The 213,125-nt window shown below is 35.2% G+C and overlaps 4 protein-coding genes across 5 annotated transcripts; 2 read left to right on the forward strand and 2 right to left on the reverse strand.

Annotated features, from left to right (window-relative positions):
- Positions 1 to 2,232: 2,232 nt before the first annotated feature.
- On the forward strand, positions 2,233 to 22,209 carry LOC136040661 (charged multivesicular body protein 2a-like). The gene is made up of 4 exons (XM_065724951.1): positions 2,233 to 2,473; positions 16,077 to 16,252; positions 18,060 to 18,194; positions 20,511 to 22,209. Exons 1-4 carry the CDS (start codon positions 2,306 to 2,308, stop codon positions 20,689 to 20,691), a joined length of 660 nt encoding a protein of 219 aa, XP_065581023.1. The 5' UTR covers positions 2,233 to 2,305; the 3' UTR covers positions 20,692 to 22,209.
- An 11,968-nt stretch (positions 22,210 to 34,177) lies between these two features.
- On the reverse strand, positions 34,178 to 86,112 carry LOC136040676 (protein lin-9 homolog). The gene is made up of 9 exons (XM_065724978.1): positions 86,004 to 86,112; positions 61,031 to 61,084; positions 57,596 to 58,149; positions 54,270 to 54,405; positions 51,626 to 51,910; positions 45,190 to 45,438; positions 40,823 to 41,029; positions 38,877 to 39,059; positions 34,178 to 36,231 (listed from the first exon to the last, which is right to left on the reverse strand). Exons 2-9 carry the CDS (start codon positions 61,061 to 61,063, stop codon positions 36,025 to 36,027), a joined length of 1,854 nt encoding a protein of 617 aa, XP_065581050.1. The 5' UTR covers positions 61,064 to 61,084; positions 86,004 to 86,112; the 3' UTR covers positions 34,178 to 36,024.
- Positions 86,107 to 192,901, forward strand: LOC136040668 (remodeling and spacing factor 1-like). 2 transcript variants are annotated; one of them, XM_065724962.1, is made up of 15 exons: positions 86,107 to 86,180; positions 105,211 to 105,285; positions 113,264 to 113,352; positions 128,042 to 128,203; positions 130,485 to 130,616; positions 140,088 to 140,198; positions 142,938 to 143,155; positions 150,732 to 150,866; positions 165,108 to 165,886; positions 171,048 to 171,267; positions 174,946 to 175,199; positions 176,831 to 177,255; positions 181,834 to 183,686; positions 186,015 to 186,208; positions 192,499 to 192,901. In XM_065724962.1, exons 2-15 carry the CDS (start codon positions 105,279 to 105,281, stop codon positions 192,738 to 192,740), a joined length of 4,821 nt encoding a protein of 1,606 aa, XP_065581034.1. In that variant the 5' UTR covers positions 86,107 to 86,180; positions 105,211 to 105,278; the 3' UTR covers positions 192,741 to 192,901. The 2 variants fall into 2 exon arrangements, with proteins under 2 accessions (XP_065581034.1, XP_065581042.1); XM_065724970.1 differs by lacking the exon at positions 150,732 to 150,866.
- On the reverse strand, positions 95,655 to 96,417 carry LOC136034844 (craniofacial development protein 2-like). The gene is made up of 2 exons (XM_065716307.1): positions 96,220 to 96,417; positions 95,655 to 96,113 (listed from the first exon to the last, which is right to left on the reverse strand). Exons 1-2 carry the CDS (start codon positions 96,415 to 96,417, stop codon positions 95,655 to 95,657), a joined length of 657 nt encoding a protein of 218 aa, XP_065572379.1.
- Positions 192,902 to 213,125: the final 20,224 nt, after the last annotated feature.

Here is a 213,125-nt window from a genome sequence, read left to right on the forward strand (position 1 = left end):
TCAGTTTTTTTTTAATATTCGGATACATAAATATCTAAATATACTTTTAGAAGTCCAGTAACCTTATACATTCTTTAAAAGCTAATGCCCTTACATCGCACTAAACGTTAGAATCCATAGTCTTTTTTTATGGTGCCCAAGATCAAACAATCTTGCATGTTAAGAATGGACAACCTTGAATAATTTACAGGGATTGAATGAAGCGAGAAGAAGACATTCGATAAATGTAATAAATGTTTTCGTAGCTGCGATTCCTTGACATATTTCAAAATTTAATTATATCATTTATTTTATCTTATTTGTAAAGTGTTACACATAAACATAATGAAACAAGAGGAAACGTCGGGATATTCTTCCAACACTCCAAAGTCAAGCTAAGTGTAGGACCATGGAGGTCAGGGGCTAGCTCCCTTAAGTTTTGGAATAAAAATTTTTAATAATTTTTTTTACGTTTCAGCTTGCCATGGAGCCATGTTCATTAAGTAAATTAAATATTTAATAAATATTTAAAGCTAAGTTTTTCAAGTCATCAAACATTGTTTATCTAAGATGGCTTGGACAAAAAAGACTTCGAAATCGTTTTGGAATTCCATGGTTTCAAGTTTTTCAAAATTCAGTATTTCAAATATTTCTTTTAATATCCGGATACTTACATATCTAAATATAAATTTTGGAAGTCCAGCGTCCTTGTACATTGTATGAAAGGCTAATACCCATATATCGCACAAAACATCAGTATACTTAGTCTTTTTTTTTTTAGCGTGCCCAAGATCAAACAATCTTGCATGTTAAGAATGGACAACCTTGGATAATTTACAGAGATTGAATGAAGCGAGAAAAAGACATTCGATAAATATAATAAATATTTTCGTAACTGTGGTTCTTTAAAACATTTCATTATTTAACTATTTCATTTGTTTATCTTATTTGTAAAATGTTACACATAAAAATAATGAAACATAAGGAAATGTTGGGACATTCTTCCAACACTCCAAAGTCAGGTCAAGTATTGGACCATAGAGGCCAGGGGCTAGCTCCCTTAACTTTTGGAATACAAATCTATATATATATATATATATATATATATATATATATAAATAAGTTGTTTGTGTGTTGTGTGTTGACTGACGTCATGCATGTTTGTCGACTGACGTCATCATAAAGATTGAGCATTATGCCGTCATGAAGTTGTTTGTTGACTCACGTCATGTTTGTCGACCGACGAAATTACAGACCGGGACACCGGGAAACAAATGACGACCGGGACACTCAAAGAGAAATTACAGACTGGGACACCGGGACACAAATAACGACCGGGACACAGAGAATATAAATGACGACCGGGACACAGGGACACAACTACAACGGGGACGCCGGGGGCACAGGGGAGATATATAAATGACGACCGAGACACAGGGAATGTTCGATTAGCAATCACCATCAACAAAGCTCAAGAGCAATCATTAGAATAGTGAGGTATAGATCTGAATACGGATTGTTTTTCCCATGGACAATTATATGTTGCATGTTCAAGAGTCGGTAAACCTGACAATATATTTATGTGCACAGACAATGGGACAGCGAAGAATGTTGTATATTCGCAAGTTTTACGTAGTTAAAACATATATATTCACAGGTGGGACACAAATACAATGGGGCGTAACTAAAATGGTACGTAACGAATTACGCGCACGGGGGGGCGTGAAGCGCCCCCACCAACTAGGTGTTGGGGTGGCGCGAAGCGCCACTCCAACAGCTAGTTTTTAATGATTTCTTTGACGTTTCAACTTGCCATGGTCTATATAATCAATCTCCTCGTAAAAAATAGGAATTTGTAACTTAACTCATTGACCAATCCACATATGGGAAAAATTGTCTGTTCAAATCAGCATAACAACCGAATTTTTTTTGCTTGATTGAGTTGTGTTATATTACTTATCAAACTATTCTTTATATGATATCTACAAGTATGTAAACTTCTTTTTGACCGGCAGATTTTCCTTAGATGACCAATCTTAGCCTTTTGTGCATCCTCCCGTTAAGTAGCTTATGCTAATGAACTGCAATGCTAGACATTGGCCTGAAAGAAGTAATCAACTAATTAGGAGCAATCCTCACAGATCTTTTAGAAGATAGAATGATAGATATCTAGATGGAAAAATCTATTCCTCGGACGTTCCAAGTGAGAATCTAGATTCGGCCTAAATATCTCTTCTTTGAACCCTTTCATTTGATAACAATGGCAATAGTGAGTCACCATTACAGGGAAAACATAGGATAGGTGAACAGATATTCCTAATTAAAGATGGAATGGCTTTTTGGAAAAAAACTTACTCCAGAACAGATGCTCAAGCAGAATCAAAGGGCACTAAATAAAGCTATGAGGGACTTAGACAGAGAAAGAATGAAATTAGAGGCACAAGAGAAGAAAATAATTGCTGACATAAAAAAGATGGCAAAAGACAACCAAATGGTCAGTTGATAGGCTATTGTGATGATACTAAGTGGAAGTGGCTATTTTTTGTTATTGTAAAGTTTCTGAAAGAATTCTATGGTAAGGTTTATATTAATAGACTATTCAGGTAGGCTAGCTAAGAAATAAACTCACCTCTACAGTCAAAGTTGTATCCTGAATTCAAATTTAACATGCATCTGTATCAGAAAAGCGCTCTACTCGCACCTCTTTATATACCAATTCAGGGTATATATTTGCACATTGAGGATAGAAGTAAAGCTAATTTTGGTAAAATTCTAGTTTGGTGACTTCTTGCTATCTTGGAAAGGCGTTAAGTTAGGAAAATGGAACTTTTGGGGATGGCTCTACAGGCTAAAGTATATCCTGGGAAGGTATTTTAAAGTACCCACCTCCACTCCTTCTCCCTCTAGAGTCCCAAAATTTGCCTACATGACAGATCAAGGCTAGGCTATACCTTTTGAAATTTTGACAAAACAACATTTTACTTTAATTTTCAGTTATCAGTTGCTTTTTCTCTGCCTTGAGTTCTGAAATATGCAATTCCTGTTATTTGAGTAGAATTCTGAGCCATATCAATGTTTGTTTTTTTTTCAAAATTTAGGAAATGTATTTGCATATCTTTAAAACTTTATAAATTAGGTTTGAGCAAAGTTGTGAAGCTGAAAACAACTTTGTTGTAGGCTACTTCATTCAAGCAGAAGATCTATTTTGCAAGGAGTGATGGAGGTTCCACCTCCATCACTCAACCGGCGAATCTACAGGATGTTCACCCAACCTTATTCGCCGGCCAGTGTGATTTAAGGTAATTTAAGGTAATTCACTTTTTACACACATATTTTTAAAGGTCAGGACCCTCTAAAGGGAAAGGGAGTGAAGGTACTTCAAAATACCTTCCCATACATACTTTAGCCTGTAGACCCATCCCTGAAAGTTTCATTTTCCTAACCTAACCCCTTTCCAAGATAGCAAGAAGTCACTAAACTAGAATTTTACTGCTAATTTCTGACAAATTAATGTTAAATTTAGATTCAGGATACAATTATGCCTATAGAGGTAAGTTAAAACTTTACCCCCTCCCCCTAATGTGTAAATACATACCCTCAATTTGTATATAGGGGTGAAGTCAAAGTACATTTCCCATGCAGATGCATGTTAAATTTGGATTTAGGGTGCAATTCTGACTTTAGAAGTATGTTTATTTCATAGCTACCTGAATAGTCTGTTTATATAAACCTTACCCAAATTGTAGACTAGGCATGTTGCTCATTTAGGGTTGGATTAGACTAAGTTGGTTTTGGTTTGACTTTTAAAAGAAAATAACATGTACTCATGAATAATCAAAATAATTAGAGTAATCTTGGGTAGAAGTTTTTTTCTAGAAACCAAATACTAGCCTAGGATAAATTTAGAGACAATTACATACATAGGGACTAAGTGATCAGACTACTAAATATCTTTTTTATGTTGTTTTCAGTTACAATAACCTTTTCATTTGCAAACTTTATTTAGAGCCATAAAGTGACCCCTAATTCCTGCCAGTGTGAAACTGTAATCTAGAGGATTTTTGGTACCTTGAAAAGTAGTCAAGTTAGGTGACCCAGACTTTCATAATTGAATCTAGAGTCAAAACTACACCCTGAAAAAGTATTGCCAAGCTATTATGTCTGTCCTTATCTAATATCTAAGGCTTACAAGATTGCACACAAGAAATAACAGGTCTATTCTTATCTGAATTTGGACAAAAAGTATTACACCTTAATTTCTAGTTATCAATTTCTACTTGTTTGTTTAAATTTTGAAAATGTATTTCCTTTTATTTCTGTGAAATTTTAAGCCATAGCAAAAGGTTTTTCCTTAAATTTAAGGAACAGATTTACAGATCTTGTAAGTTAGAATTGAGTAATCATATAAGATTCAAAAAACTTTCCTTATGCTTCATGTGAGCAGAAGATGTATTTTTGTATGCATAAAACAAATATTGTCAAAGTTCAGTAACCTCTAGAGAGAAAAGAAGCAGAGTTAGCTGCTTTGAAATACCCAATCTTCCCATTAAGACTCTGAGTAAATTCTTATGGGTTTCATCCAACATATTCAGTCACTTTCCAAGACAGCAAAACCACAAAACTAGGATATCACCCCTGCCACTACTATTCTATCCCCCTTTATATGGATCATTTTGCTGAACTTTGTCTTAAAAAGCACAGAAAAGGGAATGGGAGACCACAGAATCAAATGAAAAGAAAAAACTCTCCTGGACAGGGATTATGAAGATGATTTAGGCATCCTTGACGAAAGTGTGTGTGTGCAAAATAAATGAACTTTAAGAGGTTTTGCAAGTTCAGGGTGCTAGAATAGGTTTGAAAATTAATATTAAGAGGGTTAAGTCACTAAGGCTAGAAATAACTGAAGATGAAAAGGTAAGATTGGGAAGCAAAAAGATTGATCAGATGGACAGCTTCACTTACCTAGATTATATTATTAGTAAAGACAGTGGGAGTAGAGAAAATGTTAAAACTAGAATAGCTAAGGCTCAGGTTGTTTTTTTCATAGTTAAATTTTTTTTTGGAAGAATAGGAAGTTGAGTCTTTAAACCAAGATTAGAATATTGGAAGCTCTGTGATGAAAGTGGTCAAATATGGCTCTGAATCATGGGTACTCTGAAAAGTAGATAAACATTTGCTAGACCAGAGAAATTGCCTATACATTTTTCTGGGTACCTTACTGACTGATTGAATGTCAAACAGTAGGCTGGGCAAACAGTGTGCTTCAATCCTGCTTTCTTGGCCTATTATGGAAGAAAGGTTGAGAAGGCTAGGGCACATTCTGAGGATGAAGGATGACAGATTACCAGCTAGGGTCAAAAAGAAAGCAGGTCATCTGTGGTTGGGGTGGGAGGATGCTATAAAGAAATTTGAAGGAAATTTGACTTTTCTGAGAGGGATGCTTTGAATAGATTGAGATGGAGCAGGCATAGCTGTGTTGCCCTCATGCAGCTTGGTGTTGTGGTGAGGTGGTAGTATTATTAGTAGTGTGTGATTCAAGGAATTTAACTTTATAGGTTATATTAGTTTTGTTTCAAAAATTGTATCTTAATCAATAGAAAACCAATGTATTAAAGATTGTATTACACTGATCAATTAAGCTACTAAATGGAATTTGGCAGTATTTAGCTTTATATAAGCAATCAACTGACCTTAAATTACAGCTTGGAGCAAGTTAAAGATTTCTACCCTTGTTATATTCTTTGATGACTTTTATAGGAGAAGTTTTCTTGTGAAGTTGCTTGTTACTTCCTGGTTGAGGATCCAGCTGCCTCTCAGTTAAACAGGAGCTCTTGTTGTTGCCACTCTTTCTCAATTCTACACTAAGAGTGTGAGTTGATTCATCAGATGCAGTATCTTCTGAATGCTGGTTCAATAGGATGGCAGCTTTCTCAATGAAGAAGTTGCTTCTTTCTCTAGTGGTACAATGTTTCTTTGAAAGTCTCTTCAAATATCCTCTAGTCATATGATGCAGAAGGGAGCATAGGGTGGCAAATAGACTAGGAGGTGTTTTTGGATATTAATAGGCTAGAATCATTTCTCCTTGTTTTCTTATATATGTAAGTATAGAGAGCTTAAGATGGTGCAAAGACTTTTCACAAGACAATTGCTCCAGTCCACTAATCATCTTAATTGCTCTTTACTGCCCTGTTTCCAGGATTTCTTTTGCCTTATTAAAAAAATGGCTTGCCAAAGACATTCCAGCCTCAATTTACTGTCAAAGCAATCCCTTTTGCAGTTTCATGAACACTAGGATGCCAGCTTAAGATTTTCCTTTTGATAATGGCAAAGAATTGAAAGGAAGATGAAAACACAGTTTTGATGTTGGTACTGAAATTAATTGAGCACATGGCATTTACCAATATTGAAGGCACAGAGCCATGTATCAGCTCAATTTCCAAGACAGTTAAGGTTAGTCTGGAAAGATTGTGACTCACAAGGTGTGGTATATTTACCCACTAATTTAGTATAATCCATATGAAGAGTGAGTAGGTTTGTTAGCAGATTTGGTATATTTATTTAGAGGTTGAAGAGGCTTAGTCCAAGAATGGTGCCCTAAGGGGCGCCATGTAAAACAGCTGTTGAGGAGAAAAAATGAGCAACACCACCAGAACCAAAAATTTCAACAACTCAGGTTCTATCTTATAGAAAATCTTCTGTGTACTGTATAACAGAAAGACTGCTAGCTGTAGCATTCAACTGTGTGATAAGGAACTTGTGGCAAACCATCAAAAGCTTTTGCTAGGTGTAGTAGGATCATATCAACAGGAAAAACCTTTGTCACATCAGGAAGAACCTTCACTTCAACAGGAAAAACCTTCTTCAACAAGAAAAACCTATGATAATCATACATCTGTAGAAGACTAGTGATAATGGATCTGCTAGTTCTGAATCCACATTGAGAAAGAGTGGGAATATTGTTTATCTCTAAATGCTATATTAAAGCTTTGTTCACAAACCTTGCAAGAAATTTAACCATTTACAGAAGTTATGGTGATGGGACAGTAATTTTCAGCAAAGTGTTTAGGTCCTTTTTATAGATTAGGCTTATATATAACATTTTCCAATCAGAAGTAGTTGCCCTTTTTGAGAGACAGCTGAAATGGGTTGCATAGAATTGAGGATATTTTGACATTTTCTGAGCAGCATGGTATGTATTCTGTCTGGTCTTTTAGATTTTGGTGCAAAGTTTGATGACACTGCAGGGGCAGATGGATAAGATTGTTTTGTGAAATATGAAGCAAACTGAGAATTCTTTGCTAGCCATATTTATTGATGATTGTATACAAAGTCATGAATGATGTGAAGGTTAAGAATCCTTATTGTTTTATTTTTCCTGAGGTATGATTTCCTTGCTGATCAGTCTTTTGACTGCTTGTCTTGGGTTGCTTTTGAAAGGTGATGCAAGAGCAATTCTTATTTGCAGATAAGATGATCTTTGATATTAAACCATGGTTCATTTATATTATTTGCAAAGAGCTCTGGCCAATTAATTGATGCAAATTCCTGTTCTGTGGCTTGATAGTCAATACAAGTTTAAGTCAAGGGCAGAGGTTGAGGACAATTGTTCAGAAACAATATAAACAGGATAACTAAATGGTTGTTTCATTCTTAGCAATAGAAGGGGAAAAGTTCAGAATCACATACAATCACAAGGCTTGACAAGGAGGGATCCTGGTTACATCTATGTCATGTTGGTTTGTCAGCCATTTGGTGAAGAGAAAATTATTAATTAAATAAGACACAAAAGTTGATTCTGCAGTGCTAGCCCCAAAATGACCAAGGGCATCAATATAGTGGATTGTGGGGAAGTTGATGATAATTATAGGAGACTTTATTATATTAGGAGAATTATTAGGAGACCATTGCATCAATATAACACAATAGAAATTCACATTTTCAGAAAGCTTCCAGCCCTACTACTACTATTACCACTATAATTGCTATTTAGTTAATGGTACACATCTTATGTGTTCTGGAAACCAGAATTCAATTTATTTATTACCCATACTTTACAAAAAGACGGCAAATCGCCCTTAAGATGGAGTAATAAAAAAAAATTAAAAAAAGCTACAAATAAATACAAATCAAAATAATTCCAAGAGACAAAGAAATAAATAATGCAGATCAAGGATGAGATAATATCAACATTGAACAAAAATCATGCAGCCTTTTGTCAGTAACACTTATAGGCGAAACTAAGCGGAATTTACTCATTAAGCAACTATTTCTAGTCCAAGGAGGGTAACTGAGAAGGAATAACAAAAAAAAAATACTCGACAAACATAGTTTCTGAGGCTCACTAAAAAACTGCCAAAATGGGCAAAGAGAAAGGAGATGAGATACAACTAGGCTATTATAAATTTTTGCAAAATTTAATATATCTATGTGTTTAATATTAGATACAATTCAAGCATAAGCAGTTCTCAATTTTTTCTTCAAATTTTCAATAGATAATTTCACAGTTTCTTTCATATTTTTTTCCAATAGGTATTCCAAGGTAAACTAATTTTTGAGAAAGGGGTCTTGAGTATTAGCTGTAGATTCAACAGTAGGGCCATATGTCTCTTTAAAATTGAAAGCTACAACAGCAGGTTTTTCTAAATTGAAAGAAAGCCCAATATCTTTATATTCATTATAAAGCTGATGAAACGCGTTTTCCCATCCACTATAAGTATGGCTTAAAATCAAAACGTCATATGCAAATGCTGTTGCTGACAAATTAAATCCACAGTAAATAAAACTAAAATTAAAAGAATTTTGATCGTGTAAAATAGAGCTATTAAATAAAGACGGCGAGGTAAGGCCACCTTGATGGACTCCTTTCAAAATATCAAAAAGGGAAGGTCCCCCCTTTAACTTTGCCTTAAGGCGATGGTACATATACAGAAGGCATTTTAGTATACAAAACTTTACCCCTCTTTTATATGCTTCAAGTAAAACTTGGGAAAAAATGGGAAAAAAGTTTTAAAAAATTAAAACTTGAGTCGAAAGCTTGAGCAACATCTAAAGCACAAAGTATAATATAGGATCTATTTCTTTCTGCATCAGCAAGAACATTCATTAAAGCAAAAAGGGCATGCTTCTGGCTAATACCTTTTTGGTAACCAGACTGGTGGGGTGGGATGTAACATTTAGAAACAATTTCATTCAAAATAACTGACTCAAAATAATTTAAAAATAGTAGAAGAAACTGTTATGGGTTGGAAAGAATTATACGCTGAAAGGTCCTTTTTGCCTTTTTTTGGGATAGTGGTTATTTGACCAACTATAAATTGATAAAGAACAACTCCATTTTCAATATACATTTGAAATATTAGAGATAAATGGCTGGAAAGAAAAGCACTTGCATAATCAAAATGTCTGGCAGTAACTCCATCAACTCCCATAGAGTGTCATTCCTTCAGTTTTTATGGCACTTGGTATCTACCATGTGGCAAATAGCAATCGCAAATTCTGTTGATCTGTCTGTTGGTCCTGGTTTTACTAGTTTAGGCATTTCCAGATAAGCTTGGGTGATGAAACTTTGCAGATGTATCAGGGACCAGACGAGATGAAATTAGAACTGGTCGCTTCCCCGATTCGACCATCTGGGGGGGGGGGGGGACGGTTAATTCAGAAAAGTTAGAAAAAAAATGAGATATTAGTAACTTACGAACGGGTGGTCGGATCTTAATGAAATTTGACATTTGGAAGGGTATCGTGTCTCAGAGCTTTTATTTTAAGTCCCGACCGGATCCGTTGACATTAGGGGGAGTTGGGGGAGAACCTAAAATCTTGGCAAACGCTTAGAGTGGAGGGATCGGGATGAAACTTGGTGGGAAAAATAAGAACAAGTGCTGGATACTTGATTGACATAATTGGAACGGATCTGCCCTCTTTGGGGGAGTTGGGGGGAGGGTTAATTCTGAAAAAATTAGAAAAATGAGGTATTAAGTTGCAAAAAAGTGGTCGGATCTTAATAAAGTTTCATATTTAGAAGGAACTCGTAACTCAGATCTCTTATTTAAATCCTGACCGGGTCTAGTGTTGTTGGGGGGGGGGGGTCGGAAATCTTGGAAATAGTTTAGAGTGAAGAGATCAATATGAAGGTTGGTGGGAAGGATAAGCACAAGTCCAAGATACGTGACTGACATAACCGGACCGGATCCGCTCTCTTTGGGTGAGTTGGGGGAGGGGGTAAGTCGGAAAAATTAGAAAAAATGAGGTATTTGTAACTTACAAACAGGTGATCAGATCTTAATAAAATTTGATATTTAGAAAGACCTTGTGCTTCAGAGCTCTTACTTTAAATTCTGACCAGATCCGGTGAAAATTGTGGGGAGTTGGAGGGGAAAACCGGAAATCTTGGAAAAGGTAAAATTGAGGTATCTTTGTCTAATGAATGAGTGATCAGATCTTAATGAAACTTGATATATAGAAAGATCTTATGTCTCAAATGCTCTCAGATTCGAATTGGATCTGGGGAACAAGGGGGCTGGAGGGGAGAAACAAAAATCTTTGGAAACCGGAAATCTTAGAAAAGGCTTAGAGTGGAGAGATCAGGATAAAACTTGATGGGAAGAATTAGAACAAGCTATAGATACTTGATTGACATAATTGGAACGGATCCGTTTTCTTTGGGGGAGCTGGGGGGTGTTGATTTGGAAAAATTAGGAAAATCAAGGTATTTTGTAACTTAAGAATGGGTGATTGGATCTTAATAAAATTTGATATTTCGAAGGAAATCATGTCGCAGAGCTCTTATTTCAAATCTGAACCAGATCTGTTGACATTGGGAGGGGGCTGGAGGGGTAAACCGGAAATCTTAGAAAACACTTGGAGAGATCCAGATGAAACTTGGTGGATAGAATAAGCAAATGTCGTAGATACGTGATTGACGTAACCGGACTGGATCCACTGTCTTTGGGGGAGTTAGGGGGTGGGGTTCAGTGCTTTGGCGAGTTTGGTTCTTCTGGACTTGCTAGGATGATGAAAATTGGTAGGCATGTCAGGGAGGTGCACAAATTGACTTGATAAAGTCGTTTTCCCCGGTTCGACCATCTGGGGGGCTGAAGGGAGAGGAAAAATGAGAAAAAATGAGGGATTTTTAACTTGCTAATGGGTGATCGGATCTTAATAAATTTCGATATTTAGAAGGACCTCGTGACTCAGAGCTTTTATTTTAAATCCCGACCGGTATTAAGCCTCTGATTTTCTTTTTAAATCAATCTATTGACTCTTAGAATTTTGCTAGAGCTCATGCAATATGGGCTATTGGCTCTTCCGGCCTCGTCACTGGTGCCATATGAGCTCTTAGCTCTTGTTTACAATTAAACGATACATCACTTGGCTTAATTATAAATGTCGAAGCTTCGTGTTTTTTCAGACAAGCACGTAATTCTTTTCAAATAAATGAATAGTTTTTCTATTTATGTTATTAGAATATATATTCCCTCCTCCCCAGCTTTGTAGATGTAGACATATTGCATTTTTAAAATTCACAGTCCTCTTGTGAATGGTCCTAAATTCTTAGTTTTGATGGTCAAAAGCCAATTGTGTTAATAAATTTAACAAGAAATTTAGATTTCAATCTAAAAATACTCCTAAATGACTAAATTTCAGTTATTGGAAGTAAAATGAATAAATATAATTCATTGATGGACCAAGTGACTCTCTGAAACTGTAGAAAATTTAGGTATATGAAAAGCATCCTACGCACAAGAAAAGTTCAGCATTGCATGAAGCATCCAGTCAAGATTTTGGTAATAGGTTGGCATTTTATGTTGGTAATAGTTTTGGCATTTATATGTTGTTGAAATCAAAATCATTCAAGGACTTTTGACATGAAGAAGCAGCCCAAGGCCTTTCTTCCCTGGAGACCTTGTACATATACACATGCTGCATCTCTTTCTGCTTATAAACATTCAGGGATCAAAGAGAAAAAAGTTCTAAATGATGAGATACTAACCTTTAGAATTTAAATGCATTAGTAAACTGAGTTACATTATAGATTAAATTACAACTTCTCATAGCTGTAGGATCACTATAAAAATTTACCACCATAGACCGAAAATCCCTGAGCTTCTCTACTTTCTGGACCCTCTAAAATTTCCCCATCACCATACCACCTTCTAAGGATCTATATAGAGGTGGTAAATTGGAGCTTCCTGATGAAGCACATAGGTCAAGTCAAAACTTCCTGCTGAGCATCAGAAAACTATTGTGGAAGATCTGGGAACAAGAGGCACTAATGGAAGATTGTGCAATATTGATTGTCATCCCCCTATAGAGAAATGGACTGAAGTGAATGCATGAACTACAAAGGGATATATTAATACTGAAATATTTGCCTTTTCTCAACCATTTCAACATTGTCTGGAATATAGCTTCCACCCGAAACCAGGCAATTTTTTATATCCTAGAATGTCCTTAACTAATTAGCTCTTTTTACCTTGACAGGTTATTTAGTAATATATCTATTGAAACCAGATAGAGGTAGCCATCTTCATTTATTCATAATAATCTCTGACTTAATAATTAAAGATGTATATGTGGTCAAGATGAAAACCTCTCAGAAAATCTGTATGTCCTATATCCAGGAATATTATTATTGTGTGCATGCCAGCCTGAAAAATATCCTCATCTTCCACATCAATTTTAGGACAAAACATGAACGTGTTCTATCATTCCATGCTGTTCCACAGTAGAAGTAACGTATAACAGCGAGAAGTCGTATACTCTCCATTGAAGATGTGTGACACACATCAATGGGAAGATCAAATCTAAACGATACAGGACTTACAATGAATAATATAGTTAAACCTAAAACAAATAGAAATCACAGCAGATAAGAGTAGGACTACTACCCTTGAGGTTGGAGTGTCATTTCCACTTGTGAATTCTGTGAAGAATGAATGCTTTGGACTTTTATTTGTTCTTGGCATGAAGATGTTTGTGAGAATCAGCTTAGTTTTATTTTCAAGATTGGTTTCCATCATTTTTTTTCTTTTAAAACTCATTTCATTCAAATGAATAGAAAGCTGACAGTTAAATATAACTATTAGACAGATCAGTTGTAGTTTGTTTTCAACAAAGTGCAAATTATACTGCAATTTTAATAAGAGTTTAAGGGAGGGTGATTGTATGAAAGCTGACTTTAAAACAAATAGAAGTGACTGCTTATAAGAGTAGAGCGTCTGTTCACTTCCACTTTGCTGAAAATAAGATATATTTGGAGGGTGCTTTTTCACTTACAAACTATAATGAAATAATTTAAAAAAAGCATAGTGTTTGAACTTCTAGGAAAAGGATAAAACAATTTTCTTATATAGTTATAATTTTTGCAATGTCTTATATAATTTTCTTATAGCGGATTCAAAAGTATCAGGTTTTTTATTCTGTCTTAGCGAGCAACCTATCGCATTTTTGTGTTGCTGTAGCCTATTTTTTAAATTCTGCTGTGTTCTACCTACATAAAATTTACCACAAGAGCATGGAATTTTGTATACCCCCTGTTGTATATTTCTTGAAACTTTATCTTTTCCGTTATTTAGCCATGAGCTTATATTTTCTGGAACATTTAAATAATTTGGGAGGGGAATTAGTTTTTACAATTGAAAATAAAACAGAGAAAAAATTACCGTTTCTGGATATTTGGATCCATAAAAAGAATAATAAACTAGTGTTTTCAATTTACCGTAAACCAACTAATAACAACCGCTATTTGTCTTTCACATCAAATCACCCGATCCAAGTAAAAAGGGGGGTAGTTATTTCTTTAGTGGATAGAGTGTTAAATTTAGCTTCACCAGAATATATTGGTAGTGAATTAATTTTTATTAAGGATATTCTAGTAGGAAATGGATATCCCGAAAATATGATTTCTCAAATAATTGAAAAAAGGAAAAAAAAGTTACTGGAACCTGTAAAATTAGAAGAAAATGGATCAAATCAAAAACCAAATTACATAACGTTGCCTTATATCCCAAGGTTGTCACAGAAATTAAGGAAAGAATTAAAAAACCATAATATAAAAACAGCTTTTAAATCAGGACAAAATATAAGCTCATGGCTAAATAACGGAAAAGATAAAGTTCCAAGAAATATACAACAGGGGGTATACAAAATTCCATGCTCTTGTGGTAAATTTTATGTAGGTAGAACACAGCAGAATTTAAAAAATAGGCTACAGCAACACAAAAATGCGATAGATTGCTCGCTAAGACAGAATAAAAAACCTGATACTTTTGAATCCGCTATAGCGGATCACGTGTTTAATTTTCCTCATCATAGTATTTTATTTGATCAGACAAAAATTGTTGATAAGTCTGTAGGACTTTTACAAAGTTTCAGAGAAATTATAGAAATAAAAAAGATTATCTATGGGGGTATTAGTATCAATTGAGATGAAGGGGAATTTAAAATAAATTCAATTTATAATAGTTTAATTAAAGACCAGTCAAAAACTTCAATGAGTATTGAGTTGCATAATTGTCCTGAAACAAGTAATAACCTTGCGAACGGAGGTCAAAGCATGGTCAATGCTGTAAGAAGTCAACGGACGGCAGCTAAAATAGCAAATAAAAAAATCCATTCAATTTATAATTCATAATTGTGTTTCATTAACCTGTAAGATTTTGATTGGATTTGGGGTTAGGTGACCTCTTTTCGTATTGTTGCAAGTATTTATAATTTTCATTTTTGATGGGTTCCCATTTATACATCGATTGTGGCAGAGGAAAGTGCCAATATAAACAATTACTTCAGTTTTTCTAAAGTTACAGTCAGTTGCGGGAGTGTTTGTTTTAAAATGTGAGTTTTTGTTTCTTATATATTTGATTGTTTATATTTTTATGTTGGTTTAGTTGTCGTGGCATTTTTATAATGTCTTAAAAATAGTCTTAAATTGTTGTAATTTTCTCCTTTTTTGTTGTTTTTTTTTTCGTTGAGAAAGGCTCCCGGACGTGGGGCCGAAATATTCGGAGTATTTTTATTTTGTGTTAGCTAAAGTGTAGTTTTTTATTTTATTTTTGTTGTCACTGCTTTATAAGAAATTAAACCCGTTTCTTCTTCAATTATTTTTTTCGTACTGAGTCAATGGTTCTAGAAAGTCGGGATAAGGCTTATTCGAACGAAAATTAAAAGTTTTAGTTCCCTCTTTAAGTGACTAAAAAGACTGGAGGGCGAGTAGCCTCCCTCCCAAACCCTTTACCCAAAGGCATGCAATCAAAATTTTGAGATAGCTATTGGTCTCAGTATAGTTGAAAGGTAATAACTACGCCTCTGGGGATGACATGACCCCAACTGTGCTTGGGGGAAGGGCTATAATTTAAAAAATTTGCCTATTTTTTACATGTAGAATTTTTTTGTTGGGAAATATACAGTATTTTGGGGGGGAGGAAGAGGGGAGGGATTTACTGTGTGGAGGAAATTTTCCAGGTGAATTTTCCATGAAGGAGGAAATTAAATAAAAATATTAAATTGTTTTCCATTGAAAGCAAGGACCAACATTGAAACTTAAAACAAACAGAAATTATTCCACATATGAAGGGGACTTTCCCCTTCTCTGTCCCTTGCTGTATTTGCTAAAATTTGATATTTTTCCCTATTTCTTTAAGAAGACTGATGAAACATAAGGAAAATTGAATAAAAAAAAGAAGCTTCTTTAAAGCTCAGGAAAACTTCGGTAAAACGAGCAAGGGATAGAGGAGGGGACACTCCCCCTCAAATGCCGAATAAATTCAGTTTGTTTGCAGTTTTAATATTGCTCCTTACTTTCAGTTGAAAATAAAGATTCAACAAGATTAAATTAGGAGCTTTAAATTTTCTTTATTTTGATGTAAAAAAAAAACATTATGGAAACTTCTATGTGAATAAATCCATATATTTCAAATTTTTTCTCGTGTTTTGTCTACATGTGACTTACTTCATCAAAATCAAATTTTTGTTTTGTTCTTCTTTTTCAGAGACCAGTTCATGTACCCTTCCTTAGCAGTTTCTTATACTGTTTGTTTATGTGGCAACCTACGGCATCTGTATTTTCAGTAACGTTGTTTAATTTTTTTTTTTTTTTTTAGCAAGCTGTAAAAGTGATGGCAATGGACCTTGTTAGAACTCGTCGGCATGTAAGAAAATTTATACTGATGCGCACTAATATCCAAGCAGTATCACTTAAAATACAAACTTTGAGATCTCAAAATGCCATGGCTGGAGCAATGAAAGGAGTCACAAAAGCAATGATGAGCATGAATAGGTAAGCAAAATCTCAATAACTTGAAGAATTCTTTATGAGTATTATTTAACTGCTGCTTAAAGTAAGCAAAAAATAAGGCCAACTACACATTGGACCTTTAATGACCCAGTTGACAGAAGAGTATCTTAATCAGTGTGCTGGGATCAACCCCCTTATCGATTTTCGTTAAGAAATATCCAATAACTGTTACTTCTGAGCAGTCCATATCCTCACATGTCAGAAAAGTGTTATAATTATTAACTCACCTCTGAGGCTATGGATAACCGTGCATAATTTATACACCGCTTATCTCAAAGGAACTAATTATCAAATAATACACAAATTATCCTAGTACCCCTGGTTAAATTTCTTATCCAATGAAGGGAAAGATTTGGCTGGCTGATTTTCAACTCACAGTCATAAGTTCCAACATTCCGTGGGGTAGTCTTAAGGGTTCTGAATTTTTACTTGTGGTTAATTCAGGGTCATTCTCAGATATCTTTTCAGTTAATGTTGGTTCAATAACAAAAAAAAGTTTTTAACTGAACGTAAAGGAGCAACATTAAAACTCAAAACAAACAGAAATTGTTCTGTGTATGAAAAGGTTCTGCCTCTCCTCAATAACCTGCTCTTCACAGTAGAATTTTAGAGTAAAGTGAAAGGTATTGAGGAGGGGGGCAATCCCTTGAGATACAAAAGAAATTCTGTTCGTTTCCCCGGAAATCCAAACACGCTGAAAATTTTCCCCAGAACATCTCCACATGCAAAAGTGAGTTGATAAAGAGAAAGTAAGACAAATAAAAAGGACCTCGTAGGCTATGGGAATTCTGTCAAATCTCCCCTGGAAAGCTCGCCCCCAGAAAATCTCTCCTTGCGGAAAATTATCCCCATGTAGTTTTTACTGTCCAGAATAAAAAATATAAAGACTTTAAGGAAGAAATATCAGTATGTGTCAATCAAACTGGCAATCCACGCTCATTTGCTGTTGCTTTTTTTCTTTAGTAAAACGCAAATTATGTTCTGGCCTTGAGAAGGCATGGGGGTCATTAGCCCAACTCATGTTAGATTTTACTCGTTTTGAGTTTGGCTAGGTTATTTAGTATAGTTTCTGTTCGTTATTTTTTTTTTTAGTTATTTATGGTAGTTTTACGCTTGGAAGATTATTTGACTCTATTTCTGTTCATTTTTGGCTTAGTGGAACTCTTTACTTTTCTTTGAAAAACTTGTTTTGTGGAAAAATTTTTTTTAATTAATTTCCGTTCGTTTATTATTGACATAGTCTTTTTCATGGGAAAAAATAATATCTTATATCTTTTCAGTTTTTTTCTTTAAGAATATATAGTATGGGTTGCTATTTGTATGTTGGAGAAACTTTTTCAGCAATTTTTAATCCTGACCCAAATAGTATTTTAATTTAATTTTAGATCTCCTGAAGTTGACCTGAAAAATACAAATTAGTATTATTCTTAGATAATTCTGTCTATGACCTTTGACGACCTGTATACTTACTACTGTAAAAGTAGTAATAGTAGTAGCCCCAAAAGTTTCAGCCTAGTAACCACAGTTGTTCTCGATATACTGCTGCGGTGTCTTATTGGCAACCATAAACTTAATGCCTCTTGATATAGTTTAAAGCAACATTTAGTTTCAAATAGTAATGTGCCAATTGCATTATTGTGAGGGATTGAGATGACCCATATTCATAAAGACATTTAGTCTCGCTTTTATCTAGTACATTTTATGCATAACATCTTTGTCTGATATTTCTCTGTGTGTGAACTTATAATGAAAGAAAAAGAGCTTTAGCACAAAAGTTTCAATATTTCAGGCAGTTGAAGCTCCCAGAGATTCAGAAGATAATGATGGAGTTTGAAAAGCAGACTGAAATAATGGACATGAAAGAAGAAATGATGGGTGATGCTGTTGATGAGGCGATTGGCGAAGAGGAAGATGAAGAAGAAAGGTGCAGTTTTAATTTAGCATCAAATAAAAAAAAATCCACATGGAAGGGCAAGGTGACGGTAACCAAAAACTAAACAGAAGTTATCCTACATTTGATGTGATCTCCACCACTCAACCCTCACACTGTAATATAAATCTTAAAATGTTATTCATTAATTTTCAAGCGTGCATCTTCTTTTAACATACCATGGACGAGTGGATGACCGGGTTGAAGACAATAGATTCATAAAACTGTGTTTTATGATTTTCTTTCTTTCTGTCTATCTATTGTTTGGAAGAAGGGTCGTCCCTTCCTTAAATCGGTGTTTCAATCGGCCATGCTTTCTGTCATTCAGTCAAATAAAGAAAAAAAAACAAAAAAAATTCTTATATACATATAAATAGTGCTTTGGGCTTAAACAAACCTAAGTTGCAGTCGTTACAAGTTAGTTCTCAATATGTTAAGAGTATTAATGTACAATTTACCCGTTCCTTTGACACAAATACTTATAAATATACCTACGAATAAGACCCATCTCACATTTCTTTTTTGAATTTGGGATTTAGTCCTATGTATAATTATATCCTAGCATTAACATACAAATAAATCCAACCTGTATAATTAGAGATACAATTCGGACCCATCTTCCCCCTCCCTCTCCGCTCTCAAGTTGCTCTTAGAAATGTAGGCAGGCTGTCTCTTTATGAAGACCAGAATCATGCCAAGATTTTCAATCTCAATGCAGAAACAAGTCCAAGTCACAGACGGAACGCTTCTAAAAGCTAGCCAAGTCCTGAGTCAGTGCAAAATGATCCTAATCTTAGTTCAGTGCATACAAGGTTGAGGTCCTAGCCGTGGAATTTTTTGACACGGCGCAAATACAGATGAAGCCTGAATCAATGTAAACCCAAGGTAAATCCAAGTAGCGAATTAACTCTGTGTAGAAACGAGATGTGCCCTGTCTTGGTGTAAAAAGAGTCCTGACTCTATTCAAAAAGAGTCAAGCTCAAGCTGTAGACTAACTTGGTGAAAAAATTTAAGTTCTGGCTCAATGTGAATACAAGATAAATCGTGATTAACGTAATAACTAGTGACGTCCTTAATCAGTAGAAAACGAGCTAAAACCAAGCTGCGGACTGAATCGGTGTAGAAACGAGTAAGGTGCAGCTCGAGGGTAAGAGTTAACTCCTGTCTTGTTGCAAAACAGAGTGATGTCCAAGGTGCAGACTGACGGTTCAAAAAGAAACTAACACCTGACTCACTGCTAAATAAGATATGTCATGTCTCCTTACTAAGTTCGGAATCGGAGCGAAAATGAGGTGAGATCTAATATATTGTAAAAACGAGCATTATTTGATGAAAAAAGATCTGAATTGGTTCCTTGCAAAAACGAGCCAAGTTCAGACTCGGTGAAATAACGACCTGTCGTAGCTATGGACTGACAATATAAATACTACACTGGCCTAACTGGTTGCAAAAAGCATACTTCAGGTGCTCTCGTTGCAAACAAATTTAAGCCGACGAATTTCAGTGAAATAACAGAAACAAACTTAGTCATGACTCAGTGTAGAAGAAGCGAAGTCTTGATTAGATTCGAAAACGGGCCAATTCCTAACTCGTTGCAAAAAACAACCTAAGTATTGACTTAATTCAAAAGCAAGCTAAACTCTGATGTAGGCCAAAGTCACCTAAATTTACTATAGGTGCAAGTTCTAACTAGGGCTCAGGGCTTATCCAAGCTGTGTGATTCCGTTGACCCTTTATTGAAAAAGATTACGATCCTGAAGGAGAAAGATCCTGATAGCAAAACTTAAGCTAAGTACAAGTTGCACACTTTGTAATAATTGTGTTTTTTATAACGTAATTTAAAAACTAAGTTTACCCAAGATGGAGCTAGAAATTCAATTCAGTTCTTAAATGAAATAATTGAACACGCTGTATTTAAAAAAAAAATTTTTGCTCTTATAACATTAAAAACTTTTTTTTCGAAAAGAGCATCCTTAAAGAACAGTGTTCTGTATAAAGGCGTAAACTTAACTTTGTTTAAAGACCACAAAACAGAGCTACTTTTATAAATGACCTACGTGTATGTTTATTTAAAAACACACTAATTTTTAAAATAAAACGGAAAATCAAAAAACCTTTCCACTGGCTTCAGTCGAATGGAAGACCAAAGATTATGCAGATTATCGATCCGTATAATTATAATTCTAGGTCGACTTTTCGGCAATTTTCTAGAAGTCTTTTAAACTGACGTTAATTAGAATTTTCCTCTCCCCTCTCTTTAGTGGGGCGCTTGGATATATTTTTAACGGCGAAAATCACATTTCTTTTTAGCGACCAAATTGTATCACAAGTTTTGGACGAACTGGGTTTACAGCTGAATGAACAACTTGGAGGACTGCCAGAAGCTGTTGGAGCGACGGCAGCTCCGAGCTCTTCAAGAGTGGCACAAACTGACACAGCAAGTATTGATGCAACATTGGAAGAGCGACTCGCCAATCTAAGAAGGGATTAAATGCATTGTTACGAAATTTACTAATTCTGTTTGCAGTTACTTCATTTTGGCTATTTATTGAAAGTGAATCTGTACAAGCCAAGTTATTTTTGCCTTCCATTTTGAGTGATAAGATTATTATTTAGATTGTCAACCTTTTGTTTTTCAATGATTACTATAAATATTTTATTGCTAGAAATGAAATCTACTTGCTGGGAAAAGTTCTTAGTCTATCCTGTCCAGTGGCAGATCCAGGATAGGCCAGGGGGTACTAGGCGTTTGGGGGGGAGGAGGGAAGAGAGGGGGTGAAAGTACCGTGGGGGTATGGAATACCCCTCAGCAAAGGGGGGATTCGGGGAAATAAAAATTTCAGAATTCAAGTGTAGAATGACGCATTTTTAGGCCGTTTTCAACACTTTATTAACCAGAGTTTGGACGCAAAAAAATATGGTTTGACTCAAGAATATTGTCTAAAAATAAGAGGATTTTGAAGCCATTAGAGTGTTTTTGCTTTAACATATCATATCTGACCCTTTGACCATAAGAATTTGAACGTTGAAAGCTAATAAATTTTTGTTTCGAGTACGGAAATACTCTTAGTACTGAATGATCAAGTTTTTAAGATAAATATGTATGTACATTTTTAGTTATTCTACCCTATAAGTTTCAATAATGCATTAAAAGTATTCAAAACAAACTTTAATGTTACAACTTTTCTTTGATAGCGTGATTCTATAGATCAGTTATTTGGTGGCCCAATTTGGCAAGCACACTCCTCTTGGTTTTTACTGACTAAAATGATGTAAGGCTATCTACATTGATTTTCCTTTCCTTATGAATATGAGCCAGTGTAATCCCGTTCAATTGGTCTTCTGTCATGGTTGACCTGAGATAAGTCTTTATTTTTCTCAGTGAAAAAAATAAAACTCCGTCAAGACAGTTGTGACCAATTAATGTAGTAAATATTTGCAATAAAATTGTCACGTTTGAAAAGAAATCTCTATTACATTGACACAGCAGTTTCACAACTTTGTGGAAGCTTATTAAGGATTTCCGATTTCCAGTGGTCCCGCCAAAGTCCAATCTCTGCGGATAACTCTAATGATGAAGCAGAAATGTCCTCATAGTAGATATTGGGAGCTCCCATCACTTCTTCAAATGTGTAATTAGAAAAGTTAGATAGAATTAGTCAATGAGCTTGGTCGGGCGCGCGGTTTCTTCTCATGCTCGGCAACCAAACAAAACAAATTATCCGTTTTATCTAGTGTAAATTGGATTCCCAGGGGGGAGGGGGGCTATAGGCCCCCCTAGACCCTGTCTGGATCCGCCACTGATCTTGACGCCTTCTAACTAAATGTACATGTTCGTGACATTTTTATTTAAATTCTTCATTGTATCTCTATTTTACTTGGGAGTTGTTTTTTCATCTTGTATTGTTTTATATTATATAATATATTGAAATTAAAACAAAAGAAGTTGTCTTGATGAATGTAAATTATGGAGATTTTCTACTTACCTGCAATTAAATTTCGTAAACTTTATCTCCTTGGTTTTAAATCTTCAAGTTTAATTAATCCTACAAAGGACAGACAAATCCTTAGGTTGACTACTGTCAGAAAATAAGCTGGATTATTAGGTTGACCACTCTTAAGGTAATTTAGTACCTTTTTTTTAAGCAGTTTCGTAGGCTTATGATTAGATATCCTTTATTATGCGGATTTAGATTCTTTTTTCTTTGCTTTAGCGTTTTATCTTGAATGTAGTTTAGTTTGTTTGATATGAAGGTATTCAAATTAAATTCTTACAAGCTATTGGTCATTCTCCTCAAAATGTGTTTGGTCGTTTCCGGACTTCAATTCTTGTTTTTGTCATTTTCTTATCATCTTAGAAAGTTGAGCCCATATAGTGCTCTCATAATCAAACTTAACAAATAAGAGCAAATTAACTTTGAAGTTTGGATAACAGGTTTCGTTTTTATCCCATGATTTGCGAGGAATTGGAAAGCAAAAGCTGATTTTATGAGGATAGTAAAAAGTAAGTAGTTTCTTTTTCGCTTTTATGGCAAAATTGAACTGGTATATGTTAATAGCTTCTCTGAGAGGAAAATTGAAGTTAGAAATATTTTTCGTCAATTTAATTGATCTCACGAAGTACACCTGATTCCTTTTACTCTTCTACCATCTGAAATTATTTAAGATATGTTTCCTTGTAATTGTAGGTGACATTGAAATAGACTAGTCACTTGTCAGTTGCTCGTGACTAAACAAAATATAGTTTATGCTTATTCGTTTCTATTTAGATTTAACTGAGCTGTTGAGTTTGTACCTTTTTTTTAGAAACTGTCTTGGTCTTGAAAATTGTGGGTGGCCAAATTTAGCTGTAGTTCTGCTGTAGCACTTGAATTAACTTAGATTGCATTTTCTTTTGCTCATATAAATGAAATTAGAACAGACCTAGGCTGGGGCTAAATTAAACTAGTTGTTCTGTAGGACTTAGATACTTTCCGTCGCTTCTGTCATTACGTGCTTGAGTTGATGCAATTAATTTGTCCATGGACTAGCTTTTATCTTCTATGGTGACAAAGTCGAATTTTCATCGTCAAAATACGCCCTATGATGCCTTTTGGAATTAAAATGTCATTTGTGTTGCTAAAAATCATTGGGTGTCCATAACTTTCAATTATTTCTTTTTATTTGGTCTTCTAGTTAAAGTTTTTCATAACTGAAACCAAAATCTAGCCATTAAAATCATGATATTTAGTTTGGTTTTACGTTCGTTTTAATTTTCGTTGTAACGACTATTTCTATGTTAGTTTTTCTGTTGCTTTCTAGCCCAGCTTCCCTCTACGACAATTCCCATTATCTATGATCTCAACTCTATGATTATATCTTTGTTTGTTATATTTCTGCATTTGTTTTAGGCATATATATTCTGCATGTCGAGTCATTTTATTTTCAATATTGATGATTTGTTGCTCTTTTCACGCTTTTTTTGTCTCTTTTTACGCTTTGAGATAGCCATTTGGTTCAACGTAGTTGAAAGGTCTGGAAATTGTGTCTTTGAGGATGAAAACTCCCCACAGCCCTCAGGGTTATAAGTTATGTCCTGGGGGCATACAAGGTATATACAGAAAGGGTGATCGTAGAAACTCAAGAATGGGCTCATTTGATTGAAAATCAAATTGTCTAGTGCTCTTTTTAAGAATTCAGAGAAATCGGACAATGGATACCCCCCAACCCACACCTTGTATTTTCCCGAAATGCATCTGATTAGAAATTTTGAAATGGTCATTTGTTGTCGCAGAAACTTCGAGAAGAGCTCATTGAAAATTTAAAGGGCTAGTGCTCTTTTTAATAGTCGAAAGTGATTGGAGGGCACCTAACCTCCCTGCCGCGCCCACCATTTCCCAAACGCATTGAATCAAATTTTTTTTCAACATAATTGAAAGGTCCAGAAATAATGTTTTTGAGGATGAACCCCCCCCCCAAGCCGTCAAGGCAAGGGTTGTAAGTTATACCATGGGGGCATATAAGGTATGTATAGAAAGGGTGATGGTATAAACTTCGGAGGAGGCTTATTGGATTGGTAATCAGAAGTTCTAGTGTCCTTTTTAAGATTAAAAGTGATCAGAGGGTGAATACCCCCCCACTCTTCGTATTTTCCCAAAATGCATTTGATATAAATTTTGAGATGGCCTTTTGTTGCCGAAGAAACTTTAAAACAGCTCATTCGATTGGAATTGAAAGGGCCAGTGCCCTTTTAATAGTCGAAAGTGATTGGAGGCCAACTAACCCCCCTCCCACGCACACCATTGCCCCAAAAACATTCAATACAAAGTTTGAGATAGCCATTTTATTCAACGTAATTGAAAGGTCCAGAAATTATTTCTTTGAGGATGACAACCCCCCAAAGCCATTAGGGTAAGACTTGTAAGTTATGCCCTTGGGGCGAATAAGGTATATGTAAAAAGGATGATCGTATAAACTTTGGAGGGGGCTCACTGGATTCGTAATCAGAAGTTGTAGTGCCCTTTTTAATATTCAGAGTGATCGGAGGGTGGATACCCGCCACAACTCGTATTTTCCCTGAAATGAATATAGAAATTTTGAAATGACTATTTGTTGTTGTAGAGACTTCGAAAACAGCTCATTCGATTGGAAATTGAAATGGCCAGTGCCCTTTTTAATAGTCGAAAGTGATCAGAGGACAACTAAACCCACGCCCTCCATTACCCCAAACACATCTTATAAAATTTTTGAGATAGCCATTATATTCAACCTCATTGAAAGGAATGGAAATTATGTCTTTGAGGATGACAACCCCCCATACAGCCCTCAGGGCAAGGTAAGTTATGTCCTGGGGGCATATAAGGTAATATATAGAAAGGGTGATCGTATAAACTTCGGAGGGGGTTCGTTAGATTGGTAATCAGAAGTTCTAGTGCCCTTTTTAAGATTCAGAATGATGGGAGAGTGAATACCACCCCCCCCCACACACACACACAAACAAGAGCTCATATGGCACTTGTGACGAGGCAAGAAGAGCTAAGAGCCAAGAACTCATATGGTATGAGCTCTAACAAAATTCTAAGAATCAATAGATTGATTTAAAAGGAAAATCAGAGGCTTAATGCCGGTCAGGATTTAAAATAAGAGCTCTGAGTCACGATGTCCTTCTAAATATCAAAATTCATTAAGATCCGATCACCCACTCGTAAGTTATAAGTACCTTATATTTTCTAGTTTTTCCTCTCCCTTTAGCCCCCCAGATGGTCGAATATGGGAAAACGACTTTATAAAGTCAATTTGTGCAGCTCCGTGACACGCCTACCAATTTTCATCGTCCTAGCGCGCCCAGAAGCACCAAACTCGCCAAATCACTGAACCCCTCCCCCCAACTCCCCTAAAGAGAACGAATTCAGTACGGTTACGTCAATCAAGGACATTTGCTTATTCTATCCACCAAGCTTCATCCCTATTCCTCCACTCCAAGCGTTTTCCAAGATTTCCCCTCCAACTCCCCCCAATGTCAACAGATCTGGTCGAGATTTGAAATAAGAGCTCTGGGACATGACTTCATTCTAAATATCAAATTTCATTAAGATCCGTTCACCCGTTCTTAAGTTAAAAATACCTCAATTTTTCTAATTTTTCCAAATTGACACCACCACCCCCCCAGCTCCTACAAAGAGAACAGATCCGTTCCAATTATGTCAATTACGTATCTAGAACTTGTGCTTATTCTTCCCATCAAGTTGCATCCCGATCTCTCCACTCTCAGCGTTTTCCAAGATTTCTGTTTCCCCCTCTAACCCCCTATGTCCCCGAATATAATTCGAGTCAAAAATGAAGCATTTGAGACATAAGATCCTTCTATATATATATATATATATATATATATATATATATATATATATATATATATATATATATATATCAAGATTCATTAAGATCCGATCACCTATTCGTAAGATAAAAATACCCCAATTTTTACGTTTTCCAAGAATTCCGGTTTCCCCCCTCCAACTCCCCCCAATGTCACAGGATCTGGTCGGAATTTAAAATTAGAGCTTAAAAGCACAATATCCTTCTAAATATCAAATTTCATTAAGATCTGGTCACCCTTTCGTAAGTTACAAATACCTCATTTTTCCGAATTACCAACCCCCCCCCCAACTCCACCAAAGAGAGCAGATCCAGTCCGGTTATGTCAGTCACGTATCTTAGACAGGTTTTTATTCTTCCCATCTAGTTTCATCCTGATCTCTCCGCTTTAAGTATTTTCTAAGATTTACGGTCCACCCCCCAACAACGCTGGATCCGGTTGAGATTTAAAATAAGAGATCTGAGTTACGAGGTCCTTCTAAATATGAAGCTTCATGAAGATCTGATGACTCCTTCGTAAGTTAAAAATACGTCATTTTTTCTAATTTTTCAGAATTAACCCCCCCCACCCAATAGAGCGGATCCGTTCCAATTATGTCAATCACGTATCTAAGACTTCTGCTTATTTTTCCCACCAAGTTTCATCCCGACCCTCCTATCTAAGAGTTTTCCATGATTTTAGGTCCCCCCAAACTCCCCCCAATGTCACCAGATCCGGTCGGGATTTAAAATAAGAGCTTTGAGACACGATATTCTTCTAAATGTCTAATTCATCCCGATCCCTCCACTCTAAGTGTTTTCCAAGATTTTAGGTTTCCCCCTCCCAACTCTCCCCTAATGTCACCAGATCCATTCGGGATTTGAAATAACAGCTCTGAGACACGATATATCCTTCCAAACATCAATTTTGATTCAGAGCTGATCTACCGTTCGTAAGTTGAAAATACTTCATTTTTTCCGAATTAACTGGCCCCCCACTCCCCCCAGATAGTTAAATCGGGAAAAAGACTATTTTTAATTTAATCTGGTCCAGTCCCTGATAAGCCTGCCAAATTCCATCGTCCTAGCTTGCCTGGAAGTGCCTAAAGTAGCAAAACCGGGACCGACAGAATTTGCGATTGCTATACGTCACTTGGTTAATACCAAGTGCCATAAAAATCGTATTTTCCCGATATGTATCTGATAGAAATTTTGTGATGGCCATTTAAAATCCTAGGAACTTCGAAAAAGACTGATTCAAGCGGAAATTGAAAGGGCTGGTGCCCCTTTCATCAGTCAAAAGTGCATTGAAGGGCAACAAGCCTCCCTCCCACGCCCATCAATTCCCAAAACACATCTAATCAAAATTTTGAAATAGCCATTTTGTTCAGTGTTGTTGAAAGGTATGGAAATTATGTCTTTTACAACCCCCATACTTCTCAAGACCAGAACATAATTTGCACTTCACTGAAAAAAATGGCTGTGAACTGTCAGTTTAGAATACACATACTGATATATATTCCTTAAGGTTTTAATAATTTTTAATGTATTAAAGTTAAAAAAAGTAAATACATTATAAACGTATTTTATTTATTCAAATTATACAATAAATAACCGAGTCAAACTCAAAACGAGAAAAATTAACATGAGTAGGGCTGACAACCCCCTTTCCTTCTCAAGACCAGAATTCTATTTGCACTTTATTGAAAACAAATACATTTAAAATGTTTTCACTTGGTTTTTACTTGTTCAAAATGTTTTTACTAGAGATACAAAGGGGGAAGTCCTCCCCCTTAAACTCCAATTTCAGCGCGAGTGTGTGGGGCTCTTTTTAAGAGCAACAAGAGATCGGAAGGCAAGCAGCCGTTCTCTCAAGCCCAATAATTTTCCAAGCGTATTCAGTCAAAATTTTGTGACAGCCATTTTGTTCATCATAGTAGAAGGGTCCAGTAACTATGTCTTTAGGGATATAAGGCACGTCAACCCCCACAATCATACAATTGTCCCATTTTGCTTTTAAACTAGATGTTGCTTTATAATAAATCAAAAGGCATTTAGCTATGGTTGCCAATAAGACACCTCAGCAATATATTGATAACAACTGAGGGTATTAAATTGAAAATTTTGGGGATACTACTATTACTACTTCTACTCATACAATTTATATAAATAAAAAGAGTGTAAGTGTATCCAGGTTGTCAAAGAGCATAGATAGAACATTTTAGAAATGATATTAAGTTTTATTTTTCAGGTCAACTTCAGAAGCTATGAAATTAAATTAAAACATACTATTTGTCTAGTATTAAAAATTGTTGAAAAAATTTCTCCAACTTACAAATAGCAACCCATGCTATGGATTCTTATTGAAGAAAACTGAAAAGATGTACAATATTAGTATTTGCACGAAAAAGTTTTTTTTATTGTTTAAAAAAGTAGAGTTGTGAGAAAGAGTCAAACTTTAATGTAAAGAGCGAGGTGTCGAGGAAGGGACAACCCGTTTTCCATATGGATTAATTTCTGTTCGTTTTAAGTTTTAATGTCGCTCTTTACTTTCAGTTGAAAAAAATTGTTTTTTATTTAATTTCTGAAAGTTTTTGAATTAATGCCTGTTTTGATTTTGGCTCACCTTACAAAAATAATTAAAACGAAATTTGTATTTTTTTTTTTTGGCTAAATGACTTTCTCATAGTTTTAATTGGACGATTTTGATAAGAAAAGGGGCGGGAGAGGAGGCCTAGTGGTCCTTAAATTTTTGGTTACTTAAAAAGGTAAGTATAACTTTTTACTTTTTTACGAACGTCTTTATTAGCAATAAATATACGTAACTTACGTAGCAAACTTCTATATTTGTATATTTTTATTGCGTATATGAGGGGGTTCGCCCCCTCGTCAATACCTTGTTCTTTACACTAAAGCTTGAATTTTGTCCCAATTCTTTAAGAATGACCCCTGAATCACAAAGGCCGTAAAATAAATAGTTGAAATCGCGAAAAATACTTTAGCGTAAAGAGCGAGGTATTGAGGAGAAGATGAACCCTCTTATATACGTAATAATTTCTGTTCGTTTTAAGTTTAATGCTGCTCCATACTTCCAGTTGAAATAAATTTTTTCAATTTATTTTCTATTTTTGTTATTTGTTTTAATAGTTCTAGAAGATCCTGCCTCCCCCTTTATGGAAATTCTCTTCCCTCATGATAAATTCCTCCATGGAAAGATCCTCCCACGTACTCCCCCCGAAAACGTCTTCGCACTTCCCAATAGCCATTACTATATGCAAACAATGGTAAAAGTTTGTAACGCAGCCCCTCCCCTAGGGACTGTGGGGGATTAAGTCGTCACCTAAGACATAGTCATTAGGTTTTTTTTACTATGCTGAACAAAATGGTTATCTAAAAATTTTGATCTGATGACTTTGGAAAAAAATGAGCTCAGGAAGGGGCCTAGGTGCCCTCCAATTCTTTTGGTAACTTAAAAAGGGCACTAGAACTTTTAATTTCCGTTGACCTCTCGTGACATTCTAGGACCAATGTGTCGATACGATCACCCATGGAGAAAAAAAAAACAAAAAGAAAAACAACAAGAAAACAAATAAACACGCATCCGTGATTTGGCTTCGGGCAAAAATACAAATTCCACATTTTTGTAGATAGGAGCTTGAAACTCTTACAGTAGGGTTCTCTGATACGCTGAATCTGATGGTGTGATTTTCTTTAAGATTCTATGACTTTTAGAGGGATGCTTCCCCTATTTTCTAAAATGAGGCAAATTTTCTTAGGCTCTTTTGATGAGTAAGACTGAACTTGATGAAACTTCTATATTTAAAATCAGCATTAAAATGCTATTCTTTTGATGTAACTATTAGTATTAATATTCCGTTTTTTAGAGTTTCGGGTACGATTGAGCCGGGTCGCTCCTTACCACGAACTGTCTGATTCTGTCCGTTTTAAGTTTTATTTCTTTATTGATAGTGATTTGTAGTAGTTTTACGATTGGAAAATTATTTGACTTTATTTTTGCACATTCTTGGCTTAATGGAGCTCTCTACATTTCTTTGAAAAACTTGTCTTGTGGAATTTTTTTTTTAATTAATGACATAAAAAGGAGTGAGTTTGTTTTTAAAAAAATTGAAAGTGAAGTAAGATTTATTTTGCGAGGACTTTCAGAAAGTACTAAAAGGTTTTAAAACTAATGATGCATCGTATGCTGATAGCATGGTAAATGGGTTTTTGAAATATGGTGATTGCGTAGTAAGCGATAAATTACTGAATATCGCGAGTATGACTTTGAAAAAGGGAAGTAATTAGCTATTCCAGGAAAACTTTAATTAGACCTTTCTAAAAGAAAGGTGGTAAAAAGAAGTGTTGTGGTTACAAGCACATTAGCTTGATTTTTGTAGGAAGCAAACTACTTACATGATGATACTTACTGGACTAAGAGATGCTGCAGGTAAGATTTTAAGAGAAGAACAGGATAGTTTTAGGCAGTGAGTAGGATGCATCGACCCAATCTCCACTCTTAGGTGAATAATCGAAAAGTATCTGTGTCATCAGATCTATCTGTGTCAGGAGATCTATCAGATCTCCTCAATTTTTTAGTTTATGAACCAGCATTTGCTACAGTTAATAAAAAACAAGAGCTAAGAGCTCATATGGCACTTATGACGGGTCGGGAGAGCCAAGAGTTCATATGGTATAAGCTATAGCAAAATTTTAAGAATCAATAGATTGCTTTAAAAGGAAAATCAAAGGCTTAATGCCGGTCGGATTTAAAATAAGAGCTCTGAGTCACGAGGTCCTTCTAAATATCAAAATTTCAGCCCCCCCAGATGTTCTAATCGGGGAAAACGACTTTATCAAGTCAATTTGTACAGCTCCCTGACACGCCTACCAATTTTCATCGTCCTAGCAGGTCCAGAAGCAGCAAACTCGCCAAAGCACTGAACCCCACCACCTAACTCCCCAAAAGAGAGCGGATCCAGTCCGGTTACGTCAGTCATGTATCTACGACATTTATGAGCATTTTCCAAGATTTCTGCTTTCCCCCTCCAGCTCCCCCCAATATCAAAAGATCTGGTCGGGATTTGAAATAAGAGCTCTGAGACATGAGTTGTCTCATGTCTCTCATAAATATGTCCCTTCTAAATATGAGATTTCATTAAGATTTAGTCACCCGTTCGTAAGTTACAAATACCTCATTTTTCTGAGTTTTCTGAATTACTCCCCCCCAACTCCACCAAAGAGATCGGATCCGGTCCGGTTATGTTAGTCACCTATCTTGGACTTGTGCTTATTCTTTCCACCAAGTTTCATCCTGATCTCTCCGCTTTAGGCGTTTTCCAAGATTTTCAGTCCCCCGCCCCTAATGACACTGGACCCGGTCGGGATAAAAAATAAGATATCTGAGTTTCGATATCCTTCTAAATATGAAATTTCATTTAGATACGATCATTCTTTCACAAGTTAAAAATACCTCCTTTTTTATAATTACCCCCCCCCCCCAACTCCTCCAAAGAGAGCAGATCCATTCCGGTTATGTCAATCCCGTATCTAGGACTTGTGCTTATTTTTCCCACCAAGCTTCTTCCCGATCCCTTCACTCTAAGCGTTTCCCAAGATTTTGGCCCCCCCTCAATTCCCCCCCGATGTCACCAGATCCAATCGGGATTTAAAATAAGGGCTCTGAGACACGATATCCTTCCAAACTTCAAATTTCATTAAAATCCGATCACTCCTTCGTAAGTTAAAAGTACCTCATTTTTCTAATTTGTTCAGAATTAACCCTCCCCCTCAACTCCCCCAAAGAGAGCGGATCCGTTCCGGTTATGTCAATCACGTATCTAGGACTTGTGCTTATTTTTCCCACGAAGTTTCATCCCGATCCCTCCACTCTAAGCTTTTTCCAAGATTTTAGGCTCCCCCTTAAATTCCCCCCAACGTCACCGGATCTAGTCAGGATTCAAAATAAGAGCTCTTAGACACGATATCATTTCAAACTTCAAATTTCATTAAGATCCGATCACTCCTTCGTAAGTTAAAAATACCTATTTTTTAATTTTTCAGAATTAACCCCCCCACTCCCCCAAACAGAGCAGATCCGTTCCGATTATGTCAATAACATATCTAAGACTTCTGCTTATTTTTCCCAACAAGTTTCATCCCGATCCCTCCACTCTAAGCGTTTTCCAAGATTTTGGGTTCCCCCCTTAGCAACTCCCCCCAATGTCACCGGATCTAGTCGGTATTTAATTTAAGAGCTCTGAGACATGATATCCTTCCAAATATCAAATTTAATTAAGATCCCATCACCCGTTCGTAAGTAAAAAATACTTCATGTTTTCCGAAATAACCGGCCTCCCACTCCTCCCCCAGATGGTCAAATCAGGGAAACGACTATTTCTAATTTAATTTGGCCCGGTCCTTGATACGCCTGCCAAGTTTCATCGTGCTAGCTTGCCTGGAAGTGCCTGAAGTAGCAAAACCAGGACAAACAGATAGACCGACAGAATTTGCGAGCGCTATATGTCACTTGGTTAATACCAAGTGCCATAAAAACCCTAATGAAGGTCCAATACTTGCATACTGTACTATATAAGTACGCTTAAGTGATTATTCCTATGTACACTAATACCACTGATGAAGTCAAGGCAGGAAGTGGGGTTGGTAGTTAGTTCGATATGGAATCAGAGGTTAAGCATGACTGTGTCCATTTCCGTTTACATAGATAAGTGAAATTATGTATTTATGAAATTATGCATTTAGTTCATATTTGGAGGAGGTAGACGTATATAATGGGGCTTACGATGGAAATATAATTCCTTTAGAGCCGACGGTCGTCATTTTTGACAGCGAAATTGCAGAGGATTGGAGCGATATGGACTCATATTTTTTGGCCTTCTTCCTAGTTTGGAATACTTACTGTTCAAGCGAATAAGTTCCAATTGTAACTATTTCTTGATCTTGCCAATTTTGATATCACAGTCTTGATTAACTGTAAATCATCTGCTGTTGGTAATCGCGATCATTAATTTGTCTTCAGTGTCTTACAGCACAACTAAACTAACTCTATCTACATCAATCATTTTGATGAAAAGAAGTTACAATTTTTGCTACTTTCTCCTTCTTCTTCCCAAGGGAACTAGGTGTTTCCATCCCTCTCGGCACTGAGGATCTTCAAAACTTATATGGTGCGTCGTGAACAACTGAGTTTCTGCTGTTCCGTGAATGAGAGTCAATGGATTTACCGTCCGTGAACGAAATTCCTTGCCCCCTCCCCTTTCCTCGCATACTCAGTATTTTTCACTGAAAATTGTATTCAATAATCTTCATCGCATTCTCATGTTACTGCCTCATGGGTTTGACATCCGTGGGATTATACATACCAAGAACAGGTGCATTCAAACTTTCGTACGGACACTTATTTTGCGGCCTAATAGTGCTTAATGAAGGAAAACTAAAATGGTTTGCACTTTCTGATTTAATAGTCACCAAAACAGAGCTGCAAGCCAAATTATGAGAAGTTGCTAGTATGCTGCAGGTCCACTTGATTTATCGAATACAAAGAAGTGTCTCTAGCATCGATCTCGTTTGAACTTATTCTCAAAGCTTTGAGAAAGAAAGTTTAAACTTTATCACAAAGAGGGAGGGTTGAAGGCAATGTTGCAGTAGCCGCATTCATACATAGGATAATTTCTGTTGTTCGTCCTGGTGCCTTCAGTGCCAACGCAAAATTTTAAAGATTTTGGTTTAATCCTCTCCCAAGCAATTTTTATTTTAATGTAAGACAACTCATTTATACTTTCAATCCACAAAGAAACTCGGAAACAAAATTAGAAAAGTTCAAAATTCTTCTCAGTTGCCAAGTTTTTTTGTTTACAAGTCAAAAACAGAAAACTGTGTCATGCCGTATGCTTACATTGTTTATATTTGCCGTTCCGAACTGTAGGGGAACGGGAATAGGGAGGTAGGGGCAATAGCTATTGACGAGTAACCTGCTTCTTGCGGGATTTTCGGCCGTAAATACCGGTCGAATCCATCAATAAAATACTGCTCCGATCAACTCTCCTAGTAAGTACAATTAGCCCTGAAGTATGGGCACATCATCTTTTTATCACCTGAAAGGGATATGAAAATAAAAAGGAAAGAGATTTAAAAAAATCTGTTTAATAAGCCATTAAAACCACGTAACTCTAACATACAGCACAATCACCAAAACATTAACAATATGTCCATTAACATGTTCTTAGATCAGTATTCGCATTTTTGAAGGAAAAAAAAAAAAAAACTGAGTGAGGGGTGAAAATAACAACTATCACCGAGATTAAAAGTATCTTTTTTTTTTAAATCAAGTGATGACCCTTTTCACATTTTGCTCACTGAAAGGTGAAAAATCGTGTAACTCCATTTCTTTTAAGGAGCTCTGGGCTAATATGTAATAGCTTCTGACAATACATGATGACATTTATGGATAAATTCCAGTTTTATCTTTATTACTTATGTCAACCAGGTTATCTTAATAGCCCAAAATTGACTACGTTTCAGAGTAATTGCTATTGTTATAAGTAGTCTTGCAAACAGGGCTGTCGAGAGAGGTGAGCAGGAGGAGATAGGATTAAAATTCCCAGGATAGGAACCCCAAAGGGGCTTAGAATGAGATTGTATTTCAATTACATTATGAAGAAATTTTGATACAAGTTTAATTAAAAAAAAAGTGGCAGGGGGGGGGGTATGAATAAGGTGTCCTCCGGTACCCGTCTTTGCCCTTAACGGTCCTACCTGCAAATCGATTTTAAGATATGTGCTAATGTTTATTTATATGCTTCATATAAGAAATTACCTAAAATGACAAGAAATTTGGAAAGCATGAAGTAAAGTCAATGTACATAAACATTTACAAAAAATATACCCTATTCTTGTTCGTTTAAAAATAGATCTGACCTATTGGGAGAGAACAGGATTTCCTGACGAAGCAGGACTTTTGGGACTGATGCCGAGGGATACTCCCCCCTCTAATGCACTTACGTTTACATTGTTTTATTTCAGGTTGTGCAGTAAATACCCTCGTATTTGTAATCGAGTAATGGGCTTGTCCGCCTATAACTGGATTACATACTCATTCTTTTCGGAAAAAAGTAGACAAACTTTTTCAAGGAGTTAATAATGAAGCACAAACAAACCGTGTTTTGTTTCTAAGGTCACTTGTCAATCCCAATCTTCAAGCACGGCACAACATATAGCGTATTCCTATAATAAGTTACTTAATTTAACACTAAATATTGATTGTGGGCGTCCAAAGAAACTTATACTACTGGTGGTTGCCGTAGTCTATTACTGGAAGTCAAATACGGTAATAAGATGTCTTCGTGAAAAATGTCCAACTAAGATAAATATGGTAAAACTCAAAATTTATATATTTAATAGATATCCTAGGGTGGTCAAGACAATTTATGCATCACTAAAACCTAAACACACAAATACATAAATATAGGTTTAAAACAAACGACAAAGAGAATGGGACACAGTCACAAAACAGTAGCGGTGACTCAAAGGATGTAATGTGACGTTTTAGTCAACTCGAAAGTTTTATTGTATCCTAACGCTTAGTTCGATTGACCTACTAAGTTTTCCAATATCTTGTTTGGTTTCAAAAGTACTCAAAAGTTGCTTGCAAAACTAGCAAGTTCATTTTTTCTTTCTTACATAAATACTTCTAGTACATTCTTACTGCTGCAACACGACAGTTTTCGATTCCAAAATCATTTTTATTATGTTTCAATTTCCAAAAATGTCTTCTTAGAGAAAAAAAGTAGTGTTAACAGCTAAGAAACCCATACTTTGAGATATACCACCAAACTGCCACTACTACAAGCTTACCGCTGCATTCAGGGTCCTCAGGAAGGAATAGTGGCAGACAGTAGTCTATCCGCCTCTTTTCGCGCATTTGTAATTGACCTAATGTAACTTGACATCTTTTGAATAACCGCAGACGAGAATTTTACACGACATGCTTAACCTGCTTGGCATCCATAAATGCATGAAGGTTACCTAATTGACTGAGGCCAGACTGTATGAGTTCTAGGTGAGTTTCTACTGAGTCACGGAACACGCCAACGTTCTGTGGATGAAGGGAGCTTTTTATTTCACTGACTGTTTCAGTAAGAGCGATGAACTCGTTCGCATTTCTTTCTCCTTCTGCCAAGCACTACAAATAAAAAGAGAACATGATAGTATTTCTAAAAGATAAAGAATGTTCAAGCAATATGAGAGAAAGTAAGTCCATAAACTTGAATTGATCTAGCTATAAATAGCTTCCCTCTACCCTCCACCTTCAACCAAAAAAAAAAAAAAAAATTATGTTGTTTAATAGCTTCAATGTGTAATTTACTATTGTTTCTAACTGCGTAAATTTGAGGTATGGCACTAATTAGAGCCTAAAGAACACATTAAATAGACACATTGCTGAACACGGAGTATCATAACCGTCCAATTAGGTATAATTTTCACCTTCAAAAAAGAAGGATTTTTTAAGCGGTAGGAAGGCAGTATTATTGATGAGCCCTTCAGAGGCCATGGCTAACTGCAGACAAGGTATTCATCTGAGGCTATTATTGCTGAAACGTAAAGTAGTATGAAACACCAAGTCAATAATATAGCAGGAAAATCCTATATTCAGGTAGCTTTGGCAAAGGTCTTCGTTTTTACTTTCTGTTTCCGTAAAGTCAAATTTCTTTGCAGAAAGATTCTACTCAATACATTCACTAGCTTGGAAAAACTTGATCTGTTTTAATAATTATAAGAGTCAACAGAGTAGTATTAACTAAGCAGAGAGGGATTTGTCAGCTCTACATTTCCCCCTCCCCTAAAGGTCTTACATTGAAAAAAATATCCTAAATGCCCCATAAAATTTGATTATTGGATAAATTCAAATCTCTACATTGAATTTTTTGGTAAAATCATTGTTGAAAATTACCAATTACTGGTTTAAAATGTTTATTTGAATAATTGTTACAACTTCCAAGACTTTTTTATAAGCAGGTTCGTACAGAACCCAACAACAATTTGAGGACAATGAATGAGATTCAATGTATTGCTTTCAGTCGGGTATTGAAGAGAATTATTCAAAATTTGTCAGGTGGACAATTTATAAAAGAAAGGGAAAGGTGAAACAGCTGCGTTTTAAGAATCATCGGTTACTTGGAGAATTTTGAAAAACCCAAATTCCAAAGTTTAGGTCTAGTTCACAACAGACATATGGATGATTTCAAATAAATGACTCTCATTTTGGTTTTCTGAAACGAGAAGCTAATAATTTATTCATCTGTAAAGTAAATCCTATGTCACTTTCGCAGTCAAAAAATGGATCATGTCCCAGCACCGTAGATCCAAAAGATCGAGTGCAAAATATGCACTGATTAAAATTAGACAGCATGTGTCGCAGTTTTTCCCTTGTCGTAGGTACCTTATCAAGTTCGTTTGAAAGAATCTTTGCCTTTTCAGTCATTTGTCTATTATTATGCGAGTAAAATAGTTTTTGCTAAATCGCAGAAATTGGTAATTGACTCGGTCCTGAAATTACGTTTTTTTTGGCTTTTAAAATTTTCAATTCTGGTAAATTTGATTTTATCTGCTGTTAAATTTTCGTGTTGCTTCGATTTTAAGTTTTTTTTTTAAATTATTCTGATTATGGATTATTGGTTTTTCTTTCTTTTTGCTTCCCACATTGGTTGTTTACATCCAGTTTTTCGTTCGGGTTTTTGTTCAGAAAATGTGACGGTGCTTCTAATTTTCTCTTACACTGACGGATATATATATATATATATATATATATATATATATATATATATATATATATATATATATTTATATATATATATATATATATATATATATATATATTATATATATATATATATATATATATATATATATATATATATATATATATATATATATATATATATACGGCCAGTGTATTCTCCTGATTAGCCCTTATGTTGGGTGTTGCCTCTGAATTATTTGTCTATATTATTTTTTCTATTGTTCGGTAAATGACGACTTATACTTATTGACGACATGACTGCCTGTCCATGGATTATTCTTTATGGTTGATTGTGTGTGGCTATGCTGTTTGACCTATGTGATTGTATGGATGAGTAGGGTTAAGGCCTCATTCAAGTGCTGGTCTATATTAATCACCAATTTAGGAAAACAGTCTTCCTTTTCTCCTTCTGTCTCTCTCTTTTTTTTTTTTTTTTTTTTTTTTTTTTTTTTTTTTTTTTTTTTTTTTGTGCTGTAGCATTGGTGATTTCTCTTTTCATGATATATATATATATATATATATATATATATATATATATATATATATATATATATATATATATATATATATATAGGAAAGCTAGTACTCAATTTTTATATATATATATATATATATATATATATATATATATATATATATATATATATATATATATATATATATATATATATATATATATATATATATATATATATATATATATATATATATATATATATATATATATATATATATATATATATATATATATATATATAGGAAAGCTAGTACTCAATTTATTTGCAATAATCTCCTGGCTGCTCATCACATCATAACTCTTGGTTAATACCTGCTTCTGATCAAGGGTATACTGCTATATGGCTATTCCACTCCTTGATTTCCTATCGAAGCATTAACAGTTAGTTAACAAAGTAATTGATCTTGTATATGATCAAATTTACATTTCGGTAAATGTAAGTTATATTCTTATGAATAGAAACTGTTTGATTGAAAAAAAAAAAAAATCAAATAAGCAATAGTTATCTCACCTTTACTTGTAGCATTATTGATGTCAATCCAGTAATGAGTTCTAGCATGGAATTTGAAATAGGGGCACGGATGCCTTGACGGGATTCCTTTTGTATACTTACAATACCTTTGGCATCAGAGTAGCAAACAGCTTTTAAGGCTTCAGGACCCATTGGAGGGTCTAAACCAACCTCAGGACATATCTAAAATAAAAATTTTAGTCGCTAGAGTATATTAAATCCAGAACATAAAGTCGCATTGAAAGTAAAGGACAGCAGTCATGATTTGGTAACTATGGGCTTCAGACCTGGAGATCGTTTAAAATGCATAGTCACCCTCAAGGTATGGCCTGGTAGTGGTTAAAATCTACTACCAATTACGACAAGCTTCTCGATTACATTGTTGTTTTTTTTCAGCGAAGATTTAAACTAGATTAAATTCTACCTTTACTCCTCACCTAGCTATACTAATACTTAAGCTTAAGTTGTTGATATTTAATTCGAAGAGCAAATTCTTCAACTCTCACGCATTAACTGTTCACAAAATAATTAGATTCAAATGAATTTCGTTAGTTTTGCTAACGTCGAAAATTACCACAACGCATTAATAACTTTGACCTAAGAATTTCGTTTGAACTTTAAAGAGTTCTTAATGTTATTAGTGAGTGAGTAACCCAATCTACACCCTATAAAATGATTTACAACCGAACATCCCAATAAGATGATTCTTAGAGTGAAAGGAAGATAAAATTTCTACTGTAATTGCTAAGTTGATTGATCAATTTCAACTAAGAACAACGAGCTAAGTTTAAGCATGGGTTAGCTAAGGAAAGCGGATTCACTTTGTTTCTTGTGAAAACGAAAGGCAACAAAGGAATCATTAATAGAAAATATTGTAGTAGCACTGTGGTAATTGTTCTAGAGGAATAGTGTGCAAAACGTGGAGGCAATTTATTCTTCAATTTTCTCTTTCAATTTATTGTTCTTTTCGTAATTGCCATACCTGCGCATAATCCGATCAAAGAACCCCACACACTGGTATGAAGAACTCATGGGAATTTGTTTTTAATTTGGATCTAAAATCAGATTTTTTAAAGCCTCACCACCACTTCTCCTTCCAAACAAAAAAATATTTCTCGTTCAACATGGAGTCGGACCTGATTACCGCAATATGCTAGCATTTATGCTTTATTTTTGTTTTGTTTGCAATTAAACTTTTTTGTCATAATTCAAACCCTTGTATTTTCCCCTTTTGCTGCTTCATTGTTGAATATGAAGTCTGTTCCTTCACAAAATCATTTTTGTCTCCTAAAAAAACAGTGCTATGCAAAAGATTCAGTGGACTTACACATGAATGGATCAAATGAATAAACATTTACCAAGAAACGTATTTCCTGAGCTAATTTAAATAGATCAGGAATTGATAGAGCCAAAATGAGGGAGGGCTTTCATTTTAAAGCTGGATTCAGGGTCAAGATTTGTATGGAATAAAACTGCCTTAGCTCGGCAGTTCAGACCGACTAGGCCGTCCAAAATCGTTAGACATTCCATCATTGGGATGCGTTATAAAGAATACGAAAAATCTGAAAGACCAAAGAAACCATCTAAAAGCGCAACAACCATCAAGAATTAAAGTAAATTACGCAAATTTTCAAAGTCTTAAATACCCTTGGATATCTGCTTTTCAACTAAATCAAACCAAATCAAAATAAATTATGCACATTTTCAGAATGTGGAATTTGATGCATATTTTAATACTATCAACTTTGCCATGGCAATCAAAAAAGCTAGAAATGTCCTTAGACACCTCCTTTTCAATACTTTTCCATTAGGAACACAGCATGTGCCCTTATTTTGCATAAAACCATCCGATTTCAAAAATTGTTAGAAAATTTGCGAGCTGAATATAACAGGTTTTGAACAGTAATGGAGAGTCTATAATACTTAAAAGAAAACTGTACACTTACATCTGTCAACATCTGTTGCACCTCAGAATCCAATTCTTGAAGGTGCTTATTAAGCTCATCCAAATCAATAATATTTTTGGCATATTTCTTCTGGAATTCTTTACCAATAGTTTGATTGGCAGATTTTCGACGCTCAGTTTCAGTATTCATTGAATTTATCAGACGAAGTAGGGCTCTTTTTCTATTCAATATCTTCGAAAGCTTCACCTAAAAAGGAAAAAAACAATATAAGGACTTGGGACAACATTATGATCCATTTATCTACTCGTACCAAAAGTGTTCAGTCTCTGGATGGCTACCTCAAAAACAAATGGTGCAATGTCCCATACACCTAACCATGTGCAATAAGCGTATAAAGTCTAAAATACAAGCTATACATCAACCATGAATACAAGTTTCTACAAAATGAAGTATTGACTTGACGCTTTCTCGACGACGAGAAGAGGCTTCCACACACACACACACAAACACACACAAAAGAAAAAAGGGGGAACTATTCTAGACTTCCCATACGCAATTTATTAAGACTGTGGTGAATTTTACTTCTAATAAATGACGAGTTTCTAAGGATACTGGTGACATTTCACGGCTAAATAAATTCACAAAGATCCAGAGCTTGGGAAGGCTATACAAAAGCAGGTACATCTTAAATTCGAGTACAACTGCACTAACAATTATTTCATGAGGGATAGGGGGGGGGGGGGGCAGAATGTACGTTAGCACTATGGAAATAATAAGATAAACCTTCAAGTTGCTTCCACATCCAGGCAATTTACCAAAAAAATCATTTGGTCATGTTTTTTTCTACCATTGATTTTTTCTGTCATTACAAAGGCTGTCACAGGACAACATGTCATCAGTTTTTTCTGCCATCAGATTAATTGTCAGTATTATTTCTTGTCATGGGATAAACTGTCATTGATTTTTCTTGTCATTGGATAAACTTTCATTATTTTTTTCTTGCCATCGCTATTGTTTGCCGTCGGAAAAATGATCATTGATTTTTATTATAATCGAAAAAAGTGACATCTGTTCAGGCTGGTCTTTAAACTGACTTGATTTGCTTAAAGGGCGGTTTTGCTTTGGGATTGAAAGGTCAAAATCCAAAGGCTCAGACATTAAAAAATTCACCGACATCACCTTTTTAAAGCAAAGCTCCATCGAGCTAAGACCAAGGTCCACAGCTAAGCAAAACCTCAAATATTTGTTTTTATCTTCTATTTGAATTATTGTCATTTTTTTTATCTGTCATCCGACGAAGTATCGTTGTTTTTTTTCTGCCCCATCAATCAGTAGGTCATTAGTGGAATTTTCGCATGCCTTCGAGTACCTCTTCGGATGACAGGCTGGTTAAAAAGGTATTTTTAGAAACCATTTACCTAAGTTTTATGCAGCGTTTTTACTCTAGCGCCGAATGACAAGAAGCAAACCCAAAGCTGAGGTTCATATTATTCTTGAGGAATTTTTCTGCTGGGTTATAGAATGACTTGACTCGCTTATAAGACGTTTGAGCTGGGGATTTACAGGTGGAAGTCCAACGGTTTAGTAACGGAAAGCGGAAGGATTGGGCGACATCCCAGGACCAGCCTGTACCCTTGAACAATGGTGATTAAATCAGTAACCTTGTTCACGTAATCTGATATTTAAAATTTTTAATCTCCAAACGGCAGATTCCTTCAAAACCGATAAGCAACAAGAGATTTTCTCTAAAAGAAAAAAGGCCGATTCCTGCGAAAAAGCGATATTTTTAAATCGCCAAATCGTCAATTTTTGACGATTAATCGGTCCGTCTAAACACAGCATAAGGCCGGAAAAAATTTCAAACTTGGCACTAAGAAGTCTTCTTGTTCTTTGCAAGTTTTTTCTTTCTTCAATTGTTTCTGATCAAGACGGCCCCGAATATAGGGGGGGGGGATAGGATCCAGTTTTAAATTACCCTAATACGACCTCACGATTGTATGGTCTCACGTACTGCCGAAATATTTAAATTAGTCCCTTTGGACTAATACCATAATTTTTTTTTTTGGAAAAAGGTACCCTCGCAGTGATTTTCCATAACACACATGTTAACATTAAATCAGCGCCATTTGCGTCGTTGCAAGTGCTGAAGGCGAGAAAAGCTGGAAAGTTCATACATCACGACTACTACGCAATATAGAGAATTAGCGCAAGCTAAGCAAACTTGATACAATTCTTTAATGGTTGCTAGATACTATGTATGGTTTTTTGTTTCATACCCCTTGAAGAACACTTTCTAATCAGTTAATTTTCGTATGAAATTCATATTCTGTAAAATAACTGTTAAAAAGAATAAATTAAATTCTCTCTCTGAGCCCTTACACTTTGGCCAGTGAATCCCCCACTTGAACACCTTGTAAGCAAGTAAAGTAAGTCTAAAAACTAGAATTAAAGTCTGCAAGAACAGCTTATGACCCAGCTTTGAAATTTACCATTAGGACTTGGGCCGAAGTGAAATTTTTATGAAAACGCCTTATAAGCAAAGCCTGTCACCTTTAGGGGGGGGGAGGGTTAATGCATGGTAAGACCTAACTAATGAACATCTGTTAAAAAGGATGACAATCAGTCCGATGACGGCTGAAAAAACTGATGACATGTTGTTCTATGACAGTCTTGGTAATGACAAAAAAGTCTATGGTAAAAAAATAAAGATGACCGAAACATTTTATGGCAAAATTTTGTTGAACCGTTACTTCGCCAAAATTTGTTGTGCAATGCTATAATAATAATAATAAAAAAAAAAAATCAATCAAGGGGTAAATACCATTCGCAAATTGATCGAAGAGATTTTATTAAGCTATATTTACAATTTTTAACAGATTTGTAAAGTTTAAGTCAGTAACCAAGTAGATAATTTCATCACCTGACAATACATGAAGAGCTAACTTGGCTGAGCTCATTATTATGTCAAATGAATTAGGTATGAGATATGCGCTCTAACAAGGTAATGATTTTCTGACCAGATTTGATGCTGATCGATAAGCCCATTATATTTTACTTTCGTCGTACAATATTTTCGTCTTTAATGTCCTTGGTACTTCATAAAAGTAGTTCGTTTGAAATTTTCATGTTTCTAACTGAAGATTTTCGTCTACCAAGGTGCCTACAATAGTAAGCATCAATAGTGTGACTTAATAGGTGAAATAAGATTTAATAGATGATGTGGGGTAAAAAAACACGTAACTTTTCATACCAATTTTATTTCCGCGACTCTAATTAAGACTAATATTCATTATATTCAATTTTTACCAGCAAATTGAAAAAAAACAACAAAACACTACCTCTTACTCACGAGAAACAGTATCACTCAACCAAAAGTTCAAGAAATACAAAGGCCTCTTTATCGGAGTTTCAGCTCCGTTCGAACTTAGGTAATAGAACATTCAATATAGTTCATCAGACGAGATTGCCCTAAGAACAATTGATGATGTCCTTTAGTTTGTTCGCTTTTCTTGGGAGGCAATCGTTCGGTCTTTTTGTGACGAGTCGTTCGCCCCATTACTTCGTGAGCGAACGCCTTACTAAATATATATACATCATACGAAATTGATTTAAATGTAAGGTTCCTTTCGTTTTTTTTTTGTTTAGCGTGTGTGTTTTTATGTTTTATTTAAGCTAGCTGTTTTTTTGTTCATATATCCCCCCCCCTTTGATAAAGACTTTCGGATGTGATGCCGAAGTATTCGGATTACTTATTATTAGTATTTTTTTGCCCACTGTCTTATCTAAAATATTATACCTGTTTTTCTATATCTTCGTTAAGTTTTATTTTGTAAATGAAAGGAAGTGGGGCCTAAGAAATTATTTATAGTAGTTTATATAGTTTCTTTGACAACATTACTTTCATATTTATAAAAAAAAAACGAACAAAATAAAAAAGCCCCATTATCCTGTTTTCAGTATTCAGAAAACTATACAAAAAAACAACTATCCCCTAAGGCGTATTTATGTAGAGTACTGTATTATTTAGAGAAGTTTACAGGAATTTAGGTTTCAATTCCTGTTAAAAGTTTTCATACTCACACTGAACAGTTAAAATTTTTCACATATATTCCTTTCGGATATTGATCTTTTCTAATACAGGAATTGAAAATAATTATCGACTTAAATTGATGCATACAGACAAAGGGACAGTAACGAAGCATAACTTTGTTGCAAATGATATATGTAAATTCAATACGTCAATCGAAATCTTACATAAACGAATAAGGACTTTTAAGGATCTAAAATCAAACATTGATAATCCAACGAAGTTGATAATATAATTTTCTTGAAAGAAAATCTTCATAGCTCGTTAATTGCATGGAAATTGCAAACTATTTGACCAAATGAAAAAAGTATTCAATTACCATTTTCGAAAGAAGCGTAACAGGAAAATTTCCGAGACTACCATCTTGCAATAAAAGCTTCAAAGGTTTCTGTGATTCTGAGGCAAAAGAAACATCATTGGTCAAATCTGGTGATCCTAATGGCGTAACAGAAAATAGAGGTGTCGGAGGACATCGAATCGGAGAAATAACCATCGTTGAAACAACTGGACGGTGTCTTGACCTTGTAATAAGCTCTGAAATGCTGACTGTCTCGATAGGTTCATCCGCCTGAAATCCATTGAAAATTTAATTCAAAACATTTTAAATTAAAAGACTAAGATAATATCACGACTGTCTGAAAAAAAAAAGATGGAAAAAGAAGAAATTGTTGCAGCTATTTTGTGCGCCAACTACATATTAAACCAATCTCCAGCCATTTACTTTCTCATCTTTAGCAAAATATGACGCTCCTAAAACTACCACAAATCTCTCTAAGAAACTGAATTTGCATTGACATAGACAGAGACATAACACTCACATAAACATTATATACTAAACTAACTAACAACTCAAGGCAGCACCAGGGCACCTGAGGTCAGCACAGCTACGCACGCTCCTCTACCATCCCAGTCCATTTAAAGCCTCTCTCTTTGCACCCTCCCAGAAAGTTCCCATTGCCTTTAAATATTTTTTATGACATTATCCCACCCCAGACGAGGACAACCTGCTTTCCGTTTTGCCCTAGACGGTTGGCCAAAAAGGAAGATCTTTGGCAATCTGTCATCCTTAATCTGCAGATTGTGCCCTAGCCATCTCAATCTTTCTTTCATTATAGCCCCAGAAAGCGGGATTGAACCACATTTTTCGTACAGCTTACTGTTCGAAATACGGTCAGTCAGCAGGGCACCCAGAACAATCCGTAGGCAATTTCTCTTGAAAACATCTAGTAAATCTTAATTTGCTTTTCAAAGCGCCCATGCTTCAGAGGCATATTTGACCACTGTCATCACTGTAGCTTTCAATATTGTAATCTTGGTTTGCAGAGTTGTCTTCCTATTCTTCCAAACTTTTCTTTTAACTGCGAAAAAACACCCTGAGCCCTGGCTATTCTACTTATAACATCTTCACTGCTCCTAAAAATACCACAAATCTCTCTAAGAAACTGAATTTGCATTGACATAGACAGAGACATAACACTCACATGAACATTATATACTACACTAACTAACAACTCACCGCAGCAACAGGGCACCTGAGGCCAGCACACTACCAAGGTAACTACTACAAAGGTAAGTGAAGCTGCCAACCTGATCAATCCTTCTGTTTCCAACATCACCTTTCCGTTCCGTGGTCTCCAACATCACTTTGGTTCCGTGGTCTCCTGGTCATTGCCTTTCCTGTCCTCCTTAAGACAAAGTCCATCAAGATGATTCATGTAAAGGGGGATAGAACACAACCCTGCTTAACTCCTGGTTTAATACAAAACCAGCTGCTAAACTCATTTCCTAACTTAAACGATGCAGTGTTATTCTCGTACATAGCACTAATCACTTTAATGTATTTGTCTGGCATATCATACAAGGATAAGACCTTTGCTAAAGCTCTTCTATCAACAGAACCGAACGCTTGGTCATAATCTATATAACTAAGGACCAAAGGTGTTTGACAACTCAAGCACTTCTCAATTATTAACCTAAGAGTGAAAATTTGGTCAGCCCATCCTCTACCTTTTCTGGAACTCCTAATAAGTCTAATTCGAGTCGTCTGAATTCGTGAGTCAAAATGTCGATACGACTGTCATTTTGTAACGTTGCAACATTCCAAGTTCCAATTTTCCTTATTCTTTATATCATTAAAATTATTTTAGCCTCAGGAAAAGCAATGATCACGGATACCAGTGCAGGATGGGGATCAACAAATCTTCTCAAGTCTAGACTGAAGCACTAAAGTCGGCTTAGCGCCGGACATCAAGAAGTCCATGGGACCTCCAGTATGAATGGAGGTTTTGTGCAATCCTAGGCCCATCTTGGTCACAACATGGTTATCAGCACTTGGTAATACTCTTCTATCAACAAGAGTTGTTTGATCTTGTCTGATATTATAAAAGATCTCGCACTACATTATCAAAATCTCGACTGATATAATGAGAATCCTCTTTGGCAATATCAAAAACACACATAATACTACCAGAATTATGCAAGTTATTAGCAAAATCTTATTTGGTATTATCGTAATCTCACAAGTTATCAACGAAATATCTTCAGCAAAATCAAAATGCAACTGCCATTACCCAAATCTAATATTTAGCTATCAAAATCCTATCACCTATTAACGAGACTTAACAGAATACTATCAAAATCATATGTTCTATTATCAAGATTATCTACATCTTCTCAAATATTATCAAAACCTTACATGATATTATCAAAATCTTGCATGATATTACCAAATCTTGTTAAATATTATAAATCTTGTCTTGCATTATCAAAGTCTTGTGAAATATTATGTGAATCCTTTCAACCATTACCTAAATCTTGTAAGTTATTATCAAAATCTAAGATGGTTATAGAAAAATCGAGTCTGTTACTATCAAAATATTTTCAGGCATTACCAAAATCCTATGTCACATTATCTAGATCTAATCTGTTATTTCAAAATCTAAAATAGTGACATCAAAACCATGGCTGCTATTACTGAAACTTAACGTAGTAGCATGAAATCATGTCTGCTATAATTAAGATTATCAAAATCTTGCCAAGTATTACCAAACTCTTGTATGATATTATCAAAATATTATCTGATGTTATCAAACATCTTGCAGTACATTATCAAAATCTCGACTGATATAATAAGAATCCTCTCTGGTAATATAAAAACCACATACGATACTATCATCATCATGATAATGTTATTATTATATAGATGTTGCTAAATAAGTTATTAGAAACATCTTACATGGTATTATCGTAATCTAACAAGTTATTAACAAGATATCTTCAACAACAATCAGAACGTGACTGATATTACACAAATCTAATATGATGCTATCAAAATTGTGTTACCTATTAACAAAACTTGCTATTATCAAAGTAGAAAAGTGTGCGCTATTATCAAAAGTATCAGCATCTTGTCAAATATTATCAAAACCTTACATGAGATTATCAAAGTCTTGCATGATATTACCAAATCATGTTTAAATATTACAAAATTTTGTCTTGCATCTTCAAAGTCCTGGGAGATAATATGACAATCCTTTCTACTATTACCTAAATCTTGCAAGTTACTATCAAAATTTAGAAGGATGCTATCAAAATCATGCCTGAAATTATCAATTTATCTTGTGCTACATGATCAAAATCCAAACTGGTATAATGAGAATCCTCTATGATATCAAAACTTCATATAGTATTATCAAAATCTTGCAAGTTATTAACAAAATCATGCATGGTATTATGAAAATTCTACCTGATATTAACAAAAATATTTTCTGGATATATAAAAACGTATCTGATATCGTCAAATCTGACACGATGTTACCTAATTCGTGCCAATCAATATCAAGATTATCAAAATCTTGCCAAGTATTACGAAACTCTTGTATGATACTATCAGAATCTTGTCATGTAATTGTGAAACATCTCGTACTACATTATACAAATCTCGACTTGTTTAATGAGAATCCTTTATGACAATATTGAAACCATACATGGTATTATCATTCAATCTTGCAAGTTATTAACAAAATATTTTCAGCTATAATCAAAGCGTGTTTGATATTACCATAATCGAATATGGTGCTATCAAAATCATTACCTATTAACGAAACTTAACATAGTGCTATACAAAACACGTCTGCTACTATCAATATTGTCAAATATTATCAAAACCATACACGATATTATCAAAGCTAGCATGATATTATCAAATCCTGTTAAAAATTACAAAATCTCGTCTTGTATTATCAAAGTCATGTGAAACATTATGAGAATCCTTTCTGGAATAACTTAAATCTTGAAAGTTATTATTAAAATTAGAGTAGTTTTAGCAAAAGCGTGTCTGGTACTATCAAAATACTATCAAGTATTACCAAAATCTTGTATGGTATAGTTAAAATCTTGTCTGATTTTAACAAACATCTTGCACTACATTATCATAACCTTGTCTAATAAAATGAGAATCCTCTATTGCATTATGAAAATCTTACGTGGTATTATCAAAAACATACAACCTATTAAAAAAATACTGTAAAAATTCTAAGTCCCCCCAGAAAGATCTAAAGTTATAGATGACAGTACCACACATATTTTTTTTAAATTAACTTAGGGTACATTTTGTTAACTAATTTTGATTTGGATTCTTTTGGGCTTAGTAAGCGTGCGTGCGAGCTTACTAAGCCAAAATTATATACAAATATTTTTGCAATTACAAGCCACCAGGCCCCCACACATGGCACACGACAGGCTTCTATATATAAATTCTCACTCTCCCTTGCTTCTGACCGTAGATTGTTTACTGCTTTTCATACAGCCTTGAATGATATTTGATTATTAAAGCAAATCCGATTTCTAACAACGATATCTTTTAAGCTTCAAACTTTTGGTTTTCTTTTTAAAGGTTTCCGAATTATTTTAATCCCTTGTTAAAAGATACACAAATATTCATTATTATTAAAAATTTTTTTATATATTAATAAATGTAGTGTCCGTCTGTCCGTCTGTCTGTTACACTATCTTTACAGTTACACCGTTACACGTTATTACTGTTACACAAGCTCAAAAAATTGAGGCTTTTTTTAAATTTCATTGAATTGCTTAAAATATAAAAAACTGGTGATTGCACAAATATTTCAATATATTTTGACAATGGATTAAAGCAATTCGAAAAAACTTAAAAAAGAAAACCAAAAGTTATATATAAAAATGTAGTGTCTATCCGTTACACTATCCTTACAGTTACACCGTTACACGTTATTACCGTCACACGAGCTCAAAAAATTGAAGCTCTTTTTAAATTTTATTAAATTGCTTAAAATATAAAAACTTGTGATTGCACAAATATTTCAATATATTTTAATAATGGATTAAAGCAATCCAAAAACCTTAAAACAGAAAACCAAAAGTTTGAAGTTTAGTAGAAATTGTTGAAATTTAGAATACTTACTGCTCAGAGAAAATTTGTCAAAGTGTCAATTAACGTCAAAAAGAAATTATTATTAGATTGCTTAAAATGTAAAAAACTGGTGATTGCACAAATATTTCTATATATTTTGACAATGGATTAAAGCAATTCGAAAACGTTAAAACAGAAAACTAAACCAATTTACGTCATCAATTCGATCCAAAAATGACATAGCGTTGCCGGGACCCAGAACACAAGAGACAATGAGAATCCATATATAGAAGCCTGCCGTGTGCCAAGCTGGGGCCTGCGGGGACCGGTGGCAAAGCCGCCGGGACCAAGCACCGTCTATGGTTAGAGCACAAGGGACAATGAGAATCCATATATAGAAGCCTGCCGCGTGCCATGATGGGGCCCGGCAGCGAAGCCGCCGGGACCCAGCTATTAAAGTAAGTAAGTAATTAAGACGGCACTAGACCCTTATGGTCCAAACCGGCGGTGCTGATCTCCGTTTCATGGCCCTTCAGCCAGAAAATGCAATGGGGGGTTGGGGGCCAACCATCCTGTGCTTTCACACACCCTTCCTGCTTACCTTATTATATTATATATATATATATATATATATATATATATATATATATATATATATATATATATATATATATATATATAAACTAAGGAAGATTTGCTCTGGAAGGAAAAAATACGATATCGATTGACACCAGATGTATACCAATCAGAGTATTTTCTAGCAACAACCCCGGTTACGCCATCTCAGCTGTTTCCAACATTTGTTAGCAATAAATTTGTTGGTAACAACCCAGTAGTTAACAGTTAGCTTACAAGCATTTGTAGCCAAAAATTTGCAAAAATCCTGTAGTAGGGCAGGAAATTAAAAGATGTAACTCAAACGAACAATAAACTAAAATATAAAAGGTTTATTACGGGAATTCTATGTCCAAAACAAGTAAAAAAGTAGAGGAAAGAGTAACTTGAACTCATAAAAGCATCGCACAATTATTTCCTAAATGAAAGAGTTAAAACGTTTTGTTTTGATACTTAGTATTTTTCTCTTGTTCTCACATTCAAAATCTACCTACAGATTTATAATCAAAAAAATTTAACAAGTTTCTGTTCGTTTTACCTAGGACTGGCACTAGTCTAGACGCTAGATAGATTCTAGCTAAGTTGGCATTCTCGGAAGAATTCAAACTTAAACAAAAGATCACATTAAATGCCATCGTTATAGGAAGAGTATTTAAAGGGTATTTCTAAAGATTTCATTCAAAAAAGAAGAAAAAGAGGAAAAAACTAATATAAGCTATGCCCTAGTTAAATGAGTTAATAATCTACTCACAAGCACTTCAAAATCTGGGACCGATCTTGTTCCAAGTCCTGGTCTTTGAAATGAAATACGATATGTATTGTTTGAAGTATCAAAAGCTTCAACTCTTCCAATAAAAATACCATCTTGAGGATACCTTAGACGTGCAGTGACTTTTGTGCCAATTACGGCTGGCAAAGGTATTACATCTGGTACTTCCTTAGCAATACTAGTGACATCTGTGATTTTCCTTTGTTGAACTAATCGGACGCGCATACGTTTCCTTTGAAGTTCTTCTCTTTCTTCACGAAAAAAGGACTGTAAAATAACAGACATCAAAAAGACTTTGCATTAGGAAAAAAATTAAAAGTATTACGTTATTTTATATTTGATGATTTAGATACTTTACTTTGAAGATCACTAACATTTCAATTTGGAAGGGGATAGTTATCACTGAGAGTTACCGGAACCTTGGTTTAAATTGAAACTTAAGCACGCTAATTACAACAAGCTATGTTAGGGTACCTCAAACCTCAAACCCCTAAAGGCCAGAGTGTCATTTGCCAGTCATATGTGTATTTTATATTATAGCAATTCAAACAACTTAAAAATAATCAAGTTTCCTAAAAAAAAAAAAAAAAAAAAAATCCTAAACCAGATCTATTTGTGATAATAAATAATTCGTAGTTTTTCATAAAAAATAAAACACTGTTAACTTCATCATTTTTCCCCCTAATGGAAATGCTATATCTTTGAACTTTTTCTATTACGAAACTTCAAAAATCTAAAAGTAATCTAAAAAATTCTGACAACTGCAGTTTTTTTTTTATTTTAAACAACACTTACCCCCCCCCGTAGTTACTGCGGCACATTGTTTATAAGACTTTCCTCAACATTGTAAGGATTTGAGTTGTAATCACTCTGTGGAAGCGACAACAATCTAAATCTAACAACTTAAAGTTTAATACTTTCCTGAAAACGATATATGTATTTCAAACGCTTCTTTTAATAAGAAGAAAACAACACAAACAAGCAAATAAGCAGTTGCTGAAAACAGACATAACCTTTGACACAATCCATTTAAATTTCATATTTTAAAATGATACTAATTTACATCACTAATTTCTTAAAAAAAAAATATCGGCAATTAGCCATCTTCGAAGCAATCTGTTTAGTTTTAACCAATCATAAATCATAAATGTTGGAAGACTATTCTCAATTATTTGGACCTGCATGGTATTAAAACCCAGTTTCATCAGAATTGGGTAGTATTAATCGTAATAAGTTGTTCAGAGATTACACGAAACAACGATTAAAGTCTTCCAGATGCGAGTTTTATCGTTTTCTTTTTTTTTCTTTGTGGTATAGTATTTTTGCATCTTATTAAGTTATTTCCTTATATATTTTAGCTATTTAGTCCATATATTTTCTAAGTGATAATGGATTCCGGGGACGAAGCAGCAATATCGCGGTAATTTTTAGCTATTTTTAATGTCTTCAATTAAAAGTTTAGGCTGTTTTTTACATAACTATTTAAGGTTCCTCTTTTGACCCTCAAACTACACATAGTCTGAATCCTTTCTTGACATTCACTGCAACAATGTATAACACAACCAAAATTTGTGAAGTATGCGCTTGAACTTATTGAATTTTGGACTTCTTTATTGCAATACACGCCTTAGATTTTTTAATCGGCAAAATAAGATAGGCTTTTGTGAAAGTAAAACAGTATTTACGAAATTTGTACTTGGTATATCCTGACTGAGGGAACTAGTATCATGATATAGAGGATTTTGAACCACCAACATTTAATAATTTAGAACACGTCCTAAAAAAATCCCTGAAACATCACGAGCCAAAAAAGGTACAACAAGCCAATATTTGCAAAGTAGGGAAGGGAGGGGGTTTAAGCAGCCAGGTAGCTACTTTGTCCCCTTCGATCATAAAGATCGAAAATAAATGCATGTTACCACAAGATGAAACGTGCTCAGCCTCTCTACTAAAATATATCTATGAAGAATCGGCTATTTGTATAATTCGGGGTCTTTACTCTTGGGACTGCACTGAAACTATTACCCTGGGATCTACATTTCTCGGGCCCCTCGACCATTCAATTTTTAATCAATTCTGTGTAGGACTACGGCAACAGCACAGGACACAAAGCGCGTTGAAGGGGCAACAGGTTGCCTCTTACCGGTTTTGAATCGAAACACACTAGAATTAAAATTGAAGATTGAATGCTTCCCTAACTTTCTAAGGCCGTCTGTTCGGTAAAAAAACTGAGATAAATAGTATAAGGAAGACATTATGCTAGAAAAATGTACAAGATTAGAAACGTCGTCACAAGCAAAAACAAATACACTGAAACAAATACATCTACGTCATGGTCAACACGAACTACAATATAAATAGGTGATATGAAGCATCGAATTTTCTGCTTCATATTTTCCAGAGGGTTCATTGTGACCAGTCCTGGGGGAGGAGGGAGGTTCCAACATGATTAGGCACACAATGTAATTGTAAGTATTGTACATCGCGTGCAGTATACATAGAAAGAGCCTCAGCAATAGAGTTGAGTCGATTGAAAGACTCAAGCGAGAGGTCTCAGCCTTAGGTATGGATCGCCATGTCTTTGAAATATAAACTAGAGTTTAAAAAGACAAAACAAAATTCTTACCTCCGAGCATCTTCTGGGTCTTCCAAGAAGACGCCTAATTTTGCACCACTCAATCCTTGTGAGCCTTGTTGTTTTCAACTGAGGAAAGGATTCACGGAGGCAGACTTGAAAGTCATTTTCACCTTCAAAAATACATCTGAAAAAAAAAAACAACAACAATAGTTTCTATATTAAACAAGCCCTTTCTCTGGAAAAGTTCAAAATCATGCAAGAATTTCCAATCTGTAGGACTGAAGGACCAAATTAAGCAAATAATCCCTCCAACACCACCTTCCTATTATCTTTTTTTTTAACAGTAATCTCAAAACGTTGCGCCTTGTTTGAACCAAAATCAAGCAAGGATTTCCAATCTATACATTTCGAAAATCAGATAGAGCCGAAGCCCACTCCAACATACCCAAACCACACCCTTCTGCCAAATTTTAGCAGAAAGGCATGCATGCTCTACCTTGTTTAGACCAGAATCATACAGGTGATTCCGGTGCGCAATTCATACACTAAACTACGAATGATCGAAAATTTTATTTGAATAGTCTCTTGCTGTTAAATTTTAAACTACCATCCAGCGTCCTAGTTCTTAGCTCGAAAAGCATATGTGCCTGCGCCTGGCTATGGTTGGTATCAACTTCGTCCCATACGTTTGCAAGGTACTGTTAGTAATCCTATTCATGTATCACGTCATGTTAAGCATGGTTCTCTCCTAAGTCGCACTTCGTCTTTACTGGGCAGAGGGCAAAAATGAACTATTATTATTATAATAATTAAAAAATTAAATTTATTTTCGTTGGTGTTCCTTTAGGAACTGATTTTCTATACTTTCAATCAAATGAAATCAAAAGCATAAATATCAAAACTAAATTGGCAACCAAAAATTCACTCATCCGAAGATTTTTTTTTTCTTTCGAGTAAACTTGAGTTACGTTTATTGTGTATTTGATGATGTTATGAAAAATGAAAAGCACAGTTCTCGACAGAGGTAGTTTTCAGCAAAGCGCAAACGATACTAGCCTTTAGAGAGGTATGAAGGTGTGGTCTTATTTATGGTTATTTATGTTTATTATAAGTCTCCATTGATTACTCGCTTTATTTTCTGTTCGTTTTAGGTTTCTCTTAATTAACAGTATTTCCAGTTTGCCAGTTTGCCAGCAGAAAATAGAGCACAAATAGGGCAAAAAAAGAAAAATTCACCAAATGGCTTGAATCTTACATCCGTAGCCTAAATAATGGGAACTCTAATACACAAAAAAGTAAAATAAATATTGCTTTTTCAAAAATAGAACAAGAAAAAGTGTCATTTTTTCCCGAATTAAATAAAAAAAACAACAAGTTTTTTTAAAATGAAAGTAAGGAGCAACATTAAAACTCAAAACGAACAGAAATTACTCTGTATACGAAAGGGGCTTTTCCTCCTAAACGCCCCACTCTTTACGCTAAAGTTTGACTCTTTCTCTTTACTCTACTTTTTAAAACGGTGAGAAACTTTAGCGTAAAGGGCGGAGCGTTGAGGAGGAAAAGCCCCTTTCATATACGGAGTAATTTCTGTTCGTTTTAAGTTTTAATGTTGCTCCTTACTTTCATTTAAAAAAACTTGTTTTTTTTAATATAATTTATGGACGTTTTTGAATTAATGCAAGTTTTGATCTTGACTCTCCGCACATAAATAATTAAAACAAAATTTGCATATTAATTAATTGCAATTAATCGGAAGATTTTGAAAAAAAAGGAGCGAGGGGGGAGGCCTAGTTCCCCTACAATTTTTTTATTATTTAAAAAGGCAACTAGAACTTGTAATTTTTTACAAACGTTTTCATTGGTAAAAATTATACGTAACTTACGAATTAACTTACGTAACGAACTTCTATATTTGTATGTTTTTATTGCGTATATGAGGGGGTTCAACCCTCGTCGATACCTCGCTCTTTACACTAAAGCTTAAATGTCCCGATTCCTTAAGAATGACCTCTGAATCACAAAGGCCGTAGAATAAATAGTTGAAATTACTGAAAATACTTAGCGCAAAAAGTGAAGCATAACGAGGAGGTAAACCCTTCATATGCGTAATAATTTTTGTTCGTTATGTTTTAATGCTGCTCCTTACTTTCAGTAGAAAACTTTTCATATTTATTTTTTCATTGTTTTTTCAAATAATGTTAGAAAATCCTGCGCCCCCTTAATTGAAATTCTCTTCCCCCATGGAAATATCCTCCCACGTAACCCCCCTCAACTCTCCCCCTAAACCAAGAAAATTCCCCTGAAAACGTCTGTACACTTCCCAGTAACCATTACTATATGTAAACACAGGTCAAAGTTTGTAACTTACAGCCCCTCCCACGGGGACTGTGGGGGAGTAAGTCGTCCCTAAAGACATAGTTATTAGGTTTTTCGACTATGATGAGGGAATTATGGGTTCTTGATCCGAGCGAGTAATTTAAGATTTTTTTTTTCAAGGCGATTTCAAGTTTGGCAGAAAAAGGCTACAAGGTTGATAAGTAGGTATAATCGTGGTAAGCATCGAATCCCTTTTTATAAAGCGTAATACGTTGGCGAAATAAGATATTATCATACAGGGCCGTTAGGCCCATCAGTTTAGAATTCAGTCCAGGTCTCGTTCATCCAATAGAAAGTGTTCCACTACTTAAGAACCGTATCAAAAAGTTGTTTTCTTTTCTATAAATTTGGCAATTTATTTGGTAATGAGAAAAGGTTCTTTTTCTTTTTTTCTAGTATATTGTTATTTTTTTTGTTTCCTTATAAGTTAACTTGTATTTATTTTCTATATATATTTTTTAGCGTTTCCCCTTCTTTTTTCGTTCTTTTTAATACGGAACTGGTCGCTTCTTCGAGTGATTTTTCTGTGCTTTAGTGCGATTTGTTGTCACATTGAATTTCTTTTTTTTTCTTTAATGAAATTTTTTGAATTAAATTGAATTATTATATAGAAGCAGGGGTCTTGGGTGTATTCGTAATTGAAATGAATTATTGGTAGGAAGGAGGTTGGAGTATTGGAGGAGGAGGTCGGAGTCACGTAAATGCTGGACTTTTTCTCTTTATTTCTTTTCTTCTCTTTCTTATTTTTTTTTTATTATTTAATGATATTATATATTATGTTCAAAGGGTGGATGTTCTCCAAAAAGGTGAAAGCAAAAGGAAGAAGCTAAAAGATACTTTTAGTGTCTATATTCTATCAAATTCAATACGTACCAGGTAGTTGTACAACATACTATCTGCGTGAGTTTGATATTTAAGGACTGTAACTATGGTTATATTAGTTGAAACACTCAAACCTAATCTTAGTGGAATAATTAAGGATAAATAACTAGACTAACCTGTCCAAATCGCTATAAAACCACTCATAGCAAACCCATTTATGTGCCTTGGGAAGTTTCAACAAGTTTCTAAGTCGGGCACCGAGCTCCTTATCACGCACTAGAGCAGAAAGCCCTGAGTAATCATAATTCCTCTGTATGTGTAACTTTGGTAGAGGTCTCTTCTTTTTCGTCTCAACCGGTGGTGGAGAAAGCTCTACCTCTCGCCTTGCTTTTGGAGCCAAACGCACTTGTTTAGGAGCACCATGAAGAGCAGTAGAGGGTAGAGGAGATCTCGAACGAGGGGGAGGAGATCTTGCACGAGAAGGCGGAGAGCTCTTACGAGGAGGTGGTGGAGGCGGCGATTTTGCGCGAGGTATTGGAGACTTTACACGAGTCGTTGGCAGTTTGGCGTGAGGAGGTGTTGGGGATTTTGTACGGCGAACTGGGGAGGGACTATGATGCGTTGGGGTGGACGCTGTTGAGCCTCCTTTTGGTGTTCTTCTTGGTGAAAACGACGGGTAGACAAAGCTGTCATTATCATAAAGTTTGTTCTTCTTTCTCTGACGGGATGACTATATTAAAAAGAGAGAAAACAGAATTAAAAACAGATTTACATAATTGAATACGCTAATTGCTGGAATCACAAATTAAATCTAGTTAAGTTTAGCATTAGCAGTCAACCAAGAACATGCACAGAGGAGGGAGGAGGATTTGACCAAGGTTTCCTCCACAGAAAGATTTTTTTTTATTTCCACCAAAATTTCATATATATGTCACTTCTTTTTTTATTATTTTTAGTTGAATCTGCCTGAACCCCAGAATGCTACCCCTATCCTCAAAAGCAGTTTTAAGCGTAAGTTAGACCGTTAGATTTGGTTAGCCTTTCAAAGTATCGACAATCATTATCTTTACAATTAAGTTTTTATGCAACCAGTTGTTCGAACTTCATTAAATGTTTCATCTTACCTATTTTTCCTTTTTTGTCTTGATGGGAGTGGTTGAAAGAATTTGGTCTTTATTATTCATTAATTTATTTTTTCATTAAAGCTCAGAACATATCCAGATAAAATAAAAAGGAAAAAGTGATAAAAATTTGCTAAATGAGGAAAAAAGATAGAAAAATAAAATAATCCTACTCAAATTTGCTGGACAGAGTCAATCAGATTGGACTTGAGCCCTCAAATGCATAACACAAATCCTAGTTGGTAATCCTAGCTGAACTAAGTTAAGATTCCATAGGTGATTCCCACCGATGTGCATGCCAGAAACGTAGCCCTGCCATCGCATGGGTTCAACCCCCAAAGAATGCCCAATACCATATTTATAAATGTTCACCAGGTTTAGTCAACGAATCGTGCCTTCTCTTCAAAAGAGTGAGTTAATAATGGGTAAAACCCCTTCCCCCGAAAAAAGGATACACCAGGACCCTTCAAACCAAGCTTGGTTCAAGGAAACCCATAGACCGAAAAAAAATCCACTCGACAATGGAGCTCGGCAAAAAAAGTGCAAAATCGAGAAAGGTCAAAATCTTTTTAGACCCAGCTTTTTAGTTCCCCGGGCAAAGGTGGCCCTAATACAAAAAAGTCAGTCTGAGACACCCCAAAAAAGGCAGAAGGATCAATTCGACCCACAAGCCCCTAAAATTTCCGTGAGTCTTCGGCCAAGGGGGCACCAATGCAAAAAAGAAAAAATATCAGTTTGCCCGGAAAAAGGGACCAACAACTTTCTTTTCGAGTAGGGCAAAACTATATCCACGAGTGCTGAAGCGATGGGGACCCTGAAGCAAAAACTAAGTTTTAGGTCGAGAGCAAAACTCCGCTTCAGAAAATGGGCCTAAAAGTGGGCAAACACCTGTATTAACCTTCTTTTTAAAACAGCTTGAAACTTATATCTGTGAGAACCTCGGTAAAGGGAAACCCAAAGGCACAGAAAACCTAAAAAAACCAATTTGGTTCACTTAAAAACGGACCGAAACTTTTTTTTCACAATCTGCCAGGACAATATTCTGAGTAAGCTCACACCAAAAGTAGTTACTGGATCTAGAATGTTTTTTATCATCACAAACCAAACAATTCATGAAGTCCAAAAGAGGTTAATAAAACTGATTTTTTTTTTATAATCAGCTCGAAAATTACATCCATGACTTCCTAGGCCAAGCAGACCAAAATGTAAAAATTAAGCCAAACTAAACTTGGCTGGATCAATTCTACCCAAGATCTTTTTTAAAGAAATTAATTTTATCAACACATGATGCAAGAATACAACCTCTTTTTCTCTGATTGACTCGGAACTTACAATGTGTTTAAGCGGAAACATTGATTCGTGACATCGAAAATAACCTAAAATTTATGGTCTCTAATCAACTTGCACCGTTGCTAATGCAGTGTTTACACACTGGGTTGTAAATATTCTACACACGAAACCTCAGTCGATCAGAGATCTGACCTAACAATCAATTTTAATTAGCATTAAATGTTAATCAATGATTGAACAATGAGAAAAATCCCTATATTGTGACAGGGATACAAAAAATATGCCAAATTTAATAATTCTTAACTTTTTTTGCAATTAATTCCTTTTGTAATTTAATTGGAGACGAGACATTTATTTAATGAAGCAGGAGGTGCCTGAAGCAAGCTAAAATTACTTTGCTACCTCCCACGTAGCCAAAACTGGTTTGCTTCGTCAATTGACGTAATTCGTGAGGTAAGTTGGACTTCAGAAGCAGTTGCCTGTCAAGCAGTTGCAAGCTTAGGACTAATAATTCCACATTTTTTCATTGAACAAAGCCTTTTTGAATTTTTATTGAAAATAATTGAAAAACGAAAATCCCCCCCCCACTACACATCGAAAAATACATTGTATGCTCACCTATATTCATATAAATTTATTAAAGTACAGGAATTGGGAGGGAGGCAGTTAAACTAGAGGCTATTCTGAAAACCAACAGATAGAGATTTTCTTAATGTAAATTAATATAATTGTGTTAAAACAGTATTTAGTTTAGGCCACATGAATTAGAATGTACTCATTTTTAGTGCCCATTTAATAATATTTAATATAATAGATAAAAACGCTTTGATTTGTTTAGGGTAGGGGCAAATTTTGGACCATCCAATTATCTAGATCAAATATATAGCTTTTATTTTACAATTGCCCCCTCCTTCCACAGAAAGAAACCATTTATGACTTTATATAATTCTAAGAGACGCTTAGTAAAAAACAAACACCAAGGGTTTTTTAGAACTCATGACTATGCAGAATAATCCAAGGGCAGCTCAATGAAGAAACAATTTTGGAAAAACAATTTGCTGTGTCCCATTTTGTTAATAACAAATGTTATAAATGCTCTGATATTATATTTCAATTGGCAGATTTAATATACTTAACATTTTCAGTATATTTATATATATTAAATGAATACAGGTATTTAAAGAATGTAACGAGACTTACAGGAACTCTGCTTTCTTCTTCAATCCCACTCATAACTATAGTTGAATACTGAACCTGAAACACAGAGGTAATGTAGTCTAAACATCATTGTGCCAAAAACCCAAGATCGAATCTCATATTTTCATCATTTTACAAGAGTAGCCTACTATAATGAGAAATTTAATCTTCCCTGGTATTTTTTAGGATATAGATTTGGAAATGTCTGAAATTTTTTTACTAAAATAGTAGTATACAAATAATATGTGGAACACACCCTTTCGTTTTAGGCACGATGAAATAGGGATTTATCTTTTTATATAAAAAGAAAGTTGGTAAGAGATAAATTTCAAATATATACCCTTTTTTCACGAACTTTATTTCCCCTTTTTAAGTTGCAGAAAGAAGAAAACATTTATTACAGTTTGCCAATAAAAATAATCACTTGTTAATAAAAGAGATTTCCCGGGATAGTAACCAAAATGTATTTCAGCCTTATGTACAAGATATCAATGCGTTTAGAGGAGTATAAAAAACTAAAAAATAAAAGCACCAACGAAACATTCACAAGTAAAATAACAACTCAACCAAGTAGACACGCTTAAACTATGTATTTAACCGGAAAGTTGATTATATTTTCGCGACACTTGCGGAATCTGTCCACAAGCTGATCCATTTTTGGAAGAAATACCAACAAGACAGTATTTATTGTAATTGCGCAAGTTGTGAGTCTAAAATAGCAGCTGGAGAAGATATTTGCAAAGCCAGCAGAATAAAAATCAGTATTTTCTTTTGCTCGGACAATGTGAAGAAATTCTAAAGTGGGACCAGAAAGAATACACGCGGGAGAAAAAAAAAGCATTTTAATTCTTCCTGCGGTCACCTTGTGAAACTTACCTTTAACTCGGGGAAGCAGACCCTGTGGCTTTTTCAGCTTTTCTTTAAACGTGGAGACAGCAGATGTAGCCTTAAAAGCTTAGCCAAACGACAGACCCCAGTGTTTCAGAGAAAACGATGCAGAAAAATTACTGCTGAGGTAATGTTGATAATTACAGGAAGTTGCTGAAGCGAAAAAAAAAAAAAAAAAAAAAAAAAAAAAAACGAAAAATACAATATCATTGAGACCAGAGCAAACTATACCATTTGAATTTTGGAGAGCTTGGACATTATCTAGAATTAGAGGAATGCCATTTGTGTAGCAGAGACAATTATCATCACCATAGGGCTTGATCAGATATTTTCATAGGGCTTAATTTTCATATCTGTCCATTTTGTATTATACCAATGCATATTTATACCTATTTTTAGGGTGAATTTATGCCTTTCTACAGGAACTTGCATATTTAGAAAAATTTATACGTGCTACTAGTCTTCAGAACAAAAAGAAGCATTTTTTATACTAAAAGATTTTAAAATGCCACATTCATACGGATTTTGTTCACGGAACTAATTACAATTCCCATTTTATATGTTCATTTCTAGATATTGTAGACTCTTAGACTTTAAAAACAAACAGTAAATTAGTTTTTTTAAATGCACTTGTCTACAGTGAATTTAAGACTCTTTTTTATCAAAGCACCAAAAATGGATAGAATTCGCAAAATTTTTGCCTTTGGCATCAATTACAGTCCAAATTTTTAGCATGTATTTTCACTTACTACAGATTATTAGGTGACAATTGTAAGCCTTTAGTTTTCTTACCAATTAGTTTTGGTAAGTATCCACTTTGAGAAAAAACTTCCACGAACAATTTAATACTAAACTTGAGAGTTTAAAATTTGACAAAGTGGAAGATGGATGGAATAATTTTAGAAAAACAATTTGTGAAGTTGCTGATGGTATCTTAGGGAAGAGTGCTAAGACTGCAACTAGGAATATAAGTGAAAAAGCCTTAGGTTTAATATAGAGTAGAAGGGGTTTGTACAAGAATTATCTGAGTGATAGGTCGTGTAAAAACAAAAGGAATGTAAAGAAAGTGGAGAAAGCATTAAAATATGAACTAAGGAGATGTGAAGTGGAGGCCATGGATAAAATTGCTGAGGATCTGGAAGATGCAACTAGACGGCATAATAGTAAAATATTATACTGGCATGTTAATAAATTGAAAGGGAGTAGTCAATCCGGATTAGTCCCAGTTAAAGATGGAAATAGGGCCAAAATTAGTGATAAGGAAAAAGTTAAAGAAAAATGGGTGGAACATTTTGAGAATGTGCTAAACCGAGATACAGTTGCAGGAAAAGATATGGATGAAAATGAAAAAGTTTGTGATAGCTTGGATGTGAAGGAAGATTTTTTTAGTGAGGAAGAATTAGCGACAGTACTAAAAGGATTAAAAAATAATAAGGCTCCAGATGCTGATAGTGTGATAAATGAGTTTCTTAAATATGGTGGCTCTGAGGTTAGGAATAAGCTACTGAAAATTATGAACATGATTTTTGAAAAAGGGGAAGTACCTAATGATTTTAGGAAAACCTTAATTAAACCACTGTATAAGAAAGGTGACAAGAGTAGAGTGTCGAAATTATCGAGGCATTAGCCTGGTCTCTGTAGGTAGCAAATTACTGAGTAATATGATACTTTTTAGACTGAAGAGATGCTGCAGACAAAGTTTTAGGGGAAGAACAGTGCGGTTTTAGAAAGGGTAGAGGATGTGTCGACGAAGTTTTCACTCTTAGGCTAATACTTGAGAAGTCCCTTTGTTGTCAAACACCTTCGGTCCTCAGTTTTATCAATTATGAGCAAAATTTCGATTCTGTTGATAGAAGAGCGTTAGCAAAGGTCTTTTCCTTATATGGTATACCAGAAAAATACATTAAAGTGACTTGTGCTATGTACGAGAATAATACTGCTGCGGTTAAGGTAGGAAATGAGGTTAGCAACTGGTTTTGCATTAAATCAGGAGTTAAGCAGGGTTGTGTTCTATCCCCCTTTATATGGATCATTTTGACAGACCTCGTCTTAAGGAGCATAGGAGTGGCAATTGGAGACCACGAAATCAAATGGGGAGGGAAAACGCTCCTGGACTTAGATTATGCTGATGATTTAAGCATGTTAGATGAAAGTATGAGCAAAATGAACGAATTTTGGAGGTTTTGCGAGTTGAGGGTGCTAGAATAGGCTTGAAAATTAATGTGAAGAAGACTAAGTCACTAAGGCTAGGAATAAGTGAAGATGAAAAGGTGACGTTGGGCAACGAAAAGATTGATCAGGTTGGCAGCTTCACTTACCTTCGTAGCATTATTAGTAAAGACGGTGGGAGCAGTGAAGATGTTAAAAGTAGAATAGCTAAGGCTCAGGGTGTTTTTTCACAGTTAAAAAAGTTTGGAAGAATAGAAAGATTAGTCTGCAAACCAAGAATAGAATATTGGAAGCTACAGTGATGACAGTGGTCACATATGGCTTTGAAGCATGGGTGCTCCGAAAAGCAGATGAAAATTTACTAGATGTTTTCCAGAGAAATTGCCTACGGATTGTTCTGGGTACCCGGCTGACTGACCGTATTTCAAAAAGTAGGTTGTACGAAAAATGTGGTTCAATCCCGCTCTCTAGGGCTATAATGAAAGAAAGGTTGAGATGGCTAGGCCACGTTCTGCGGATGAAGGATGACACATTGCCGAAAATTGTCCTTTTTGGCCAACCGTCTGGGGCTAAACGGAAAGCAAGTCGTCCTTGTCTGGGTTGGGAGGGTTTCATAAATAAAAATTTAAAGGTAAAATTCAGTAGCTATCTAGGATTCAGTAGCTATCTAGGATTCATCAAGGCAAGACATAGCTTGTGACTGTGAGAGTTTAATAACCGCATCTGGATTTTTCACAATCTTTGCACTGTTTGTTACGGGGCCCATTAGATTTTTATATGAAGAAAGGGGCCCATGCCTGCAAGTCCCTTTGAAATGTCATTTTGCTAATTTGATTTACCAAGGCGAATTTTTACTGCATAATTAACGATGTCGGTCATAAAAAAGCATTTCGACTTAAATGGTCGACTTAAAGCAAATGGTCGAAAATCTTCGTAAAGAGAATTCAGCTCTGAAACAAGAGAAGTCTGATTTGAAAAATGCAATTATAGCGGTTAAAGAACAGTGTTTGAGTACGGAATTGTACGTAAAACGCAAAAATCTGCTGATCCACGGAATTCCTAATAAAAATAGTGAGAATATTGAAGAGACAGTCCACGACTTTTTATCAGGAATGCCAGTACAAAACTCGAAGGATATAAAATTCACGGCAATGTACAGATTTAGAAAAAAGACCAAGCGCCCTTCCCGCTCGAACTCTCGCCCTGTTTCGGACCCTATTTTTGTCTCTGTTCTGAATCCTAGGCATAAAGATAGTATCATGGCTTGTGTTGGTAGCCTAAAAGGCACAGGAAAGAGCATCAGTAATGACCTACCATCTGAACTTGCAAAGCGTCGGAAAGAACTTTTGAGTACGGCTTACAAGCTTCGAAATTGCAAAGCAACCGCTGAGAAAGTATCTCAAACTAAAGTCATGCAACAGGGTACTAAACTATGGCTAGAAACAAAAAAAAATTCTAGCTCAAACTGGGTTAAGTTCAGTGATGCATGCCATGACCCCCTCGCCTTGGTTTTATCCGCAGTTATTAGTGATGGTGCTTCTGACGCGTGACATAAACTATCGAGTATTTTCGCCTCAGTAAAGTGAGGGGATGCAATTTTGCTGCTCTTTTTTTGCAACGTCCGTATCTGTGTGTTTTTTTAGTTATTGTCTTATTTTTCCTTTTCTCTATTTACTATATTATTTACTCCTTTCTTGCTTTTTTTGCAATGTGCGTACCTATGTTTTTTTTTTATTTTCTTATATTTCTCTCTTTCCATGTTATTTCTCTTTTCTTTACTTTTTTACTTGCAAATATTTTTCCGTTCCAGAGCGCAAATTCAAGTTCGTGCCTTCGCCTTATGAATTTGCTGTCATTAGGATGTCTGCGTCGCCCGTGTTCACTCGACTACAGCGTGGTCTCTATTCATCACCTATATTGGTAAGTAGTAATGTATGAAATTGAGTTTTCATCGAGGACTGACGCTAATCTCACGAAAAGGAAATTAGATGAATATGAAAGTCGTAGAGTAAATATTAATGATATTTTGAATAACCCGATAGGAAGAACACCGAATATGAATTTTGATGAAAATTTAGATAATATGATTGATAGGGAGTTTGGGCTACGGGATGTTGGGGCTCGGTGGGAGGATGTCCTCCGGGTTGCGCATTTGAATGCTCAAGGGCTGAATTCTTCCCTGGATGATATACAGCTTATATGTAAGAATTCTCGCCCTGGAATTATTGGTTTATGTGAAACTTTTTTAAATGAAAAGAACCAGCTACTTATGGATATACCTGGATATAATTCAATATTTCTAAATGGAAAGATAGCAAAAAGGGGGGGGGGACTAGGATTTTATGCATTGAGTAATCTGGCAGTTGTAAGAAGAGATGATCTGTCTATAAACATTGAACGGGTATTTGAATCTCTGTTCATAGAATTGGCTACTAGCTCCAATGAAAAGATAATAGTTGGCGAAATATACAGATCTCCAAGCGGATCAATGAAACAATTTATGGAAATATTAGAGATTGTTCTTGGGAAAGTATTGTCTGAAAAGGCAGAAATAATTTTAATGGGTGATTTTAACGTTGACATGATTGATATGTCATCGATTCAGGCTTGTGATATACTGGCACTAGTAATCTCGTCTGGGTCAACTCCCTGTATAAATATCCCTACAAGAATTTCGAACCAATCTGCAACCTTAATTGACAATGTGTTCTCATCTATACATTCTGTAAAAAATGAAGTGCTACTATCAGATACATCGGATCATTTCCCAGTAGGAGTTTTACTTCCACTCCCCCGGCTTGCCCGCCGAATAGCCCCTGATAATAAACCAAGATTCCGATATACACCAGCAAACATCGAAAAGCTCAAAGATGGTTTATTCACTACGTCATGGGAGTTTACAATACCTGAGAGGGTGAGCTTAGAAAATTATAATAAGGTATTTGATTTTTTTTATGAAACAGTAAAGAAGAAATTTATCCACCATTGCCGAACACCCCAACCAAGTCTTTCTAAGAGATCAACACCCATAGCCCCATGGACTACAGCTGGAACACTGAAGTCAATAAAGAGGAAACAGAACCTTTGGAAAGAGTATAGGAACAGACCAAGTGATGCTAAATTAGAGACTTTTAAACTATACCGGAAGATGCTTAAAACTCTGATTCGAAAAGCTAAAATTACATATTTTTCCCGAAGGTTTGCGGATTGCGGCAAAAATATTAAGAAAACTTGGGATGTAATTAAGGAAGTTATGCAACCATCGGCAAGACCTAGAAAGCTCCCTAAATCACTTAATGTTCAGAATCAGCTTTTCTTAGATGAAGACCAAGTACGACATCAGATTACTAAATTTTTTGCTGAGGTAGGGAAAACCACGGCGTTAGGTGTGGTTCCTTCTTCAAGTTCTAGATCTTGGAAGCAGTTCCTCGGTCCTTCCTGTGCAAAGTCGGTGGTTCTTGAGTCAGTTACGGAGCAGGAACTGATAACAATAATTCCGTCATTGAAAAATTCTTCATCTGGATTCGACCAAATTCCTGCCAAATTAATCAAACAAATTCTTCCCTCAATTATTACACCACTGTGCCACTTGTTTAACCAGTCATTCAAGCTCGGAATATTCCCTCAGCGTCTCAAGTTGGCACGAGTGATAGCACTACTTAAAGGAGGTGACCGGGAGGACCCGGAGAACTATAGGCCTATATCTCTTCTGTCTGTTTTTTCTAAAATATTTGAAAAGGCTATGCTAAAGCGTTTGCTGAGTTTCCTAGACGATAAGAAGTTTTTTCATCGGCACCAATTTGGTTTTCGGGAGAAGTGCTCAACAGAACACACATGTAATATGCTTCTTCATTTTGTACGACAGTCTTTAGACTTCGGCCTTATCCCTGCGGCAATATTCCTTGATGTGAAGAAAGCTTTTGACAGCCTCACACACGAGATACTTATTGGTAAGGTCGCATCAAGGCATTCGTAGAGAAGCTCTGTCCTGGTTTTCTTCATTCCTAACTGGCCGATCCATTGCAGTTGGAGCTTCTGATAAGCATATTCCAGTTGAATATGGAGTGCCACAAGGCTCAGTTCTTGGGCCTTCCCTTTTCCTCATATATGTCAACGACCTCTATCGACTATTTAGCAGCCCACGATCTGATTTCTGTTGTCATTTGTGCCAGAAAGGAGATGCTGTGGTTGGAGCTTTGGATATGCCTGGTCAACATGAAGAACTCTTTGCATTCGCCGACGACACCACCCTGGGGGCTGCAGCACCTGATGAATCATCTCTTATCCTCAAGCTACAATTGATGACAGAAAATATATATGGTTGGTTTGATGCAAATTTGTTAGCTTTGAATGTAAAAAAATCGTTTCTTCTTATATTCTACCGCATAGGCAAAAGCTGCCCTACAGTGACAGAGCTTAAAACATCTAAGGGATCCATATCCCGTCCAGCTGACCGGTTTATTCGATTCCTTGGGATACTTCTGGATGAAAATTTATCTTTCAAACGACATATTGAGTCAATGAGATTAAAGGTTTCTCGAGGCCTTGGAATTATTCGGAAGCTGAAGCGAGTCTTTCCTTTCTCTATCCTTCGTCTATTATACTTCTCTCTTATTTACCCTTATTTATGCTACTGCTCGTCAGTGTGGATGTCAGCATTTCCATCTGTACTTACACTTTTACATAATCTCCAACTGAGAGCAGCAAAACTTCTTTAGTCTACCAACCATATTTCTGTTGAACTTCTGAAGATTAAAGATATTCATACATTACACCTCTCTTTCATTGCATTTCAGCATTTCCGTGGAGACCTTCCATGAAGTTTTTCCGGGCTTTTTGAAATTGTTCGAAATGTCAGTCCTTATGAAACTAGAAACAAGGATGATGTGCTAGTGCCATCCACCCCTGCAGTGCGCTCAGACTTTGGTCTGATAGTTGCTGTCGGACGTGCCTGGAATTCCATTCCTGTTGGGATTCGACGGTCCTGTACCATAGGCTCCTTCAAGAAACGGTTGAAGAGTTTTTTAATTAAAAACAAATGATAATATTGATCAGTTATTTATATTGTTTAGTTATCAAGATTTAATTTATTTAATTAATTATTTAGATTTGGGTGGTGTGAGTGTTGGATCCTCAATGTATATATATTATATATATATATAAATAAGTTGTCTGTGTGTGGATCTGTGGATGGATCAGGTGACGTCATGTTTGTTCGCATATGACGTCTGAATTATTTCACACTAATACAAAAGAAGAAAAAAACTAAAAAAGGTAAAAACTACAAAAAAACTAAAAAGAAAAAAAAACTAAAAAAGCTAAAAAACTAAAAAAAACTAAAAAAAAGGTAAAAATCTAATTACTAAAAAAAAACTGAAAAAAATAAAAAAAAGGCAAAAACTACAAAAAAAATAAAAACTAATAAAAAAACTAAAAAAGCTAAAAAACTAAAAAAACTAAAAAAAACTAAAAAAGGTAAAAAACTAAAAAAAACTAAAAACTAAAAAAGAAAAAAACTAAAAAAAAGGAAAAAACTGAAAAATAAAAGAGAAAAAGAAAACTAAAAAAATATGAATAAATATATATAAAAATAAGTTGTTTGTGGGTTATGTCTGTCTGTCTGTCTGTCGAGTGACGTCGTGTTTGTCCGCATATGACGTCTGAATTATTTCACACTAATACAAAAGAAGAAAAAAAACTAAAAAAGGTAAAAACTACAAAAAAAAACTAAAAAGAAAAAAAACTAAAAAAGCTAAAAAACTAAAAAAAACTAAAAAAAGGTAAAAAACTAAAAACTAAAAAAAAACTGAAAAAATTAAAAAAAAAGGCAAAAACTAAAAAAAAAACTAAAAACTAATAAAAAACTAAAAAAGCTAAAAAACTAAAAAAACTAAAAAAACTAAAAAAAGGTAAAAAACAAAAAAAAACTAAAAACTAAAAAAGAAAAAACTAAAAAAAAGGAAAAAACTGAAAAATAAGAGAAAAAGAAAACTAAAAAAATATTAATAAATATAAAAAATATAAATATAAATATAATATAAATTAGCAATCAACAAAGCACCGAGACACAAATGACGACCGGGACACAGGGAGTATAAATGACGACCAGGACATAAGTAAAAAAAAAAACTAAAAAAACTAAAAAAATGGTAAAAACTACAAAAAAACTAAAAACTAATAAAAAAACTAAAAAATCTAAAAATCTAAATAAACTAAAAAAGAAAAAAAAGAAAAAAGGAAAAAAATAAAGGAGAAAAACAAAACTAAAAAACGAATGTATATACAGACCGGGACACCGGGATACAAATGACGACCGGGACACAGGGAATATAAATGACGACCGGGACACAGGGACATAACTACAAAGGGGACGCCGGGGTGCACAGGGGGATATATAAATGACGATGGCGACTCAGGGAATGGTCGATTAGCAATCACCATCAACAAAGCTCAAGGGCAATCATTAGAATCATGAGGTATATATCTGAATACGGATTGTTTTCCCATGGACCATTATATGTTGCATGTTCAAGAGTCGGTAAACCTGACAATCTATTTATATGCACAGACAATGGGACAGCAAAGAATGTTGTATATTCGCAAGTTTTACGTAGTTAAAAACATATATATATATATATATATATATATATATATATATATATATATATATATATATATATATATATATATATATATATATATATATATATATATCTATATTCACAGGTGGGACATAGGGACACAACTATAAAAATAAGTTGTCTGTCTGTCTTTGGATCAGGTGACGTCATGTTTCTGTGTCGGCTGACGTCATGTTTTCGACTGACGAAATTACAGACCGGGACATCGGGACACAAATGACGACCGGGACACCGGCACATAGGGAATATAAATGACGACCGGGACACAAGGAATGTTCGATTAGCAATCACCAACAACAAAGCACCGGGACACAAATGACGACCGGGACACAGGGAGTATAAATGACGACCAGGACATAAGTAAAAAAAATTAAAAACTAAAAAAAAGGTAAAAACTACAAAAAAACTAAAAAGAAAAAAACTAAAAACTAATAAAAACTAAAAAAGCTAACAAGCTAAAAAAATCTAAAAAAGAAAATAAAATGAAAAAGGAAAAAAAATGAAAAATAAAGGAGAAAAACAAAACTAAAAAAAGAAAAAAAAAAAACTAAAAAAGGTAAAAAACTAAAACCTAAAAGAAAGACCAATTCAAAAACGAATGTATATACAGACCGGGACACAAATGACGACCGGGACACCGGGACATGATGACCGGGACACAGGGACACAATTACAACAGGGACACCGGAGGGCTCAGGGGGATATATAAATGACGATGGCGACACAGGGAATCGTCGATTAGCAATCACCATCAACAAAGCTCAAGGGCAATCATTAGAATCATGAGGTATAGATCTGAATACGGATTGTTTTCCCATGGAACATTATATGTTGCATGTTCAAGAGTCGTTAAACCTGACATTCTATTTATATGTACAGACAATGGGACAGCAAAGAATGTTGTATATTCGCAAGTTTTACGTAGTTAATATATATATATATATATATATATATATATATATATATATATATATATATATATATATATATATATATATATATATATATATATATCTATATTCACAGGTGGGACATAGTGACACAACTACAATGGCGCGTAACTAATATGGCGCGTAACGACTTACGCGCGCGGGGGGGCTTGGGGGGCGCGAAGCGCCCCCACCAACTAGGTGTTGGGGTGGCGCGAAGCGCCACCCCAACAGCTAGTTATATATATATATTTTTTTTTATTTAAGTAGGTGGTGCGGAGACCGGTTGTACTCGGGTGAGGATTGGTGAGTAAACTCTAAATATATTTTAAGTGTGAATGTATCTAATAGTTATTTATGTTTTGTTTTGTTGTTTTTTTCCCCCAAATAACGGGCCATTGAGCCCTTTAGGTTATTTTTGTTTATAAATGGATGGATATTGATAATAAAAGGAACTTCAACTTGAACTTGAAAGGAAACAGGAATTTCCTGGGAGGGTGTAAAGAGGGAGGCCTTGAATAGATTAGGTTAGAGGAGGATCGTGCGTAGCTGTGTTGGCCTCAGGCGGCTTGGTGCTGCAGTGAGTTATTATTATTAGTAGTAGTAGTAGCTGTATTACTGTTTAAAAGTGAAATGGAACAAAAATCCCACATAAAAAAGATTTGATAAACATTGAGGTTAAACCTTTGGAGAGTTATCATTCCTAGATTCTATCATTTCTTTTTGGCTAGAAAATCTGTTTTGGCTTTAAAAAAGAGGAATATCAAAATAACACAATATTATACAATTATGAATTTCAACACAAAATCTCTTTAAATCTTTATTTTCTTTTTGTATTAAAAAAGCAAAACTAATGAATAAGGAACGAAGGAAGAATTCATTGATCATAACTCATATGTAATTTCTTTTTCACGGAAGAACCACATGGAAGATTCAATATGGACGCGAAATAGGGCGTGACTTATGTTTATATCTTTCCTACTTCTTCATGAATTGAACAACTTGAAGGTACAACAAGATCAACTGACAACAAAATGACTTCGTTTAATTATATATACAAATGTTTGGGTTTAATGAGTTTCATTGTTATTCTTCTTGAACTTTAATTTTTTTCATCAAACCTATGCACATGGCAGGGACTGAATGGTAATGGGGTCCAGCCTGTTTCGCGGGAAACTCATAATGAGCATCAGCATAGAAAAATGTCTCTCTGCTGAGGCACTGGAGTGAAACAGGAACATCAAGACTTCCATGAGCCTTGGGAGGGTCAAGAACAAAGAATTTCAGCAACCGTCCTTACAAACCGCAAAAAAAACGCACAGGTTCTAGCTTGTTTTTTTTCTGATTTCATCATCAACATGCAGAAGCATTTTCCACTTGGCGTTGAGCAAATCTTCTTCAAAATTAAAGTTGTAGAAAATCTACTATACATCAAAGCAATAGAGGGGATATCACCAGAAATGGCAATTGTCGGATTAAAACATTTGAGCGGATTCAGAAAAAGATCCCAGGGATCGATTCGCGATTTGATTTACAAACATAGCTTTTAATAGAAATTAACCAATTTGAACAACATATTGTTCAATATTTGGTGTTCAAGATTTTCTCAAATCTTACTGGAATGCGCTTCAAATTTCGCTCCAAAATACATGTCTTTGATGTTTTGCAGATTATCAGGCTTGGCAACTTCTATAACAAATGGGCTATCGGAGTCAAAACATTTGCTTTGATGAAATTTGACACTATTTCCTTCAAGCACCTTTTCACCTTATTAAGAAGTAAATGAAGTTATGCCTCTTCACTATGAAACTCTACATTAAGTCAGTTCAGCATTGTTAGAATGTCCAATATTGTTCTAGAGGACGTTAAGCCACATTCTCAATCGCCAGCCATCTCGTTTTGCTAGGGTAAATCAGATAGCGCTCAGCTTTATCAGGATATGCTTGGCACTGTCTTAATTTTATTTCCCATTTTGGGCAAAACACACGGGTGTAAGACATTACACGCAGCAGCTGAGCAAAGGGTAAGCGAATGGCAGATACAATCGAAAGTTGCAAGCCCTGGAAGGTCATTCTTCATAAACTTTACCAAGCCATTTTTGGATCCTTGCATGATCCATGCATTGTCCAAAACAAAGACAACAATGTTTATCAGTGGAATTGTTTTTCTTATTTTACTGAATCCATCTGCAATGAAGTCCTTCAAGCTTTCGCTGTTGCAACAGACAAAACTGTATATGTAGACACACACTCGCAAGTTAAAAATACCTCAATTTTTTTAATTTTTCCTCTCCCTTCAGCCCCCCAGATGTTCGAATCAGGGAAAAGACTTTATCAAGTCAATTTGTACAGCCCCCTGACACACCTATCAATTTTCATTGTTATAGCACGTCCAGAAGCACCGAACTCGCCAAAGCACTGAACCCCACCATCTAACTCCCCCAAAGAGAGCGGATCCAGTCCGGTTACATCAGTCACGTATCTACGATATTTATAAGCATTTTCCAAGATTTCTGGTTTCCCCCTCCAGCTCCCCCCAATGTCAACAGATCTGAATTTGAAATAAGAGCTCTGAGACATGAGTTCCTTCTAAATATCAAATTTCTTTAAGATCCAGTCACCCGTTCTTAAGTTAAAAATACCTCAATTTTTCTAACTTTTTCAAATTAACAAACCCCAGCTCCCCCAAAGAGAACGGATCTGTACCAATTATGTCAATCTCGTATCTATAACTTGTGCTTATTCTTCCCATCAAGTTTCATCCCGATATCTCCACTCTAAGCGCTTTCCAAGATTTCTGTTTCCCCCTCCAACCCAATATGTCCCCGGATCCGATTCCAATTGAAAATGGAGCATCTGAGAGATAAGATTCTTCTATATATCAAGTTTCATTGAGATCCGATCACCCATTGGTAATATACCTCGATTCCACGTTTTCCAAGAATTCCGGCTTCCCCCTCCAACTCCCTTCAATGTCACCAGATCTGGTCAGGATTTAGAAAGAGAGTTTTAAAGCACAAGATTCTTCTAGATATCAAATTTCATTAAGATCTGATCACCCGTTCGTAAGTTACAAATACCTCATTTTTTCTAATTTTTCCGAATTGCTCCCCCCCCCCAACTCCACCAAAGAGAGCGGATCCGGTCTGGTTATATCAGTTACCTATCTTGTACTTGGATTTTCGCCCCCCCCCCTAATGACACTGGACCCGGTCTAGATAAAAAATAAGAGATCTGACTTTCGAGGTCCTACTAAATATGAAATTTTATTAAGATACGATGACTCTTCCGCAAGTTAAAAATAACTCATTTTTTCTAATTTTTTAGAATTAACCCCCCCCCAACTCCCCCAATGAGAGCAGATCCGTTCCGGTTATGTCAATCCCGTATCTAGGACTTAGTGCTTATTTTTCCCACCAAGTTTCATCCCAATCCCTCCACTCTAAGCATTTTCCAAGAGTTTAGGCCCCCCTCCCAACATTTCCTTCACTGGATAAGGTTGAAATTTAATATAAGAGCTCTGAGACATGATATCCTTTTAAGAACCAAATTTGATTAAGATCCGATCACTCATTCATAAGTTAAAAATACCAAATTTTTCTAACTTTTCAGAATTAACCCTCCCCCCCACTCCCCCAAAGAGAGCGGATTCGTCCCGGTTATGTCAATCACGTATCTAGGACTTGTGCTTATTTTTCCCATCAATTTTCATCCCGAACCCTCCCCTAAGCGTTTTACAAGATTTTAGGTCCCCCCTCAATTCTCCCCAATGTCATCGGATCCAAGTGAAATTTAAAAGAGCTCTGAGACACGATATCCTTCCAAACCTCATATTTCATTAAGATCCAGCCACTCCTTTGTAAGGTAAAAATATCTCATTTTTCTAATTTGCTCAGAATTACCCTCCCCCCTCAACTCCCCCAAACAGAGCAGATCCGTTCCGGTTATGTCAATCACGTACCTAGGACTTGTGCTTATTTTCCCTACCCAGTTTCATCCCTATCCCTCCACTCTGAGCGTTTTCCAAGATTTTAGGTTACCTTCTCAATTCCCCCCAATGTCACCAGGTCCGGTCGGGATTTAAAATAAGAACTCTGAGACACGATATCTTTCCAAACTTCAAATTTCATTAAGATCCGATCACTCCTTCATAAGTAAAAAATACCTCATTTTTTCTAATTTTTCAGAATTAACCCCTCTTCCAGACAGAGCAGATCCGTTCCGGTTATGTCAATAACGTATCTAGGACTCCTGCTTATTTTTCCCACCATGTTTCATCCTGATCCCTCCGCTCTAAGCGTTTTCCAAAATTTTAGGTTCCCCCCACCAACTCCCCCCAATATCACCGGATCTGGTCGGGATTTAAAATAAGAGCTCGGAGACACGATATCCTTCCAAACATCAAATTTCATTAAGATCCCATCACCCGTTCGTAAGTTAAAAATACTTCATTTTTTCTGATTTAACCGGCCCCCCACTCCCCCCCAGATGGTCAAATCGGGAAAAAGACTATTTCTACTTTAATCTGGTCCGGTCCCTGATACACATGCCAAGTTTCATCGTCCTAGCTTGCCTGGAAGTGCCTGAAGTAGCAAAACCAGTACACAGACAGACAGAGAGACAGACCAACAGAATTTGCGATTGCTATATCTTACTTGGTTAATACCAAGTGCAATAAAAACTGTTCTCTTACTTTGTACATTTACTTCAACATAGCTACTTCGGATACAATGCAAATAAAGAGAAACTTACACACAAAAAGGGACATAAAAATACACACAAAAAGAATTAAGTTGCATTTTTCAACAACTTTTTGAAAACATTTGAGATGAGCTCCTGCTTCCTTTTTCTAACAGTGGGTTTGACCTTCCAAGCGACTGCCTTTAAGTCTTTGTCATTTTACACTGGGCTTTTAGAGCATCTAACGTAGCCTTTGCTACCTATACCCCAACCAGAGCGTTTGAATCCAGAGTGTTATCTAGTCTTTTGGTAGTCTCTTCCAAGGGATTGTCTAAAACTGTTTCCTGTGCTGACAGCTCTTCTTTCTTTCTATTCACATTTTCTAATGCAACTATTGATTCTTTCTCTTTTTCGAGACTTTCTTTCAAATGCACGACGCTCTTCTTTTTTGTGCTGCTTTCTCTCTTCTTCTTTTGTATCTTCAGCTTTCTTGGCAGCTAAGCTTTCAAGATATTTCTCATGTGCCAATCAGACAGAACTTGCATAGGAAATAATCTCAGAGATGGGATATAATTGAACTTTCCCACAGCATGGCTTCAGTGCTTCTTTGATGGTCAGCTTGGCTTTGAGGGTTCTCTCCAGCATCAATGCCTGATGCTGGTTATGTGCAATGTTTTGGCTCATAGAAACCACAATCCATATTTGTACTTCCATATGAAACGATGGCTCTAGCACATATGACACTTTTCAAATTAGGATATATCCTATCCCTGTTACATGTCAGGAGATGAATCCAACAACTGTCAACTCGAATGTCACATAGGTCTTCAGGTTTATCTTTCAAATGGATCAAACGCCACTCATCTTGCAACCTACCAAAATTAATACTAATTGACAACTGGCATACGAAAGCGAGTACCTCTTCAGTTGTCAGAGGATCTTTTCTCAAAGACGGAACTAGGAATTATATATGGAACAGCATGTCTTCCTTCCATGTAGAGGCAATGTTCGCTGTCAGACGTTTGGTGGCAGCGCTGAAATGTTGGCGAAAGTTCAAAAGAAACGCAGCCTTTGCCTTTTGGTTCACGCCTTCCAGACTCAATCGCGTCTTTTCGCCGTAGTTTATACTTTCAAGAGCCAAGAATACGTCTTTATTATTATAGTCTAGCACTGCTGGGTCTTTAGCTCCCCCTGAAACACTTTGGTTTCAACAAACGGGAGAGAATACATGTAATGAAGTCCTGCAGCTTCAAAGCTAAAGTACGAACTAGAGGCTCGTCCTTCTGAAAATAAGTGCAAAGACCTTGATGAGGGGCAGCACAAGAGACGACGGAGTGTAGGTTAGTGACGACCAGCTCTGACTTGACCAACAAATCTATCTTTATACTGAGAGCTGCTTACTAAGGATGATCTTTTCCTTGGGACAAGATCAAGAAAATAGGTCCGCACGACTTTCCACTGTTCAATCATTCTTTCCACCGTTCTACGAGGATTAATCATCGGATTGGAGCGTGCTTCACGAACTTGTGCTGCAGCACAGACTCGTGTCTCGAAGTCTTCACATCTTAAGGACCACCCATTGAAAAGTAATACAGTTGAATGACTAATCATGTAACATCATTACCGAGAAAATATAAGCTTTTGCGATATGCGTTATTCTGACATGCAGGTGCCAATGTCCAATAGAAGCTTTCCTGTGTCTTGGTTTTTCAGTCCATCCATCAACTTAAAATTTTCTTGTTAAAGTAAGACCCATCATTGCTCAATGTAATCATCTGTTGCAGCTGAAGGCTAGCATTATTCATCACCTCAAGTAGACCCTCTTTCAACTTTTTTCTTGTTGTTTCCCCAGTAAAAGAAGTTTCAAGGTGTCTGCTAACGACTTTGGCTTGCTGACAAGAGAAGTACTTTACGGCTGGCGAAATTTGTCATTTCATCATATTCTAATACGAAATAATTAGAATCTTTGAAGTCTGTCAGTAATTAATTCCGGAAATACGGGTATAGCCCCTCATTAACTAGGTATTTGAACTTGTAAGAGCTCAATGTGAACTTTTCTAAAACATCGCAAAGGAAACCTTACTTCAAACAAACCCCTGGTGCCATTGCAACTGTGGCCGGGAAAATTTGATACAAGACACTTCATGCACCAAAGTATTTCAGCTTTATAGACAACTTCTTTCACACTGTACTTATGACATTTGGATGGGAACTCTGGGAAGTTCCAGCTGGGACAGATGTCAGTCGTAAGTGACCAGGGTCTATTTCATTGTTGCATTTGTCCTACAATCATCACCTTTAGCATGCTGTTTGAGAGTAATAAAGTCTTTAGCACAAGAGAGGGATTTCTGACAGACTCTACAGAAGAAATAGCCTCCTTTTTCTGTGGATCACATGCACATTAATCAGCACACAGATGACCCATATTATCTATCTCCATTAACCGCTCATTTTTAAGCTTGCACTTCCCCATTACTCAGCAAAACAAGTGCTCTGAAAACAAAAAGCAAGCTAAGTAAGGAAAAAAAAAAATCCCTGAACCAAGCACCTTTCTACATGAGAAAACTGTCAGACAGTCATCAGAAACAAAACAACTATCAAATCAACCAAATTTTCAACCGTTACTGAATATGCTGAGTACCAGCACATTTTGCCATGTACTATGCCATTTTTGACTCTCCTCTATTTTGATTACTACTAACTTCAGCCTATTTATTTGCTTAAACAGTTATATGGCAAAACTCGAGGGACTTTTATAATCATTTTATCTTATTCAAAAAAGCTATGCAACAGGATTCCACAGCTCTTGCTAAGGAATTATTTAGACATATTCTAAAAATGATTTATTTTTCTATATTTTGTCCATATATTAGGTATGTATGCTCTATATGGGCAAGTAATTTTGTAACATGTTTCAAAAGAGTACACAAACTTCAGAATAGAGCTGTAAAATTATTATCGGAATTTTATGATTCTGATGATGTTCCTGCTCATGAGCATTTTAAAAAGAATAAGTTAATGGATTTATCCCAAATTCGTGATTACCAAGTTGCGATTTTCTCGTATAGATATTTGAATCGCCTGCTCACCCCTGCTTTTGAAAATCTTTTTACTTTTAATAGAGACCATCATGATCATAATACAAGAAAAGCTGATAACTTAACCAATGAGTTTAGGAGTACTATTCGGGCATCATTTGTGATTCGCCATTATGGTCCCCATGTTTGGAATATTTTACCCGAGGGTGTGAAAAATGTGCCTAGTCTTCCGGCTTTCAAGTCATGGGTAAAGAAGTTACTTTTATCTCGTGAATAATTTTGATGTAAGGCCCGTTCCAGGTTGTCATTCTATTCAAGGCATTTCCCTGATTTACTTGCTGTTAATTTTTTTCTGTCTTCTTCTTGTCTTTTTCCTCTTTCTCTTTTTTTCCTTTCTTCCTCCATCAGTTGAGCTTTTTTTGTATTGAGTAGCGTGATTTGAATATGGTTTTAATTAGCTGAGGGTGATAACCTCGCTTGCCCTTACAAGCTTATTGCCTTTTTTAGCAGGCGAATGGCGAATAATGTTTGTTTTCTTTTCTTAATAAATGTATATCTCATCTCATATACTTAGAAAGACAGTTTATTCCAGGAGTCTTGTCTATTATCAGTGGCGTAACTAGTCAATTGCTAAGGAGTCAAAGCTCTATAATGTGCCAGAAAAACGCGCCTTTGTTCCACAATAGCGCATCCACCTTTCTCATTGAGTACCGACCATCTGGTAGACATAGCACTTTCAGACGCGAAGCCCCAAAATTTTTAGAAATGTATGACTAAAAAGTTTATTATTCCTTATATTTGCCTTTTAAAACCCATTTTAGTGAAGCAAACTCCCTGAAAAATCTAACAAATTATTTTGCTCCAAAGGATCTAAGTTATCTAAAAATCGGAATTATGAAATGTTAATTTGTTTTTGTTTATTTGCTTGCACAAGCACTAAGTAAAAGTCTGAGAGTGAATTTTGATGCGAAGTGCCAGATTATTGAGGGACCTACCGTTGGAATGTAGTAATAATGTGGTTCTAATGTTCTCTTTTCAATTAACCCCTATAACATCATTGCAAGGAATCAAATAATCTTAAAATGAAATATTTTGCTGGGAAGTGGCAAAAAACTTAGGATTTTAAATTTTTTTTATCAATTGGATTTTTTTCTTTTTTCCTCTCTTAGAAACCTTTTTTTTAAAGAAGCAAATACCTATAAAATTAATCTTGCGCTGGAAAGAGGTCAAGTTTTTTTTTCTAAATAAGAGTTAGGAAATGTCATTTTGTTTTGTTTACTTGCAGACAGAAGAACTGAGTGAATGCCTGAGGTAGCATTTTGTGGTGCAAAGCAGCAAAATGTTTGGAATCTATCACTGGAATATACATTTCTATTCAAATTTGCCTCTAAGACATCCTGGCAAGGAAGCAAAAAGTCTTAAAAAGCAATACCATAGTATTGTCTTTCCTTTTAATTTTTTTTTTTCATTCTCACCCTCCTTTTGGTGATTAAGACATCAAATAGAATCCCCAGTTGTGACTTCACAATTTCATGGTCCCATCTACTGGCAAAAAATTGAAGCGTTCCTGGTCCTAATTATATTATAAATGTTGACAACAACTTTAATGGGTTTTCAATTTCATATGATTATTCAAATTCAAAAATGCCTTAACATTATTGTACGAACGACAATTGTACATTAGAACGAAAATTCTTCTTTACAAGGTTTTAGTATTCCCAATCAATTTTTATTTCAAGTTTCCAGAGAAAAAGTTTAGTTCAGTGCAGATGACTTTGACCGAGTATGTACCAAGATGAAAATAATCAAAAGTATATTCAAAATGACCTCACATTTGGTGCCAATTATACTATTTTGACAACCATTGAATGGAGAAGATTCTTAAAGTCAGTGCCACAAAGCTTAATCTTCCTGTTGAAAATAGATTTTTAAGCCTCTCCATTGCAAAAAAAAATCCTAGGGAACAATGTGCCAACAAAATTCTTTAAGGGGGGCATTTGCCCCTTCTTACCCCCCCCCCCCAGTTACACCAGTCTATTACCAGCACCAAATTCTGAGTTCTAGTGATTGAGGACATCCTATCCTATTTATTCCTAAGAGTTAGAACAAACTGGAATGAACTGAGTCTTCACTTATAGCTCCCTACCTAAATGTTGAAAAACTACTTTTCAATAAGACCCAGCATACTTATTTCTCCACCAAATCTTAAGTAATTTTTCTGGAACTGACCTAAATGTCATATTAAGTGTGACATTGGAGCATCCATGCCATGAAAGGAGACCCTATATTGAAATTATAAGTTGGAGAGTGCCAAAACAGGATGTGATTTCCTAGTAAGTCACTTGTTCCTGTAAGCCATCCTGTAAGTTAAAGTGTTGAAACAAATGGTAAATTTGGAACATAAGACTAATATCAGATAGCAACAAAATAAGCATACCATTTGATTCAGAATTCAATCCTCTATCTGAATATTTTTAATTCCCATAAATTGTTTTTGCAATAAAACTTTACTCTTCAGATGATTTATTTTCTTGAGACAGTTTCTTTTAGACATGAGTTTTCAAACTCTTGGTTAATATGGGTCAGGTTTCCTTTTGAGGCTACTAGGGTACAGCTATCACTTTACCCGCAAATTAATCAAACTACTGGTGCAATTTTTACCCCCTCCCCCTATTATTCCCATCATTTCCCCTAACACATCCAATTAAAATTTATTCTGTTCAACGTAGTCGAAAGTTCTAGAAATTATATTTTCAAGGATGACCCCCCAGAGCTCTTAGAACATGGGTTATAAGTTATTCCCTGGGGGCATATAAGGTTTTTGTACAAAGGGTGGTCATAAAACTTTGGAGGTGGCTCACTAGATTGGTAATCAGAAGCTCTAGTGCTCTTTTTAAGAGTAACAGTGATCAAACGGTAGCTACACCCCCTCCCCCCACACACACATTGTATTGTCTCAAAATGAATCCAATTGAAATTGTAATAGCAATACTATTTAAAGTAGCCCAAAGATCATATAACAAGGCTTTTGGGGTTAAACAAACCCCCAGAGCATGGGAGCAAGGGTTGTAAGTTATGCCTCTGGGTCATTTAAGGTTTTTATGGAAGGGATGGTTTTACAAACTTTAGAGGAGTCTCATTTGGTTGAAAATTGGAAGTTCTAGTTCCCTTTTAAGAGTCAAAATTGATGGAGGGCAAGGGTGACTAGACCCTCCCTGACTACCCCTCTTTTCACCAAACACATCTATTTTGAGATTGTGAGATAGCCATTATGTTCAAAATAGTTCAAAGAACATATGAAAATGTCTGTAGGGTTGGCACAAACGCCAGAGCCCTGGGGCAAGGATTGTAAGTTATGCAATAACATTTATGGAATGGCTGGTCGTATGAACATCAGCTTAGGTTCAGCTGATTTGAAACTGGAAATTGTAGTTCCCTTTTTAATAGTCAAAAGTGATTTGAGAGCAATCATCCCCCCCAACATACCCAATCAAAATTTTGAGATAGCAATTTTGTTCAGTGTATTTGAAGAGTCTGGAAACTATGTCTTTGAGGATGATAACCACCCCACAGCTCTGAGGGTAAGGTTTCTTTCAATAATTTTCACCCAACAAGTTTTTTTTGCCTTGTGATGCAAATGACCTATTTGCCTTACAAGCTATAATGCCTTATGATGACATATTGTAACACTGCAGAAGAGCAACTCAAAATCTTGCAGTGTACCCCCCTCCCCTTAAGATCCCTGATATAGCCCTTTGGTGTATACAAAACTAAAAGATAACAATACTAGTGAAACTCTTATTTTATAATCAGTGCATTTCTATTAATCAGATTTTCATGCTTTCTTCCATTGCTCTGTAAATAGTAAACATATACCATACCTTTTTATATAATTTAGTTAGTAAGAAAGTGAATACATCACTTAATGCCTTTTTTTATACTCTTTCAAAATATAATAATCATTTCTGGGGCAAATGCCATTTTGAGCATTTAATAGGGCCCAAAATATAAAGGAGGAGCAGCCCAAACTATGAAAAAACACAATAGGCCTTGGCTATTATACTTTGAACATTTTCACTGATCCCACCATCTTCACTAATATTACTCCTAAGATAAGCAAAGCTGTCCACTTGATTAGCCTTTCTGTTACCCAATATCACCTTTTTATTTTCACTTATTCCTAGCCTTAGGAAATTCTTAATATTAATTTTCAAACCTATGCTAGAACCCTGAACTCACATAAACCATCTAAAAGTTCATTCATTTTCATCATAATTTCATCTAGGATGTATAAAATGTCTTCATAACCTAAGTACAGGAAAGTTTTTCTGCCCAATTTGATTCCATGTTCTCCCATTTCCTCTCCTGTGTTCCTTCAGACAATATCCATCAAAGTGACCCATATAAATAGGGAAAGAAGACAACTCTGCAGAACTCCCGATTTAATACAAAACCTGCTATTAACCTCATTTCCTGCCTTAACTGTAGCAGTGTTATTCTTTACACAGTACTAATTATTTTAATATATTTGTCTGGTACACCACACAAGGATAAGAACTTCACAATAGCTCTTCTATCAGCTGAATCAAATGCTTGCTCTTGATGTATAAGACTGAAGATTAAAGACATTTATGACTAAGGCACTTCAAAATTATTGACCAAGGCTAAGTGTGAAAATATGGTCAACACATCCTCTATCCTTCCTAAAACTGCACTATTCTTCTCTTAAAAATTATCTACAGCCTCTCTCAGTGACTAGAAAATCCTGAAAACTACAAAAGCCTACCCTAAGAAACAGGCTAGGCCTACATACTTACATTGTTCATAAAAGTGTCACTTTACTCCCCCCCCCATGTGCAAATGTAACCTGATTTATTTAAGCTCCATAAATAGCCTAGATAAAGTAATGTGCTTTTAAGTATAATTGGACTACAGCCTAGACAAGGCATGCTATAAAAAAGTGGGAGGTAAAATTCTAGTTAATTGACTTCTTGGTATCTCAGAAAGGGTTTAGGTTAGGAAAATGAAACTTTCAGGGATGAATCTATGGTAAAATTGGAGCAAACAATATTACTGGCTTTCATATAAAGTTAATATACCACTTGATGCCTTTTTTATGCTCTTTACAAATATAATAATTGATTCTACCGGAAATTCAGATTTAAGCACTTTTTGACCTCTTAAAAATGACCTATATATGGGGTCATTACAAATCAGTAACAGTTTAGAAACAAATTCAGGCTATATATTTGCACATCAGGGGGGGGGGGTAGGGGTAAAGAATACCATATATTAAATACATAAACTAACCATTGCTGTATCTTTTTTTTTATGTGTTTGTGCTGTTGCACTGGTGATTTCTCTTCTCATTAAAATTCAATGTGCACAAACACATAAAAAAAAATACAGCAATGGTTAGTTTACATATTTAATATATGCTATGCTTTAACCCCAACACCCTGATGTGCAAATATATAGCCCAAATTTGTTTCTAAACTATTACAGATTGTAATGACCCCATATTTAGGTCATTTTTAAGAGGTCAAAAAGTGCTTAAATCTGAATTTCTGGTAGAAGCAATTATTATATTTGTAAAGAGCATTAAAAAAGGCATCAAGTAGTATAATCACTTTATATGAAAGCCAGTAATACTGTTTGCTCCAATTTTATCAAATCTACAGACTAAAGTAGCCTATGTCCTGGGAAGGTATTTTGAAGCAACTACCTCTACTCCTTCTCCTTCTAGAGGGCCTTGACCTTTAAAATATGTGTCTTATAAAAGTGAAACCTTGCAAAACAGATCTTCTGCTTAATTGAACTATAACAAAATTGTTTTCAGCTTCATAACTTTGCTCAATTCCATTTTATAAGGTTTTAAAGATATGCAGATACATTTCCTAAGTTTTGAAAAAAAAAACATTGATATGGCTCAAAATTCTAATCAAATAGCAGGAATTGCATTTTCAGAACTAAAGGCAGAGAAAAAGCAATTAGTAACTGAAAATTAAGATAAAATGTTGTTTTGTCAAAATTTCAATAGGTTTGGTTATACTTTAGTCTGTAGATTCATCCCTGAAAGTTTCATTTTCCTAACCTAAACCCTTTCCAAGATAGCAAGAAGTCAATTAACTAGAATTTTACCAAAGTGGGATAGCAAAATAGCAATGCTACTTGGCAGTTTTCAAATTTGTTGGCAGATTTTGTCTGAAAATACCATTTTGCATTAACCTTAAATTACATTAAATCCCACCTGCCAGCAACAAAGGACAAGTCCCGTGATAAAAGAAAAGCTGTCAAAACACAAGGCAAATATAGGGGCAAGGCTTTATTTTTTGAATTTAGGCTAATAAAGATTTAGACTTCAGTAATTTTCAGAACTTAACAATGTTTCCTACGGAGGGTGCCAACCCCTAGATTAGTAATTATTCGTCAAAGTTTGGGTACTCCCTGAGAGCTGGAGGTTTTACCCTATAAATCATCTTTAGGCCTCATCTCTCCTGATGGCCCATGTCTAGGTCTTATCAAGAAACCTGGAAATTGAAACAACATATTTTTTATATACGAGTAAACCCTAATTTGCAACATATTTTTACTCAAAACAACTTATCAATTAAGACGGAAGTGTAACTTACTGCTTGCCTTACAAATCACTTATTCTAGCTTGTTTAAATAACCTGCTTCATTATGAAAGTTTTTATGGCGCCTGTGCATTTACTGCCATCTTTAGCGAATAAATTTAAAGCCAATCATAAATACTCAATGGAAGAAATAGAGATATAAGGACAATTATTTGAACTGAAATATTTTAAGTCAGTATTTCCAAGGTGAAACCTTGGAGTTGTTGCTTTGGGTTGGCTAAATTCTCAATGTTGACTACTTTAGCTATTCTACATAGCCTATAGGCCTACCACTCCTTAGGTCTCTAAAGTGATTAGGCTAATTAGCCATTGCCTAAGGTAGGCTACTTATTATAAGGTTTTCATTTCCAAAGAAAGTAAATTTGTAGAATAGAGTCTTTCCTAAGCAGGAAACGCAAGAGCAAAGGGAGAGGTAGTTTTAAATTAATATTTGTTTGATTTTTCATGATCTAGCCTAAGTTGTGTTTGTGACATTGTCATCCCTCCCTCTCTCATAGTCTATAGGTCCCATGCCCCATATATAGCCTTTTAATAGGTTATACAAGCAATTTAAATAAAATAAGAACACTAAAACAATGAAAGGTGAATTTTCAGGCAGTTTACATTTGGCTACTGCCTATGATACCAATATTGTAAACATGCAACTTGATGCCTTTTTTGTGCTCTCTCCAAATAAATGGTCATTTTACTTTTTTCATGATCTAGCCTAAGTTGTGTTTGTGATGATATCATCCCTCCCTCTCTGATAGTTTATTGGTCCCATACCCTATATATAGCCTTTTAATAGGCTATATAGGCTATCTAACTAAAATAAGAACACTAAAACAATGAAAGGTGAATTATCTGGCAGTTTACATTAGGCTACTGCCTAGGATACCAATATTGTAAACATGTAACTTGATGCCTTTTTTATGCTCTCTCCACATATAATGGTCATTTTACTTAGCTTTCTAAGCAGGAAACCCAATAACAAAAGGAGAGGTAGTTCTAGATTAATATTTGTTTGATTTTTCATGATCTAGCCTAAGTTGTGTTTGTGACAATATCATCCCTCTCTCATAGTCTATTGGTCCTGTACCCCATATATAGCCTTTTAATAGGCTATACAGGCCATCTAACTATAATAAGAACACTAAAACAATGAAAGGTGAATTTTCTGGCAGTTTACATTAGGCTACTGCCTAGGATACCAATATTGTAAACATGCAACTTGATGCTGTTTTTATGCTCTCTTCAAATATAATGGTTATTTTACTTAGCTTAGAAATCAATGGTAAATTTTAGTTTAGTGACTTCTTGCTATCTTGGAAAGGGGTTAGGTTAGGAAAATGAAACTCTTTGGGATGGCTGTAGAGGCTAAAGTATATTCTGGGAAGGTATTTTAAAGTACCCACCTCCATTCCTTCTCCCTCTAGAGAGCCCTGAAATTTGCCTACATGACAGGTCTATACCTATTGAAATTTTGACAAAACAACATTTTACCTTAATTTTTAGTTACCAGTTGCTTTTTCTCTGCCTATAGTTCTGAAAATGCAATTCCTGTTATTTGAGTACAATTATCATTGTTTTTCTTTCATAATTTAGGAAATGTATTTGAATATTTCTAAAACCTTATAAACTGGGATTGAGCAAAGTTGTGAAGCTGAAAACAATTTTTTTGTACTTCATTCAAGCATAAGATCTATTTTGTAAAGTTTCACTTTTATGACACATATATTTTAAAGATTATCAAAGGTCATGACCCTCTAGAGGGAGTGGGAGTGGAGGTAGGTACTTTGAAACACCTTCCTGTGCCATACTTTAGCCTTTAAACCCATCCATGAAAGTTTTCATTTTCCTAACCTAACTCCTTTCTGAGATAGCCAAAAGTCACTAAACTAGAATTTTACCAAATTCAATTTTGAACCCTGGTAAAATTATGACAGTTCATGTAACTGACTTACCAATAAAGTGAATATACCACTTGATGCCTTTTTTATGTTCTTTACAAATATAATAATTGTTTCTACAATAAATTCAAAATTAAGCACTTCATAAGCTCTTAAAAATGACAAATTTTCAACAAAAGTCTGAGTTATTTCTTGTTTTCCACAAAATTACCTTAAATTGCATTGTCCAGCAAAATAAGGATTAAATCCTGTAGAATTGCTGGTTAGTGATGATGATGGTTTGACGTCTCAACAGCATCCCACTCAGTTCGCCACAGTTTTGCAAAATCCAATAGAACTAAGTCGACAGGTATTGCTTGATCTAGATGCTCAGTAACATAATCATACGCATCAATCAAATTAGTTTCAACCAAGCATCCATGTCTAAAGCCATGCTGACTATCATTGAGCAGCTCATTGGTGGTCAGGTGTTTGACAATGTGAGTATTCACGATTCCTTCTATTTTACCAGCTACAGATGTAAGATTAATGGGTCAATAATTGGAAATGTTGTTGCGGCTACCTCCTTTGTGTACAGGTGTAATGTTTGCATCTCACCAGTCTTGAGGAATCTGCTTAGTATCAAGAGACTTCTGAAGCATGTTTGTAAGGGGAAGGGCTATTTCTGCATGAGCTTCTTTCAATACTCTTGGGTGAACTTCATCAGGGCCAATTGATTTGTTAGGATTAAGCAGCTTCAGCTGCCTCTCCACATCAGAGGCAACCACAGTTATCTTTTGCATAGGTTCCCCAATGGAATATTCTGGTGCTTCTGGTAAGGGGGCATTGTCAGGAGGCGTGAACACTGACTTAAATTGTCTACTCAATTCAGCTGCTATGTTATTTGGGGTACTAACTATATTGCCATTCACAAGTAGTTCTGTAACTGAGTGTCTCCCTAGATTCCGAGCCAAAGCATACTTCCAAAATCTCTTAGGATTAGATTTTGAATCCAATGCCAATCCCTCTTCATATTCTGTCGTAAGCTTTCTTGTGAGATACCTAACTTTATTCCGGGTTGGAAAATGATAATATGTTTCTTCAATGCCATCTTTTCTTGGTCATTTTTGAAAAAATAATGCTAAGTTTTCTCAGTGCTAAAATTATTTGTTATAAGGTTAGGTTAAAAAGTGCTTAAATTTGAAATTACAGAAGAAGCAATTATTATATTTGTAAAGAAGATAAAAAAGGCATCAAATAGCATATTCACTTCATTGTTAAGTCAGTTATATGAACTGTCATAAATTTGCCTAAACCCTTAATAGAACCTCAAAAAGGATACTTTGCTTTATTAGCATGTTTTTGGGGTAAATATGGAGCAGCTCCTTTCGTTGACCTACAAATAAAGTAAACCTGCTACTCAATGCCATTTTTTTATTCTGTTTCCAAATATAGAAATTGCTTTACTTGCAAATAAAATTTAAGCCTTTTAGTACCCTTGAAAATAATAATTTGTCTTTATTTTTTGGATATTATTTAATATTAAATATATTTTAATAGTAAGTTACTATTTTAACTTACTATTGTATTCTAAATCTGTTTTGTAAAATTTTTTAATTCACAAGCATTAGTTTGTCAAGATTAAGCTGGATAAAAAATTCAATATAATTTTACCATGTTTTCATCTTATTCTGTTAGGCTGCTTAAAAAGTGCAATTTCACCTATATGGAAAACAAATATCAAAGCTGACAGAAAGATGGTGGATAGAAAAATTGAGAAATTGTTTGAATTTTTTATCTATGACAAAACCAATGCTTACAGGTTCCATAATCTTAACAAAATTGATTTTATAATGAAATAGTAGGTTTGGAACCAATATTTTAACCCTTTTCAAACAGTTTGTGATAACAAACTGTAATAAGGAGTGACCTGGCTGAATAGTAACCAAAACTCTAAAGAATGAAATTTTGATACCAATAGCTACTTAATGCTGATTTTAAATATATAAGTTTCATCAAGTTTAGTCTTACCCATCAAAAGTTACAAGCCTGAGAAAATGTGTGTTCTTTTAGAAAATAGGGGGAAATACCCCCTAAAAGTCATTGAATCTTAACGAAAATCACATCATCAGATTCAGCATATCAGAGAACCCTACTGCAGAAGTTTCAAGCTCCTATCTACAAAAATGTGGAATTTTGTATTTTTTGCCAGAAGGCAGATCATGGATGCATGTTTGTTTGTTTTTTTCCAGGGGTGATTGTATTGACCCAGTTGTCCTAGAATGTTGCGAGAGGGCTCATTCTAACGGAAATGAAAAGTTCTAGCGCCCTTTTTAAGTGACCAAAAAAATTGGAGGGCAGTGTCTCAGGGGGTTGTGTCTCACATAAACTGCAGGGAATATATAGCAAAAGCCTATGCTCCCCTTGCTTATTGGTAATTGAGCTTCTTAAATTAGCCTACTTCTTTTGAATATAATTTTTCCTTCTGTTTTGTGATGTATTTTTCTTTTTTGGAGTGCCATGATTCTTGGATCACAATTACTGGAAGACAAGCATGAACAAAAACTTGTTTTGAATGCTGTAATGAATTTTCTTGTGCAATTGCTATCCAAGGGTGTGGAAATAGAATGTATTGTAAGCTTGACTGTGAGTTTCTTTGCACATGATGCAATTTTACCAGCAAAGAAACTTCTTTATTCTGAACTTAATACACAAGGCCAAGTCATCAGTCATGTCAAAGATGACAAAAATTTTATTGACATGTGTAAGCTCCTTCTATCAGGTGCTAAAGAGAAGGAAAAACATACCACACATTGTTATTTGCAATCACTGTGAAACTCTAGTTGTCAGCAATGCTGTTTCTGCTACACTAGCTACAAAAGTAAATGGGAATTTCTAAAACTAGATGGATTTATTGACATCACAACTTACATGCTCTTAAATATGAATTCTTCAAATGCTTAAAAGTTGACAATGTACCAACCTCTGTTATTTGCAATTCACAAAATATAAAGCCATCATATGCTGTAGTGCTAAAAAATTGTCCATGAGATATCAGAGATCCTTATGACTATTAGTAGTTTATTGACAGCATTCTTACTGATCTCCAGCAATCACATAATACAATGGAAATCATTGTGTACTCCAAATTAGTAACTAACAAAATAGTTGAGAACATGAAAGCTGCTCAGCACTTTCATAAGTGCTTCTATGAAAGACCAGGTCTTAACAGCTGTTGTTAAGAAAGTATCCTAATCCTTAGACTTTTCTGACTGCAGTAACTAATCCTCAAAAGCACAAAGATAAGCAAGTGTAGTGTTTCCTGCACCTTTAAAGTGCAGTACAAGATTTGTACTGACCTTGACTTTTTCCTAAAAGAATCAGTGTGCATTGTTTATGAGCATCTGCCTGTTCAGGAATTTCTCCTTCTTCTTTGTTGATGCTTTGTCACAATGTAGGTCACCTAGCATTGAACTGCCAATGAGGTGCTCTTTGGAGTAACATGGTTATACCAATCACATATCTAACTGTTAAAATGCATGTACACCTTGTATATTCTGTGTGTTCTGAAAGCCTGCTGGCTGCACCTGTTTTAGTGTGAAATGTCCAAATAATTGTCCTGCAAAGATTCAGCATATTCCACATGGTCAAAGTGATAACAGTTGGCCATAATGTCAATATGAAGTACTTAACTCTAAACACTAATGGTGAGCTTATCCAAAAGTGTTCAGTATTTCTAGTAAATATACATGTCGAATTGTTGGAAATTTTAACTGTAACCTGATTGCTCTATCTGCTTGCTCTTCTCTGATTGGTGAACTATTCAATAATCATTAGAGCAACATCCAGCTCATTGAAGGTGATCGAGGGAGAGCCACCAAATGCACTGATTGTTTATGCAGTCAGCCCTTCTGCAGTAGATTACAATCTGCTAACCTCCCAACACCTGTTTTTCTGCATAGTCATAATGACCTGATGCTCACCTGCAGGTACCTTCAGCAAGCAGACCAGAAGCTGTTCATTTTCTCTTCCCACCAAAAATAAACACAAGCACTTTCTAAATAGCTGTTCAAATCCACCATTAACTCCAAGGTCTGACTAGATTTATTCTGCCGGCAAGGGGTGAATAATTAGAAACAACTAAGCCAAGAGACAATTTCTGCAACCTTGCCTGAGGAATTCAAAAAGTCCAACAAGTAATTGGATGTCAAACCATGAAGATTCCAGTGGGAAAACCCCTCCCAGCTCTCACTACCATAACAGTCTTAGAAGACAATAGAGATTCAGCTTGGAGGATGATGCAGCTTGTCATACCCAACCATCTTGCACACTCAATCTGAAGTTGCTGTTGTGAGGTGGTGCCAACTCTAAATTTCTTGAGAATGGTTTTTGTCATACCCAACCACACCTACAATTTGATCACCATTACCAAGTGGGCTTAATATGCATCTCTCCAGCACTTTCTAGTCTTGTTGGTTTGTTGCTTGACCTTAACACAATGACCAGATCTATCACCATCATCAACTATGGAGCATCACAGTTCTTGCAACTAATTCACTCAGAAGTGTGAATTAAGGTAACTAAGGTAATCATTTGTATGTTGTTGATGAAGACCAAGATTTCACATATATTCACAATTCCTTGTCCACATCCAATATAGACCATGCTATTGCTACTCCCTCCTTAGATGTCTCTCAACTAAAGGTTCTTGTGATTATTTAATATCTGATTACCAGCCTGTAATGTATCTTTTTTACCATATTAAACTTCTCAAATACCTACAAGTCACCCCAAAACACCAAATCCATTGTATATGTGTAGTTCTATCAACATGTAACCGTGTTGGGATAGTGTTTCCTCAATCCTTTCTAAGATTGAGGTACCATTTATCCTGCTAATCAAGCATTCATAGCTGCCTGCTGAGGAAAAACGCATTCTCCTTGATATTTATTGTGCAGAGATATGCCATGCCTTACAATATTCAGAATCTTGGGCTGCTCAAATGAAGTGTTTCCATTAAGGAACACTTCCCAAGTGGTGTAAAAATCAAAGTCTCCCAGTCTTTTGATTCAGCAAAGTTTTGGTTACATCTATGGATTGAATGCAACCAACTACTGTCCAGTCCTATTGCTCCATCTGCATTGCAACAAACAAAAAGTTTGCTAAGGAACTTCAGAACTACCACAAGAAAATCACAGAATAGTCATCACAAAAAAAAAAACAAAGATAACCTTCATTTCCTTTGGTCAACACTCCATCCAAGGAACTGTGAAACCTCCATTTCTGCTGCTAATGTTCCTCTATCTGAGTTGTATTTACTATGACACCAAATTCTCTTCACCAGAGCACTGACCTGAACACAAATATACTGAAGAGTTTGACTAATTTTTGTATGCATTCTCTGACTCTGGTTTTATAGTATCTGTAATGTGTGTGACTGATGCTCTTGTGTGCCTTAAGCCATAGCTGTTGAGTCTACTCATCTAACTAGTTTTACAACATATAAAACAATAGAAAGGATAAAAAAACAAACATATTATTAGGGCTATATGTTTCCATCAAGGTAGGGGTGGATTGTCAGGAAGACAGGAATATTATGTTAAATAAGAGGTAAATTAGGTTACAACATAATTTAGCTAGAATTACTTACTTAGACTTAGGTCCTCCCACGCCTGAGGGCGCATAAGGCAGCAACAGTGGTTCGCCACGACGACCTGTCCTGAGCCTTCGACCAAAGCTCCTCCATCGAAGACCTCGCCAACTTCGCCTCCTTCTCTAACATCCTGCCAAAGGTCATTTTGGGTCTCCCTGACTTGTGGAGGCTAGGGGGTATCCAACACCATATGTCATGAGGTAGCCTTCCATCACCCATTCGCACCATGTGCCCCCAATACATCCATTGTCACTTTCTAATGGCATCAAGGATGGGGGTATGATTTAAAAGGTATAAATCTCATCATTTCTTATTCTCTCAGTGTATATTCAAGCAGTTATTATTGAATGCCCATAGTCGTTCTCCTAGTTGCGCAGTGATACTGCAAGTTTCACAACCATATGTAAGGACGGAGAGGACATTGCTAAATTATAAATTCTGAGTTTTAGCTTCTGGGAATATTTGCTATTTCTCCAAATATTTCTGAGACAATTGAAGGCAGAGCCAGCCAATACTATTCGGCACAAAATTTCTCTTTCAGGATTGGCATCTTGCATAAGAATGCTGCCTAGATATTTGAACTCTCTCACTACTTCAATTTCCTCATTGTTGACCAAAAGTCCCTTAGCTAAGTCAGGAATGACTGCATTTGACATTGATTTAGTCTTGTTAGCGTTTATGGAGAGTCCAACAGCATTTGCCACACGCTCAAGTTCATTTATATTGTGTTGTATATCTTCTGATTCGTGAGCAAAGAGTGCAATATCGTCTGCAAAAACACCATCATGAAGGGTTCTTATTGGGCTTAATTGTATACCCCCATTGAAGCTACATCCATGAAGCACAGAATCTATGACGATGGCAAATAACAGTGGCGATAGAATGCAGCCCTGCCTTACACCCGACTGAATGGTAAACCAGTCCGTTAGGCCACCCTCGGTTTGTACTGCACACATAATATCGAGGTATAGCGCTTTAATTTTATTTACAATTTTAATCGGGATCCCGTAATGTATTAAAATTTTCCGCATGGTCTCGTGGTGTATCGAGTCGAAGGCCTTGAGAAAGTCAATAAATACTGTGAGTAGTTGCACCTGCCATTCGTTAGATTCTCCGAGCAGGATTCTCAGGCTAAATATTAGGTCACAACACGATCTGTTTTTGCAGAATCCATGTTGTTCATCTCTCAGAACTTTCTCCACTTTACTTTGAATTCTATTGAGAATAATTTGGCACAAAACCTTGCTGCCAACTGATTGTAAAGCGATGCCTCTCCAATTATCACATTTAGTCTTTTGTCCTTTTTTGAAGAGTTTTACAATTACTGCCTTTGACCATTCACTCGGGACTTTTTCATCATCCCAAACACGTGACAAAAGTTCAAACATGGACACTGCTAGGGCGCTTCTACCATATTTCAACAGTTCTGGGGGTATGCCATCGTTACCAGCTGCCTTTCCGTTTTTCAAAGTCATTAGAGCATCTTTTACTTCACTCAGCAAGAGAGGTCCGGAATATATTCCAAGATCAAACAGTGTTTCTTCAGGGATATTTAAAGAAGTCGTGGGAGGCACCTGATTTAATACCTCGGTGAAATGTTCCATCCAACGTTGGTTTATGTCATCCATCTGGGTTAATAAGATGCCTTCTTTGTTTTCAACTTGGGTTGAAGAAGCCTTCGAAATACCCGCAAGATCCTTCGTTATAGCGTACACAGTACGACTATCTCCTCGCCTGGCGGCTACTTAAGCCTGATCAGCCGTGGTTTCGAGGAACACCCTCTTATTATTCCTAGTCTGTGTTTTGACTTGTTTATTGAGACGCTTATACTGCGCTTTTAAATCATCAAGATATTCTCTAGTGCATGTCCTGTTATGCTCATGTGTATCTACGAAAATTTTGGCTTCTGCCCTCTGATCAATGATATACCAGGTACTTTCAGATATCCACTGCTCTTTCTTCTTCCTGTTATATCCCACAACTTCTTGTGCCACTTCTTTCAGGGACTCGACGATTTTTTCCCATTGATTATCAATTGACAACTCGTCCCTTAGCATGGACAACTTATTTGACAAAGTAGATGTATACTTTCGTAATACATACGGGTCCTGCAGCTTTCTTACATTAAACCTTTTTACTGACCGCTGCAACAACAAGTTGATTGTCGGAATAGCAGTCGGCACCTTGAAAAGTCCCAACATCCTCTAAACAACGTCGCCTGTGCTTGGCAATTAAAATATGGTCTATTTCATTTCTTGTTACACCATCAGGCGAGTTCCAAGTATATTTGTGTATTTGTTTATGAGGGAACCATGATACGCTGACGATAAGTTCATGAGTCGCACAAAAGTCAATTAAACGTACGCCATTATCATTGATTCCCCCCAGTCCATGCTTACCAAGGATAGCTGGGGCATAGGAGGCATCTCTTCTAACTTTAGCGTTAAAGTCCCCACACAAAGTCACAATATTGTGCCAATGCGGTTTAGCAACAACATTTGACAACACGCGATAAAAATCATCCTTGGCCTGATCAACGGTATCATTGGTTGGGGCATACACAATAATAACTGTCAATTTGGCCTGAGAAGTGGCAAAGCGAGCACAAAGGATTCGCTCATTAATAGGTTAATAGGTTATCATCAAGATATTCTCTAGTGCATGTCCTGTTATGCTCATGTCTATCTACGAAAATTTTGGCTTCTGCCCTCTGATCAATGATATACCAGGTACTTTCAGATATCCACTGCCCTTTCTTCTTCCTGTTATATCCCACAACTTCTTGTGCCACTTCTTTCAGGGACTCGACGATTTTTTCCCATTGATTATCAATTGACAACTCGTCCCTTAGCATGGACTTAGCATGGAGCACAAAGGATTCGCTCATTAATAGGTTCCCAGTCCAATAGGCATTTTTTGGCCTAACTACTTAATGCCATTCCAATACCTGCCTCTTTCCTAGTTTCAAGTCCAGAATACAAAATATGGTATGTTTCAATATTCAAAGTACCAAAACTGGTAAGTCTGGTCTCAGAGAGTTCAGCAATGTCAATACGGAACTTATGAAGGGTCCTCATAACACTGTTGAGTTTTCCTGGCTGTGTTTCTTGATCAACTGTTCTAACATTCCAGTATCCAATACGAAAACACTCGGTCGTTTTCAAGAATCCTGTCCGGGGGCGTGCGTTAGTCGTCATCAAAGAAGAAGTCAGTCCGAGGCTATCTATTTTTGTTTCTTGAGTAATCGGTTTTACGGTGGCGGTTACTAGCCCTCTGACCAACCCTCCTCCTTCTTCCAGGCTTGGGACTGGCTGTATAAGTGTGATCCCTTAAAGAGCTAAAAGAGATCAAAAGAGCCCAGTTCCAGTTCGAAAAATTGTAGGGAGGTATATGGACTAACAACAAGTCCTTTCACCTCTTTGACTTCTTCTCCAGAAAAACTAGCTACTGGAAGCGCTATTCTCCTCCAGTCTGCAAACAATGGATATATACGATTATGAACAATAATACACTGTTATTGATTGTGGGAAGTGCGAGTACCTGAGCTACCTGTCCCCAGCAGTTTAAGGCACTAGGCCGGCTGGTACCAATACGGCTCTTCCTACTCATTCCCGCTCTCTTCTGCACAATCAAAAACTATGGATAAATCGCGTCCCTTTAAAAATTGACTTATTCAAGCTTTTTATCTTTATTAAACAATATTTCTCTTCTTTAAGGTATCAGTTGCTGTCTTAAATATCTTACGATCAATTTCCCATGGCAGGTTAGAATCCAGGATAGCTGTATAAGTATTTTGAATCTTAGCCAAGGAGCAGAAACGCTTAAGAGCAACAGTCGCCTCACTCTGAGCCTGACAATCAAATAAAATATGCTGGATTGTTTCCTCTGCTGGAAAGCAGATTCGGCATAAAGGGGAATGATGTAGCTTCCAATTAAATAACAAGCTATTTAGAAGTAGGGCACCTGATTTCAGCTGGTAATATAGCACAATATTTAATCTTGTATGAAATGGAGATAACATTAATTTACTGTGATTAACTTTGGATCTTTGCCTGATAATATCTCGTGAATTGAGGTCAGAGGAAGGACTAGGAGATAACATGGAAGCCTTTGCTGGTAGAGAATCAGCCATATCATTATATTTTATACCTTTATGACTAGGAACATGTTGAAAATAAACTTCATTTTCCTTGATCTTAAGATTAAGAAGCTGTCTTCTAATATTATATAAACCTTTGTCATTAGCAATTCTATTAATATTTTGGATCAGTAGTAATGCTGATTTAGAGTCGGAGAGACAGAGTATATTTTCAGATTCCATGTTATAATTTATAAGTGCATCCAAGGCCAGGCGGATGGCACATAATTCAGCAGACAAGATAGAAGATCCCAATGGGAGAGGAGAATAAATGTTCAAATTCAGGGATGGGATACATGCTCCTGCTCCAGCTCTTTCCCTCTGGACAGATCCATCTGTATATATTTTTCTATAGTTGGGGTAAGCCTTTGAGATGTGTTCAGCCAAAATAGTCTGGATCTCGTAATTAGGAATCAAATCTTTACTAATAGAGATAAGTTCTACTTAACAGCTTGGAGGACTCATTTCCCATGGGGGGGACTCAGTAAAGGGATATGCATAAAGCTAAAGTTGATTCCAGTTTGGGACCTCCTGTTGAAACTGATTCCATGATGAATGGGCATTGGGACAGGCTGACTTCTCAGCAAAGGTATGTGCATATACAGCATGCTTGGTTCCATAAGCCTGGATTTGCGAGAAATACTTTATCCTTAGACTAGATGCTCTTTCACTTAGGGACACCAATTCCGACAGTATTCTTAACTTTGCCAGAGGAGTATGCTTATGCACACCCAAAGCTATTCGAATAGCAGAATTTTGTAAAGATTCAAGGATTTTGAATGAGGATGGGGGACGAGCTGAAAAAATTTGAATCCCATATTCTATATTTGAACGAATATATAATTTGTAAAAATCCAAACTAATTTTTGGGTGACATCCCCACTTACTTCCAGCAAGTCTTTTTAGAATACAAAGTCTCTGAATAATCAGAGATTTCAAAGAATTAATATGTTCATGCCACTGCATTTTAGAATCCATTAATAAACCAAGTAACTTCACTGAATTGCAATATGGGATCTCCCTTGAGAAAATTGTCAGTGGATTAGGAGGATCTAGAGTACCATTAGTAAAGATAATGGCTTTAGTTTTACTGATTGAGATTGGGAAGCCAAATGCTAAAGAGAATCTCTGAACTAAACTTATATCCTGTTGAATAAGGCTTTGAAGAACGCTAATATCCCTTCCTGACTTCCAAATGATCAAATCATCTGCATAAAGGCCAAATGATGCATGAGATACTTGAAATTCAGAAACTTATAAGTTGAATAGAAGAGGACTCAATATTGCACCTTGAGGAAGTCCTCTCATAATGGGGCATTGCTCACTTCTGGACTGATTTACTTGAACGTAAAAATATCTATCAGTTAGAAAAGACTTTATAAAACTTATAAAAGGATACGGGAAGTCAAGATTTATTAGGATTTCCAATAATTTATTGTGGACTGCATTTCCATAGGCATTCGACCAGTCAAACAGAACAGCCATTGTGACATGTCTTATTTTGAGAGAGTTACAAACATCAATTTCTAGCCGGGTAATGTTATCTAAAGAGCTATGTCCTTTTCTGAAACCTGTTTGTTCACTAGGAAAGAGATTGCTGACTTCAGCAAACCACTCAATTCTTGATAAGACAAGCCTTTCCAGGACTTTACTAAAGGAAGGTAATACCGATATAGGATGGTAAGACTTGAGATCATTAGATGAATAAGAAGGTTTTAAAGCTGGGAATACCTGAGCAATTTTCCAGGCATCTGGGAACTTTTGACTTGACCAAATAAGATTATAAAGACTTAAGAGGGCTGTATGAACCACCTTTGGGGACTCAAGAATCCACTTCATATAAATACCATCATAACCTGGGGAAGACTTGATGTTAAGAGAATCAAGTGCTACACAAAATTCATCTTGGGAAAAAGGTTTCATCAGAGTACCCTTATAAGAACAGGTAAGAGGGAGATTACAAAAAGGAGGTCGGCTAGGATGAAAATCTGAGCAATCATTTTTAAAAACATCGGTAAATAGATCTGCCTTCTTTTTATTTGAGACAATTGGATATCCATCCTGAATGATATCATATCTACGGTCATCATTAGGCTGCTTTCCACTATTTAGTTGGCTAATGAAATTATCGACCTTTGAAATTGGGGTTCTAAAACTGATACTTGAGCTGAAATTCAGCCATGTACTCTGTTTAGCTCTCCTACAAATTAGTTTCACCTTAGCACATGACTGCTTATCAGAGATTGCTGTTGACTGAGATGGGTGCTTTTGAAACATTTTACGAGCCTTTCTTTTTGTCAGAACTGTAACCCTACACTCATCATTCCACCAATTCTTTGGTCTTTTGGAGCCATTGTAAAAATGTACCCTAGTCATTGGAATTGCCAATTTAGCTGACTCCAGCAGGATTGATCTCAAATTAGACTTAATGGCATTAATATCAGAATTAGGAGAAACAAAGGAAAAATCTACTTCATTTAAAATCTCACGAAAAAGGGACCAATTACCTTTGGAGTTGATAAATGTAGGGACGTAGGGTTTGGGAGTGTAGCATAAATCTTGAAATGATCTAAGAATTGCACAATGATCAGATTGAAGAGACGACACCTTTACCATCTGAACTAAATCATAATATGAAGAAGGACCTAGAAGCAGATTATAGTTGAGAAAGAGTTAGAAGAAATATTTTACCTGGTCTGAAAGTCAAATGGAGTGAAAATCAAGGTGTCAGGAAAATTGGACAATATGTACTCTATTCCTCTTCCTGCTTTGTTGCTACCAGCTGATTGTTCCCAGAGAGGACTATGGGCATTAAAATCACCAAAAATAAAGGTATTATTACCTGATAATTCTGTTTCCAAGATACTTTGGATGTCCTTACTCCCACATGGATTATAAAAGGATTTTATGGCAAGATGGTTACCATTGGCTAAGGTAATTAATATACCTACAACATCTATTTCATCCCTGTAGATAGTTAAGGGTTGAGGGGAATGTTGGATTGAAACATGAACAAAAATTGCCACACCCCCTCCCTTTCTGTTAGTTGATCTATCTTTCCTGTAACACTTGTACCCAGGCATTTTGATTTTCTTGTACTGATGATGATTAGTCTCTTGTAGACAAATAATTCCAATTCTATTATCATTTGCACATTGGATAAGATCAGCAAGTTTATTTGAATTTAAAGAGACGCAATTCCATTGTAGGATCTGCAGCTTAGTTAACATGGGAAGGGTTGAATAGGTGACATGCATGATATTTTGAGAGAATGGATGATAATTCTGTTCCTATTTCATTGAAAATAGAATTGGAAAAGTAGTGTTCTGCAATTTCTTTTGTTATACTGGCTTTTTTATCTTTAGCCATATTTGATTGTAATATTAGGTCTACTGATGCAACATATTTAATTAAATTAGTAATACGAGGTCCAACTCTATCTTGCATTGTGATGGCTTGAGTAGAAATATTAGGAAAAGCTGCCACTCTTTCAGACCAAGATTTAGGATTAGTTTTAGGATTGTTGAGGGATGGACTAGCTTCAGCCACCTTGGGATGCTCCTTAGCCAACAGAGGGTAAGAAGTCTCAGTAGGAGGTATGAGTGCCTGATTTGGGTTGTTCTTGTGGACCTGTAGCCAGGTTTTTTGAGGAAGGGCTAAATTCCCTTCCTTGGCCTCATTAACTCTTGGACCTGATGGTACTTTAGACAGCTTGGCCAGCTCCATTGCAGCTATCGGGAAAGGGACATTTTCTTGAAGAGCAATCTTTAAAACTTTAGCTCGTTGAACATATTTAGGACATGAATTGTGATCTGTTGATTGATGTCTATCATCACAGTTTGTACATTTAGGCACTTCGGTGCATCTACTTTCTGTAGACAAGGAGTGATTACCAAGGCAATTAGGGCACCCTGGTTCAGAAGAAGAACAATACTTAGATGAGTGACCAAGCTTAAAACATTTTGAGCATTGAAGAGGTTTTTCTTGGTATATTTTATGAGCTTTTTGCTGACCAAAAAGGAATACTGAGTCAAATTGGGAACTAGCAGGTAAGATAAAGAGGACACTCTTACTACATCTTGTTCCCTTAGAATCTAGCTTGCCCATACGATGAACATCTAGAACCTCCAGCATTTCCCCCTTATTATTCATAAGACCATCTTTCAAGTCATCATTTGACAGTTCCAATGGTATGTTGTACAGTACTATTTTCTGAGAATTTTTCAGGGTTGATTTCCACCATTCAGGTGTAAAAGGGATATTGCCAATTTTATGTAAGCTAAGTGCTTTGCAGGCTTCATTTCTGTCTAGAAACATAACCGTTAGTGAACCATCTCTGTTCACATTCACAGTGAAGCTGCATCTAAAAGTTTTGAAAAGATTCATTCTAATATTAGTAATATTTTTGATATTGATCTTTTACTGTTGGTGTAAAAAGGATAATGGGTTTGTCCTTTATCTCCACCGCTGGAACTGAGTTTGAGAGTCCCATTATTTCAGGAGGACTCATAGAAGGCTTTTTTCGTTTCTGTTTTCTGCCCACTGTCTGAAAATCCTCATTTAGCAGGTTGTCAGTTTCAGAGATTGGTGACTCAGAGACAGTAATCATGGTTTCATTCAGGCTATCATCATTGGATATTGGAGATACAACAATAGGAATATCCGCTTCTGATAACCAATTAGATGCTTGGCCCCCTTCCCTGAGGGGGCTAGAAGAGTTAGGAAACATTGAGTTCAGGAGAGGAAAATTCCAGAAACTCTAACCACGCAATAAACTTAAATGCAAAAGCAAAAGAATACTTCTCAAACAAAAGGAGTAGCAAGAGCTTTAATTTCTTTCACTCAGAAAATAAATGAAATCAATAATATAAATTTTTCATCTATTGATTTCTTCTTTTCTTCCAATTTCCAGCGTCACAAACTAAATATTTAGTTTGTTTAGCCCATATTACCATACCCAAAAGTTTAAAAACATCTTTCTAAAAAAAATTGGCTAGTGAAAAAATGGCCATTTGTAGCTGATTCATGAATGGTAATTATTATTTTCTCTAGTTTTAATGCAATGACAAAATCAAGAAATAGAAATATGTATTGAGAGTATATAATTTGGGCTATATATTTACGCATGGGGGAGGGGGGTGGAAGGTAAAGTGAAGCAGTTTTAGAAATGGGTCGATTTATACAAGATCCAATAATTGACATAGGGATATATTTTATAATATCCGGGATTTTTCTACAAGTCAGATTATCTTGTTACCTTACATTACTGTACACTTTTAAAAGTCACCTTCAATAACAGGGTTACTTCTATAAATTACACGCTTAATCACGAATGGAGATAAATTGCAAGATGAGAAGATAACTGGTTTAATAAAAGAGCTAGGAAGTATGATGCTATTGATGCATCAAAGTAATAGCCTACATTTTTTGCAGTCGTAAATGGGACCATCAGGTGGGGAGTGAGTGCATTTCCAAGCAAGTTTATTATTTTTTTTTTTAGAAAAAGCATACAAAGAAGACTCGATTAGTATGTTCACCTTTTCCCAATGTCAGTTGTTGAATCTTGTATAAATTTACCTAAGAACAATGTAAATAAGTATTTAGAATTTTTAATAGTTGCTTTCTGAATTTTATAGTGTTCCTATTTAATGTATACAAGATTCCACAACCAACATAGGGACAAGTTGAGCACATTACTTTGTTCCTTTTTGTATGCTCTTTCCAAATATAATGACCATTTCACTTGCAAATGCACCCCCCCCCCCAATCCCCTTGATGGTGCCATATATAGCCCAAGGAATGTTGAAAAACTAAAAAAAAACATTAAAACTATGAAATTCTTACTTTTTAATATACAGCATGTTTCTATTAATTGGATTATCTTGTTCCTTTCTATGATACGACTTCCAAAGACCAGAACATAATTCGCACTTTACTGAAAACTAAATACATTTAAAATGTTTTCTCTTTTATAACATTATTAATAATCCAAAATTATTAAGACTTTCAGGAATGAATATCAGTATATATTAAACTATCAATCCCTATTCATTTGATCTTGCTAAGAATCTTGGCTATTATGGTTGTTTTTTTTTTTTTTTTTCTTTTTTTTTTTTTTTTTTTTTTTTTTTTTTTGATGGTATGAAAAATGAAAACATGTAGGCCTACCTAAAACAAAAAGACTGTTTCAATTGAAGTGCAAATTATGATTGGTCTTTAGAAGGCACAACCCTACTTTTCCGTAGTTTCTGCTCATTTTGAGTTTGGCTGTGTTATTTAGGCTATTTCAATTTCTGTTGGTTTTATGTTTCATTTATTTATTGATTTTAATTGGTGGTAATTTTGTGCTTGAAAATCTTTTTGACTTTATTTCTGCTCATCTTTGGTTTAATTTAGCTCTTCATTTTTTTTGTGTGGGTTTTTTTTTTAGATTAATGTACAAGGAAAATGTTGCTTCAGGTAAGGTACTTGGTTTGGGGACAGGCACTAGGCAGAGTTGTATCTTGTCCCTACTTATATGAATTATTGTCCAAAGGAATACAATAAAGCCCATCATAGAACATGGACATTGGGAAAAATGAAGTATTCCAAACTTAGATTATGGATAAGTTCAGTGTCCTGGATAAAAATATTAGCAAAATCCATTATTTTTGGGGCTTTTGAGAATTCAGGGGGCAAGAATGCACCTGAAGATAAGTTTGCAAACAAAGGCTTGGTAATGGTAGTGATTAAGCATGGTTCTGAAGCACAGGTGTTGTGAAAAGCTTAGGAAGATTTGTTAAATGTGTATTAGGATCATTCTGACCAACTGTATATCATAAAATAAGCTCTACAACAAATTTGGGCTGATCTCAATCTCTCTAGAGCCATAATGAAAGAAAATTTTAATGGTTTGGCCATGTTTTATGGATAAATGATGACAGATTGCCAAAGTTTGCGCTTTTTGTCCATCCATCCAATTCCAAATGGGAAGCAGGTCATCCCCAAATGAGATGGGAGGACCTCATAAGGATTGATTTTAAGAGAAGAGCAACGTCATGGGGAAGGGGTGTTAAGAGTAAAGCTTTGAATAGTTTAGGTAAAGGAGGAGTGCACACAGCTGTGTTTGCCTCAGCAGTGAGGTGCTGCAGTTATATCTTGGTATTTAAATTTGCAACGTGTTGAATAGAAATGCCAATATGGACAAGTAACTCTTGTCTGCAGAGAAACTATCAATTGGTAAACCCAGCCGGGGTTGTTTAAAAGAGTATTTGTGATTTTTTTACTGAATTCCAGAAGCCTTCCCATCTTTGGTTATTTCTGTTTATCCCTTCGTAGTTTCCACAGTATGTTCTTTATTTTTATTGTTTCTTTTTTTTCTTGATTTTTACTCTGTCCTTTTCTGGGCTCTGCCCAGTTTTTTTTGTGATGGGTTAGAAATAAAATAAAGATGATCATTTTATTGTGATCTATTATTTTTTAAAACTTAATTTAGAGCATCTTGTGGCAGCTCTCTTTTTCAATCGCTCTTTATTCATAGTAGCAATGATTTGTTTATTCCAGGTTTGACACTGCCCTTTTTAACTTTTGAGTGGATCCAGCTGAGATTAAACAATACAAACCAAATCAAGATGGAAGGTACTGTATATTTTAAAGCATTATCAATCTGTAATGGAATTCTCTCCAGGTGAAAAATTTACTGTAAAAACATTTTGTTCTTAAAGAAAGTATATGATTTATATCCAGTATGATTATCTTGATTTTTATATTACTGTTTTCGCAGAACTTACTTCATTGCTTTTTTCTTTTTCTTTTTTTCAAAAAAGTAGTGTCCATATGGGACTTTTAGTAGATTCCATGTGGAAATATGGGATCTCTAAAAAAAAGCTAAATTACCCTAGTTGGCACTTGTATTTGATGAGTTTCTTAGTAAATAAGGTCTGACATCCATTGAATGTTGCATATCATTATAATCTTGAATAGGAGTTTATTTTATTATTATTATGGGTGGACTGACCAAACTGATCCAAAGCTCAGGCATTAAGGGCCCATTGTTTCACCCCTCCCCCCTTGAAAAAAATTATTTTGGGATTGGGGTAAAATTTTCCAACTTATCATATGCTGTACCAGCTATCAGACCTTAAGCTCTATAACTATATCTTCCAACTTAACATTTGAACTGTCAAATGTACTATCCTTAGTACTCAATTCTGTCAATACCGAATCCTGGCTGGATATTCTTCTATTAGTTGCCTTCTTGTTTCCACAGCAATCTAACATCTTTGTCACATTGAAGGACCAGCTCTTTAAATCCAAGTGATTCAACTCTGAAAGTTTCCAAATTCCGTAATGGTTTCAAGAATCATGCATACCTATTAAGTTGGTTAAGTTTCAGAATTATCTCCTTTGTTTCTTTACATCCCCCCTTACTCTGCCAATTTTGTCCTGCCCTCTCAAGAATCTATCCCCTTATAGTAGCTTTCTAGCAATTCTGTAGGATGGAAGTGGAAGGTTCAAGTCCAGAATAATTCACTTATTTGTCAACTAGCTACTGGCTACTTCATCTTCTAATTTCGTTTTCTGTTATTTTGGAGTGTACCTGGGCCCACGTCTGTATATTATGGCTACCATTGTATGCTACTCTGTTTAAGGCTTTTTAGCACTCAAACTTGCCCTTTTCCCTGCTCATGATTTTCCCAAGAGCTTTATGAAAATGCTTTTTTATTGGACAAGATTTGTCTCTACCTGTATTTTCTATAGGCTTACAGTTGTCTATGTAGGATTGTGACTCTTGTTGATAGAAGAGCAATGCCAAGTGTGGAAAACCATGTGACGAAGATGGGCCCTGGATTGGACAAAGCCTTCATTTAACTGGTGGTCCCAGGTGCTTCCTGCTGTCCAGTTCTAAGTTGGCTCAAGTTTTATGTGTAGACTTGAGAAGATATGTTAGTCCCTGTCCAGTGGCATCGTTTTGGGGGACAGGAGAGCGGGGGAAGTTGCCCCCTCCCCCAATAATTCAGAGCAAAAACTATAATTTATTAAGCAATTTTGTAACCATTGCTCGTTTTAAGCTTCAAATTTGCTATTTGCTTAGAGCAGATATTTTTACTTTTAATTAATCCCAGCTCGTTTTTAATATATAAAAACGAAAAAACAGTGGTCCATTGCGCTTCCTTATTAATATTTATGCAAATATACTGTTCTTGAAGTCCTATCATCTAGGAAATAGGTCATCTACTTCTTATACAAGCGCAGGGTAGCATCAACCAGGGAGAATTTTGCTCTTGTTGGCAGGTCTAGTGCTTGAAACACATGATAGTGAGAAACATGTTCGATTGCTTTTAATATCTGAATGAGACTATGTTTGCGTTTAAGCTAGATTAAGGAATTATTTGATGCATGGTCAAATCTATCACATAGGAAAGTGCTGAGTGAATTCAGACCTAAAGAGGCCTAAGACCCTAAAATCCTGAGTATTGAAGGGTATTACGCTTTTGTTGGTATTGAAAATAGTTCCAGTGATGCTGATCAAGGGGGGGGGATTTATCTTCTGGATTCCCCCCATCTCTTGATTTAAAAAAAAACCTTTTTATTTGTTTTAACTTACAAATGACAATTGCTGTTAAACGTGTCTCTCTCTTAGAGAATTAGCTATTCTCTTCTTAGACCACACTCCCGTTCTATGACGAACAAATAAATTTTCAAATGGGATTAATCCATTTAATTAGACAGCAAAAAAAAAAAAAAAAAAAAAAAAAAAAAAAAAAAAAAAAAAAAAAAAAAAAAAAAAAAAAAAAAAAAAAAAAAAAAAAAAAAAAAAATAGGTACAAAAGTCCAGATATTTCGTTCACATAGGTCTATACAGCATTCGTCATCAGTAGGATTAATAATATAATATAACTGAAAGTAGTATATTTATACAAGAAAAATAAATAAGTTCGTTCAAAGTCTTCATGTAAGTTTCCAAAAAAAAAAACAGAGGGAACTTTTTAGAGCTCATGGAACTCACTCTAAATTCATTGATGTGATTCAACAGCTCTTCGTTGAAAGTAAAAATAATTTTTTATGCATTTCAACGACTTTACAGAATGAATTATTATCTATTGTAGGAGATCAAACAAAACAGCAAATACTTATACAAGCAAAAAAAGCAAAAATATTCGTGGTTATTGTCAACAAAGCTCAATTATAGCAAAACGCGAGCTAGTTGCGGTGCTCTTGAGATATATTAATGAAAATTAAAAGTTCACGAATCGTTTGTTGGTTTTTATCGTGCTGAAAAAACCGATAACAAAATATTAGCATCACTGAAAAAAAATGCTTTTCAGACGTTTTTTAAACTAGGCCTGGACATTAAAAATTTACGTAGTCAGTGCTACGACGGAACTTCAGACATGAGAGGCCCTTATAAAAGTATGACAGCCAGAATACTTCAAGAGAGCCCAAACACAATGAATATTCACTGCTACGCTCACATACTGAATCTATGCATTGTCTTCTGTTTCAATTCAGTGACTTCAATTACAAATACGTTCTTTGTCCTTCAAAGTATTTATAATTTCGTTGCAAAGTCAACCAAACGCCATGCGGTCTTGAGAAAATTCAGAAGAGTTCCAAATCCTTTCATGGAGGAGCCAAGACTTTAAAGTCGCTAAGCGACACCAGATGGACTTGCTGCATTGAAGTAGTGCATGCAGTGCTGGACAACTTTGAAGAAACTCTTGAAGCTTTAGAAGAGATTTTAGAGACAGACCATGACACTGGAGGACAAGGCAATGCTTTGAAAAAAAGCATAAAAGATTTTAAATTTGTTTTTGACCTACTCATTCTAAAAAGAGCTTTAATGCAATGCGACATACTGTCAAAAATGTTACAATCCACAAGTGTGACTCAAGAAGTGGTAAAAAAGGGTCAAGAATAATACTGTCGAAGTATTACAGTACGTTTGATCAAAAAAATTCCTTCTCAAATTGTTCAATAACAACACATAATTAGCTTGTAAATTTGGTTTTAAAGGTCCTGAATTGCCCCGGAAACGTAATTATGTGGGGGTATAATAGTTCCATATGAGACAACGCAAGAGTTTTTCAAAATACAGCAATGTATCCTGTTAAGAGAAAAGTTGGGACGTTTTGAACAACTTAATCGTAATGCTAGGTGCAAACGAAATTAACAAAGACAGTGTAAGCTTTGTGTGTGAATGCTATAAGCTCGATTTTGAACACTGCACGTCTGAGCTTCAGTATTTTTACGGAGTTGAGGATATAAAGAACAAAAATCTTCTAGAAAGAGCATCTGTTTTTGCTGAAAGACTCTTGAAATGTGTATTTCCTCTAACATTTGATCTAATTAAACCGTACCTCACTGTTCCTATAAATTCTCCGTCGTGTGAAAGATCTTTTTCTTGCCTTCGATGGTTGAAGACGTACTGCTTCAACACCACAGGGCAAAAAAGATTATTTTCACTTGCACTGTTGGCAATTCAAGAGAAGTACAAATTGACCTTGATAAAGTGATAAATGAATTTCATATAAAAAGACATAGACGACTGCAATTTTTTTTAACATTTCTGTGTAATACAGAGCCAAAACATTTTTTTTTAAATTGATATTTGTTGAATTCGAGCATTAAGTGTGTATTGTAAGTTTATTTTATATGTACATTTGAGTAATTTTGAAATACCATTAAATTCATGTCACAATTTAATATTACAGAATTTGCAATAAAACTAGGAAATATCCCGTGTTTTTGCTTTTGTTTTATTTGGCCGCTTGTTTCAATGCTATTTATTAATATAAAGCATTGAACCCACTACTAAACCAATTTAATAAAAAGTGATAAATAATATTTCAGTGAATCAGGCATGATAAAAGATTAGCACAACAAATTTTATCTTACTGAGTCAAAATCTGTACAAAATTGCGTGCAATTGAATAGCATTATACACGGGGCTGTTAGAATGATGCTTGGTTCTACTAAGAGATTGAGCATCCTGTGTAGGGATAGGAGGCTGGGGAAGTGATGGGGGATAGATACTGAAACATTAGTGGTGAACCCTGCTGAAAAAGCCAAATGTACATGAAATTCATTTTAGCCTACGCAAAATATTGTTTAAACTTAACTACTGTCGCTTGCAGCATTTCATTGCTGATAATTTTGTATAAGTTTGATCACCAGTACTTAATTTTATGTTTATTTAATGTGTGATTGTCGTTTATTTTATATTGTGTAATAATTTGAATTTAACCAAGCAGCGTCATCAGTAAATGGTAACTTCTCTTCAGTAGGGCTCGAATAAAATCCTTGCTCCCCCTCCCAATAAAAATGCTGGTACTACGGCCCTGTCCCTGTCCTACCCTGGTTCTCGGACCATTACTTTTCCTGAGGCCATATTAATTTTCAATTATATAAAGAATATGAAAATTGCAACTTGGAATGTTACGGCGTTAAAAGACGTTAACTATGTATGGACATTTTTACGTATTCAGACGCTTCAAACTGGACTTATTAGGAGTTTCAGAAACTTATATCTCAGGATAGGAAATATGAAATTAGATGACACAGAATTTATGAATAAGGAAGCTGTCGAGTCTTGTTTAGGTTAGAAAGGTATTACAGTTGACTTTGGGTAATCTGACTAGCGTCTTCCTGGATAGTGTCAAACTATCAAATTTATGGGACTATCAGCTACTGTTTACAACTCTCTTTAGTCAGGATTATTTTATAAAAGAGTCATTTGTTATCCGCCAAACTAACAGATCCAGTGATAAGGTTCTATACTGTATGTTAAACTTTGAAGTAAAAATCATAGTCCATTATGTATATCGAATTCTGTAAATTAAACAACACAATAAGAAAGCTTATTATCAATCAGTTTATGTTACATGAAAATATGCATTATTTTTTCCTCTTTTCGGTTAAACATCGTTGAAATAGGGGGTAGTGTTTCACTTGCTCAGTAGTTGCAATTACATCCTCGTCATCTTCCTAGTTCTACTATTGTAGAACTAGAAATATTTTTTTTAATCTTTTTGTTCCTCTCCTCTTCATCCATTCCATGGCTCTTCGTTTCCAAGTCTTCCCGACTTATTAGTGCTTCAGCTGTAATTTGCCCTACTACTTCAAAAAGGTTCACTGATTTATGGGAAGTTTCTAAGAGTGGTGACTAATTTGACCATATCTGACCATAACATGAATGACTATGTCTGACTAAGACTTGTAATAGCTGGTGGAGGAAATAAATCCCAAGAATTGACATAAAGCAAAAACCAAGCGTTAAATGTTAAGTTCGTTTAATGTTTTGTTTTTTCTATTGAATGATCTTTTGATTTCTACTTCAAAAGTAGGCTGCACACACTATGTCATACTGCTATCATATGTAGTCAAGTTCGAACTCAGCAATCAAAACTAAAAATCACTACTTGCGTGTTAAGCACAATAACAGTGATGTGCACAAGTTTTAAACTGTTCAATCATACATTATCTACATTAGCGAAGATTGTCAAAAATCTTTAATAGTGATAAACATGTTGGATTATAGGGGTTATTGGATTAGGCAGGGACCAGATTAACTGGATCTGCTGTAATAATAGAATGATTATCATTCATTTTATGACTTGAAACTGCAGGGCATCAGATAGTGGTATGTGTCTCTGCAGAACAGACTGATAGAGATAGTAGTGCCTCAGATAAATCTTGCTTATAGTAGGGTCCCAAATAGACATATGGTATTTTTATTAGGGGATTTTAATGCCCAGATAGGTAGAAATAGGGATAGATAGTATTCTTACATAGGTAAATTTGGCATTGTGGAAAAGACAACAGTAATAGTTACAGATTGCTGCAATTTTGTAGGAACAATCTAATTATAACCAATACAGAATTCTGTCATAAAATAGACCGCAAGTTAACATGGTATTTACATGATGGTAAGGCAGCTAACCTTATTGGTTATGTTATTGTAAATCGAAGACTTGCAGGATCAATAGAAGATACTAGGGTAAATAGGAGTGCTGTTATTGGTGTTAAAAGTAAAGATCACCACCTAGTAGTATTGAGGTTAATTTAAGACTGAATCTTAGGAAGAGTGGTTACCTCCGTGGAAGTTTTGACGTATGTAGACTCCAGGATGACAATTAAGGAAGCATTAAAATTTGAAATATGGAGGTGTAAAGTGGAGGCCATAAATAAAAATTGGTGAAGACCTGGAAGATGTAGCAAGGTGGCATAATAATAAAATATTGCACCGATATTCTAATGAATTAAGGGAGGATAGTCGATCTGGGTTTGTTCCAGTTAAAGGAAGGAATGGGGCCACAATTAATGAGAAGGCAGAATATTATTAAAATTTGCTAAACCGTGATAGAGTTACAGGAAAAGATATAGAAAATAATGAAAAATGTTGTGACACTTTTGATGTTAAGGAAGATTTATATTGTGAGGAAGAACTAATGACAGTACAAAAAAAGGATAAAAAATAATAAGGTCCTGGATACCAATAGTTTGTTAAATGGGTTTTTTAAATATGGCTGTTGCGAATTTAGATATATGTTATGAAGATTACGAATATGATTTTAGAAAAAGGGGAAGTACGTAGCTATTTTAGGGAAACTCTTACTGAACTCTTCCATAAGAAAAATGTTAAGAGTAAGTGTGATAATTATAGAGGTATTAACCGAGTTTCTATAGGAAACAGATTACTTAGTATTATGATACTTTTTAAACTTAGATATACTGTAGATAATTTTTTTAGTGAAGATCAGGGTGGTTTTAGGGAGGGTAGAGAATGCGTTGATGAATTTTTACTCTTAGATTAATAATTAAGAAGTGCCTGGGTCCTCGGTTTTATAGATTATGAGCAATTGTTTGATTAAGCTGATAGAAGAGCTTCAGCGAAGTTCCTATCCTTGTGTGGTTTACCAAATAAATGGATTACAGTGATTAGTGCTATGCATGAGAATAACATTGCTTTGGTTAAGATAAGAAATTAGGTTAGTAGCTATTTTCGTATTAAACGTGAGTTTAAGCAGGGTTGCGTTCTATCCCCGTTTACATGAATCATTTTGATGGAGTTTGTCCCAAGAAGCAAAGACAATGGGAGAGCACGGAATCATTTGGGGTATTATAACTGTCATTGACTTAGATTCTACTGATGATTTTAAGCATTCTAGATGAAATGTTGGGAAAAGGAATTAACTTTTGAAAGAGGTTTTAAAATGCCAGGGTGCAAAAATAGGTTTGAAAATTAATGTCGGGAAGACCAGGTCGCTAAGACTAGGAACAAGTGAAGAGATGATGTTGGGTAACGAGAAGATCGATCAAGTGGACAGTTACACTTACTTAGGTAGTATCGTTGGTGAAGAAGGTGAGGGAAATAAAGATATAAACAATAGAATAGCCAAGGCCTCGGGTGTTTTCCATTGTTGGAAAAAGTTTTGGGTCATAGGAACATTAGAATATTGGAAGTTGCAGTGATGTCATTGGTCAAGTATGGTTCTCAAGCGTGGACGCTCCGAAAAATGGAAGAGAAGCTGCTAGATTTTTAAGTCTATTGGTAGAAGTACGCTAATTAAGTTATGCCATTTTACTCTGTTTAAATTTTTCTTTTTCTTTGCAGATATTCAAGGAATGTGGGAAGTTCCTAGCATTGCCCACTTCTGCTCGCTTTTCAGAGCAGCATTTAATCTGCTAGATTTTGATATTGAGGCAAGTATAGCTCCTATTCCTTCTTTTCCTTCCATCTTCCCACATCTTTCCTTTATCTTTTTCGTTCCTCCCTCTCTCATTTTTTTTCTCTCTATTGTCTTTTGTATTAGGTTATTGAGTTTTCAAGTCTTTTTAACTCAACTGTTTTCAACTTCAAGTCTTTCAACTGTTTTTGAGTCTTGGAGAGATATATTTACAATGCATATAAACAAAGTCTCTTCATCTATGTGAAATTTAATAACATCATGGGATCCACTTCATAGCCAACCATGTATTAGGGCAGTTTAACGAATCTTAGAACTGAAAAACCATGAAAAGCTTGAAAGGGTTCCACAAGATATCAGAATATTAGACTTCCGTAAACCTAGACTCTCTTGAGATCATTTTCTTCGTGCTTTCTATCTTATTCGCTATTTTTTATTATGATTTATGGCTATTTAGGTTCATGGTTTGAGGTTTAAGGGCTTGTTATAGTTTAAGGTTTATATTTATTTGTCTCCTTTTTTTAATTTGCTGTGCCTTTAAGATCATCAAGATCTTCTGTATTGAAAAGCTTGTGTAGTTTTTTTTTATAATGTTTAGTAAATGAATGGAAAAGGTGATGTGACTCGCGAAAAATTGCAAAAGGAATGAAATAGGTAACTTCTGATATACTCCAATTATAAAAAGTCTGCCCCGCTAACCCTTTTCGAATGTTATTTGGTAGGGGAGAGAGGACTGCGAAGTTCCAAAGTTTGATGGTCATTTTGCGTAAAACTGTAAATTTTATGCAAATTGTGAGTTCTGATGACGGAACAGGAAAAAGTCATTCATTTGCATGCGTTAGGATGATAACTGGTTCTCCCCTCCCATCATGTGCGTCAATTGCTGCCAAGATGCACTTATAATAAATCGAGACTTTTTTCTAACAGTTATGATGGACTTTCCTATCATCCAAAGTATATTGCATTTTAGTAACATTCGCAACATGTCCCACGCAATGTCAGACATTCGGCATGGCATTGATGCACTTAGTTGCTGTTGCCCTAGTTGCTGAGTAGTGGATATGATTTAAAAGGCTGTTTGCATTATGTATTAACCATTCTATCCCTCCACTTTTTCTATATTTGAGCCTAATGGACCTCATACAAGGCAGAAAAGTCTCCATTGGCTGATGTCATTCGGAAAGTTGTTGAGGAATCTAACGAGCAAATAACAAGTTCAGTTTCTATTTCAGAAATATTTCTTATATATATATATATATATATATATATATATATATATATATATATATATATATATATATATATATATATATATATATATATCTATCGCGCACGTAAGTCGTTACGCGCCATTGTAGTTGTGTCCCTGTGTCCCACCTGTGAATCTAGATAGATATATATATATGTTTTTAACTACGTAAAACTTGCGAATATACATTTATATTCCCTGTGTCCTGGTCGTTATTTGTGTCCCGGTGTCCTAGTCTGCAATTTCTCTTTGAGTGTCCCGGTCGTCATTTATATTCCCTGTGTCCCGGTCTTCATTTGTGTCCCGGTGTCCCGGCCTGTAATTTCGTCAGTCGACAAACATGACGTCAGTCGATAAACAACTTCATGATGACATATAGCTCAATCCTTATAATGACGTCAGTCGACAAACATGACATAAGTCGACACACAAACATGACGTCAGTCGACAGACACACAAACAAACAACTTATTTATATATATATACTAGCTGTTGGGGTGGCCACCCCAACACCTAGTTGGTGGGGGCGCTTCGCGCCCCCCCCCCCCCCAAGCCCCCCCAAGCCCCCCCGCGCGCGTAAGTCGTTACGCGCCATAATAGTTACGCGCCATTGTAGTTGTGTCCCTATGTCCCACCTGTGAATATATATATATATATATATATATATATATATATATATATATATATATATATATATATATATATATATATATATATATATATATATATATATATATATATATATATATATATATATATATATATATATATATATATATATATATATATATATATATATATATATATATATATATGGTTTTAACTACGTAAAACTTGCGAATATACAACATTCTTTGCTGTCCCATTGTCTTTGCATATAAATAGATTGTCAGGTTTACCGACTCTTGAACATGCAACATATAATGGTCCATGGGAAAACAATCTGTATTCAGATCTATACCTCATGATTCTAATGATTGCCCTTGAGCTTTGTTGATGGTGATTGCTAATCGACCATTCCCTGCCCCGGTGTCCCGGTCGTCATTTATATCCCCCTGTTTCCCCCGGTGTCCCCGTTGTAGTTGTGTCCCTGTGTCCCGGTCGTCATTTATATTCCCTGTGTCCCGGTCGTCATTTGTATCCCGGTGTCCCGGTCTGTATATACATTCGTTTTTTAGTTTTGTTTTTCTCCTTTATTTTTTTCCTTTTTTTTCTTTTTTAGTTTATTTAGATTTTTAGATTTTTTAGTTTTTTTATTAGTTTTTAGTTTTTTTTTCTTTTTAGTTTTTTTGTAGTTTTTACCTTCTTTTTAGTTTTGTTAGTTTTTTTTTTTTACTTATGTCCTGGTCGTCATTTATACTCCCTGTGTCCCGGTGCTTTGTTGATTGCTAATCGAACATTCCTTTTGTCCTGGTCGCTTTCTCTTTGAGTGTCGTCATTTATTTTTTTCTTTTTTAGTTCTTTTAGTTTTTACCTTTTTTAGTTTTTTTTAGTTTTTTAGATGAAAATTTTTTTTAGTTTTTTCCTTTTTTTCTTTTTAGTTTTTTATTGGTTTTTACCTTTATTTTAGTTTATTTTTCAGTTTTTTCCTTTTTTTTAGTTTTTTTTTAGTTTTTAGTTTTTTTAGTTTTTTACCTTTTTTTAGTTTTTTTAGTTTTTTTAGTTTTTTAGCTTTTTTATTTTTTTATTAGTTTTTAGTTTTTTTTATAGTTTTTGCCTTTTTTTAGTTTTTTCAGTTTTTTTTAGTTTTTTATTGGTTTTTACCTTTATGTTAGCTTATTTTTCAGTTTTTTAGCTTTTTTATTTTTTTTATTAGTTTTTAGTTTTTTTGTAGTTAGTTTTTTTTAGTTTTTTACCTTTTTTTTAGTTTTTTTAGTTTTTTAGCTTTTTTATTTTTTTTATTAGTTTTTAGTTTTTTTTTGTAGTTTTTGCCTTTTTTTAGTTTTTTTAGTTTTTTAGCTTTTTTATTAGTTTTTAGTTTTTTTGTAGTTTTTGCCTTTTTTTAGTTTTTTAGCTTTTTTATTTTTTTTATTAGTTTTTAGTGTTTTTTGTAGTTTTTGCCTTTTTTTAGTTTTTTCAGTTTTGACGTCACCTGATCCAGTTTTTTCAGGTGACGTCACCTGATCCAAATAGATTGTCAGGTTTACCGACTCTTGAACATGCAACATATAATGGTCCATGGGAAAACAATCTGTATTCAGATCTATACCTCATGATTCTAATGATTGCCCTTGAGCTTTGTTGATGGTGATTGCTAATCGACCATTCCCTGTCCCGGTGTCCCGGTCGTCATTTATATCCCCCTGTTTCCCCCGGTGTCCCCGTTGTAGTTGTGTCCCTGTGTCCCGGTCGTCATTTATATTCCCTGTGTCCCGGTCGTCATTTGTATCCCGGTGTCCCGGTCTGTATATACATTCGTTTTTTAGTTTTGTTTTTCTCCTTTATTTTTTTCCTTTTTTTTTCTTTTTTAGTTTATTTAGATTTTTAGATTTTTAGTTTTTTTATTAGTTTTTAGTTTTTTTTTCTTTTTAGTTTTTTTGTAGTTTTTACCTTCTTTTTAGTTTTGTTAGTTTTTTTTTTTACTTATGTCCTGGTCGTCATTTATACTCCCTGTGTCCCGGTGCTTTGTTGATTGCTAATCGAACATTCCTTTTGTCCTGGTCGCTTTCTCTTTGAGTGTCGTCATTTATTTTTTTCTTTTTTTAGTTCTTTTAGTTTTTACCTTTTTTAGTTTTTTTTAGTTTTTTAGATGAAAATTTTTTTTAGTTTTTTCCTTTTTTTCTTTTTAGTTTTTTATTGGTTTTTACCTTTATTTTAGCTTATTTTTCAGTTTTTTCCTTTTTTTTAGTTTTTTTTTATTTTTTATTTTTTTTAGCTTTTTACCTTTTTTTAGTTTTTTTAGTTTTTTTAGTTTTTTAGCTTTTTTACTTTTTTTATTAGTTTTTAGTTTTTTTTGTAGTTTTTGCCTTTTTTTAGTTTTTTCAGTTTTTTTTAGTTTTTTATTGGTTTTTACCTTTATTTTAGCTTATTTTTCAGTTTTTTCCTTTTTTTTAGTTTTTTTTAGTTTTTAGTTTTTTTAGTTTTTTACCTTTTTTTAGTTTTTTTTAGTTTTTTTAGTTTTTTAGCTTTTTTATTTTTTTTATTAGTTTTTAGTTTTTTTTGTAGTTTTTGCCTTTTTTTAGTTTTTTTAGTTTTTTAGCTTTTTTATTAGTTTTTAGTTTTTTTTGTAGTATTTGCCTTTTTTTAGTTTTTTTAGTTTTTTAGCTTTTTTATTTTTTTTATTAGTTTTTAGTTTTTTTTTGTAGTTAGTTTTTTTAGTTTTTTACCTTTTTTAGTTTTTTTAGTTTTTTAGCTTTTTTATTTTTTTTATTAGTTTTTAGTTTTTTTTGTAGTTTTTGCCTTTTTTTAGTTTTTTTAGTTTTTTAGCTTTTTTATTAGTTTTTAGTTTTTTTTGTAGTTTTTGCCTTTTTTTAGTTTTTTTAGTTTTTTAGCTTTTTTATTTTTTTTATTAGTTTGTAGTTTTTGCCTTTTTTTAGTTTTTTCAGTTTTGACGTCACCTGATCCAGTTTTTTCAGGTGACGTCACCTGATCCACAGATCCACAGACAACTTATCTATATATATAAAAATAAGTTGTGGATGGATGTGTGGATGGATGTGTCAGGTGACGTCACCTGAAAAAACTGGATCAGGTGACGTCAAAACTGAAAAAACTAAAAAAGGCAAAAACTACAAAAAAAACTAAAAACTAATAAAAAAAATAAAAAAGCTAAAAAACTAAAAAAACTAAAAAAAGGCAAAAACTACAAAAAAAAACTAAAAAAAAACTGAAAAAACTAAAAAAAGGCAAAAACTACAAAAAAAAACTAAAAACTAATAAAAAAAGTAAAAAAGCTAAAAAACTAAAAAAACTAAAAAAACTAAAAAAAGGTAAAAAACTAAAAAAAATAAAAAATAAAAAAAAACTAAAAAAAAGGAAAAAACTGAAAAATAAGCTAAAATAAAGGTAAAAACCAATAAAAAACTAAAAAAAAAAGGAAAAAACTAATAAATGACGACACTCAAAGAGAAAAAAAGGCAAAAACTAATAAATGACGACACTCAAAGAGAAAAAAAGGCAAAAACTACAAAAAAAACTAAAAACTAATAAAAAAAATAAAAAAGCTAAAAAACTAAAAAAAACTAAAAAAAGGCAAAAACTACAAAAAAAACTAAAAACTAATAAAAAAGCTAAAAAACTAAAAAAACTAAAAAAAAGGCAAAAACTACAAAAAAACTAAAAACTAATAAAAAAAATAAAAAAGCTAAAAAACTAAAAAAACTAAAAAAACTAAAAAAAGGTAAAAAACTAAAAAAACTAAAAACTAAAAAAAACTAAAAAAGGTAAAAACTAAAAGAACTAAAAAAGAAAAAAATAAATGACGACACTCAAAGAGAAAGCGACCAGGACAAAAGGAATGTTCGATTAGCAATCAACAAAGCACCGGGACACAGGGAGTATAAAAAAAAGAAAAAAAAAGGAAAAAAATAAAGGAGAAAAACAAAACTAAAAAACGAATGTATATACAGACCGGTACACCGGGATACAAATGACGACCGGGACACAGGGAATATAAATGACGACCGGGACACAGGGACACAACTACAACGGGGACACCGGGGGAAACAGGGGGATATAAATGACGACCGGGACAAAAAAACTAAAAAGAAAAAAAAACTAAAAACTAATAAAAAAACTAAAAAATCTAAAAATCTAAATAAGCTAAAAAAGAAAAAAAAAGGAAAAAAATAAAGGAGAAAAACAAAACTAAAAAACGAATGTATATACAGACCGGGACACCGGGATACAAATGACGACCGGGACCCGGGACACAGGGAATATAAATGACGACCGGGACACAGGGACACAACTACAACGGGGACACCGGGGGAAACAGGGGGATGTAAATGACGACCGGGACACCGGGACAGGGAATGGTCGATTAGCAATCACCATCAACAAAGCTCAAGGGCAATCATTAGAATCATGAGGTATAGATCTGAATACAGATTGTTTTCCCATGGACCATTATATGTTGCATGTTCAAGAGTCGGTAAACCTGACAATCTATTTATATGCAAAGACAATGGGACAGCAAAGAATGTTGTATATTCGCAAGTTTTACGTAGTTAAAACCATATATATATATCTATCTATATTCACAGGTGGGACATAGGGACACAACTACAATGGCGCGTAACTATTATGGCGCGTAACGACTTACGCGCGCGGGGGGGCTTGGGGGGGGCGCGAAGCGCCCCCACCAACTAGGTGTTGGGGTGGCGCGAAGCGCCACCCCAACAGCTAGTTTTTATATAGATATATATATATATATATATATATATATATATATATATATATATACTAGCTGTTGGGGTGGCGCTTCGCGCCACCCCAACACCTAGTTGGTGGGGGCGCTTCGCGCCCCCCCCAAGCCCCCCCGCGCGCGTAAGTCGTTACGCGCCATAATAGTTACGCGCCATTGTAGTTGTGTCCCTATGTCCCACCTGTGAATATAGATAGATATATATATATGGTTTTAACTACGTAAAACTTGCGAATATACAACATTCTTTGCTGTCCCATTGTCTTTGCATATAAATAGATTGTCAGGTTATCCCCCTGTTTCCCCCGGTGTCCCCGTTGTAGTTGTGTCCCTGTGTCCCGGTCGTCATTTATATTCCCTGTGTCCCGCGTCCCGGTCATCATTTGTATCCCGGTGTCCCGGTCTGTATATACATTCGTTTTTTAGTTTTGTTTTTCTCCTTTATTTTTTTCCTTTTTTTTCTTTTTTAGCTTATTTAGATTTTTAGATTTTTTAGTTTTTTTTATTAGTTTTTAGTTTTTATTTCTTTTTAGTTTTTTTGTCCCGGTCGTCATTTATATCCCCCTGTTTCCCCCGGTGTCCCCGTTGTAGTTGTGTCCCTGTGTCCCGGTCGTTATTTATATTCCCTGTGTCCCGGTCGTCATTTGTATCCCGGTGTACCGGTCTGTATATACATTCGTTTTTTAGTTTTGTTTTTCTCCTTTATTTTTTTCCTTTTTTTTTCTTTTTTAGTTTATTTAGATTTTTAGATTTTTTAGTTTTTTTATTAGTTTTTAGTTTTTTTTTCTTTTTAGTTTTTTTGTAGTTTTTACCTTCTTTTTAGTTTTGTTAATTTTTTTTTTTACTTGTGTCCTGGTCGTCATTTATACTCCCTGTGTCCCGGTGCTTTGTTGATTGCTAATCGAACATTCCTTTTGTCCTGGTCGCTTTCTCTTTGAGTGTCGTCATTTATTTTTTTCTTTTTTAGTTCTTTTAGTTTTTACCTTTTTTAGTTTTTTTTTTAGTTTTTAGTTTTTTTAGTTTTTTACCTTTTTTTAGTTTTTTTAGTTTTTTAGCTTTTTTATTTTTTTTATTAGTTTTTAGTTTTTTTGTAGTTTTTGCCTTTTTTTTTAGTTTTTTGTCCTGGTCGCTTTCTCTTTGAGTGTCGTCATTTATTAGTTTTTTCCTTTTTTTTTTAGTTTTTTATTGGTTTTTACCTTTATTTTAGCTTATTTTTCAGTTTTTTCCTTTTTTTTAGTTTTTTTTTATTTTTTATTTTTTTTAGTTTTTTACCTTTTTTTAGTTTTTTTAGTTTTTTTAGTTTTTTAGCTTTTTTACTTTTTTTTATTAGTTTTTAGTTTTTTTTTGTAGTTTTTGCCTTTTTTTAGTTTTTTCAGTTTTTTTTTTAGTTTTTTATTGGTTTTTACCTTTATAGTTTTTTTAGTTTTTTAGCTTTTTTATTTTTTTTATTAGTTTTTAGTTTTTTTTTGTAGTTTTTGCCTTTTTTTAGTTTTTTCAGTTTTGACGTCACCTAATCCAGTTTTTTCAGGTGACGTCACCTGACACATCCATCCACACATCCATCCATCCATCCATCCACAGACAACTTATTTTTATATATATAGATATATATATATATATATATATATATATATATATATATATATATATATATATATATATATATATACTAGCTGTTGGGGTGGCGCTTCGCGCCCCCCCCCAAGCCCCCCCGCGCGCGTAAGTCGTTACGCGCCATAATAGTTACGCGCCATTGTAGTTGTGTCCCTATGTCCCACCTGTGAATATAGATAGATATATATATATGGTTTTAACTACGTAAAACTTGCGAATATACAACATTCTTTGCTGTCCCATTGTCTTTGCATATAAATAGATTGTCAGGTTTACCGACTCTTGAACATGCAACATATAATGGTCCATGGGAAAACAATCTGTATTCAGATCTATACCTCATGATTCTAATGATTGCCCTTGAGCTTTGTTGATGGTGATTGCTAATCGACCATTCCCTGTCCCGGTGTCCCGGTCGTCATTTACATCCCCCTGTTTCCCCCGGTGTCCCCGTTGTAGTTGTGTCCCTGTGTCCCGGTCGTCATTTATATTCCCTGTGTCCCGGGTCCCGGTCGTCATTTGTATCCCGGTGTCCCGGTCTGTATATACATTCGTTTTTTAGTTTTGTTTTTCTCCTTTATTTTTTTCCTTTTTTTTTCTTTTTTAGCTTATTTAGATTTTTAGATTTTTTAGTTTTTTTATTAGTTTTTAGTTTTTTTTTCTTTTTAGTTTTTTTGTCCCGGTCGTCATTTATATCCCCCTGTTTCCCCCGGTGTCCCCGTTGTAGTTGTGTCCCTGTGTCCCGGTCGTCATTTATATTCCCTGTGTCCCGGTCGTCATTTGTATCCCGGTGTACCGGAGTTGTGTCCCTGTGTCCCGGTCGTCATTTATATTCCCTGTGTCCCGGGTCCCGGTCGTCATTTGTATCCCGGTGTCCCGGTCTGTATATACATTCGTTTTTTAGTTTTGTTTTTCTCCTTTATTTTTTTCCTTTTTTTTTCTTTTTTAGCTTATTTAGATTTTTAGATTTTTTAGTTTTTTTATTAGTTTTTAGTTTTTTTTTCTTTTTAGTTTTTTTGTCCCGGTCGTCATTTATATCCCCCTGTTTCCCCCGGGTCGTCATTTATACTCCCTGTGTCCCGGTGCTTTGTTGATTGCTAATCGAACATTCCTTTTGTCCTGGTCGCTTTCTCTTTGAGTGTCGTCATTTATTTTTTTCTTTTTTAGTTCTTTTAGTTTTTACCTTTTTTAGTTTTTTTTAGTTTTTAGTTTTTTTAGTTTTTTACCTTTTTTTAGTTTTTTTAGTTTTTTTTAGTTTTTTAGCTTTTTTATTTTTTTTATTAGTTTTTAGTTTTTTTGTAGTTTTTGCCTTTTTTTTAGTTTTTTTAGTTTTTTAGCTTTTTTATTAGTTTTTAGTTTTTTTTGTAGTTTTTGCCTTTTTTTAGTTTTTTTAGTTTTTTAGCTTTTTTATTTTTTTTATTAGTTTTTAGTTTTTTTTGTAGTTTTTGCCTTTTTTTTCTCTTTGAGTGTCGTCATTTATTAGTTTTTTCCTTTTTTTTTTTAGTTTTTTATTGGTTTTTACCTTTATTTTAGCTTATTTTTCAGTTTTTTCCTTTTTTTTATTTTTTTTTTTTTTTTATTTTTTTTAGTTTTTTTCCTTTTTTTAGTTTTTTTAGTTTTTTAGCTTTTTTACTTTTTTTATTAGTTTTTAGTTTTTTTTGTAGTTTTTGCCTTTTTTTAGTTTTTTCAGTTTTTTTTTTAGTTTTTTATTGGTTTTTACCTTTATAGTTTTTTTAGTTTTTTAGCTTTTTTATTTTTTTTATTAGTTTTTAGTTTTTTTTGTAGTTTTTGCCTTTTTTTAGTTTTTTCAGTTTTGACGTCACCTGATCCAGTTTTTTCAGGTGACGTCACCTGACACATCCATCCATCCATCCATCCACAGACAACTTATTTTTATATATATAGATATATATATATATATATATATATATATATATATATATATATATATATATATATATATATATATATATATATATATATATATATATATATATATATATATATATACTAGCTGTTGGGGTGGCGCTTCGCGCCCCCCAAGCCCCCCCGCGCGTGTAAGTCGTTACGTGCCATTGTAGTTGTGTCCCTGTGTCCCACCTGTGAATATAGATAGATATATATATATATATGTTTTTAACTACGTAAAACTTGCGAATATACAACATTCTTCGATGTCCCATTGTCTGTGCATATAAATAGATTGTCAGGTTTACCGACTCTTGAACATGCAACATCAAATTGCCCATGGGAAAAACAATCCGTATTCAGATCTGTACTTCATTATTCTAATGATTGCCCCTTGAGCTTTGTTGATGGTGATTGCTAATCGAACATTCCCTGTGTCCCCGTCGTCATTTATATATACCCCTGTGCCCCCGGCATCCCCGTTGTAGTTGTGTCCCTGTGTCCCGGTCGTCATTTATATTCCCAGTATCCCGGTCGTCATTTGTGTTCCAGTGTCCCAGTCTGTAATTTCAACTGTAATTTTACAACTTATTTTTGTATATATAGATACAGAAATACACTTGCTAAATTGCGCAGATTGTGTCATGAGTACCTTTATAACGTTTCCTTTGTTTTTGATGGTTCAAGCACAGAACCAGGCATAAGAGCAGAAACCCACGCTTGCAGATAACTTACACCCAACTAAAGTTTACCAGATAAATGAACATAAAAGATGAATGGTGCCTAAATAAAATTATTATTGGTTTCCTCGTGGATAATAGTTTGAATTTTTTTTACTGGGAGTGTGATCTTATGCCGAAGTTAAGTGTGATAAGATCATAAGGTCGACTCTCGCTAGTCGTTCCGACTAGCAAGAGCCGTATTATTACTGACTGGCCTATAGGTTCGAAACATGTCGGGAATAGGTAACTCGAGTGCCTGCAATTCCCAGAAGCCAAACAAAATTGGTCTTCTTATTGTGTTTGTTTTATTTTTTTGTGCAGTTTTTCTTTCGTTAATTTTGTATTGCTTAGTGAGTGCAGGACAGTTTTACCGGCTGCTCACCTCTGATTTGGGTCATTTACTAATTGTACCCTCAGAATAAATTGCAGACAGAAGGGGAATAATCCCTCCCAGTTTTGTCATGTTTGACAAAAAAATAGAACTGTGACATCACGAGATATTGAAATAAAGATGAATTATTTGGAAGTTTCAACAAAAGTGTAACAGAAAAAAAATTTAGCAAATTGAATGACATCAAGAAAATAATGATGAGGGAAGTGTCAGACAAAACCTGCTTTCGTTTTCGATTCTCAGTGATGATTTTCAGAAGAAGAAGAAGAAAACGATTACACGTGACTTTCGACGTTCTGTTCCCTGCGAATTTTTCTGGGGTTTGATTGGTGACTAGAGAAGGAAAAGTGCCATCCCATACATACGGCTTTACCCACAGTATCTACGTGTCCCCTCTAGGTCTTGAACCTTCGTTATTCTTGTAAGAAAACAGACTGAAATGTACTTGGGCATGTGGCACGTGCCAAGGCACGAAATACGTACGATATTTTTTTTTTGTATTGCTTTCTGCAATTATATTTGGATTGGTTTTGATAGTAGAAATTAGTAAGAATTAAGATCTTAGCTTAGTTCTCGAGGACGAATTCTGTAGAATGATATGGAATGCAATAACAAATATTAAAAAAAAAACATTGAAAAATTTAACCGCAGAATATCCATCTCGTTAAACCAATTTATCCCAGGCCTTACCACTTGCGACCAATCTACTTATATTGAGAAAAAAATCCGAATAGAACTGACTACACACTCGTGTTTGTCTTTTTTTCGCCTTTCCCCCCTCCCCCCTAAAAACTTCGTTTCCGAAAATGATAGTGTCAATCATCGTATTTGGAATCTGGGCATTTTCTTACTAAGTATTTTTGGGAATCATATCTCTTGCAATTGGTTTAATATCAAATCATTCTTTTACTGGGCTATTATTGAGGTATCTAGTTAGATCGGACAGAATGTAGCTATCTTACGCCATTTTAAGGAGCCAGAGATTCAGTTTGTTCAAAGGAAAAACTTAGTACTGGTGCCACAAACAGTTAACTCTTGTTGATTTTTTTTTATATTTATTTATCAATCAAAGCAGAAAGCGACTTGGCTTCAATTTGTAATTTTTCTTTGTTTTGACCCGGTCACTTAGCATGGTGGGAGCGGTCGTAGAAACTTTGGAGGGGGCTCATTTGATTGGAAATCTATAGTTTTAGATGGCCTTTTTAAGAATTAAAAGTGAAATCTGCAGGCGTTGTTGAACTAGATCAAAAGACCCTATGTGCGTTCTGGTTGTCAAAATGTCGAATCTGCAATATCTCAGGAAAGGTTGAGACTATTAAGTTAAAACTTTCAAGCAATGTTGAATTAAATTAAAATACCCCATGTGCAACAAGGTTGTCTGAAGGGTGTATCTTCAATATCTCAGGTATGGCTATCGGTTTTAAGCTGAAGCTTCTGGGAATGTTGAGGGGGTATCGAACTAAATCAATATTCAATTAAATCGTTCCATTTCTATAGAATGGCCAGGGGCATTAATTTAAGACTTTCATGGAATGTTTAGGGGGATGCTTAGGTGTGTATCTACAATATTTATGGTGTACATGTATGGAATGTTTCGGTGTATCCACAATATCTCATATACAGCTAAGGATGTTCCTTTGAAACATTCATGGAATATTTAATTAATTAAAAAGCACTTTAAGCATTCAGATGTTCAAAAGGATATATCTGCAATATCTCAGAAATGGCTATGGGTATTCAGTGGAATCTTTGCTGTCTATGTAACAAACCATATCCAGGATATCCGTAATATTTTCAGAACAGAAATGGGTCATTTAAAGGGATATTAAAACTTCCAGTTTCTTTTAAGAGTCGAAAGTGATTAGAGGACAATAAGTCCTGCTCCTGGCGCTCTTTTTCCAACCTGGCCCCCACATACCAGAAGATATCCGATCAAAAGGTCGAAATATCTCGGTATCAGATTAGCTCGGAATGTTTGGTTGAGTTATTACTATTCATTCACTAGGCCGAGATTACTAGTTTTTCTTAAAAGCGTAATCTGGAGACGACCCGCGTACCTGAGTAAATAAAAAAAAAAAAAAAAAAAAACGGTATGTGCATTTGAATTTTCATATTATGTTCAGTGTTTCAAATTCAGTGTTCATATTATGATTGAGCTTCAACTTTGAGGGAGTATTCAAGTGTGTGGTGGGGCTATATGTTTGACCCTGGGGAGGGGAGGTAGATCGAAGGACTATCTATTTTTTTGTCTTTGTAATATCATCTCTGTAATATCTTGGGAATGACTTGTAGGATGAAGTCAAAACTTTCAAGCACCGTTGGAGAAAGGAAAAGGGCGGATTGGTCAAGGGAGAAATTTGTCCTTCGGGGTAGGGGGAATGATGGTTAACAAATTATCGTTTTAACTCCATTGATAAATAACTTTTTTGCACTAAAAATACCAAAATACGTATAGTATATGTGCAGCTAAAAGGCTAGATAGATCATAAGACATCCTGTGCTGCCAGGTTGTCAATATGGTGTATATGTACAATATCAAGAACAACTTAGGATATTAAATTGAAGGTTGAAACGAAAGTTGAAACGAAGTGGAGGCAACTGGACGCTGAATTGTCACCTCGGGGGAAGAGTGGAGCCTAATCGAAAGACAATACATGCATCCTGATAATCCAAATACCCTATCTGCGATACCTTGAGAACGGAAATTAGAAACTAAAGGGGCTCAGATGAAATTCTGAGGACATATTAGACAAAAGTTGACTAGGAAGGGGACAATGAGAGCTTATACCAAGAAAATACCAAGGATAATTGATTTTTCTGATTCTAGAAAATTATCTGATTCCATTGGATCTTGCCATCCTTTTTTTAAGCATCAAAATTGAAACATTCTCAATAAATGAGCTGAACTAATTTACAAAAAAAAAAAAACATAAAACGAAATGTAATACAGCATGGTTCTCATTTTTTAAATGAACAATCAATGTTCGTCTGTATTCATCGTCGTAAGAGAACGATTGTCAAGATGGCATCAGCCCTGTCGACGGCAAGAAATAATGCAAATTTCAAGTCTATATTTTGTACAATGCATAAAAAGCTAGCCAAAATCTAATCTCTTAAGCAGAAAATCCAAAGAAATAACTTTCCAATTAATTTTTTATTAACAAAATAAAATGTCAATTTAAAACACACAGAAATAAATTAGAAACTTTTCAAAGAAAAGCTGAAATCACCCGAAGACAAACAGAAATATAGCCATTTAATAATTCGTCCTTAACCAACAAAAACAACTTTTAATGAATCAACTTGAACTTAGAAAGATCAGAGATTACCACAAATAGAAGTAAGGCTTACACCCTCTAAACTGTCTAAAAGCCTGAGTGTAACTAATCGTATAGTCTAACTATTTATTAATATTATACAAATAGATATGCATAATAATCAGTGTGAATTTTACAGGAGCTGGAAGAGGCATTATTGACAGATAGCGTGGAAGACCTTGGCAGTCCTTTACTCCAAGAGCTTATTGTTCGTCTTTTAAGCGGATGCATTGAAAATGAAACCATTACCAAGTCCAATTATGAAATGTATTTAAGAAGGCTGTTTCGACAAAAAAATAAGGTTCTATCTTTGTATTACAACTTAGTCTGAAGGGTGCTCTAAAAGCAGCTCCCACAAAGTAGTTGCTATTTGTAAAAATATGCCATGCATTCCATCTAACTAATTTTTTCTTTACAATCAGGAGGCTTATATATGCTATTGGATGAATTCATATCATGATCCTGCTTTGTTTTTAAGTGTTATTTCTTTGATTTCTGTCAGATGTTCGCTCTTTGCGGACTACCTTTAAATTTTTTTACCAGAACCCTGAAGATCTATCATGTTTTCTTTGTCATTGAGTGTATTGTATAATTGAAACAAGTAACTTATGATTGTTTTCCATCAGAAACTATTTATGAGTCAATGCAACATGGTATGCCTTAACAAGTTTTGATCATGGTTGATGCAGTGTCAGTAATATAATCTTGAAAAAAAGAGTTTTATTTTGAGATTATTTTCTACTTAGTATTTACCATGAAATTTCAGAGAAACTAAAAAAATATGCTTCATTTTTGCTTGTATCTGATTATGAAGGGGCTATTTGTCATGCTTTGAGTTCTCATGGATAAACTGCTGAGCATTTTTGTTCAGACGACAAAAAAACAACAACTTCTGAGCTTTGAGAATTCACCCGAACTCCAAATGATCCGAATAAAAGGGGATAAAACTCAAACCTGTTTATCTCCTGATTTAATACAAAACCAGCTGTTAATCTCATTCCCTAACTTAACTGCACCAATGATGCTCTCGTTCATAGCGCTTTTCATTTTAATGCATCTATCCGGTAGGCAAGGATATGCAAGGATAGGACCTTCGTTAAAGCTCTCCTATCAGCCTAATCAAACAGTTGCTCATAATTCTATAAAACTTTGTACTAAAAGGGTCTGATGGCTCAGACACACAACCCCTTCTTGGAAAAGAGGTGTGTTCATTTCTTTAGTTGATAAAATTAAAGAAAAAGTGTCAAGACATTCTTGTAGTATCTGAACTCAGGACATTTTATTCTATAATATAATAGTATTCTATATTTTGTTATAATTCTATAATAGCTGTCCTTTTCAACTTATTGATCAAATTATAGAAGAAGAAAAAACAAGGAAAAGCAAAAAAAAGACAATAATGAACTCATCCCCCACTCTTCAGTCAACCTCATAAAGGAAAAGAAAAATTTCACAATACTATCCAATGTCCCTAGACTTGGCAACAAATTTGGAAAAAATTTATGTGAAAATAATATTATTTATCCTTGGAAAGCCATTTTAAGGCTGGATTTTGTTAAATTCTGAGCATGACAGACAGATTCTAATCCTGGTAGTGGTGTATATGAAGTGCCATGTTCCTCTGGGAAATTCTTACTTTGGCAGAACCTGTCAACAGCTGGAAGAAAGACTAAACGGAGATAAGCTTCCAATAGGTAAATTTCTAAAGTTTAAAGGGAAAAAGGGCTGAGTGGTTGGCGTGCTGACGTGGGAATTCTGTGTCCAAGGGGCACGGGTTCAATCGCAGTTGTGACCAGTTATTTAGTTTGGGATGGGGGTCAGTGGCGTGATTCTGTAAGCTCAGCCAGAATCGACCCAGCTCTAAATGGGTACATGGAGAAATCTGGAGAAGGTAAGCAGGAAGGGTGTGTGAAAGCACAGAATGGTTGGCCCCCAACCCCCCATTGCACTTCCTGGCTGAAGGGCAATTAAACGGAGATCAGCACCGCCAGTTTGGACCTTAAGGGTCTGGTGCCGTCTTACTTACAAAGGGAAAACGATGATCTGGGCTCTAGTTCGACCATTCCTGTTTATTTAGTTCTTTTTGAGGAGTTTAACTTAACGTCCACAATAAGTAAGTTTACCACAATATTTAGTGAAGCAGTTGGAATGAAAAAATGCTTGTATAAAGATCTCGCTTTAAAGAGAGATCTTGGGATCAAAAGCGTATCCAAAATTTTTGTTCGGGAGTGGGGGTATTATTTTTGGGAGGAAGGTTTACAAAAAGGCTTTGAAAATGCGTCAAAAATTTGTTTATACACATTTTTGTTACAGTTTTACGAGCCTGGCAAAAGTTTTGAGGGGGTCCAAACTTCGTAACCCCCTCCCTCCAGGATGCGGTCTCTCTCTCTCTCTCTCTCTCTCTCTCTCTCTCCCTCTCGCTTTCTCCCTCTCTCTCTTTCTCTTAAACTTTGATTCATTACTAACTATATGTTTAAGACTGGGGTAATATTCTGCATTAGGACATGTTTTTTTGCTATAATGTCTTGGGGTTGTAGAAATATGTGTTACTTTGCCAAAATTGAAACAAAGCATATATTTAGGAAACGTTCTGTTCCATACCATTTCAAGGCGATTCAAGCTTTCAGTTTTTTCCGCTCCGGACAAAAGTGGTAACTTTGCAGATGCTATGCGACTTCAGGCTAGATGCAGAAGATGTTCAAGATGTGCTGAAGGTAGTTTCTTTTTTTTATTCTTCTTTTTCTTTTTTTAGTAACATTACGATGGAATGGAGGAACATGTTAGTTTAGTGTGAGTAAGTGTGAAGGATAAACAAGTAGGAGGAGTTAATTTTTGGTATGTATGACACGTCCAAAATTACACAAGATGACAAATATCTTACGAGACAAATGATGAGTAATAAATCTTTTTCCTTGAATCTTCACCTGACAAGGAAAAAAGAGCAGCACAAATCACATTAAATTGCAAACGGAAATGCGACTGCAAACTAAAGAATAACACGGTAATTATGCTATAAAGTACTTTAGATATTTTAAAAGTTACAACGGAATAAAGAACGTTTTATTTAGTGCCTGTAAAGGATAAACAGGAAAAAGGAATCGAATGTATGCCAGGATTTTTTAATTCAACTGAAGTTGCTGATTTGCCACCATGTGACTTGAAACTAAAGAATAAAATGTAAATTATGCCAATGCCTAACTTAGATATTTCAATGGGTATAGGGATTTAAACATTCATGGTTGTTACTGAATTATGTAACAGCACATTAAATCAAAAATATAACGACTAGGGAAAGCTGGGAAACAAGTTGTTTGGGTACACACACACACACACACACACATATATATATATATATATATATATATATATATATATATATATATATATATAGTACTGGGAGCACTCGGCACGTACCTTCTTTGCCACCGGGCCCCGGTACTCGGCACGTGGCAGGCTTCTATATATGGATTCTCTTTGTCGCTTGTCTTCTAACCGCAGACGTGAGCCTCTTCTTGATGTCATAACATCACCACAGATTCATTACAACCGTTCTGAGAAAATACGAATTCTTCCTCAAATTCCTGACCTATTTAGATTGTTTTTGTGGCCAGTTATACTCGCTTTCACGCTGCCATTTATTTTCTAACCACATAGTTATCTGATTTTCATATTTGTTTTGACTTGTTTTAATTCTTGCTGCCGATTATCTTTGCTCTGGATATTCCTTTGTTCATTACTTTTGTTTTTGACTCGTTGTAATTTTTGCTGACGTAAGTATTCTGACTGTATCTTCATTTTCGTTTATCATTACTTTAGCTTTTTTTTTCAATTTCCTTTACCTTAGCCTCTCGGATTGGTCAGTTTAGGTCAGATTGGATTGGTCTTGTGACGTTTGATAGTCTATGTTTTTGTTTGTCCTCTAGGCATTCTAATTACTCTATTTAATTCCTCTATTCACTCTAGGCATTATGAAAGTACTTAAAACGCCTTTTGTAAATAGGATAATTACACTTGGTATTTTATACTTAGCTATGTTCTTTTTGTAATGTCATATGCTTTGTAGATATAAAAACGATACGTTCACTCTTGGGGGGGGGATGATTTAATTTATTCTTTTGGAATGCGCTCATAAATATGACGTCAATCATATGGTTTTTCTTGTCAATCATTTGTTTCTTGTGTAATTTTGCCTGCATCATAGACGCTTAAAACGATACAACCACTACTGAGGCAAATATTACGTACTAGCTGTTGGGGTGGCGCTTCGCGCCCCCCAAGCCCCCCCCCCCCGCGCGCGTAAGTCGTTACGTGCCATATTAGTTACGCACCATTGTAGTTGTGTCCCTGTGTCCCACCTGTGAATATAGATGGATATATATATATTTTTAACTATGTAAAACTTGCGAATATACAACGTTCTTGGCTGTCCCATTGTCTGTGCATATAAATAGATTGTCAGGTTTACCGACTCTTGAACATGCAATATATAATTGTCCATGGGAAAAACAATCTGTATTCAGATCTATACCTCATTATTCTAATGATTGCCCTTGAGCTTTTTTGATGGTGATTGCTAATCGAACATTCCCTGTGTCCCCGTCGTCATTTATATATCCCCCTGTGCCCCCGGCGTCCCCGTTGTAGTTGTTTCCCTGTGTCCCGGTCGTCATTTGTGTCCCGGTGTCCCAGTCTGTAATTTCTCTTTGAGTGTCCCGGTCGTCATTTATATTCCCTGTGTCCCGGTCGTCATTTATATTCCCTGTGTCCCGGTCTGTATATACATTCGTTTTTGAATTGGTCTTTTTTTGTTTTTAGTTTTTTACCTTTTTTTTAGTATTTTTAGTTATACCTCATGATTCTAATGATTGCCCTTGAGCTTTGTTGATGGTGACTGCTAATCGAACATTCCCTGTGTCCCTGTCGTCATTTATATATCCCCCTGTGCCCCGCGGCGTCCCCTTTGTAGTTGTGTCCCTGTGTCCCGGTCGTCATTTATATTCCCTGTGTCCCGGTCGTCATTTGTGTCCCGGTGTCCCGGTCTGTATATACATTCGTTTTTGAATTGGTATATAATGAAATAAATTTTTTGTTTTTCTCCTTTTTTTTCTTTTTAGTTTTTTTTTTGGTTTTTACCTTTTTTTTAGTTTTTTTTCTTTTTTCTTTTTAGTTTTTTTGGAGTTTTTACCTTTTAGTTTTTTTTATTTTTAGTTTTTTAGTTTTGTTTTTCTCCTTTATTTTTCAGTTTTTTTACTTTTTATTTTTTCCTCGGCACGCTTTCTTTTCTTACTATCTCTATCAGCCGCAAGTTTTTTGGCATAGAATCTTTGAGCAGCTTCCTCGGCTGTTGTCATTGTAAGTTCTTCAGTCATTTTACAATTAAACATTTTTCCGTCCACGATCTTTTTACAATTAAGAATTTGTCTTTTGAGCAGCTTCCTCGGCTGTTGCCATTGTAGGTTCTTCAGTCCTTTTACAATTAAACATTATTCCGTCCACGATCTTCTTACAATTAAAAATTTGTCTTTGAACGATTTTCTTAAATACCTTTAATGACGCCATCGTCATAACAAACATGACGACAACTAACTTCATGACGACGTGATGACATGACGTCACTCGACAGACCCACAGACAAACAACTTATTTTTATATATATACTAGCTGTTGGGGTGGCGTTTCGCGCCACCCCAACACCTAGTTGGTGGGGCGCTTCGCGCCCCCCCAAGCCCCCCCGCGCGCGTAAGTCGTTACGCGCCATATTAGTTACGTGCCATTGTAGTTTTGTCCCTGTGTCCCACCTGTGAATAGAGATAGATATAAATATATGTTTTTAACTACGTAAAACATGCGAATATACAACGTTCTTCGCTGTCCCATTGTCTGTGCATATAAATAGATTGTCAGGTTGACTGACTCTTGAACATGCAACATATAATTGTCCATGGGAAAAACAATCCGTATTCAGATCTATACCTCATTATTCTAATGATGTGTCCCTGTGACCCGGTCGTCATTTATATTCCCTGTGTCCCGGTCGTCATTTGTGTCCCGGTGTCCCAGTTTGTAATTTCTCTTTGAGTGCCCCGGTCGTCATTTATATTCCCTGTGTCCCGGTGTCCCGGTCGTCATTTGTGTCCCGGTGTCCCGGTCTGTAATTTCTATTCGAACAACCCCTGTGTCCCGGTCGTCATTTATATATCCCGCCTGTGCCCCCGGCGTCCCCGTTGTAGTTGTGTCCCTGTGTCCCGGTCGTCATTTATATTCCCTGTGTCCCGGTCGTGTCCCAGTCTGTAATTTCTCTTTGAGGTTCCCGGTCGTCACTTATATTCCCTCTGTCTCGGTCGTCATTTGTGTCCCGGTCTGTAATTTCTCTTTGAGTGTTTTTTCTTTTTAGTTTTTTTTTTAGTTTTTTACCTTTTTTCTTTTTTCAGTTTTCTTTTTCTTCTTTATTTTTCAGCGTCACTATGAAGTACATATCGACGAACCTTTGTTTTTTTAACTTAAATCTGGTAGGCATTGATGACCTTATCCAAGTCAAAATCCCAAACCCAATCATCATTGCTATCATTTTCAGTTTTGATATGTTTTGACTCTCGCTGTCCAGGTGGATTTTCATCTAACTGCGCGGTTTTGCGTTCTTTAGCCGCAAGCCTGTTTTCTTGCTGTTCTTGTGATTCCCCGGCACGCTTTCTTTTCTTACTTTCTCTATCAGCTGCAAGTCTGTTTTCTTGCTGTTCTTGTGATTCCTCGGAACGCTTTCTTTTCTTACTTTCTCTATCAGCAGCAAGTTTTTTGGCATAAACTCTTTGAGCAGCTTCCTCGGCTGTTGCCATTGTAGGTTCTTCAGTCATTTTACAATTAAACATTTTTCCGTGAACAAATGTCTTAAATACCATTAATGACGTCACCGTCATAGCAAAAATGACGACAACTAACTTCATGACGTCAGTCGACACAGAAACATGACGTCACCTGACAGACAGACAGACAACTTATTTTTATATCTATCTATCTATATATCTATATATATAAAAATAAGTTGTCTGTCTGTGTGTCTGTCTGTCTGTCAGGTGACGTCATGTTTCTGTGTTGACTGATGAACTTACAATGGCAAAAGCCGATGAAGATGCTCAAAGAGTCTATGCCAAAAAACTTGCTGCTGATAGAGAAAGTCAGAAAAGAAAGCGTGCCGAGGAATCAAAAGAACAGCAAGGAAACAGGCTTGAGGCTGATAGAGAAAGAAAGAACAGAAAGCGTGCCGAGGAATCAACAGAACAGCAAGGAAACAGGCTTGAGGCTGATAGAGAAAGAAAGAACAGAAAGCGTGCCGAGGAATCAAAAGAACAGCAAGGAAACAGGCTTGAGGCTGATAGAGAAAGAAAGAACAGAAAGCGTGCCGAGGAACTACCAGAGCAACGCGGAAGCAGACTTGCTGCTAAAAGAGAAAGTGAAAAAAGAAGGCGTGCCGAGGAATTACAAGAACAGCAAGAAATCAGGCTTGCTGCTGATAGAGAAAGTAAGAAAAGAAAGCGTGCCGAGGAATCACAAGAACAGCAAGAAATCAGGCTTGCTGCTGATAGAGAAAGTAAGAAAAGAAAGCGTGCCGAGGAATCAGAGCAACCTGAAAGTTATCGCCTGGCATTCAGGTACAACCCAGTCGATGATTATAGCTTGAGTAGATGTGTTCAAATCGGGACAATGTCTAAAATTTGTCCCTATTGCAAGGCCTTGAAATTCAATGGTGAAACAATGGGAATGTGTTGCGCCTCAGGAAAAGTTAAACTTCCTCTATTGGCTGCACCACCAGAGCCATTGAAGACTTTCCTTACTGGAACTACGTCAGAATCTAAGCGTTTTTTGTCACAAATCAGAAAATACAACTCATGTTTCCAAATGACGTCGTTTGGAGCCCAAATCGAAAATCCAGATCAATTTATGTCTACTTTCAAAGTAAAAGGGCAAATTTATCATAGAGCAGGGTCCCTTCTACCATTCTCAGGCGAGAATCATAAATTTTTACAATTGTACTTCATCAGTGATAGAAATTCTGAATTGAATGCACGTTGCGAAATTTCTCCCAACGTTGAAAGGACAATCGTTTCCCAATTGCATTGTGTCGATAACAACGTTGGAGAAATTTTCTTTTTGGATGCACCAGGAGGTACTGGTAAAACATTTGTGTGCATTCTACAGAAACTCCCACGTGCAATATTTCCAAATCATCTGGGATGGGTAAAGTATTGCAGCAATGCAAACTTATTATTTGGGATGAGTGCACAATGGCACACAAAAAATCGCTCGAGGCTCTGGATCAATGCTTGAAAGATTTGAGAGGGAAGTCGAATCCCTTTGGCAGCACATTAATATTGCTTGCGGGAGATTTCAGGCAAACATTACCTATAATACCTAGATCAACTCCTGCAGACGAAATGAATGCTTGCCTGAAAAATTCTAATTTATGGGCACACGTAAAAATATTAAAATTAACTACAAATATGCGTGTCCGATTGCAAACGATGACTCTGGTCAAACATTTTCAGATCAATTGCTGGCGATTGGAAACGGAAAGCTCCCAGTAGACTCAATTTCAGGACGTATACAACTACCTGCTGATTTCTGTAATTTAGTGACGTCCAAAAATGAATTGATTGAAAAAGTATTTCCGAATATTCTAAAAAATTATAAAAATAATAAATGGCTAAGTGAAAGAGCGATTCTCGCACCCAAAAATATAGACGTCCACGAAATCAACAATATTGTTTTGACCAAGATTCGAGACCAGGCAGTCCTTTACAAGTCAGTCGACACAGTTTTGGAACCAAATGAAGCGGTTAATTATCCATCTGAATTTTTAAATTCCATAGATCTTTCAGGGTTTCCACCACACGTGCTACAACTAAAAATAGGCGTACCAATAATACTTTTAAGAAATATAAACCCACCAAAGCTTTGCAATGGCACTCGACTTGCCGTAAAAAAAACAATGGAAAACCTAATAGAGGCCACAATCTTGACAGGGCCTTTTGAGGGTGAGGCTGTTCTTATTCCTCGCATTCCCATGATTCCAACGGATCTGCCTTTTCAATTTAAAAGATTGCAATTCCCAATTCGATTAGCATTTGCAATCACCATTAACAAAGCTCAAGGTCAATCATTAGAAAAATGTGGTATAGATCTTAATACTGATTGTTTTTCCCATGGAAAATTGTACGTTGCATGTTCGAGGGTCGGTAAACCTGACAATCTATTTATATGTAGCGACAATTGGACAGCGAAGAATGTTGTATATTCGCAAGTTTCACGCAGTTAATTTGTATTGCATCTATCTATCTATCTATCTATATAAAAACGAGTTGTGTGTATGCATGTTTGTTTGTTTGTAAAAAGAGCGTTTGCATATGACGTCATTATTAGTACATACGGCTTTGTATATGCACAGACAATGGGAAAGCCAAGAATGTTGTATATTCGCAATTTTTACGTAGTTTGAAACACATATATAAATCTATCTATATTCACAGGTGGGACACAACTACAATGGCGCGTAACTAATATGGCGCGTAACGACTTACGCGCGCGGGGGGGCTTGGGGGGGGGGGCGAAGCGCCCCACCAACTAGGTGTTGGGGTGGCGCGAGGCGCCACCCCAACAGCTAGTATATATATAGATAGATAGATGTATGCTTTTCGAATGTATTCAGAAACATGACGTCACTTACATAAATATTTTTTTCAAAATTGAGGCTTTTGACAAGTTTTCTCAAACTTCTGACCGGTAAGGATCGTTTTTTGGCCAGAAAATCCTTGGAGACCAATATCCCCGAAAAATATGGAGATGTTTTCGAGACAAAATAAATGAATACATAAATACACAATTATTGCTCGCTTATAAAGATAGTATATTATAATACGTCACAAATATTTAGAATGGTTATAATAAACTTTGCAAAAGATAACTTCATTTGATTGTCGGTAGTATAGAACAATGTTTCGGAATCACTATGCAAAAAGCTTTGTCGAAGAAGATTCAATGAAATAATTGAAATAGCTGCATTGAACGAAACAAACTCCATTTAAAGAATACGGATTCCAATGGTATGCTCGAATTCGCTAGTTTATCAAACCCACTTTTTTATACCAAAAATTTCATAGCACAGGCATTTCATTTACTTTAAGTTGTATGCTTGAAAAGTGATTGATACAGAATCTGTATCAATCGAACATCTGATGTTCTAGAACGGTTTTGACAATGTATTAAGACCAATTTTAGGTTATAATTATCATTGAATAAAATAATACTGGTCAGTATAATCTATTAGTGTATTTTTTACTTTTAGCTTATTATGTTGGGTTTTTGCGGCTTCTTGCCGCCTTTATAACAAGAATAATATGAAAAAAACTTCGTTTTCTTAAAGAGTTAAAGAGGCTGCGTCCCAAAGTCGAACCTTAAAACGTACAGGAATTAGAAGAGGCAGTTGGGGGCTGCCGCCCCCAAACCCCCAGCTTTTAAAGACTTTTGTACAGGTTGTTTTTTTTTTGTGGGGGGACTTCATTGTTACTAATTACTAGTTTCGGCGCAATGGTTCTCCTGTCCTCTTGTGTTTAACATTTTTCGAAGTTATTCCATTATTCATTCATTTCAATTTTTTGTTAATTAAAAGAGGGCCTTTCCGAAGCCAAGAGCTGGGGGTTAGCAAAAAAACAAAAAACCTGTACAGCCTGTTTCAGCCCGATCGGACAACGTTAAAGGGGGGCTTGGGTTGACAGGTCGAAACTTTCGGCCATATTTTCCCCATGAAGAAAAAGTTGGAGGGGGATGAAATTTTGCAGGTTTCTTAGTTGGAGCTCGGGCTACGAAATGCATCCCTCCCCATCCGTCTGCGACCACTGGAACCGAAGATCGCTTAACATTGTCGTGTGTCGCCTCTTTATAGAGGCACGAGTGTGCCTCCTTGATTATTGTTCAATTTCCAAGTTTGTGTGAAAAGTAGCTTAAGAAATCTATTTTGATGTAATTTCAAAGGCTTATTTTATTTGCTGATGAATTTTCTTTGTAGATTTAAGTTTTATTTCGGTACAACCATGGAATAAGAAATACCGCCTTTAAACTTATGATAGGCTTCTTTCTAAGTAAATGTTTACCTGTAAATGGGTTTGCTGTTGCTGCATAGACTGGTAATTTGTATTTTTCTTTAAATAATACTTAAAGTGCCAAAGGAAACATTTAATCATCAAGTTAAAATCTAGCTTTGTTTGCACAAATTTAGAATTTGTTTTATTAGATTCACTGGAAATCTTAATCCTCAAAACATTTTCGTATCAAGTCTATTACAAAAAAGGAGAGAGAAAAGAAGCCACCAGCTCAAACAAAGCACATGCATAATAAGGACGTTAAATTTCCGACAATCAACGATTTATATCATAATTATGAAATTATCCCTAATAGTGTAAAAATAGTCCCATATAAATTAAAAGATGTTAGATCACTACTTGATTTTCTACAAGCCGAGCATGCCGTTTCCCTCAGAAGGATGACACCAAGCTTCGAGTAAGAAGGAGAAGTTAACAATAATTGAAAACCAGTTAGAAATTCTGGTCCCTGAAGAAAAAAAGCAGCAGAGAGACTGAGAGTTATTGCACATAATTAAATGAGGAGAAGAAATCCACAATTTATGTGGATGTCAACAAAGGCATGAGATACGATAGGGATGGGGGACGCTCCTCTTCCATTTAATAGGCTAGTCGGTAAAAAAAAACTGCATGGCCCATAGCTCCCTGGTTTAACCGCAGCCATACTGGCTTTTACCGAAATACCGAAAAGGTTTAACCACACCCACCCTAAAGGTTTGACTAATGATAATTCTGAATGTCGGTAAATATAAGTTGTGTTTTGTCAGTACTTCACTATAGTATTTATTCAACTTCATTTGTATTTTCTTTATTTTTTTACTTTGTGTGTTCGTCTTCTTTTATAATTTGATTTTTAGCTGTTATTTTGTAATACTTGTTAGAATTTTAATGATATGATTTGACCCCCTCTTTGTCATGTAGTATAGCGCCTTCGACTGGGGGTAAGGAGAATATTACTGTTTTCTAGAGATCTAATTAATGTGAAAGAAGATGGTTTTTTAAGACCCATTAATAAGTGAAAGAAATATGTCAATAACATCTAATTTTTTCCGTTAGAACCTGGAAGCAGATAGCCTCCGAGTGGAGCCCCTTGGTTATGATAGTCTTGGTGCTGCATATTGGTATTTCTATGGCACGAGGCTATACAAGGAAGACCCGGATGACGAGGTATGTCTATAAGCTGATATGTGTGGTCGATCGTCCATAGGCAAAATGAGAGAGCCAAGTTTAAACTTGCATGGAGCGTTAGGGAGATGAAGTGCACCTCATGTTTAGGCTCGGTGAGAGGGGGGGGGGCTGGTGCCTAAAGAGGCTTTTCCCTAATCTACCTAAATTTTTCTGTATGGTAAACCCATGTGTGACTAACTGTTAGTCAAGTTCAGCTGGAGAAATTCAACCTTTATACATATCTAGGCTCCCAGCTTTCTACTGACAGATCTTCTGGTGCTGATATTCCATTAGAAAATAAAGTCTTGTGCTTTCTTCCAAGTTATCGTATTCTATGCCAGGTTAATTTTTACTTGTAGACTGTTGATCAAGTAAAATAAAAATATATAGAAAGAAATAATGTCATCTCTGTAACTAGTTTTAAATTGATGTATTTAATATGGGAAGGAAAAATCAAGAGTTAAAAAACAGAAATGAAGCACAATGAAATCTGCAGTTTAAAGTAAATATCGGCACCATTTCCGTTTTTTAGAAAAACAGAAATGGAAAAAAAAAACAGATGAAAAAAAAAGAACAGGAACAAAAACAGGTTATCTATTTCTTCTTTCTGTTCTTTTTTGTGGAAAAACAGATTACAGCTGTTTTTATAGAAAGAACAGCTGTTTTTGTTTTCGCTTATCTTCCTCTTTTTTAGGATGTTGCACCCTGTCACCTATACTTGGTTAAATTACTCGCTGCAATTCTCCTCCTAGCGTAAAGAAACCGACGTGAAACCACCCTAAATTTACTAACCATCTCTTTTAATCGGCCCCATGCGCGTAGGAAACAACCCCGACTACACAGGTGATGCTAAAACCTATTAGAGGACCTGGGCACCGCACATTTTCGTTCCTGCCTCCTCAAGATGTTGAATAATGGGGTGCAAGATAATATAAACAAACTTTTCTATCAAATTCAAAAGCGCAACAGTTTCGAATAAAATGGAAAACAAACTGTACTGTGTCCACTTCTAACTTCCATTCTACGCTAGGATCAATACATTTTTTACCCAACCAGTTTTGAAGTTCTAACTTCTTCCTAAGTAACAAGTTCGAATATTGAACTTGTCGCTTAGAGATATTCTTGTTTCAATGGTTCTTTCAGTTGTATTCGTATATTATTTACGAAAAGATAGCCAGCCACACCAAATGCCTGCTCACTGGGTACACTCGTGGCAGGGACCATGAGATAATCGAGTGCACATGCTGGGAGCTCCGGGATGTGATTTTGACTCCAAAACTTGAATGGATCAGTTAACTAAAAGAACGACAGCTTTGGTACGTGGCACAGCAGAAGTTTAAAAAACACTTTAAACTGGGGTAATTGTTCTCAATTTGTTACGAATTGTAAATTGTAAACAAAGTTTCTCGAAAAAGCCCTCAATCGTGTCTCTACGAGCATCGATTGACCTCTAGTGTTTGGCGGAGAAAAAGAGTAGAGAGAAAAAAGATAAATAAGATGCATTTGTACTGTTCCTCTGGTTATGGGTTTTTGACTATGGCTATTTCAGTGGTGTACTTTTAATTTCGATTCAGAATCATTTTAGAGACTTTTCGATTTTTTTTTGAAAATAAAGTAAATTTGTTTTCGTGCTCAAGACATAGTTATTAGATTTTTCGACTAAGCTGAGCAAAATGGCTATCTCAAAATCTCGATCGGGTTACTTGGAGGAAAAATTGAGCGTGTGGAAAGGGGTTAACTGCTCTCCAACGTTTTTGTTCACTTAAAATGGGAACTAGAACTTTTGATTTCTGATCAAATGAGTCCTCTCCTGATCTTCTACGATCACTGGTTCGGTATGATCACCCTGGGGAAAAAATAAACACGCATTCTTGATCTGTCTTCTGGCAAAACTTTCAAAACTCCACATTTTTGTACATAGGAGCTTGAAACTTCTACAGTAGGGTTCTCTGGTATGCTGAACCAGATGGAGTGATTTTCATTAAGATCAATTGATCTTTTGGGTTTGTTTCACCTTTTTCTATTTGAAAACGAATTTCTATTCGTTTTAAGTTTTAATGTTGCTCCTTACTTTCAGCTGTAGAAACTTTTGTTTTTAATTTAATTTTTGACCGTTTTTTACATAGTGCTGGGAAATCCGGCTCCCCTCCAGGAAAAATTCCCTTCTCCCATGAAAAATTCCTCCATGGAAAGACCCTCCCAAGTTTTCTTCGGCTCGTAATTTTGAATAGGCATCAAAATTTGATTCTTTTTATTTGTCTATTTTTATCAATGCTCTGTTTATTGGAGTTTGGTTACTATTGAGCCGCATCCCTCCTTACTTATAGTTCGTTACCACCAACTGTTTGATATGTGACGAGTGTCACCTGACCCGTACCAGGTACCAGGGATCGAGTGAAGCTCGGTTTCTTGGTATATATAATATAAGACGCTGTCAAATCAAGAGTATAAAATTTAAATACACCTAGAGGACTACCCGAAAAACGCAAATCCACGAATGTTGAAAATGGTGTGTTGTTGCAAGAACAACTACTTGAACAATCAAATGTCCTGAATTCAGTTGGGCAGAATTACAAGACAATCAGTATCGAATTCAACGTCTGTATATAAAATCCAATTGAAAAAATTTTGGTCCAACAGATCTTAGGCCATATTAGGCATCCATTTATGTTCGGAATCATCAAAATTTGCGAACCCTTGTTTTTTTTCTTGATTTTTATAAACTATTTATTGTTGTAGCCGTCACCCCCCGATAAAAAGCGGAAAGGGAACTCGAAAAAGAAAAAATTCCATAGCCGATGGCATATAATATGTTACGAAGAAGTAGATTGGAGTAAACTGACCAAAAAGCTGGGTAGCTCTTCAGTGAAGGAAGATAAAATTCTCCACAGAATTTTAAAAGAAGATTTTTTACCCGAAATACCAACATTGTTTGAAGAAAAAGAAAGACAGAGACTGTAAGTTTATTTTCTTTTAAAAGTAGACATAGCAGAATACAAGAATTTTTGTTTTAAATACTAAAGACGAAACTTTGCTTTGCTAATTCGCTACTAGGAGTAATTAAATAAAAAAAAAAAACTAGATTTCTTAACTGAAAGTAAGGAGCGACATTAAAACTTAAAACGAACAAAAATTACTCAGTATATGAAATGGGTTGTCACCTCCGCAATCCCTCGCTCTTTACGCTAAAGCTTTTAATTGTTTTAAAAAGTAGAATTGTGGCAAAGAGTCAAACCTTAGCGTAAAGAGCGAGGGATTGCGGAGGTGACTACCCATTTCATATACGGATTAATTTTTGTTCGTTTTAAGTTTTAATGTCGCTCCTTACTTTCAGTTAAAAAACTAGTTTTTTTTTTCATTTCTAAACGTTTTTGAATTAATGCATGTTTGATTTTGACTCTCCGCACGTAAATTATTAAAATGAAATTTGCATATTAATTCTTTTTTTGGCTAAATGACTTTCTCTTAGTTTTGATCAGACGATTTTGAGAAAAAAGGGGTGGGGAAGGAAGCCTAGTTGCCCTCCAATTTTTCGGTTACTTAAAAAGGCAACTAGAAATTTTAATTTTTAACGAACATTTTTATTAGTATAAAATTACGTAACTTAAGAATTAACTTACGTAACAAACTTTTATATTTCTATTTTTTTATTATTCATAGGAGGGGGTTTGTCCCCTCGTCTATACCTCGCTCTTTACACTAAATCTTAAGTTTTGTCCCAATTCTTTAAGAATGACCCCTGAATCAGAAAGGCCGTAGAATAAATAGTTGAAATTAACTAAAAATACTTTAGCATAAAGAGCGAGGTATTTATCTCCTCCTAAGTGCCTCGCTCTTTATGATAAAGTATTTTTAGAACCCCTCATATGCGTAATAATCTCTGTTCGTTTTAAGTTTAATGCTACTCCTTACTTTCAATTGAAAAAACTTTTTCATGTTTATTTTTTCATTGTTTTTTTTTATAGTAATGCTAGAAAATCCCGCGCCTTTTCATTGAATTTCTCTTCCCCCGTGACATATTCCTCCAAGGAAAGATCCTCCCACATAGCCCCCTCCCCTCAATCCCACCCCCAAACTAAAAAAAATCCCCTGAAAACGTCTGTACACTTCCCAATAACCATTACTGTATGTAACACTGGTAAGTGTGTAACTTGCAGCCCCTTCCCCAGAGACTGTGGGGGAGTAAGTCATCCCCAAAGACATAGATATCATGGTCTTCCCTCTCTCATGCATGCAAGTATTTATACAGTGACTTAAAATGACTATTGCTTTTTTTTAAAGTACCGAAGTAGATATTTCTCTCTCCGTGCTAGTCTGGTTACATTTTCTCTACAAATTCTATTCTACAGCCTTTTTTTCCAAGAGAGATGACGCATGAGATATAAAATCATTAAAAAATGTTATCTTTTACTTTAGTAATCTATGTGACGATATTCTCTACCAGGTTAAACAGCGTTGTTTTATTTGCTTTTTCTTCTGTTGTTTTAAGGCAGTTATATCATTGAATTAAATAAAAAAAACAAGTTTTTTCAACTGAAAGTAAGGAGTGACATCAAAACTTAAAACGCACAGAAATTACTTCGTATATGAAAGAGGCTGCTTCCTCATCAACGCCCCGCTCTTTACGCTAAAGTTTGACTCTTTCTCTCAATTCTTCTTTCTAAAACAGTAAAAAACTTTAGCGTAAAGAGCGGGGCGTTGATGAGGAAGCAGCCTCTTTCATATACGAAGTAATTTCTGTGCGTTTTAAGTTTTGATGTCACTCCTTACTTTCAGTTGAAAAAACTTGTTTTTTTTATTTAATTTCTGAACGTTTTTGAATCAATGCATGTTTTGATTTTGGCTCTCCGCAGAGGAATGATCAAAACGAAATTTGCATTTTTTTTTTTTGGCTCAATAGCTTTCTCATAATTTTGATCGAATGATTTTGAGAAAAAAAGAGCGGGGGACGAAGCCTAGTTGCCCCCCGATTTTTTGGTTAATTAAAAAGGCAACTAGAACTTTTAATTTTTTACGAATCTTTTTATTGGTAAAAGATTTACGTAACTTATAAATTAGCTTACGTAAAGAACTTTTGTATTCTCATGTTTTTATTACATACATGAGGGGATTCGCCCCATCGTCAGTACCTCGCTCTTTACACTAAAGCTTAAATTTTATCCCAATTCATTAAGAATGACCCCCTGAATCACAAAAGCCGTAGAATAAGTAGTTGAAATTACCGAAAATACTTTAGCGTAAAGAGCGAGGTATTAGAAGGAGGTGAGCCCCTCATATGGGTAATAATTTCTGTTTGTTTTCAGTTTTATTGCTGTTCATTACTTCCAGCTGAAAAAGCTTTTTCACTTTTATTTTTTAATTGTTTTTTTTTTAATAATGCTAGTAAATCCTGCTCTCCCTTCATGGAAATTTTCTTCTCTCATTACAAATTCTCGAAGGAAAGTTCCCTCAGCATATCCCCCTCTTCTCAACCCCTCCCCCAAACCAAAAAAATCCTCCTGAAAACGCCTGTATACTTCCCAATAACCATTACTATATGTAAGCATTGGTCAAAGTTTGTAACTTGTTGCCCCTCCCACTGGGACTGTGGGGGAGTAAGTCGTCCCCAAAGACATAGTTATAAGGTTTTTCGACTACGCTGAATAAAATGGCTATCTCAGAATTTTGATCCGTTGACTTTGGGAAAATAATTAGCGTGGGAGGGGGCCTAGGTGCCCTCCAATTTTTTTGGTCACTTAAAAAGGGCACTAGAACTTTTCATTTCCGTTAGAATGAGCCCTCTTGCAACATTCTAGGACAACTGGGTCGATACGATCACCCCTGGAAAAAAAAAAAACAAAAAAAAAACAAAAAAACAAATAAACACGCATCCGTGATCTGCCTTCTGGCAAAAAATGCAAAATTCCACATTTTTGTAGATAGGAGCTTGAAACTTCTACAGTAGGGTTATCTGATACGCTGAATCTGATGGTGTGATTTTCGTTAAGATTCTATGACTTTTAGGGGGCGTTTCCCCCTATTTTCTAAAATAACGCAAATTTTCTCAGGCTCGTAACTTTTGATGGGTAAGACTAAACTTGATGAAACTTATATATTTAAAACCAGCATTAAAATGCGATTCTTTTGATGTAGCTATTGGTATCAAAATTCCATTTTTTAGAGTTTTGGTTACTATTGAGCCGGGTCGCTCCTTACTACAGTTCGTTACCACGAACTGTTTGATAGAAGCAGATTGGACAATAGGTTAGAGCCTGTCGTTAAAGATATCTTCAATCAAATTATAAACCTTAGAAAACTTCCATTCATGAATAAAACTGAAAGGAAAGTCCTAAATTAGCGCATTCTTTCTCCAAAGGTGCTTGTATTCATGGTCCATATTCATTGTCTAGTGCTCTAAAAATAACCCAAATTTATCTTGGCAGATCTCAATTGAATTTGAAGAACTCATGAAGTTTTTGGTTTTGACTTTCATCTTTAGCTGAATCCTCATTCTGTCTCATGATGATAGTGTTGATGACGAGAATTTAGTCTCCTTCTCACTGACGTGACTCGTGGGCCATGAACTTTGGATTAACGCTGCTAAAATAATGTGGCTTATTATAAGGATTCATCCCTTGATATCTTCTGCAGAAATTTAATTGTTAATAGGCTCAGATGGGTTGTAATCAATCCTTCTACAGTTGCCACTAATTTATATTTTCAAATTACTTTCTTTAACTTTTATCTTACCCTAGTCTGGTAACTCAATCCCCAAAATACGAAGAATATAATTAGAAGAAATAAAAATGAATACTATAGCATATTTTACACCATATATTCTACCTATATTTTGGATTATAGGTAAAATGTTCCAGAATCTCTTCTTTTTTCCATTTTTTTTATTTGCCTCTCTATTCCCTTTAGCTGTTCAGTTTTATATATGAGAGAATTTTCTGGAGTGGGGGAGATTTTCCGTGGGGCGGATATGTCTGGCACCTTCTGGGTCTCACAAATCATGCAGAAGTTCGTAGGGTTAAGGTTGTAGTGGACATTTCTGTTTTTGAGTTCCACCCTTCGATGATTAAGAGCAGTGATATACATATGCTGTTCATTTCGAAGAAAACCGTAATTCAATATGCTAGCACCAGTTAAAATGATCCTATCAGGAAGTTTGGGAACGAACCTTTACACCTTCACACTATTTACTTGAAGCTCAGGAGCTTGCAGTTTAAACATGGTAAAGAGCCATATGCCTTTATTGTATTATTATCCTTCATCCTCCCCAGCCACTACTTATGGAAGGGATGATCGTAATTACTTTGAAGGGAGCTCATTCGATAGGAAATCAATAGTTCTAGAATCTCTTTAAAAAAAGTCAAAAGCAATTAGAGGGCAAACAACCCCCCTCCTTTGTCCTGATTTCCTACGTGCCCTACCCCTCTGCATTTTCCCAAAACATTAGGTCATTATTATGAGATAGCCAGTTTATTCAAAATCGTTTAAAAGTCAAAATATGTCTCCGACTATGACTTGATCCCTACAGCCCCTGGACATGGGCCATAAATAATGCATATTGACAATTATTTACGCATAAGTTTCATAACGAAAAAAAGAAGGCTTGATTGTTAGTTATATGATTAGCTCGCAACTTTCGGGGGCCGTTCTCTGTGATGAAAGCATCAAACATGTTATAGTGGGAAAGAGGAGTATGAGGCTTAATACTTTTGCTCTTTACTCTTGGAGTAAGGGGACTCCACCGTAGAAGGATAAATAGGAATAGATATGGGTTGCCTCCAAAAGGGAGGGTTGCCTCCAAAATTTTTTCCTACTCACCTTGTATTGAGTAGAGTGGTTATAGAAACTTGTGAGGGGATTCGCCCGATCGAAAAATCTAAGTTCTGAGCTTTTTTCAGGGTGAAAGTGATTCAGCGTAATAAACCTCCCTTTTGTGACATTTTCTTCTACCTGAGCCTGTAATCCCATGATATTCACCAAAATTCCGAGGTTATCAGTTTGTCCAGAACCGTTGACTGGTCTAACAATCTTGTCTCTTGGGTCAGCGTCACCCACACAGTCCCAGGGAGAATGTATATTTTCATTACATGAATCAAGAATAAAAGCCACATTTAATAAACGCTTCAACTTTCTTCTAGCGTTTTTGTTTAATGATAAGCTTCAAGTTTTCCGTACATAAAAAGCCTTAATTATGGAAGATATAAAAAAGCTCAAATGAAACAGTGACAAGTTTCACTTGATAATTTATTATTTCTGTTCGTTTTTGGCTTTGTATATTTATTGTTAGTAATTCCGGGTCTGAACTGTTAAATGACTTTATTTCGGCTCGTCTTTGGTTTTAATATAGCTCTTTACTTTTGTTGTAAAACCTCTGTCAAATTGAACGTTGAAAAACAAAAAGGAAAAAGTACAAAAGAAGTATATCATTCCTGAGCAACCCACCTAACTTCTATTTCAAATGAAAAAATACAAAGGGTCATAAAAATGACATTTTCGCATGTAAGGATGTGTGATATCATATCTATGTGTTATTTTTGAAAAAGGAGGTCTTTGTTGGTCTTTCAAATGAAGTTATTTGACTAACATTTTGAAGGTAGAATATTCAAAACGTTGTCAACTAGTAGTTGACTAGTAGTTGCAGGACTAGTGTCGTCAATTTTAAGGGACATGATAGTTTTTTCATAATGGCATTGACTAATTACTAGTATTTCATGCAAGTCCCTTAGTACTGCTCTTTACTTACTCTGAACCTAAAATGTGTGGTCAAGGCTGTGTATCCACCGTCTAGTGTTCCTCGGAGAATTTTATCCACTGTATTAAATAGTAAAGTAAAATATAGTTGACTCTCGCTAACTTGAAATTCACGGGACCTTGATTTTTCCTCGAATTACGCAGGGTTCAACTTATCCATAGTTCGGGTTCTATATAAAATTCGACTTATAAAGGTAACGAGCTTTAGAAATAAGCCAAATGAAAATTCGAGTCATAGAGGTACAAAATCACTAAATTTACTCCCTACAGCCACTACAAAGTTAAGAATAACTTTATTAGTGCATTATACAATTGACATATCAAGACCTGACTTTGAAATGTCAATAATAAATTTAGTTTGCTAGGAAATACGATACCAGCAAATTAAAAGAATATGATAAAAAAAATATGTTAAAAAAATTAAAAGATATCAAAGTTTACAGGTTACAACCTAGTTACTGGGGTTTCGACTAACAGAGGTTCCTTGAAAAACTTCGAGATGCAGAAGTAAACTAAGACTTGTGGAGGTAAAGTGAAAATTAAATAGAGACTTGTCTACTGAATTTCGAGTTATAGAGGGAATTTTCGAGTCACTTCGACTGACAGGGGTACAATCTAACCAAAATTTGTTTCGAGTAATGCGTGTTTTTTTTTTTTTTACTCATGCACGGGATTGAAAATAATTCGAGATACTGAGGTTTGAGTTATCGAAAATCGACTGTATATGCTTTTTACTGTTCAAACGAGTTGCACACCTGTTTTCTGTACGAAGTGCTGTTAATAAATCTATTGTATTCTGGGATTTATGGATTTTTTGTTGTTCAGTTTTAGTGTGATTAAAATTTTGAAGTTCACAAATGAAAAAAGCAATCTGTGTCTGGTCTTTGTCGCTCTATTTTGTATGATAGAAGAGGTACTTGTTACAAAAATTGCTATCACAAGTTACCAAAGGGTTGAATTCGAACTTTGGAGTCAATAAATAAGAACATGACAAAATAAAGATCATTGGAAAAGACACGAAAACTTAAAAAACTGACTAAGAATACCAAAACAAAAAATATCACTTTGAAAAATCATTGTCTAGTCAATTAAAGGGGTCTACATAAACTTTGATGCTCTCGCCAACCTTTTCTTCTGATCTGGATTAACATTCGGATTTTTCTTCGACTTTATTTGTGTAAACTAGGCATCCCTAAGTAGATTCGAAGGAGAATAATGTTTTGCTATTGAGTTGAATAAATATTTTCATTTCCAATTGATAGAGATTGGCCGCTGAATAACAATGTTGGACCTTAAATGTGGTGTCTAATTTCTCTTTCTTTTTCACTATAGCACATTTCGTGCCGCCGGGCGCATCAGTGGTCACTGAGATTGTTACAATTTATAATGATACCATTGAATCCTTAACATTAATGGATTTGTCAAATCTTTGCTTGAAGGATAAATAGATGGTTTTGACGGAATAATCCCCTTAAGGGGACCTTTCTAGGCAGATTTATAGGGCCAAACGAAGCTGTTGTTCAAGTTCTCTCCCCTGTTCGTCACCTTCTTCAGATAATCAGAGGGAGATATTTGCTAATGCTTTTGTCTTTTCGCCTTGTCAACTCAGAAGGAGGTGAGTTGAGGTACATGTATGTGGATTTTCCAGTTCCCACTAGATATTGAAAATGCAGCATTAGTTGGAAAAACTTCTTTAAAAGGATGTGAACGTATTTAACGTGAAATAATATTGATATGATGGCTCATGTTAGCTGATATCTAATGTTTTATTTAATTTTATTGTTATAGGAAACGAGCAAAAGAATTGCCTTTATCTCGAAAAATAAATTCAAGAACAGAATTGGCTACTGACGGTTCTCATAAGCAACAGTCATTTTATTCTAAATATAATGCTTTTGAATCTCGGGTCAAGCCTACAAAAAGGTTTGTAATTTGAATTATCCTTAATTTTTCTTGTAAGTGTAGCTGGGTTTTCGGTAAACTGCTTTTATTAGAGTCGACACGTTGTCTTTGGGTAGGAAATTAAAAATTCCTGTGCCTCTATTTAGGGTCGGACATAACAGGAAGGCAGACAACCCCCTCAAATGCTCATTTTTTCACCCGGGCACCCCCTGTAACTGTCCGTGACATCGGATGTAAATTGGCTGTCTCAAATTTATTCCAAGACGGTTAATTCGTCAGAATGATGGAAAGTTCTGAAAAAAATGGATCTTAAGGGAGGACATGATCTATGAAGCCCTTAGGGAGAGGGTGCCAAATTATACAGTTAATAGGTTTAGTAAAGAAAGTGGATAGGTTACACCTAGTTGAAACCTAGATCATTTCAATAATTCAAACCTATAAGACACGAGGCGTGAATTTAGTTAGAAACCCCTCTACCCCCTCCCTCCCTTTCTTTATAGCCAATTTTCTAACAAAAACGAAAACTGGCTAGGTCTTGTATAGACCGAAGTTGTGCAAGGATTCTAAATCTTAGCACAAGAATAGGCAAAATCCAATCCACCGCCTTATTCTGTGCCAAACCAAGGTAAGTCAGGACTTAGTGTAAAAATGAGACATGTCCTTACTTGTTACAAAACGAACCAAGTCCTGCTGTGGTGTAAAATGCAAGCCTTGGACTGACTCAGTACAAAAATTAGTTGAGTCCTGATTCATCGAAAAACGATGCGAGTCCTTATTCAGGGCAAAACCAATTTATGCTTGATACACTCTCAAGCCAGCTAAGCCCTGACTTGGTGCGATAACGACCTGATTCAAAGCTTCGGAATTTTTGTGTCTCTGTGTAAAAATGATCTTAAGTTTCGAATTTTTGTTAAAACGAGCAAAGCTCTGGCTGTGTAACAGCAAACTAGGTATTTATTTGGTGCAAAAACGAGCTAAGCCCTAAGTATTTGTAAAACTAACCTATCTGAGATTTGCTATCACAATGACGCGGAGTAAAAACGAATTAACTCGTGACTTGGTGCCAAAACGGGCTAAGCTCAAGCTGCGGACTGACTTAGTAGGCTCCAGAAAAGTGAACAAATATCACTTGTTTTCAACCAATAGAATTTGAAGCACAAAGTGGATCTTCAGCCCTCCTTTATAACCCTCTCTGCCAATTTTTCAGTAGTAAAGCACGCAGGCTTTTCTTTTCCTGTTGGCTTAAACTTCATGGGGCATGTACCGTGGGCCAAAGGGGCATGAGAAGGAATGGAAAAAGCTGTTACCCCTTCTCCTACCCTTGGACGAAAATACTTCTACCTCTTCTCTTGAAACTTACGAGGCAAGGGAACAGTTTTTCAGAGATATATGCTAATTTTGAGTCCCACCCACCTTCCGCATGAATGTGTCCAGATTTGCTTAAAATTTAAGAGCGTAGAGCTACACGACATCAGACTTCCGTGGAAAAATATTACACTACTGAATTTTTACAGTAAATAAAAGTTGGAAAAGTCAGGCATTCAATGAACTATGAGTTTTTTTTAAGCCTGCTTATACCTGGGTTATAAAGTTGTAAAATAACCCTAGGGAAAGTTTCTTTTGGTGTGTGTACTTATGTGCTAAATTTCAAGCAAATCTCATCACCTATGACTTTTCGTTCATTTCCTTGGCAAAATGCCACAGGGGTACCATTCTCAGGCGAGAAATCCTTCTCAAACTAAAATTTTAAGTATCAGCTTTCATTTTTCAATCATAGTCTACTATCTGTTGGCAAGGTAGCTTTACTTTCTCGTACCTTAATCCTAAACTATCCCTCGATAGCTCGTGTATCCTTTTGACTGCATCACCTTTTGATCTTATTTTATTGTGACTGGAGACATACATTAGATCCTAGTTTTGTCCCCTCCCTCTCCCCCTGCAACTCCGTTTTTTGACTGTATTATCTGCACTTATTTTATTTCATATTAAAATAGAACGTGATTCTGGTGAAGGTAAGTGTAATAATTTAGTTTGCATATTTGTACCAAAACAACCGAATATAATATTTCCATGAAAGTAATTTCCGTTGTTAAAATTATTCACAGATTATATTCAAAGAAAGTATCCTTGAAAAACAGGATTTATTTCTTATGGTTTGCTTAACTTAGTTAAAAAATAACGAAACAGAACTATTTTGGTAAATTGATCAGTCGTGAATTTGTTTTAAAACATTAACAGTTGCAGCAAAACACAACATTAGATAATTCCTCCAATAAAATGTTGGTATAAAATTTGTCTGAATTCAAGGATGTGCCCAGAATGTGGGTAAAGATGGCTTCAGTCCCAAAAATACCAAAAATCAGAGATTTCAGAACCAAATGATTGAAAACCTATCTTCAAAATTCTTCGAAAAAAAAAATTAATTAAAATTAGGGCTAAAGCTGGCAAAAAAAAACTAGGGCTGGTCAAAATATTGATTGAATATACATATTATTTTAAATTTAAGTTGCAATTTAACATTTAGGTCTTGAGTATAAAATCTTAAAAAAGAACATCAAATGTTACTGAAGTTAACCAATAAACAGGCCATTTTTAGATTAAAGTTAATTAAAAACTAACCAAACTAATTTGATATGTTTTAAGGGAAAGCTAAGAACGGTATTGAAACCTAAAGCAAGAAGAAATTAAGTTGCATAATAAGCAAGCTTAAAAAGGCTTACAAATTTCAATGGATGGAATCCATAACGAGTAGAAATTGAAAAGAACAACCAATGTAAACTTAAAACGAAAAACAAATTATCACAAGGAAGAGTAAGGCCACCGCCTCCTCAAACACCCTAAATGGGGGTTTCATTTGCACTTAAGACTAAAGAGGAATATGTCTTAGGTTTTGCTTTCATTTAAGTACTGCATAAGCAAGCTAAACATATTCCTTCAGAAAAAAAACAAAATTCGCTTTAAAAGTTTTATTTACATATTATTTTTCTGCACTCTAAAAGAAATGTAATCAAAAGGAGTAGTGACAAGAGAAAATTTTCCTCGAAAATATAGTAAAATTAGATCAAAAGCCACTAAAGTGCATGTTCTAAGTAGTTGTCTTTTCTCTCTTGTAAACTTAATTAGTTTTCTTATGACAAAATAGCTGTTAAAAATATATAATTTTTTTACTCAAGTGGAAACGACGCTTTGGCATTTATGGTATTTAAGCGGTCAATATCCTTACTCTGATCAACGGCTATTCTTTTTTGAATGCGGTATATATATATATATATATATATATATATATATATATATATATATATATATATATATATATATATATATATATATATATATATATATATATATATATATATATATATATATATATATATATATATACTAGCACACCAACACCTAGTTGGTGGGGTGCTTCGCACCTCCCCCCCCCCAAGCCCCCCGCGCGCGTAAGTCGTTACGCGCCATTGTAGTTGTGTCCTTGTGTCCCACCTGTGAATATAGATAGATATATATATATGTTTTTAACTACGTAAAACTTGCGAATATACAATATTCATCGCTTTCCCATTGTCTATGCATATAAATAGATTGTCAGGTTTACCGACTCTTGAACATGCAACATATAATTGTCCATGGGAAGAACAATCCGTATTCAGATCTATACCGTATTTTTCTAATGATTGCCCTTGAGCTTTGTTGATGGTGATTGATAATCGAATATTCCCTGTGTCCTGGCCTAATTTACATATCCCCCTGTGCCCCCAGCGTCCCCGTTGTAGTTGTGTCCCTGTGTCCCGGTCATCATTTATATTTCCTGTGTCCCGGTCGTCATTTGTGTCCCTGTGTCCCAGTCTGTAATTTCTCTTTGAGTGTCCCGGTCGTCATTTATGTTCCCTGTGTCACGGTGTCCCGGTCGTCATTTGTGTCCCAGTTTCCCGGTCTGTAATTTCTCTTTGAGTGTCCCGGTCACCATTTATATTCCCTCTGTCCTGGTCGTCATTAGTGTCCCGGTGTCCCGGTCTGTAGCGTCATCTTATAATGACGTCATATACAAAGTCTTATATACTTATAATGACGTCATATGCAAACCCACTAACAAAAATGCATACATACAACTTATTTTTATATATATAGATATAGTTTCTTTTTCAGTTTTTCTTTTTTTTAGTTTCTTCTTTTTATTAATTTGTTTTCTTTTTTAGTTTTTTTCTTTTTTTGTTTAGTTTTTTTCTTTTTTAGTTTTTTCTTTTCTTCTTTTTTAGTTTTTCTTTTTTCTTTTCGATGAGTTTCAGCAATTCTTACCAACTGAGCGTTTCGCTTATGAAGAATAATACCTCGAGGTAAAAACTGATCACCGACCATAACGATTGCCACTGCGTCGATAGTTGGAGCATTGTATCTACGCACATGTTGGCCAGTAGGCGTTTGTCAGCGGAAATAACAATTTTATGCTTGTCAGTAGGCATTAAATCGATTGCTGTTTTGATCAGACGCACTAAATTATTATTTTCGTGGAAAAGATGTTGCAATTGGGAAACGATAGTCCTTTCAACGACGGGAGAAATTTCGCAACGTGCATTCAATTAAGAATTTCTATCACTGATGAAGTACAATTGTAAAAATTTATGATTCTTGCCTGAGAATGGTAGAAGGGACCCTGCTCTATGATAAATTTGCCCTTTTACTTTGAAAGTAGGCATAAATTGATCTTGATTTTCGATTTGGGCACCAAACGACGTCATTTGGAAAGACGGGTTATATTTTCTGGTGTTAAACAAAAAACGCTTAGATTCTGACGTAGTTCCAGTAAGCAAAGTTCCACTCCACTTCGAAAGTAAATACAAGCCTACAGCATCAGCATAAATATACACACACAAAAAATAATTCCCCGCAACATATTAAACACAAAAGATCTAATCATTTGATATTTAATTAAATATTTGAAAACCCGTCATAACTTACATATAAATCCGTCATACCTTTACTCCTCGCACCCAATAATTTTGACAAATTTCAACTTTGCGAGTATGTTTTGCAACTTTTTAATAAATAGTAAGCTCATTAATTCGGAAAAAATTATTTTCATCACTGCTTTGTTAAGTTTTTTTTAAATAATTTTAAAAGCTCTCGCTTATTGCTATATTCTCGTATTGATATTGGAATTGAGTTCCAAATTTTTGACCCAGTATGACGGATGCTGAAACCCGCTCTTGACTTAGGACGAAATTTACATGAAAAATCTGAACAATGAGTGGTTGGATAGTTATGAAATTGGGAATTAGATGAAAAAATACCAGAGAAATTTGAAGGTAAACTATTGTATAAATAATCACGACAAATATTAGAAATAGAAATTGTATGAAGTTGATCCAAAGAATATATTCCTGAATTCCCATATAAGTGTCTAACTGAAGATCCATGCTCAACATTAAAAAGAATTCTCACTGCTTTATTCTGGAGTATTTGGAGAGTTTTAAATACAGATGGAAAAGTAGAAGCCCAAACAGAAATACAATAAAGAAAATATGGATGGACAAAAGAATAATAAATCGCTTTTAGAATATTTTTAGGAAGCAAATAACGAAGGCGTGATAGAATACCAATATTTCGGGAAATTTTTAACGATAGTTTTTTCACATGTTTATGAAACGACAAATTTTCATCTAAAATAACACTAAGGTATTTAAACTGATCAACCCTTTTTAATTCAAAACCATTCAACAAAAGAGAGAATCCATCTGAAATGACCGAACCAGTTCGCGAAAACAACATATATTGGCATTTTTTCTCGTTAAGAGCTAGTAAATTCCTTGAGTACCAAAAAGATACACCTTGTAACGTGCATTCAAGATTATGGAAAAGAACTGCTAAGTCCTGGTGAGAGGAAAAAATTCCTCTCACCATCATCAGCAAACATAATAATTTTACAAAGAGGCTAACTATCCGGTAAATCATTTATAAAAAGAAGAAATAAAACAGGCCCAAGGACAGAGCCCTGAGGTATTCCATAATTAATCTGAAAAGTATCTGAACGAAGATCACGGGATTTATCGGTACATTCTAGTCGTCTCCCAGAAAGATAAGATGCAAAAAAATTAACAGTTTGTGATGAAAATCCATAAGACTTAAGTTTCATAAGAAGCAAAGAATGATTTACAGTGTCAAACGCTTTAGCGACATCAAGGAAAATAGCCAAAGCATGTTGATCACCATCTAATGAGTCATTTATATTCAATAAAAGTTCATGAATTGCCAGTTCAGTTGACTTTCCTTTTATAAATCCATATTAAGAAGTGTGTAATATGTTATTATCGAATAAATATTTTTGTAGTTGACTATTTGCAATTTTTTCCAAAATTTTACTATAAACTGAAAGCAAAGAAATACCTCTATAATCTTAATAATCAGTTGGATTACCGGCTTTAGGTAATGCTATAACATTTGCTTTTTTTTAAAAGCTCAGGAAAAATCCCATGTGTAAGCGATAGATTAAAAATATGCGCCAATAAAGGGGAAATGCTCGACGCTACCTGATTAACAATTTGCGCCGAAATTCCAAATTCATCCAAAAATCCAAAATCCAAATTCATCCATAGAAAAACTTTGTTTAAGCTTCATAATAATTTTTTTTTATCTCCTGAGGCGCAATCTCAGAAAAAGTAAAAATTTTTTCCGCATGTTGCTCATTACCTGGAATAATAGGGGAATTCAGCTGTGCACTCATAGTCGATGCAAATCTAAAACCAATATTACTAAAATAATCTCCCAAAGCATTTAAAATATCTTTAGGTTGTGTAATTTTTTCTCCATTTATTTCCAGGCAATGTACACTAGTACTCTTACGACTATGAGGACGTATTCTTTCATTTATCATTTGCCATGTCTTTCTTTTATCATACTAGCTGTTGGGGTGGCACGAAGCGCCACCCCAACACCTAGTTGGTGGGGGCGCTTCGCGCCCCCAAGCCCCCCCCCCCCCGCGCGTAAGTCGTTACGTGCCATTGTAGTTCTGTCCCTGTGTCCCACCTGTGAATAAAGACAGATATGTATATATATATATATATATATATATATATATATATATATATATATATATATATATATATATATATATATATATATATATATATATATATATATATATATATATATGTTTTAATTACGTAAAACTTGCGAATATACAACATTCTTCGCTGTCCCATTGTCTGTGCATATAAATAGATTGTTGGGTTTACCGACACTTGAACATGCAACATATAATTGTTCACATGGGAAAAGCAATCCGTATTCAGATACCTCATTATTCTAATGATTGCCCTTGAGCTTTGTTGATGTGATTGCTAATCGAACATTCCCTGTGTCCCCGTCGTCATTTATATATCTCCCCTCATTTGTGTCCCGGTGTCCCAGTCTGTAATTTCTCTTTGAGTGTCCCGGTCGTCATTAATATTCCCTGTGTCCCGGAGTCCCGATCGTCATTTGTGTCCCAGTGTCCCGGTCTGTAATTTCTCTTTGAGCGTCCCAGTCGTCATTTATATTCCCTGTGTCCATTTATATTCCCTCTGTCCCAGTCGTCATTTGTGTCCCGGTGTCCCAGTCTGTAATTTCTCTTTGAGTGTCCCGGTCGTCATTTATATTCCCTGTGTCCCGGTCGTCATTGAGCTTTGTTGATGGTGATTGCTAATCGAACATTCCCTGTGTCCCCGTCGTCATTTATATATCCACCCTGTGCCCCCCGGCATCCTCGTTGTAGTTGTGTCCCTGTGTCCCGGTCGTCATTTATATTTCCCTGTGTCCCGGTCGTTATTTGTGTCCCGGTGTTCCAGTCTGTAATTTCTCTTTGAGTGTCCCGGTCGTCATTTATATTCCCTGTGTCCCGGTCGTCATTTGTGTCCCGGTGTCCCGGCCTGTAATTTCGTCAGTCGACAAACATGACGTAAATCGACAAACAACTTCATGACGGCACAATGCTCAATCCTTATAATGACGTCAGTCGACAAACATGCATGACGTCAGTCAACACACAAACAAACAACTTATTTATATCTATCTATATATATAAAAATAAGTTGTCTGTCTGTGTGTCTGTCTGTCTGTCAGGTGACATCATGTTTCTGTGTCGACTTACGTCATGAAGTTAGTTGTCGTCATTTTTGCTATGACGATGACGTCATTAAAGTATTTAAGACATTCGTTCACGGAAAAATGTTTAATTGTAAAATGACTGAAGAACCTACAATGGCAACAGCCGAGGAAGCTGCTCAAAGAGTCTATGCCAAAAAACTTGCTGTTGATAAAGTAAGAAAAGAAAGCGTGCCGAGGAATCAAAAGAACGCAAAACCGCGCAGTTAGATGAAAATCCACCTGGACAGCGAGAGTCAAAACTGAAAATGATAGCGATGATGATTGGGTTTGGGATTTTGACTTGGATAAGGTCAAGAAAAAGAAAACTGGAAAAAGAAAAAAGGTAAAAAACTAAAAAGAAAAAACACTCAAAGAGAAATTACAGACCGGGACACAAATGACGACCGAGACAGAGGGAATATAAATGACGACCGGGAACCTCAATGAGAAATTACAGACTGGGACGCCCGGACACAAATCACGACCGGGACACAGGGAATATAAATGACGACCGGGACACAGGGAAACAACTACAACGGGGACGCCGGGGGCACAGGCGGGATATATAAATGACGACCGGGACACAGGGATTGTTCGAATAGAAATTACAGACCGGGACACAGGGAATATAACTGACCACCGGGACACTCAAAGAGAAATTACAAACTGGGACACCGGGACACAAATGACGACAGGGACACAGGGAATATAAATGACGACCGGGACACAGGCACACATCATTAGAATAATGAGGTATAGATCTGAATACGGATTGTTTTTCCCATGGACAATTAGATGTTGCATGTTCAAGAGTCAGTAAACCTGACAATCTATTTATATGCACAGACAATGGGACAGCGAAGAATGTTGTATATTCGCATGTTTTACGTATTTAAAAACATATATTTATATCTATCTGTATTCAGAGGTGGGACACAGGGACACAACTACAATGGCGCGTAACTAATATGGCGCGTAACGACTTACGCGCGCGGGGGGGCTTGGGGGGCGCGAAGCGCCCCACCAACTAGGTGTTGGGGTGGCGCGAAGCGCCACCCCAACAGCTAGTATATATATATATATAGATAGATAGATATATAGATTTATACTTTCCGTGTTATCAGACCAATTTTCAGTGTTCAGCCGCATACCAAAAGAAAGAAGACCAGTATTTTGAAGAGGGCGATAAGTGCCATACGTTATTGAGAAAGAATGCTTCAAATTTGAGGAGGGGCACAAAAGAATCGAAAGATGATAACTTCCTCCTAATGGGGGTAAAGCTGAAGGATGGCTTTAAAAATAATACATATTAGTTAAAATAATATCAAGAGAGGTATTTCCCCGAGTCGTTGGTATTTTAACAATTTGCTTCACTTTAAGTGAAGAGAAAAAAGAATCCATTTTAAGATCGTCAGCATCGCCAACTAAAAAAAGGACGTCAATGGGGTACATAGAAATAACAAAATCAGCACTTGTCTGCAATTACTGGATCAGTTTCCTGTTCGAATCGTTATTTTGATTTGGGGAGTAATAGAAAACAGCTGTTGTAATAATATTAAATGGACAAGGGGGTACTTTTGGTCTAATACTTAGCCAGAGGATTTCTTCATACTCGGATAAACTAGGGACTCGAATAACCTTTGGGTAAAAATTACTCTTAGTAAAGAACAAAAACACCGCCACGTTTTTTTTCCCCGAGTGGGTGGTCTAAAAGACGGAGTTTAATAATCCCTGAATAATTTGTCAGGCGTAGGGACCCTGGGTCATTGGACCGTACTTCAGTAACAGCTACAATATTTATTAGATTTTATTCTCAAAGCACCTCGAATTCGGTAAGCTTTTCAAAATTAAGACTTTCAGCATTTGTAACTAAAAGTTTAAAAAAAAGAAAACCGATTGGGGAATTGCGACAGGGAGACTTGATGAGGTTAAGAATTTCCTGGGTGGGGTTTTAGTTTAATTTTATTGTGCTTTGAAGAAGGATGAGAGAAGGAATTGCCTTGGGATTTGGAGGTGGGGGGACGGGCAAGTATATGGACAAAGCATGATGAGGAAGGTGCAACTTGTTTCCAGTTGACGGGAAGTGAGAACAATTAGGGTTTATTACAAGACAATTATTAAATGCAAAATTCTCAGACCTGTGTCACGTTGACAGTGTAGGCACGAGGGATAAAACGAATGGGCTGGAAGTGGGGTTTCGTGGAGATAAGGTAAGAAGGAGTCAAATTGGGAGGATTTTTGATAGAAAGGACAGGGGGAGATGGGAAGGCAAGAAGATGTCGGGAAAGGGAAGTGGGTTGGAAACTCTCTGGGAGGAGGGAGGTCGGATCTACTATGGCAAATGATGGGTGGAGGCCCGAACCAGTCAACAACTTCTTGGGCGCATGAAATGGATAAGGTATGCAAGGAGGCTTGTGACATGGAGGGATATGAGTAAGAGGAGGCTGTGGGAGAGTTTGGGCGTGATGGTGATTTGACTGGCCGTGAGTTAATTTCTGGGTTAGAGGGGCGTTTTGGGGAGAGGATACCTGGGGCATGTTGCTTCATATCGGATAGGGAGGGAGGTAATGAGGGGTATTTAATTAGGGAGGAATGGGATTCATAGTGCTGCCTGAAAAAGGGGCTTTCCAGTGTGGAATCTTTGACTGGTAACTGCTGGGACTGCCCTAGTTTGTGAACTTGGCTCTTATTTGTAGCTTGATTGTTTTTTTTCAAACAGTTCGTGGTAACGAACTGTAGTAAGGAGCGACCCGGCTCAATAGAAACCAAAACTCTAAAAAATGGAATTTTGATACCAATAGCTATATCAAAAGGATCGCATTTTAATGCTAATTTTAAATATATAAGTTTCATCAAGTTTAGTCTTACGCACCAAAAGTTACGAGCCTGAGAAAATTTGTGTTATTTTAGAAAATAGGGGGAAACACCCCCCTAAAAGTAATAGAATCTTAACGAAAATTACACCATCAGATTCAGCGTATCAGAGAACCCTACTATAGAAATTTCAAGCTCCTATCTACAAAAATGTGGAATTTTGTATTTTTTGCCAGAAGGCAGATCACGGATGCGTGTTTATTTTTTTTTTTTTTTTTTTTTTTTTTTTTTTTTCTGTTTTTTTCCCAAGGGTGATCGTATCGACCCAGTTGTCCTAGAATGTTTCGAGAGGGCTCATTCTAACGGAAATGAAAAGTTCTAGTGTCCTTTTTAAGTGACCAAAAAAAGCTAATTATTTTCCCATTGTCAACGGATCAAAATTTTGAGATAGCCATTTTATTCAGCGTAGTCAAAAAACCTTATAACTATGTCTTTGGAAACGACTTACTCCTCCACAGTCCCCGTGGGAGGGGCTACAATTTACAAACTTTGACCAGTCCTTACATATAGTAATGGTTATTGGGAAGTGTACAGGTGTTTTCAGGAGGATTTTTTGGTTGGGGGAGGGGTTGAGGAGAGGGGGATATACTGGGGGAACTTTCCATCGAGGAATTTGTCATGGGGGAAGAAAATTTCCATGAAGGGAGCGCAGGATTTACTAGCATTATTTAAAAAAAAATGAAAAAATAAATATGAAAAATTTTATTTCAGCTGGAAGTAAGGAGCAGCATTAAAACTTAAAACGAACAGAAATTATTACCCATATGAGGGGCTCACCTCCTCCTAATACCTCGCTCTTTACGCTAAAGTATTTTTAGTAATGTCAACTATTTATTCTACGGCTTTTGTGATTCAGGGGTCATTCTTAATGGATTGGGACAAAATTTAAGATCTAGTGTAAAGAGAGAGGTACTGACGAGGGGGCGAACCCTCTCATATGTGTAATAAAAACATGAGAATAAAAAATTCTTTACGTAAGCTAGTTTATAAGTTACGTATATCTTTTACTAATAAAAAGATTCGTAAAAAATTAAAAGTTCTAGTTGCCTTTTTAATTAACCAAAAAATTGGAGGGCAACTAGGCTTCCTCCCCCGCTCTTTTTTCTCAAAATCATTCGATCAAAATTATGAGAAAGCCATTTATCAAAAAAAAAAAAAAATATGCAAATTTCGTTTTAATTATTTCTCTGCAGAGAGCCAAAATCAAAACATGCATTGATTCAAAAACGTTCAGAAATTAAATAAAAAAAACAAGTTTTTTTCAACTGAAAGTAAGGAGTGGCATTAAAACTTAAAACGAACAGAAATTACTTCGTATATGAAAGGGGCTGCTTTCTCATCAACGCCCCGCTCTTTACGCTAAAGTTTTTTACTGTTTTAAAAAGAAGAGTTGAGAGAAAGAGTCAAACTTTAGCGTAAAGAGCGGGGCGTTGATGAGGAAGCAGCCCCTTTCATATACGAAGTAAGTTTTAATGTCGCTCCTTACTTTCAGTTGAAAAAACTTGTTTTTTTATTTAAGTTTTTACAAAAAGGAAGAAGGGACATAAATATGCAGGTTATCACACCCGAAACAACGCCCGCTTGATGCTAACTTACATAAAGGAACATGGTCAAAATTACTCCTTGCTTTAGTATACCTCACATAACCAGTGAGGTAAAAATGACAGATGTGCAGTAACGAGCACTTCATTTGCTCGCACTTGTTATATAAAAAACTGGAACAAACTCTTGGAATAGCTTCATTTTGTTTTTTGAGGTTATGGGTAATAAATCCATGATTATAGGGGCACTTTGGACCAAATTTGCAATTTCCGTGCTTAAATAACTTGCAATTTTTTATAAGACTATTATCAGGAATACTTTTTTCCTGTAGCTTGCTTGTATCATGTCCAAAATCACATTTATCTCCTAATTTGCAAGAATCCGCCAAAATTAGATTAGTATATTTGCGAATATTTGCAGGGAAGTCATTATTATTGGGCAGTTTCACCTCCGTACTGTCAAAACGAATTTGGGCCTCTGTGTTCTCAAGGTCAGGATTGTAATTAGGTTGAATAGATGTGAGATTGAGGTCAAGTACAATTTCTGAACTTAGATTTATGTCACTTGTAGTGGCTAAACATGATGAACTTAATCCTCTGCTTCATTCATTAATATTCATTGAGCCTAAGGAGAATGCAATTTTTTGATGATGAGAGTCTAAAGTGTTATTTACCTCGTTTGGGATGGAATTGTTTGTAGGTTGACTTCTTGAATCACTTTATAAATTGACAAGAACCTATAATAAGCATTAACACATCCGTTGACTTTTCTTTTAAAGTCAATATTTTTGTAAAATCTCGTTGTAAGGAGGGGGCTGACGTGACTCTGTCTGTTTGAAACGATTTATCCATGGTACGTTAAGTGCCTTGGCACGATACGTGCGTTGAGTATTCGGGAAGAACTTCAAGATCTTGGCGCTGGGATGGGGCAATCAAAATTCCTTGAGGCTTTAGTCCTTTCCGGTTTAGTTTTTAACTGAATTACATAAGGTGTTTTTTTTCGGTTCAAATTAAAGAGTGATATTAAAATCTAAAACGAACCTGGCAATGTCTGTTTCATTTTCTTTTTAATCTCTCTTTAGAAACCAATCTTTCAGCCATGCAAGATTTGTCTGTACACTGTGCTAATTGATATTCAAATTCATTGTTTTTTCTTTCAATTTGACAGAAACTGTTTCTTTCATCACTTAAGTCACTTATAACTATAAATGAAATTCTGGTGACAAATTTGATGGATACTTCAGGATTCAATCAGTTAAATCAAGTTAAGCAAAAGCGATTAATTCCATCTTCTTTTGTTTTTTACTTTAGTGTCACAGTATTTCATTGAATCATATCTTTACTTCTTAGGATTTCCTTAAAATAAAAATTAATTTTTAGAATTGACGAGTAAACTTTAACATTCAATCATAATAACCAATTTTTTTAAGCCAATTCGCTTCTGCTGCTTCTACATGTAAAGGCAAATCAACACACTCTTCGTTTCCAAGTACATTTAAACAAGCCAATAAATCCTTAACTTTTTTATATAGATTTTTACACTAATGTAAAAGCCAACTATGTGTCATCTTTGTTTGTTTCTTCAGCTATTTTTTTGTTGAGTTAGTCGATTTGATAAGTGAGCCACCCAATGTACAGTCTGCATAATTATAAAATAATAGCAATGTGGAGGGAATGTAGTCAAGTGAAAACTTTCGTATTATCCCGTCTTTTATTTTCACAGTGATTCAGATGGAAGCGATGAGGACGCAAGTTTGAAAGCAGAAGAGGAAGGAGCTACACAACCTTCGTCGTCCCAAACTCTAAAGAAGGAAATCAAGAGCGATATTACTGATAGCGAACTAAGTGAAGAAGAAGTTATTCCACAGCCGAAGAAAAGAGGGCAAACTTTTAAAAATATGGAGATAAAACCAACTGTAAAAACCAAAGGTGCTGTAAAACTTTTGATTGATACAGTTAAGGAAGAAGTTCTTGAAGAGAGTGATCAGGAAAATAGAAAACCCCCTGAATTGTCTAAAAAAAAAGATTCAGATGGGAAGAATAACAAAGAGAGATGTAATCCCAAAGGAAAGGTTAAAGAAAAAGCTGTGAATAAGGAAAGTAAACCCAGAAGACGAGGGAGAAAGCGCAAAAAAGTTGAAAAAGAAATTGATAAAAGAGTGTCGACATTGTGTAATTTAAACACGGATACTGAGCTTGATAACGATGAAGATTTAAACCTTCAAGAGAATAGTCTTGGAACTATCGATAATCTGCTTCGGACAAAGAGCAGGCCACGGTATCAAGATTTTTATACGGATTCAGAGGACGAGATGGAGCTGAAACCAAATAAGAAAACTAGACGTACAAAACGGAGAAAAAGCTCCGAGTCTAATAAAAGACCTGCAAGTAGAAGTAGAAAAGGAAGAAGAAGGAAGAGTAAATCTCAAGAAGAGAGTGACACTGAGGACGAAATTCTCGTTAATAAGATTGGGTCTCCGACTCCTGGTGGAAGGCTTAGAGGTAAATCTCTCTTTTTATTATATGTGTTCGGTTAAAATTCTCAAGATGAAAGATGAAAGAAATCTTTCATCATTGCTTATTGTTCCAAAAAAAAAAAAAAATAAAAAAAAAACAATAAAAATAAAGCGTGAAATGGTTCCTTATGATAAATTTAATGTTTTAATCATAACACATTAAATGGTTATTTTTCTGTCGCCAGAAATCTGCCCCATTTTTGTGATTAAAAAAAGGTAAAAATGAGCTTTATGGATATTTATTGTCAACTAAGTATTTTAAGGAATAGCATGTATAGGTGATTCAATATTAGACCAGCCAAACACATCAAAGCAATAGCAGCACTGAAAATTAAGTTGTTTTTCTGTTCAGGAAAAAGCAAAATTACGCATGCATATCCTGTTTATGTCTGGATTAATTAAAAAACAAACTTTTTCCACGAAACAAGTTTTTCAAAAACAAGTAAAGAGGTGTACTAGACTAAAAATGTGGAGAAATAAAGTCAAATAATGTTCCAAGCGTAAAACTTCCAAAAATCACCATCAATAAATAAATGAGACCCAAAACGAACAGAAGCTGCAATAAATAACCAAGTCAAACACAAAACAAGCTAAAACTAAGAAATTAGGGCATGCATGTACTGATGTTTATTCCTGAAAGTCTTAATAATATTGAATTTATGATAGTTAAAAAAAAAGAAAATATTCAAAATGTTTTTTTTAGTAAAGTACAAGTTATATTCTTGTCTTTAGAATGGGGGCCGTCAGCCCTTACTTTTCTGAGTTTCCGTTCGTTTAGAGTGACTGGGTTATTTATTGTAATTGTGTTGCGAGAGCAACACTTCGTTTTTTTTTTTTTGTTTTTTTTTTTAGCACATCGATTTCAGCTTATTTATGGAAAGTGGTAAGGGTCTGACCTTTGTAGTTTTTACGGAAAGTGTGGACCTTAGGCCGGATTGATGAATAAAACTTCGCATTTTGGAAAGCTTCGTAGAGCTCTTGCCTGGGGCCAAAAAGGATGGTTTTGCTTGTCCTTGAGCCTGAGCCTATAGTGTGTGAAGTGACTTGGAGTTTTATAACCTATGTCAGAGAGAACTATCCGAAGTTATGCAGTCAAGATTTCGTTTCATCAAACCATGTTTCTGCTTTCGGGTGGAAAGCTCCGTTCTAGCAGGCAGGCACCAGTTTCAAATTGAAGATGGACTAAAATATATAAGTGTTAAATATATGTGGCAGTTACTCAGCCCCACGGCCAATATATCTTCTTTGAGTGAAAAATAGAAGAAATTACAGAAATAAAAAAGTGGGGACCGAAAGTGCTGCCATCTATTGTTTCTACCCATTTCTGTTCGTGATTTTAGCTGAGTTTATCATTCGATTTTTCGCACTTGGGATTGCGGTAGAGAAATGGTATTAGATATGCCTCTTAAACTTTAAAGTTCTCTCATTGCCGAAGAGATGGGAGTTTATCCTTTGCTCCTTTCTAAGTGATGACTTTAGAAACTTGGCCTTTGGCAAAAAAGTCAACTTTTGAATTAAGACAGATGGATTTTTTTTCGATGGCAGTCGATAGCTCTTGATGAGCTGACCAAAGTGTAGGTCATCCATTTTTTGGAAGAAAAATTCCTTCATGAGATTTAGCAGTTTGAAGGTTTAAAGGGTTTGACAACTTCAGTAGTAAGGTACACACTGAAACAAAAGATAGGCCGATACCAATTGTGAGACATATAGGTGAGTTTTAAGCAATAATCGGCTGTTACCTCATAATCATCTTCGGTAATGAGAAGTTCGCAACTTTTGCTAGTTGGTGTACCTATTAATTGTTTCCGGTGTTTTTGATCGTAAGACCAGTTCGTTCCAGTGGTAAGACATGTAGGGGACTTGTAAGTAATAATTGGCTATTAGTCTACAATCATCTTTGGCGATGAGGGGTTTGCAACTTTTACTAGTTGTAATGAGGGGTTTGCAACTTTGCGAGTTGGTGTACCTTGCATTTATTTTAAGTTCCTTACAGATTAACAACTTCAGCGTATAATCGAAGCGAGGAAACACAACCAAAGTTTTGCTCTCGCAACACTTTACTCGGCGAAGTCGAACAAAGGTTGCCGCAACACCTCATGTTGCTCATGCAACGTAGATCTAATTTTTGTTCGCTTTGAGTTTCAATCATCCAAAAAACTCGTCCTAACCATCTCATTCCTTCTCTCATTATAACCCTGGAAAGTGGGATTAAACCATATTTTTCGTGCAGCTTAATTTTTGAGATACGGTCAGTCAGTCAGATACCCAAAATAATCCGTCGGCATTTAGTATGGAAAACATCTAGCAGATCCTTCTCTGTTTTATTCGGAGCGCCCACGCTTCAAAACCATACCTAACCACTGTCATCACTATAGCCTCCAATATTCAAATCTTTGTTCACAGACTTATCTTCCGATTCTTCCAAACCTTTTTCAACTGGTAAAAACATCCTGATCTTTGGCTATTAATGCTTTTAACATCTTCATTGTAACTACCGTGTTTACTAATAACATTATTTAGGTAAGTGAAGCTGTCTTGATCGATCTTCTTGTTACTCAACATCAGCATATTCTAAGTCTTAGAGAGTTTTATTCTCCATTTGATTCCGTGTTCATCCATTGCCTTTGCTTTGCTCCTTATGACGAATTCCATTAAAATGATCCCTGTAAATGGGGATGGAACACGACCCTGCTTAACTGCTGATTTACGAAACTTGCTACTAACTGTATTTCCTACTTTTATTACCGTAATATTGTTTTCGTACGTGGCATTAGTCACTTTACTGTATTTATCTGGTATATCATACAAGGATAGCCCCTTCACTAAAGCTCTTCTATCTGCTGAATCAAACGCTAGCTCAAAATCTATAATTGAGGACTAAAACTAAATATAATATTGAGGACTAAAGCGGTTGGATGGCTCACGTACTTCTCAATTATTAATTTAAGAGCGGAAATTTGGTCGACGCATCCTCTACCTTTCCTAAAACAACACTATTCTTCTTTTAAAACTTTATCTGTATTATCTCCAAATCTAAAAAGTATCATCATATTAAGTAATATGCTTCCTATAGAAATCTGGATAATGCCTCTATAATTACACAATGCCTCTATCATTCTAATCACCGTTCTTTTGGAGGGGTTTAATTAGAGTTTTCCTAAAATCATTTGGTACTTCCCTTTAAAAAAAATAACGTTCATAATCTTCGGTAACTTGTCTAATTTCACAACCACCATATTAAAAAAAAAAAAAAAAAAAAAAAAAAAAAAACACGTTTATCACACTATCTGCAACTGGATTCTTATTATATTTTGAATTATTTTAATACTGTTATTAATTCTTCCTCAAAAAATACATCTTCGTTTATATCCAAAGTGTCGTAAACTTTTTTCAATTTTCTCTATATCTTGTCTTGTAACTCTAATCACGGTTTACGACATTATCAAAATGTTCCGCCCATCTCTCTTTAATTCTTTCATTATTGTGGCTTCGTTTCTATATTTAACCGGGACAAGTCGAGATTGACTATTCTTTCTCATTTTATTAGCACACCAGAACAATATTTCGCTATTATACCGTCGGCTTCATCTTCCAGATCTTCGGCAATTTTATTCTTGGTCCCCACTTCGTATCTCCTTAGTTCAGATCTTAATGCTTTTTCTGCTTTCTTTACATTCCCCTTATTTACATATAATCTATCACTCAAATAGTTCTTGTACAAGCCCCCCCTCCTCTCTATCTACTCTCATTTTCAGTAATATTCCTAGCTGTGTTTTTAACTTTCTTCTGTAAGACGCCATCAGTAACTTCGCAAATTATTTTCCTAAAATTCCATCCATAAATATTCCATCCATCTTCTGCATTGTCAAACTTTAAACTCCCCAATTTATTATTCAACTTTTTCTGGGACGATTCTCTCTAAATTCTATCCTGGAGTGTACCAACCTCATAGCTTCCCGGATGGTAGTTACTGTTCCTTAATTTCAGCTTTAAATTAACCCTGGACACCAATTGATTGTCATCTTTACTTTATTTTAAGATTTACATACTGAAATCTTTTAAATAGCTTCATCTAATGATCAGTTGACAAATAGAATAATCTTCCATCATAGGTAATCACAAGAATGTCCACTTTAAATCCTTCAAAGAGGGATTTATCCTTCCATAAGTAATATTCACTAAATCAAGTTGGTGTACATCAGTGTCGTTGATAGTGAATTGAATTTAAATGGTATTGGAGGGAAATGATTAAATATTACCACATCCTTTAAGGGACAACTTTGAAATTTCGATAGAACCTCCCATAAAATATTATGTACTTCAAATTTACACAAAAAAAGAAAGTGATTTGAAAAGCTTCTATCGGATTAAAGACTCCTCCTCAAAGTTAACATTTAAGATAGAAAAAGCCCGTCATTGTTGTCACCACTGTTTTGAAGTGTGCATCCTGCACAGAGATGGGGATTCACAGAAGTGTGAATCCCCATCCCTTAATGTAGATTTTTCAAGAAATAATGAACTTGGACGTTAAAAAGTTTATTTAAGAATTCAAAATTAGTTTTAAAATTTGATCAATACATCCTTTCTCTCTCCTAAAACCTCACTGTTCTTCTCTTAAAAGTGTATCTATCACACCGTGTATTTCAACACAATGTTGGGCGACAGGCATGCTACCTGTCCATGTAAAAAAAAGAGGTGGCTACCGAAACGTTCATTCAACACCTTATGCGCTTTCAGTGTCTCCGGAGGATCCTTTATCCTTATTTGTAACTTCGTAATCACCATGTTTCAACAAGTGATTTACCATACCGTCAACTCCTGCCGTATGATTTTTCAAACTTTTTAAACCGCCTTCAACTCATCCTTAGGCATATTAAATAAATTGTCCTTCATTTCTAAACTATCAATATTTCTTTTACTATTCCGTATCAAATTGCTTTCAGCTTTATCAAGCTTTAATACACATTCTAGAAGTTTTTATCCATCTCTCACAATACTCTTTATCACTAATTGAAACTCCATTGCTTGTGCAATATTACTTTTATGCCATTTAGCTGTATCTTCCAGATCTTTGGCAATTTTGTTTATAGCCTCTATTTCAAATTTCATACATATGTTTGTGGTTATATTTTTGTTTGAATTATTAGGTCGTCAGACAAACAATTCCTTGTCTACAACTGTCGATCCCGATATCTTGTGTGCAGCTTTTGCGACTTTAGAGGAAGACGTGAAAACTTGGACAGATAAAAAGAAGCAGCAAGAAGTACAAAGAGAAGTTAAGAGATTGCAAGAAGAAATGGAGAAGGCTCGAAAGCAAGAACCTGTCAAGAGTCAGGATTTTAGAGAAAGAAGTCCATCTGTCACCTCGTAAGTTAACACCTCTTGTATTATAATTCTTTGTAATTTTTAAACATCTCAGTCAAAACTGAACTATCGTTTATTTCAGTTAAATGCCACATGTAAAATGAATTAAGAACGTCTCCTTTTGGTACTAAGTCTCATTTTATTTTCTTATCATTGAATGGCTGTAACAAGTGGACATTCATTTCACGTCAAAAATTATGAAAGAAAAGAAAAAAATTGAGATAGTCAGTACTGCAGTATGGATTTTGCATGGATGAAGTAGAGGTGAGGATGAGGGAGGGGCAGTATCCCTCCTGAAAATTCTACTCATTTTGGAGTATAATGTGTTACTCTTTACTTTCATAGTAATAGCGTAGGCCAGAAATATTTCCAAAAATTCTAGGATTAAATATCAATTTTACATTTTTGATGCGTTTTTTAAGTTTTTGTACCCCCCCCCCCCCTCCGCATACAAACAAAAAAGTCCTGGATACAGCCCTAGGGAATATTTATAAATATCTACCTCCACCCTCCCCTCGTCTCTTCCTTAGAACTAATTCTGTATTTATCTGAAGGCTCAATGAGAGTTGGGATGTTTTCTCAAAGGAAGCATTTTAATGCCAAAACATTCCAACTCTCATAAGTCTTCAGATTGATACAGAATTATTTCCAAGGGAGAAACGAGGGGAGTGTGGAAGTAGAAGTTGATGTATATTTCCTAGGGGTGTTTTCCGGGGCAGGATAAACACCTAGGATCCTATTTTTCACAGATAGATCTTGAGATTCTATAGAGAATCTACAATACAAATAGATTTTTTCACAGATGTACTATATATCATAGATACCATATAACAATCCAAATATGAAGAAGAGGAAGAACAGCTACACTTATTAAATGTAGCTGTCTGAAGGACGGTTTGTTATAACCATGTGCACCACAGGGAGAAAATTGAGTGTTAAAGTTATTCTCCAGGCGACTAAGGTGTTTCCGCTTCTAACGGCTAAATTAACTGGGCACTTGCACCAACGTGGTTAAAGATTCATCGGGATATAGAATCAATCAATGATGCAATGAATATCTTCAATACGGCGGAAAATCTTGGTGGTCGTTCTAGTGTGGGTAATTACATAAAAAAAAATAGTTTTTCTAACTGAAAGTAAGGAGCGACATTAAAACTTAAAACGAACAGAAATTACTCCGTATATGAAATGGGTTGTCCCCTCCGCAATCCCTCGCTCTTTATGCTAAAGCTTTTAATTGTTTTAAAAAGCAGAATTGTGGTAAAGAGTCAAACTTTAGCGTAAAGAGCGAAGGATTGCGGAGGGGACAATCCATTTCATATACGGAGTAATTTCTGTTCGTTTTAAGTTTTAATGTCGCTCCTTACTTTCAGTTAGAAAAACTATTTTTTTTATGTAGTTTCTGAACGTTTTTGAATTAATGCATGTTTGATTTTGGCTCTCCACTCATAAATTATTAAAATGAAATATACATTTTAATTCCTTTTTTGGCTAAATGGCTTTCTCTTAGTTGTGATCAGACGATTTTGAGAAATTAGGGATGGGGAAGGAGGCCTAGTTGCCATGCAATTTTTCGGTTACACAAAAAGGCAACTATAAATTTTAATTTTTAACGAATTTTTTTTTAGTAAAAAATATACGTAACTTAAGAATTAACTTACGTAACAAACTTTTATATTCTTAAATTTTTATTATGTATATGAGGGGGTTTGTACCCTCGTTAATACCTCGCTCTTTACACTAAATCGTAGGTTTTGTGCCGATTCTTTAAGAATGACCCCTGAATCAGAAAGGCCGTAGAATAAATAGTTTAAATTACTAAAAATACTATAGCATAAAGAGCAAGGTATTTATCTCCTCCTAAATACCTCGCTCTTTATGCTAAAGTATTTTTAGAACCCCTCATATGCGTAATAATCTCTGTTCGTTTTAAGTTTCAATGCTACTCCTTACTTTCAATTGAAAAAAAACTTGTCCATGTTTATTTTTTCATTGTTTTTTTTTTATAGTAATTTTAGAAAATCCTGCGCCCTTTTCATTGAATTTTTCTTCCCCCATGACATATTTCCCCAAGGAAAGCTCCTCCCATATAGCCCCCTCCCCTCAACCCCACCCCCAAAACCAAAAAAAAATCCCCTGAAAACGACTGTACACTTCCCAATAACCATTATTATGTGTAAACACTGGTCGAAGTTTGTAACTTGCAGCCCCTTCCCCAGGGACTGTGGGGGAGTAAGTCATTCCCAAAGACATAGTTATTATGGTTTTTGACTATGCGGAACAAAATGGCTATCTCAAAATTTTGATCTGTTGACTTTGGAGAAAAAATGAGCGTGGGAGGGGGCCTAGGTGCCCTCCAATTTTTTTGGTCACTTAAAAAGGGCACTAGAACTTTTCATTTCCGTTAGAATGAGCCCTCTTGCAACATTCTAGGACCACTTGGTCGATACGATGACCCCTGGGGAAAAAAAAAAAAAAAAAAAAACAAACAAATAAACACGCACCCGTGATTTGTCTTCTGGCAAAAAATACGAAATTCCACATTTTTGTAGATAGGAGCTTGAAAATTTTGCTATAGGGTTCTCTGATACGCCGAATGCGATGGTGTGATTTTCGTTAAGACTATGTGACTTTTAGGGGGTGTTTTCCCCTATTTTCTAAAATAAGACAAATTTTCTCAGGCTCGTAACTTTTGATGACAAAGACCAAATTTGATGAAACTTATATATTTAAAATCAGTATGAAAATCCGATTCTTTTGATGTATATTTTAGCATCAAAATTCCGTTATTTAGAGTTGCGTTTACTATTGAGCCGGGTCGCTCCTTACTACAGTTCGTTACCACGAACTGTTTGATTTCTTGCGAAAACTCCGCTTTAATTAGAGACTTTGTCAGAGGATATTGCAAAAATGATGATTTCAAAAGGATGATGCAAAAATGAATGTTTTCCGTGAAATTTTTGGTTCAATTGATTTAATTGGTCAGCAATTCATTGTGCTGGAAAAGAAAATAAGATAACTGGATAGATATGTCTTCGGACCTTCTTTACTGGCTAGTAACGGAGGGAATAATGTGAGATAGCTCTTGATAAAGATACCATGGTTAGAATGGTAATATAGTATTTCAGCCACTAGGGCAACGTGCTTCCATTTTTCTTTTATTTTCCTCGGGTCTATGAACACTATAGACTATTCTGTAGAATCAAGTTAAAACATGTTCAAATTTCCTTGTTTTTTGTTTGCTGCAGCCACAAAAAGGAGTTTTTTAGAAGGCTTTGTCACCAAATCCTTTTATATGTGCCATTCAGCTCGGAATCCTAACAACCATCGGAACTTGGTTGCGCTGCTGTGTCACTATTTTAGTTGTTCCAAGCTTTGTACCAGTGATATGGAAGTCAGTTAAGTCCTACTTCTTTATGTAACTCAATTATAAATAGAAATGAGATTACTGTTGACAGCATCGAAAACTTCTGTCCAACTGGGATCAAATCAAAATTCTATATTCTTATTGGTGACAATGGTTGCTGAAGATAAATGAATATAGTGCAAAAAAGGAAAAGAAACTAAAAATAAACCTTTCTTTTTTGTTAAAAATCCTTGCATTTATGTCAGTTGTTTTTATTGGTAATTAATATCATTTTCCTTTGGCTGCATTTATTCTTACTGTCCCTTTTTTTCCAGATCAGTTGAAGATATCGCGCCACAGCTTTTAAGAATAGTTGATACTTTAAGAGCTCACGAAGATGCATATCCATTCTTGGATTCTGTTGACGAGGAATTTGCTCCTGACTATTATGCAAAGATTTTGAATCCCATGGACCTACAGATGATGAAAATGAAAGTCCAAACTGGTCATTACGAGAATTTGGATGAATTTGTGAGCGATTTCTATCTAATTCCGGATAATTGCAAGCAGTACAATAGATCTGACAGTGGTAAGTCGGCTTCTTTCCCTGCCTTCCTCCATCTCCTTTCTCTGTTTTTTTTCTCTCTCTCTCTCTCTCTCTCTCTCTCTCTTTCTTTCTTTTTACCCTTCGCTTTTCCTATTCCTTTATCATCTACGTTATTATTTGGTATTGGTAGCAAAATTCTGCGATTTCATTTAATAATTTCATTAGTCGAAGATTTTTAATTAGGCAAAAACTGGTGAATTATACGAAAGAAAAACCAGCAAAATACGGGGGAAGTCGCAAAAATCTTGAAATTTTAGGGGAGGGGTGGAGGTACAGGTTGATTTTCTTCAAATAACAAAACAAAATAAGACAGGAAATTGTGGGGACGATTTGAAGCCATCCAAAATTTGCCTGAAGGGTTAAAACTATTCCAATGTTAAATATCTTTTAATTATAGTTTGAGCTGCACTCTTCCTAGATGTTAGACCAGTATTTATCACTTACGGTTTTCGGTATTTACAAGTAGAGTATAATTTTTCGCATTTCATCCTGATTGATTTACACATTGATAAACATAATGGTATTTATTGATATAGGATGTTTATCGGCTTAATTGTTTCGTCAAACTGGTATGTGCTTAAATAATGTGTATCTTGTTGATAGTTAACTGGGGCACAAACATATTAACGGTACCAAACACATATTAAACCGCTAATCTGTGTTGACTCGTCAAAGTTTGGTTCACGAGAAAGCTTTACATCTCTCTCTAAGTCTACGGACAAAATACGTTGTTATAGTTGAATGGCTGCGCTTTACTGCACAGTAGAAGTGACGTACAGTTGCGAAAAGTCATATACTCTCCATTGAAGATTCTTTAGACACGTCTAAAACCATGCAAGCTTAAACCACTCATCTTGACCCCTCGCGCACGGGCAATGACAAATGTTTCCGGCGGAAAACCAAGTAGCAACTGAAACTATGTCTCTGACGGCCTGGCAACTTCCCAAATTGCGCGCTATTAAATGTGTGTCATTTTTGGAGAAACATTTCGCTGCTGATATATACTTCTACTTTGGCTGTGCTGTTTAATCATAATTAAATATTTTTTTTTACGTTTGCATTCTCGAAGATGCAGTTCTCTTGATTCATTTTATTTGTTTGTTTTTTGTTGGTTTTCGGGGGGGGGGGGGTAGATTTGAATGAACCAGCCAAAAAATGGTGAATTATACGGAAAAAACCTTGAAATTACAAGGTGTCCCAAGCCCCTCCAACCTACTTTGATTGCATGCATTATTATGTTGAGAAATAAACAAATAAATATACACGTGTGTTTTTACTTATGTTCTATTATCCCATGGCTATGGGGGTCAAAATCCTGGTGATATAATTGTTTTTAAGAAAAATGTTTCTTTTCTATTATACTTTAGCTAGTTTAATTTATTGTAATTTTTGGTCCACCGGCAAAAACTATGCTGGTGGTGGCACGCAAATCTCTTAAAGCAATGCAAACTAGGAAGTGAAATGACAAGTACTGTCAATAGTAAAAATCAAAGATAAATTGTAAGATTCAGGTGGCCGGGGACTCCCCCTTTCCCATTCTTGCATCAATGTGCTGCCTAGGATGGAGACACTGACGCATCTCTTTTACGTCATTAACTGTTAAATATTTCTAGATTATTATCAAATGGCTAAAACTCTCGAATCTCTTTTCGAACGTCTTATCAAGAAGGAATTCAAGAGTTATGAATGCCCAGTGCGGCAATCCAAAACACCACCTCCAACGCATCACAAAAGAGAGAAGAAAAATAGTCACAAGAATAAGACAAAACAAGAAAAGACTAAAGAAGAGAACCTAGGTAAAGCCGAAAGGAAAGCAAGAAGTAGAATTTCTTATAAAGAAATATCAGCAAGTGGATCTGAATCTGAAGGGATTGAAGACCGAGAAATGCTACCAAGGAAGTCAGATGTATATACCTCCTCGTCAGATAGTGACGCCGAAATTGTAAAGAACAAAGACCCTGATCTGTTTTCTTGGCTGGAGAAAAAAGTTGCTGATAGTTCATCGGTATTTGAAGATCTTGTTTCTTCCAAGCCTAAGGTAATTCAAATAGTAATGCAATATGGACCGTAAGACGAGAAGAAATTTCACCTTTGAACTCGTCATTTCAAGTCCAAATTTATCTTAATTGAATGTATGGTTCTTTACCTTTCATTTACTAATACTTTTTACTTATGTACCCTATTCATTTAACGTTCTGTTTAGCTGCCATGTTTAGCAAACCATCAAAATATACAGCAAAATCGCCTAATTCATAGCAAGTTGAACTTAAAAGCCTTCTCAAATTGAGCGACAGCCAAGGTCTAAAAGAACTCGTAAAACACTCTTTGTAGGATGACCAAAGAAGTGTAATATACATGAGCAGAGATTTTAGCTAAAAAGACGAGGCTAGAAAGACACGGTAGAGGCGTCAAGTCTCCAACTCTTTGCACAAAAAAGAAGAGCCACTCCTTACAGTATGCAAAGAGTGAATTTCTATTAGAATTATTTTCACTAAAATTTACTTAGAATGAGAAAATGCCAAAAATTGAATATTTCTTGAACTCTTAATTTGTAGATTAATCTAATGAAGGGTTAAACACAATTTTAACTATATGATAAATCCTAAAATACAACTAAAATCTTCTCCTAAGATCCATGTAACTATTCACAATTCCTGTGCCAAAAAATTACCACGATAACACATGACAGTGAACACGCGTTGTATACACATTCGTGTATGAAATTAGACGCTATATGGTTCAAAATGACAATAGTACAAACTTTCTTGATTATAACTCGAAAAATGAGTGTATAAAGAGGCTTAAAAGTGTATCTTTAATCCAAAACTTCCAGTAAATTATAAAAAAATCCCAGCAAGGAGGCCAAAAATTCAGATAGGAGCCAAGGAAAATATGCTTGTGAATAAAGACATAAGACACTCTGTGAGATTCTGGCCCTAAAAACTTGTATAGGGTCTTTTTCGTTTTTTTCCTTACCTTCTACAGTCGCTAGTTATTGTATGCACAGTGTGAGGCCTTGGATCCCAATCGTCTAGGCCAAACTTGGCTATTCCACTTACTCCCCTCACAAAGGCAGACCGGAGCATTTCGTAACCGTTCTGACTAGACAGGGAGGGAACTTCACAATTTTCTGAGATTTCGCTGGAATTCTCTAGAATTCTGAGAGTATTTACCTCAAGCTCTCCTGTAGACTGATAAATTCTTTGAAAAGGATCTTGACAAATTCCCTTAAAGCTTCCAGTTCCATGTACATTTGACAAGTTTTTGGCCGTACGACTTCGTTGCATCAGGCAAAACTTACCAGATTTTTACCCTGTGATCCTTTGTGGGGAGTAGAGGTGTAGCATCTCTCCCATATTCAAGACGGCCCTGAGCGCAGATATTTACTACAACCATATAGAGATGTTCGTTTTAAATATTGATGAATATTGATGCTGAAGTCAAATGTATATGTATTTTGTACTTACACGTTGTTTATGAGAGTTGGTTATGAGAGTTGATTACACGTTGTATTCTGTCGGTCTGTCCCGGGTTTGCTACTTTACGCACTTCCAGGTAAGCTAGGACGATGAAATTTAGCAGGCATATCAGGGACCGGACCAGATTAAATTAGACATAGTCGTTTTCCCGATTTGATCATCTGGGGTGGGAGGGGGGGGCGGTTAATTCGGAAAATATAGAAAAAATGAATTATTTTTAACTTACGAACGGGTGATGTGATTTTAATGAAGTTTGACGTTTGGAAGGATATCGTGTAGAGCTCTTGTTTTAAATCCCGACCAGATTCGGTGACATTGGGGGGAGTTGGAGGGGGAACCTAAAATGTTAAAAAACGCTTAGAGTGGAGGGATCGGGATGAAACTTGGTGAAAAAAATAGAAGTCCTAGATACGTGATTGACATAGCCGAAACGGATCTGCTCTGTTTCGGGAAGTTGGGAGGGAGAGGGTTAATTCTGAAAAATTAGAAAAAATGAGGTATTTTTAACATACGAACGGGTAATCGGATCTCAATGAAATTTAATATTTAGAAGGATATTGTGTCTCAAAGCTCTTATTTTAAATTCCGACCGGATCTGATTACATTGGGGGGATTTTGGGAGGGGGACCTAAAATCTTGGAAAACGCTCAGAGTGGAGGGATCGGGATGAAACTTGGTGGAAAAAAATAAACGGAAGTCCTAGATACGTGATTGACATAATTGGAACGGATCCGCTCTATTGGGGGGAGTTGGGGGAAGGGTTAGTTCTGAAAAATCGGAAAAAATGTCGTATTTTTAGCTTACGAAGGAGTGATTGGATCTTCGTGAAACTTCATATTTAGAAGGACCTCGTAACTCAGATTTCTTATTTTAAATCCCGGCTGGATCCAGCGTCATTGTGGGGGGGGGACCAGAAATCTCGGAAAATACTTAAAGCGGAGACATCAGGCTGAAACTGGGTGAGAAGAATAAAAACAAGTCCAAGATACGTGACTGACATAACCGGACCGGATCCACTCTCTTTGGTGGTGTGGGGGGGGGGAATAATTCGAAAAAATAAAAAACATGAGGTATTTGTAACTTACGAGCGGGTGATCAGACCTTAATGAAATTTGATATTTAGAAGGGTCTTGTGCTTTAGAGCTCTTATTTTAAATTCCGACCAGATCCTGTGATATTGGGGGGAGTTGGAGGGGAATTCTTGGAAAACGTGAAAATTGGGGTATCTTTATCTTACGAATAGGTGATCGGATCTTTGATATATATAAGGATCTTATGTCTCAGATGCTCCATTTTCGACTCGAATCGGATCTGTGGAATAGTGGGTTGGAGGGGGGAAACAGAAATCTTGAAAAACGCTTAGAGTGGAAAGCTCAAGTTCTGTGATTGACATAATTGGAACGGATCCGTTCTCTTTGGGGGAGGAGCTGGGGGGGTTAATTTGGAAATATTAGAAGCAAATGTCGGTGATACGTGATTGATGTAACTGTACTGGATTCGTTCTCTTTGGGGGAGTTAGGGGGTGGGGTTCATTGCTTTGGCGAGTTGGTGCTTCTGGACGTGCTAGGACGATGAATATTGGTAGGCGTGTCAGGGAGCTGCACAAATTGACTTGATAAAGTCGTTTTCCCTGATTTGACCATCTGGGGGGCTGAAGGGAGAGGAAAAATTAGAAAAAAATTAGGTATTTATAAAATACGAGTGGATGATCGGATCTTAATGAATTTTGATATTTAGAAGGACATCGTTACTCAGAGCTCTTATTTTAAATCCCAACCGGCATTAAGCCTCTGATTTTCCTTTTAAGTCAATCTATTGATTCTTAGAATTTTGTTAGAGCTCATACCATATGAGTTCTTAGCTCTTCGCTCTTCTGGCCTCGTCACAAGTGCCATATGAGCTCTTAGCGCTTGTTTTTTCAGTTAAGTACCTAAATCTAAAGTTAATATATGAATGCTTTTGCTTATTCTAAGTATTTGAAATAGTTTCGATTTTGTAATTATGTAAATACGGCCAAATAGTCCTAATATTTAAAACTTACAAGAGGAAAATGACACTTACCTTACCTTTTATTGAGCTACTTGTATCTATTATTAGTCCAATTTGTATGGGCTTTTAGCAAATCGCGGCAATGGAATGTGTTTTCGCCAACGCTTATCGAAGCATTTATGCTAATTAATGGCATTTGAGTACCGAGCACTTGATAAAATCAAATTTTAAAGCGTTCTATTACATGAGGAGAAAAATTCCAAAGCTATTAGATTTTGCTTTGAGACCAAACTTGCTTGTTTTTTTTTTGGTAATGTGCTTAGCTATATCTCACGTCAATTTGGTCTAATAGTAATATTCAGGTGCAGAAAAATCCGAACCTGAAACCCTTTGTACATTCTTGAAGCTGGTGGCTATTTTTCTTATTATGTTCTTAACTATCTCAGAACCCTCTGCCCCCACCATCCCCCCAAAAATCAGACCCTTAAGTACACTTAACAGGCTGGGTCATTCATCCCGTCGATCCTCTTACTTCTTTGGATCCAGTCCACCCGTGCATTCAATATCTGAAAAATACCAAATAAGAGCATTAAATGTGGTTATGTCAAGTGTCTGTTTTCAGTTCTTTTTCCAATTTGCAATTTGTCGCCAACACTAACTATATTGCATTATGTTGTTTGCCTTAAAAAAAAACTGCAGAAAATATCTGCAAGAATAAAGAACAAAATGTGTTGTCAGTTGTATTTGGTTTGGCTTGCTTATTTTAATTTCCCACTTTAATTTACAAGACATTTTATTAGAATTTTGTCACATAATAAACTCTTTTGTTGAATCTGGTGTGCTGATGAAGAAAACAATGTAAGCCGAAGTACTTTTTTCTTTTTTTATTACCTACTTGTACCTGAAGGGCATTTTTATAGGTATTAATTCTTGATATTACAGTTTTTAAAATGTAAGCAATTGGTACTTATTACTGAAGTAAAAAATCAAGTACTTTTCGAAGCCCTGGTTTAAATTTACTGATCATTATATATTATGAATAATAGTCGTTTAGGTTTCTTTTCCATGAAATTGACTTATAGAAACTTAAGAACTGAAAAGCTAGCCTGGTGATTCTCTAAGTTCTAAGTTCGTCTTTTTTATTCTAGGGCTCCTCCTCCAATGTCCATTGGGCCAAAAAACTATCTCAAGCTTACCAAGAGCATGCTCGGCAGGAAAAAGATGAGTGTTTCAGTGATAGTAAGCCAGCTCAAGACGAGGAGGATCGAGAAATTGAGCAATGCTCACCAAGATCTCCTGGACAGCGCTCCCCCCGTTTCCATAAAAAACCAAGGAATAAGAAGCTTGACAAAAGAGATAATAAGAATGATCGACGGTATATTGACAAAGAAAAACCTAAATATAATAGGAATGTCATTCCTAAGCAGCCAGAACTTGATAATGTCATAATGAAACTTAAAGAAACACGTACAGCTCTTCAACAGCAACGTAGAACTAACGATGATTCTGGTACACTATCACTAGGAACGATCCTTACAGACAAAACGGAAAAGGAGGCTGTAACACCTGAAGTGGCACAAGTGGAAATTTTGAAACATTCAAGTCATGTACTAGTTGAAGAAAACCCTAAAGTGGAAAACTCTGCTCATAAGGCTACCCCTAATTTATCTGCCTGGTTCAAGGCTTTTGGAAATCAAAAGTGTACAAAGGTAGAACCCGAAAATCCACCCAAGACTCAAACAAAAGAAATTGAGCCTCCGGTTAATATCAAGTCTTTATCTCCATCCCAGGAACCTAAGGAACTAAACTATGTTGAACAATTGGAAAGCATATCTAAAGCATCTGAGTTCTCAGTTCCAAGTTCCCTTTCATTTTACGAAGAAGCTGCGAGAAAGGTGAAAGCGGCTGATATAGAAAAGGCTCCAGAAAATAAAGCTGAAGAAGAAAAAGATTCGGCGATTCAACCATTAGCTCTCACCAGTTTGCCAGGTTTACATTCAAGAACTAAGAGTGATTCTAATCCCAACTTATCCCAAACTAAGAAATATGAAGTAGCCGATGCTGGAAAGCTAGGAGATCAGATAAATAGTAAGGGATCTGTATTACAATCCACTGAAATCAATCTGCTCACCAGCCCAAAAGTAGATAGCAAGACACCAGAGACACCAAAGATTGAGCCGTTTAAAAGTGATTTGAAATCTGAGAGGAAGATCCAAACAGCAGTAGTTAGTCCATTACAACGCCTTGAGCCTCAAAAAATTGAACCGTTCAAAGACCCTTCATCTTATGTTGAACATAATAGTTTTTGTGATTCCGGCATGTATAACAGCACACCTGTTTCCCTCCCAACCATTCAGGAAACCTATGATAAACTTTCTGAGAGTCAGCTGCAAGACCTTCGAAATATGTATGCTGCTGATTCTCCTCAGCCTCAATCTAAGTCTCAGAAAGAAATGCATACACAACCTAGCATTACATCTGCTCTAAAACAAGAAAGCAAGCTGGAAGAACATCTGTCGAGTCTTCGAACTGCTTACCAAGGAAACACCCAGTCTGTAAAGCAAGCAAAACAGGAGAGGCTTGAAGGGCATTTGGAGAGTTTGCGCAAAGCCTATCATAATCAGCCAATTGAGAATTCACAGAAACCTATTCAAAACACAATTCAAGCAGGTCCTTCGTCATCTCACATTTCAGATTTTTCAAATCACGCACAAACGAACCACAAGCAAAGCTATTCAAACTCTCTTGAAGCAAAAAAATACTTAGAAATGTCTGCTCTGGCTATGAGTGGATATCGTCCAGATTTGAACATGGCAACGAGGCAACAAATGTACCAGCAATATAGCAATATGGTTCAACAAGTTCAAGCACAGAAAGCTGGCATTACAAAGGACGTAGAGAGGCCAATGGCTTCAACTCATTATGCCTCTCATACAGATGTCAATCCTTATCCTCTTGACCATTTAAGTAGACTTACGTCTGGACAGAATTTGGATTTTAGGTTTGTCCTTTTATTGCTTTTGTTTAATAAGTGTTGTCTCGAGCAGTATAAATCTGAAAAAGAGTAGATCAAGATAACAGCTTTATACATAGTGATTGTCGTTTTTTGTTTGTATTTTTACTGTTGAATTTCTTACTTTTTCAATAGATGCTTCAAAAACCCATAAATAATTTCCATGAGAAATATTCACTTTTATAAGGACGTTGAAGATACTATTAACTAATTATTTATGGTAGAGTGGGCTCCCTTTGTTTCTGTGGCCCTGTGGTCTGCAACGTTAGTTTCAGATGGAAGCTCTGATAAAGAAGAAATAAATATCTTTATCTTGGCCCACTCATACCCGACAAGACCCAAAAAGAGATGGTAGGGCGGCTGTCCAATCGTCGCAGTGGCAAAAACCCTAGGCTCTATGACTCAGCTTTGCTTATGTGCATAGTTTTGCCACTGTTAGCCAAAAATTTTAGGCACTTTCAAAGTAGGCTCTTCTATAGAACATTGGAACTTTAAGGTTGGGCTTCAAATGCTCATCTTTGACCTTAAAAGCATTAATAATGCAATTGTGGCGTTATCATCACTCAAGATGAGACGTAATATCTCACTACCAGTGTAATCTCAGTCAATTATGTATATTTTATATAATGTATATTATTGTTTATTATATATATTTTTTTATATTAGATTCATCGTAAAGGCCGACCATATGCTTTTTTTTGTTCTTTGGGGCTTTTCTTTCTTTTCGTTTTTTACTACTACTCACATCAGCCTGTGAGGCTGTTAAGTGGATACTGTTAGAGAAGGTGAGGAGTTAGGAAGTGACTTAATATATTTGTCAAACTTGGTAAATAGTTCGTTGAATTTAGCAGTTAAGATTGTATTCGTCTCATCTTGGACGGTGGAAACCCGGATAGGGTTGTACATCGTTAATTTTGGCAGCTCTATTTCATTTTCTGTACATTTCTCAAGAAGTCCTTTCTTTAAAAGAATTTCAGAGTTTAGAACCACGCAGGTTTATCCGTATGAGTCCTGCACTCGATTATCCACAGTTGATCTGCTCTGCTCAGAATTGGCAGAAAAGATCAACCCTTCCATCCAATTCAGATCACAAAATCAGTTGATGATCCGGCTCTGGTTTGACCTTATCATATTAAAAATATAATTGTCGATTCCCCCTCACCTGTCTCACACAGTTTAAGGGAGAATACTCTGCACAGGTACAGTGTGGCGTGTGAGGGGTAACCACCCGTTATTCTAAATTTTTAATTTTTTTTTTAGACAAAGGTTCTTTTTATTGTTTTTTGAAGTCTTGCTTCTGTCATTTTTTCGGCCTGCATGAGAGGCCACAACTATGCACTCTGTATTCAGGCACACTCAATAGCTCTAAGTTCAAGATCTTACAGCATTATACCAAAATTTCGGGTACTTTCCAAACCGCGTCTATCAAGCTCTGGTAAGTAGCCGCAACCTAGAAAAGAGCAACCACAGGCTATAGTAACCAAAAGTTTAAAAGCGGATTTTGTCGAATATATGTAGTGAGAAAAATTCTGAAAGTACTTCTAATGAGAGTTAATTCCAAAATAATAATTACTATTCAGATTTAGCAGAATAATAATTTGTAATTATCGTAGAAAAAATTTAAGGATTTTAGAGAAGAGCCTAAAACCGCTCAAAAATAACATCAAGTCAAATAAGAAATGCAATACTTAAGTCGCCATTATCAAAAACCATTAAAAAAAAAGTAAAAAAAAAAAACTAAAAGACCCCCACCTTGAGCAACAAGGAAAATTCCTTTTTTATGTGGTTACCTCTGGCATGTCTCCTTATTTCCTAGGGTGACTGCATCGAACCAGTGGTGGTAAAATTTTCAATGAAACTTTTAACTTAGTATTTTTTTTTTTTTTTTTTTTTTTTTTTTTTTTTTTTTTTTTAAGGTTGCTTAAGGAACTTCTCCGCTCCTAAGACAGCATCATGTTTTTCTATATTTTAAGATAAAAGCAAAAATTTAAGATGGTTGTATAATTGTGATTTCAAATAAACATTGGGTCTTTTTGTCAATTTTATTAGTTTTATCATAAAATATAGGGGGGAGGCTAATTAGTTTAAATAATAATAATTAAAAAGAAAAGTAATTGTTAGGCAGCAAAAATTAAAGCATTAAATCCCTAAATGGACATTGAACTTACTGAATTTAATAACAAAATATGACAAAGGTAGTTGTGTTTTTCCACAACATTTACTGTGGCTTCTGCTAATCGAAATATATCTTGTCTTTATTTAAACTTTCTAGTGGAGAGCTATTTATGGCTATTCTTGTTTATTTTCTGTATTTAGCCGTTCAAGAATACCAGGCACAAAATCAGCTGGAGGTACAGACGTCTATCAAGGTTTGGATCCTTACGAGGCTGCCAGGTCTGCAGCAGTGATGAATCGTGCCCAAATGGGAATGCCCACTTTGCCAGGACTCAATGGCATGAACCCTCTGTCAGGGGGTGTTGGACAGATGCCTCAGCAATCAAACAGCAAAGGTTTGTATTTCAAGTTCCATTTTAAATATTTTCCTACTATATTTTGTAATTATTTTTTCTTCTCTTTCATCTTACCCTATTTCGTCGTACTTTAACATCTTTGACGACCCTGTTTGAATTTCTTCTGATGAAAGCTACAAAAAATGTCAAAATATTTTTTTGGGGTGGGGGAGGGCTGGGTATCAACTATCTTCTTTTTTCAAGCTATAAATCGTATCATCTATTTAGTAGACAGAAACAGGAAATAGTGCCTTGTCTCTGTCTTCTTTATGCTGGTGTAGCCGTTTTTCTAAATTCTGATGGGTCCTGCCAACATAGTAATTTCCACAGTCGCAAAGTATTTGATAAACCACTCTTTGGCGAGTAACTGGGGGTTATCTTTACCGTAGTTTAAGAAATTAATGATTTTAAAATTGTTAATCTAAAATTTGTAATAAGTTTTCTGTGTATTTTCATTTTTGTGAATCTTTTTATGAGCAAAAAAATGGGTTACCCATGGGGACACATTTATCCGGGCTACTAGCAAATATTTATGTCGAGAACCTGGAAAATTGGGCATTAAATTCTTTAAATATGGGGAAACTGAACTTCGGGGTTTCTTGGATTATCTTAATACTAATGACAAAAATTTGCAGTTTACCCTAGAAGTTGACATTGAAATTAAACCACCGTTTTTAGATGTGTTAATTATTCGTAATACTGATAAACTGGATTTTACTATCCATCGAAAGCCAACGCAAAATAATGCATATCTTCATTTTAATTCAAATCACCCCCCACAAGTTAAAAGAGCAGTTGCAACTTCTCTCATTGATCGTGCCCTGAACATCTGCTCCGATTCATGTATAAAAGCAGAAATAAATTTTATCGGAGATATTCTTTTTGGTAATGGATACCCCATTCCTTTTGTCAATAAGATAATTAACCGTAGACTAAAAAGACATTCCCGTAAAATCGAAGATATGTCACAACTTGAGGCTACTGACAAGCCCTCAAATATTATCTATCTTCTGTGCATCCCAAAATTCACAACAAAATAAAAAAAAAATGTTTGCACAGAAAATTATTTGTATTTGGTTTTCACTAATAGTTTTAAACTCATTAATTTCTCAAACTCCGGTAAAGATAAAACCCCAGTTACTTGCCAAAGAGGGGTTGATCAAATACCTTGTGACTGCGGAAATCACTATGTTGGCAGGACCCATCAGAATCTAGGAAAACGGCTACACCAGCATAAAGAAGACATAGACAAGGCATTAATTACAAATAGTTCTAATAACTCCTTTGATGCTGCTTTAGGTTGCCATATATTGAATAATCCCTCCCACACGATACTTTTTGAAAAATCTTCTCTCATTAGTAATGATTTGGGGATAAAACAGGGGGTTCGGGAATCAATCGAAACTAGTCTCAAAATAAATAATAATATTTCTTTGAATAGGGACTTGGGGGAGTATTTACTAAATTCTTTATACTCAAATTTAATTAAAAATGATCTAACAAAATGTTTTACTAAACCAATTTATTATAGTATAGTAACAGTTACAAAAAGACCTTTGGGGCAAGCTGCCGAAAAAGCAAGATTAGCTTTGAAAACTTGCATTTAATCGTTTTCTTCTGTTTTATTTGAATGAGTTTATCGTCTCACATCATTTTATGTATCAGTCCTGGTTGAACTTCGTTGAAGTAAGGATGCTAGGACTGTTATGAAAAGGTTTTAAAATGCATTACAGTTTTAATCCTCACATTTTAATGTAAGTTTGTATAAATATATATATATATATCTATATATATAAAAATAAGTTGTCTGTGTGTGGATCTGTGGATCAGGTAACGTCATGTTTGTTCGCATATGACGTCTGAATTATTTCACACTAATACAAAAGAAGAAAAAAACTAAAAAAGGTAAAAACTACAAAAAAAAACTAAAAAGAAAAAGAAAACTAAAAAAGCTAAAAAACTAAAAAAAACTAAAAAAAAGGTAAAAATCTAATAACTAAAAAAAAACTGAAAAAAATAAAAAAAAAGGCAAAAACTACAAAAAAAATAAAAACTAATAAAAAAACTAAAAAAGCTAAAAAACTAAAAAAGCTAAAAAAACTAAAAAAAACTAAAAAAACTAAAAAAAACTAAAAAAAACTAAAAAAAGGTAAAAAACTAAAAAAAACTAAAAACTAAAAAAGAAAAAAACTAAAAAAAAGGAAAAAACTGAAAAATAAAAGAGAAAAAGAAAACTAAAAAAATATGAATAAATATATATAAAAATAAGTTGTTTGTGGGTTATGTCTGTCTGTCTGTCTGTCGAGTGACGTCGTGTTTGTCCGCATATGACGTCTGAATTATTTCACACTAATACAAAAGAAGAAAAAAAACTAAAAAAGGTAAAAACTACAAAAAAAACAAAAAAGAAAAAAAACTAAAAAAGCTAAAAAACTAAAAAAACTAAAAAAACTAAAAAAAGGTAAAAAACAAAAAAAACTAAAAACTAAAAAAGAAAAAACTAAAAAAAAAGGAAAAAACTGAAAAATAAGAGAAAAAGAAAACTAAAAAAATATTAATAAATATAAAAAATATAAATATAAATATAATATAAATTAGCAATCAACAAAGCACCGAGACACAAATGACGACCGGGACACAGGGAGTATAAATGACGACCAGGACATAAGTAAAAAAAAAACTAAAAAAACTAAAAAAATGGTAAAAACTACAAAAAAACTAAAAACTAATAAAAAAACTAAAAAATCTAAAAATCTAAATAAACTAAAAAAGAAAAAAAAGAAAAAAGGAAAAAAATAAAGGAGAAAAACAAAACTAAAAAACGAATGTATATACAGACCGGGACACCGGGATACAAATGACGACCGGGACACAGGGAATATAAATGACGACCGGGACACAGGGACACAACTACAATGGGGACGCCGGGGGGCACAGGGGGATATAAATGACGACCGGGACACCGGGACACAAGGAATATAAATGACGCCCGGGACACTCAAAGAGAAATCACAGACTGGAACACCGGGACACAAATGACGACCGGGACACAGGGAATATAAATGACGACCGGGACACAGGGACATAACTACAAAGGGGACGCCGGGGTGCACAGGGGGATATATAAATGACGATGGCGACTCAGGGAATGGTCGATTAGCAATCACCATCAACAAAGCTCAAGGGCAATCATTAGAATCATGAGGTATAGATCTGAATACGGATTGTTTTCCCATGGACCATTATATGTTGCATGTTCAAGAGTCGGTAAACCTGACAATCTATTTATATGCACAGACAATGGGACAGCAAAGAATGTTGTATATTCGCAAGTTTTACGTAGTTAAAAACATATATATATATATATATATATATATATATATATATATATATATATATATATATATATATATATATATATATACTAGCTGTTGGGGTGGCGCTTCGCGCCACCCCAACACCTAGTTGGTGGGGGCGCTTCGCGCCCCCCCCAAGCCCCCCCGCGCGCGTAAGTCGTTACGCGCCATAATAGTTACGCGCCATTGTAGTTGTGTCCCTATGTCCCACCTGTGAATATAGATATATATATATATATGGTTTTAACTACGTAAAACTTGCGAATATACAACATTCTTTGCTGTCCCATTGTCTTTGCATATAAATAGATTGTCAGGTTTACCGACTCTTGAACATGCAACATATAATGGTCCATGGGAAAACAATCTGTATTCAGATCTATACCTCATGATTCTAATGATTGCCCTTGAGCTTTGTTGATGGTGATTGCTAATCGACCATTCCCTGTCCCGGTGTCCCGGTCGTCATTTACATCCCCCTGTTTCCCCCGGTGTCCCCGTTGTAGTTGTGTCCCTGTGTCCCGGTCGTTATTTATATTCCCTGTGTCCCGGTCGTCATTTGTATCCCGGTGTACCGGTCTGTATATACATTCGTTTTTTAGTTTTGTTTTTCTCCTTTTTTTTTTTCCTTTTTTTTTCTTTTTTAGTTTATTTAGATTTTTAGATTTTTTAGTTTTTTTATTAGTTTTTAGTTTTTTTTTCTTTTTAGTTTTTTTGTAGTTTTTACCTTCTTTTTAGTTTTGTTAATTTTTTTTTTTACTTGTGTCCTGGTCGTCATTTATACTCCCTGTGTCCCGGTGCTTTGTTGATTGCTAATCGAACATTCCTTTTGTCCTGGTCGCTTTCTCTTTGAGTGTCGTCATTTATTTTTTTCTTTTTTAGTTCTTTTAGTTTTTACCTTTTTTAGTTTTTTTTTAGTTTTTAGTTTTTTTAGTTTTTTACCTTTTTTTAGTTTTTTTAGTTTTTTAGCTTTTTTATTTTTTTTCTTAGTTTTTAGTTTTTTTGTAGTTTTTGCCTTTTTTTTAGTTTTTTTAGTTTTTTAGCTTTTTTATTAGTTTTTAGTTTTTTTTGTAGTTTTTGCCTTTTTTTAGTTTTTTTAGTTTTTTAGCTTTTTTATTTTTTTTATTAGTTTTTAGTTTTTTTTGTAGTTTTTGCCTTTTTTTAGTTTTTTCAGTTTTGACGTCACCTGATCCAGTTTTTTCAGGTGACGTCACCTGATCCACGATCCACAGATCCACAGACAACTTATTTTTATATATATAGATAGTTTTTTTTTTTTACTTATGTCCTGGTCGTCATTTATACTCCCTGTGTCCCGGTGCTTTGTTGATTGCTAATCGAACATTCCTTTTGTCCTGGTCGCTTTCTCTTTGAGTGTCGTCATTTATTAGTTTTTTCCTTTTTTTTTTAGTTTTTTATTGGTTTTTACCTTTATTTTAGCTTATTTTTCAGTTTTTTCCTTTTTTTTAGTTTTTTTTTATTTTTTATTTTTTTTAGTTTTTTACCTTTTTTTAGTTTTTTTAGTTTTTTTAGTTTTTTAGCTTTTTTACTTTTTTTATTAGTTTTTAGTTTTTTTTTGTAGTTTTTGCCTATTTTTAGTTTTTTCAGTTTTTTTTTTAGTTTTTTATTGGTTTTTACCTTTATAGTTTTTTTAGTTTTTTAGCTTTTTTATTTTTTTTATTAGTTTTTAGTTTTTTTTGTAGTTTTTGCCTTTTTTTAGTTTTTTCAGTTTTGACGTCACCTAATCCAGTTTTTTCAGGTGACGTCACCTGACACATCCATCCATCCATCCACAGACAGACAACTTATTTTTATATATATAGATATATATCTATATTCACAGGTGGGACATAGGGACACAACTACAATGGCGCGTAACTAATATGGCGCGTACGCATCAGCTAGAGCACGTTAGAGCACAGCTAGCTACGCATCCAGGAGATCCAGAACCAAACAAGCCCTCTTTTCTTAATAAATAACCTGAAAAAGCTAAACTATAGCTTTCAATTTTCTAATCACTTGAGTCCCCTTTGAAGTGTATACGACCACCTCCTCCATAACAACTTTTTTCCCCTCTGCATAAGTTAAAACACTTTCCCTGTGCTGGAGGGGGGTATGTTGAGCTCGAGTAGTTTGTCATCTGATCGTTGGACTATTCCAAACTTAAGTGCTATCGCAAAATTTTGATCAGGTACATTTTGGGGAAAGAGGGTGTGTTGGGGGAGGGGGAGAAGCTCTGATCATTTTTGATGACTTAAAGGTAACCATATTTGCCCATAGGGCATATCTTACAACGCCTGCCCTCGGGCCCTGGGTGGTGGTGTCGACACCGGAATTATTGTTATCTGACATTTGAACTATATTTAACAAAATAGCTATCTAAAAAATTTATCTGATGCATTTTCCCTCCGATCATTTTTGACTTTTAATAAAGCCACTAGGACTTCCTATTTCCAATTGATTGAGTACCTTCCAAATTTTATACGACCACCCCTTCCATATGAAGTGCCTTAAAAAAAAAATAATAATAAAACATAGGAGTCCTCTGGCTTTTACTAAATGCAACGCTATAGCGTTGCCTCTGAAAAGGGGTCTGTGGGAGTGGCCTGTTCGCTTTAGTATCCCTCCCCCCCCCCTTCCTGTGCGATTTTCGTTTTTTAAAGTAAAATCTTTCCACGACAGATCTGGGGACACAAGATTTTACGTTTTATAGATAGCTGAACCGCCTATTGCTGGCGATTTTTTCTAGAATCTTATTGGTTTCGGTAAATGTAAGTTAAGATGTGGAACAGTAGACGGGTGGTTATAGTTCCTGCTGGTTTTGGTATGGGGAGGTGTGATAAAACCCCAAGGATTTCGTTTCATTTTAAGCTTAAGGGAAACATTTAAATTTTATCTTATCATTTAATCTGCATTTTTTTTTTTTATTTTTAGGTCTTCACTCGGAGCAGATATATGGGAATCCGACAGCATTTGACAATTCAGCTAGATATTCACCTTTCCGTTTACCTGATCCGTCGTCAGCTCTCTACCATCATTATTTTCAGCAAAATTCCGAATTTCTTTTAAAAAATCCGGCTCATTCTCAACTTCTTCAACAATCTTTGCTGAATGCTTCAATGAATCCGAATATGAGATTCCCACCTGGGGGACCGTATCAGCAGCGATGGACTTGAGTTTTTTTTGTAGGCTCTAGCATATGCTAGTGACATGATCTCAGTTTTAGGGTAATGTTTCTTTCTTTTGTGTTATAGATTGTGCATTAAGTATAATATACTTGAAGATTATGGTTTTCAAATTTGAAACTTAGAAGATGGAACGCTTAATAGTTTTCTAACTGCTTTGAAACATTTTAATTTTTTTAGATTAATTTCTAATTTAAATTCATTATATAATTATATCGACAAAAAATTAATTTATTGATACGAAAATGTTGATTGATTCCATTTATTGGTTTTTTTTTTTAATACTAATTTACTTCATTGCCCACGACTAAAGGGCCTAACTTACATTTCTATAATGTTGGAGGAGAGCGCAACTATGTTTGGTTCAGTTTTTTCTGCAACAGTATTTCTTCAAGACTTAAAATTAAACGTATTTTCAAATATCAGTTTGTCGCTACATACTCAAGCTTCATTTTAAATAAAACTATATCGAGTATTCTTTGAGGTAAAGACACCCAGCCATTTCGGCTCTAATCATGTGTTTTTTGTACCGAACCTTCTTACGAGTAAATCTGCATCTTCAAATGCAGTCAGTGGCGCCAATGCCACCCAGTATAAAACTTAAGAACCCAATTACTAATTTTTGGAAAAGGTTACAGTTGTGTTCTTTGGTCGTGGACTTGACGGTATCTCTGCGTCAACATTGTGAAGTATCGTTACACTAAAATGCATAAGATAATAAGACTTGTAAAATGTCTTTGTTTTATTTTTGGAAACAAAAAAAAATGAAGAAAATGATATGTAGGTCATCAGCACTGTGAAATGTAACTATTAATATTTTCGTGACTTTTCGATAATTTACATGGCTTATTTTTGAACAAGCTGTCACAGAAAATGCAATTATCCCAGTTTCACTTTTTAACTCTGCCCCTCCTTCTCCTCATCCTTCTTGTCCTCTTTTTGCTGTTGTGTTTTGGCTGTCTTTAAGTCACTGTTAAAATTTTGAATAAACTTGAATATATTAACAAAAATATAAGAAATATTTTTTTTTAATTTTGGAACTTATTTTTATCGCTATTGTTTTTTGTTCTATTTCCCATTTTCGTGAATATCAACAATATTGTTTCATCTTATTAATGCTAAAGGTTGTATATTTTGATTGTTTCTTTTGCTGATTATTAAATTTGTTGTAGATTATTTTTTTGCTTTTGTATAATTATTTAAATGAAGTTAAACTATTGGAGCTTTGTATCTTGAACTTGTCTTAGATAAATACTGTAAAATGGTGTGTTTATTTTAGGAAGTTTTTTTTTTTGGGGGGGGGGGTCTTGATTTGTTATTTTATTTGTTATTGAAGTTATTTGCTATTATATTTTTTTTTTCGTTTTTAATGGAATTTATGCTAAGGTATCCGAGGTATTTTGCGATGTTTCTTTAGGAAAAGCATGTTCAATTGTTCCACTGAAAAGAACGAGAAATTTTATTGTGCAAGTGGAGATAGCTTATTGCGCTAAATATTCTAAACTCTATATATAAATATTTATATATATATATATATATACATATATATATATATATATATATATATATATATATATATATATATATATATATATATATATATATATATATATATATATATATATATATATATATATATATATATATATATATATATATATATATATATACTAAAAAAAGAACTGCAAAAGTAAAGCTTCTGACAACAAAGAGAGCTAGAGCCGGTTTGTTTTCAGGCATTATTAAAACCCGTTGGGTTCAAGTCCCTAGATATTTTTTTACTGAAAAGCATATTTTATAAGTTGTTAAATTGTCTGTCTCAATTAAAAAAGAAAAAAAATGCTGAGAGGTCCAATGTATTTTGTGATTTTTCTTTTGGGAAAGAAGGTTTAATTGTTCCACTGAAAAGAAGGAGAAACTTCATATTGCAAGTTGAGATAGCTTATTGCGTTAAATATTTTAAACTATATATATATATATATATATATATATATATATATATATATATATATATATATATATATATATATATATATATATATATATATATATATATATATATATATATATATATATATATATATATATATATATAAAAGAACTGTAAAAGTAATACTTCTGACAACAAAGAGAGCTAGAGCTGGTTTGTTTTCAAATGTTATCAAAACCCATTGTCTTCAAGTCCCAGATGTTTTTTTTCCTGAAAATCGTATATTATTGGCTGCTAATTTGCCTGTCTCAATTAAAAAGAAGAAGAAAGTGGTCGTTGATCTTTGATGGTTTTTAGAAATTTTTTGCCATTGAGTAATTGATTTGGCTAATGACAACTACTTTACTATGGGATTTGTACAACTACAGAGCTTAAGTACTTGTTTAATAATCTCTTACTAAAAAGCTGAAAATTCTGACCGAGTTTTGGAACTCTTTATCTAGAAAGAATACCGTTAAACACTTTTCAGGATTTCGTATTTGTTACAAGTGTTAGCATGTGTTTATTCTCGCTAAATTACACATTAATTATAGTGAATTACTATTGTTTACCTCTGTTTTCTCATTACTTGTTTCTTTGTGCAGTTTTTGTTAGTAATATGCATAATTTTCTATTATACCAAGTTAATGCTGAAGAGCAACATAAAATGGCATTTTTTTTTCTAGATTTACCGTTGAGATTTACCATATTATTAGTACATGTATTGTTTGCCCTTTCTTTTGCTATTTGTTCGCATTGGAAAATGATGAACACTCTTTCTTTTCATACAGAAATTTGTTCATATATACTCTTTTTTTATGAAATTTTTGTTGATAAAAAGTTAAATCTGGTGACTTCATCACATTGAAGTGAAAAGAAATGTGATCGTTTTAGTTTAGCCCATTAGGTAGTATATTTCTAAATTTATTTGGTGGTTTTGTTTGTTTTTATATTAAATTGATTATATGCGAAACAACAAGCTCCTCTTTATGAATTAACTTTAAGGAAAATTAAATTACTTTCATTACTTTATTTTACTCTGCCAGATCGATTTTAATCCGACACTCTCGTACTTTGTGTCCCTAGCACTGAAAAAATTAGTCTAACATCAATTAGATTCTATATCCATGCCTCATTCCAATTATAGGAACCCCGCGAAAATTTATTGTTTTGTCTAGTATTTTCGTGATAGAATTTTTTTTCTTACTATTGAATGTATGGAAGGTGAACCAACGCAAAGTAAAGGAAGTGTTGACAATCTGGTACATTTTATTTGGGCGTAATACAGTTTTGAGTTCTTATTTGTCATTGGCAAAATAGAAGAAAGTCATATATCTTTATCTTTAATTTCCTTTTTTAGTCTTATAGCAGTTTCGGAAGTCATTCTGGTGGGTGGTGAATTTTAAACGTTTAGATAATATTATTGACCCCTTCGGTCCAGTATTTTCTCGTTTAGAGGTGACGGAGGGGGCTTCTATTATCAAAGAAGCTACTATATATATTTTTAAGCAATTCATTAGAACTTTGCACGTGTCTTTGAGAAATAATCGCAACTTTATTTTGACTTGTTAGTGAATGGTCTGAGAGGTTGAAAAGGGAATGATATATAATGATTCTGGTGTCATGAGTGTCCTCTGGGGGTAACATGGGGAATATGATGCTATCGCTGCTGAATAATTCAAAATCTTCTGTAAAACAGATTGTTTTTTTTTCTTTAGAAGTATTTTTCTTTTCTGTTTTTTTCTTTCTTTTTTTTTGCAGGATAATCAATACTTTGCCTCTCGAAATAAAAGTTTTGTTGTTTTTCTTTCTTTAAGATATATGGTAATTTTTCTATAAGACTTTCATCCTTCAAAATATTCAACAGCTATCTTGTCTCTAATAGGTCCAAGTTCGATTGTTCCTTTTGTTTATCAAAATTGTTCGCTGTCTTTTGAAGCACGCAATCGTTGCTAAGATGTTGTACGAATCTTAATTTACTAATTTTACTCTCTGCACAGCCATTGATTGTACAAAGACTAGATAGAGCTACGAAAGAACAATGAAAAATTATTTTCTATTGTTTGTTGTAATGCTGTTTTGTCACGCATCTTCAGATGCATATTTGAATAATTAGTTTCTCAAAATTATTATGTATCCTGTCAAAGATTTACAGTAAGACATCTTTACCTACAGTATGACATCTAAGGGATTTTTATGGAAAGGATTTTTGTCGTTCAGCTAAATTCTAATTCTCAATGTCACGAGGTATGAGTATAGGATTCAAGTGTGCTCCCCACTTATGCACCTTTCTTTTTGCTTCCATGTATGAGCTTGCGTTTTAAGATGGGTTTTCTTAGTTTTTCTTTTCTTTTTTTTTGTGTACGAAGTCAAAGTATTTCATCCAGATGCTTTATGAATGTCTATATAAATGTAATAAAAGTTATTAAAGATTTCATATTCGTATAATAAGTAGAATGTTTAGAAAGATATACGGTAAATACTTACTCATTTCATTGAAATGCCTATGTCACGGTGCGCATTTTTGGCTTATTAGCTTTATGGTTACTGTGAACTGGTATCATAATATGTTGTTAAATATCAAATTCTTCGGGGTAATGAACTGTAAGTAAGGAGTAAGTTTGCCCAATAGTAACTGAAACTCTAAAAAAAGGACTTTTGATAACAATTAATGCATCAAAAGAATGAGTTTTATGCTGGTTCCAAATATATAAAACTCATTAAGTTTAATGTTACCCAAAAAAAGATACGAGCCTGAAAAAATTGTCTAATTTTTGAAAAGGGGGGCAAGCCCCCCAAACGTCAAGTGATGTTAATGAAAATTACACCATCGATCTTATCGAACCAATAGTCGTAGAAGATCGGGAAGGGCTCATTCGATCGGAAATCAAAAGTTCTAGTGGCTTTTTTAAGTGACGAAAAATATTGTAGGGCAAATATCTCCCCTCCAGCTTCTTTTTTTTCCCGAAGACATTAGATCAATTTTTTTTCTTTCTGTTTTGCACATTTCAATTTATTGCAAAAAAGTAAGGGTCGAATATCTGAAATTTTACTAACAGTAAACCTCAGGCGGGACTGATGAACATGACACTACACTTTAGAAATCTGAGTCTCATTTCCAGCCGTGGTAAAAAAGGATGACTTTCGCTTACCCTTGACCCAGAGTTTAGAACGAGAGATCTGAAACGGAGTTTCATAGTCTATGCCATAGAGTATCAGAGGCTGTTGAGCCAAAAATTTGTTTTCTTTGAGTCATGTTTCTGCTTTCAAATGGAAAGCTCTGGTTAAACAGCCGGCAGTTTAAAATATAAAACTAATTCAGATGTGTGATGATTCCCTAGAACTAATGCCAAAGTCTATTCTTAAACGAAAGTAAAACAGTTTAAAATAGGGATGAAACCTCTTTATTGACAGTGAACAGATATAAAATTTAACTGGATATTTCGAACACATATACAGTGTTCATCATCTGCAGTTTTACTGCTGATGATGAACACTGTATATGTGTTCAAAATATCCAGTTAAATAATTTTATATCTGTTCACTGTCAATAAAAAGGTTTCATCCCTATTTTTAACTGTTTTACTTTCGTCATGGAAAGGCAGTGTGGTCTTCGAAGTTATCTATTCTTAAAATATCAATTTAAAAAAATTAACATTTCCAAAAAAGATCATTTTCTCGGGGATTCAAAAGTGCTGAATTTTACAAGACATATCTTTTTGTTATTTCGTTTTTTGTGTTTTGGACTGCGAAATAACAACAACATCATATGTAACAATAAATGTATTAATTCTCTAATTGCTAAATAAATTGGAGGTTTCTCTTTGCTGTCTTTTTAGTCATTTTAGAAATTTCCCTATTGCAAGAAATTCAAATTTTTGAACTAGGAGAGATTTCTCTTCCTTAGAATTTTCTTTTATTGCTGGTTAATTCTCCTTGAACAGCTCTTGAATATATAAACATTAATTCTTTTTTACAAAAGTTTGTTTATGAAATACATCATTAGGGTACTAGATACTGATAACTTCTTTTTTTGTATATACCTGAAAGAAATCATCGGTTAATGACTATGCTCAAAAATAAGCAAATTTCTTCTTTGTTCTAAATAGAGACTGGGGGGGGGGGGCAAAAAGCGAGCTCTTGGCCACTCTGTAACCCCCCTGCTCCACCCATCCCAACTTTTTGGGAGGAAGGAATGCTGTCTCGTTTAGAACCAGAATCACGAAAGGATTTTCAATTTGAATGATAAGGAACGAAAAAGTCGTTCAGTGGAAAATATGCTGTGCCGCATACTGCACCGTCTTTGTACTGAACTTCTAAGCAGAGAAGCAGGCATATTACAACTTTCTTGAACTGGAGTTATACAAGCATCTTCAGTTGGCTTGAAGGGAGAACCATAGTAGAAGAGAAACCCGTCAATGCCATCCTAAGCCTACCATGGCCAACTTGTATTACTCGTACAAAGGTGGGGTTGTTGCACCTTCTTTGAGCTTGTGTACTACAAGGATTTTCAATCAGAATTACTGGATGACCAGATTGAAGTAATGCTCCTCCATCAACACTCGCCTTATCTTTCCAATAGCTGTTTAGTAGAGAGATGGATTTATTTTTCATCTTTGTATGACCAGAGCTGTGTAAGAATTTTAAAGTCAGTATGATTAAAAACAAAATGGACTCCTTTGACTGTTCGACGTGCCCCCGCCAGTTTTGGGCAGGAAGACAGGCATGTTATACTTTGAAGCGGAATCACACAAGGATTTTTAAACTATTAAAGTGGTCCCTTCGTTCATCCATCCTGTCCTTCAAATATTCCCACCGCCGACATTCTAGCAGACGAGACGGCATTTCTGTATTGTTTAAACCCAAATTACATTATATTTGAACATTACAAGGATCTTCATTCGGTACGATTGGAGAACCAAACTAAGCCATTAGTTTCTCTAGCGCATCCGCCAGCACTTAAAGGTAAACATGTTACACTCATGTTCAAACCAGAATCCTACAAGCATATTAATCTTTATGACAGGAGGCTTATAACAGGCAACATCAGCACCTCCACCTTTTCTGCAGAGAGGTAGGTATGCTTCACCTTCCTTAAATCTTAAACGTGTAGTCATTTTTAATTTCTATGGCTTGAGGCACAAAGTGGCTGCATGGCTCCTGATAAAACTTATTTCTGAACAGAAAGTTAAAATTAGTTTACTTTTTTTTAAATGTAATTTCACTTTCATTTTCAATCTATATTTACAGAGGCACAAAGTGAGCCCTTAGAATCTTTGACGCCCTCCTCCGTGTGTCATGCGGTAACAATTTATTATCAAAACGGTAGACATTTTGCTCCTTTTTTAAACTGGAGTGACGCAAGGATTTTCCATCCGCTTGATTAGAGAATGCAAATTGTAGAAATGCCCCTTCAACATACAAACCCCACCTCGCACTTCTTACTTTTAAGTGGAAAGGCTTAGCACGTTATTCTAATTGAAAACGGACAATGAATTTCACTTCGTGCAATTTGAGTCATAAAGCGAGCCTGCGGCCCCTTAATCAGCCCTTCCACTCTCATCCCCAGCTTTTTAGCACAGTTGTTTGCGTGTTCCACATTGTTTGAGGTGGAATTAAGCAGGAGTTTTTCATCATTTTGAATGGGAAACATGTACCACAATGGTTTCAGTCGAAAAATTAGCAGGTTTTTTTTTTCACCGATCGACTTGCAACTTATGAGGTAAATATTCCATGCGAATAAAACACGAGAACAGTGGCTTAGTTCCAGTATTTTTACAGAGAAGGGAGGAAAGAGAGGTCTACATCCAGAGAGTCTTGAGACATGGACTATATATTAATGTTTTTCCCCTTTGCTCCCATGTCCCCCTAACGATACCACTGCGTGAGAATGATGATTTTCAGGGATTGAATTCTTCTTCCTTGACCTGCTTTCTGCTTGAGACTTATCGTCAAGTTGTTCTTGGCCAAGGTAGCAGAGGGACGGATTTTCTGAGCCCCACTTACCTTCCACACTGAAGTGTCTTAGAATTTACCATAAAATTGAGCATGTTCTCCATTGTTACAGCTCTTTGTTACTCCTTATTTAACAAAAACATCTTTTTTATCGCTCTGGACTTAAAATTCCATCTTTTAGGTCAAAGAATGAGAACATGGTTCTTATCCATGTTAAAGCGTGGAGTGCTATCATCAGACAGATGAGACATTTCAAATGAGCTGTCACTCGCCACAAGTTAGAGCGACAACAAAATTGGCTCAGAGCAGAGAAAACTGCAAGGGGCCAGAAACTAGTTTTTGGACTAAACCATATCTGCTTAACTAATAGCTCATTTGGAAGCCCTTTTTTCTCTGATTTATAATATATACGTCTTATCGTGTTTAAGAGTCTTGAATTGATTTTAATTCCCAAATAAAGTTTTTCTGACAAATTCAAAATTCTTGTGTTAAAAAAAAGGCAATGGCCTTGCTTTGACTTATTATGCCCTCTATAGTGTTTTTATTAAGTGAAAAATAATAGCCCTCAGATTTATCATAAAATTCAACATGTTCTTCATTGTTACAGCTCATTGAAACAATTTTTTTCTTTTATCGTCCTGGACTTAAAAATCCATCTTTAAGGTCAAGGAATGAGAACAAGGTTTCTATTTATGTCCAAACATGTAGTGTTATCATCAGACAGATGAGACATATCATATGAGCTGTCTGTCGCCACAAGTTGGAGCACAATTAGCTCAGAGCAGAGGAGACTGTAAAGGGTCAAAAACTTTTTTTGGGACTAAGCCATATTTGCTTGACTATTATCTCATGTGAAAGCCCTATTTTCTTTGATTCATAATATATATGTCTTACCGAGTTCAAAAGTCTTAAATTTATTTTAGTTCCCAAATAAAGTTTTTCTGACAAATTCAAAATTCTTGTATTTCAAAAAGAGGGCAAAGAAGTGTCTTTGAATTTATGATAAAAATCAGCATGTTCTCATCTTTAAGGTCAAAGAATGAGAACTTGGTTCCTATTCATGTCAAAACCTGGAGTTCTATCCTCAGACAGACGAGACATATTAAATGAGCTGTTACTTGCCGCAAGTTGGAGCACAAATACAAATAGCTCAGAGCAGAGGAATGTGTAAGGGCTCAGAAACTGTTTGTTGGGACTAAACCGTATCTGTTTTACCAGTAGCTTATTTGAAAACCCCTTTTTCTCTAATTCATAATATTATACCGTGTTTAAAAGTCTTGAATTTACTTTAGTTCCCAAAAAAGGTTTTGTGATAAATTCAAAATTATGGTATTACAAAAAAGTGGGCAATTGCCTCGTTTTTGGCCTATTATGCGCTCTACATGGTTTTTACAAAGTGAAAAACAATAGCCCTTAGATTTATTCTAAAATTCAATGTGTTCTCCATTGTTACAGCTCTTTGTGACTTTCTTATTTAACAAAATGATTTTTATATCACAACCATTATATATACTATTCTGTATGTTATCAGAATATACTTTTATCAGGAATGCCAGTACAAAACTCGAAGGATATAAAATTCACGGCAATGTACAGAATTAGAAACAAGACCAAGAACCCTTCCCGCTCGAACTCTCGTCCCCGTTTCGGACCTTATTTTTGTCTCTGTTCTGAATCTTAGACATAAAGATAGTATCATGGCTTGTGTTGGTAGCCTAAAAGGCACAGGAATGAGCATCAGTAATGAGCTACCACCTGAACTTGCAAAGCGTCGGAAAGAACTTTTGAGTACGGCTTACAAGCTTCAAAATTCCAAAGTAACCGCTGAGAAAGTATCTCAGACTAAAGTCATGCAACAGGGTACAAAACTATGGCTAGAAACAAAAAAACAACTTCTAGCTCAAACTGGGTTAAGTTCAGTGATGCATGCCATGACCCCCTCGCCTTGGTTTTGTCCGCAGTTATTAGTGATAGTGCTTCTGACGCGTGACATGAACTATTGAGTATTTTCGCCTCAGTAAAGTGAGAAGATGCAAATTTGCTGCTCTTTTTTGCAACGTCCGTATCTGTGTGTGTTTTTTTTTTTAATTATTGTCTTATTTTTCCTTTTATCTATTTACTATATTTACTCCTTTCTTGATTTCTTTTGCACTGTGCGTATCTATGTTTTTTTATTTATTTTCTTATATTTCCACATCTCTCTTTCTATGATATTTATTTTTTTCTTTACTTTTTCACTTGTAAATATTTTTCCGTTCGAGAGAAAAAATTCAAGTTCGTGCCTTCGCCTTATGAATTTGCTGTCAACGTCGCCCGTGTTCACTCGACTACAGCGTGGTCTCTATTCATCACCTATATTGGTAAGTAGTAATGTATGAAATTGAGTTTTCATCGAGGACTGACGCTAATCTCACGAAAAGGAAATTAGATGAATATGAAAGTCGTACAGTAAATTTTAATGAAATTTTGAGTAACCCTACAGGAAGAACACCAAACATGAATTTTGAGGAAAATTTAGTTAATATTATTGATAGTCATTTTGTTGAGGAGTTTGGGTTATTGGATGTTGGAGCTCGACGGGAGGATGTCCTCAGGGTTAAGCATTTGAATGCTCAAGGGCTGAATTCTTCCCTGGATGATACTCAACTTGTACGTAGGAATTTTCGCCCTGGAATTATCGGCTTATGTGAAACTTTTTTAAATGAAAGGTATCAACTAATTATGGTTATACCTGGATATAATTCAATATTTCTAAATAGAAATGTAGCAAAAATAGGAGGGACTAGGATTTTATGTATTTATTAATCTGGCAGTTGTAAAAAGAGATGATTTGTCTACAAATATTGAATGGGTATTTGAATCTCTGTTCATAGAATTGGCTACTAGCTCCAAAGAAAAGATAATAATTGGTGAAATATACAGATCTCCAAGCGGATCAACGAAACAATTTATGGAAATATTAGAGGATGTTCTTGGGAAAGTATTGTCTGAAAAGACAGAAATAATTTTAATGGGTGATTTTAACGTTGACATGATGGATATGTCATCGAGTCAGGATTGTGATATACTGGTACTAATTATCTCGTCCGGGTTAACTCCCTGTATAAATATCCCTACACGAATTTCGAACCAATCTGCAGCCTTAATTGACAATGTGTTCTCACCCATACATTCTGTAAAAATGAAGTGCCATTACCAGATACATCGGATCATTTCCCAGTAGGAGTTTTACTTCCACTCCCCCGGCTTGCCCGCCGAATAGCCCCTGATAATAAACCAAGATTCCGATATACACCAGCAAACATCGAAAAGCTCGAAGATTTTTCGATGTTTTCACTACGTCATGGGATTTTACAATGCCTGAGAGGGTGAGCTTTGAAAATTATAATAAGGTATTTGATTTTTTTTTATGAAACAGTAAAGGAGAAATTTATCCACCATTGCTGAACACCCCAACCAAGTCTTTCTAAGAGATCAACACCCATAGCCCCATGGACTACAGCTGGAATACTGAAGTCAATAAAGAGGAAATAGAACATTTGGAAAGAGTATAGGAACAGATCAAGTGATACTAAATTAGAGGCTTTTAAACTATACCGGAAGATGGTTAAAACTCTGATTCGAAAAGCTAAAATTACTTATTTTTCCCGAAGGTTTGCCGATTGTGGCAAAAATATTAAGAAAGCTTGGGATGTAATTAAGGAAGTTTTGCAACCATCGGCAAGTCGTCAAAAGCTCCCTAAATTACTTAATGTTCAGAATCAGCTTTTCTTGGATGAAGACCAAGTGCGACATCAGATGACTAAATTGTTTGCTGAGGTTGGGATAACAACGGCGTTAGGTGTGGTTCCTTCTTCAAGTTCTAGATCTTGGAAGCAGTTCCTCGGTCCTTCCTGTGCAAAGTCGGTGGTTCTTGAGTCAGTTACGGAGCAGGAACTGATAATAATAATTTCGCCATTAAAAAATTCTTCATCTGGATTCGACCAAATTCCTGCCAAATTAATCAAACAAATTCTTCCCTCAATTATTACACCACTGTGCCACTTGGTTAACCAGTCATTCAAGCTCGGAATATTCCCTCAGCGTCTCAAGTTGGCACGAGTAATAGCACGATTTAAAGGAGCTGATCGGGAGGACCCGGGGAACTATAGGCCAATATCTCTTCTGTCTCTTTTTTTCTAAAATATTTGAAAAGGCTATGCTAAAGCATCTGCTGAGGACGCGAATAAGTTTTTTCATCGGCACCAATTTGGTTTTCGGGAGAAGTGCTCAACAGAACACGCATGTAATATGCTCTTTCATTTTGTACGACACTCTTTAGACTTATCCCTTCGGCAATATTCCTTGATGTGAAGAAAGCTTTTGACAGCCTTACACACGAGATACTTATTGGTAAGTTGTTGCATCAAAGTGTTCGTGGAGAAGCTCTGTCCTGGTTTTCTTCATTCCTAACAGGCCGATCCATTGCAGTTGAAACTTCTGATGAGCGTGTTCCAGTTGATATGGAGTACCACAAGGCTCAGTGCTTGGGCCGTCCCTTTTCCTCATATATGTCAACAACCTCTATCGACTATTTAGCAGCCCACGATCTGATTTCTATTGTCATTTGTGCCAGAAAGGAGATGCTGTGGTTGGAGCTTTGGATATGCCTGGTCAACATGAAGAACTCTTTGCATTTGCCGACGAAAGCACCCTGGGGGATGCAGAACCTGATGAGTCATCCCTTATCCTCAAGCTACAATTCATGACAGAAAACATATATCATTGGTTTGGTGCAAATTTATTAGCTTTGAATGTAAAAAAATCGTTTCTTCTTATATTCTCCCGCATAGGCAAAAGCTGCCCTACCGTGACAGAGCTTCAAACATCTAAGGGATCTATATCCCGCCCAGCTGACCGGTTTGTTCGATTCCTTGGGGTACTTCTGGATGAAAATCTATCTTTCAAGCGGCATATTGAGTCAATGAGTTTGAAGGTTTCTCGAGGCCTTGGAATTATTCGAAAGCTGAAGCGAGTCTTTCCTTTCTCTATCCTTCGTCTATTATATTTCTCTCATATTTACCCTTATTTATGTTACTGCTCGTCAGTGTGGATATTTACATTTCCATCTGTGCTTACACCTTTACATAATCTCCAACTTAAATCAGAAAAAATCCTTCAGTCTACCATCCATATTTCTGTTGAACTTCTGAAGATTAAAGATATTCATACATTACATCTCTCTCTCATTGCATTTCAATATTTCCGCGGAGACCTTCCATCAAGTTTTTCCAGGCTTCTTGAGATTGCTAGAAATATCAGTCCTTATGAAACTAGGAACCACGACGATACGCTAGTGCCATCCATCCCTGCCGTGCGCTCGGACTTTGGTCTGATAGTTGCTGTCGGACGTGCCTGGAATTCCATTCCTGTTGGGATTCGACGGTCCTGTACCATAGGTTCCTTCAAAAAACGGTTGAAGAATTTTTTAATTAAAACAAAATTATAATATTGATCAGTTATTTATATTTTTCATTTATTTAGATTTAATTTATTTAATTAATTATTTAGATTGAATTTAATTATTTAGATTTGGGTGGTGTGAGTGTTGGATCCTCGATGTATATTTTTTTTTCTTAATTAGGTGGTGCGGAGACTGGTTGTACTCGAGTGGGGATAGGTGAGTAGACTCTAAATATATTTAAAGTTTGAATGTATTTGATAGTTATTTATATTTTGTTTTGTTGTTTGTTTTTTTCCCAAACTACGGGCAATTGAGCCCTTTGGGATATTTTTGCTTTTAAATGGATGGATATTGATAATAAAAGGAACTTGAATCAAAGGAACTTGTATAGAAAGGGGGCTGCCCCTCTCCCATGGAAGCATGTATGGGGGGATTTGACCCCCACCAATTGAGGACTATAAGGTAGTATTGAGGAAACAAAAGAAAAGAAATTACATTAGGAAAAAAAACTATGGCAAATTGGGTGTTGGACCAAGGTTGTTTGCCAGCCAATTGCTTTTGGCTCTTAACAAGGGACTAACGAGTTCTAATTTGTTACGAAATGACTGTTCTCCAGTTTTCATGAATATTTTTTATATTTGGCTTGGTTGGAGAAAAATATTGAATTCTTCGTAATAATGAATGGTAGGTAAATAGTGATCCTTATCAATAGCGAAAGCATAAGAACCTAAATATTGATAACATCAAACAGTTCGTGGTAACGAACTGTAGTAAGGAGCGATCCGGCTCAATAGTAACCAAAACTCTAAAAAATTGAATTTTGATATAAATAGCTACATCAAAAGAATCGCATTTTAATGCTGATTTTAAATATATAAGTTTCATCAAGTTTAGTCTTAGCCATCAAAAGTTACGAGCCTGAGAAAATTTGCCTTATTTAGGAAAATAGGGGTAAACACCCCCTAAAAGTCGTAGGATCTTAACGAAAATGACACCATCAGATACAGCGTATCAGAGAACCCTACTGTAGAAGTTTCAAGCTCCTATCTACAAAAATGTGGAATTTTGCATTTTTTGCCAGAAGACAAATCACGGGTGCGTGTTTATTTGTTTGTTTTTTTGTTTTTGTTTTTTTTTCCCCCAGGGGTCATCGTATCGACCAAGTGTTCCTAGAATGTCGCAAGAGGGCTCATTCTAACGGAAATGAAAAGTTTTAGTGCCCTTTTTAAGTGACCCAAAAAATTGGAGGGCATCTAGGCCCCCTCCCACGCTCATTTTTTTCCCAAAGTCAACGGATCAAAATTTTGAGATAGCCATTTTGTTTGGCATAGTCGAAAATCTTTATAAATATGTTTTTGGGGATGACTTACTCCCCCACAGTCCCTGGGGGAGGGGTTGCAAGTTACAAACTTCAACCAGTGTTCACATATAATAATGGTTATTGGGAAGTGTAAAGACGTTTTCAGGGGGATTTTTTTGGTTTTGGGGGTAGGGATGAGGGAGGGGGCTATGTGGGAGGATCTTTCCTTGGAGAAATATGCCATGGGGGAAAAAATTCAATGAAAAGGGCGCAGGATTTTCTAGCATTACTATAAAAAAAAACAATGAAAAAATAAACATGAAAACGTTTTTTCAAATGAAAGTAAGGAATAGCATTGAAATTTAAAACAAACAGAGATTATTACGCATATGAAGGGTTCTAAAAATAATTTAGCATTAAGAGCGAGGTATTTAGGAGGAGATAAATACCTCGCTCTTTATGCTAAAATATTTTTAGTGATTTCAACTATTTATTCTACGGCCTATTTGATTCAGGGGTCATTCTTAAAGAATTGGAACAAAACTTACGATTTAGTGTAAAGAGCGAGGTATTAACGAGGGTACAAACCCCCTCGTACACATAATAAAAATATAAGAGTATAAAAGTTTGTTACGTAAGTTAATTCTTAAGTTACGTATATTTTTTACTAATAAAAACGTTCGTTGAATATTAAAAGTTCTAGTAGCCTTTTTAAGTAACCGAAAAATTGGAGGGCAGCTAAGCCTCCTTCCCCACCCCTTATTTCTCAAAATCGTCTGATCAAAACTAAGAGAAAGCCATTTAGCCAAAAAAAAAATTAATATACTAATTTCATTTCAATAATTTATGTGCGGAGAGCCAAAATCAAACATGCATTAATTCAAAAACGTTCAGAAATTAAATAAAAAGAAACTAGTTTTTTTTAACTGAAAGTAAGGAGCGACATTAAAACTTAAAACGAACAGAAATTACTCCGTATATGAAATGGGTTGTCCCCTCCGCAGTCCCACGCTCTTTACGCTAAAGTTTTTAGTTGTTTTAAAAAGTAGAATTGTGGCAAAGAGTCAAACTTTAGCGTAAAGAGCGAGGGACTGCGGAGGGGACAACCCATTTCATATACGGAGTAATTTCTGTTCGTTTTAAGTTTTAATGTCGCTCCTTACTTTCAGTAAAAAAAACTAGTTTTTTTTATTTAATTAAATCAAAGGATCAGCTTCTTATTCCAAATGTGTATTTGTTTTTAGTTTGAAGTAAATATCCCAAGTGCAGGAAAATGTTTGCATAATTATGAAAAAAAATTATGAAAAAGCATTTAAAAAGGGGCAATCGATAAAAAAAAATATGTAACGAGTTTGGCAATTTACGCAAGAATACGGTAAAACGGTTGTACCTCTTTAAATAATTTTAAAAAAGAGTGCCAAATATTTTTTAAATGATCATACCTTGAATAAGATAAGGACCTAAATATTGAAAATACTTACAACTATTAAATCCATTAATTTTAAGACTATATAATTCTAGCGCTGTTTTTGTTTTCCGGTTTTAGTTTTAAAGATTCGATTTATCGTAAATTTGACAATTTGTCAATATGCTTACGTATATTGCCAAATTCGTTACATTCAAGTGTCACCACTTTTAGGACGGATCTGTTTTTTTTTTTCAGTTTTGCGCATCTGGGTTCTTCATGTTGGCTCTAATTTGTTTGGGGGATTTGCGACACCTGTAAATTTAATTTGTAGTGATTTTTGTCACTTTTAGCATTTAAAACATTTAAATTGTAATTCCACAATTGTATTAAACTTGAAAGTGAATGTATTTCTTCTCAAACGTGACCCCTCCCCCCTTAATGCAGCTTAACAAACTGCAATTAATAAATATAAAAATCATAAGAAGTAGAAGTAGAAATTGCTGGCATATACAAACCCAATTTAATGATGGTTCGTCGTCTATCCTTGGTGTAAACATGTATGAGAAATTTATTTTTGAATACATTTTTGAAAAAGTCATCAATTAAAACAAAATTTTGACAGAAGTAAAGAGCGACATTGAAATTTAAACAAATATATATAATTTTTATCCTCGGTGAAAATGTGTTTGAGAAAATAGTATAAATACAACAGATTAGCAGTATTTGGTTACGTCCAATAATTAAATAAAATTAGAACTTAATTGTTTTGATTTCCCTAATAAAAAACTCACAAATATATATCAGTTCATGTATCGCTGATTTACGTTTGTTTAAAAATAAAAAAACCGCATAACTTTGTCGTCTGAGACTTCAAACGCTATATTATAGACTATAGGCAGCGGTGACGTGGGAAGACTCGTCTCTATTTGTTTTAACGCTCTGTCGGTGGCAGCGACGTGGGAAGACTCGTCTCTATTTGTGTGTTTACGCTCTGTCACTCAGTCTGCATTGTTCTCTACGTCTTTCTATATGCCTATCTCTTTTTAAAACGCTACTGTAAATTTTTAGTCTTCATTTTGACAACAGTAATTTATTTAATAGTAATAAAACTGAGCAAAAATTATTCTAAAATCAGAAACGTGTGCTTAAAAAGCAAAGTTTGCAGCCCTTTGTTCATTGAGCATAGAGAAAAGTTAACACTGATTCACTTTGAAACACGGTTATTTTGGTTTCGTGAATAACTTTGCCAAATATTTTCTCTTATCTCCTCCTCCTTCTTTTCTTCGAAGATCATCAAATAAGGCTCATTGTGTTCACCATCGAATCTATTCACCTAAGTAATAAAGAAAATGTAAATGTAGGTATTACATCTAGGAGAATAACTTACTCACCTATCAATAAAGAAAAGTATATATAAAAGAATAAACCAAGGAAATAGTTTCTATTTCCCTATTGATTGAAACGAAATTCTTAGAATTCTTACAAGATAGCTCTTAACTGAAAATCCATAACTGACGCAAAAAAAGGAATTAGTAGCAGCAAAATCCGTAATGATCCTGTAAAAAATAAAGTCCTTGATTGTATAGCTCCCAAGAGTTATTACTAGACTTTAAATAGCTGGAATTTTGATACTAAATAGTCCATCAAAGAATTAGCGGTTTATGTTGGTTCTAAATAATAAAGGACCTTTTAATGTTGCCCAACAAAAGGTGTGAGCCTAAGAAAATTTGCCTGCATTTCAAAAAAGGGAGGTTACGCACCCAAAAAATGAAGGAATCTCAATGAAAATTATATGATAATATTCGATATATTAAATAATCTTCCAATACAGGTTTCAAGCTGCAATATACCAAAAAGTGTAATTTTGTGTCTTTGCCGGAAGAAAAATGACAGATGCTTGTTTATTTTTCTCTCCCGTGATGATCGCATCGAGGCAATAGTCTTAGGAAATACAGGGAAGGGTCGTTCCAAGGGAAAGAAAAACTATAGAGATCTTTTTAAGTGACGATAAAAAATGAAGAGGGACTAACTCTTCCCAGGCTCTTTTCTCCAAGAGATACAAAATCAAAATTTTCAGATGGCCGTTTCATTCAGCCTATTGAGGAGGTCCAATAATCAATTCTTTGGTCTGACAAGTTCCCCCCAAAGTTACTTGGGAAAGATCTGTAAGCTATAAAATGTATGCTTCGTCCACATATAATATTTGTTATCCGCAGTTTTATATAACGTTTTCTTAGGGGGGGGGGGCTTTCTGCATTGGTGTCATCCATAAAAGAATTTCCTGTGAGGAGTAAAGTTTTGGAGGGGGAATTTTCCAGGTTCTTTTACACGATGAGGGGATTTCCTTGCATTTGTAAGTTCTCTGACGCAAGTTCTCAAATATAATCAATAGCATTAACATTGGCATTATGGTCTTTATTTAATAATATAAGAATACACATACAGTGAAAAGAAGGTAGCAGAGAAACATACGACTGAGACGAAGGCAAAAGATGGACTAACTTTAACAGTATACGTTTGGCCTGAATTCTCCTTGAACGAAAATTCCAGCTATTGGCTATTCACTGACCTGGGAATAAAACGATCACATGATAGGCTGTGGTCCTCCCGAAAGACCCCTAGAAAAGCTCTTGTTGATACATACATGTACAAACCTGTTAGAAATGAGGAACCAGGAAAAGGCTTTTCAAATTTATATTCCATATATTTTATAGATTCTACCCCCTATTTTAAGTTAAATTTCCCAAATTTTGACTTATCCCCTAGATAAAGATCCTCACACTCTAATTGAATTCAAAGCATTGCACACCTTTCTGAAATTATTCACTTAAGGTTTATACATCTCTTTTTGTTTTTCTATTGTTAAAACCTGATATAATTTACAAAAAAAAGTCAGCAAAATGCCCAAAAATTATAAAGCGTTGGACTTAATACTTTTTGCACAGTTGAACAGGGAATACTTTTGCACAGTTGAAATGAAGGTGACTTCCGTGTTTCAATCCTCGTCCCTGGGGAATTGATTAATTGAAGAAAACAAAGTTTTTTGAGGGGAGTAAAGAGCGAAGTTGAAACTTGAAACAAACAAAAATTATTGCTTCACAGTTTATCTAACTTATATCAATAAAGCTGGTACAAATAAACCAAATAATCATATCCCCCTATGTTTGTAGGATTATAGAAAACTACCACTTTACTGAAAACACAGAAATCGAGTATAAGAAACAAGAATGTTGATTTATTAAATAAAACTGAGTACGTATTCTGATAACAACAAACTAATTTAGAAATTAGTTTATAGATAAATTAGAAACTAATTTAGAAATTAGAAATTAACAACAACAAACTAATATAGAAATATTGGATTGATTTATCAGGTAATATTTGGGTATTGCCAGCTGCAAAACCAATAGTGATTAATAAAAAATCTTAAATTGTAAGAAATACACTTTAGTATTACTAAAAAACAAAAATGCTTTATTTGTACCACTGTAAATATGGTTTAAGAGATTATGTTTGTGATCTTTCTTCTGGCAAAACAAATTCATAAATCCGCATTTTCAAATAGTTTGTGGTATCGAACTGTAAGCAAGGAGCGACCCGGCTCATTAGCAATCTAAACTCTAACAAACGGAATTTTGATGTCAATAGATACATAAAAAGAATCAAATTTTTATGCTGATTTTAAATATGCAAGTTTCATCAAGTTTTGTCCCACCCATCAAAAATTAAGAGCCTGAGAAAATTTGCCTTATTTTTTGAAATGGGGGAAGCACCACCTAAAAGGCATAGAATCTTATTGAAAATCACACCATTAGATCTAGCGTATCAGAGAACCCTACTGTAGAGGTTTCAAGCTCCTATATACACAAATGACAACCCCGTTCATATACGGAATAATTTCTGTCCGTTTTAAGTTATGATGTCGCTCCTTACTTTCAATTAAAAAAACTCATTTTTTATTTAATTGCAGATAGAAACTTGAAACCTCTACAGTACGATTTCCTGATATGCTGAATCTGATGATATGATTTTCTTTAGAATTATTTTATTTTTAGAGGATGTTTCCCCCTTTTTTCGAAAATTAGGCAAATTTATTCAGGTTTGTAGCCTTTAATGGGTAAGACTAAACTTAATGAAACTTATACATTTGAAATCAGCATAATAAGGCTATTCTTTTGGTATATCTATTAGTATAAAAAATCCTGGTTTTCAGATTATTGAGCCGGGTTGCTCCTTTCCTATAGCTCGTTACGTTGAACTGTTTGATAATGAACATTTGCTAGTTAGAAACGTGTTAAATA

The sequence above is a fragment of the Artemia franciscana genome, chromosome 2 (genome assembly GCF_032884065.1).
Source record: "Artemia franciscana chromosome 2, ASM3288406v1, whole genome shotgun sequence".
Taxonomy (NCBI): domain Eukaryota; kingdom Metazoa; phylum Arthropoda; class Branchiopoda; order Anostraca; family Artemiidae; genus Artemia; species Artemia franciscana.

What these genes read in the sequence shown, in the direction of transcription:
- LOC136034844 (XM_065716307.1), bottom strand. Translation starts at nt 96,417, where the DNA reads ATGAGCGAATCCTTTGTGCTCCATGCTAAGTCCATGCTAAGGGACGAG. An exon ending in GGGCAGAAGCCAAAATTTTC is followed by an intron (nt 96,114 to 96,219) that starts GTAGATAGACAT and finishes GCCACTTCTCAG; the next exon opens with GCCAAATTGACAGTTATTAT.
- LOC136040661 (XM_065724951.1), top strand. Translation starts at nt 2,306, where the DNA reads ATGGAATGGCTTTTTGGAAAAAAACTTACTCCAGAACAGATGCTCAAG. An exon ending in GCAATGATGAGCATGAATAG is followed by an intron (nt 16,253 to 18,059) that starts GTAAGCAAAATC and finishes TCAATATTTCAG; the next exon opens with GCAGTTGAAGCTCCCAGAGA. An exon ending in GAGGAAGATGAAGAAGAAAG is followed by an intron (nt 18,195 to 20,510) that starts GTGCAGTTTTAA and finishes ATTTCTTTTTAG; the next exon opens with CGACCAAATTGTATCACAAG.
- LOC136040668 (XM_065724962.1), top strand. An exon ending in TCCTGGTGGAAGGCTTAGAG is followed by an intron (nt 165,887 to 171,047) that starts GTAAATCTCTCT and finishes TTGAATTATTAG; the next exon opens with GTCGTCAGACAAACAATTCC. An exon ending in AGAAGTCCATCTGTCACCTC is followed by an intron (nt 171,268 to 174,945) that starts GTAAGTTAACAC and finishes CTTTTTTTCCAG; the next exon opens with ATCAGTTGAAGATATCGCGC.
- LOC136040676 (XM_065724978.1), bottom strand. Translation starts at nt 61,063, where the DNA reads ATGAGTGGGATTGAAGAAGAAAGCAGAGTTCCT. An exon ending in TCCCAGATTTTGAAGTGCTT is followed by an intron (nt 45,439 to 51,625) that starts GTGAGTAGATTA and finishes AATGGATTTCAG; the next exon opens with GCGGATGAACCTATCGAGAC. An exon ending in TTACGCTTCTTTCGAAAATG is followed by an intron (nt 41,030 to 45,189) that starts GTAATTGAATAC and finishes TTTCCTTTTTAG; the next exon opens with GTGAAGCTTTCGAAGATATT.